The sequence below is a fragment of the Canis lupus genome, chromosome 18 (assembly GCF_011100685.1).
Source record: "Canis lupus familiaris isolate Mischka breed German Shepherd chromosome 18, alternate assembly UU_Cfam_GSD_1.0, whole genome shotgun sequence".
Taxonomy (NCBI): domain Eukaryota; kingdom Metazoa; phylum Chordata; class Mammalia; order Carnivora; family Canidae; genus Canis; species Canis lupus.
The window spans coordinates 26,295,599-26,561,500 of NC_049239.1; the positions used below are offsets into that span (position 1 = coordinate 26,295,599).

Consider the following 265,902-nt stretch of genomic DNA (forward strand, 5'->3'; position numbering starts at 1 on the left):
CATCACGAGGTGAGCAGCAAAGTACAAAGCCGTGAAGCCTTCAGCATTTCTAACTGAATTCGTTTCTAACATGTTCGACAGAGAGCTTTGAGAATTTCCTTTGACACTGTAACTGCAGAGCAAGTAGCAGAATCCGGGGCCACCCAACCCTCAGGTAATTGCTGGTGTCAACAGACTTAAAAAAAATCAGAGCACTACCTGAGTTTGTTCATCCTGCGAGGAGTCACCGCACGCCGCCGCTCGCCGCTCACAGGGCAGTTCTGCTGTTTGAACACAACAAACGATCCCACGACGGGAGCTCATCTCTTTAGGGCAGGGCCGCCGTTGAGGAGGCCGAGAAGGACAACACCTGCACTCCCTCCCAGCGTGTGCTGGACGTGCACAGACCAGCAGAGCGGCGACGTCATGACGCGGGCCACACGATCCTGTCGCGCTCCCCACGCCACCGCTCGGATGGGCGAGAAAACGAGAAGCGCAAGGCTGCAGATTCTACAAATCATTCTTTTACTTTACTGGTTCGGGTTCAAACCTTACCTGGCACACATCAGACTAGGACATCACGCGGAAACGCATATAAATCTAAAAAGCATGCTCCACTATTTTGAAAGTTCAGAGTGTGCTGAGCTCTCTTTTAATGACTTCACCTACCTAGAGACAGATTTTCATGCCACTATCTTCAGTCTTGAGTGTCAGATACAAGAAGATACTTGCCAAGTTGAAGTAGGAAAAGCTACAGCTCTGGAGTTTGGAGACGGCGACAGGATTTCCTGGTCAGAACACAACTGTTTTCCAACTTGGATAGAAGAGAACATATTTTGGGGATCCCTGGGGGGCACAGCGGTTTAGCACCTGCCTTTGGCCCAGGGCGCGATCCTGAAGACCTGGGATCGAATCCCACGTCAGGCTCCCGGTGTATGGAGCCTGCTTCTCCCTCTGCCTATGTCTCTGCCTCTCTTTCTCTGTGACTATCATAAATAAATTAAAAAAAAAAAAAGAGAGAACATATTTTGCATGTTTGTACATCGATCCCTCCCCAGCGCTACAGCCTCCACCGAAAACTACTTACTACCCACAACAGTCAACCAAACAATGTGTGAGAGTAAATGAAATATCGCCCAGGTGGTTTCACCATTTCAACAACAAAATGAGAGAGAAAAAGGCAATGTGTTTTTCATAAAACTAAGTTTATTCAATTTGAATGATTCTGAGATTATGGTCTTGCTTTTTGGGTGCTAAAATGTCTTTTCTTCTATATTATGATGCTAATAGCGATAGTACTTTGAATCTTCCTGTTTTTGCTTTACATCCTTAGCTGGCAAAATTAAGAGCTAGAGACACCTAAACAATGTGATTACTTTTTCTTATTTATTTTTTTAAAAATCTCCTGGCGCTTAAAACTCAGAGCCTAAGAACCAACAAGCCTTGGTAAAGACCTACCTTCTGTGTTACTTGTTTCATAATATTGAAGTATTTCTTGGTGATTTCCCTAAAACAAGCTTTGGAGCAGGATACAAGGAAAGTTTAATTTATAGTAAAAGCAAGTGTAAAAACAGCCTTAATTTCAAGCACCAAAGAAATACATCTTCAATCAACACTGTGGTTATATCACCTTTTATTAAAACTAGTCATCTTGCTATGTATAGGGTATCAATTTAAAAGCAGAAGGCCACTTCTGTGTTATCATTATGGTTTTAGGAATAGCCTGCAGTCACATACACGAACAGGACTGGTGCGATGTAGAAGCGAAGGCGGCGGAGGCCCAAGCAGGCCACTCTCCTGGGTCAGGGTGTTAGTGGCACCATCGGTGGCTGCTCATATCAATGTATTTTTGGTCCTTTTACTTATAAATCATACTATCTAGTTTTCAGTATTTACATGCATTTAAACTTGAGAAGAAATATGTATTAGGGGAAAGCACGTATTAGTGGGCTTCAGGTGTCAAAAGGAGCTCCATATTTCTGTGTATTATTTTTACGTCATTAGCTACCTTTGAGAACAAAAAGTTCCACATAAGTGTACAAATTGGGACATGTTTTTAGGAAACTTCATAGCAACGCATATTGCAGTGTGTCCTCCCATAAGTGAATCATTTAATCTCCACTCCCTCAAAGTGTTAAAAACAAAAGAAAGTAGCTAGCCATTACTTTGTAAAGTATATTTCAGAGAAAATACAAGAACCATCATCAATGGTATCTGGGGCCAGATGAAACCACTGAAGCATTATGTCTGATTCTGTCCTGTGATTTGCCAAGATGGTGTTGCTTCCCATTACACTGTTCTTGCTAGTATTCGTTCTATGTCCAATTGATATGAGCATTTATCCTAAACTTCAAAATAATTCCTGGTAGAATTCAAAATATACGTCCAGAACTCCTGAAAGCAACTTCTGCTTTTCTCCCAATTATGCCAATTTCTAGCCTAATAATAACTGATAAAATGACCACCGCAGATTTTGGAGAGGGGTGGGTGCCTTGCCATCAGCATGCGTAGGCTGGCGCACCTGGCCAAGCTACTCAGTGCAGTTATCAATGCTTAGTTCTTCTTGGCTTTCTTCATGTAGCGAGCCCGCGTGGACTTGCCCAAATTCATGGTTATTTTAAAATAAAGCCAGGTAGGCATGGCTGAAATTATTGAGTCCTATGGAAAGAAACAGAGAGATATGTAATTACAGCCTACAATTTGGGCTAATTTAGAGCATCTGATCTTATGTTTCACTATATTGTTGTTTTGTCAGTAAATTTTAAAGTTCTTGGGCGTTTGAAATAAGACGTAAATGCCTCATTAGTAAGTCTAGACGGTGTATGGATGCTAATACATCACATGCTATTCTGTGTGGATGCTAATACATCACACGCTATTCCGTGACTCCGTGGGGAAGAAAACCCCAAACCAAAGTACTGACTGGAGACTCGGAAATCCACATACCATGAGAGAATGGATCAGATACCCGGTGGTTCGGGACTGCAGGCCCACTGTTTGAATCGCAGACTTCACATATGTCTCTGCAGATGGCTTATCCAGGGTTGGCTTTCGGATTTTGGATAGCTTGGTAGCTACGTAGTAGGGCAGGACACTCTGGAAAGGCAACACACATCCGCACCGCAAAGAACAGAAACAAAAAAACATGCTGTTGATTAGGTAGACCACAAACTCGGAACTCAGTGACGCTTGATTTCTCCTGGTGCAATGGGGAAGACATTCGGGTGAAATCTTCAGAGAGAGAAGAAGGGAGAAGCACACCGAGGGCCAGCTTGAGAGAATACATGACAGTGTAAAATAAACTGCAACAAGGCAATCTATCAACGAAACAATCTGAGACTGAGAAAGCATTAAAAATATGCACAAATAGACCTTTTTGAACCTTTAAAAAGGCGGCACTAGACAAACCTAGAGAGCAGAGCTTCTGGAGAGGATACTCTTTCTACCCTCACTACACTGAACATGGTTACAAAACCACCATGAAGACTTTTGACATTTTATTCTCCTAAAGACATAATGCTCATTTTCATAACTTGTGGCTCATTAACATGGTTCTATCAGCTTCAGTGCCTCGAAAATAAGCATTTCGGGCAGCCCAGTGGCTCAGTGGTTTAGCACCGCCTTCAGCCCAGGGCATGATCCTGGAGACCCGAGATCAAGTCCCACGTCGGGCTCCCTGCATGGAGCCTGCTTCTCCCTCTGCTTGTGTCTCTGCCCCTCTCTCTCTCTCTCTCTCTGTCTCTCATGAATAAATAAAATCTTAAAAGAAATTAAATAAAATAAGCATTTCCCTTTCTCAGACCTTAGCTACTACTACCCTTCCTCCTCAGTTTACTACTCTGTGTCTGAGTTTTATAAACTTTGCTACTGTAAGACAGGATCATCCCTCCCCCCGCTTTTTTTTTTCTTTTTTCTTTGCAGGGGAGACACTATTACCATAATGGAAACAGACTGGGTAACCAAGAGAAAGACACTTGACGGGAGTGGTGTGAGATGACAGATCTGAACACTACTTGTTAGAAAACCTTAACTAGTGTCAGGTTCCTTACTGCCTAAGTTTGGTTCATTTGGGGATGATTCAACATAGGACACAAGGAAACCCTATTACAATGGGTCCTGAGTCATGGCACAAGAGGTTCCTTCTACAGCTTGGAATAACTTGGGTTTGGTTGTTCAGTAAAGACTCAATGAATGGTTTTTGCGAATTTATCACTATTCATGTATTCCCCCACTTACTGAGCAAAAATATTTTGTCAAAAAGGTCTTTAATTTTAAAGCCATGCTGCAGCAAGGATATAGCATGTGAGAGCACAAACCAAAGAGAGATCTCAGACTCACACAGTATGAAATAGAGTTCACCGAGGCCCTAACAATGGGTAAGGAAAGAAAACTTTGTTTACTGGGGTGATTAGCAAGCAAAGCAAAAGAAAGCACATGCATATGGACCATCTCAAATGATGAAGGAATATAAGCAAGTCACGTCACATCTCTGTCCTGGTTACAAAAAACCGTGAAGATTTAAAAAACCATTTCCATCTACAGATCACAAGCCTGCTAAGGGTACTGTAAAGTTCTGAGTGTCTCAGGATGAAGACAGTCTGATAATTATACCTTCCAATTACACCATGATATTATCACACACACACAGCCTGTAGATACACAGCATAAATTGGACTATTTTGATCTTGTAGAAGAATTAAGTGGCACTGCCTGGCTGAGCCACTTGATGGTGCCACAAGTTAACTCACCATTCAGCTAAACCATCCAGATAGCTGAGGGAACCTCCTAGCTCTGGAGGTGGAGGCAAGAGACACCTGCCTAGGAATTTCAAGCTGAGCTGTGTTTTTCCAATGAAGAAATGTAAATTCTGTTCTGGAAAGGGTATTTATTTCCAACAATGGCTCAAAATCAAGGCAGTTACCTTGGCCTAGCAGAAGATGCAAAGGATTCAGAGATGAAATGACTTTAGAGCTAACATCTTAAATAAAGTGGAGGACGTTGCCAGGTAAAGAAACAACGGAAGAACGTTTTGGGTAATGAGAACAGCAGGAGCAAAGAAAGGGAGAGACAGAGAAGATGATGTTCTCAGGCAACTGCAAGCTATTCAGTATGGTTCAAATGCCAGAAATGTGTGGAGCAGGGGCAGGAGGAAAGCTAAGTGGAACAGAGAACTAAACCCAATCACTGGAGAGTAGTGATTTCTAAAGCATCAGCTCCATGAAAACACGGTCTTATTCCCCACCACGTTGCCAATGCTCAGAGCAAGTAGTACCTAGCAGACAGGAGGGATGCACATAAGATCTGCTGAGTGACTTAGCAACAGAGTACCTACATGTGCATGGAACTGTAGAACTGTACTGGGGTCCCCTTGCACTGCTAGGGGTTAATTACACCAGCAAGTCGACGATGTAATATGAGATTTTAAACCAAAATTTTAGATATATTTTTTAAAAGATTTTATTTATTTATTCATGAGAGACAGAGAGAGAGAGAGAGAGAGGCAGAGACACAGGCAGAGGGAGAAGCAGGCTCTGTGCAGGGAGCCCGATGCGTGACTCGATCTTGGGACCCCGGGGTCACGCTCTAAGCTGAAGACAGATGCTCAACCACTGAGCCACCTAGGTGTCCCTATATTAGATATTTTCAAGCTTAAGCAAGATCTTCTCTCTAAACCATGACAAACTTACTGGTCTAGCTACTTGCCAAGAATTTAAAAAGGAGTATTTCAAGTTCTATGTAAAAGCAAAGAAATCCACCTCAAAATGTCATCTAGGCATATCCTCAAAGAGTTTACCAAAACCACAGTAAATGATAATTAATCCATTTTCCTGCCTACTCAAGGAAACATATCAGTGAACAGGTTGAGAATACACTCACCCTTCCACGGGAAGTATTTTGGGCAGAACAAATTTCACCAGTCGCTTAAGCTCAAAACTTTGCCATTATAAAGATTACCACTTGGAAACAACCTGGGTCTTCACAGCCACAGGCAGGCAAGTGCCTTGGGATTCCAACTTAGAAGCCCAAAGTGAAAATAACTAGTTAGGCCATAAAGCAAAGCTATTGATGTCTGTCCTTATTCAGCTTGTTTTTTAAAAAATAAAAATCCCTGGAGACAATATGGTATCTTTTTTCTCACCCACTAGAGTAGCTTGCTTAGTTAATTTGGTCCTTAGAAAACAGGGAATCCCTGGGTGGCGCAGCGGTTTGGCGCCTGCCTTTGGCCCAGGGCATGATCCTGGAGACCCGGGATCGAATCCCACGTTGGGCTCCCGGTGCATGGAGCCTGCTTCTCCCTCTGCCTGTGTCTCTGCCTCTCTCTCTCTCTCTCTCTCTCTGTGTGACTATCATAAATAAATTAAAAAAAAAAATTTAAAGAAAACAAATCAGGCGGCCTGACTCAGAACAGGAAGGCCACTGTAACTAAATGTCATGGAAAACTGGAAAGGTGGATACCCAACACCATGTGGCAGGTATTGGGGTTCTTGTGGTACAGCACCATTGGAAAGGGCCAAGCAAAATAGATGTTATCAATGACAAACCCGGAGATTCACCTGGCTGGAAAGGATTGGAGTCCAGTGATCCCCAACAGGACTAACGTTACTATTTTTTTAAAAAAGATTTTATGTATTTATTCACGAGAGACACACCGAGAGAGAGGTAGAGACACAGGCAGAGGGAGAAGCAGGCTCCCTGCGGGGAGCCTGATGCAGGACTCGATCCTGGGGCCCTGGACCCTACGGCAGACGTTCAACCACTGAGCCACCCAGGTGCCCCCTAATGTTACTATTCTTAAGCCATTTTTTAATGTTGGTACAGCTGACCAGATAGGATTATTTCCTGGGAGAATTATATTGCTTTATAGTTCTACTTAGATTCCATCTGTACTAACAAAGACACACTCCATTACCTCCTTTTATTGGCATTGGCAATTAACAAGAAAAATGGATGAAGAATTCTGTTTTCAATCCTAATAGCCACTTCTCAGTGTTTAGCTTTCTAGCTCTCTGAAGCCCAATAGATGTCTATGATTATTCTAAGCTATAAAATATTTAACAAAATATAAAAGAGGAATATCTTTTTTTATTTTTAAAAAAACCTTGAATTTTATTTTCTCCTTCATCTCAGTGTGTCCTATTTATTTTTTAAATTTGTTCTGATTAGGGCAGGCTGGATGGCTCAGCAGTTTAGTGCTGGCCTTCAGCCCAGGGTGTAATCCTGGAGACCCCGGATCGAGTCCCACGTCGGGCTCCCTGCATGGAGCCTGCTTCTCCCTCTGCCTGTGTCTCTGCCTCTCTCTCTCTCTCTGTGTCTCTCATGAATAAATAAATACAATCTTAAAAAATAAATTTGTTCTGATTAAAAACTATATTTAGCTGAATTAACAAAACCACCAACTATCACCACCCAAGAGGTTCAAAGTACTGGAAAGTGATAAATTAAGAGAAGGGGGCCCAGTGAATGTCCCCATTACAGTGAGTTCACATCTAAGCAAGTATTCTTCTGTAATCTCACACTAAACATGAGAAAACCCGTTTCATTTTCAGGCCAGTTGAAACCTACAACTGCCTTCTCTGGGTTTCTTGGTCTCAACCTATGTCCTCATCCTCATCTATCCTCTAATAAAGAGTCAGATAAACTAAACCCTAAGGGATGGTTTCAGTTTGCAAATGATCTCCTTGTTGACAGCATTTCCAGAGACTTGGTTTCCCAGCTCCAAGGCAGAAAATTCTATGAAGCAGAGCAACGCCTCCGAAGATCACACACTTCGGAGGTATTCAAGCCCAGGATACAAAATCATGTGTGCTGTTTTGGCCAGGAAAGCATAACATGAATCTAATCATGAGGAAGCATCAGATAAACCCCAAATACGGAATGTTTAATTCAGAAAGAGCAAGAGGAGTACTGTGCTCTTTAAAAATGCCAATGTCTGCTGTTTGAAGCTGGTAAAATAAAAAATAAATAAATAAAAATAAAATAAAATAAAATAAAATAAAATAGAAAACGTCCATGTTATATAAACTATGAAAGGCTGTGGATATATTTCAGATTAACAGAAACTGAAGGGATGGGACAAATATAGGATACATGGTCCTAGACTAAATTCTTTGCTGGAGGATAAAAAATGCCATAAGGAATATTATGGAGTCTAAAACTGGAATACAGACAGTAAATAAGGTAAAAATATTATATCAATGTTAACTCTGAAGTCGATAACTATGTTGATAACTATTACATAAGAAAATATCCTCATTATTCGGCAACAGACACTGAAGTATTTACAGGTAAAGAACCATGACGTCTGCAACTGACCTTTCAATAATAAAGCAAATGTAATAAGTTGCATAACATTAAGTGAATCTGGGTAAAGGGGACTAGGGTGTTCTTTGTACTATTCTTATTCTTACAGCTTTTCTGTAGATTTGAAATTATTTCCAAATAAAAAATTTTTTAAAAACAAGGCAGTTAGTGAAGGTTTTACAGAATAAAAATTCAAGAAGTATAATTTCGGGAAGTTGGTGCAGTCTTAGCTACTTCTTATACTTTTTCAGCACCCTAGCTAGCTGGTACATGGCGTACAGATGGAGCCAGTGCCCAGTCCTACCAACTCGCCAGTCGGGTCACTTAGGATTTTGCCCTCTGAAAGAGTTAAGCGTAATTCTGACTGGGCTTTAATTATAGGGCAGTAATGAAAGCAGTCCTCACCAACATACCAAGAGCACACTTTTGATAAGGCCTACTTAAGAACGAACTTCTTACCCTCAATTCAAATGTAAGAGACAGAATTTATCAGGTCCTAAATTCACCTTTCCATTTGCTGTCTCCACTGTTCATTTGCATTTCCACAAAATCCTTATTTCACAGCAAATCTGAATTTATGAAGTAAATTTTAAATGCTCTCAATTATTATTTTGCTCTCAAAAATTATAGGAGAGAAGTTGAGGGAAAGATGGGAAGAGAAAAGCAAAGGAAAAATATGGATAAGGAATTAATATAAAACAACCTAAATTCAAAAAACATATTATCTTCCTCTCCCCAAAGAGCCATCTGATACACATTCACACGGAGGCAGACCTAAAAAGATAGTTTTCCTTCCAAGGATTACGAGAAACTGAAATTTGGTAACACAGCATTAGCCTGAAAGCCCTCTAGATAGAGAGGTCGAAAATTCAAGACCAGAGGCCTATGTGAGCAAGAGAAGAAGCTCAAAAGGTCTCTAAAATGAATGTGTCCCGCAAAGTATGGCCATGTGTAACCAGAGTCTTCCGTGACCCCAAGCAAAAGGCAGGTCCCTGGTGTGCCCCAAATTACATGTGCCATTAGCAACACAGAGACAAACAAGGTTAAAAAAAAAATCCAGATCTCAAGAATATATTGAAGTGTGGGGAGGCAGGGGGGCCAGACTCTCTGGCCGAGGTAAATAATAAGAAACAGGAGAGCAGAAGGAGAGGCGCATCACGCGGCTGAGATCGGGTTTCCCAGGCAGGTGAAGTGTGGCCTGAGCCCTGAGAGATGGATGGAGATTAGAGGCTCAGGTGTGAATGGGGTGCGGAGACGGGGAGGGGAGAGGAGAGGAGAGGGGAAGGTGTGCCAGCACAGGCGCTAGTCCTGGGCACTGCCGGGGGCAGAGCACGTGCTGGACGCCACATTGCCCAGGCTGGCCGGACATACGGAGAGACGATGGGGTGGCAGGAGAGGCGATGGCCTGCTAGAGTGTGAATTCAATCCTGAGCATCGCAGGCAGCCACTGGGGGGCTATGAAGGAAAGCAACATTACCTAACTAGGGTTTTAGCAAAATCACCCAGGAAACAGTATGTGGGATGGAGTGGAGAAGAAAATTGCCAATAAATACTCCTGGTCCAAAAAATGTGCAGACATAAACCACCACCAAAGAAAAAAACAATAATTTTTAACTCTGAGCTTTATTTAGACCAGATGTTTTTGTTCCTTTGGTCAGAACTAGTATGATATCCTATTCTACTTCAGCATTCTGATGTGTTCACACAGAAATGACAACTGTATTCTCCTTCCCAAATATGTGCGTTTTAATTTTTTCGCCAAATTCACACTACATTTAAACCTTGAATGAATTCATTTGAAGGAAGACAATGAGCAATGAAATTACATAATTCAGAATTCATTATTGGGGAAAAACAAGTTTATCAAAGTTAAATGTCTCAAAAAACAAATGCTAATATGTTTTTGTAGTAGCTTCCAGTCATGCCAGACTAATAGGCAGAGAATATGGAAAAAAGATCTTTGAGGAAAACAAGCTGTGGGAATGAGAGAGGAGACAGTCCTGTCTATTCAGAGAATTTCAGAAATCGCTCGTCTGTGTTCACAGAGTGTAATATCCCCCTTTGTCAAACACTTGCAGCTTCTGACCATGCTGCCTGAAGATCACTCACTGATGGGTCTGTAGGATTCCTGCTTTAGTCTCAGGAGGTGTTTAAAAATTCTGAAATTAATAACTTGATTACAATAGATTCCTCAGAATGAGGAAATGGCACGACTCCGTGTGGCACGGGATGCCTGACCTCCCATGAATGCGTTGCTGCTTTCTTGTTACTGAAAGCCAGCACATTCTGTACGGCAGATTTCAGCTACTGGCATTAAAACAAGAGTCGAGGACAGAAGGGGGAGCATGATAGGTCAGTGTAAAATTCAGGATTCTTGAAAACCCAGTCTTCTTTCCCAATGTGCCCTGTGTATTTACGGGAAGCTGCAAATCACAATAAGACCAAAGGGCTAGGGTGTCCCTGGGTGGCTCAGCGGTTTAGTGCCTGCCTTCGGCCCAGGGCGTGATCCTGGAGCCCCAGGACGGAGTCCCATGTCGGGCTCCCTGCGTGGAGCCTGCTTCTCCCTCTGCCTGTGTCTCTGCCTCTTTCTCTCTCTTTCTGTGTGTCTCTCATGAACAAATAAATAAAATCTTAAAAAAAAAAAAAAAAAAAAAAAGACCAAAGGGCTATGACGTCTGAGGTCCACTTGGGCGAGACCTCAGGTGGAGGCTTAGAGGAAGCCGACTCTGGATGGTCCTGGAAGATGAGGAAATTCTGACCTGACCTTTCCCTAACAACTACTCCCTCTCACTGTGGGGGCAGTCTTCACAGATAGAATAAAAGGTGTTAGAAACTAGATCTACACAACAGGTAGGGCCGTCTTGACTGTCCAAAGAGACAAGGGATGAAATGCAACCACTCAGCTAAGTACCTTCTGATTCCAGAAATGCCTGAGCTCAGATGGCACCAACGTGTTCAGTACTGTCCTGAAGGCCTCAAATAAGGAGCCCAGTCATTAAAAATAAAGGTTTTGGCGCCAAACAGCCTTGGATTTAAGTCCTGGTTCAACATGGACAAGGGGCTTAATAACCTCTTTAACCTCAATTTCCATAAATTTACAAAAGATGATAATCACACCACCTTATGAGGTCATTACGAGATAAAATGAAATAAATGGATACATATAAAGTGCTTAGCTTAGTGCTGTGCCTGGAAAGTAACCCTTCAAATATTAGCTATTGCGATGACTGGTCATCTGGGGCTTCAGGGTGCAAAAATTGAAATACTGGGCTCCCAGTAATGAGAGCCATGATAACAATGGGGTGCGTCAAGAAGTGGGGGCAGGTCGCAGGTGGGAGTAGGAAAGGGGTTTAAGCATTGCAACTTCTCCTAAGACATTGTCACAAATGTGCCTAAGCATGGAAATGCTGTGAGACATTATTACTTTGTGTTGAGCAAGAGCTGCTTTGAGACAGATACTCATAAAAATTCCTACATTTGCTTTCTCTCACATTTGGTATTGTATTTCCACAGCATTGTATCTGTTAGCTACATAATAAAAGCAAAGATCTCTACAAAAATTAAGTCAAAATGGGTCAAAGGCCTAAATGTAAAAGCTAAATCTATGAACTCTTGAAAGAAAACAGGGGAGACCTTCATGATATTACATTTGGAAATGATTTTTTGCAAAGGACACCAAAAGCACAAGCAATGAAAGGAAAAATAGATAAACGGACTACATCCAGAGTAACAACTTTTGTGCCTCAAAGGACACAATCCACAGAATGAAAAGGCAACCCACAGAGTAGAAGAGAATATTTGCAAATCATGTATCTGATAAAGGGTTAATATCCACAGTATATAAAGAACTCCTACAATTCAACGATAAACAGGTAAATGATCCGATTCAAAAAGGGTGAAGGATCTGAACAGACGTTTCTCCAAAGAAGATATATTATGGCCAATAACGAGGCTGAAAAAGTGCTCAACGTCAACTAATCATTGGGAAAATGCAAATCAGAACCACAGAGACCACATGCTACCCATTAGGACAGCTAAGACTCAAAAACAAAAACAAAACAAAATAACAAGTATCGGCAAGGATATGAAAAAATTGGAACTCTGCTATGTCGTTGTGGGAATCTAAAACAGGTAAGCTCCTATGGAAGAAAGTAAGGGAGCTCAAAGAAAACAATACATACACACACACACACACACATACATATATATAACTGCCACCTGATCCAGCAATTCCACTTCTGGGTACATTTCCAAATGACCTGAAAGCAGGGCGTCAAAGGGATAGGTGGACACCTCATGTTCACAGCAGCCAAGAGGTGAAAGCAACCCGAGCGTCCAACAGCAGCTGGATGGATAAACACAACGCAGTGTACGTTCACGGTGGAATTCTACTTGGCCTGACAAAGGAAGGCAGCTCGCACACGTGGCTGGACGCGGAAGATGTTCGATGGAGCGCACTAAGCCAGGCACAGAAAGACCAAAACTGTATGAAGGCCCCCGAACGAGATCCCTAGAGCAGTCAAATTCAGGGGGACAAAAGCAGGGCGGAGGCTGTTGCCCAGGACGGGGCGGGAAGGGAGGCGTTGCTGTTGAATAGACACTGTCTTGGTTCCGGAAGATGCAAAAGTTCTGGAGATGGATGGTGCTGAGGGCGCACAACAAGGTCCACGCACCTAATGCCCCTGAACTGAATACCCACAAGTGATTTAAATGGTGCTTTCTGGTACGTGTTTTTACCACAATTAAAACAAACCGAACCTCACTCCCACACGGCAGTCATCCTGAGTGTGCCGTCCACTCTGTTCTAGGAGGAGCTGGCTGTCTTCCGCTCCCCACCGGCCCTGCTGGTTCTTACACAGCGGGCTTGGGAACAGTCACAGCACACCTTACACTCCTGGCAGCTAAGAGATGCCGACGGTCCCAATTTTCTCAAAATAATACTGCAAGAAATAAAACCATGCACTTGGTTCTTCTACTTTAAGAATCCCGAGTTAAGAATTCTAGGGGATAATTTTTAAAAATCTAGGCATAAGTGCATAAAAGAAAAAGAAATCATGTCTTTAATGGTGTGCTAACGTCACACTCACTTCCTTAGGAATGGGATTTTCTTTCGTTGCCAAGACAGCAACAGTTGCTGTGGAAACCACACAAAAACAGGGACACGCAACTGAAACAAACCCCACTCACCTGCACAAAGATGCCCTTGCTCCTATATTCCTCATGGAGGCACCGAGAGAAGAAATCCACAAAAGCCTGGGATGGGGTGGGAGTGAGAAGGAAACACACGTTACATCAATCAGCCTGATTTGTAGCCATGGCAACACAAATAACAAACTACCCATTTAACATTGGAGTTTCTAATCATTCTTATTTCAAATGCAGAAGAGACCCTAAAAAAAAAAAACCCTCAAAATCTCAAGTTGTTTTCTTTTCTGCCACTAAATCAAGTATTTTTAGCAAACATAATCTCCAGATCAAATTTTGACTTAACCAGAAAGGGTCTTTTCTTTTTTCAGAAAATTAGTTTTCAAGAAGAAATGTTTTATTATATAACAAAGACTATGTTCCTCCTCCCCACTTGCCATTCAAACAGAAACACAATATGAATTCTGTTCCACTCTCCTCTATAGGGATTTTGTTGTCAGTAAAGAAAAGAAAAGAGCAAGAATCCTTTTGGTCCTTTGGGATGGCAAGATCCAAGAAGTGCAGGTTTGAATGTGACAGCCCATCCTCTGATAGTACAGTTTTAAATCTATTTGTAAAATATAATGTATCATTCTTCAAATATGGACTCAACTCAGGCTTAAAATGCAAAGTATCAATAATGACTCCACTAGGACCCAATTAATCATGTGCCCATGGAGAGCAGGGTGAGAGGGTCCAACAACCACCACAAGAAACATGGTGTCCGTTTTGACTACCCCCCCCCCCCCGGTTTTTCCAGCGGACAAAGAGCCAAGTGAAAAAGAAGGCAAGCATTTTGCTCTGGAAGTTCTTATCATATTATATTTTGCTCATTTCCCCCTCAAAGCTGGTTTAATCTCAGCATCCCAATGGTCCTTTTCATTTCAGGGATGTATCCTTTGCCTCAACAATGTATAAGGCGCCATGGACCTGTAGGCAGCAGGAAATGTATCCTAAATAACATTTCCTACTAGTAATGTGAAGACGTGAGTCGTGACATAGTATACAATTATGACATCTTACAGAGAGTTCTAGAAAACTCTGGTCTCACTCCTGTAGTTACAATAAATACCCAGGATTCCGAGTAAGTGGCAAAATACACTCTCACCCGGGCTACCTTGCACCTACTGAGTGAAGTTACGTCCTGACTGGCTGCAAATTCTTCCTCTGGGCTCGGCAGAGTTGGAACTTCTGCTGGAGGAAGCTGACTCATTCACAAACCAAATCCCCAGTCATAAGCCTCACGCTCTGGTCAACAGAGCTGGCCTGGGCCAGTGAGCTCTCTGCGGAAAGCACAGTCAGGCATACCCTGTTCCCTTGCACTTTGCTTTGCCTACTTTACACAGACTGTGCTTACAGAACTGAAGGTTTGTGGCAACCTTGCAGCAGGCGAATCTGTCGGCAGCATTTTTCCAACAGCACATGCTCACTTCTTGGCTCTGCGTCATATTTGCCAATTCTCACAATATTTCAAGTTTTTCATTATTATTATATGTGTTATGGTGATCTGTGTTCAGGGATTACCACATGTCGCAAGCTCAGATGACAGCATTTTTTAGCAATAAAGTACTCTTTAATTACAATATATAGACTGCTTTTGTAGACACAATGCTGTTGCGCACGTAATAGACTACAGCAGAGTGCAAACATAACTTTTATATACACTGGAAAACCAAACCACTCATTTGACTCGCTTTATTGTGACACTCGTGCTTCTGTGGGGGTCTGGAACCACACCTGTAATAACTCCGAGGTATGCCTGAATCGGTTTTAAAACCAGTCAACTATTAGAAGAATAAAGCATCTGTGGATCTGGGATGTTGGCGTCCCACCCCTTTCCTTCCCAGTCTGTTTGAAAACAGCCAAGAAGAGAACTTCAAGAAGCTTCTATGCTTATTTCTCAGACTGAATAGTACTCATCATTCTTATTCTGACATGATTCACTAAAAATTGTTCACCTTGGTTGCAGAGTAGATGGCCAACAGTGGGACTGGGGCCATGCCACTGGCAGAGGAGATGTTCAGAATTGCCCCTTTAGACCTAAAAAGGAAAATGCACCAAGTAAACCGAATGAAATCATATATACGATGGTTTGTAAATTACAGATGGAGATACAGAATGATTTTAAACAGAAGAGGAGAGCTGTCTTTCTAACACACATCTCTCCGCGCCTTTCATCAGCACCTGATATCCGTGGTCAGTGAATGAGGCATAACTCAATCAACTAAAAATAGCTCTTGTTTGCCATGAGCTCATTCCTGTGTTAGTAATCCAGGGCATGACCAGATCAGAGCCACAGTCTCCTCAGTCGATCGCTCCTGTAGGAGGTCTCCTCTGGCCGCTTCACCAAGAATCCTCGCTTTTAGAAACACTCTCATAGTCCTTGCGCACCTTTATTTTGGCCTGCCGTCACATACTGCCTTGCTGTCCTGTTTAATCATCACATGTGTTTTTCACATGTTTCGCACGTTTTTCTCCCTCAACAAAACTATAAGTTTCTGTACATCATAGTCTTTGTCTTCAGCTTTTCCTCAAAACTACCCTGCACAGTCCTGAGCACGTAACAGGTGCTTAATAAAGCCACTGGCGCGAGTGAATGGCTAGGTTCTGCCCTCCTGCTTCCTTCAGGTTAGATATTCAGGCGCTAAACAAAGAGCTGACGATAAAATTATGTAACTCTATAGGTGATCAAACCATATTCTTTGCTAAAAGGCGAAGCTCAATTTCTACTATAACTTCTAGTGACTTCTGAAAGCTGAAAGTCAGAGAGTTATAGGAAATACTAATTTTACTAATAAATGAAAATTAACTGGAGGAAAGCAATGCTGTAAAATACCCGTTATTAGCAAGCACATAAGGGCAAAAGGGTTGCCTGAAGTGTGGAGTTAGGGTTTTAGGAATTTTAAACAGAATTAACGGCCAACTCTCCCCTTTCTTCTCAGGCTGGAGGATGGGATGTCCCCTTCAGCTACTGCGAACAACCCTACCTACCTCCCAGCCTCCAGGTGAGGTTCCTTTCCTTTCAACTCAGCTTCCCTTTGTTCTTTTTCTGAATTTACCTCCTCCAAGACCTATTTTTTTCATATTTTTTTAACAAGATCTATATAGGCCTGTTTTATGCAAAATAATAAAAGAAACATGATTAAATGGAATCTAAGTTATTTTAGACATAAATCTGAAAAGAAATAATCCCAAAAGGTCACCCAGTCCATCTGCCAGCCTCTAGGCGAGATGCCACAAACGAAGTCTGGACCCTCAGCTTCCTGTGTTACCGGAAACAAACTGTTGTCTTTGTTTTTATTTTTGAACCCAAGTCCTTATTAGTAACATAAACGTTCCTAGGCAGTGAAATCCACTCACATTTTGGTCATTGAAATCAAATTTAAAATTAAAAAATGTAATATTACGGTTTTAAGGGAAGTTGGAAATATTTAGGGAATGTGTTGATTATATCATTCTGGTATGTTTTGCTTGTATCTCAAGAGACAGAAAAGCCTTTTGTTTTTAAATAGGGGTAAGAGAGTAAGAGTGTCTCTCAGGAGTTAGAACCCAGTCACTCTAAGGTAAAAGCTAGTAATTAGGAATGAATATCTAAGATTTTGATTTTATCTATATTTGTGATAAACTCCTCCGATCAAAATGGACTAAAAGCCATTTCTGTTACTGGAGACTTTTAACAGAGTATTAATTTATGATGTTTAAAATATCTTTATCTTTTTAGGGTGTTGAAAATGTTCTCAAATTAGATTGTGGTGATTGCTACACAGCTTTGTGAACACACTAGAAACCACCAAATTGTACACTTTAAATGGGTGGTTTTTATGGTATGTGACATAGATCTCAATAAACGTGAAAAAGATAAAAATGTATTTATGATATATTATAAGGTGCCACCTGTAAGCTCAGAGTAAATTCCAACCAAGTGAAAGCTAAGAGAGCTATGGGATCTTCTGCAACACAGAATACTTTCTGAGAAGTAACCCCAAATCCTGATAAGTTGCACCCCCTCCTGAGCTCTAACCTCTTCTCATGTAACCGGGAATTGCTATGGCCTCACTCATTTGGAACAGATGAAGAAAAAGCTAGTTTAGAGTAGTTGTAGATGATAATGTTCTTCACTGAAGCTGTATTATATCAGTGCTGGTTTTATTAGCTGGATTATGTGCTCTATTATACTCAGATTGGCAGAGGTGGTTGCATGTGCCCTTGAACAAAAATCTTAATATTTTAAATTTCATTCCTCACAAGTGAAATGCATTTTAAAAGTCTTCCAAAATTAAAGTTTAACATTACCAAATACATTTTAAAAATTAAATCTTGATCTTACTAACACACGCTTTTAAAACTTCACTTACCAAAGCAATGATTTCAATGAAGGAAAATTTATTTAAAGGCAATAAAAACTACCTGTTTTAAAAAATAATAGACTAATGATCAAATATGCCACAATTATGCAGGTATGCCCTTTGAACTGTTTAGTTCCTTTGAGGGAACTAAGATCTTTGTTTCTCAAATACTCTATTCCAAATAAAATTTCTAGGAGGTAGAGTTTGAATTAGCGAATAGTCAGAATTTGAGGGAACGTTATTCAAACACTCTAGAATACATTACACAAACCCGAGACCAATGAAGTCTAAAGCAAGAGCCCACTAGACCTGAGGAAATAAAAGGAGAGCATTTATAATTGTATCATAATGACAGCGGAGAAACACCCCTTCTACGAAAACTCTGTGCTAACAAGAAGCACACGTATTTGTCTAGCAAAAACCTTCCTCCCACACCCACACTAGCACAGAATTCTCTTTCTCTCCAAGGATAATAATATTCAACTTAGTTTTGTCTGAATCATAAACAACACGCTGGTGCAGCTGTCTCCATCCCTGTACCGTGTGCGGTCTCTATTCCTCACGTAGGGATGGGAATGAACACTTGGGACCGCGAGGCACAACGACTCGTCTTTAAAATCAACTACTTTGTCTGGCTCTAATCCTCCATCTAAGCAGAATTAGTGACGTCAAACCAGTTTCCATGGCAGAGGCAGACTCATGACAGCTCTGTTATATCAAGCAGAAGGACAAAATGGGCTTGTGCTTAATTGCACACGAAAACAAACATAAAACCGAACCTTAGTTAATCTCTCATTTTCTGGGGACTTGGGGAGCAATTCTAAGATTGGAAGGTACATTAACAATATTTGCTGAAGTTCCATAATGAAGACTCATGTTGCTCATACTTCAGCACACTTCCCAGCCCGTTATGACAAATACCCAAATAAACAACTCAAGTAATATTTTCTGTGATAGAACATTCTTAATTCATCACACTGCCTACTTGCTAACAGCCACACGATGGTGTCTCAGTGGTACACATTACTGAGGATCTACCAGAACTAAAATACCACAAAAGCAAAGCAGAAAACACCACTGCTGATAAGGAAGCACCTCTCCACAGAAACACACTCTCTGCAATTACTGCCCTTTCACCAGCCAAACGTGAAACTCATCCAACCCTACAAAATTCAGTATCTGGTATTTGTGGCTTCCTATCGCTATGGTCTGCAGTAGAACTCCCTCAGACCTGTGAAAACCCCATCCTAATACTCTCCTTAATTGTCACCTGGATAAAAAAAACTGGCCAGGCCTTTATTTTCCCATAAGTGCCCCCACTATTCCATCAAGCTGTTGCAGGGTCCTCGTCCACAGCTCTATAAAAATACTATTGTCATAGAGGAAATGCTAGGTCTCCTTTGAATAAGTCACTGATTTCCGCCTTCCTCGGTAACCTCGGCACTGCCCTGCGATGGGGGCTGGGCGGGGGTGGGGGCGCTGCCGTGAAGGACTGGAACACAGGGTCAGCTCCAACACGGGAAGCTAACTGTATACGGAGTTTGATGGCAGACAGGGGAGACTGCAGAAAAGACTCCATGATGATCCTTCCTGTGTCCATTTCTTCCTGGAGGGTCATTATTTATTTATTTTTCTTTAAGCTTAAACATAACACTGAAATTGGTACAGACAATTCTCTAACAGACTCTCAAGACTGAGAAACATATCAAAACAGAGTTCTATGTCAGAGAAGAATCCTGGAACACAGGGGTCAGACATATAATTAGAACCAGCAATCCAAATACATTATACAAATCCTGCTTTGCTGAAGAAGTTTGCAAACATTTCCCACATGAAAGAGAACTGCCTGCCCTAAAACACCATAACATGTCATAATTCCACCTTAAGCAATACAGTATGAAAGGGGCTATTTTTAGCTTTTCCATGGTTGTTATGGCAACCACCTCCTGGCTCCAGCTGTACACAATGTTTATAATTCCAGAGAAGTGGAAAGAGCAAGTTTCCTCTATAATGTAATTATGCACTTTCTACTTCTGTGGTAATAATACCTTAGTTTAATTATAGATACTTGTTTAGTGATAGTCAGTTGGCTTTAGGCTATCGTTCTAGAGGGTTTGGAAAATCTTATACATCAGAGGTAGAAATCAGTGAAAGGGGAAAAACAACAACAACAACAAAGGATCTTTATAAAGGACTCCGTTTTACTCAATGGAAATATGACTCCTATGGAAACCAACCATAGGAAATACACCATTTAAGGATGGTGTAAAGGGCAGGCTATACTAAAATCACTTGCAGATGATCCTCTCCTCCTGGGCACACGGCTAACAACATTCCTGGACTCCTAGGCAGTTAGTCGTAGCCTGCAACTGAGTTCTGGACAATGGACTGTTGGCAGCAGTGATGTACACCATTTCCAGGCCTGGCCCAAGAAACCTCCCATAAAACCATCCTCATTCTCTCTTCCCTCATCTGCTAGCTGGATGCAGAAAATACAGCAGAAAACTACAAAGCCCAGGGGAAGAAAAGCCCCTACGTGGAAGGAGTCTGAGATCCCTGATTGACGGGGTAGAGCAAAGCCCAACCACTGATCCACACCGGCTGTGTACCAGCAATCAGGGGGAAAAAAAACCCCTAACCTCTAGAGTGTTAAGCCACTGAGATCTTGGGATGGTCTCTTCTAGCACTCAGCCTACCTTAATGAACACAACTAGTAACTCCTTTGAGTGGGCACCGCTGTCCCCTCCTCTCCCAAACCAAAATACTGATTCACAAAGTCCACTTCCCCTTCTTACTAGTTCTTAGCAAGTGCCACAGTCACCCTCATGGTGTCAGGTTCAGGCTACAGCCTGTGATGGCTTCCCACCAGATCATTTCTCAACCTTAGTCTAAATCAACCTGATTTCCTACAGGCAAAGATCCAGTTCATCTTCCATGATAAACTCTGCTCGGTTAGTGCCTGCTGAATGAATGGATCCCCTTCTTTGCATTCTTATCTAATGCTCCAGCTATGACTGCGATCATGGCTGCTAGGTCTCTAGAGATAGGAGTGAGGTTCCTGGCACCCTAGGTCTGTATCATTTACTAATTATGAAGCTTCACAGCACTCCAGTTCTTTGGGACTCCAACTTTCTGTCTATCAAATAAGGGAGGGGCTGGTTTCAATTACTTAAAGTACTAAAATTCTATGACTATTGAAATCCATTATGATCTGCAAGATTACTTCACAACCATCATCTCTTTTGATATGGTTTTCACCAACTTACTTAAAAATTCCTTTTCCAATACTTCTGTGGCTTATAAGTATTTTGTTTTTAATAGATGGATTCACTGTCCTGAATTAACACCAAGTCACTGGCAGATATCAAACTGGGTTAAGATGATGGCCAAAATTTCATCCCTTCTGAGTTCTAATCTGTCAGCCCCAATTCTCTGTAATTTACCATTTTGTCTCCTTTGATCAGTTTGTCATTTCCACATTGGACCATCGGGGGCACATTCCCACTGTTGACCAACTCGAAGCAGTGTCAGGGTTTGAAGGGAAATCTTACTAAAGGAATTGAAATATACCAAACTTCATATAAAATGGAATTACAAACAAAGACTGCAAAGAAGCAGTTTCTCAACCAGTCTCTGCAGATGCCAAGCAAAATGGATTCCTAACCTCGCTTCCTCAACTCTGTACAGTGGTGGGAGGCTATCAAAGGTAAATGAGTTCACACACATCACGTCCTTGTATACTTGGCACATAATCGGTATTCAATAAATAGCTGTAAGCCCTGCCTGAAGCTGGTCATAGAGGCTTCTTCACAGAGGTAGGGTCTTTGGGCTTTGCCCTTTCCAAAGCTGTGATTCCTCTGGATCTCTTCCAAACTCAAAACTGTTTTGCAGAGAAGGATGACTGTGAAGCCCTAAATTTAGCAAATGATCAAGCCAGCTCAAGATGTAAGCCCAGATCTTTTCAACAGGTTTCCTTTGAAAGCCTAGACATCATTCAGGCTTTTCCAAGGGAGAGACAGAGCTTAATTACAATTTTACACTTCATGCTATTTCAAGAAGAAACTCTACGACACATTTCTCAATGAAAATGAAGATATCTAGCATATCTTAGTGGAACCCAACTCAAACTAGAACACACATGGGGCTCCATGGTGCAGGTTTGTGCTCCAAGGGTGGGTTTGACATCTTATAACCATTGTAGAACATGCCTAAGTTCTTCATATGCCCATTTATCCGTTAAGAACTACCCTCCCCCCCAAGAAGATGGGGTCTTGCTTTGTGAAACTCCACTGATTGTAGTTCTGAGAGCATATAGCTTTAAGAAGGCATTCCCAGGAATACCCCAGGAACTCTGTCCGCCCCCTCAGAATAGCAGGCAATTGAGTTGGTGATGGTGACTCAGGCAGACTTTTTAATCCTGATCTAAAGGAACCACCACAACCCTGGAGAGAGAAATAAAAAGGGAATCCGGTGGAAAAGGCCTCCACCACCAGATGACTCATGCTCCATCGTGTGACTTGCCAGGCACATTACTCTGTTGCTAAGACATGGAGGATAGGTTCATTAGTCACTTTAATGAATTTTGCAAAGAAAGGATTCTCCCTATAAATAATCATGAGCTGTCTCTCTAGTGTTTGTGTGAGAGCTCGTGACTCACCTTTCCACCATGCCGGGCAGCACCAGTCGTGTCATCTGCAAAAGAGAAAACAAAACATTCGTGATGGCTGAGAATGCAAGCAACAGATAAAGAGTGGAGAGAAGCCACCCACTCAAAACAGAAGGGAATCACGAAACCACTCACCACTCTACAGACAGCAGTTTATTTTATATACTCTATATAATTTGGCTGTGTCAAGAGTGCATAAAAAGGAATCAGATGAAATCGCTGGAGATAACACTGGGGATACATTCAGTACACTTGGCTAAAATTGGCCTTGCCTTAAACGTAATACTGGCACAGAGATCTTCAAATAATTAAGGACTTACAGTGAGATCTCCCAAAATGTCCTCCTGGAAAAGGACATACTTTATCAAAACAAATATCTGCAAACCAAGATTACTTAAGATTTCTAATCTTAAACACTCCAATGATCTTTTCCTATCAAAAGAGACTTTAGAAGAATGTCATAAAGTGACAGCTTGGCAAATGTTAAGTGTATCTTCCTCTTGTTGGCCTAGCTAGCTGTGAGTAAAACACACCCTTGAAGAAAGTTAAGGTTATCATGATCTCTCGTAACCAATGACAAAAAAGTGACACCTGCATTCTCAAAGGGCCTCATAATAATTGCTGAGGACATACACTGAATATGAGAGAGAGGCTACTTCTAAACTCTGTGTAAGATATTATTAAGTGAGAAAAGGTAAGACATCCACCAGCTTAGTCAAGGCCACATCATAGTTAAGTACTGAGGTCAGAACATGAATTCCTGATTTGCAGGTACCGTTAATCTTCTAAGAAGCAATGCTGCTTTGTCATAGAAAAGTTGGCATGTATGCCAAACACCGGAATTTTAAGCATTTTTGTCTTGAATAGTAGTAGTATGTCTTAATGAAAACAGTACTCTGATGAGAAAATAATTTTTTTTTTCCTAGAAATATTTTGAAGAAAGAAAATGTATTCAGCTTTACCAAGGTAAAATCTGCTATGCAAGTGCTCCCAACCCAGATGTTAAGCTGGGAGCTGCTGCATACACTTTTCCGGGAAAAACAAGTTCAAACTGATACTGCATCATGGAAGACAAACTGACACACTGCCAACTTCGAAACAAAGAAGTGTCTTCAAAGCCTAGGGGAATCATGTCAACAGAAATTTCTGGATTTGACTGAATCTAAGGGCCCAGATTAAAAAAAAAAAAAAAAAAAAAGAAGAAGCCATGAGAAAGCATTTGGCCTAAAGCATCCCATGTCTCCCTCCTTCTTATGTACAAGTCTACGTTTTTCATGTTAATAAGCTCATCTTCACAGAATGAGGGGCATGTGCTCTATGACTATATTCTACAGCGTGAGATGTGATCAGAAGTAACACCTGCAACTTCTTGATCATGGCCTTAAAGGAGAGAAAAACACACATCCTCTTCTTTACACATTCCTCCTCCTGATGGCTGGAATGTAGCCGTGGTACAAGGAGCTAAAACAACCCACTTAACCCCCAAGATAAGAGCCGTGTGATAATGGTGGCTGAGCAACGAGATGCAGAGGCAGGATCCCTAATGACTGGGGAACTACCCTGCCAAACCCTGATTACCTACCCAGCTTTTTATCTGAGAGAAAGATACATTTCAATTTTGTTTAAGCCACCGGTAGGTCTCTGTTAGAGCAGCCAAACCACTGCTCTAATAAAAATTGACCGTTTGTGTTGACGAAAACCAAGTAATGTTAGGTTTTTAAGACTTAAAGATGAAATAATCCTCAGAGCAAACCCAACCAGAGATTATGCTGACAACCCAAATGGCCTCACTATTTTATAATTTTTACAACATGATTCTGTTTCTTCTCTTCTTCAGGTTTGCTGACCTGATTCAAGATATGCCCTCAGAGCCTCGAACCAAACTGGATGGAGCCAAGGCAGAGAAAAAGCTGATTTCAGAGTTGATCCTTTCAAATTAAATAACTCTTCGAACTTCTTACATGCTTCCCAAGATGTGCCTTCTTATGGGAGCACACAGTAATTGCTCAACATATAGCTACTGAATGTTCCGACAAGTGTGGTACACAGCAGGCCCCGTTCAAATCCCAGCCCTTCCACTTACTAGCGGTGTGACCTGGGGTTACTTCCTTTTCTGCAGAGTGCATATGGATTCAACAAAGGACACTTACACAACATAGGTTTTTATATTTTGAATCTCAAATGAGGTAATGTATATAATGGACCCAGCACAGAGCTTGTCACAGAGCAAGCCTCTGAAGAGAAATCAACATCCCTTACTGCCACCACATACTCTTCTTTCAGGATGCAGCACCACCAAGTATGCAGGCCTCTTGTACATATGTTGTATCCAACACAGTCCAGAGCCAAAAACAATGATAAAGTTTGAGATCATCAAGTTCAACCCACAACACAAGTTTCTGGACAGTTCCATCATTCCATCAGTACTTAAGAATACCTCAGTTGGGATCTTCTTGGGGTAATGGAATTTTTCTAAAATTGGATTCAGTGATAAATGCACAACTTTGTGAATTTATTTACCCTTTAATTATATACTGAAAGTGGATGAATTTTATTGGTTTATAAATTATTCTTCAGTGAAGTTTTTATTTTTTTATTATTATTTTTTATTTATTTTTTTAAAAGATTTTATTTATTCATTCATGACAGAGAGAGAGAGAGAGAGACAGACAGACAGACAGACAGGCAGAGGGAGAAGCAGGCTCCGTGCAGGGAGCCTGACGCAGGACTCGATCCCAGGTCTCCAGGATCACACCCCGGGCTGAAGGCGGCGCTAAACCATTGGGCCACTGGGGCTGCCTCTCAGTGAAGTTTTTAAAAAGATTTTATTCATTTATTTGAGAGAGAAAGAGACCACGAGCAGAGGGGAAGGGAGGGGAAGAGGCAGGTTCCTGCGGAGCAGGGAGCTATGGGGCTCAATCCCAGTTCCCCGGGGTCATGACCTGAGATGAAAGCAGATGTTTCACCAACTGAGCCACACAGTTGTCCCTCAATGAAGTTTTAAAAAATATCTTAATAATCATATGATTGAGTTAAAGAACTACAATCACAAAATACAGTGGATATTACTTTATCAAACCCAGGAGAAAAAAGAGCTCTCAGGGCTCTCAAAATGTTCTATGTTTATCAACTTATGGCCTGAGCAACCTGAGGTAATAAAGAGACATTCTCTTGTTTAGTCGAGGCCACGTGATATACTTGAACCTGGGCTGGGTGACAGGAGCTCACTACCTAGCTGGAGAACAGACGTACGTAGAAACAAATCATTGCAAGACATAGTATTAGTGGGACAATAGAGGTAAGAACAGAGAGCACTAAACCTTAGGAGAAAAACTAGTTATGTCTCAGGAATCAGGTCTAGAGCTTCACAGATTGCATTTCAGTTAAGTTCTGAAAGAATAAATAGGAATTCATCAGGCAGAAAAAATATTACAGTTGAAGGAATAGAATACAAAGTCAAGCAGCTGCAAGAAACTACAATGTCCGCCATAGAACTGATGGATTTTAAAGAAACTTCTGTTGAATGGAGTTTATAAAGAAATTCACGTGCATCCTGTGATAGATGTCATGCAACCTGCATATCATACTACATCATGGACAGTTTCCCACGCTCACACAAACTGACGTACTTCAGGTATATCAACAGTTGTGAAGCATTGTATCGTAAGCCTCGGTTAGGTGCATTCCTAGCAACACCTGAAAACATTTTTTATTTAGCACATTTCATCAGGGGACCATAATGCTTAGCTAACGTATGAGGTCCCCAAGCACTCCATGGAGAGAAGCGATCATTTGGTCCTCCAAGTCCTGGGATCACCAGAAACAGAATAAGGAGACTGACAATAGACTGTTCTCGCCCCATGGCAGGGATGTGCGCATGCGTGCCTGCTTGTGTGTATGTGTGCATGCACGTGTACACATGTGCACGCATCTATAAGAGGAAATGAGACTTGTTAACTGAAGACTAGCTAAGTGGAGTTCACTGGGGTAGCGATGACTGGCCCCCCGACACAAAAGGAAAGGATGGGATTTGTAGCCAGTGATCACCCTGAAAAGCTACCAGGGAAGTCTACAAAACCTGTCGATAGATTCTTTTATTCTGACCAGGGAACCCAGAACTATATGGCTATGAACAAGTGGTTGTGCAGAATTGTAAAGTTCAATTTAGATTTTTTCCAAGATATAAATTTACATCCCTAAATATATCCAATAAGAAATATTACTTTAGCTGGGATATTGAAGAAATACAAATGCATGCATGGGGAGCTATTTTTTCCTTACACTGTGTGCATGTCATACATTAAATGTTTCCTTTCTGAATGGCAAAAACAATTATCCACAGAGACAAAATAAAACCCTGTAAGATAGAATCTTACTTACAAAACTACATTAATAGGTAAATATTAAATATTTGTGGGATGGTCTTTGATGTACAGACATGTTCAAAACATATCCTTCCCCTCTCAGTTTTAGTAAGATATAACTGATGTAAACTGTATTAGTTTAAGCTCTACAGAATAATGATTTGATATACGTATATACTGCGAAAGGATTACCACAATAAGTTAACATCAAAATTATGGAATGCTGCATGAATTTCTAGGTCATCCTTGTATATGGGCCATGCTATCTCCATATCATTTCAATTTTAGTAAGTATACTGCTGCTGAAGCAAGCACCAAAATGTATTCTTTATACACGTGAATTAAAACTCAAGAAGTTCAGGGGCTCCTGGGTGGCTCAGTCCAGTTGAGTGTCTAACTCTTGGTTTTGGATCCAGTCATATCTCAGGTTCGTGGGATAGAGCCCCACACCCGACTTCACACTCAGCTCAGAGTCTGCTTGTCCCTCTCCCTCTGCTCCTCCCCCTTCTCGCACGTGCATGTGTGCTCTCTCTTAAATAAGTAAATAAATCTTAAAAAACAAAAATAAAACCCCTCAAGTTTAAGTAACTTAACATAAAGATGAAGGAAGAAGCAGTGTTTTTGACACCTAGGTATTAAAGGACCAGAAATACTTGTTGGATGCCCAATGACCAAATAATCCATCAAGTCCTCTCATGAAAAAGTTAATTCTTTTGCATTGTTCATTAGCTTCTCCTTTTGAATTCTGGCTCTAAACTATTTCTCCTTGCCACAAAATGGGATCTTTTTAGATCTGTCAAATAATAATACCGCAAAGCCTAAGAAAAGTTAACTTGAAATCTGCCATGCTTTTATAAATCTGATTAATAACGCTTTCATCTATACTTAAATTCGCTTTTCTTCTTTTAAAGATTTTATTTATTCATTCATGAGATACACACAGAGAGAGGCAGAGACACAGGCAGAAGGAGAAGCAGGCTCCCTGCAGGGAGCCCGATGTGGGACTCGATCCCAGGACCCCGGGGTCATGCCCTGAACTGAAGGGAGACGCTCAACCACTGAGCCACCCAGGGGTCCCTAAATTCTCTTTTCTTCTAATCAGATTATAAGCCATAATAAATTCGACTTCAAGCCTTCTTTGTTTTCATGTGCATATACAAATAATTCTTAAAATTCTATGCATAAGCAGAGAGGCTTCACCATGTTCAACATCAAAATAAATCTCCTTGACATCAAGTTTTACATAGGATATTTTAACTAAGCTATTAGTAGTCTCATTTTACTTTGCATGCATCGATTGGTATCTTGATATCTGGTTATTTATACCATATACCAAGCGTTTCTGTGAAATCTCACTATCTATCTGAACTCCCATTTCACAGCTCACAAGCTGTTTCTGGAGTTAACTCAATATGCTAATTTTAGGCCATCTGCAGGTGATAATTGCTGTACCAGGAAATTTTTTGTTCCTTTTAAGATACTGCTAAAATAAAGTTACCATAACTTGTAAGTTCAGTGGTTAAGAATATTAGAAAAGTAGCAGTAAACATGATCTCTAGACTTGTTTTCTTCTGTGTTGAAGTCGTTTCCAAAAGTGTAGAGCTGACAATTTAAATTTAATTCTTTCCTAAAAAGTTATAAAAGTTGCTGCAGTAGTACCTCTCCAACAATGAGAGCTTCAAATCTTTGCAGAAAAAAAAAGGATTTAAAGATTTCATATATATATATATATATTTTAGTGACAGTTTCATCAATCTTTTCCACAAAAAAAGTCCCAGAAGCCTAAAATCAAAGGGAGAAAGGTCAATATATATCATATTGCATCTAGATATTGTGTTACTTTGTATGCAAGTTGGCCATAGAGTATACAAATATACAAAGATAAATGAAAGTCTTTAGCAATGACAGCTCAATTTAGAAGTCTTTCTGGGGAATACCACATATTCAATCTCAAGAGTGAAATATTTACTGGTATTTATTACCACAGCTATATATATTCTGGCTAGGAAATAAATAAGAGGCTGATTTAACTCATAAAAAAAATCAAATCAGGATTATTAGATCATTTAGCTGAGATACCAGACTTAAAAATGCATCGGCTGGCTTAAAAAAAAAATCTCTGAAAATGTTATATTAACATGTAACCATCTTAGTATTCTTAAACTTTTCTCACATTTTCGGCAATCACTTGTATGGTTTTTGTAATTAGAAAAGCCCCTACAAATAATGTTATTTCTGAAAGAAATTAACATGAATAATTTTTTTTTTTCTCTTTCACTTCTCTGGTATCAGTAATCAAGAGCTCATGGAAAGGAACTTTATTTTACACTCAAAAGCCCTAAACTTGTAATACAAACAAATTATACAAATTACGCAAATTGTTTTACAAGCAAGTGATTTATTTTAGAAGCAAATTATTTTTGTATCGTGTAACCTCTGGGATTTGGTCAGTTTCTGTAGAGAACAGGACAAAGAAAACACTAGTGTATTATGCTCAAAAAGACAACCAAAAACCCAAACGGGAAGATTAAAATTCAAGACAACTTAGTAAAATAAGAAAACAAATATTGTCACCCACATTGTTATTATATAGAAATAGAATTTAAAGCATAACAACTTAACCTTAGAATCTCGGCAAAGCCCCAAGATCCAGGCTGTTCATGTAAATAATTGGGTCATCACAAATCACCACGTTGTCCACATCTGCCCTGCCTTTTATCCCAGAGAAACCTGCGTGGGGTAAACAGGATCTGAATTCAAGCGACTGAAATACGAACTCATACAAACTAGAAGGAAGTAGATACAAATGCCTTAAACAAGTTTTCAATTGGAATCATTAACAGTAATTTAGAGAATCATAGTCTGATAGTGAAAAGCATTACATAAAGTGACAATGATGTTACACCATGCCTGTTTGGGAGGAATTAAAGGGTGACTCATTGGAAGTCATGCTGGAATGGCACAGCACACATTTCCTTTAGCAACTGTGTAATTTGAGCTCCCTGGCACTGAGAATACAACTTTATTAGAAATTCTTAGAATGTCACCTGTATGGCTAATGGAATATTTAATGCAGAGGGGATTTGGGGGGTAGGCGGTAGTCAAAAGCTTAATTAGGTAAAAAAAAAAGCTTGAGTGTTTTGAGGTCTCCAGGTATTCTTTCATTTTCCTCTTTAATCATGTTTTAAGTCTATGGAAGTTAACAGCCCTCCTTACCATGGCCTGCCCCTTACCACATATTAATTAACCTGAAATTCAACCCCACACCATAAAAAAAAACAAAGTTTTTCCTATCATAATAAATTCTATTTTGATAAATGTTAAAATAATTGAACTAAAGAAAAATAAAAAAACCTTCCAGAACCAAGACGGCTGCACGCCAACGGATAATAATGAATTTAAAGGCATAACCTATAAACTCTAAACAAAAATTAAAAAAACACATAAACCCCCATACACTGCTTTTCCAAGTTTAGCGCATTATGATATGCTACGTTTCCATTACTTAAATTTTCCCCAAATAAGCTGACTTCTCAAAAAGTGACAGATTTTAGGAGGAGAAAATAATTTCTAAAGTTCTCAAAGAGATTTTCACATTTTCCCCCACATAGAAGGCACCTCTCCTATAAACTAGCTTTGCTTTGAGCTGGGAAGAACCTTAGAACCAATCTACAACTACTCACTCGTTTTTCACAGATGAAAGCTATGCAAAGAGTGGTTGTCATGCGGTTTGGCAAACCCATCATTTTGTAGTTATGCCTGAAGCAGCCCTGTTACTGAGGCTCTAAGGGCTAAATGTACCCAATTATTTGGGAATTTTTAGGAGCATAATGGTAGTGACTTTCAAAATGGATTAAAAGACTCTGGAGACTAACTTGGAACGTCTTCATCTAAAAAGCCCCAGGTGGGGGTCAGGGCTGAAGGTCATTCTCTCCCTTCCTACAATTGATTAATTTCCCAATGTTGTTAACATAAATTCTTGGGGCAGGGTGGAGGAAGGCGTTCTTAGCACAATCCCTAAATTAAATCCAATTAGACAGATTAACAGAGATCCTTCTCGTGGATTTCCAAATTAATAGAGGGCTCCCTCTACTGGTACTGCGTCACATGCCAAAGGCAAATCCAGGTTAAGAAGGAAGCCAGGGCTTCTGTGCTTTTCCCCCATCCGCAGGTTTCTAACCTACGCTGTGGGCCGAGCGGAGCCTTATGCACTTCTGGCTGAGCACGATGGAGGACTACCTAGCAGTAATAACAGGGAAAAAATAGCTTCTCAAAAGCACGCAAAGCACTCCGAGTGCTTTGATTTTAGATAATCATAGGGATGGAAGAGCCTGATTTGGTTAAAACCGTGCTAATCCTTCAACTCCATCAGGCAGGTATTCCGTGGGAGGAGGACCGGGCACCTGGCGGTACCTGCCCGGGGGGAGCCGACTGCAAGGCCTGACGGCCGGGCGGGTGTCACGAGGGAGCCCGGCAGCCGGCGCAGGCCCAGGCCCAGCGGGGCCAGGGGCCTGGAGGGGCAGGCCTCGCCCCCGACGACCTGCCCCCACCTGCCCCGCGCTCACGTCGGGCGGCAGGTCAGGTCCGCGCGTCCCCTCAGACTTCCCCGGGGAAGCCGGACGCGAGGTGGGAGTGTCCAGATCCCGAGACCACGACCCGAGCCGCCGGGGTCCGCGCGGGGCACACGCACCCGGGCCGGGCTCGCGACCCCCGCCTGGAACCGGGAGGGCACCCGCCTGCGGGTCCCACGCTCCCGCCGCTCACGTCAGTGTAGATGCCGACCGTGGGTGGAAGCTCGGCCTTACACAGTACGTGGGCCCCTTATCCCAAAGACAGAGGGTTTTCCGTTTTCTGACTCATTCATTTACTCGGAAGCATTCGTGCTGGACCTGCCTGGCGGGAGGCCCGGGCTGGGGGCGGCAGAGAACACAGAGAAAGTGGGTCCGGCCCTCGGGCTCCCCGCGCCGCCGAAGCTGGGCGAAGGGGACACCCGCGAGCGTGGAGGCTCCCGCGGCCCCGTGGCCAGAGCTCCGGGCCCCCACTTTGCCTGAATATCTGATGAAGGAAAAACTAAATCGGGATCCCCTGTGGGAGACTCCTCCCCGACCAGTGAACCCAACAGAGCTCGGGGGCCCTCGCCGCAAGGGGAGGCTGCGCTTACCCGCCCCCGCCTGCGCCCGGCTCCGGGTGGTACTGCAGGGGCCCAGGTGGCCTCTCTGCTGTCAGGTCGGCGGCCTGGGACTCTCCTGAGGGGGTCAGGCCCACGCAGGCCCACTACCCGCGGCCACCTTCTTCGGCAGGGCCTCCGCAGCCCCAGGTCAGGGCCACCAGAGGGACCGGCTGTCCCACCCTCAGGCAGGAACTGCAGGGAGTTCAGCTAATACTGTTCCGGTAGGGTCGCCTCAAGATACCCTAAAACTGTCACTAAAGTCCCTCTGAGGCCTGGGACCACGACTCCCCCCCAGCAATCAACGCAGTACCAGTTTCCCTTGCCAACTCTGGGGCTTCTGAGATGGAAAGCCCCCCAGGCTAAAACCACAGCATTTTGGAAGAGTCGGGGTCGCTACCTGGAGGCTTAGTGACCTCCAAACGCCCCCAATTCTGCTCCGAGTGACGCTGCTCTTGAGAAGGAAGACTTACCTCGGATTTTAGTCACAAAGCATCTGAAATCACATTAAAAAAACCCCCCAACACCCTGGCCAGTAGGGCCTCTCTCCCAGAGGAAGGGTGCCCCCCCTGCTATGCGGGTCAGCCTCGGAGCTTCCACACCCCCGCTCTTCCCGCCTGCACTTCCCCACGCGGCAGAGGCCGAGAGCAAGACCGCAAGGCTCTCAGCAAGGCCTCCAGAGAAACTCCCCAGCTGACTTCCACTCGCAGCTGTACCTCCCGTTAAGCAGGTCTCCCACAGCGGCCGGGAGGGCCAAGCTGGGTGCCAGGGTCACGTGGCAGGGCTCCAAGGTCAGAACTATTCTGGTTAACAGTACCCGACTTCCCGGGACCACTCACCAGCCTGCACCGGGGATGACCCACAATTTCTCTGGCCAGGATATCTCGTTTTTATTAGTCCTCTGTTGGCACGTAGAACAGAAGCGACCTTTTAGAGTCCTCTGCACCCGGACCAAGCCCTAATCCTGGCCCAAGGGACCAGGTCATTCAGTATTCGCGAAGCGGCCCAGGACCTACAACAAGCTGCGGGGGCTTCCCCAGCAAACAGCTCCAAACTAAGGGCACAAACCCGTGACGGCCAGGGCACGGTGACTTCTCAGCCGGCCGTTCCCTACTACGTGGTTTGGCGAGGACATAAAACTTGGAGCAGCCCGAAGATGAGAAGACGCTGTTCTCTTTCTTGTACAAACCTTTTTCAGTATACGTGTTACGACATTAGGCGGCAGACACCCCTGCCCCAGATCCCCTGATGTCCAGCCACCATAAAATCTTCTAAGATTCTAGAGCCAGACCAATTTTCATCTTCTTTTAAGTTACCCTGGGGCTCCCAACAAAAGTTACATTTCTATGGAAAATGCAGCCCTGGCCCTGGGAACGTAACACAGTCAACTAAAGCACAACAGGGACAATACACCCTAGGGCAAATCACAGCAGCACCAAAGGACATAAACCTGGGAGCCTCACACAGAAAACCTCATCAAGGTGAAGGCCCTTTGTTCAGGACAAAGAAAATAAACACCCACACCACGGAACACACAGGCCATGTCACTCTGCCACCAGACCCGCCTCTTTAAAGGTCCATGGGATCATACCTTCCTTCTGCTCTTAGGCTTCCCAGGGCTCTCCATCCTCCTGCGCCCGGCACCCAAGCTCCCGCACAGTCGCATCCTCAGTCCCCCCCACCCCCCGGCCGCTGGTTGGTCATCCAACGCACGACCCTCGCCTCCCGCTGCTCGAGTCAAACATTCTCCCCCTGAACGAGTACTCGCTAGTCAACTGTGCCACCGAGATGCCAACCCCTCAGATCCTGTTTACGGCACAAAGACCACTTGGCTGTCCTCCAGATGCATCAGGTTCCATGACGAATAAAGCAAGAGTTTTGGACTGTTTTTCCACTAAAAGTGCCCATCACAAAGGCACAGGAAAATTCATGTTTACATGAAGGAGAAATTAAAGGATGATTAGTTAGCGTAATGTACAAGTGGTTTAAATAGCAAACTCCCTTACTGCTTTGTAAATGGGACTTAATTTGCAAAAATCAGGCTTATACACACACGTGTTCAGACTATCTATCCAGTTCATCTGGCGGTGACACTTCCCAGTAATAGGATTCACGGTGGGGTATGACAGGACGTGTTTAATAAGTCAGCATGCCCCGCCCCCCCAACTCATTTCGTGGGAACAAATACATATGCCAACGTGAAAAGAGAAAGTGGAAGAGGAAGATTGAAGAAGTGGGAGAAGCATTTTGTAATCTGTCCAGATCTTAGGACTGGTGCCTCGTTATTACCTCATTGTTGTTTTAAAGAACCTGAGCGGTATGATACCGTGGCGCTGGACTTGAACGGCTCCATCCACAATGCCTCCCAGAACTACTCATCTTCAAGCAGGGACATGAGGAGCTACCACCATCACACCCTGCTCTTGCTCAGATGCGGCGTGGCCATGGAGCACAGCAGGCAGATGGGTTCGCACAGGTCAAGGTCAAGACCCCAGCCTTTTATCATTAGTGTTCTATAGACTGCCAGCCAAAAACACATCTTTTGGGAGTCGGAGGTGGCCAGGGTTTTATATTACAAAGGTACACAAACATTTAAGTACACTGATAAAAGCAGGACGTTGTAGGAGAAAATACTAACGTATCTAGAGTAAAGACTTTGCACGCATCTGACAGGAGTTACAATGATCAGAATTAACACCGCTGTAAAATCGAGTTTAAACACTTAAACATATTTTTCATCATTAACTCATTAAAATATATTAAGAAATACATGTACATAGTTTTAACACTCATTATTTTTAGGCATTTGGCCAGATGTTCCAGAAAAGATAATCAAAACAATAGAACACATCAGTCATTTCAAAAGGCAAAACCACAAATCATAGACCTGAATGTTAATTTTGAACAAAACACTTTGCTTGCTAAAAAATAAACTCACGGTTGCATATATTTACTACAAATCTGAAGTAACATTTAGTGACATTCTTTAGGGGCCTTACGATGATTTGCGTACTCTTCTAAGAGATTTGCACATATGACCTTGTTCAATTCCCAAAATGACTCTATGAGGTAAAGAGATTAACACCCTTAATTTACAGATGAAAAACTGAAGCACAGAGGGCAGGTAATTTGTTCAAGGTCATACAACTAGTAAATTGTAGAGTTATTTAATTATCTCTCGAAACCTCACACAGTTTATTGAAGAATGTTAACATTTATACAGGTGTGCCAAGGGAAATACCTTCCAAACTTACAGACGGCACCCGGGTGGCTCAGCTGGTCAAGAGACTGTCTTAGGCTCAGGTCATGATCGAGTCCTGGGCTCTGTGCTCAGGGGGAGTCTGCTTCTCCCTCTCCTCGGCCCCTCCCCGCTGCTCACGCTCTCTCTCTCTTGCACGCACGCACACAAGCACTCTTTCTCAAATAAATAAAAAAAAAAACCTTAAAGAAAAAAAAGCCTATACAGATCTATTCATATCGACCATGTTTTAAAAGCATCCATTTTGTGTGTGTTGGATCTTGCTCCAAATCTACTCAAAGATCCACTTGTTAGTAGTTTATCTTACTTAAACCGAATCTTATGTAAGAAAAAACGCTGGTTAAAAACAACAGTGGAAAAGACATAGTAATTATTTCTTTTATAAAACTGTCATATTACAATATAAATCGGATGAAGTGCCTTTAAGTAGCGAGCTACCAAATGTTACATGGTATGCATACAGCAACGGTGAAGCTTTCGTTTTGGTAGCTGGTTTATGTGAACCCACATATTGCTAAAATTGTATAAGATCACATAAAAACTGAATTACCGGGCAGCTTGGGTGGCTCAGTGGTTTAGCGCCTGCCTTCGGCCTGGGGAGTGATCCTGGAGACCGGGATCAAGTCCCACGTCAGGCTCCCTGCATGGAGCCTGCTTCTCCCTCTGCCTCTCTCTCTCTAATAAATAAATAAAATCTTAAAAAAAAACAAAACAAACCGGAATTACCTAAGCACTTGAAAAGCAACATATATATTATATTACCCAAGGAAATGGGCATAGCCATACATGAAAAGTTGGACAAGGCATGAGATTTTAGGGTCCTTGCACTTGAAATCAAAGCAGGTAACAGATACGATTTCTCAGGACATGAAGACATAAAGAGAATTTTTCTTTGAACATTCCCAATAGTGAAAAAGATCAAGTCTGTGCCATAAAGTGAAAATTAGTAATTAAGTTCTCATTTGTATTTATATTTATCTGGTTAATTCTGATAGTTTTGAAGTATTTTTTTATTTCCTTAAATCGAGTATGTAAGAAAATGGATTTGGCTTTTGTCAGTACAATGGCTCCCCCTCTTTCTTTTTTTTTTTTTTGTTTTAAGATTTTATTTATTTATTCATGAGAGATACAAAGACAGGGGCAGAGACACAGGCAGAGGGAGAAGCAGGTTCCTTACCAGGAGGCCGATGTGGGACTCAATCCTGAGACCCTGGGGTCACGCCCTGAGCTGAAGGTAGCCACTCAACCACTGGGCCACCCAGGGGCCCCATAATAGCTCCTCCTTATCTTCCCAAGGTTTCAAGTTACCCACAGTCAACCCAGGTCAACTGCGGTCTGGAAGCAGATGATCCTCCTCTGACCTACACCGTCAGAAGGTCAGTAGCAGCCTAACACCAGGTCACAGCGCCTACGTCCTTCCTCTCACTTCATCTCATCGCATAGGCATTTTACCATCTCACATCATCACAAGAACGGTGCGTACAGTACCATCAGATATTTTGAGAGAGAGACCACATTCATATAAATTTTATTACAGTATATTGTTATAGTCATTCCATTTTACTATTATTGTTAATCTCTTACTGAGTCTTATTTATAAATTAAAGTGTATCATGGGTATGTCCATACTGGAAAGTATGTATGTATAGGGTCTGGGAGTAGCTGCGGTCTCAGGCATCCATTGGAAGTCTCAGAACATATGCCCTGGGGACAAGGGGGACTGCTGTATGTTCAAATGTGAAGCATTGCCTATGGAGCTTCTGCCTCAGGCACTACTCTCTGCTAGGCGAGGATGTATAATCAAGGTACAGTACCTTACTTTTAGTGACTGCTAACACACAAAGTGTGCTCAGAGGCTCATATTTGCTACCTATTCTTCCTGTTAGCACATGATTAGCTGTGGTGTCTTTGGGTAGCACATACAAATAGCATGCCCACCAACTAGAAACCATGTGTGCCTAATAACAGTCACTCTTGCATTACAGCCCCACACTACCCCAACATTTAACTCATCCATTTACATGGTCACAGGGGATACAAAATGGAAATAATTTATCAGTGAAGAACTGTGTGTAGATGAAAACTCTATAACAATCAATCCTTGGTCTAAGCTAGTTTGTGAGGTCCCAGGGCCTACTACACTGTTTGCATATGTTTGGTGTATAAAATACATTTTATGTATTTATTCATGAGACACAGAGAGAGAGGCAGAGACACAGGGAGAGGGAGAAACAGGCTCCCCGTAGGGAGCCCGATGTGGGGACTTGATCCCAGGATCCCAGAGTCACGCCGAGCCGAAGGCAGACGCTCAACCACTAAGCCTCCCAGGTATCTCTGTCCGGTTGTTAAAAAGCAAAATTATACATTTTTTGGATCTTCAGCTCTTTCTACTTCCTGAAGACATAAGGAAACAGACGGCCTTCATCTGGAATACATACTTACGTGGAAAACAGGAGTTTGAAGAGAACAAAGTGATCATGTGATTTTTAAATAGAACGAACCAAAAAAGGATGACATATTTATAAAGAAGCTGCTTACCTTACAAACAGAAAGAACATTAATATTAATCAGTTTCTTGATGGTCTGCAAAAGAAAATATTGATAATTTTATATACATGTGATCATGGAAGGAACCATATTAGATATTTATGTAAGTGATCTAGCAAACCACAGAGTATTTCCCCACATAGAGACAAATACTGGAAAATGATAGGAGTCAGGGTAGAGAGGCAGATTTTATTTTACTCTCAGTGTTATAGTACTTTTCTACCAAAAGCAGCAATTCATGCTAATATGCAAAGTTTAAGGTAGATGTATTAAGGAAATTCTGGAAGCAAAAGACACTAAATCTAAAATAAATATGCTATTTTCTTTCTGCTAATATCAAAAGGAGAAATTATTGAATCTGAGATCCTCAACAATTTTTTAAAATTCACATATTTCTTCAATGACATGCTTTTCTAATTTTCATTAAAGAATGATGCATGCTGCAAGAATACACCTTTCATTTTGGTAGGTTTACCTGAATCAACCATATTGCTTTAATATTAACATATTTATGATTTCTAAATTGATGTTTAGAATCCTGATACTTAAAACAGAGCTATTTTGATATAATAAAAATAGAAATAAAAATAATACAATGAGTTCTTATTGAACCTGGCACTATACTAATGAGGTTACATTTTCTCATTCAATCCTTCTAACATCCCTATGAAGTTGCCTATTTTATGGAGGTGGGAATGGACACTAAGTGTGGTTGGGATCATCTCCAGTAACTCAGGGATGAGTCAGATGAGCCCAAGAGCCAGAGTGTGAACCTCGGGCAGGCGGACTCCAGTGTTCACACTGTGAACCAGTATACCATACTGCCTCGCCAATATTCACATGCATTCTTTTTGTTACCATACTATGCAAAGAAAGACTTACATTGTCCAAGTCAGGAACATCCAAAAAGTATTCGGGATACTCATATGACATTCCCACGTTGTTCACTGAAATAAGACAAGATCGTTAGCTGGCTGACGTATACTCTATTACACAGATTTCTTGAAATAATGACATTAATAATATCAAGACTAAAATGACACATACAATAACTAAATACTGTTGACGGCTGGTGTGATTTTTCCCACACTCTTGCATCCAAAAATCTATCAGTGTAAGTATATAGTTCAACCATCTTCTCCGTCATTAAACCCTTCCTGTACCTACCATCCAACCCTTGACGAAGGGACTTTTTATTCGCTTCCATTTCCCTGGTCCCCTGGAGTGGGTGTACTCTGCCTCTGCAATAGCTACTTGTACATATCGTCTATCTCCTCTCTAGACTTACATTTTCATAATGTGGGAGAAAGCAAAGAGCACTGACTGCAGTGTGGGGGACTGGAAACCAGAGCTCTACTAGAAGGGGAAAGCATGTGACTTGGGATAAGTCACATATGAGATGCATCTTGGTTTCTTCATCTCTAATGTGAGGGTTTGTTTAATCATTCAACAAATATGTGCCATACACCTGTGTTTGTTTGCCATTCACATGCACTAGGAACTAGAAACACCATGAAGGAAAAGGCGGTTTCTGGCATCACGGAACGTATTGTATTGCAGCAAGAGAAAGGCACTGAACAAAAAGAAACAATTATTTCATTATAAAGGACAGTGCCATGGGAGCCTATTCCTGTGGTCTGACCTTGTCCAGGAAGTGAGAGAAGGCTTCCTTGTGGAGGCCAAGAGAGTGGGCCAGGCTACATGTCTCCAGTGAACCATCCATCCTGACCACATCATGAGCCCTCAAGGATCACGTTCTGGTCCTCCTGTACCTTCTCTCCTCAGTCACCTCACCTAAGGTCGGAACTACAACACAATTGAGAAGCCAAGAAAAAAATTTATATACAACTAGATATAGGATTAACACTCAGATATGATTTTCCCTAGCTTTGGAAAGACAAACCCCAAATAAGGAACATTTGCAGGAATCAAAAAAATACATAAAATATCTTGGAATTTATTTTAACTAGTGTTGAACTGGATAATCTTCTCTATCTACATTTACTCACTATAACAATCCTATTAGGTAGTTCCTATTATAATCTCCCTTCTACATAGTAGGAAACCAAAGTTCACAGCAGTTAAATAACTTGCCAGAGGTCACAGAGCAAAGTAAGGCTGGGACTCTGACTCTGGACATGTGACTTCGGAGGCTTGGCTCTTTGCCACCACCATTAAAGCCACCATATGCCTTCATCCAGTATTCAGTTTGGGGGGTAAAATCAGTAATAACTGAATAATAAACAGAAATCCGGTAGCAATTTTTAGTAAAACTAAAGAATTAGAAAAGAAAGGTTTCAGTAGCAAAAAAAGATGATGAAATGATCAGACTGCTAAAACTTAGAAGGAATTGTGCCAAATAAACTTGACAGTAGTAACAGTTACTTTTTCAATAGACTATCAAAATTAGTAGTTTGAAATAAATCAATAAGGGTTATATTTAGCAGTAAGCCAGTCACTTGAGGCCGTGAGTCTCAAGATGTTACTCGCACAATTTGGTCATGACGGATTGAACAACATCACTGAAACTTATCTGAAAATTTGAAAACAAAGGACAGTGGCAAAGCAAACTGTACTTAATTATGATTCATGCCCCTTTGAACAGGGACTATATCTAAACCTAATTGATAACTGCAGGCCCAAACCCATTTTTAATTTATTCAACAGGTTCTCTGCCCAAGAGAGGCTCAAGGAATGGAGTCTATAAAAGACCTTTCAACAATTGAGACTAAACTAGTTAAACGTGAGGCAGTATGTTCCCTTGCCTTTGCCTCACCCACCAACAGAATTATGAAGGACTAACTCACAGCCTGACCAAGAGAAAGAACAACAACTAACGCATCTGCTAAAATGCTACAAATAAACAAAATCTTTGTTACAAAGCCACTTTAAAATAACAGAATCCTCAAAGAAAGGTTTTGCCAAATTGTAATGTTCTTCCGGATCGAAGAAAATTTCCAACACATATAGCCAACCCCATCTGCATTCCCTCTCCTGGGTCTAGAAAATTTTCTGCCTTCAGATTTCTTTCTAGCCAATGGAAATATTAGTGCTCTATTTCAAAATGCCAAAGAAAACTGAAGAGTATAATTATAAATCTTTTAAAATCTGGATTTGGGCTGGGGGTTTTTTGTTTGTTTTTTAAATCTGGGAACTCTAGAGACAACACACTTGACTTTGTAATCTTAACATGTACTCCAAGTACAAAGTTGGGCTAAGGAAGCCCACAAAAAACTAAGCAAAGCAGGGAAATGCCACTCTGATGAAGATGGCACTAACAGTAGACAATCTTCAGATCTGTTTCTTTCTTTTTTAAAAAATTTTATTTATTTATTCATGACAGACACGGAGAGAAACAGAGACACAGGCAGAGGGAGAAGCAGGCTCCCCGAGGGGAGCTCGATTCGGGACTCGATCTGGGGACCCCGGGGTCACACCCCAGGCCAAAGGCAGAAGCTTAACCACTGAGCCACCAGGAGCCCCTTCAGATCCGTTTCTAACCAAGCAAAGGAGAGCTGTCAAAACTACCTACTTGCGGGGGCAGCCCCGGTGGCTCGGCGGCTTAGCACCACCTTCAGCCCAGGGCCTGATCCTGGAGACCCGGGATCGAGTCCCACATTGGGCTCTCTGCATGGGGCCTGCTTCTTCCTCTGCCTGTGTCTCTGCGTGTCTCTCGCCTCTCTCTCTGTCTTTCATGAATAAATAAATAAAACCCTTTAAAAAATTAAAAAAAAAAACTACCTACTTGCGCAGTGAAATGAGGACATCTATTTAACATAGTTCTAAAGGAAAACAGGTTCAACACTGAGAACTTCAGCTCAAAGAAATGAAGAGAATCACATAGAAGGGCCATGTTGTTATAACAAAACAACACACAGAATTTTAAAAAAATGTTAAAGCTAGAATAGATCTTTCAAAGCATGAAGCCCAGTTTGAAGAGGGAGAGGTACATGCCAAGGTCACACTGGCAGTTTGTCAATGCTCGGGCTTAGGACTCTTAAATCCCTTCCTGTTTTGTCAGCTGCACATTTTGTTTGCGAGACAGACACCACCCAGAATCTCTCCACGCTTGGTCATCACTTCAGAGTGCAGAGAAAAACAACTGTTGCTCCTAAACAGCTATTTCCATAGATTGTACACTAGTGCAGATCTTGGAAAAAGGCAATCCCATTGCAATTTTATTTTGAGACATGAGGTGGCAGCAATAACCAAACGGCAGACAGAAAGCTTTCAGGGAATTGGAAAAGGAAGAAAACAGGCGTTGGGTAGGAGTGAAGGAAGGAAATATTTCCATTATAATGTAATCTCATTAAGAATGGGTGCGTGCAATGCCATCTTTATATATTACAGAATTCATTATGGAATTTACCAAACCAAATAATGTCGCAAGTTGTTCCAACATTATTTAGATCATTGGAAATCCCTTCTAAACGGTAGCCATTTAAATTGGCATTAAGTATCTGTCGTCTAGTAGTTGAGAGCTATTTCTTTTTCTTTTTTTAATTCTTCAAGTAAGACACCAGAGACAGATTTAAAATTTTTTATTCAGTGACCCACAAAAACCTTTCATTCATGTGAAAGACACCGAGTCTTTCTGAAAACAAAGGATGTCCGTGTAATCTCAGAATTCCAACCAGGACTCCAACAATCATCAGAGGATCACGAACAGATATAAAATCTTCCCATCAGTTTCTCATTGGAGTTCTAAGATAAGAGGAGTTCAACAGAAGAGATGAAGCAAACAGAGAGCAGAGGTCACGAGAGACCAAGAACAAGGACAAGTTAAGTGGAAAGAGAAGGGGAGATGGAGGCCAAAGGAGCAATCCTACTAGAGGGGACCCTCGCTGGGAAGAACTGTCAGAGTACTATGCTCAGCTGTGCCCTCCACGCCCGCCGGGCCGGACTTTCTCGAAAACACCAATACCGATGATGTACGGTATTCTAAAGCCTCAAAATCCAGAGTAATTCTGAAAATGTTACATAAATATCCTCTATCATACTACTGCTAAAAATCATTTCCACACCTCCTTCTTAAAAAAGAACATACACAAGATTTCGGTTTCTTCTAAATTCATTTGCTGCTGTTTTTTTGACATTACTAGACTTCGAATCCTTTACCAAAACCAGCTGTTGTTGAGATAATGCTGTCATTAGAAAATCAGGTTTTTGGTGTCTGGGTTGGGCATGAGGGAGAAGCAAACAATAAATTACTAGAAAATAAAAATCCACTTGAACAGATGCAAAGATGACAGATACAGGTAACCACACACAGAACACCTTCAACCTGCTTTTTCTAGATTAATTAGGCTTAAGAAATTAAGGTGGTATAAAAGTCCATCATTAATGGTTGGGCTTCCCAAAATATGTCAGGTAATGTAAAGTATTCCCGATTTCTCACTCATCATATCAAAGTACAAATGCTTAGGTAATTTCAGTCCCATACACACCACATTTGTAGTGATACATACAAACCCAGTTCAAGCACTCAAATTCAAGTCTAGAGAAGTGGAAAACCTATTACAGTTCATTAATAAAATGGATTAGGAAAAAATGCTGCCACTTCATTATATTTCAAAACAAACTGAATTTTTAAAATGTAGACGTCAGTAATAGTGTATATGCCAAAAGTAGGGGGAAACCTGTTGTGTCTTAAGCTTTTGAATTAACAAGGTTTGGATCTCAGGGTCCAACAGGCCCGAGTTTCAGCGCAGGGTCTCCTACCGCCAGCTCCTACAAGAGGCAAGTGATTTCACCACCATGAGCCTTGGTTTTCTCAATGTCCTTCTATATAAAATAGGGCTAATAACTTAAGAAAATGAGATGGTAAGTATCAAACTTCATGTCAAGGCCCAGAACACATCAGTGTGAGAGTAAGTGGAGGAAGAAGTGTTGTTATTTTTGTGTGGTCATTTATTTAACAGGTAGTCATGGAACTGCTCTGTACCCGACACTATTCCAGGTGTCAGGATGCAGCAGGACGGGCAAGGTCCCTGCTTTCATAAGGTGTGAGCAGCGGTACAGAGGAGAGACGGAAAGATTGCTCTGGACATAACTGCTCGTGCTGATTAACGGCATCCCAGTTCCTCTCTCCTCTCTTTCAAGTGGATCTAGTCTGACAGTCTACAGAGAGTTTGCAGAGTGAGGCAAAGAAAATTCCTTCTTTGCCTTACTTAACATATTGCTGTAGCTAGCACATGTTCATACTCTGACAGATGATATTTGGAACACCATGTAAAACATTTTGCAAACTTTACAGTTTTCATACACTTGTGAGTAGCAATTTCTAAATAAAAGAGAGTTTACAAGGCTTTAAATTTGCAGCGCCTTTAATCAGAAATTGAAAAGTTAAGACTGAGTCAGAAGCAACACAACAGAACATTTCGTTTCCACTGTTTAATTATAAATTGCTATGTGATCCTCACTACAAAACTAGGTAAGATCTTCCATCCGTAAACTCAGGAGAGAGGAGGAAAGACGGATGACATGAAGTTGGTTGTTAAATCTTGCGAACGGGAGGAACATTCATCAATTTCTTGAATTATGGTTCTATTTACATTTCTGAGATCACAGCTAATTACCCAGTTTTAAGTTAAAGGTTCTGCTTTAATTAATACTATTAGTGGTTTTCGAGTGAAAGGAGATACATTTGAATTCTAAGTCTTATTCTCACTTTAGAAATCCAATTTCATCCAACACATCTAATGGAACTATAAGGCGCTACACTTAGTTTGATAATGTTCCTGGTGAGTCTCCCAGTCTTTTAAAAAAAAAAAAAAAATCCACGTATCTATTCCACTTGGCATGATTGGCGACACTAGGCTCCGGTCTCATTCAAGATGAAGGAGGGCACAGATGCCAGAGATCCAAAGGTCTACTTGGATTTCTCATAGCTCTCTCAAGTTTAACATTATCCCAAAGTGAAACTATCTTTTTCTTTACAGAATTTGCTCCTGATCCAGGGTTTCTTGTCTTTGGCAAAGAGCACACAGTTGTTCAAGTCAGAACCTGTAAGTTGCTAATTACTACTTGTATAATTCTGGAAAATGTATTTAACCTCCTTAGGTCTTATCCATAAAATGGGCACAAACCCAGTAATGCCTACCTTATATTTACAGTATTGTTGAGGACTGCAGGAGATCCGTTAGCATGGTGTCTGACATATAAAAGCACTTGAGGATGTTGGCAATAATGATCAGAAAAACCAAACAACCGCTACTGTTATCGATCATTCCTTCTATCAGACAAAATCTTTGATGAGGACCCTCCATCAACAGATGTTAGTCCTGTTTCTATTTCCTGCACATCTCTGTAGTCAATCTACTTCTAACCATTCCCATTGCCCGCATCCTAATGTAGCCACCATCATCTTGTGTCATTGCTTAAAAGAAGCTTACTGGTCTCCTTTGATTAATTCTCGCCCTCTTCCACTCAAAGTCAGACTAATCTCTCTAAAATTCTAATAGGATGTCAATTTACTGCTTAAACTCCACAATGTCTGCGTTGTCCTTCCATTAAGCCCAAACCTATTAAACAAGGTTTTCTAAGCCTTTCGTGATCTGGCCCTGCTTAGTCTCTTGACTCTGGCCACGGTCCCCTTTGTGGTCCGTGCTCTAGATTTACAGGTCTTCCATCAGTTCCTCCAACCTGCCAAGTGCATTCGCTTCCGGGTTTTTCTTCTATCTGGAAACCCTTCCCATATCTCTTCTCCCAGGGTTGATCAGCCTTTACATCTCAAATGTTACTTCTCAGAGACCATCTCTGACACTCTCCACTTTCTCCATAACACAATCTTTTCATCACATGTAACACATTCCCAAATCTTCTTTAGTCGATGTCATACAAGATGGCAGAAATAGTATCAGCTTTATTTATTGCTGTATCTCTGGAATTTTACTTGTTGAATGAACTGGTACATGAATCAACCAACAAATAGGAAAGGAAAGGTGTCCTGTAATGAAGTACTGGTCTGGTCTTTGTTCTGGATTCCCGGGGTACAGGTTCTCAACTCTTGCCATTTCCAGGGTGACAGGAGTTTCTTTGTTATTCATGGTGGGCCTCTGGATCACACCCGAGTTTATGCTAACGAGATGAATCAGGATGGGGCTTGGTCACCAAAAAGACCAAGGGTGTGACTAGAAGGTTAAGGCTTTGAGCCAGCCCAACCTGTGAAAAGGGAGGGGAACTGGAAACTAAGTTCAATCTAAGAGCCAATGATTACCTACATAATGCCTACATAATGAAACCCCAATTAAAAACTCTGGGCACTGAGCTTCCTGGCTGGTGACCATCAATGTGCAGGGAAGGTATTGCACCCTGACTCTACACTGAGGCACAGAGTTCAGAACACTCTCAGAGCTCACCCTATGTGTCTCTTTATTTGGCTAATGTTAATTCCTATCCTTCATAATAAAACTGTAATTGCGAGTATAGTGCTTTCCTAAGTCCTAGGTGTTCTGGCAAATTATCAAACCTGAAGGGATCATGGGAACCCCCAAATTTGTAGCCAGCTGGTCAGAAGTGCAGGTGGCCTGGGGACTGCCGAACTTGCAGTAGGTGTCAGAAGTAGGGTCAGTCTTGTTTGGCACTGTGCCCTTGACCTTGCGGACCCCACACTAACTCTGGGTGGTTAGGGACAAAATTTGATTGTGTTACAAAAGGGAAATTTTAGAAGTGTCTTAAACTCCTAGAAGGCACAAAAAAATCCTATCCTGGTATAATAGGGAAGCTCCACTGCCTCTGCAAACTGTCATCCCATCACACTCCTGCAAGCCTTTCCTGTAGACCTCAGCTAACAGCCTCTGCCCTTTCTTGAGTCTGAGCCCTATACCAGAGCTACAGGGGTGGGAGGGGGAGAGAGGGAAAGGTGGGTGGTATTTCTAAACACATAAAATTGATCTCTGGTTCTCTCTCAACTAACTTTATTTTGCCCTTCTATTCTTTCTCCCTTTCTCTGCACCCCACTGATGACCAACCTACCACTAACAGTTTCCTCTTCAAGTTTCTTCTTTTCCATTTCAAAATGATTTTTCTACATCTTTCACTAATTATAATAGCCATTTCCTATACGTGACTGACCCAGCAAGAAGTAGACTGGTAATAAACTGAATGTACTAATCTCAGTAAGATGTAATGAAGATGTCACTGACCCTTACAGAGACTTTTTCTCTTTTTTTTTTAAAGATTTTTTTTTTTTTTTATGAGAGAGAGAGAGAGAGAGAGAGAGAGAATAATGAGCAGGGGGGGCGGGGGGGTCTGAGGGAAGGGGACAAGCAGATTCCCTGCCGAGCAGAGAGCCTGACACGGGGCTCGATCCCAGGACCCCAGGATCATGACCTGAGCTGACTGAGCCAGCCTGGCACCCCTTTCAGAGACATTTTAAAAATGTCTTAAAGGTAATTTTTTTTTTTGAGAGAGAGAAAAAGAGAGAAAGCATGTGTTCAAGAGCGGGGGGAGGGGGGGTCAGAGAGAAGAGAGAGTGAATCTTAAGCAAGCTCTGGGCCTCGATCTCAAAACCCTGAGGTCAAGACTTAAGCTGAAATCAAGAGTCGGATGCTTAACCAAGCCACCCAGGTGCCCTTTCAAGCTAATTTCTAATTAGTAAACTTCCTGAGGAGAGCAAGAAGGTAGTAAGTAGCTTTATAAATTTCTAAGCTCTCTGAAAGCAAGACTCTTTGACTTGTAACTTCCTGAGTCAGTTGGGACTGGGAAGCTGCACAACTCCTAACAAGTTCCTTCCTTCCTAGCGATTCCAGAGGAGTTTTCCTCAACCCAGTTCCTGCAGGCCCTTGGCTCTCTCTCTCTTCAGTCTACACCTACTCTTCTTCCTTTGATATGTTGGGAATGAACTGTAAGGAAGCCATCTCTGGATTCCAACCCAAATAACCTGGGAGTTTGCCATTGGCAGCTAAATGGCCCTTTCCCTGATTAGCCAATAATACTCTTGGGTCTTCTGTTAAGCTTTAAGGACTTAAGTAAAAACAGAGATAGAGTAGACTTATCTTACTATCCATCTCTGCTCAAACCATATTTTAGGATAAATATTCTCAACATTCAACTATTCTCTACCCTAGAACATTCTGGAAAATGTAGGTTTTATGGGAGAAAAATGGAACACATATGCCTTCCAAGTATTTCCTGTAATCCATAAGGTTGCATTGGGCAAGGGTAACAAAAAGATATTTTGGGATTTAGCTGAGGAGAAAGTAAGGAATATAATAAAAAAAAAAAACAAAACCCACAACTATCAAATATATAAGTGGAGCAAGTATTCACTTACAAAGGGCATGAGAAGAAAGAATAGTAAGTTCTATTCCAGCTTTTGCAGTCAATAATTTTTTGTAACTAATTGACATTTATTATCTATAGTATTGTTGGATCTATACTATTTTATTATCTATGCTATTATCTATACTATGTCTATAGTATTGTTAATATGATACCATTAAAATGATGTCTCTTGGGGCGCCTCAGTGGCTCAGTTAGTTAAATATCTGCCTTTGGCTCAGGTCACGATCCCAGAGACATGGGATGGAGCCCCATGTTGGACTCCTTGCTCAGCAAGGAGTCTGCTTATCCCTCTCCCTCTACACCCTGCCCCCCGACTGTGCTTTTTTTCTCTCTCAAATAAATAAGTAAATAAAATCTTTTAAAAAAATGATGCCTCTTAATGAAATTGTGGCATTGCGTACAGATAGAAAAAAGTCAACAGGTAACCAAGAGTCCTGAATACACTAAGTGAGCACAGCATCACATCAGCCTGTACCAAATGATTCTCCTGATTTTGCAACTTACACAAAGCACGATAGTATGGGTGAGAAAGACCTTGACAGCATTTGGCATGGGGAAATTCTTGGTCTAGGATGCATTAAGAGCTTGAATAAAGCAATGATTGGCTTTTTTAATGAATCACAAATAAAATAACTATTTTCTTCCAAGAGGACCTTTTTATTTTTCTTCTAGAATAAAGAACGTCACTTTTTAAAGGTTAAAAAAGTCATAGTAGGGGAATTTGAAAGAAAGTATTATTTGTGGCATACATATTATTTGTGGCAAATCCAAGGTTACTCTTTTGGCCTTGGTAAACTACGCCTCCTGCAATGTATTGTGCAAAGTCCTCCAAACCAATTTAGAGCATACATGAGAATCTCTCCTGAGGAATCAAGTAAGTAAAAGCATTATAGCAATCGCATTTTGTTAACCTATTGTTTGCTTATTCAAAGCAGTATTGATGTCATTTTCTCTAAATAGTTGAAGTTTTTTAAGTTTTCTCAAATCTGTGTTTCTTGGCATTTGCCAGAAAGAAGACAGCAGATGCTTACTTACTTTACATAACAGAGTTAAGAATCCAACTTCTCCACCTTAAGCATTTATAGTCTTATCAAGTTACTGTGACCTTTCTGTATAAATCCAGACAATTCATGGCCCTTTTCTCCCCACTTATCTTACTGAAAATCTGATGTTTCTTTCATGACAAAGGGCTTTAGCATTTTCCTTTGTAATTGAGCTGATACTAATTTTCTTTATTAAGCACTGACTACATACTTTGGTGGTTAATGCCATTCAAACACAGAGTACAGCTTGGTGATTTATTTTTCATTTTATCATTACTGGTTTCATTAATACTCAGTAGAAAAAAAATCCTCACCTAGATTGCGAGGTCTTACTAAAAATTGATCTACATGTTTATTATTTTAGGAAATGTTAGAAAGGTGAGACTGACATTAAGCACAGGAGGGAGCACAAATAAGACTACTTCCTCCTGATGAAGCAGAGATGGAGGTATGTGGGATCTGGGTGGGGAGGAGAGGGAAGAAAAAGGAGCTACATACTCCGGGAACCATAAGAAAAAGATATCAGACCTTCATCCCCACCCCAAACAGGTTCTACAGTGTTACATCCACACTAGAGAAGGAACTCTAAGATTAGAGTTGAAATATGACCTGGTGAAAACATGTAGCTCATAAAAAAGTGTTTTATGCTTATATTGAAGGAGTTTTAATAGTTCCCTCAAAAACCTTGACAAATTGGGACACCTGGGTGGCTCAGGTCATGACCCCTAGGTCCTGGGATTGAGTCCCACGTCGGGGCTCCCTGCAGGGAGCCTGTTTCTCCCTCTGCCTGTGCCTCTGCCTCTCTCTGTGTCTCTCATGAATAAGTAAATAAAATCTTAAAAAAAAAGACCTTGACAAATTAAAATTACAAAGCAACGTAAGTATATCTGCTAGTAACTGTCGAGAATTATGAACACCTCATGGTTCACGGTTAAGGAGCCAGATGTGGTAGGACAGGAAGAAAACTAAGCACAGAGCCAGCTAATAAGAGGATGCATGTGGAAATGGCGCCACAGGCTTGAAAGGATTATGTAAACATCAGCTACAACTATTCTTATTATTAATTTGTCACCAAATGGAAATCTACAACACAGGAGTGTGTGAGATCAGTACTCGGTCAGCACAGCGGAGCGACAGTGTAACTCTAAAGCAGGGTGTCCAGCCTCAGGGCTGCGGAGACCTCAGGCCCTTGGCTGTGAGAGCCCGGCCCGGGCACTGGAGGATGTTTCACAGCATCCCTGACCTCTACCCCTCGGGGCCAGCAGAACTTCTCCCACCTACTCCCTCCATTAGTGAAAAGTAGAAATGTCTCTGGACACCGCCAGACAATGCAGAACTGCTCCTGGCTGGAAACCATGTTAAAGCATAAGAAAAACATAGAAATTATGGCTCTCCCACACAAATTGAGGATGAGAGACAGCCAATATGAACTAGAGTAAAGATGTCCCTCACTGGGCACAGATGGCTGCCGAACACTTAAAATGTGGCTACTCTGAATTGAGACACGCTGTACGAGTAACACACACACTAGACTGGAAGACTTAGTATGAGAAAGAGAATGCAAAATATTTCAGTAATTTTTTACATGCTTCTTCTGGGATGTCTATCATGCAAATTAAGATCATTTTTTTACATGGATTACATGCTAAAGTGATATTTTAGATACAGTGGGTGAAAATAAAATACATTATTAAAATTAACTTTATCTGTTGTTATTTACCTTCTGTGTCTCACATTGTATTTCTACATTTCTACCAGACAGTGCTGAACTTGTGCAAAAAACTATCCCTCCATATATTCCATGCAGCCTTTGATGACAAAGAAGGGAACTAAAAGTGCTCTGTCCTCAGCTTTCTTCTTATACGCTCTATATTCTCCTTGCACGATCTCCAGCCTTGATGCTTCAATGAGATTACTACTAATCTCCAAGTTCTATCTCCTGTTCAGAGCTCAGCTAAAACCTAGATCTGGGGGGCCTGGCTGGCTCAGTTGGTAGAGTATGTGACACTTGATCTCAGGGTTGTGAGTTCGAGCACCCACAATGGCTATAGAAATTACTAAACTTTAAAATAAAATAAAAAAAAAACAGCGAGAGATCCCTATATTTTTTTTAAAAAATAACACATAAATAAAACCTAGATCCATATACCTAACAACTTACCAATTCCACTTGGACATCCTAAAGGAACCCCAAACTTAAATGATCCTCATTTCAAAATAGATTCCTCCAGGAAGTCCCCATTTTAGTAAACGGCCCCATTGACCAGGTTCTCAATCCAGAAACCTGAAAGTCATCCATGACTTCCCCCTTCTCTTTCATCCCACTTGCAATCTCCTACAAAGTTCTGCTTCATTTACTTCCTAAATATTTCTGGAATCCTCCTTGCTCCAATGCCATTGATTGGGCCAAGTCACCATTACTTCCCTTTATGTCAACTCCCTCTTCCCTTTATACTCTTATTATACCCTGCCCTGCCCTGTCTTTCCTATTAGAACATTACCCTACATGAGGTCAGGAACTTTCTTGTTTTTTGCTGTGTCTCCCGCTCTCTGATGAATGAATGAATGAGAAAAGAGGGTACAAACTGCTAACTCACAGGCTGCAATTTACTAAAGAGCTAGACTACAAAAACAATGGTTCCATTAGCATAGGAGACCGGGAAAATATCGTCTTCATGTCTAAAAGCAGTGCTGATATGTTGACACAAGTCTTAGGATTCTAGAAGTGGAGAAAAAGTGCTTGGCCACTATGTGCCTTGCACACTCATCCTTAACAGATCTTTCTATTGTGCCTAAATTCACACTGTAAACTTTCTAGATGCTGGATCAGGAAAGAACAGCTGAAGAATGTCTTTTATAATCCTCCAGCCTTGTGGGAAAAGGATGCTTGACATTTTCCATCTTCAATGTCATAGTCCCGGAGTACCCATAGTTTCCAAGATACCCAGGGAAAAACAGCTAAAAGTTATGCAAAGCTTCAAACAATCATGAACTATTTCTGAAAGAAAATTATTCTCCCAGAATATAAATTCAGGACCAATCTCTCCTCATTAGGGATCCTCAATCTACTTTTGTGCCTAAGCCAGCCTCATCCCCCTGTGCACGCACGACTAGTTTGAAAGGGGTGAGGACAGACTATGGCAGTGTCTAGCCTAACTAGAAAGTTACAGCTGCTACTGATGAGGACGTGTTAAAGAGTCAAGAACTTTATAGATGTTGGTGGTGTTTTGGGTATTCCAGAACTAGGCTAAGGAAGAGGGATTTGTAAAAAAGAGTCCAGGCAATACATGTATTTAGAGAAGAGCATGTAGACACAGAGGCAAAAATCAGATCCATGTCTCCATTCACCTTTTGCCACGGGCTCTCCCAGAAGTGGGAGTAGGGGTGTGGGCAGGAAAGACACAGGTTATATGTGTTTAACTCTTTTATTGCCTTACCCAGAAATCATATAAAAGACCAATCTTTTATAGTATGGGGAAGGGAGGTGGGGTCTTGATAAAAGAATGTTAGGAAACATTTTTTTAAATGTATTTTCTCTTCATTTTTCCTCCTTTGATAACCCCCAAAAGAAAATGATGGCAATTATCAGGTTCATACCAATTCAGCCAGTGGGATAAAAAGATTTAGCGAACAAGCAACTTTTTTTTCTCAATTAGATGCTCTGTTTCTTTCTGGGAAGGACTCAAAAATGGTCTGTAACTTTCCAAAGCCCACTTTTCCCCTTAAAATCTGGTAAATCTTTACCATCATAATGTCCAACACTTGCCCTATCTCCTCAAAAGCACTGGGTTTTGGTAAGAGCGAGGTAGCTGAGGAATTAACAACAGGGAGTAGTAGACTTGGGAGAAACACACAGAATCCCAGTCGTACCACCCGGTCTTCACATGGCCTTCGGCAAGTCTCTTGGCCACATGTGCTCAGCGGGGGTGATCTCACTCCCAACAGGACAAAAGCTGGTTCAGGGCTGGGCAGTATATGAGCTTGCGCTTTGTGTGATGAAGAAGAGAGCTGCAGATAGCACATGAATAAGACATACCGTGGACCTGTGGTGTTAAAATTTCATGAGAGGGAAGATTAGGGGAAAATGATGTCTAAAAAGGCTCCTTGGACGAGAGGAAGGTTAGGTAAAGAACAGAAGGCTGAGAGATACTGCCCTTAGCCTTTATTCCTCAACTGTCAAAATGGATCACCATCACCCACCGTAAGGAATTATTATGGTAAAACCGTATCTAAATGCACACAAGAGAGGGGCAGCTGGGTGGCTCAATTGGTTCAACAGCTGGTTCTGATTTCGGCTCAGGTCATGCTCTCAGGGCCCTGGGATCGAGCCCTGCTTCAGCTTGCTCTGAGCTCTGTGGAGAGCCTGCTTGAGATTCTCTCCCTCTCCCTCTGCCTCCCCCCGCCCCCGCTCATGCGTGCACATGCACACGCTCTCTCTCTCTAAAATAACTAAATCTTTAAGAATAAATACATACATACGTATGTACATCTAACAAAATAGAATGAATGACAGAAAATAAAGCAGAGAAAACAACAAAAATTGTAAAAACTCATTAAAATATAATTAAAACCACAAAGATCCAAATATATATAATGTTACTAACAATCAACTGTATGAACAAGATAATTTCCTTCTCCCTACTCATTTTACCGACTGAATACCTAAGATCCAAAAAGAAAACGTACAGTTAAAGTTAAATAAAAAGTGCAAGATGCAATTTATAAATGTGGCAAAGATACGAACCTAAAACACCAATTTTAAGACCTGCCAAGCTTGTTTTAATTTTATCATAAATATCTTCTGATGCAAAGTCAACAGCAACGGTCCTTGTTTCCACCTTGAATTTTTCTCCTATGGAAAAAACACAAATGGAGAGAGAAGGAAAATTATAACATGGCAATTAAGATTAAAGCATTTGATGACATTTCCTTTTCAGGCTCTCACCCTCCCCCGCCCCAATTTGATATGAAATTTAGACTAGGATCATGTTAAGCAATCATGAGACCACCTAAGAGATGATACAGAGTCAACACAATAATTCTGCAATAAAAACTCCAATGTTGTTACAGAGCTGCCTGCCTGTTCCTTAATCAGTTCTCCTTCTATAAATCAGTGACTCCTTTTTAGACCCTTAGGTACAAATAATAAAACATGATTCATATAATAATGTTATATACTCTTTAAATATCATTGGTTTTGTGTTTTAATTGCAAATTGATATTTCATAATTTCAGGTAGAAGTCTTTATGTTGTAAAATGTTTTAAAGTGTGGTTAGAAAAGTCCATCTTATTAAAATGTAAATAAGATGCATATGACCGTTGTGGAATTTAGGGGCTTGGGTAATAGTTAATCGTCACTACATTAAAAAAAAAAACACAAAATACACAGAAGCAGAGCTACAAAGTGACAGAAGAGAGACCCCAGTGTTCTGCTTCGCTCAGGACGACTGAGCACACGCGGCACTACTGGACATTGCACGTGGAGAGATGGGACTCTGGAGAAGCGGGACTCATTGAGGTAGAAATGCAGAACGTTTACTTGTGCCCTCCCTCGTGAGCCACTGGAGAAGAAGGCGAGGACTGTGGGGTCCCCCGGTGTGGGTATCAATTTTATTTTCATACCTATTTGCTAAATGACTTTGAGCGGGTCACATACCTCCACCAGCCTCAGCATCCTCTCCTGAAGATGCAAGTAGTGCTGGCCAACCCACGAACTGAGGCCCAAGTGCTACCTGGTGGTATACAGGGGCACCTCATAAATGCTAAGTCTCCTCTCTCCCCCACCGACCCTGCTCTCACCTCACTTAGTGCAATGCAGGTGGCTAAGAAGGTTTACTCTTTGGAACTTTACTGAGAGTTCAAAAGAATTACTTGAAACATCCTGCTTCCAAAAAATAATTTTTTCTTCAATCGAAGTCGATGCTGGCTCATCACAGGGCATACGTGAGTCCACATAGGACATTACTGTTCTTGATCTAACAGGACTTCTGCCTACAACTGAAGAGCTGGTTCACAAGAGATCTGTCTTTTAGTCTGCCTGAAAAGCCTTTTTTCTTTAAAGATTTTATTTACTTATTTGAGAGAGCGAGCGCACATGAGCAGTGGGGAGAGGCAGAGGGCAAAGCAGGCCCCCAGGGAGCAGGGGGCCCGAGGTGGGGCTCCAGGCCAGCCCCCCCCCCCCCCCCGGGGCCCTGGGATCGCGGCCTGAGCCACCTGAGCCCAAGGCAGGTGCCCACCCAGCCGAGCCACGCAGGCGCCCCTCAGGGAGAAGCACTGCCCGAGGTGGGAACCATGAAGGGACGCGGAGGAGACTGCGGCCCAGGCCAGACCGCACGCGGCGTCAGTGGCACTCTTGCTCTTGCAGTGCACGGGTTCTTGTACGTGCTCGTGTAACAGGGCCACAGACAGAGCTGTCCCCTCGCAGCAGCTCACCAGCAGGTCTTCTCAGAAATGCTTCCCAGGATTTCACCCCAAGTACAGAACACTGCCCCCCTAGAGCCACAGACCCGCCAGGGAAGGAGGCGCACAGCAAAAGGCTGAAGGATACCTTTTAGTAAATGTAAAACTTCATTCAGGAATGAAATAAGATAAATTTATCTATTTGTTTTGGGAAAAACAAACTGTGTTTCCATACTAGTGCTATATCCTGACATTTAAGAAAATTCTCTCTAGTAATAAAAGCGCCTCACAATTCCAGAATCAAATTTACTCTTTTAGATCTCACCGGATTTGGGGAATGTACTTATAATGTAGACTCTTACAGCCAGGCTTCTAAAAATATTCAGAGACCCTTACGGAAAGAATGTCATCTTATTTAATAAGAACGCTCAAGTAAGCTTCTCTTCGTGCTCACATTGGGTAAGCCAAATGGCTTCCAATGCAGGCTTTCTGGAGAAATCCAGTTTTGACCTCGCCTGTGGGTGGCCCCGTGTCCCAGGCTGGTGGCCCTGTGGCCGCAGGTGCCACTGTGGCTGCTTCTCCAGGGCCCGGGCCTGGCTGTGCCAGCCCGTAGAGCACAGGCCGTAAGCACAGGCCGCTGAGCACAGGCCACTGAGCACAGGCTGCAGAGCAGAGGCCACCGAGCACAGGCCGCAGAGCACAGGCCGCAGAGCAGAGGCCACCGAGCAGAGGCCGCCGAGCACAGGCCGCAGAGCAGAGGCCGCAGAGCAGAGGCCACTGAGCAGAGGCCATTGAGCACAGGCCGCCGAGCACAGGCCGCTGAGCACAGGCCGCAGAGCAGAGGCCACTAAGCAGAGGCCGCCAAGCACAGGCCGCAGAGCAGAGGCCACCAAGCAGAGGCTGCCGAGCACAGGCCGCCGAGCACAGGCCGCAGAGCAGAGGCCACCAAGCAGAGGCTGCTGAGCACAGGCCGCAGAGCAGAGGCCACCAAGCAGAGGCTGCTGAGCACAGGCCGCAGAGCAGAGGCCACCAAGCAGAGGCTGCCGAGCGCAGGCTGCCGAGCACAGGCCGCAGAGCAGAGGCCACCAAGCAGAGGCTGCTGAGCACAGGCCGCAGAGCAGAGGCCACCAAGCAGAGGCCGCCGAGCACAGGCTGCAGCGGTGGCCTGATGCTGCTCGGGCCCATCAACCCTCCCTGCCCCGGGTGGCCCCGGTGCCAGCCATACAGGCCCTGAGCAATTCTCTCTCTCTCTCTCAAGATTTTACTTATTTATGACAGAGAGTGAGAGAGAGCAAGCATGCGTGCACGTGATGCGGCAGGGAGGAGTGGACGGAGGGGGACAGTCTGTGCCACACTGAGTGCAGAGCCAGTCGCAGGGCTCGAGCCCAACCCTGAGGTCACGACCTGAGCCAAAGATCAAGAGTCCGGCGCTTCCGGACTGAGCCACCTGGGTGTCCCTGAGCAATTCCTTAAACTCAGAATGTCCCCCAAACACAGTCAGGGCTTTTGCACTTACTGTTCTCTCTGCCTGGAACGCTTGTCTGCATCCCCTGCGCCTGTTGGGTCTTTAAGCAAATGTTACCTCTTCAGGGAAGCCTTCCTTGACTACCTTTAAAGACCCACAACCACTCCTCCGCTAGCACCCCCTGCGCCCACCCCCCGCTTTATCTCATTCCATGGCACCTAACCATCCTCTAATATTCTATATGCCTTAATGATGCATGTGTGTTTGTCGTCTGCCTCCACCAGCATTAAACTTTGTGAAGATAAGAGCTTGGGTCTGTTCTGTTCATTTGTTCAACAATATCACAAAGGACCCAGGGTCTTTCCTCCCTCCTCTCTTACTCCCTTAGGTTGGCTCCCCTCCCTCCTGGTTTCACGAGGGCCACTGCCCTTGCAAGCATCCCATACAGATGGCAATGTGCAATGGCAGAAATGGGACATCCCGTTATATGTCCCTTTTATATGGCCAGGGGAAATTTCCCCAGAGTCCAGCCAACTCCTCTCCCATTTGTTTTCCCAGAATTATGAGATATGCATGCTCTTGACCTAGCCCATGGATGGGCTTTAGGGATTCCATTAACTGCCCCTACTACCACCATGCAGTTATGTGAGATAAAAGCGCCGGATGAACATAAGAATAAGACAGGACATTCTTCTCTCTCTGGGCCCAGGTAATCAGGAGAGAATTTTGATGAGTGTCTCAAAATGCTGAGGTGGGAGGAGCTGACTTCCTTAGGGAATTGGGGAAATAAATCTAGGTACCTTTCTCCTTCCCGTAACCCACCAGCCCCCCATCTGACCCTGCCAACAGAAGCCAATGCAGATGAACAGACATCCTCTAAATTTAGGATGTATTAAAGCACCTGGAACGAAAGTGAGTACTACATGTACATAATACAACCTTCATTTCCACTTTCTCCACCTCCCTAAACCCAGGCTCTTCATAAGACCACCAGCCTACACCTTTCAGCCATGGCCCTCTGCTGGAGAAGAATAAGAACTTGATCAAAGCCTTTGCAGAGGTTACTTTTGAGGACACTGATCCTTGCCCACCACAAAGGTGTGAGGGATGACAGTTGTAATAAGTTAAAATCAATACACTGTACATGTAGGATAAAGACACAGAAACAAGAGAATTTGGACGTTGCAATGGAAAGTCATAGACACTCAAATGCCCCTTCGAGGAAATTCTGGTTGCCCTAGCTGCCAGAATATCATCAGCCAACAGCTTTCAGGTGTCAGCCCCTTTAGAGATGGCCTCGGCGTCAGAGAGCTGCCTGGACCAAGATCATGCCTCTCCCACGACACCCACATCCAGGGACTGTGATCAAGGTGGGAGTATGAAGCCACTGGACAGCTTGTACCTGCCAGCTTCTGAGTCCAAAATTATGGTCTGTTGGCTACCCTATTTTCTGTTCTTTCATCATGCCCTAGTTATAATTATTCTAGCTTTAAGACAAGTTTTAATATTTCTAGTGGTGCGACGCTCCATTATTATTCTTTCTAAAGTTTATTGATTTATTTTTTAAGATTTTAATTATTTATCTGAGACAACGAGAGAGTGAGAGAGCAGGGGCAGAGGGAGCAGGAGACTCCATGCTGAGCAGAGAGCCCAACGCGGGGCTCCATCCCAGGACACTGGGATCATGCTCTGAGCCGAAGGCAGACGCTTCACTGACTGAGCCACCCAGGTGCCCTCTTTCAAAAGCTTATTGGTTATCCTTACTGTTTTCACTGGGATTCCATTAAACATTTCAATTAAATTTATGAAGGATGACAATGTGGCATTCCCTCCAGGCTTGCCATTTACTCAATGTCTCACACTAAAATCTTGAGGTTATAAATTCTTAGAGATATTAAAGAACTAAAAAATTCTATTATTAGAATATTACACCCCGTCATGCAAAGATACTCAATACTATTGATTATTCCTACTGTCAAATCACTTGGTATTTGAAATTGATAGGCTGGCATCCTGCTACCTACAACCGTGGCCCAATACAATCATGCCTTCCCTTCCTTTTTTCAGACTGAAGTGATTCTGAGATGGTCTTGGCCCACTGTTTCTCAGCCTAGTGGTGAAGACCAAAAACAAAGAAGCTTCTTCCTATGTGTGATATGAGCTGTTCAAGGCAGTCAACTCGCCAGAAATGGAGACAGAAAATCAACTCTGGCTTATAGGGAATGAAGCTAGGAAATAGCTGGGATGATAACGTTATTCCCTTTTTACCTACTAATCCACTGAATGCTGCCCAACCACAATTGTGGAATAAGACAAAGAAATATTATTTATAGGGATCCCTGGGTGGCGCAGCGGTTTGGCGCCTGCCTTTGGCCCAGGGCGCGATCCTGGAGACCCGGGATCGAATCGCACATCAGGCTCCCGGTGCATGGAGCCTGCTTCTCCCTCTGCCTATGTCTCTGCCTCTCTCTCTCTCTCTCTGGGACTATCATAAATAAATAAAAATAAAAAAAATCATTCAAAAAAAAAAGAAATATTATTTATAAATATAGAGCTACATAATGCCGAGTATCCTCACTGCCTCAAGCCATTGCACCACTTCCAAGCATGGGTGCCCTGCTCCTCCAGTCATATGGCTGATTTTCACTCCGAGGATTGTAAAATAGTACAAGGTCACGTCTGGAACGGACGCAGAAGGAACTGCACTTATAAGTTCAGTCTCAAGATGTTGCTAACACCTCTCAATATTAAAACTAGCACATCTTTAGGTTGATGCCTAGAGAGGCCATGAAACATATTCAGAATAGCTTTATGTTTAACATACTTCTGGGTCTGACCATCATTATTTTTATTTTGCTCAACAAACTAAATCTCTTAAATTTCAAGTCTTTCCTTAAGTATAATCATATAGTCTTAGAAAGACTTTCCTCATTTTTCCTCTGGGTGCCTGGGGACAGTGAGTCTGAGAATGCTAGAACAGAGATCTAATCTACATAAACTCACGTATTATTTACAATTTTTCTATCAATAAAACCAAAATTAATATATTAGTTCTCTTGTCCCTGCATCTGCTCTAAATAAATAATGTTTTCCCCCTAAGTTTCAGGTACTATCCATTATGAAATTCTTGTTACCTTCACCCTTCCCCATCTTTTCCATATTATAAATTTCATCATTTAAGATTCAAGTTGGGTCACCAGCCCTGTGGACTGTCTTTTCAGGATTCCCATTTCCTTCAAGGTAAAACTACTTACTCTCTCGGCTGTGTTCCTAGAGACCTTCTCTGTAACCTTAATAAACACTTCTTATAATATATTATGCAAACAGTCTATTTCCTAACAAACACAGATCACTCTCTGTCATCTTTGTGTATCCTGCACCCAGCTCAATGCCTGGCATAGAGCAGAGGTCGCTCAAATGTCTGCTGAGTAGGTAAAAAAAAATCGAGGCTGATGCAGCTGATTTATTAAAATCATCTTCTCAGTATTTCTTCAACTCTTCCCTATAGAAATAAAACTATATGCTAGTAAGAGATGTCCATTATGAGACATAACAACATAAAGTGCTTACTATCAGGCATTTTAAAGCATTTAGAGAAACTGAGAAACAACTCAGTCCCTCCACTTGTCCTGCATGCGTTGAACTACCGTTCCTATAGAGGCAGAAACATTTTAGAGTTGCAGGAAACCAGCCAGTCTCATGAATAAAGTACTCGAGGAGCTTCACTCAGGGCCTGGAGATGAAGGCTGAAGGTATTTTACTTACGGGCCCCTCTCCTATCCCCAGTCCTGAAAAAGATAATTAGGGGAGAGGAGTGACTCTTGGGGAAATAGTACTATATTCCATACCTCCCAATTTTAGCTTCTTAAATCTAAATTCATCAAATGCAATTTAGAACCATAAAAATGTATCACAGTGTTTTAAAAAACCCTCCATTTTCACATATAATGTTTTAGAGTATTTACAGTGTAAAAAGCACAATGAGCCTTTTGCACTTTCTCTAATTTTAAGGGGAAAACAAAGAAAAAATGTCCCCTAACTACATTCTCTCTACTTCCCTCCTTTGGCTATTTTCCTTTTTCACCCCCAGGCCTTACCATCTCCTTCCTCCCCTACATAGGGTGTCACATCTCCCCACAGAGACAGCCTCCCTTATGTAGCCATGGAGCAACAGTGATTGTGCCCTAGAAGGGAATAATTCTATCTGACTCCGTTTTTAAAGACTCATTTAATTATAATTATCAGAGATGCTACACAAATAATGGTCCATTTCTTTTTTTTTTCATTGCCCTTGAAAGCACTCTCATGATCATTTTAACCTCATACGAAGAGACCCATTTTCGGTCAAATGAAAAAATTCATCATAGCATCACCAGGATTCCATCCCAAACCAAGTGTTTCTTTATATTAACCCAAGATTATTATATTTTATTCATTACAGGCGATCTTACTCGAGCTACCACCTGAAATAAACACAAACTATATATGATGCAAATCTGTTCTACTGATAGCACATGAACAGGTCCCATTCTTTTGAAAGCCCCGATTTCCACACTGGGTTCAGGTATTGCAGACCCTCGGGCAAGGCACCTTTGGAGACATTTTCAAATAAAGATGTTTCTTTTCTACACTTAGGAACAAAACCAAACCAAACTAAACAAATGGCCCGCTAATGGAAACATCTGAATTTTATGTTCTGAAGTGAGAAAAATGCTAAAAATATTCCGAACATTGCTAAAGGGTCCAAGATGAGATCACTAATGTGATGTAAGGAGAGCGTCTACGTGCCCCAGAACTCAGGTGCTGAAGCCCTACCTCCAGGCCCCGGGTCTGGAGGGGCCTTGGGAGGCCACAGGGGAGGCTCTCTGGGGGGCTGGGTGTCCCCAGGAGCGGGGCGGAGCTCTGCCCACGTGCAGCACCAAGGCGAGGGCAGCTCCTCAGCAGCGGGCGCCCTCCCCGGCCCTTGACCTTGGGCCTCCGCCTGGAGGACTCGGGGGGCCCAGGCGTCCTTTAGGAGCGCACCCGGAGGCCGTGCTCTGGCGGCCGCACCGGCCAGAGCGGGCGTCGTCTGAAGTCGCGGGGCACCCCGGGGCCTGGGCCTGGCCGCCCGCAGGAACCCGGCACTGCAGGACGCCACAGCACCCTGCAGAGTTCTGGGGGCGGCCAGTGGCACCGGGAGCAGCCCGCCCGGCCTCGACCACCACGACCACCGGCGCCCTGCCTATTCTCTGTATCATCCATTCTTTCCTCTTTGCAGCAGCTGCATGTCTTTTCTCAAACTGCATATGTACATCCAAGTCTACTTTAAAAAGTCATTTATTTGTTCCGGTATTATTCGTGGAATCAATGGTCATGTGCTATTTTTAGCAACGCCTTTAGTGTCCAAGTCCTTCCTTGCCCAATCTGCCTGTAATTAACCTTTGAATTACTCTGTGTTATCTGTTCCAAAAGGCACATTTTTACTCACATTTTTTGTCTCTGAAATCACGATGCCATACAATTGATGGCATGCCAGTTTAACTGGTGATTTTTCTTTCTTAATGCTTACAAGCTGCCTCATTGTTTCATGATCACTGGTGTCTCAGATTTGATGAAAGAACCCTAGAACCCTGCTGACAATCCAGCCTTCTTTTTAATGTCACAAAATAGACCCAGGACAGCTTCCAAACACAAGATCTCAGTATTCCAGTGCTTATTCCACCAGCATCACTAGTTCCGACGGCAGATTTCCCATCCTAAACTAAGACCCAAAAACCTTAGCATACGTTCATTCATTTGCAACCAGACAAAGCATCTCACTCTCTAAATTGTCAGCTATGAGAGCAGTGTCCATGTCTGGGTTTTTCTTTGCCACTACACACTCCCAGCCCAACAGTACCTGACTCACTACGGGAGCTCACTATACATGTTTTGACTAAGTAAATTCAAGGACACCCTGAACAGCCCCACTTGTCAGACTTTACCCTGAGTATAACAGCAGATACTCTCAAATAGGTCATATTTTGGTGAAGGAGAGATGCGTGAACCCAACTGTTGCTCATTTACATGAACAAAGAGTGCAAAGAGAAAGCACCTCATTCTTGCACAGTGGAATTTTAAATAGGAGGTGACATCTACGTTGAGTCCTTGCATAGCAGTTGGCCATGCAGAGAAGGGGGAGAAGTGGGCAGAGGCAGAAAGCAAGGGAAAGAAAAAGCCTGTTCTGAGAATTCCTATGCAGTGCAGAGGGGAGGAAAGAACACACTCTGTAGCAGGAAGTGGACAGACGTTTCACATGCCAGGATAACAAACAGGACTGGTGACGTAATTTGCGGGGCCCGATTTAAACAAAATAAAAATACGGGGCCCCTTGTTCAAAAATTATTAAGAATTTCAAGATGGTAACAGCAGAGCATTAATTAAACCAAGTTTGGGCCCTTCTAAGTGGGAATGCAGAGGCCACACGCCTATGAAGGCAGCAAGCCCTATAAGGCTCTTAAACTGGGAAGTGACAAGATCACACTTGTATTTTAGGAAGGAAATGCTAGTGGCAGAGGAGAGGACACTGAGCCTGTTCTTTTTTTTTTTTTTTTTTTTTTTTCATTGAGCCTGTTCTAAAGAGTGACGGGCAGCAAGGAGAGAACACAGCAGCTGCTGCTTTCGTCCCTTGCTGAGAAAGTCCCCTCGTCCCTAAGGGGAGAGGCAGACCGCCTGGGAGAGACTTCTGATTTAGCTTTTTGGTTATTTCTTAGTAGAGCAAGTTTTTTCTTGAGGTAGCTTACGTCTCTCTCTTCATTGGCTTAAAAAAAATGAAATTACTACCAATGAGATTTGGGCCAGAGTTGACCAACTTTCCACACAGGATCACCGTGAACTAAAAACCAAGCTGGCAAGCAAAAGATACTTTTTTTGTAACCCTCCATATATTCCTCCCTTTGTCTTTCAAAAAGAAAGATAACTAAAATTAGTCAGAAGTCAAATATCACACAGTACCTTCTAAAAATTCTGATTGAGCTACCTTTCTTTTTTTTTTTTAAGTAACCCTTTTTATTTTAACCTGTCACTTTGTTCTCACAAGACTGTTGTGCTTTTGTGAAATCTTCCCACAGGAAGAAAGTATTCTTTTCGAGATCTGGGTCTCTCATTTTGGTATTTAGAAAAAAGAAGCTTAACGGTTGCTTTTATTTCTTTAAAAAAAAAAAGGAATTTTTGAAGAAATTACCATAAAATTTAAAATATCAGCTATTGAAATGAATATTTACTTTATGGCAATTAACACTTTGAAGATAAATATAGTTCAACAACATTTTGCCAAGAGTAGAACCATCCTTCCGTGCAACACATACACACAAAAAAGCCTCTTCATTTAAATTGTTAAAAGAGCATAGTTTTTACATATCAAACCAAAATAAAAGCAAAAAAAAAAAAAAGCCTGATTTAGAGTTTCTTTCTCCTGCACTTTTAGAAATCAGGATAAGAACTTGACACAAATCATCCTGACTCTACGATACTCTGAAGAACCCAGAGGCACCATGTAAAAAAATACACAGGGTTGCAGTTAACATTCTACCAACTAAACAGGAGTAGTAACTACTATAGTTATCAGTTACTGAACATCAGCTGGATGTCAAGAATTCTACTAAGTGACATTACATCATTTAATCTGCATAAGAATTTACAGGTATATTGCTGAAACTTACAAATGATTATTCTCATAATTTTCAGTTTTCAATATTTAAAAGGCCATTATTTGGTTGCTGTTTTGTTTTGTTTTTTAATTTTGAAATAATCTCAAGCAAAGAAAAGTTGCAAATACTGTACAGGTAACTTTTCCTGAACCATGTCAGATTCAGTTGCTAACAAGATGTCATCCATCACCCATAAATACTTCAATGTAGTGGTTCTCAAAGCGTGGGCCATGGCTTTGAGGGTCCCTGAGAGTCAAAAATACTCAGACGTTAATTATCTGCATTCTTCAGTGTGTTGACACTTGCTCTGATGGCACAAAAGCAATGGTGTGTAAAAATGCTAAACCTGTACCATGAATTAGAGCAATGGCACCTAACTATATCCTCCACAGATTTGCAGGGAAAAGGAAAAAGTCAGTTGTGTTTGAGAATGTCCCTTGAAGAAGCAGTAATATCATTAATTGTATTAAATCTCTACCCTTGAGGACACATTTTTAATGTGCTGTGTGACAAAATGGGAAGTACACAGAAAGCACTTTTTCTGTGTGCCTAATTCAATGGGTGTCTTGAGGAAAGCATCTGTGCAACAGAGTTCTGTAAGCTGAATTAGGCTCTGTTTTCATACTGAACCATTTTACTTGAAAGAACAACGGACAGAAAAACCATGCTTCTTCAGGTTTAGCACATTTTTTAAAATGAAATGAGTCTGTCATTTTAGAAAAACAACCAACAGTATTTGTCGTCCATGATAAAATTTGAGGTTTTAAGTGAAAAATCAGAATTTTGGAAAACCTGTAGCTACCTTCATGTGCTTGAGAGAAAAGGTTTTTCTGATAAGATTGGGAATGATACTAATGATTGGGATTTTTTTGGTGCTGTGTCAACATTTGTGAAATCTGCAAAACTCTGGAATCAATACTGATGACCAACACACACAGTTATAAAATAGTAATGCATAAAAGACTTATGCAAAGTGCAAGGCAGACAAGTGGATTTTAATGTAACTGATTATGAAAATCCATTGATACGTTTTCAGATTCCCTGCTGCAACTAACTTTTAAGAAACTTCCATTTATGGAGTTTTGATGTAGTATCAAAGAAGAATATCCACAACTACCTGAAGAGGCTATTCTAATCACTTCCTATTTTCCAACTACATTACCATGTAAAGCCAGATTTTCTTCTACTTCAACCAAAATAACATCGCAGCAGACTAAATGCAGAAGCAGATATGCAAATGAGACTGTCTTCTACTGTGCCAGATATTAAATAGATTTGCAAAAATGTAAAACGCCACTCTTGTCACTGAATTTTGTTTTGCTTCAGAACATATAGTTGTCTTTCCTGCTAAAAAATGTTAGATGAACATACAATGGGTTTACTGTTATTCTTATAGGAATTAAATAATTTTTTAATTAGTTTTAATTTCTAAGGTAATTAACATTGACAGCTGTATCCTAGGTAAACCGAAGCTCTTTGGGGCCCCTCGACATTTTAGGAGTTGTAAAAGGGTCCTGAGACTAAAAAGTTTATGAATGCTGCTGTTGTATGTATTTCCTACAAACACAGTCTCCAAAATCAGCCATCAAAAGCAGGAAATTTATACTGATGCATTACTGCCTCTAGGCCTCAGAGTCTGATCCAGTTTCACCGACTGCCCCAACAATGTCCTTTGCAGAGAAAGGATCCAAATCAGAGTCACCTGACACATTCAGCTGCCATGTCTTGTTTAGCCTCTTCCAATCTGGATCAGCTTTTCCGTCTTCTCTTGGCCTTTACGACTTTGATACTTTGTAGATTACAGGCCAAATGGTTTGTAGAATATCCCTCAACTTAGGTGCGTGTGTGTTTCCACACGATTAGCCTTAGGTCATGCACCCTTGGCAGGACCACCGCCGAAGCGAGGCTGTGTTTCTCACCACATCCTATCGGGTGGCACACAGTTTCAATGTCCCACTACTGACTGAAGGAAGTCTGACCTCTTACTAAGATGCTGTCTGCCCGACTCCTCCCCGGTGAGGTTACTATTTTTCCCTTTGTAGTCAACAGGTATTTTGGTATTCTGTAGGGAGGTATTTTGATACTATATAAAATCCCATTTAAAAAAAATTGAAGTATAATTAGCATATGGTATTTTATTAGTTTCAGGTGTACAATATAGTGACTCAACTATTCCATACGTTCCCCAGTGCTCATCAGGATAAGTATATTCTTAAGAGCTATTTCACACTCATCTTCTATTCTCCCAGCCCCAGCCCTGAACCAGCCATTTCTCCAAGGATCCCTGGATCCTTTATTAGAAAACCTATCTAGAACCAAGATGTAGGTGCAGAGTTTGCTCATTGCAGTGGGGGTGTTGCTGCCCCCAGGAAGGACCATAGGCCTGGGCAACCAACACTAGCAGGGTAACAGGCTCAAGACAACCACATACTGGGGACTGTCCCACAGAGCAGCTAGTTGCCCACTGAGAGACACCACTAGAGATGCTTTTATAGAGAAGCCAAAGATCCAGGCTTTGAGGGTTCTCCTCCAGAGCTCAGATTTACATTTACGTTGTAAATCATCTTGGATACTAAACACACAAATGTCTTTGATGCATGCTGTGCAATAGAGGCTGATAAAATAGTGTTAAGTTAGGCTTTGGTTTGAGAAGGGATAGGTTTGTGGCCTTCACTTGGTGAATAAAAATGTAAATAAATACTTGAGCTCTGTAGGGGCAAAACAAGCTCTTGGTTACTTATTGAGTTTCATGCTAAATGTATATAAGCGACTAACTGTATACTTTGCTCAGAGCATTTCCGGAAAGTGTGCCAAACAGATATTGAAAAGTAAATCCCATCTGCCCACAGAAACAACTTTATAATTGGAATTTCTGTTACTAAAATCAATCGTAGCTAAGCCCAGTAATATACCATAAATACACAAACATACAATGCCATTAGCCTCTGTAATTTAAAATAGTAAAACTGTGTGCCCAAATACTGATTGTCTCGAAGACCCAATTTACTGTGAAGTGTGTGTATGTATGAGTGTCCGTGTCTGTCTGTGTATGTGTGTGTGTGGCCTGCAATACATGGTATATAAAAATGTATGTATTTGGCCTTAAAACATATTAGTTAGTCACATTTATCTTAATATACAACAAAACTGCCTCCTTAGAATTTAGAAGAATGATTTAAATGGTATGGGCTTTTAAAAAAGAAGTTCAAGGAAGTATAAGCTAAACCTTCTATATCAGTACATTTCTCTAGGGCTGACAGAGGCAGTGTCACTTCCATTGTCCATATACTTTCAAAGTATTGCAGTAGAAGCTCAACAGATATTAGAATAAAAAGGGATGAACCAAGATTGGTATTAGACCATAATGCCATGGTATTAGACCATGGATCAAGGCAGTTATCAGAGGAGTCCCTGAATTCCTTAAAATTGCAGGCAAAATATTCTGTATATTCCAGTGACCTTGAACAACACGGGTTAGACAGCATGGGTCACTTATACATGGATTTTTTACAGTACAGTACTGTAAATGTATTTTCTCCTTAGGATTTTTCCAATAGCATTTTCTTTTCTCTAGCTTACTTTAGTATAAGAACAGAGTATATAATAGATATAACACACAAAATGTGTTAATTGACTGTTTATGTTATAGGGAAGGCTTCTAGTCAACAGGTTATCAGTACTTCAGTTTTTGAGGAGTCAAAAGTTACACATGAATCTTTGACTGCGTGGAAGGTCAATACCCCTAAGCCCCAGATTATTTATAGGCCAACTATATACATACATATTTTTATAGGGATGTTTTTTATCATTTTGATTCACAAAAAGGTCATGACCCTCAAAAGAGTAAAAAATTTGGTTGTTAAATTAATACTCAGAAATAACCACCATGAATGGTCTGAGCTACATAACCTTGCAGACCTTTTTTTATGATATATATCTATATGTGTTATATACATACAAAATGTTTTCCTGAGTTTAGTATTTGTGGGGTTTTTGTTATTGTTGTTTTACAAAAGTAAGACCAGACTCTCTTGAAATATGCTACTCCACAACTTGCTTTTTTTCAGTAAAGATGGCCTTCCATGTCAATACATATAGATAGACTTTTTAAATTACGTGGAAAGGCTGGGCCATAATTTATTCAACCAGTCATTCAATACACAGTATGAGCAGGGACAGATCAAAGGAAGAATTCATTATACTAGAGAAGGGGAATGCATCAAGGAAAGCTAAAAAAAACCCAGAACGCCAATGAAGTCAGGAGTACTTTTTTAGGTCATTAAGACCTTATTAAAAACACAACAATAGCAAAAAAAAAAAAAAAAAAAAAAAAAACCGAGAAAGACAAAATAAGGATGGAGAAACTGCAGTGTTTACATGTTACCACCAATACCAAAAGCAGTTTGGCCAAAAAGAATTATGGGCGCATCTAAGGCAAGGCTCCTCACATGTGCCCCCTATTCCAGGACCTCTCCCCAGGCCAAAGACATGATAATAAGAGAATAAATATTGCATATTTTATATACAAATAAAGTATGCAAAATAAGCCCTGCCTTAAGGCAGAGTCTAGTCAAGCCCACCTTGGGGAAAGGTCTGGGGAAGAATCTGAGAAAGGCTCTACCACAGGCATCAAAGGCAGAAAGTCATAAAGGAGAGACCCCTGGAGTAATAAAGAGCCATACTGAGCCAGAGCTTTCCAGAGTATCTGGGGACGCTGGTCACTATGTTACCCACATAACTACAGTCAGACAGGTGACAGCACACGGCTGCAGTTTTAATTATCCATACCAAGGTTTGGAAGGAATCACTGACCAAGAAGAGGTAGCAGCTCACATTCTCACCACCCTGTGTATGAGCTGATCTAGTAACACAGAGTAATCTAGCTTTTTCTATCTCTAGTGAGGCCTGCGGCCTATCTTTGCTCAAAGAGGACACTGGAATAGGGGGCCATTGACAGACATTCAGATAATTTCTCATTTTTCACATGGTATAAGCAATACCATGAATATCCTGCACATAAATCTTTGTGCAGTTTACCTGAGTTTTTCTGTAGGATAAACTTCTAGAAGTAGGATGGTCAGATCAAAGAGTGTGTGTGTGTTTATAGAGATGGAGTACAGGAGGAAAAGGGAATCAACTTTCACTTTTTATAATTCTATACAGGTTGAATTAATTGGTTAATTTCAGAAAAATATCACTTTTCTCATTTTATTTATTTATTTTTAAAGATGTTACTTATATATTCATGAGAGACACAGAGAGGGGGCGGAGACATAGGCAGAGGGAGAAGCAGGCTCCCTGCAGGGGAGCCCGACAGGGACTCAATCCCAGGACCCCAGGATCACACCCAGAGCCAAGGGCAGATGCTTAAGCACTCAAGCCGCCCAAGCGCCCCTTACTTTTTTCATTTTAAAAGAAAAAAAGTATTTCCTTAGGTCAAGATTGGCTCCCAGGTCTATAGGAACTATAAAGAGAGCCAGGCTGCAAAGAGTCAAATATATAAAGAGACAAAGTGTTCACTAGAAGCTAGAGGAGTCGCTGGAGAGACCTGGATACAAGAAATAGGAGTCACTGAGGCAGGTCATGCCAAGGTTCATTCAGGCACAGGCTGCAGAGCTGGCCAGGGGCATCAAATGGTTAGGCCTCCCCATAAGGCTGCTCCTATCATGTAAGTAAACATGCCGGACTCTCTCCACTCGACACTCGTGACCACACACACTCCCTGGCAATAGGTGGAATGCTCACGAAGGAAGCCTCTGGCTCTGTTTTGGCTTCCTTTATACATGCCAACAGGGAGCAGTTACACTGGTAAGCGCTACAGCCTGCACGGCCATTATACTTAAAAACAAACCAATGCAAAAACAAACAAAACCGGGCATTCAATTTTATCATCCTACTAAACTTGATTTCAGGCAAGTTTTCCCTTAAAAGGTATATGTATTCTTTTTTTTTTTTTTTTTATGATAGTCATACAGAGAGAGAGAGAGAGAGAGAGAGAGAGAGGCAGAGACATAGGCAGAGGGAGAAGCAGGCTCCATGCACCGGGAGCCTGATGTGGGACTCGATCCCAGGTCTCCAGGATCGCGCCCTGGGCCAAAGGCAGGCGCCAAACCGCTGCACCACCCAGGGATTCCCCAGTATATGTATTCTTGAGTCTCCCAACAGAAGCAGGTTTCAGGGTCTGCAAATTTATATGCCAGTTCCTAAATCTTGGTTAGTTCTCCAGGAGCTCCCTTTAGAACTGAACAGTGTGAAATTTAAGTGCTCGGTCCTGGACACGTCAGGCACATGGGCTCTCCCTCCCACATCCCCCACCCCCCAGGACAGTGTCCTGCAGCAGCAATCCCCAACGTATCATTGCTGGCCACGCTGAGCACCTGGCCCCTCACCCGTGCACCCGGCTCACAGGCCAGACTCCATACTGCGTACTGCAGCTGAATACACGCCTCTCAAAATTTGGAACTCTGTTACTCTATTTCTCCCATCTCACAGGGCTCTTAAAAAAAAGAAAAATCACAACAGCAACTTTTGAGTGCTTACTCCATGCCAGGCACCCTGTCAAGTGTTTTGTGTGGATTATCTCATTTAATTCTCCAACTATCTTATATGACACAGTCAAGGACTGTCTCTGTTTCAAGATGAGGAACTGAAGTGAAATAGTTTGCCCGATGTCAGAAAGCTCTGTTAGAGACCAGCTGGGAACCTAGACACCCAGCGATGGAGAAGGTGGCTTATTCCCACCTACACTACTCTCTTGATGATGTCAGGTGCTGCTTCCCTAGAAGTTGAGGCTGGAAGCCCTACTACATTCAGATCAAAATTCTGTGAGGAACAAAACAAATATTTCAGTTTTAGAATTACTCTTGCCTTGCTGATAACTGTCACTACATTTAACTCATAAACTCACTTCTGAAACTCTCACTATATGAGAATATCTGGAAACATGGCCCTGAACACTCTGACTTTGGCTTATCGGTTTTTAGGTAATTTGATTCTGGATAGTGTCATAATGGTACCAAAGCATATCCTCCACAGTTTCTTTTTAGAAGGCAGTTGATGCTACAGACATTTATTCACCCACTGAACAAATTTTTAGAGAATACCTGCTATGGATCAGGTGCTGTTAGCCATGACCAAAACCAGGTTGCTTACCTTGGAGCTTAGAGACTATTTGAGGGAGAAAGGAAAGAAATAAGTAAAAATACAATACATCAGATTTGGTAATAAATGCCATCAAGAAAATATGAAGCAAAGCAAGGGGTAGGGAATGAAAGAACAATTATTTAAAAATGAGAGTATTTTTTGAAGCTAAGAAAATGTCCATTCCAAATTTGTCAAACTGATACCTCATTGCGTTTAAATTCCTGTGTCAAACCCTAATGTGCAACAAATTTGTAATACAACAGGTAATTAATGGATCAAATTACACAAATAATTAAATGGTGAATCCTAAAGAAGTAAATTTTATTTGTTTTTGCTATACTTTTCAATTATTTCTTTTCTTTAAGATTTTATTTATTTACTTACTTGAGAGAGAGATGGGGGCGGGGGCAGAGGGAGAGGCAAAGAGAGAATCTCAACCAGACCCCATGCTAAGCACAGAGCCTGATACGGGTCTCGATCCCAAGAGTCAGACACTTAACTGAATGAGCCACCCAGGCACCCCACTTCTCAATTATTTCTAAGCAAAAAATTGAATGCTTGAAAATTTTTCAAAGGATAAATATCACACAATGTAATGTAAAATATAAAACACACTGTCCATCTTAATAAACACCATGTCCCTATATATGTACTTTCAGTCCAATTTTTAGGAAGTCTAATTGTAGATTTGAGGAAGCCTATTGTCAAATCCCAAAGATTTGTTAGCCTACTTCTGGTGTTCACACCTAATGTGGGGCTTGAACTCACAATGCTGAGATCAAGAGTTTACCAAATAAGCCAGCCAGACATCCAATATCCTTTTACCTTTATAAGCTTCAACAATGACCACAGCATCACTGTCATGAAAAGTTACCTGGAAAAGTAAGGGCCAATGTCTTTTTTCTCCCTTTTATCCGCTCCCATTCCTCATTATCAAATGCCATAAGCAAACAAGAATTAAGAGCTATGAAAGCGGGATCCCTGGGTGGCGCAGCGGTTTAGCGCCTGCCTTTGGCCCAGGGCGCGATCCTGGAGACCCGGGATCGAGTCCCACATCGGGCTCCCGGTGCATGGAGCCTGCTTCTCCCTCTGCCTGTGTCTCTGTCTCTGTCTCTCTCTCTCACTGTGTGTCTATCATAAATGAAAAAAAAAAAAAAAGAGCTATGAAAGCACATCACATTTCATTGGGAAGTCATGAAAAGTATTTCACTGTAGGAAGTTTAGTAAAAAAAAAAAAAAAAAAGCAATAGGTGTTGTATGTAAGTGAGGAATCACTAACTGTATACCTGTGACTAATATTACATTGTATATTAACTAAATTGAATTTAAATAAAAACTTGGAAGAGCGGGGCCTGGTGGCTCAGCCCTTCAGCCATCAGACTCTTGATTTCAGCTCAGGTCAGGGTCTTGAGATTGAGTCCCCTGTCTGGCTCTGTGCTAGGCATAGAATCTGCTTAAGATTCTCTCTCTGATCTCCCTCTGCTGCTTCCTGCTCACTCTCCTTCTCTCTCTCTCTCTTTCTCTCTCTCAAAACAAAACAAAACAAAACAAAAACTTGGAAGAGAAAAAGGCAGTAAAGAGGCTTGTACATCTTCCTCAGGAAGAATAAAACGATACAAGAGATAATATCCTTATGTGTGATTATGTCACGTATATGATACGTAGAAATGCAACATACATATGTATAAGAATATATATATGTAAACATATATTTGGCAAGATACATATAAGAATAGCACACGTAGGGGCACCTGGCTGGCTCAGTGGAACACGGAATTCTTGGTCTCAGGACTGTGAGTTCCAGGCCCACCCTGGGTGTAGAGATTAGTTAAAAATGAAATCTTAAAAAGAAAAAAAAAAAAAAAGCATGCGTATGAGATGCTACCTTGCACAGCACACAGTATGTGAGGCAATATAAAACAGAGAAAGGAGAGTAAGGAGGAGTCTGGGGAATGTGAGGGAGCAGATCACCTAGATCCTGCTACCGGTTATCTCCCGTGAAATTACGGAGATGCTAACTTTTATTATTCTCTCAAACACCTGAGTCGGCAAAATTATTTTGCAAATGTCAATGAATTCCAACAACTTTTCAAGTGGCGGCCTGTTAGAACCAGAAATGGGAAAAGCAGCGGCAAATTTTCTTTAGCAGTAGGTATTAGAGGCCTGGATGACGAAAAGCAGAAAGATGAGCAAAATTCAGTAACCTGCAGCAAGCATCCTGCCCACAGGGAAAGCAGTGTGGATCGTGTTGGGAGACATTTTGTGGACTGCCCTGGGTGAAAACCAGTTAAATTTCTCATTCTGCCCCAAGAAAGCAATGAACATATTATACCTGGAAGGGCAAAGATTGAAAGTTAGACCTTCCCCTACGTTCAAAAATGTCTTAAGGACATTACCTTGTTTGATCTTCACAACAATCTGCTAAGTTACACAGAGCAGGTATTATCAGTGTCACAGACAGGAACGAACCCATCCTGCACAAAGTACAACAGACTGTTTGAGGTTACAAAGATGCCCAGTGGAAGACCCAAGATGGATCCAGGTCACCTAAAAACTAATCCATGGTCACAGCATCATGCTCTCGTAACAATTCCTGGTATTTAATAGAACAATCTGGATAAAAACAATGTTGTCAGTTTCACAGTCCAGAACACTTTTTTAAAAGGTCTGGATTCCAGCTCATTTAAGAAGGTGGATAATCCTTAATCATTCAGATCCACTAATTATTAATGTCTACAACAAGACCTGATAAATGCCTATTAGATTTTCCTTAGAGTCTTTCCTGCCCACACAGGAGATTATATATACTCCTGCTATGTCCTCCCCACTGCTTTGAGCAGGTCTCATTTGCCACCCACATATTTAAAGTAGATGAATGGTAAAGTGAAAAATGATAAATTCCACCTCATGATTTTGAAATGTAAGTAAGGTAAACTGCAAATTCTGAAGGTCAAGAAGTTCAAGATGAATGTCATTAATTAAACAACCAAGTTCTAAAATTATCCATCATCATTTTCAAATTGAATCAAGGAAAATAAACTTTCCACAATACCTCACAGAGTTTTCAGCACTTTATTTACATACTCTAAAATGATCAGTCTTTACAATTTTATACCAAAGAAATTAGAAAGGAAACATTAATATTAGTTCACCATACAGAAAAAAGTTTGGCTTTTTAATAAAACAAATTTTAATATATAATCTGTAAGTTATTGTTAGCCATGTATATAACTGTGAGGGTGTAACTATGTATCTACCAGCTTTTTAATTTAGGGGAAAAGATTAAAATGAGAACTTGAAGAAATTAATTTGAGTTGCTTATAAAAGTGGGTTTATGAAGCAGAACATCATAGTAGAATGTACATGTTGTGGTCATGCACGACAGAAAAGCAGCTTTAAAAAAACATTTTCACAATGACTTGCTCAAAGAGCTTTCTGGAATGGCGTGCTCGCACGAGGCAGTACACTCTGTAAGTGGGCTGCCTGGGCCCAACCCTGGCTCTGCCACTCCTCAGCAACGTGATCCTATTAGCTTCCTGTGGCTGCATCACAAATTCCTCACGGAACTGAGTGGTTTAAAACAACACCCGTTCCTTATCTCAGTTTCTGTAGGTCAAGAATGTAGCCACGGCATACCTGGGTCCTTTGCTCAAGTCTCAGAAAGTTGCAATCTCATCAGAGGCTCAGGTTCCACCCTCAAGCTCACCCTGTGTGTGTTCACAGGATTCTATTCCCTGCGGTTATACAACTGGAGACCCCTCTCCTTGAGGCCACCTGCCATTCCCTGACACGTGGCCCTCCCAACACACAGCAGTGTGCTTCTACAAGCCAAAGGAAGGGCATTTCTGGTGCTTTCAATCTGCCACCTGAGGGAAGACTTGAGGCTTTTAAAGAGATCACCTGATTGGGTCAGTCCCACCAAAGATAATCTTTTGACTAACTTGAAGTCAACTGATGGGACCAAATATCTGCAAACTCACTTCACCTTTGCCATATAATGTAACCTAACCACAAGAATGTCATCCATTATATCCACCAGGCCTGCCTACACTCAAATCTGGGATTACGTGGGGTGTGTACACCATGGGACAGGAATCTTCAGAATTATCTTAGAATTCTGCTTACCACAAGTATCTTACTTGTGTCCTCTCTCAAATGGGGACAACAGAAGTACCAATCTCAGAGAGCTGTTCAATGATTCAAGGAGCTGATTTCTACAAAGCTCTCAGGGCAGTCTCCAGCACATGTAATCGTCACAAGAATAATGGCTCAATAGAAATAAAGAAGGAAAATAGTGGTCCACGAGTTGTTGGGTGCTCAACTTTGCTTGGCTCTAAGACTAAGGTGATACAAAATTGCAAAATCTTATACAAGTCATCTTCATTTCCTTTTTAAATTCTTCTAATATAACTGGAAAATATGGCACCCTGGGCTTGCATTGCCACATGGTAACAATAAGGTGGAGCTGCCATCTCTACATGGGGAGGGTTCTTCAGTTCTCCAGGCCTCTCCACTCTTTCTTATCTCACCTTAGCCTACCTGATTCATTTCTATCTGGTCTCTAAAAGCATATGCATCTATCTATCTATCTATCTATCTATCTATCTATCTATCTATCATCTATCTATCTATCATCATCATCTATCAGGGACAGTGAGTGAGAGAGAGAGAGAACACAAGCAGCAGGGGATCAGCAGGCAGCCCAATGTGGGGCTCAATCCCAGGACTCCAGGATCATGACCTGAGCCAAAGGCAGCCACTTAACTGACTGAGCTATCCTGGCACCCCTGCATATGCATTTCTGACTGGAAATCTAGACTGATCCCTTTCAGCTTATGCCCAGTGTACAATATAAAGACAGAAAAGATAGGCATGTAGCAAAATATATTTTTTGAAAATATAAGATGTTAAACATAAAAAATGAAAGGAAAAGAAGCAAAAAATGTACTTCTCATGCCATTTTTTAAAAGTCAAAGAGGAATAAGGTAAGGAATCCAAATGCAGCCATCAAAAAGAAATATTTTGTAGGCAGCACATAACAACAAAAGTTTGAGATTTAAATTTATTGCTTCCAAGAGTATGAAAAACTTATACTGAACTATGGGTTTGGGGGTTATAGTGGTATGTCAGCACAGGTTCGTCGACTGGAACAAAGGCACTACCCAGGACTTTGACCGGAATGGACGCTTTGTGTATATGGTCAGGATCTGTACCTTCCACTCAAGTTTGCTATGAACATAAAACTGCTCTAAAAAATAAAGTGTACTTTTAAAAATAAATAAACTGAAATATTTTAAAAATCTATTAAGACAAAAAATTTCTCCTCAAAACATTCTTTAAAATTTTTCAAAACATCTTTAAAATGGCTTGAAAAGTATTTTCTTTCTCCCAAAACCATTCCTAAGCATCTGACAACTTAAAATTTAGTCACAAAAAAAGATCAGGAACAATTCATATTCCCACAATGCTCATACTATTCAAGAAAAAGTAACCATTCCTATGGATTGATTCTCCATTCATCCTGGATCACAGGCTAATACACAGGGTATTTTATTTGCTTTTAAAAACACATTACCTTTTGGCCGGAACCGCCATCTTCCAGTAATTCGCCAAAATGACCAACACAAAGGGAAAGAGGAGAGGTACCCACTATATGTTCTCTAGGCCTTTTAGAAAACATGGAGTTGTTCCTTTGGCCACATACATGCGAATCTATAAGAAAGGTGATATTGTGGACATCAAGGGAATGGGCACTGTTCAAAAAGGAATGCCCCACAAATGTTACCATGGGGGAAGGGTCTACAATGTTACTCAGCATGCTGTTGGCATTGTTGTAAACAAACAAGTTAAGGGCAAGATTCTTGCCAAGAGAATTAATGTCCGCATTGAGCATATTAAACACTCAAAGAGCCGAGATAGCTTCCTGAAGTGTGTGAAGGAAAACTCAACTCAACTCAAGCGCCAGCCTGCCCCACCCAGAGAAGCACACTTTGTAAGAACCAATGGAAAGGAGCCTGAACTGTTGGAACCCATTCCCTATGAATTCATGGCATGGTAACTGTAAAGAAAATAATAAAAGACCCCAGGATTGTAAAAAAAAAAAAAATAATAATAAATAAAATAAAATAAAAACACATTAATATCCCCCTAAAAGTCTGTACCACAATACTTGATTTCTTTCATCTACCATAAGCAGCTGCATTGTCAAAGAGTCCCAGAGGCAGTCTGCTGTGTAAAATGATGATTGGAATAATATTAAGCCCTTCTTATAGAGATCATCATGCAGTTGTGCCAGGAGAAAATTAATAATGCTTTAGCACTGTGTGTGAAAGGGTGACGGAAAGAAGACAAAGCCAAAGAAATAACAAAAATATTTTAATTCATGATTTGATTATGATGGTACAAGGTAACTTTATAAAGACACATATCTGTTCTTATGTTTTCAAGAATGAACTTGAAAGAGAAGACAAGGGTAGAGGGGGATCTTACAACTGTTTATTTTCCATTTAATGCAGTAATTTGCAGCATATTTAGTTCCTTCACCCTTAACATGATCTTTGAAATGTACTTTATATCTCCTGACTAGTAACCATTCACCACTTGGGAGGGCAAACTACTAGGTCAACTGACTTACAAAATCTTTATACATTAAAAGTTAAATAAAAAAGTCAGACATTCAGCTTTCAAACTATAGATATGTTTAGGTTTAACATTCATAAAGCACACCAAAAGCTAGGGTGTAAAAATCAAAACTTTCATATGAATGATGAAACTGCAGCCGTGTGCTGTCACCTGTCTAACCATAATTACAGAGGTAAAATAGTGACCAGCGCCCACAAATATTCTGGAAAGCTCTGGCTCAGTACGGCTCTTTATTACTCCAGGGGTCTCTCCTTTATGACTTTCTGCCTTTGTTGCCTGTGGTAGAGCCTTTCTCAATTCTTCCCCACACCTTTCCCTAAGGTGGGCTTAACTAGACTACATTTGACTCTGACTTGAATTAGGACATATTTTGCATACTTTACTTGTATACGTGGGGTCTTTTATCTTTATTATCATGTAGTCTCCTTAGGTGTTTTTTTGTTCTGTTTCTGAGGCGGCAATCTGCAGAAAGACTTTGTCTCGGTGCTAATTTCAAGTCACCTATTATATTTGCAACATTATCTTAAGAAATTATTTGATAGTGCCAGCAATGTTTTTTGTATGACAAGGAGACTCTCAGTATGTCTAAAGAGTTTAAGTCCTCTTATAGGTACAGATCCAAAATAAATATTCAAAAATGGGCAACTCAAATGTCCATCAACAATACAACAGATAACTAAATTGTGGTAAATAAATGAACTATAGTTTTTTGCTATTAGTAATGTTACTGGGAACAATCCTGGGCATGTCTTCAGAGCATATGAGCATGCATTTCTGTTGCATCTATAAATTATATGCTGATTGAAGAATCCAAAACTCAAAAGAATACATAGTGTATCATGCAATGTATATAAACCCAAATAAGTCAAAATTAATGATAATATTAGAAATTAATATTAGATGTTTGAAATTTAGTTATAATTAAAATAAAGAAATTCGGGGTGGGGGGGAAGGCGTAGTAATTGGGAGGGAACATGAGATTCCCGGAATTTTGCGATCTCTTGCTAACCTGTGTGTGTATGGTTTTCCTACATCCTGAGTTTATATTGTTTTTATTAATTAGAAAAAGTATTTATTTATTTATGTTTGTTTGTTTATTTATTTGAGAGGGAGAGGGAGAGAAAATCTGAAGCAGACTCCTCACTGAGCACAGAGCCTGATGTGAGGTTTGATCTCATAACCACAAGATCATGACCTGAGCTGAAACCAAGAGTCGGATGCTTAACAGACTAAACCATCCAGGATTTTAGATATCCTTTATCAGATATGTCATTTGCAAATATTTTCTCCCATTCCCTAGGCTGCTTTTAGTTTTGTTGACTGTTTCCTTTGCTGTGCAGAAGCTTTTTTATCTTGATGAAGTCTTAATAGTTTATCTTTGCTTTTGCTTACCTTGCCTCCTGACAATATGTTTAGTAAGAAGCTGCTATGGCTGAGATTGAAGAGGCTGATGTCTGTGTTCGCCTCTAGGATTGTCATGGTTTCCTATTTCACATTAAGGTCTTTTATCCATTTTGAATTTATTCTTGTGTATGGTGTAAGAAAGTGGTCCAGTTTCATTCTCCTGCATGTTACCGTCCACTTTTCCCAACACAATTTGCTGAAGAAACTCTTTTGTCCATGGATATTCTTTCCTGCTTTGTCAAAGATTAGTTGACCTTATATTTGAGGGTCCATTTCTGGGTTCTCTATTCTGTTCCATTGAACTATGTGTCTGTTTTTGTTCCAGTACCATACAGTCTTGATGACTATAGCTTTGTAATATACTTTGAAATCCAAAATCATGATGCCCCCAGTTTTTTCAGAATCACTTTGGCTATCTGGGGTCTTTTGCAGTTCCACACAACTTTCAGGATTGTTTATTCTTGCTCTGTGAAAAATGCTGGTAGTATTTTGATGGGGACTACATTAAATATGTAGATTGCTTTGGGTAGTATAGACATTTTAACAATGTTTGTTTTTCTCATCAATGAGCATGGAATGCTTTTCCATTTCTCTGTATTGTCTTCAATTTCTATCATAAGTGTTCTATAATTTTCAGAGTATAGATCTTTTACTTCTTTAGTTAGATTTGTTCCCAGGTATCTTATTGTTTTTGGTGCAATTGCAAATGGGATCAATTCCTTGATTTCTTTTTTTGCTGCTTCGTTATTGGTGTCTAGAATGCAACAGTTGTTGATGAGAATGCAGAGAAAGGGGAACCCTTTTACACTTGGTAGGAATGTGAACTGGTGCAGACACCCTAGAGAACACTATGAAGGTTCTTCAAAATGTTAAAAATAAACTACCCAATGATCTGGCAATTACACTACTAGGCATTTATCCAAAGGATACAAAAATACAAATTTGAAGGGATACATGCACCCTGTTTACAGAAGCACTATCAACAATAGCCAAACTACTATGGAGAGAACCAAAATGTCCATCTAACTGATGAATGGATAAAGAAGATGTGGTGTATACACATACACACACACACACACACACACACACACACGGAATATTACTCATCTATCAAAAAGAATGAAATCTTGCTATTTGCAATGACATGGATGGAGCTAAGTAAAATAAGTCATAGAAGGGCAAATACCATATTATCTCACTTACAGGTGGAATTTAAGAAACAAACATAAATTTATGGCAAGAGGGGAAAAAAGAGAAGGAAACAAGCTATAAGAGACTCTTAATGATAGAGAACAAACTGAGGGTTGATGGAGGAAGGCGGGGAGGGATGGGTTAGATGTGTGACAAGTATTAAGAAGGGCATTTGTTATGATGAACACTGGGTGTTGTACGTAAGTGATGAATTATTGAATTCTATTCCAGAAACCAAGAGTGCACTGTACATTAAATACCTAAAATTTAAACTAAAAAATGGGCAGAGGACCGGAATAGACATTTTTCTAGAAAAGACATACAGACAGCCAACAGACACATGAAAAGATGCTAAGCATCACTAATCATCAGGGAAATACAAATCAAAACCACAATGAGATCTCACCTTACACCTGTCAGAATAGCTAGACAAGAAATATCAAGTGTTGGTGGAGGATGGATCAAGGATGTGGAGAAAAAAGAGCCCTTGTGCACTGTTAGTGGAAATGTAAACAGGTGCAGCCACTGTAGAAAACAATATGGAGGTTCCTCAAAAAATTAAAAATAGAACAACCCTGTGATCCAGTAATTGTATCTCTGGGTATTTACGCAAAGAATATGAAAACACTAATCTGAGGGAATACATATACCCCTAGGTTTATTACAGCATTATTTGCAATATCCAGGATATGGAAACAACTTCAGAGTTCATCAGTCGATGAATGGATAAGGAAGATGTGGTGTGTACACACACACACACACACACACACACACACACACACTGAGTATTACACAGCCATAAAAGAGTATGAAATCTTGCCATATGCAACAACATGGATGAACCTAAGGATATTATACTAAATAAGTCAGACTGAGAAAGACAAGTACCATATGATTTCACTCATATGTGAAACATAAAGTAAAGGAAACAAGTAAAGGAATAGAGAAACAGAAAGTAGGATCAATCTTATAGAGAGCAGACGGTTGCCAGAGGGACATGTTGTGGGATGATAGGAAAATGAGTGAAGGGGAGTGGGAGATACAGGCTTCCAGTTATAGAATGAGTAAAGGCACAGCGCAGGGAATATAGTCCATAATACGGTAATAATGTTATACGGTGACAGGTGGTAACTACACTTGTGGTGAGCATATCCTAATGTATAATAGAAATGTGAACCACTGTTTTACCCCTGAAACTAATGTTAACATTGCATGTTGACTATACTCAAAAGTTTTTCAAAAATTTAAATAAAAAAGGAATAAATACATTCATTTTAATAAAAATGTTCACATATCCTAAAATTGATCCAATGATAATAACTGTAATAGGTAACTGCATTCAAACACAGACACGATGCAAGTTCAGTTTAGTTTGTTTTCTAATCTCTAGATGCTACATAACTGTGATATTATGTTTTGGTGATGTTTACCTCCCCCAAATTACCACTTAGTTCCCCAGCTACAATATTTAAAGCACAAATTAAGAGCAGAGGGGTAATGGAGAACATAGCACAAGAAGCCAGACTCTCCCCACTTGAGTCATTAACTTGATATGACTTGGTTTCTCAGACTTAGTTTCCATATTTAAAAAGTGAGGAGTTTAGTCTATCAGTAGTTCCTTTTTTTTTTTTTTTTAAGATTTTATATATTTATTCATGAGAGGCAGAGACACAAGCAGAGGGAGAAGCAGGCTCCCTGCAGGGAGCCTGATGCAGGACTCGATCCCAGGACCCCGGGATCACGCTCTGAGCCAAAGGCAGATGCTCAACCACTGAGCCACCCAAGTGCCTCCTATCAGTAGTTCCTAAACAGAAATGACCCTGAAAATCACATAGGGTATGTTTGCTAAACTACACATACCTAAACATGATTCTACTGTGTTCCCCCAAAATGAATATACTTACATTTTGTGGCTTAGTATTTTTATTGAAGAGTGATTACATTTTAGATTTTACAATGATATCACTACAATGTTAGAATGGAAACATAATAAAAGCTGATTCAACATCAACATTTTTTATTACTATTAGCTTGTTGTCATTAGATATTAATTGTATTCAAAGTTTATGAAATTTCTTGTCAGTTTTAATGACTCATCTTCCGTTTGATTTTGGCATTGTATATAGCAATAAGTCATTTAAATTAGTACTTTGTAGCTAAAGATTTATAGTTATAGAGTAGCATGTAACATAAACTCTGCATTTAAGATGTAATGGTACAATAAGATTATTAAAACAGTGGATAACTGACAAGAAAATATATAACTTTATTTGACGGAAAAATCAAGTTAAAGTGAATCTTTTCCAGAACACTTTCAAAGTACTTTCTCTCCATGATGAAAAGGGAAGCAATCTGTACATAAAAGCACTGAAGACTACATAAATACATCCAAAGAATACGCCTTTCCACGAATTCCTTTACAGTTTAAGTCCATACCCCAAATTACAATTATCCACTTAGAGTAACAACTAATAATTTTAAAGTGGGAGGAGAAATACCAATCATCTGCTTAAATGGGACTCATTTCAGAACACCTAGGTCCCACGTTTCCTCAACTAAAAAAAGTTTTTTTACATAAAAGTTACTGAGCCATCAATAATCCAATTGGAACGACCACTTACTGTTTTAAAGAAACCATGCAAACATAAGCAAATGTTTTAATTAAGAGGTATTGCTAGTGTCTGGCCATGGTGCAATCCACTCCCACATGCCTAATGCCAGCTGTAGAATAGCAACATTCAAGCAGCTGCCTTAATTGGAGATGCAGATCAACACATGCTAATTTGGCTAGGCCAACTAATTGGTAGGTATGCTACATTTCTAACAAAATATCCACCCATATTACAGATGTTGTTCTGTAGCAGAGGAAACGATTGGTAACAAACAGTAATGAAGTGGCAGTAAGGTACACTTGGTGAAACTATTTAGTTGGACAGCTTTACAGGATCCCACATTAGCTTAGAAAACCACTTATGCCAAAATTGGAACATAAACTGAATTTCAAAAGTAGCTTTCTGTGCAAGATTAAGAATACTAAGACATTTTACAAGAGCTCTTCAGTCACCAAAATAACACTTGTAAAGTGGACCCATCCCCCTTGACCATACCAGGCTCACTGAAAACATGCAAAAAAAAATTTAGTCCTATTCTTTTTTTAAATCCTAATGCAGACCAAACATTTATAGACATGTGCAAGATAATAATTATATTTACCAGGAAATCTGTAAGGGTAAAAACGAAGGGGTATGGGCCTCTTCTGTTTCCAACCATGATGGTATAACAGAGACTAGATTTACTCCATTGCCTTAAACTGAAAAAACTGGACAAAATATATGAAATGATGGTTTTCAGTGAGTGCAAGGTAGACAGTTCAGAATAGTAATACCCATGAGAAGGAGGAAAAATGAGGTGAGCCCTACCGCTGCCTTAACTTATTGCCTAGAGACTTTTTTAGATGGGAATGAAGAGAGGAACCTAAAGAGAGATCAATAGTTCCCCCGAGTTGAGGAAACGGGCTTGAGCATGTGGGGAAGCAGAGCCCCTCGGGTTACCAGGCAGTGTAGACAGAGCATGAGCCAGATGAACAGCAAGGAAGACAGGGACCAAACAAGACCAAGAGCACACTAAGAGCAGTAATCCTTATTTACATACTGCTTTCCATGGTTTCAGTTAGCCACAATCAACCACCGTCTGGAGGCAGATGATTCTCCTTTCGATGAACTGTCAGCAGGTCAACGTAGCCCAATGCTAGGTCACAGCACTTAAGTCATTCATCTCATTTCATCTCGTCACATAGACATTTTATCATCTCGCATCATCACAAAAACGGTGAGGACAGTACAATAAAACATTCTGAGAGACTGACACTCATATAACTTCTATTACAGTATATTGTTGTAATTATTCTATTATTTTTGTTGTTAATTTCTTGTATCTAATCTATAAGTTAAACTTCATGTTAAATATGTATATACAGAAAAAAAACAGTATGTACAGGGTTCAGTACTATCCACAATTTTAGGCATCCAGTAGAGGGTCGTGGAACACATCCCCCATAGATAAGGGCCACTGTATGTTCAAAGAAGTAGAGGGCAAACATTTTTTTTAAAGACTTTATTTATTTTATTCATGAGAGACACAGAGAAAGAGGCAGAGACACAGGCAGAAGGAGAAGCCCAATGCAGGACTCCTGGGACTCCAGGATCACGACCTGACCTGAAGGCAGACACTCAACCACTGAGCCACTCAAGAATTCCAGAGAGTGAACATTTTTAAGAGATAAGGGAGATACAAAAATGGCCTAAAATTTTATTGAGAGAAAAATATAATGTCTGGATTATTAAAAAAAAAAAACACTAACAGGATTAATGGCAGATTAGACACTAGAGAAAAAAAGATTAGTAAATATGAAGGCTTAGATCCCACATTAGCTTAGAAAACCACTCCCTAAAATGAAACACAAAGAGAAAAGAGACTCCTCCCCAAAAAAGAAAAGGAAAAACAACATCAGTGAGTTGAGAGATGACTTTAATCCATTTATTTTCTTTTAAAGATTTTATTTATTCATGAGAGAGGCAAAGACACAGGCAGAGGGATAAGGAAGATGGCTCCCTGTGGGAGCCCAGTGTGGGACCTGATCCCAGGACCCCAGGATCATGCCCTGAGCTGAAGGCAGATGCTCAAATACTGAGCCACCCACATACCCTAATCCATTTAATATATGTGTAACTGGAATTCTACAAATAGAGTGAAGGATAGAAAAAATATTTGATGGCCTCAATTTTTCCAAATATAATGAGAACTATAAACATGCAAATTTGAGCTCAATAAACTCCAAATAGGAAAAATATTAAGAAAAGTACACCAAGGGACCTCAAATTACTTAAAACCAGTGATAAAGAGAAAAATCTTAAAAGTAACCAGAAAAGAAAAAAATAAAAGTGTTTTATACAAGGTGGTAAAAATGAGATAGGAATGACAACAGACTTCTTGTCAAAAACACTACAGGCCAGAATGCAATGAAGGAAAGTAAAGTACTGAGAGGGGGCAAATAGAATCTGTCAGCCTAAAATTTTATACCCAACGAAAATACATTCAAAAGTAAAAATTTTTGTTCACACTTAGAAAAAAGAATTCATCACTAGCAGATCAGCACTGTAAGAGATATAAAATCTTTTAGGCAAGAAAGAAAAAAAAAAAACAAGATTGACTGAATTATAAATCTACACAAAATAATGAAGAGCATCAGAAATAATAATATATGTGTACATAAATAAGACTTTTAAAAATAAATTTAATTCTCTTTAAAATATAGTTGACAAATTATGGCAAAAATGTTATACAATCCATAACATACATAGAATTACAACGTATGGGGAATAGGAGTATACTGCTATCAAGTTCTTATGCTCTACATGAAGTAGTGGGAGCCTGTGAAAAGCTAAACACTGCAAAATCTAAAGCAATCACCAAAAACAAAGAAAAAAGATGTACAGCCAATAGCCAAGGAAGGAAATAATATGGAATGATTAAAAACATGTTATTAATCCAAACAGAGGCAGAAAAACAACAAGGGAATAAAGTACAGATGAGACGAACAGAAAACAAAGAGGAAATGGGTAGATCTTAACCCAATCATATCAATAACAATAACATTAAGTATAAATGTCCTGAGAATCCCAATTAAATGGCAGAAATCATCAAATTGTATATTTAAAAAAAAAAAAGATCAAATCTATGCTGCCCATAAGAAACCCACTTTAAATATAAAGGACATATAGGTTAGAAGTAAAGGCAGAAAGAAAATATATACCATGCTAACACTAACCAAGAGAAAGATGAACAACGTTGATTTCAGTGCAAAGAATATTACCAAGATAAAGAAGGTCATTTCATAATGCTAAAGGAATTAAGTCATCAAGAGAACACAAGGCCCTTAAATGTTAATGTATCTAATAACAAAGAAATAGACAAATTCATAATGATACTTAGGAGATTTTAGTCCTAATTGAGGTAGAACCTTGGCCAAATTAGAACTGGTTTGACCATCTGAATTTTAAAAGTGACTGTATGTCTCCTTTCTGATCATATCAGTCTGAAATATAATGTCACTGTAGCATTCTTTGAACTTTTAAATTTTCTACATAGATTTTATCAGTTAAGTTTATTATCACTGCTTCCACAAACGATTTCAACTTATGACAGTTGGTGTCTTTATGAAAGGATGGGCTCTTCTAAACTTTAGACAATACTGCAAATCACTGATGTGAATTACTCTTCCTGTCCTCCGTGTAAAATTTGCAAATGTCATCTTTCTGACAAACTTGGTATCAATAATGATTGTATTGCTCTGCACTGTCAAATATAACTTCTATGATTCTTAGTTGACCCTAAGATACTATACTAATATCACAGTGAGTTAAAGAAGGAGGCCTCTTAAAGAAAACTCCCAATTGGGATGGCAGAGTCACTGTGATAGGTGAATCTTACCATGTAACAACAGAACGTAAAGTTAACACATTCTAAGCTTCAGGTGAAAGTGTTAACTTATCTAAATATATGTATAAGTAAGTGTATAAAATACATTAAAATCAACAAAGAAAGCTTATGAATTAAGTAGTTTGAAACCAGTTGTTGAGAAGAACTTGATCTTTGATAATATAGTCTTCTCTTAATGAGAAAGCTGTAAAAAAATTATTCTGAACCTTCAGTATCCAGTCTGGCCAACAAAGGTTCCTTATCTCCCCCAAACACTCTCACTTTCTAATAGCCTGTTAACTTTTTAAGCTTTTGTGTTGACTTTCGTCATGCCCTTGAAACGTTTTTTTAACAAAAGTTTCTCATTTCTAAAAAAGCTGTATTTCCTAGTAACTATTGTTTCTTAAGGCTATGTTTTATTTTAATCACTGTCACTTAAACCAAAGCTCTAATCATTTCTTGTCTCAGGCACCTGTGAGTATGCTTGTATTTTGCTATAATCACTAGTCTCCTGGCAACCCTTTATGCTACTGCCTTCACAAATTTGGGCCACAAAATTAAAAATAATAAAATTGATTTAGACATATTTTATACCCAAACTATCATTGGTATTTCTCAGACAGCCACTAGGTAGCACTACTGAGCAGAGAGGATATTAGGAAAAACAATATAGGTAGTATGTCCTCAGTATCTTTAATTAGCTCAACTCTTATGAGAGCTGATCTGTTTATCAAGCCCACAACATGGGGAGAGCCAAAGTGTAACTAATAATGAATATCGTTCAACAAGTATGTATTTTTCAAGACGGACAGAAACATATTCATGATCCTGTGCACAGACTGGCACACAACTATGAACAAAATGATATCTAAGATTACGGTTAATTGGCGACAATTGTAAAACACACGTCACAGAGGTCCCTGGAGCTTTATCAATGCCTTTAGTACCTACCATAAGGCTCATGCCCTCAGGAAAATCACTGACTAAATCATATACCAGAATACGGTATTCTATTCTGACACTTATTTACTATAGTAAGTGAACCAGAGATCATCAGTTTTATTAGCAGGTGGTTCCTATTTTTCCTTCAAGTTTGCCCAAAGCTGGAAGCCCATAAGCCAGGTCAGAAAATTGAGTCTTTAGGAAGAAACATCCAAAGAATAATAGCCTCAGTAGAAAGAGGCCTATTGTAATACTCTTGACCGTCACTCATAGCTGTAAAAAATCAACTCCTGTGTCAGACTTCCTATCCAGTGTAACCTGATGCTGCCACCAAGCTTGGACTATGGTACAGATTATACCAGGAAACTGAGCCAGTGTCTAGAGGATTCTTATTTGAAAATCAGACACTAGCATGCTTTTGACCCAAGATCCAATAGAACAAGAATTCACTTTGCAACTGAATGAAATCAGTTTAAGGAAATTTAATAGTGCTTTTGAGAAAACATTTTTCTTTCTTAATTTTTCACTACCCACCTTTGTGGCTGTTGTACTTGGGCAAACTGGAATGAAGAACTCTTTTTTTTTCTCTTTAAAGATTTTGTTTATTTATTCATGAGAGACACACACAGAGAGAGAGACAGAGAGACAGAGAGAGACAGAGGCAGAGACAGGCAGAGGGAGGCAGAGGGAGATGCAGGCTCCATGCAGGGAGCCCAACGTGGGACTCGATCCTGGGACTCTAGGATCAGGCCTGGGCTGAAGGCGGCGCTAAACCGCTGAGCCACCTGGGCTGCCCATGAAGTACTCTTTGAATGGTATGTTGCTCCAGCCGATCCCCCAGGAATCAAGAAAAATATTTCCTGAAAAAAACTTAATATAGCTCATAAACTGTGGCAGATGTATTTTCCAGATCCAGATTTTATTTTCCAAAAATCTCTCCCTTCCCACACGTTCTTCCAATGTTACCATGTCACTCCTTCATCAAGAGGTCAGGTCTATCCCTTTCCTCTTGAATCTGGGCAGGCTCATGTCTGCTTTGACCAAAGGAATCTGGCAAAAGTAATACTCTGAATTCTGAGAGCAGGTCACAAAACGATATGAGCTTGTGCTTTGTCTTGCAACATTCACCATGAGGGACGACAGTTACCCTGTGAGGAGTCCAACTACCCTGCTCTGGCCACGCTAGAGAGACTACACACGGGCACTCCGCTCAATAGTCCTAGCTGAGTCCAGCTTTCTCGTCATTCCCGACCACAGCACCAGCCCTGTGAGAGAATCCACCTTAAATCTTTTGCACCAGTCTCTCCACAAACTAGTATCACAGTTAGGGAACTCAGTAATGCCATAAGAAGCAAAGGAATTGTCCTCCAAGTCCTGGTGAAACTCCTGATGAGCATTTCTGACCACCTAAAGTGGTTATTATCTCACATTGGTAAGTTTGGGGTAGTTGTTATGAAGCAATAGCAACTGGAACAAAAACTATTAAATTGTTGAGGTAAATTTAAAGATGGAAACTGTATAGAAAATACAACACATATTGATCGGCCTTGTCTGTAATAATCAGAACAATGGTCAGATGGTATACATGTCCTTACTGAGTTCTTTCACCTTACATGGCAATGTAATTATTTGCATAGGCTCAATAAGAATCCATCCTTCTTTCTACTAGGATATAATTAGATAAAACAAATTTGTAACCATGACCATGCCAGAAATGTTTCATTTAACAGTAAATCTCATTTCATTAGGCATGACAAACCCACTAGTAAGGAACAATAATTACACTCCAATATGTAGAAACAACAGTTCAAAGAAACTATCCTGGCACCTGCTCGATAGCTTACAGAATCTCAGTCTCATGGGTGGGACAGAAGGTCACTTTCTGGGAACAGAAAGTTCCCAGACAAATCTGGGGATCTTGGAGTCAGAGGATACCTCTACAATCACAGGTACCATGAGCAAAATCCGGAGAGGCAAACCGGCTGGGTTTTGGTTTCTGGTGGTTCCTTACCTTAGAACATGTGAACTGCAAGGGCAATGAAAATACTCCTGGTAATTACAGAAATGACAGAAATACATACATGACTCTAGGGGCTGCATGATCTCTGATCCTAACATCATGTGGTTCTAGTTTCACTAACCACAAAAGTAAAAAGATGCACTAATATCTTCTGGAACTTATGTAAACAAAACAGGCTAAATATAACAAGGCATCACATTAATGATACTGGCAGTGCACCAGAAAATTGCAAAACACGCTTATTAGGTCAAATCTACAGATTTGATCAGAGCTAAGTTTTGAAAAAGTGAAACTAATTTTTTCTTTTTCTTTTTTTCCCTCTTCCTCTGTTGACTACAAACCAAGATTTCCATTATTAAAAGCTTTACATTTCAAGAGCTTATGGAGTTACACAGCTATCCCAAAGATTTACACTCTGAGATAATTAACAAAAAAAGAGAAACTCCTTTTCTAGTTTTTTTTTTTTTTCAATTTATTTAGGCTACCTCTACACCCAACATGGGGCTCAAACTCATAACCCCGAGATCAAGAGTTGGATGCTCTTCTGAGTGAGCCTGGCACCCTTTGTTTTTTAATCAGACAGAAATGTGTGGTTTTTTAAAATCAAAGCTGATTAAAGTGGATATAATCAGAATTACCAACTGCTATGTAAGAATATGAACATAAATATCACCATCTCTATATTCTGTGAGCCAATAGGTTGTTCTAAAAGCTAGTCTTCTTTAAACTGTGTTTTTTGAATGTAAAAATTTAGCTCAGAGTTCAAAAATGATCTAGGAGTTTTTTTCTTTGACAAATTAAAATCAATCATAATGCCGAATATATTAATAATCCTGGCTAACAAAAAAGAAAAATCCTGGCTAACAAAGATAATAAAATAAGCTTATTATATATGGGTTGACTCTCAGCTTGTATTAATTCAACGGGTGACAGGTATCCTTACAAAGAAGTGAAATTCATCAAAGCAGTCGATCCTGAGAAGGCACTATCCATTGTTGGCAAAACATTTAGTTCCCTACTAAATTATATATAATCCTTTAAAAATTTTCCTGAAGAACTTTGATAAAATATGTTGTCCTCCACACTCACAAGAAATTGCTCCTAAAGAAACAGAGTCCCCAAGTTTATATAACAACAGTGGAGAGGGCAGCCCAGGTGGCTCAGTGGTTTAGCGCCGCCTTCAGCCCAGGGCCTGATCCTGGAGACCCGGGATAGAGTCCCACATCAGGCTCCCTGCATGGAGCCTGCTTCTCCCTCTGCCTGTATCTCTCTCTCTCTCTCTCTCTCTCTCTCTCTCTCTCCGGGATAGAGTCCCACATCAGGCTCCCTGCATGGAGCCTGCTTCTCCCTCTGCCTGTATCTCTCCCTCTCCCTCTCTCTCTCTCTGTCTCTCATGAATAAATAAATAAAATCTTTAAAAAAACAAAACAAAACAGTGGAGAGTCAGAAGGTGACAGGAGCTCAGAAGAGTCCCTATTTTTTCTCAATTGGCACGCGGTTTGTTTTTCAATCCCCCTTCCCTCTTCTTTCAGTCACATAGAAAAGAAGGCGGGATGAGTTTAACCTTCTGGAGTGAATGTAAGACCTGGACTAGAAAAGACAAGTTAGCCTAGTTATAAACTAACTTGCTTAACCTATATTTCTTGACTAAAGTCTGAGTGATACAGAAATTGGTATCAGGAGTGGGATTCCCAAAAACAGACCTCAAAGAATTTTGGTATTGGTTTGATTTGATCCATAATGCAGTCCTATCACTATTAGTTAAATTAAAGCTGGCTACTGATTATAATAAAGTATCTAGTGAAGAAGTGCTTCAAGGGACCAAGTGGTTGTCACATTTGAGTTGAGCAGAAATGATGAGTACAAAGATTAGGGTATGGCATGGCTTTTTCTGAATGCACTGTAGCACTTACAGAAAGAAAATGACAAGCTTGGGTCCTTAAACACTCAGCTCTCATTTATGAACAGAGAACCAGAGAACTTCTACGGCAGCCCCAATAAAAACCTTAATGTCTTACAGCCACAGGGCTCACCTTGCTAATATCAGATTTAACTGTGCCAGGTACAGAATTACAATTTAAGCTGAACTCCGCAGACTCACCATGTCTCATGTATAAAAGTGAAAACTCTGAATGAGACCTGGGATGGGGATATCTGGGTGGACTCAGCTGAAGCCAAGGATCTTGAAGTCCCCAGCTATTCTGAGCCTCCCTTGCCAGTGGAAAGAGAAGAAGCCCGCTCTCCTATGTCTGAAGAGATTAGCTTTCCCAGGATTGAAGAACCTGCATAACCTCATGATAACTCTAAGTGCAGTTTCCATGCAAGAGAATTCCTCTTCTCTTCAAGACCCAACTAGACCATCTCTTACTGCTACTCATAACAGGGTAAGATCACAGCATTCTTTGGGGGAACAAGTATAAAGTCTGATCCATAACGTAATAACTTATAAACAAAAATAATTGCAAAAGTTTGCTAATTTGTATTCGTGGATACCTAGGAAATCTGAATCTGTGTGAGAATGAGTTTAAGAATGTTAGACCAAGGAAAACATAATGTAATACTGGATTGGGGTATTTTTTAAAATATGAATCACTTACTCAAGATTTAGGACTTAATGGTTAGCTTATATAACTGGATGAGGCTCTAAGAGTTAACTTGGCTGGCTGACTGAAACTTGGGACTCCATGATGGCCCTACATTTAAGAAGTTTGAGAAGCCACAACTTCCCTGGCATAATGTAGAAGCAGCGATTCAAAGGCTTAAGAGAATAGGAATGCTAGAGTGGATTTATCATGTGCAACTTGCACAGACAACCCCTCCACCACTACACCCCCGAAGAGAGCCTAGTGGATCCTCTCTTCACCTAAGGTTCCAGCATCATAATTGGAGTGCCACTATGTGGGCAAGAGGCTATTAGTCTAGCCCTTTAACATCCTGTCAATCATAAAATTTACCACACTGCTACAAAATGAAAACCTCCCCATGTCCTCCCTTTGTTTCTTACCTGGCACTATTACAAGCTGCAATTATTTCTTTGTCTGATTGCTTTGTTTTGTTTTTTGCTTTTTTCAACTATTTTTTTCTGTCTCCTCCACTCGACTATAAGTTCCATGAAAGCAAGGACTGCCTCTATCATGTTCACCACTGTCTGCTGACTGCCTAGCAGAGGACCTTGTACACGGGCATGCAATAAAGATGTGTTAGACAAACTAACTCTGTCAACATTCAATTCGGGTCCCTCCTTCTCCTGAAATAGATATGTCCATGGAAACATTATCCTACCAAAGAGATGATTTACATCTGAGTTGAAAACCTGTGCAGGCATATATAATCTCCTCTTTCTATTTCTTCAACTTAGAACTGAGGACCTGGTCTGCTGATACCATTTTTGTCATTAAATTTACATGATGCCCAGGAAAACATAATAAAGGTCAATTCAGTGCGTGACCATCTGTCCCTTCATGAAAATGTTTGAACAGGATCCTGTCTTTATCCAGAACCACATCTCTGCCCAGAGTTACATGTCACCTCATATCACACATTAATAAATTCTCAAATATCATTAAAGTATACTTCTGACTTGTTGAACAATTTTTGTACAGGCTGGAGCATTTTCTAAAAGACTGCTAGGAGCTTCCACTTCTTTCGGGAACAACTAGATGCTGGATTTGTTCAGATCATAGCATTTCAAAATTCAACATTCCATTTAATCAAAGGTTCTATATTTCAACTATGAACTGTTACTTCCAGTAACTAGTAAATGCTTCCATTAACAGCCAATTTTACCCACTCACATGCACAAATAAAATATTTTTATGATTTTAGGAGTTAATTATACATTGAGCACAAGTAACTAAGAAAAAACAGAATTAAGGTCCAGGTAATAAGTTCAACTAACATCTAAGTTAACTGCCTCAGGCTCATTAATCTCATGGCTTAATTCAAATTTATACCTTAGCACAACTTCAAAATACTGTATGTCTTGGAGCTTCAAGTGTTGTGTTCACATAGTTCATACCTTGAAAGTAAAACCCCTTAAATGCCAAAGATGTAAAGATCTGTGCCCACTAACAGGATTTAAAAAAAAAAAACAACTTTTTTTTTTTTATAAAGATTTAGCATACTTAGTATTATAAAGATCTGTTTTTTACATAAAGATGAAGTGCATTTGAGTTGTATGTAATCTGTCCAGAAGGACCAGCTATGGTCTGGAAAGAAACAATAATAAAAATATATACATCACAATGATGTTTGAAAGATAAAAGAAGATAATATATATGAGAGAATAAATAAGTAATAAAACACCATATAAATGTTAATAGTAGGTAGTAATGTTAGTAATATAATACAGTATGTGGTACATCTTAAACTTACACAATGTTATACATCAATTATATCTTTAAAAAAGCTGGAAAAAAAACAGCAGAAATCCTCTCTCATCTGAAAGAATTGGAAGAGTTTGTTAGTTGCCCACTCATAGAAGTTAAAGTCGGAATCCTCGAAAACAATATATATACACTGTAACCATTTTATTTAATTTAACTCTTGCACAAATGTAATTCATTCACCAATCCTGTGTAGGACCCCAGGTCTTACACTTGACTTTAGATCTGTTGACTGGTATTCCAGACTTTCCTGCCTAACCCACGCCCATAACACATCATTTATGATTGCAGTTTCAGTTCTTTTAAAGGGCAGCAAAAATTTCAACACATATGGAACAATTAGAGAACAAATTTCTTTTTTTATCATTTTTTCTAATTATTTTACATTTGACTTATCACTATTTGACAGCCGATTTCTGAAAAGAACTCGCTTTACTCACTTTTTTTCAGAGCATTCAAATGAGTTTTTGTAGAAATAACTCCCCTTTCTCCACAAATACTGCATCAGTGTGCAGAAATATTAAATAATAAATGCACTCAGCATAAGTTTGGGAACAAACATAGCTGACTCTTATAGCAAATAATTTGATTTGTGGGGGTAAAAGCATAAAAGTATCAACTGAGAAGCCTACCAGCCGTAAACAGCACACTGGAAACAGCAGCCAGTATGTTCTACCAAGGAAATGGACAGCACTGCTTTATCCAACTGGTCGGTTAGTTAGACGTCAGTTAAGAATCTCTGTTATATGGTAACTCAGGTCTCGAGCATAGGTGACTAAGAAGAAAGCTCAAAAGATTCCCTCTTGTGTGTGTATAGATAGTCTTTTGTATTTTTCTTCAATTACATATACCTTTAGAGGCAATGATGTCACTGAAACTAGTAATGTACTATCTGTTGGATAATTGAATTTAAATTAAAAAAATAGTAATAAAATTGTTTTTTAAAAAATGATGTCAAAGAGTTAAAAATGCAAGATTACTGAAATAAAGCAACAGAAAAGGAATTCAGGTGTTTAAGTAGAATATGATAAAATAATCAGATAATCTGATTCCTAACAACAACTAAATAAGTCAGTAAAAAACATTTTAAGGAAATTTTAACAGTCCTATTATTAATTTGAAAAAAACCGATGATCCATTTTAAGACATCCCTTTAACAACATTAGAAAGTTTTCTGAACTCTAAATAAATGTCAGTGCTAAATACCTACTTGAAAACATTCAACTTAGATTAGCTGTTTTCCTTTTGTAAACATAAAAGGATAAGAGGGTGTGTGAAAAACTTACTTATTTCACTGGAAACTTGATTCAGTTTATCCTGTGATCTGCTGATAAGGACAACCTTCATTCCATGTTTCGCTAACTGAAACAATAAAAAACCACCAAAAAGTTGAATTACACCTGTATAATTCATTAAAAAACAAAAATCAGATATTTTCTTGTTTTAAGAAAACCGGGTAATATGATAAGCCCAACGAAAAAAGCCATAAGCCTAAGCGGTAATGAATGGGCAATCCAAAACGAAGACCTTACTAAAGGATCCCCCCAAAGGGTTATATTTCTAAATCAAGCTAGTATATAAATGTCAAAGGGCCTCAGAAGGAGTAAAACTTTTACTTTTCATTTGGTACCCATCTACACTTTAGTTTTTAAAATCATAAATACTAGGTGGCATAGTTGGTTAAGTATCTGACTCTTGGTTTCGGCTCAGGATGTGATCTCAGGGTCATGAGATGGAGCCCCAGGTGCAGAATCTGTTTGAAAGTCTCCTTCTCCCTCTGCCCTTCCTGCTCGTGTTCATACTCTCTCTCTCTAAAACAAATCATCTTTAAAAATACATAAATAAATAAAATCATAAGTATCTATTACTTCTATAATTTAAGTCAGCTTTAAAAAAAATTCTGTTTTGGACTGGATACATAAAGACTGAAAGACTGGCATCAAAGAAAGATTTTAAACAGATCCCCCATTGAGAATGAGAAATTCAGTGGATCTGCCAGGATTGTCATCACAACTGGGCAGTATCATAAGCTGTGGTGCCTTAGCAGAACTAGAAGGCAGGGAAGCTTGCCTTAAGAGTACTACCATCAGGACACCCAGGTGGCTCAGCGGTTGAGCGTCTGCCTTTGGCTCAGGGCCTGATCCTGGATTCTAGGGATCGAGTCTTGCATCGGGCTCCTTGCATGGAGCCAGCTTCTCCCTCTGCCTGTGTCGCTGCCTCTGTTTCTGTGTCTCTGATGAATAAACAAATACAATCTTAAAAAAAAAAAAAAAAAGAGTACTACCATTGCTCCTGCTTTGTACAGTGGTCCTCAAGCTATCATGGTCCCTCTCATTTCATGACATTACAGAGAACTTGAACCCTTTGCCTATGTCTGTTAATATCTTTTGGTCAATTATAGTCCTCCTTCTCAAAAAACGAAGCCATGGACTAGCCTGGAAATATAACTATCCCATAATAATACAGCCATCTTTCAAAAAATAGTTCCAAACAACTGACATTAAAACTAATGACTATCGGGCAGCCCCTGTGGCGCAGCGGTTTAGCGCCGCCTGCAGCCTGGGGTGTGATCTTGGAGGCCCAGGATCGAGTCCCACGTCAGGCTCCCTGAATGGAGCCTGCTTCTCCGTCTGCCTATGTCTCTGCTTCTCTCTCTCTCTGTGTCTCTATGAATAAATAAATAAAAATCTTTAAAAAAACAAAACAAAACAAAAAAACTAATGACTATCCATAATTACACAATATAAAATAAAACTACACTATATTTTCCTCAATTTCAACTTACTGGGATATAAAGTTTTATATTCCTTTTTGCACAAAAACTTATTTTAAAATTGTCTTTGTGTAAGCAAACATGGTGTTTCTGACTAGACATAAAACATATCTATTGTACTATATAACATTATATTTGTTTTTAACTTCAAAAATCAAAGCTACTATAAGAGATCATCCCACATTTGTTCTTTTATTGTTACACCAAAAAGAAAGGTCTTGAAAATTACCTACCTCTTCTGCATATGATTTGCCAATTCCATCAGTACTACCTGTGACAACTGAGAAAAGAAAAAAAAAATAGTTTAGATTAAGAACTATAATGAAGAACAAATTATAGTTAGGACCCACCAGTTACACATCAGAGGACCTGTATAATACTTTGATGTAAAAGATGAAGCAATACTACTGGTTCCAATTTAAGATGGAAGACCCACCACAGTGGCTAAAGTTTAAAAGACTGCAATACCAAGTGTTGACAAAGTTGTAGAGCAACTGAAATTTCATAATTTCATACATTGCTGGTGGGTGGCTCTTAAATTGATAGAATCATTTTGAAAAAAAAAACTGTCTGGCTTTATTTTTTTTTTTAATTTTTATTTATTTATGATAGTCACAGAGAGAGAGAGAGGCAGAGACATAGGCAGAGGGAGAAGCAGGCTCCATGCATCGGGAGCCCGACGTGGGATTTGATCCCGGGTCTCCAGGATCGCACCCTGGGCCAAAGGCAGGCGCCAAACCGCTGCGCCACCCAGAGATCCCTGGCTTTATATCCAGAACTAAATATATGCCTAGCTCATGACCTAGCAATTCCAAAGAGGTATGAATGCATCATGTCTACCAAAAGAATATCCATGGTAGCTTTATTTATGCATGATAAACATGCCCAAATATTGATCTATAAAAGAAGTAAACAGAGGTATATTCATATAATGCAATACTAAATAGCAATAAAAAAGAACTACGGATATATTCAAAACATGGACAAATCTCCCAGACTTTAGCTGAGCAAAAAAAAATAGAAACAGTGTGACAAAACTCCATGTATCCATGACCCAGCTTCCAAGACTAGCAACATGATTTTAACTACTCTTGCTTCAACTATATACCCCCCACTGCTTCTTCCCACCTCAAATCATTTAAGTAAATCACTAACATCATGACTTCATAAGAATTTCAGTATATGCTATTTAAAATAACCACAATACCATCATCACATTCTTAAACTGTAAATAATAAATCCTAATGAAATTTTCTATCAAATCAAACATCAATTATCTAATCAGTATGTAAATTTCCCCAAGTATTTCAGAAAACTCCTAATAATTTGATCAAATCAGGATTAAATAACCTCCATACCTAAAATTGGTTAATGTCTATTAAATCTCTTTTAATCTATAGGTTCTATCTATCCACCTACCTTTCTCAATCTCCAACTCTTTCTCCTCCCCTCCCTCTCCAGCCCCACCCCTAATTTCCCTACTATTTGTTGAAGATACTGGGTCCTGTTACTTTTCCAGCCTGGCATTTGCTGATTACATTTCCCTAATATCTTCTAACATGTTCTTCTGTCCCTTACTGGTTACCTATCAATTCTTGATCAAATTCAAGTTTGGTTTTTTTGGTAAGAATATTCATAAGTGATACTGCAGATTTATACAGCTGGAGACACGTGTCTGCTTATCTTTCTTTGTTGTTTTATCAGCAGCCATTGATTACCACTGGGATACAGAATTTCATTAGAGGTTTCAAAACAGTGATCTTTGGGTTCTTTAGGGGTTTGGGGTGGGGGGAGTGCACTTGCACTGGGGAGGAGGGGCAGAGGGAGAGAGAATCTTAAGCAGGCTCCATGCTCAGCTCAGAGCCCAACAAAGAGCTTGATCTCTTGATCCTGCGATCATGACCTGAGCAAAACCAAGAGCCAGACGCTCAGTGGACAGAGCCATGCAGGCACCACCCTCTTCTGTTTGAATCCTTGATCTAAATCCTGTGCTCACACTGTTATCTCCTGATTGATCAATTTTTATATTACTTATTATAGTTGGTTGAGAACACCCACTCCCCTTTATCTTCCATCTCCTTCCAATGAAATTATAGCACAAGGGCTCTGTCAATAATCAGTGTGTACATCAGTATAATAATGCAACTTAATTCTGATACTAACCGCAGGACATGGGCCCCAGCAAAACTGTCCACACTTCGAGCATCAGCTGCAAGTTCAGAGGTCCCCACAGGCATCCACCCTAACTGACTGCAAAATTCAGGGTTCTCACAACTCCTCAGCTTCAGCAAAACTCACTAAATAATTCACAGGACTCAGGACAATGTAACAATTTGTGGTTACAGTTTTTTTAATAAAGGATACAAATCAGGATCAACCAAATGAATACCACAATGGGGCAAGGTCTAGGAGGGTTCTGAATGCAGAGCTTCTGTGCCCTCTCTGAATCAGAGCACTTCACCCTCACAACACATCAGAACTAAGAAGCTACATCAAGCTTTAAAGTCCAGAGTTTTGGGATCCCTGGGTGGCGCAGCGGTTTGGCGCCTGCCTTTGGCCCAGGGCGCAATCCTGGAGACCCGGGATTGAGTCCCACGTTGGGCTCCCGGTGCATGGAGCCTGCTTCTCCCTCTGCCTGTGTCTCTGCCTCTCTCTCTCTCTCTGTATGACTATCATAAATTAAAAAATAATAATAATAATAAAAAAATAAAGTCCAGAGTTTTTATTGGGCATCATTACAAAGGCATAGTTGACTACATACTGACATCTCACAGAACTCATCCTCCAAACCCTCTTCACTCCCAGAGGCTGGAAGTTTGAACTGGTATCATATGGCTCAGACTTCCAATCTTCTAGTCATATGGCTGGTCTTTCTGGCATGACTAGCCCCCATCTTGAAGCTATCTAGGTTTCAACCATGAGTCCTCTCATTGGCATAAAGGATCAGGGCCCACCCTGAGTAATAAAGACAATCCTATCACTCAGGAAATTCCAAGGATTTAGATGCTCCCCACCAGAAACGAGGATTAAGGCCAGTCAGATTCTTTATTACACAACAATTACTGTGGCTAGATAAATATATTATTCACTACTGAACCAAATAATATTGTACAACTACATTTCCTCTCTTGGCCAACATTTTTCTTTTCCTATAGTTTAAACTGCCTTTTTTCTTCCATTTGCATAGTTTTCTTTTTAAATCTTCCTCGTTCCCTAACAGCCTCTCAATACAATTTTCCACATAATCAATCCCATGAATGTGTTCCATTCCTTTTTTTCCCCCAGATTACTTTCCCAGAGCCTTCCAGCTGTTCCTCCCTGGAATGGCTACTCTACTGCACTGTTGTTGCTCTAGAATTCCCCTGGCTTCCCTCTCCTGTGCTGAAGCTCTTATTTCTAGATCTTGTTCTAGTCCCTTATTAGGGAGCATATCCACCGGTAACTTCCCATGGAAAGATGCATGAAGACATATTTTTGTGAATAGTTTTTTAAATAAACTTTTATATAAGTAATCTTTTTCTTTTTTAAACTTTTTAAATAAACTCTTATTCTAAAACTATTTTAGAGTAGTTTTTTAGACTTCCCAAAAAATGTAAAGATAATACAAGGTGATCTCTATATTCCAAGTCAGTTTCTCCTATTCCTCACATTTTACATTCGTCATAATTCATGAAAGAATATTGATACATTATAGTAGTCCCCTCTTTTCCATAGGGATGCATTCCAAGACCCTCAGTGATGCCTGAAACTATGCACAGTACCACACCCTGCATATACTACGGGTTTTCATAGGCATACATACCGATGATAAAGTTCTATTTATAAGTTAGGCATAGCAAGAAATTAATAACATTAATAACAAAATAGAACAATTCTAATGTACTATAATAAAAGTTATATGAATGTGGTCACTCTCTCACAAAACTTTGTTGTCCTACACTTGGCCTTCTTGTGATGATGTGAGACAAAATGTCCATGTGATGAGATGAATGGAGGTGAAAGATGTAAGGCATTATGATGTAGTCTTAGACTACTATTCCTTCTGACAAGATGCCAGAATGAAGATCATCTGCTTCTGGACCACAGTTGATTGCAGGTAACTGAAACTGTGAAGAGCAAAATCTCAGATAAGAGGGGGACTACTGTGTTATCAACAAAAGCCCGTATCTTTTTCAGATTTTCTGTTACTGAATGCCCCTCTGGTCTATGATGGCATCCAGAATGTCCCATTAAATTTATGTGACAGATTAAGAGAAACTTTTTTGACAATTTAAGAGAAAACTTTTTTTGTGTGTATATCTTTTTTTTAAGTCTATATTCTAATCTCATACATGATAGTTAAACTGGGTATAAAATTCTAAGCAGGAAATCATTTTTAACAACAACAACAACAACAAAATTGAAGAAAACTCTCCATTGTCTTTCAGCCCCAATACTGTTCCTGAGTTCAGACCACTGATAAGTGACCTGCTTTTTTGTCCCTGGAGACTTTCAGGATTATCATTTCTTCCTTACTACTCTATCATGATAATATACCCTTCAGTGGGTGTTTTTCCATTGATTGGTTCTAGGCACTGATGAGCCTTAAAATCCATGATCTTCAATTCTAGCAGTTTTTTTGTTTTTTTTTTTTTTAATTTATGATAGTCACACAGAGAGAGAGAGAGGCAGAGACACAGGCAGAGGGAGAAGCAGGCTCCATGCACCGGGAGCCCGATATGGGATTCGATCCCGGGTCTCCAGGATTGCGCCCTGGGCCAAAGGCAGGCGCCAAACCGCTGCGCCACCCAGGGATCCCTCTAGCAGTTTTCTTATATTGATTCTTTGGTAATTTCTTTCCCACACTTTTCTCTTTCTGGAATTCTTATTAATCAGAATTTAGATATAACCATTTCTCTAATAATCATACTTTTCATTTTCTACTTTCCTGGAAATTTCTTCAACTTTATCTTCCAAACTTTCTATTGACTTTTAAATTTTAGATTGTCAAGTTTTTAATTTTGAAGAGCTCTCCTTTCTTATGATTGCTCTTGCCATCTTTTTTTTATAAGAGAATCTTTTTTTTTTTTAAGATTTTATTTATTAGAAACAGAGAGAGAAAGAGAGAGAGGCAGAGACACAGGCAGAGGGAGGACCAGACTCCACACAGGGAGCCCGATGTGGGACTCGATCCCAGGTCTCCAGGATCATGCCCTGGGTGGAAGGTGGTGCTAAACCGCTGAGCCACCTGGGCTGCCCCAACCATCTTCTTTTTTTTAAAAGGAGCGTCTTGTTCTTTAATTGAGACCTATTATCTTCTCTTATCTCTGAGGATATTAATTAGATTTTATTTATATACAGTTGACACTTGAACAACAAAAGACTTGAAGTACACTAGGTCCACTTATCCACAGATTTTATAAGTACAATACAGTACTATAAATGTATTTTCTTTTCCTTATGATTTTTTTAAGATTTTATTTATTTATTCATGAGAGACAGAGAGAGAGAGAGAGAGAGAGAGAGAGACTGAGAGAGAGAGAGAGGCAGAGACACAGGCAGAGGGAGGAGCAGGCTACATGCAGGGAGCCTGACGTGGGACTCCATCCCAGGTCTCCAAGATCACACCCTGGACTGAAGGCAACACTAAACCGCTGAGCCACTGGGGCTGCCCTCCTTATGATTTTCTTAATAAACTTTTTATTCTCTCAAGCTGAGTGTAAGAATACAGTCAGCTAACATGAAATATAAAATATGTTAATCAACTGTTATCAGTAGGACTTCCAGTCAACAGTAGGCTATTCGTAGTTAAGCTTTTGGGGATCAGAAGTTACATGCAGGTTTTCAACTGCACAGGACCCCGAATGCCCACATTGTTCATGGGTCAATAGTATTTATATTTTCTTTTTATAGTCTGTTTCCTCCACATTCCTTTTGACTGATTTGCTCTGTCTCATCTTGGACCATTAATATGCAACTAATATGCATACAGGGGGTGATTACACTGTGAGCCTTGCGCTAGGGTAATCAGTGAGCAAACGAGCTTTTTTATTAGGGATTCCACAAAAGTCTGTATCTTTTCTGAGACTCTTTGGTATCTAAGACGCATTTCCCAGTTTCAATCTTCTGGCTGCGGGGTAGTTGAGTAGCTATTAGTTCGCAGACTTTTTACTCAACTCCTGTTCTCAGTCAGGTATCTGACTTCTGCCTTCTCCTGTGCCCAGTTTCTCCGAGTCTCAAGCACATCTGGTTCAGTGGCCTTTCCTACCCGTCTTTTGAAGTACCTGATATTCCCAGTTGGGCTTTTCTGTGACCCAAAAGCAAATCTGTGTGCTTCCTAATGGTGGACTATCTGTGAGCACTCTGGCATCCACTCTGTGAAGTCAGTTACCACTCTTCTACCTAACATTTGCTGTTACTGGGGAATGAGGGATTTCAGAAGTTCCCTAGTCTTATCAAAATGGAGCTTTCTGTTTCCCATTCTCCCGATTTTTAGAAAGGATTTTCAAGAAATAAAAAGCTAGGAATATAGTTATTGGGTCAGTTCTTAGAAACTATTATGAGCACAACTTTGAAGACTACAATGATGTATAAGGTCCATTCTGGATATCAGCTGTTCTATAAATCACCCATTCCATGGTTAGGACTTTAAATATTAAGCAGAAACAATATGACTTTAAACAGTATAAATATTAAAAATTTGCCTGATCTTTTTAGAGAGATAAAAATATCATTTTTCTATGGGCGCCTGGGTGGCTCAGTGAGTTGAGTGTCCAGCTCTTGATTCTGGCTCAGGTCACAATCCCAGGGTCGTAGATCAAGCGCCATGCAGGGTTCTACACGCAGAGGGGAGTCGGCTTCTCTCTCTCCCCCTCTGCACCTCCCCCTGCTTGCACATGGTCTCAGGAATTCTCTAAAATGAGTAAGTTTTTCAAAAAATATGTCATTTTTCTATATCCTAATAATTCTCAAAATCAAATCCAGCACTACATAGTTATATATGAGCCAAATATTACATCACAAGTACATTTTTTTGTAAGGAAATAGGAAAGTATAAAAATTTTTATGGGCACAAAGAAATAAAAAATAAAATTGGAAACTCAAAGGCTCCCTTAGTCATCTCTGCAAGCACCTCTGTAGTCCTACAATAATCAGTCACCTACACAATGGCCAGGCAATGGGGGATCAACTATCTCTCCTCCATCAAAGGAAATGACAAAATTCTTTAGTTCTCTATGCAATACAGTAGGTAAGTGTTCACAATAACACTTGGTCATGTACAAACATGACCAAGTCATCTGTCAAACTTCAGTTGACCATAAGTTTCACTTGATGCAAAAAAAAAAAATAATAACTTTATTTAAGACACAATGAAGACAAGCATTGTCCTGCTCCTTTTGCTTTTAAAGATCCATTCTCTGCTTTAAAGCTACATATCTTGCAAGTGGTAGCATAGATAGCAGCTGGTAGCTGGATAGAAAAATCTCCTAATCAAGTTCATTAATTTTTTATTTTTATAAAATAATAGTGTGGTTCTATGAAGATGATACCATTTTGTCTGGGGAATCAACTCATCATTATTAATTTTAGGAAGCTAATCAAAGCATACCATATCTTAAATCAAAAGTCTTTTATGTTGCTTCTGGGGCACTGGGAAAAGACATGAAATAGATTACTATTTTTTATCCTTCTTGCTGTTGGTATTTTTTACCCATGTGCCTGTCCTGTCTTTCTAACAAAGAAGTCCTTTCCTACCACAAATAGAAAGATGGTATAAACTGAGCCATCTAGTCCAGTTTCCCAAAAATCAACATAGCACTGCTTAAACCCTGGCTTCCCAAGGTACTTAACATTTTCTTAAAATAGAGTTCTTAAAAATAAAATTTAATGGAAAATTTACTTGAGCACTATTTACTGAATTATTATTGTAAAAGACCACCAGTTTTAATTAATGTAAATAGAATATTAGTGTAAAATATGTATGTATGTATGTGCCTATTAAAATTTTTAACAATTCATCAGTGCAATACCTAAGATCATCTTTTGTTCTGTCTTTTGGGAAACATTTGATCTAACCCTGAAATACCTACCTTGCAATGAAAACCGATGAAGCAAAGACCAGCTCCCATATCATTCATATTAGAAGTATTGCTTGTTTTTTTGTTGGGTTTCTTAAAATGAAAAATCAAGCACTCAACCACAATGAAGTAAGGTGCAAAGTACAGAAACACCCCCAGGAACTCCTCCTTCACATGTTACATCACATCTGGGACAGAGCCCAGTTGGCAGCCGTCTTCCCTTCCTTTTTTCCAGCAACTGTGGCCTGGAATATAGACTGTTTCCCAAACTCCTTAGCAACCAGGTATGGCTGTATGATTAGATTCTGGAAATAAGAGGCGAGCAGTAATATGAGGGGCCTTGAATGGCTGCTCACAGGAAGCTGACTCAGCAGGGAGAAACCCCTTTGTGACCCCTCATCTAGCCAATTCCAAAGTGATGGCAGTAAGTCTGGCAGTCTTAAACTACGAGTAACCTTGAGGGTAGATGCCATGAGCTAAGATGAAGGAAGTTTCCTAAGGACTTCATGAAATTACCATGCCATGTTTTTTTAACAATCATTTCCTTTTTCATTACTTACCACAGAGTATCAAACATACAGAAATTCTAGTCTTCTTTAAACTGGGTGAAAAATAAACTTCTACCTTGTTAAAGTCATGATTATAGGCTCAGAAAAGCAAGAGTAAGCTGTCAATAAAGTCAATTATTAAAACAAAACATTTACTACTCACATGATTACAAGGATATTTGCTCAAGGTACCTCATTCATATCAAACAGTGAATTATCATAATAGCTATCATCCCGACCTAAGTAATCATCCGAACACATACAGACTTGTCCAATGAACTTTTCAGCCTTTCCTCCCTTATTTCATGCTCACAAAGTTAAGAACTATCTTTCTCAAATACCATTTTTATGATCTCATTCTTCTGTCAAGAAGTGACTGTGTTTCCCTATTACCAATTATATAAAACCTGAAACACAAATCCATTCACTTCTGGTTGCCACCACCCGGGGCTACCATCATTCATCTCCCACAGTAACTATTCCAACAGCCTACTAAATCATCACTTCCATTCCTTCAACTCCCCAACTCACTGTAGCCAAAGTGATCCCTCCAAAGGGCAACTCTGATATCACTGCCCTGTCTAAAACCAGTCAATGGCTTCCTACTGCCCCTGTTTTCCACGAGGTCTTCCATGAGCTTATCTTATACCCATCATTTTCCTCCTACCACTCACTTCCCTGGTCATGCTGAAGTTTCTCCAGTTCCTCCCGGGTAACAAGCTCTCTCTTTACAAATGTTTTGCTCTAGTCCCAATTCCACTCCAACCAGTGTATCCATCTCATCCTTGAAGTCTTCACCTGAACACCCCCTCTCCCATTAAGCCTTCCTTGAGCTCCAGACTAACAGAATCTCCTAGCTCTTTGCCCCCACAGTATTCCATACCTCCCCTCCCCTAGTGACATTCACCACAAAGGTTTATCTAAGGGTCTGTCTGGATCATGAAAGCTAACTGCTAACAGAGTGCCTGGCAAAAAAGTAGATGATTAATGAGGTTTTGCTGGATGAATGAATGAAAAAAGATTATGAATGGAAAACTAGCCTCATAGGATACTATCCACTGTTTTATCAACTCCTTTTTTTTTTTTTTAAGTAGTAATGTCCAAACACCTGCTATACACAATCCCATATATCCCTTGGCCCCTCTCAACATCAAGAACCAGCAACCTAAAATGAAATTTAAGAAATTTAACAAAGAGAAGTTTAACTTTACTTATGATGAATTTGTAGAGACACATTTTCTATAGATGAACCTGAGGCTGTCTTTGAAAAGAAATTATTTTCAATGTTAGAGAGAACTACTTCATTCATAATGTGCTATGGTGGATATGAAGTGAACAAATCCAAAGCAGGATTAAGGGGAGGGGGGCATGAACCATTTTGGTTTAGTAAAGCATGTCAGATTACCAAAGTAGTGACAGTTCATTGTTCTTGTCATTGGGATTTGCTTCTTCCATTAACACTGAGTGTTCTCAGATTCCATTTTGCTATGGATTAAGTGAGTAAATAAAGGTAATCTTCAACAATACATAGGAAAAAAGCTACAGGTACCACCCCTAACCCTATTGGTTGTGAGAGCAGGTATGATAGCCAGGGGCAGAACTGAGGTAGAGGAAGTAAAGGGAGGGGAAAAAAGGGAGGTTTAAAAAAAAAAAAAAAAAGGCCTCTATCTTCCTATATAAATATAACAGCAGAACCCAAATTTGCAAGCCTTTGTGAGGATGGAAACTGACAACTAGAAAGAATATCCCAACTTGGCATCCAGAAGTGTCTAGCTTGTTATGGATTATATAAAATACTGGCAACTGACCAGGGCTCAGCTTCCAGATTTTATACAGTCAACAAAAATACTTTAGTTTGTGTAGGTTAAAAATATTCTACTCTTTTTGTCCTCAACTTGCTAAGAACAGATATTTTTAGTAAGTACCCAATCAACCTTATCAAAATCAAACATCAGAAATAGACTAGAGGAACACTGGAAGCAAATATGCTATTTTTAGCTCTTCTGACTATTCCCTGCCACTACCCACCAAATTCTGACTGCAGAGCCCATGCATAAGAGCTTAGTTATTCTAGGCAGGTTCCTTCTCCTGACCCTTTTTTTCTCCCTCCCTGAACACCTGAATGCAGAAAACACTCGATTGATTAAAGATTAATACTGCCGCAAACCATGACAGCTGCCTTTCCTCTGAATGCTTTTGGGGGATGGGGACAATAGAAAATGACAGAACTTGCATCAGTATTCCTCCTGGGGATCTATTACATGAAAAAAAATTGCTATTTCAATTCCCTTTTGTTGCTAAAAATAGCAGTCTCAATTGATTCAAGCAAACAGGGAAGAGGCTTAGCGGTGCTGAATTTAGAAACCACTGAAGTCCCAAAGAGCAAATGCTAACGTAGTCTAACACATGCCAGCTCATATTTAACAAAGAACAAAGAGAAGCATGCAGGCTGCAAGTTAATAAAACAGCAGCAACTTCCTGCATTTTTATTCAAGAGAGGCAGCGGAAGGGATGCAAAGTAAGACAACTGTGACTTATTCTCCTAATCATGTTTTGATAAAAAATAATTTTACAGGAAAAATAATCAGAGTATGCATAAACACAGGTAGTGTGGGCATTTCCCACAACCCCATGGTTTGGGAAAGTACACATCTTTTTTCAAGCATGGTACATTTACTAGAGAAAGAAAATGCCCAGCTTACACATGTGCCATTGCAGGAGAGGCCCCCTTACCCACGCCCTGTGCCCACCAGGCTCCCTCCTGAGCGGCCCTCTCTTCCTCTTCTCCTGACCCAACCAGATACTGCAGACAGTTATGGCTTATCACTTAAAAAACTAACAATCGGACAAAATAAACAAAGCACCTAGGTTTAGGATGGCAAAAAAGCAGAAACTGAAAAGCACTTAAGACCGCTAATCCCGTGGGCCGACTTCCTGGCAAGGCCTTGGATCTCCTGCTAGCACCACAACCCAGGAATCTCTTCTGCCTGATTTCTTCACTTTGCTCGGTTAACTGAAAACCTTTCCAGCTAATGATTCATTTCAGTTAATGCCACATCCTCTGGAGAAATGCAAAGCCTTGTACAAGAATTAAAAGGCTATCAATCCTTGTGTCCCTGTGACTTAGTGGATTCAGACTGCTTTGTGGGGATATCCAAAATGGGGGGACAACGGGGAAAAGGCATCACGAGTGTTGGAATTCTGACCAGGAGCTAAGGAATTACTACTCTGGATCACAAGCCTAAGAAGACACCACAGCGTGTAGGGGCCAAGGGCAGGCTGCCCCCAAAATGTGCCACTTTGGCATATTGATTATTTTAAATAAAAGTTATGGAAGAAACAGCTGCTGCAAGGACATTCAGACCCTCCTGTGTCCCTTTGAAAGCGGGAAATAAATCTGCCATATGAAAGGTACCCTGTGCTAAGAAATAAAAAGACATCCTTATCACCAGAGACAGGAACTTTACAGCCAAGAAAGCTGTAGAAACAAACCTGTTATTTTTTACTATCTTAGCCCAAAATCTGCTTACAATTCCTTACTAGTTAAAGCTCTCAAACATCTGTTTTCTTTATCCCATCAATTCTTCAAAATGTATTGTCTCTTTGCCCAAAAAGTATGAAAACTGCCGGCCTTGGTCATTTCTTTGGGTCTCAATTTCAATATTGGGCTTCCATGCACACGTGATAAAATGTCTGGGTTTTTTTCTGCTGTTAACCTGTCTCATGCAAAGTTAATTACTAGCTCAGCCAGAAGGCCTTGAAGGGTAGAACAATTTTTCCCTCCCTACAGTGGAAGGGCTTTAGGCTTTTGCTATTTTGGTACAAAAATCAGTGTGTGAAGTGGTTAAGAACATGGGTGGAAAAATCAGACCAGAAAGGTTCAAGTCCAGGTTCCAATCTCAACTCTGCCACCTGTCGGAGGCTGGTTAGCCTCTAGCGTCTCAATTTCTTTATTTGCAAAGTGAAGTCAATACTAATAATGTCAATAATAGTATTCATCATTCAGGATTGTTTGAGAATTAAATAGGACAACATATAAAATACCATGTACTAAAGTACATGACTTGACAGTAAATTCCCAATAAATGTTAGCAATAGACAAAGAACACTAGAAAGTAAAAGGGGTATAGAAAGAAAAAAGAGCTACTAAGGTTAGATATGACACCAAAAGTACAAACAACAAAAGAAAAACAGCCAAGTTGGACTTTATTAAAACTAAAACTTCTTGGGAGCGCCTGGCTGGCTCAGTCAGTGGAGCGTATGACTCTTGATCTCAGTGTCATGAGTTCAAGCCCCATGTTGGGGGTAGAGATTACCTGAAAATAAAATCTTTAAAAACAAAAAAGCAGAAAACCTAAAACTTCTTGAACATCAAAGGCCCATATCAAGAGGGTGAAAAGACAAACCAAACAATGGGAGAAAATATTTGTAAACCATAGTTTTAATAAGGGTCCAGATTCAGAATATATAAAGAACTCCTGACAACTCAACAATAAAAAGACAACTCACTATTAAAATGAACAAATTCCAGAGATATTCATCCAGAGAAGGTATACAAATGGCCAACAAGCATCAGTAGGGAAATGCACAGCCACAATGACAATCTAGTTTGGCCACAATTTTTTAAAAAAGAAAATGGAAAAAAAAAAGAAAATGGAAAATAACAGGTGTTGGTGAAGATGTGGAGAAATTGGAGCCCTAGTACACTGCTGGTAGGAATGTAAAATGGTGCAGTTGCCCAGGGAAACAGTTCAGTGTTCTTTAAAAGGATAAACATAGAATTACGATGTGACCCATTAATTCCACTCCTAGGTATTACTCAAAAGAACTGAAAATAAATATTCAAAGAGAAATTTGTCTATGAATGTTTGCAGTCACACTATTCAAAACAACCAAAGGTGGAAATGACCAAATGTCCATCAACTGAAGAATGGATAAACAAAATGCAGTCTAACCATATAGTGGAGTATTATTAAGCCATGAAAAGGAATGAAGTACAGACATATGTTAAAATATGGATGAACCATATGGATGAACGTTATGCTAACTGACGGATGCTGGATACAAGGATCAGAAGCTGTATAATTCCATTTATTCGAAACATCCAGAATAGGTAAATCATAGAGAAAGAAAGATTAGTGGTTGCCAGGAGCTGGGGAAAGAGGGATGGGGAGTGACTGCTTAATAGGATATGTTGTTTCCTTTTTGGTGTCACAAGAATGTCCCGAACTAGACTGAAGTGATGGCTGCATAACACTGTGAAGCTACTACGCTTCACTGTATTGTACTTTAAAATGGTTTATGGTTCGTTTATGTAATGAGAATTTTACCTCAATTAAAAAAAAAAAATCTCCTTCAAAAAAGTTAATAAAGATTAGCTTTTTACCAAGGGCTAGACCAGAAAAGGAATAGAAATTCCTATTTCTCTTGCTGCATCATCCACTGAATTTTGCTGCATTGTCCCCTGAATTTAGGAAGCAAAAATCCAATCAATACATCATTCAATTTATACAACAGAATACACAGGAACCTAAGTTTGGACAGAGAACAGCCCCTTTCCATGTATCTAATACTGAGTGCCTAATATGTGTCAAACACAGTAGCAAGCACTTTAGAGACATTACCTGTTTTAATTGTCCCCACACGCTATTAGGCACAATCAGTACCTGCCCCAGGACTAAATGATGGTTACAGAAAATAAAAGATTACAGCATCTAGTTGACAGATAAAGAAAGCATCTCAAGCCAATCATCACATCACCTGAGTCTACCTGCCAGAACATGAATCCACTACACAACAGAACATGACTTACGAACTTGGAACAACCTGCAGTACTCACGTTAGCAATCATGCATGCTGCATACACTCCAAGGGGTCCCTTCCTCATTAATCTGATAATGTAAAATCCAACTTTATTTTTCACTATTCCTTAACCAGCCTCTCAGCCCAAGCCAGTCTGTCTGATGGTTCTCAAATATAACACACTAGGGACTCGGCTCCATGTTGTGCCCAAGTCAACCCTCATATTCAGGGTGACATTTCTCTTCACTCCCCACTGCCATCAGCCACCTTTCAATCACCTGAACTTCTAAACTTTACAAATCACAACTATCACTAGGTCTACCTATGTGGCCTTCAGGATACCAAAGCCCTGACTACTCTCCTATTAGTGGAATGTATACAAATTCAAAATAATTGGAACCAAAGGAATAGAACCAAAATTCCCTGACTTTTGGTCCGGTTCTTAATCCTAATGATTAATTAGATCATGAAACACGGCAAGGAAAAAGTTGATGGTATAGTTACAAGAGTCTTATCTCTGATATGTTATGTAATCTTAGCTTTTACTTTTTTAAAGATTTTGTTTATTTATTTATTTATTTATTTATTTATTTATTTGAGAGAGTGTGTGTGAGAGAGAAAGAAAGCATGAGCCGGGGAGGAGCACAGAGAGAGGGACAAGCAGACTTCACACTGAGCATGGAGCCCTAGGCAGGACTCCCAGGAGTCCTGCCCATGAGTCCCATGACCCATGAGACCATTACCTGATCTGAAACCAAGAGCTGGACCCTTAAACCACTGAGCTACCCAGGTGCCCCTCTGGCTTTTTTTTTTTTTTTTTTATGATTTTATTTATTTATTCACGACAAACACAGAAAGAGAGAGAGAGAAAGGCAGAGACACAGGCAGCGGGAGAAACAGGCTCCATGCAGGAAGCCTGACGTGGGTGAGACTTGATCGTGGGTCTCCAGGATCAAGCCCTGGGCTGAAGGCAGTGCTAAACTGCTGAGCCACCCAGGCTGCCCTAGCTTTTTCTTTTTAATGTGGACGGAGCAGCTAACATTCAAATGATAACTGCCTCTTCTATGCAACTGCTTTATGTTTAACATAAACCATAACATTCCCTTTACTCCTGTGTAAGATTTACTCATAAAGGCCTATAGGCTTGAAGTTCCTTAAACAAGTCCAAATTGGAACAGTCCTGTAGCTCAAAATAAGAAATATTAGTTTTGGGGGCGTCTGGGTGGCTCAGTCGGTTGAGCCTCTAACGCTTGATTTTGGCTCAAGTCATCATCTTAGGGATCCAGCCCCAGGTCACGCTCAGTGGTCGGCTCAGAGTCTGCTTGAGATTCTTTCTCTCCCTCTCCCTCCATCCCTCCTGCTCATGCTCTCTCTCTCTCTCATTAAAATAAATACATAAAATCTTCTAAAAAAAACAAGAAAGAAATATCAGCTTTTGACACATCTTATGGTTGTACACATTTAACTGGTAGTGTCAACTAAATCAAACATTTCCTTAGCTTGTAAACCATAAGCAAACACACTAGCAGGTCAATAGTGCTCGCGACATGAGTGTCCTTGAAACATACAACTTAAGCCTGATAAAAGTGAGAGTTGTAAGGAGATCTACATGGTAATTCCAGTAATTAACTTCTTCTGAATGGTCCAAATTCATATACAGCAAGGTAGATAAATATCCAGACAGAGTCTAGTGTAAATTATCTGGCTTATTCCAACCTAACTCAACCAGTTTAAGCTTTTAACGATATTCTTCAGCTAGAAGTGGGTAAAATCCTCCAGAACAAAGAGACCTTGGATTTCAGTCACTCTGATAGGTAAGTCCCTCCCCACTAAGAAGCCAATCTGCTTTTAAGCCACTAGGGTTATCACAGTAATACTATAATAAAGCCATAGCTTGAGCAAGAGTCTCCTAGTGAATAATTTCTTCCTCAAGGAATAAATACTTCCTGAAAGACCTGTATGTTAATGCTTTAATCAAGGAGGCCTCACCACATCCCCTAGGTACTTCATACCTAGGAGAAATTAAATTCATCTACATATAGTGCCTGACTCAAGTCCAGTCAAGAACTTCAAACCAGCCTCCCCGAGACACAGTCTGATGAGCAATTTATGATATGTACCTCGAAGACTGAAATAAATAACATGATATCAACAACAAAATTTTTAAAGGAGGTTCAAATTTATCTATTTACTTATTTATTAGTTTTATTCTAGTGAGCTCTACCCCCAATGTGAGGCTTAAACTCACAATTCCAAGATGAAGAGTCATATTCTACGAACTGGACCAGCCAGGCACCCCTCAACAACAAATATGAGGTAGGAAATGAAGAAATCTATTCTCTCAAGTGTTTTTCTTTCTTTTTTTTTTTTTTCCCCTCATCCCTCAAGAGCCAAAACCATGGAAGCACAATTCCTGCCTGTCAGACAACATCTGGCTGGATCCTCATTCTACTTTTGAGGAAAAACCAACACTGCCAATGCAATTATGCTAAGCATCTCAACGACTATCACACTTTTCAAAATGAACACTCAACGAGATACATTTCCAACAGAATCTTTTAAAGGAGCTTCATGTAATCCAATACTACTTTTCTCAGTTATTGAGATTGTATTCTACATAAAATAGTTGTGAGTTGACCAGCCGTAGGGAAGCCTATGATCTAGTCCTGGCTCTGCTAGCTAAGTGTCCCTGGCCCAGCAATTAACATTTCCGAGCCTCACTTTCAGCATCTCTTAAAGTGCAGTCACAGATTAAATGAGTGGCCAAGACTGATTCCATGACTATGATGAATATAGTTATAGCAATAATTTCTCTCTCAACTTTAATTTCCAAAACAAACATCCAGAAGCTTTAGAAACAGTGTTAAGTCAAGTGAGAGCTGTGATTTACTTAAAATAATAAAGTGGACCCTACAGCTAGCTCATCTTCAGAAATCCAAGGGAGAAAGAACATGAAAAATTAAATTTTAAGAAAATCTTTTAATTATTTTCAGCTTTTCTTCCACAGATCTCTAACACGAAAGGTAAAAAAATGTGATGCCTATTCCTGCAAGTTTTATTTTACCTGTGAACCCTTGGGTGGGACCAGTGAAATAATTTTCTCCTTACCATTTGAAGTCTACCTCATTCAACTTCACAGATAAGCGACTATCGCAAATGTAGTGGTTAGGTACAAATGCAGTGGTTAGGTAGCAAATACAGTTGATTGGGAGCATTATGGAATCAGAAGAAGCATCATCTCCTTCCTTCAAGATCCCACCTCTTAAAGGCAATCTTATGTTATCTTTCAATGGTCTTATTCATTTACTCTATCTCTTTTTATTCTACAAAGGAATTATAGAAACTCACTACTCTAGCCAAAGTTCCCATAACTTTTTCAAATGTAAATGATTTAACAGTTCCATTCTCAAACTAGACTGAAAGAGTGAGGTCTCTGATTCCTTAAGTTAAAGTCATCTTGTTTATTGACCTACTCCCCTACCTCACAGGTATGCTGGAAAGATAACACTACCTGCTATTTAATGTTCTGAAAATACCTTCAATACCTCACAAGATGAGGACAGTGCTAAATTTATAAATTTTAGTGTTCTATTGGATTCTGTGAGACACAGAGTAGCCCTGGTTTTTCTTAATTGGTCGTTGATCCTTAAGATACAAGGGCATCTGAAGCAATTCTTTATTTTTTTTTTTTTTTTGAAGCAATTCTTTAAATGTCACGCGCCTTTCCCTGCCATCTGCTGGCCCTCACTAACTTAATGCTCCACTGCCTTCCCTTTTCAGTTTTTCAGAATGAGCATGACCTTTAAGATGCTGGTAAGTGGCAGCAATGTTTGCAATAGTAAAATTGAAACCATTGCACACTAAAGGACCACTAAATAAATTATAATATATAACCAAAGAATATATCTAGTATATATACACAGTGTATGTATAGTTTATATATAGCACATATGGAATATAATGATGGCATATATAGCAATATAGAGTATACCCATATCTATTATTATATATAGGATATCTATATTATATATCATAGTACATCAATACAACAGAAACACAAAGCAGCTATCAAAAATTATAGCACCAAAGAATAGCTATTGGTAGTAAAAAGTATCTGTAATATATTGTTATATTAGGCAAATCAAAGCAAAATTGTGTATTGTGTGTATTTCTTTTAACAACATTTCTCCTGAAGACCTTTTTTTTTTTAAATTTTTTTTTTTAATTTTTATTTATTTGTGATAGTCACAGAGAGAGAGAGAGAGAATGAGGCAGAGACACAGGCAGAGGGAGAAGCAGGCTCCATGCACCAGGAGCCCGACGTGGGATTCGATCCCGGGTCTCCAGGACCGCGCCCTGGGCCAAAGGCAGGTGCCAAACCGCTGCGCCACCCAGGGATCCCCTCCTGAAGACCTTTAATTGGAATTTCTTTCTTTTTTTTTTTCCATCAAAAGATCTTGTTTAAACTCTGGTTAGTTAACATACTGTAGTATTGGTTTCAGGGATAGAATTTAGTGATTCATTCATATAACACTCAGTGTATATTACAAGTGTCTTCCTCAATGCCCATCACCCATTTACCCCATCCTCCCACCCCCTTAGCTGGAATTTCTTTCTTTTCTTTTTTTTTTTTTTTAGTTTTTATTTATTTATGATAGTCAGAAAGAGAGAGAGAGAGGCAGAGACATAGGCAGAGGGAGAAGCAGGCTCCATGCACCAGGAGCCCGACGTGGGATTCCATCCCGGGTCTCCAGGATAGCGCCCTGGGCCAAAGGCAGGCGCTAAACCACTGCGCCACCCAGGGATCCCCCTCAGCTGGAATTTCTAATGACCATTATTTAATGATAAGCCAAGTTTACCAATAATCTAGCTTATAAATAAGCCAATTCCCAGATGCCACAGGAGTAACAAGTCCAGTTGACATCTTTTATAGAAAAAAAAAAAGATTTGTATACACATATATGTGTATGTTTGTTTGTACAGTGGAGAAGGTCTACAAAGTCTAAAAGGTCATACATAGACCAAGAAGTTGATGGGAATTACCTCAGAGGACTGTTAAGTACTTTCCTTTACTTAGTGGCATTTTCTATTCTCTAAATAATAACTAAAGGCATTTCTTGGATAATATTTTTATAAAGTTTAAAATTAAAATTGTATTCCGTAAACGCTAACTTAAACAGAATCACACTATGGAAGCCCCTATATGGCTATTGCCACGGTGAGATGGTCTTTTTAATTAGTTACCATTGAAAGCCTAGGACAGAAAAAGCATTTAATAAATTCAGGCTTTCCAGAAAGGAAGCAAAAAAGGGCACTGGACCTATTTTACCACTTCTGGAAAAGTGGGCACCTTTTTCAAGTCCACCTCCCCTGGTCTGAGACCAAGAGGTACAACAGGCAAAACACAGAGAAACAAGACTGATTGCAGAGGGGGATTATTCTGGATTTTTCCTGCTTTACCCTAATACCTGTACTTGAAGAAAGAGCTGTAAAACAGCAGTAGGAGATGGGGGTATGTTCTATGAGGGTAACTTACATGAACAAAGTGCCTTGTAATCATGAGTCACCCCTCTAGCATGCTAAAATTCAAAGAGTCTCAAAGTTCACATAAAGTTCCTTCTAAATGGGGTCTTCGCTAGACCCTTCTTATTCAGGTTTGATTTAAATATGACAGGGCCACTTTAGGTGAGTTAGCAGATATCATATAAGAATACTCAGGGAGGGGTGCTTAGGTGGTTCAGTTGGTTACACATCCAACTCTTAATCTCAACTTAGGACTTGATCGCAGGGTTGTGGGTTTGGGATCCACATTCAACTCCAAGCTGGGTATGGAGCCTACTTGAAAAAAAAAAAAAAAAAATTCAGGGAAATAGCTACTGAAAATGAGAGCTGCTGTAATATTTTACAGTGAATTTGTTGTCTGATAGAATCTACATATTCCTTCTAACAAGGGCTACTCAATCAAAGGGAACCAGGAAGGCCGCCCTCAGCTTCAGTGGGCCTCTCTGTCATCTACTATCTGCCTCTCTGTCACCTACTATCTGTCCCCGTCACTGAGAATGAACCTGATCTTATACCCTAACCAAGTCCTCAATATAAAGTATATTTAAATAAGTTTACCCTTAAAGGAATAGCTGTGGCTTCACATTTATATACTATATAAATAAAATCTATTCTTAGAATCATTACATAAAGCACATTCCCCCCAACTAGCTTAATAGAAATCTGAAGAATCTTTTTAGAATGCAAACAATCCCTCCAAACCCAACTTTCGCTATTTTTATAAATTTATATTTTCTTACACCAGGTTTTCTTAAGAGTGGATCACACCTGTATTCTGACAGGTTAGCAGCTTCTAATTTGGGACAGAATATGTACAAGAAATCAGATGGAAATTTAATAGACAGACCATGTCATAACATTTGTTCTTGTAAGAGTGTTTCAGATACTCCCTAAATGTGTTTAATCTTGGAAACTCACCCATTAGGAGGCCAGTAATGAAGTTCGGAAATTCCTCTTTCTTTCATTCAATTCATGAGGTAACCAAGTGGAGAATCAAATAAACAAAAAGACACTCTCTCCATGACCAAAGGATTCTAAGAGTACCTGTTGAGTAAGGTATGTCCCTGGGGCTTGGCACTAGGAAGCTCTGACGTAGGACAAAGCTCTGGACCAAATCACAACCAAAGGTAAGCCTCAGGCAGAGCTGCAGAAATCAAGAAACAGTGCTTACATGGGCCATCTCAGGCCTGACGCACACCCTCAAGGTCTCCTTTCTTCCTCTGCTCAGGCTTTTGGGATTCAACCTGCTAGCGCCTCCATCGGCATTACTCTCACCTATCCTACCCCCTCTTCTTGTCGTCACAGACAACACTGGTCTGAGTTACTTAACTAGCTCAATTCACTCATCCATAAAATAGCAACATTGGTAGTATTTAACTCAGAGATTACGGTAGGAATATGGATATCAAATCCTTGCAACAGTTCCTGGCACACAATTAGACTGATGGGAAGTGTCAGCCATTATATGTTATTATTACTGCTGTTTAGAACAATGTTTGATATAACAGCACTATATATTAATATTATTATTTGCTTTAAAGTATCTGGTTCTAGTCATTATAGACAGTGAGAATAGTAATAAGAACAAAGGAAATGTTTTTAAATTTAGAAATCTTACCCAAATCTTATCTTATATTCATGGTTCCTGACTACTTGTGGACCAAGAGTACTCTCATCAAAAGTTCACTTTGAGGATGACACCTCCATCCTTTCTCACATCTGTACCTCCATTGTGCCTTTCTCTTACTGAGCCTTCGTTTACTAAAACTTAATCATTCTCTTGTAGCCTAATTTAAATGGTCCCTTCTCTATGAAGCTTTCTAAGGCCCACCATCCAATATGCTAACAATTTGCATTTTCCTTTTATTTTGCCTTTCTCCTCAATTAGAATATAAGCCTCATGAGGATAGAGATTGTTATGCTTTTATTTATGGACGAATCCCTGTTATGCTTTATTTATAGAATAGTACCTGGTTTATATATATTCAATAAATATTGTTGAATGCTGACTATTCAATCTGGCCTACCCCAGACTCATCAAATAAATCTTTGCTTGAACCACCATACTCAGGTGTTCTGTTGCTTACAGCCGAATACATTCCTGACTGTCAAAGTACCATAGAACACGGTAAAATATTTGTCATTATCCCTGCTAATGTATTACTGTTACTATGAATTAACTAGTATTTATATGTGCTAGATACGATATTCCATATTTTTGGCATATTGCTAGATAACAGTAACTTTTGAGGTACATACCAATGTTTCAGATCAAGAAACTGAGGCTCGAGGCTCAGGAAAGCTAAAACAGCTTGCCCAAAGAAACACAAATAGGAAATGACAAACACAAGTTGTAAGCCCAAGTTTCTGGCTCCAGTGCCTATACTTTTACCTAGTTTAACATACTAGGTCTGTGAAATAGCCATATATAAGTCTTCTTTCCTTAAAATAATTAAGTTTAACAAGTAAGGAATCCTATTATCCAAGCCATGGTATCCACCAAAGCAACTACTGTTTTAACCCCTTAAATATCTACTCTGTAAAAAACATTCGTTAGAAAGATGGACAAGTAAATACTAAGCCTGCTTGGGAAATTTAAGCCCCTGTAAAAATAAGACCAGATTAAAAAAAAAATAAGACTGTTTAAAAATTAATTTGCTGTATTTATGACTTTGCCTTGCTTTCTCTTGAGTGTGGGGATTCTCCTTCTGTTTGGATTATTATTTGCTACTCAAGGGTCTAGAAGAAGAAAAAAAAAGAAAAAGAAAAAACACCATTAAATGATTGGTGTTGTACGTATTTAGAGATAATGATGTATTTGATGGATGTATTTTCAATGCAAACCAGCAGGTTGTCTGCCACATATGGCAACCCCTAGGCCCTTGTGCAAGCATTGCTCATACAAAATAATGTCGTCCCTAGGTGGGTGAGACAAGGAAACACACACACACACACACACACACACACACACACACACACACACACAGAAGGAGATATCTGGAGGAGGCAGAGCCAAAAGCTAAATGGACCCATGAAGAGAGCCTGCAACACACGCATTTCTCTTTTCCTCTCCTTCAACTCAGTAATCTGTGACAGTTCCCCCTAACAGACAATAAGTAGAGATGTGTAAGCAGCTGCAGATAGATGAATGAATTCTGTGACACTGAAAATCTGTGAACTGAAGTACCTAATACATGAACTGAAATAAAAAAAACATTCGCCTCCTCCAAAGAGTTGTATGAACAAATCAAAGGGAAAAGAAAAAAGTTGGAAAGACATTGAGACAAAGAACAAAATCTGGTCTGTGTGACACATTTATAAAACTGATGGCCTGTCAGCGAGACACTGATGAATATTTTTTCAGGATAAAAATGGCAACCTAGTGTCTAAAAATAAACCACTGTGCTGCAGACCTGTCTGGTTCAGCTACACCACTGGAATACAAACATTCTCACTCACTAGTATATCTTGACTCAAGGTTTCACAAAGAGAGAAAAACTGAACGTTTTGCTAGCAAGAGAAGATATTTTACACAGTTTTAAATCAGTGATGTTCTCTATACAGTATACATTTGAATTTAAGTTCAAATGATTTTCATTTACTAAGAAAGGTAAAATAAATGGTAACAGCAATAAACCATTAACTCATCTTAAGTAAAAGATTTCCCCCAAGTCAATTACAGTAAAACAGAGTAGTATTATGACCATCTTGTGATAATATCCTAAACTTGCAATCTAAAAATAAAATTATAAATTATTTCTAAGCTATGCTGATTGGAATGGCAGATCTAGTCAAAATGCTACATCCAAATGACTCGAGATGGAGTGAAAACCTATTATCTCATTTTGCAGCTAAACTACAATAAAAAGCTGCTAGCTAAAATGCAAAAGTAAATTTCTGTCCTTTACAAACAGCACTTTTATTCATCAAATCCATTCGCCTTACTAAATCCTGCCTTATGTGTTATGATTCTGGTCTCAACTGAATGGTAATTTCAATTCTAAGAGTCACAAATCTCTGAGAAGCTCTTCCAGAACATTTTGATTACTATCATGCCACTATTTTTAATAGTAAAGATGAATTAATTCTCCCGAACAATATAACACGAATATTTACACTTGATCCTTTAAGACCACACACACCCAGTTAGAATAAAAAGCGAAAAAAAAATCAGATCAACATTTCAGGGACCAATGACATTTTCACAACACAGTACCCACACTGCCTGATTCTAAATGGTATTCAGTTGTGCTACTCACTGCACAGTAAATAGTTACACATTAAGTAAATACATCCTCCAGTAGTCATCCATATACTCCCTCCATTGCAGCTCACATCTCAATGTAAAAAATAGCCAAGTTTCTTAATGAAAAATGTATGAATAAAGAATCATAAGATAAAAACAATGTCAACTTTAGGGGTTTTAATTATCATTGATCTTACTTTCATTAGTAGACCTCACAAACTTAATAATGGTCTCACTTCAAGCTTGTTCCTCTGTCAGAATTCGCGTTGGGACCATCCATTCATTCACTGACACCAAAAGCCTGGTAGTCAGCTTTGAGTCCTTTATGCCCACATTCTGTATCTAATCCACCTACAAGACCTGGCTACTCTCTCTCCAATACATACCATATACAAGCACTTCTCATTTCCTAAAGCACTGCTCCCTAGGTTCAAAGCACCATCATTCATATCTAACCTAGATGACCATAAGGCTTCTTAATGTCCATCCTACTTCCATCACTGGCCACTATAGTCTATTCACCACGCAAAGCCAGAGTCATTTTTATAAAAAGCAAATGACATCACATCACTACCCCTCCTGAATTCCTCCAGTGACTTTCCGCTACTCAGAACAAAATCCAAAGTTCTTCCTATATCCTACAGGATCTTTCATGACCTCATCCATGCTCGCCTCTTGTACTACCGTCTTCCCCTTGTACACTCTACTTATTTATGTAGCTCAGCCGGAGGCCTTGCCTTTTCTCAAACACATCAAGCCCAGTCCTACTCTGCCTCTTTTTACTTGCTTTTCCCAGTCTAAAATCCTCTTACCCTTCAGAAAACTGTCTCTTTCTCATCACTAAGGTTTCCACCCAACATATCTTCAAAGAGTCTCCCTACCTCCCCTAACACACACCAGTTGCTCTCTATCCTCTTTATCCTTGCTTTATTCCATTAGAGCACATATCACCATCAATGATTGTATTATTTATGGGTCTAGTTGATTATTGTCAATCTTTCCCTACTTGAAGTTCTTTATCTGTCTTACATATATCACTGTATCCCCTAAAAATTCTAATATATAAATCAATCAGCTATAGCAACAGAGAATACAAGCTCAAATACCTATAGAAGCCTGACAGGTAATGTGAGTAAAGCAGGCAATTTCCAGCTAATGTGGAAATGCAAGCCCAATACTATTACTTACCATTTTTCAAGAGAGGTCCGATACACAACCTTCTGGATAAATCCTAATGTTGGCAACTTACGCTTTTTTAAAAACTAAAACTCTGTACCAAACGTTGCCAAATAAACCATGTCTGTAAATCAGATACATACACAGGCCATCACCTGTTATTTTTTCTCCTATAGTAAATCTCCTAAATTTAGACTTAGTAGGTGTGATAGATTATTCGAAAGGTGATATTACAAGAGCCCCTTCCATCCTAAATGACCTTTTATAATGTACAACTGTCATTCCTCCTATCAAGAGAGGAAATCTATTTTCCCCTCCCTATGGATATAGGACTTGCTTTGATTAACCTGCTGACCTAGGCCTTTGGGAGACCTTGCAGTCATGTAAGGAAGTCCAGCTATAACTATAACCACTGGAGAGAGAACTTGTGGAGATCCAAGACCCTAAAGATGAGGGAGGCCATCTGAGATTCTCTGGGCTCCATCAATACTCCAAAAGCAGCACTAGGGCCCCAGACATGTGAGGATATAATCTCTAATCCTCCTGCACCAGCAAAGCCATCTTCACGGACTCCACATGGTATCAAGGTGAGCCATCCCAGCCAGCCCTGCCCAAATTCCCAACCCACAAAATTGTAAGAAATGAAATGATTGTCGTTATAAGCAATCATAGTTTATGGTAGCATGTTTCTCAGTAATAGAGAACCAAGAGAGAAACTGATACCCAAAAATGAGGTGCCAAAAACAAAAACCTAAAACGTGTGGCGTTGCTTGCGACCAACGGACAGGTAGAGGCTGGAGAAGTGGCAAGTAAAACGGTAGCAAAGGCCAGAGGTGCCATTAGAATGCTATAAGAGGCAGGAGAAAAAGCAAACCAGGTCACAATAGCAGTAGGATGTTTGGCAAGGATGTTGACCACAATGATGTGAAAGCTGGACTATCTAATGAACTGTGAAAGCTGGACTATCTAATGAACTGGTGGATCTGGCTAAAGATACTTCCGGGTAGAATGTTAAAAGTGCCAACTGGCTTCTTTTAACTGCATGTGAAGAAAGAAATAAAGACCTGTTTAATTTTCAAGCTGAACTTAAAGATACAAAGGGCACAGGACAGTCTTGCCAACTAGCATAAGATTCTCCAATTAAGAAATGGCCTCAGGGTAAATATCACATTAAGAGTTTGTCCATAAAATCTTTTGTTGAGACCTTGGAAAGATTTAAGTATTGCCTAACAAACCCTTCTCACCTATACAAAGGGACTTGTAAGAATTTTTTTTTTTTTTTTTTATAATAGTCACACACAGAGAGAGAGAGAGAGAGAGAGAGAGAGAGGCAGAGACACAGGCAGAGGAAGAAGCAGGCTCCATGCACCGGCAGCCCGACGTGGGATTCCATCCCGGGTCTCCAGGATCACGCCCTGGGCCAAAGGCAGGCGCTAAACCGCTGCGCCACCCAGGGATCCCGACTTGTAAGAATCTTAAGGGCTTTATCTTATAAGCAGCCTGGTTGCTCCAAAGCACAGAGAGTTTGCCTTGGAAAGGACTTACAGATGTGGCCTTGGGGACATGGAATCAACCCCCAATAAAATGCATAGAAAACTCTTGATGTTTTTAAGAAAATTACAGTACTAAAACTATCACCAGTTTGGATTAAAAGAGAAACAGTTCAAAATGAAAAAAAAAAAAAAAAAAGACTCTGAGGGGCTGCAACTTCACATCGAGGAAAAATAAGTTGAAAAAGCTACTCAGCTGTGAATAAGACTCATTTCTTATGAAAAAACAAAACAAAACAAAACAAAAACAAAAACAGCAGAGAAGGAAGCCAAGAGCAGAGTACAATAGCCTCAAAAACAAATGTCTTAGGAAATAAATCAAAGGAGCAAAACTCACTTACTCTCATGATTCCCAATGTGTGTAGTAAGAGAGCTGACAACAGGTGCCCAGATGGATTTCAAAATTGCTACGGACCAATGCTGGCTATATTCTTCCCTTTCTTCTCCTCGTTGAATGGACTGTCTACGGCAGTTTTCCCATCCCTGTCTCACCACTCTGCACTCAGTGCAGGCAGGTGAGGTGGAAGGGTAGGCAACTCCTTCTTTTTAGTTAACAGATTCCAGATGAGAAGAAGGTGCACCAAAGCAGCTGTGCCCAAGAAACTTCATGTGCATTGGGTCCTTACTTAAATAAGGTCCTGGACTTCAAGTTGATGCCATAATGAGAGAAGACCTCTGGGAGAGGGAAGTGCATGCTGCACGTGGAAGAGATGTGACCTGTTATGTTCAGAGGGCTGGCAGCAGCAGAGGTTCTCAAAAATAGCTGCAACAACACCTCCCATCTCACCCCACTTGGCAATGGGAATATGCCATTCTTCCATTACAGGGTGGAATCTTTTCTCCTCTGTGTTGCTTCTGGGCTGGTCCCATGACTTGCTGTGGCCAACAGACTGTAGCAGAGGTGACATGATGGGACTCCCAGGTCAAGGCTTTAAGATATCTTGCAGTTTCTGTTTTTACCTTCTTGGAACAATCTCAGTGCAAGTATAGCTCAGTGTAGTCTAGTGAATGATGACAGACCCTACGGAGAGGCCACATGGAGAACTAAGGTTCCCCAGTAAACACCTAGCACCAAGGCCCCATATTGGATAATATTGGATCCCCCAGCCCCGGTGGAGCTGCCTCAGCCAACACCACGTAGGGTCCCACTGAGCCCTGCCCAAATTCCTGACCTACAAATTATTAGCAATTAATATATCTGGTTGTTTTTCTAAGCCACTGAGTTTAGGACAGCTTATTATATAGCAATAGGGAACTGAAACATTGAGGGAAAAGCCAGTCTGAATAATGGAAACATCTAAATGTTTCCATTTTGAAAAAAACATTTTAAATGCTTTTAAACATTCACAATGACTTTTTTTTTTTTTTTTTAAGATTTTATTTACGTATGAGAGAGACACAGAGAGAGAGGCAGAGACACAGGCAGAGGGAGAAGCAGCTCCATGCAGGGAGCCCAATGTGGGACTCAACCCCAGGACCCCGGGTTCACGCCCTGAGCTGAGGGCAGATGCACAACCGCTAAGCCACCCAGGCATCCTTCACAGTGACTTTTATAATGTAGGATTCATTTCTGAATTCACCAAATATTTACTGAGCATCTAATATGTGCTTGGCACTGTTCAAGGCCCTGGAAAAAGAGCCATGAATTAAAGCCCTGTAAAGCCTAGTGAGAACAAGGAGAGGCCTTTAGGGAGCTGCTTTAATAAATAAAGTGATTTTTAATTAGCCCATCAATATTGTAAGTAAGTGTTTGCCAAATAACTAAATCTAGTTTTAACTTTCTCCTTGAAATTGTTACTTGGATATTTTATCACTGTACTAGGAGCTATTTTTAGCCCAGCCCTTCTTCAGACTGAACTAGAAGAAAAACAAGGTCAAGATGATATAAGAACACGAGTAAATTTTGTGCACCTGAATTTTCAGATATCTTCAACATACTAAATTTATTCCCTGATTTAGAACATTAGCACTTTCACACCTTTGCCCCTGCTGTCTCCTCTTCCTGGAGTGCCCTTCCCTTGCCTTCTTCACCTGGAGGACTCCTGCTGCCCTCATCAATCACCCCCACTCCAGGTGCTTCTGCCCTCCACTGCATCCCATGCACACACATAGTAGTCCCCCAACACACACACCAGCGCCTCAGCAGATGCCTGAAACCACACATAGTACTGAACCTTATACGTACTATGTATTTTTACTATACACACATACCTATGACAGAGTTTAATTTGTAAATTGTGCACATTAAGAGATTAACAATAGTAATTAATAGTAAGATAGAAAAATTATAACAATATACCGTAAGAAGCTATGTGAATGTGGTCTCCCAAAATATTTTACTGTACTATACCCATCCTTCCTGTGATGATGTAAGATGATAAAGTGCCTATACAATGAGATAAGTGACTGACAATTACATCAAAAGGAGAATCATCTGCTTCCAGAACCATAGCAAATCGCAGGTAGCTGAATGCACAGCACAGTATTGGGCATACCATATTATAATTTCATAGTTTTTTGTTTAATTGACCCTACTATACATTCCCTGCTCCTCCAGGGAAGTAACTGTTTTCCATTCTCAACCTAGAAATTTATATGTAACAGTAAGCGACAAACGTCTATTGAATGAAATGAGTGTTGAAACTTTGATGAAAAACCATGGTTCTCTCATCTGTAAAAAGAGACAAGTAATCCAAGCACAAGATGAAATTGCAACTGCCTGGGAAACCATAAAGCATTATTCAAACTTTTTATCATTATTTACCAGACATGAGCACAAATTTCCTCTTTCCAATACTCAAATTTACTCTCAAAATAGGAAGACTTGTTACACTTGAGGACCTTCAGAAAAGCGTATCAACTCCCAAATAAAGTTCCTACACATGTACAAATGAATTCTGGTTCCGGGACGAACTGGGTGGCTCAGCGGTGGAGCATCTGCCTTCAGCTCAGAGCGTGACCCTGGGGTCCTGGGATCGAGTCCCGTGTCGGGCTCCCTGCAGGGAGCTTGCTTCTCCCTCTGCCTGTGTCTCTGCCACTCTCTCTCTCTCTCTCTCTCTCATGAGTAAGTAAGTAAATCTTGGGAAAAAAAAAAAAAGGATTCTGGTTCTTTTTTTTTTTTTTTTTTTTTGGTCATTCCATTTGCAGTCACCTATTCTATCCTATTTACATGTATTTTAATCCAAAAGAACCAAAGAAAACCTTCAGGGTTTTAGACACACCAAACAGGCAAACACAATTTAATTGGTGAGTTTTTAGAGTCACAGAATTTTAGACCTATTTAGGTCTATTTAGACTTACTAACTTAGTTTTCAGGACACAATTCCTCTCCTTTTCACATAAATGTAGTTATTTGAAAATAAAGTGCTTACATATTACAGTATCTCAAACAAGATTATAAAAATGCATAGAAAATTCTATTGGATAATACCCTCTTAAATGAAAGAAACACACTCTCAAACCAAATTGCTGAGAGACTTCTTCCAATATAGCTTTCAGCCCGCAGTAATGAAAACATTGTGATATTTCAGAAGAAATGTTAAACAGGGGGGCATAGTCTGGGGAAAAGGAAATAATCATTTTTTCATAGGTTGATAGGATGCAAAAAGCTTACATTAAAATTCATCCTTTGACATGACTAATATTCCAATTAAAGACAATTCATTTTGTTTAGCATAATACTCTCCTTGTAACATAGACCTTTTTCTTAACCTACATCTTCAACATCACCACCTCTAGAATTTGAAATAAGGGAGTGATTTTCTAATCAGCCTTCCCACCCTAAAAGTCCGATCATTTTCTTTAGATTAATATACACGCTATAGTTTTAAAGTATCCTACCTGTTAAGATATACGAGGCATGTGTTATGTGGAACCCTAAGAGCTAAAGATACTTTTCAATCGATGATGCCTCCAGAGAATATTGAAGGAACTAAGGCTGTTGGTCTCTGTACTAACGTCCTCAAAGTGGTGTGTATTACTGGTTTAGTATACTCCATGAAGGTGGGTAGAGATTTAAGTCTCTTTTGTTCAATAAGGTAGTTCAAGCACCGAGACCAATATGTGGCATGTAGTAGCTGCTCAGTAAACATTTGTTTAGTGACTGAATAAATGGATGAGTATTTTGCTTTCTAATAAAGAAATAAATGTTAATTTTCTAAAGCCTAAGTTTAGCATAGCATATACTTTTGAACGGCTCTTTCTAAAGACAAACATCTCTGTAAACTTATCTGAATTTCTATTTTTTAAAAGATTTTATTTAATTTGAGAGACAGCACAAGCAGGGGGAGGGGCAGAGGGAGAGAGACAGAATCCCGGCTGGGTGGGGAGCCCAACTCAGGACTTGATCCCAGAACCCTGAGATCATGATCTGAGCCAAAGTCAGACGCCAAACTGACTGAGCCACCCAGGTACCACCACACTTATCTGAAATTTAAAAGATGACAAATTGGGGCACCTCGTTAAGCATCTGATTCTTGATTTTAGCTCAGGTCATGATCGCAGGGTCGTGAGATCGAGCCCCACATGAGGCTCCACACTGGCCATGCAGCCTGCTCAAGATTCTTTCTCTGCCTTCTCCCCTGCCTCTCCCTTCCTTAAAAAAAAAAAAAAAAAAAGAGACAAATTTATCCAGTACTAAGACTTACATTTTATAGTCATGAATTAGGTCTTTTCTTTTGAAACATTAAGCTTTCAAAAGTGGGATCCAAAGATGGTTTAAAGAAAGTGCACAAATTCAATGGCATTTTCAAAGAATTTCAAAGTACAAGAGTAAATTATTTACCCAACTAAAAACAACCACAGAGTATCTTTGTTTTGGAGTCTCCTGGGAGGCAAGCTGTGTGTTTTCAAGCACTATATTAAAACCCAGAGGAAACTTTACTAATATGAATCATCTTCAATAAACTTGCAGAAAGTGTTCGGTGCTCATCAGCACCCTCTAGAGTTCAGTTATTACAGTTAGGATAGATCTTAACACGTAGTAATTCATTATTTAAAATAAAAGTGATAAAACGAAGGTAAAGAATTTTTAAGAAATATAAATCACATTCTTTTTTTAAAAAAAGTTTGTTTATTTGAGAGTGAGCGAGCATATGAGCAGGGGCAGAGGGAGAGAGAGAGAAGCAGACTCCCTCCCCTGCCAGGCATGGAGCCAACGCAGGACTTCATCCTCAGATCCTGGGATCATGACCTGACCAAAGACACTCAACTGACTGAGCCAGCCAGGCACCCCCATAAATCACATTCAAGTTATGATTTTCCTTCAAAAATTTCAAAATTCCCCTCTAAAATTCCACATATCATGTTTTAAAATGAGCTGTTTGGTAGTATCTCTTTAAGAAATTTATGTTGTTCTGCAAGATGGTTCAAATGAAAGACACTATGCCTTTAAACTTTACTATGCAGGGGCCCCTGGGTGGCTCAGTAGTTGAGCACCTGCCTTCGGCTCAGGGGGTGACCCCAGGGTCCTGGGATCGAGTCCCACATCAGGCTCCCCGCAGAGAGCCTGCTTCTCCCTCTGCCTATGTGTCTGCCTCTCTGTGCCTCTCATGAATAAATAAAATCTTTAAAAAATAATAAAATAAACTTTACTATGGAAAGATTCTTGCTTAAAAGCTTATAAATTAATTAGGTATTTTTATTTCTAATTGTCTCCCATACACCTAAATTTTAAGACTCACTCTAAATGTAAAAAGGTTTATATAACACATAGTCACTTAAGATAAAGAAAACTGCTTTTATTTCTTGGATATATAAAAAAAATTCAAATGATAATTCACTATAAGGACACCTGGCCCAAGTTTTATAAGAATCAAGAAAAAGAAAGCCTGTGTTTACTATTTTTCAGATACCACTCACTAAATTATTTCAGCAAATTTTACCTTCAATTCGCACCAAACACCAAATTACTATCAAATCTTTTGTTTCTGCTTCAACTAAGTCATCTGGTTCTCCCACCCTTCCCCTGGCAGAGACAGAGGAAGCCTGCAGGTACAATGTGCACATCATCATGCAGCAAAATTCAGCACCCCCTAACCCTGGTTCCAGTGCCCAGGCTAGACCTGCACGTGTACCAGCCCGTGCTCTGAGCATGAGCCACGGCAGTGCTCTCAGGGGCTCAGGCATGTGCAGTCATCATTCCCACAGACACCAAGAGACCAAAATCAGGCCAGGCGTCACAGCACAAGAGCAGTCCTTTCTATTTAGAAAAGAGGAAACTAGTGTTAAATTTCCCGAGTGCTATGGTCATACATAGGTGCTGCAGCAAAATGTTTCCTGTTTATACCCACTAAATTAATTTGGGGTATTTTTTGTCTTCAAAAATTAAAAAAATAAAAATAAAAAGTTATCATCTGAGTTCATTCTAGGCGGAAAAAATCCAATTACTTCCTACTTTCAACTCTTACTAGACTTACCGAATGTTTCATAAACTGAATACGTCATTATGGAGGGTACAAAACACAGCAACGCACTGAATCAGCTACTTTGTGAAAGGCAATTATGTCAAAGCAGTGCTAATAAACCCCTTTTTGGATCTTCAACAAACTCACACAGTACTCATGCATAATATTTTTGTTTCTGAGGAGTGAAAACCACCTCTTTTGTGCAGAAAATAGTTATGCAGCTCAGATCTTACCTGGATGCGTTACATCCTCTCCTCCCTGCTGCTTTTATTACTTAGGCTACTTCACTGCCCTGTGTTTTCTCCACTGGAGGGCACAGTTAGCTAAAAGAAAATTTGGTAAAACCTAATTTGGTCTGTTCTATAGGTCCAGAAAAAGTATAGGTGAGAAGAGGTTAAAGCTGCTATCAGAACGCATCTTTCAGTAATATATCTGAATTTCATTTCTCTGTTCTCCTTGAAAACCAATTTAAAAGATAATCACTAATTGACTAACAGCTAAGACAAAAAAAACTGTTCCAAACACCACTACCTATAAAGTATCCTTAAAAAGAAGATGGAAAGCAAAGAATGATTTTTTTTAAAGTGGAAATGACCGACTCTAGGTACAGAATAACCTGAAGAATAAACACAAATTAGAAATTCTCCTCTTCAACAAGAGTATACACAGCTACTAGAGACTCAACAAGGCATCTCCAACGTGTTGTTGAATCACTCAGTTTGTTTGCTATGACATAAATCATACGCTTTGCAAAAATACTTGTTTTTATTTTCTTTTCTCTTAAGATTTTATTCATTTGACAGAGAGAGAGAGAGAGAGAGAGAGCACACGCACAAGTGGCAGGGAGGGGGAGAGAGAGAAAGAGGCAGACTCCCCACTGAGCAGGGAGCCTGATGCGGGACTTGATCCCAGAACCCTGGGATCATGACCTAAGCCAAAGGCAGACACTTAACTGACTGAGCCACCCAGACATCGCTTGTTTTTATTTTCACTGATCTTCACCCGGAAGGGCCGAGAAGTGATTGTTATTTTTATTTTCTATTTTGGCCTTATCATTTTAGAGACAAGCCAATAGGATGCTATTTGGCAATTCATTCACAGCTCCCTTTTCTTTATAAACCTAAGCAATCCTAAGAGTATAGTCTAAAATATTTTCAAGACATTCAGAAAAAAGATCAGTAAAGAGACATGTAAATATTGCACTTCTAGATAAAGTCAATAAATATACAATTTTCAGAAGAGCTTATAAAACTTTGTTTGTTGTTTTAAAATTGCTTTTGAGGAGAGCCTGGCTGTCAGTTGACTCTTGGTTTTGGCTCTGGTCATGATTTCAGGGTCAAGGGATGAAGTCCCACATTGAGCTCTGCGCTCAGCATGGAGTCTGCTTGTCCCTCTCCTTCTGTTCCTTCCCCTACTCCTCCTTCTCTCTCTCTCAAATAAACAAAATCTTTTATAAAAAATAAAATTGCTTTTGAATGAAACTTTTAAGCTTCAACTTACCAGTAAGCTTTCTAATAAGCTTTTGCTACGTTGAAAAGTAATGTGATGGAGAATAAGTCTATGGATATTACCCAAGGGGATCATGTTTTATTAGTTCAACTGAAAAAAAATTATAACTTCATTTGTTATGATAGTCCATGTTAATTTTTTTAAAGCAACAAATGGAGTAAAATAACTTGGGTGGGATTAAGTCTCCAAAAAGATGACCTAGGGGTACCTGGGTGGCTCAATCAGTTAAGCATCCAATTCTTGATTTACACTTGGGTCATGATCTCAGGCGCCATCAGGCTCCTCACTCAGCAGGGGTCTACTAAAGATCCTCTCCTTCTCTCTACCTACTATCCCCACATATGCACTCTCTTTCTCTCAAATAAATAAATAAATCTTAAAAGAAAAACATCATCTAGGGTGCCTGGGTGGTTCAGTCACTTAACCGTCTGCCTTGGCTCAGGTCATGATCTCAGGGTCCTGGGGATAGAGTCCCGCACAGGAACCCTGCTGAGCAAGGAGCCTGCTTCTCTTTCTACCCCTCCCCGCTGCTTGTGCGCTCTCTCTCTCTCATGCTCCCTCTCAATAAATAAAATCTTTAAAAACAACAAAAAGGAGATCATCTAAATATCATGTATTTTAAATAAATTATTTGTTATTTTAAAAGTGATTTGCGGGATCCCTGGGTGGCGCAGCGGTTTAGCGCCTGCCTTTGGCCCAGGGCGCGATCCTGGAGACTCGGGATCGAATCCCACATCGGGCTCCTGGTGCATGGAGCCTGCTTCTCTCTCTGCCTCTCCCTCTCTCTCTCTCTCTCTCTCTCTCTCTCTGTGTGTGTGATGACTATCATAAATAAATAAAAATTAAAAAAAAAAAAAAAAGTGATTTGCTAAAAAAAAAAAAAAAAAAATCCCAGCTAGGGTCTTCAACATAATTCAGTGGTAGCCAGACTCACCTCTGCCATTCTCTCTTTTTTTTTTTTTTTTTTTAAATTCATGAGAGAGAGAGAGAGGCAGAAGGAGAAGCAGGCTCCACGCAGGGAGCCCCAGTCTCCAGATCACACCCTGGGCTGAAGGTGGTGCTAAACCACTGAGCCACCCGGGCTGCCCACACCTCTGCCATTCTAAGAGAAGGAATTCCATTTGCTGGATAACACAGTTGATTGCTCCCAACCTTCCCCCTAATTATTTAAATCACTGCTCCTCGTAAGAGTATTCTAGGCAGTGGAGTAAGCTAGTACAAAGTTTGTGCTGTAGATGCACAAGGAACAGTAAGGAGGCCAGTAGGGTTACAGTGAAGAGAGAAAATTCCATTCAAGTCTGAGTTCAAATGTCACCTTAATGGGAAAATCTTGCCTGATTACCTTACGTAAATTAGCAGAATACAAACTTCCCTCTGTCCTCCTTAGTTATGTTCTATCATCTACCTTGCTTCATTTTTCTTCTTAGTGCTTCTCACCACCAGACTTACCAAATATTTATTTGTTTGCTTATTGTCCATCTTTCCCTATTCAAATGCAAGCTCCATGAGAGCCAAGACTTGGCCCATTCTGTTCACTGCTATACCCCCGGCACATCACAAAGTGTTTGGCACAGCAAAGGTGATCAAATATTCATACATGAAAGGATAATTATGGAAGTAGTGAAAGGGCTCCAGAATAGAAGGTACAATCTCTCTGATGATAGCTTATTCTTGATGATATTTCCACAATACGGGTCATATGCCCAATACGAGGTACCAATCCCGAAAAGGAACAGAAATGGTAGTCACATTAAAAAATGTAACTAAAGAGCTGCCCTAGTCTTCTTGTACTTGCCTTTGATCTATTACCAAAGAATGAAATTCTTTATTAATCAATAATACCCTACCTTAAATAATACTTGTTCCTTAAATACAAGAATAGTCATCTCTCCAAGGCCAATGAGTCTTTCATATATAAAAGAGGAAGGCTGCAAAAGAACGCAGAGTCCATGTCCCCAAGTTCCATATATTGTTGCTCTAGCTCTCCAGTGACCCAGATGGCATATTTCCCCCACACTTGGGACTTTAAAAATAAAGGAATATAAATAACACTGAATCTCTAATTTTACACTCAATTATCTTCCAAAACAGGAATATCTGAAGCAGATTTCATAATTTTTTAATTTAATAGTATATTAATATGGGGAAATGGCAAAGCTAAAAATATGACAGCAGGATAATGAACACTACTGACTTCTTATTAGCTTTGGAATGGATTAGAGAGAAATATGCACTCAGGACAGTACAGACACAGACCCACATGTAAACATGCTCACATCACCTTTGCTTCTTTATACAAAGTCCTCATCTTTTTCTAATTCAGTTAACTGATACTGACTGGGTCAAGTTTCCCAGATTATCAGGTACTCCCTAAAAATAAACAGTTACTTAGACTAACTTAAAGTAGACTATACTAAGAAATTTATGTCAAATTAATTAAAAACCCAATATTCTCATCTGGTAACAGTTCTCAAAGAGTACTGGCAATAAGACAATCCTTACACACCTATTGTCTTGGGATTTATAAACTGTAAACCTGGGCACTAAAATAATTTAAAAGCCCAATACTCAGGGGAACCTGAGTGGCTTAGTCAGTTAAACGTCAGACTCTTGGTTTCAATTCAGATAATGATTTTAGGGTGTAGGATAGGGTCCTGCGTCAGGCTCATGCTCAGCAGGCAGCCTGCTTGAGGATTCCCTCTCCCTCCACGGCTGCCCCTCCTCCAGCGCATGTGCACACTCTCTCTCTCAAATAAATTTTTGCAATAAAAAAATAAATATAAATAAAAGCCCACTATTCAACGACCAGCATAATCAGGAGGGAGATTTTATTTAATGAGACTGCAATCACGGCTCATACCAAGCTGGCCTCCTTTCATCCATTTCAGTATCTGAATAGACAGCAACAGGGTCGACCATACTCAAAAGGAAATGAACAGCAATACTTTACATTCACCCAAATCTATAGGATTTTAATGATAAAATATTCAAAACAAGAAATTTCCCTCCTTTTCTTTTGAATCTACAGGTTGAGATTTTTGCTTGCTTTTAGCTGCAAGTAACAGAAAATAGCTTTAAGAAAGATGGGATTATATCTCAAAGTAATGGGCAGGATAGGCACCTCCACAGGAGTCATCAGAAGTTCAGTGAGGGCGCCAAGTCCCGGGTGCTTTCCGTTCTTCCGTTCCGCAGTCGTGGGTGCGGGCTCCATCTGATTTGCACCTCGGGGCCCCAGGGAGGCTGCTGGCCCCCATGTCAAGTAAGCTCTTTCTCTGGGCGGCCTCCTCGGAGGCCTCCGTCGGGCGGGTCACCCCTCGGGCCCGGGAGGTGGGCTACTGCCCAGTCCTAGGCCAGCCCCACCAGGGGACAGGGCCACCAAGATGAGCTGCAAGCGCCCAGGCCGCTGCGGGCCCAGGAGGGCTACGGTCGGGCGCCCGGGGAACAGAAGTGGGGCCCCGTCGGCAGGCAGCCGCATCCGGGCACCCAGGGCCCGTGGGCACCCCCTGCCCTCGGCAGGCCCGGACGGGACCAGGGAGGGGAAGATGTCGCCTCACCCCAACCTGTACCCTCATCAGGCCCATTTGGTATTGATTCAGTCTCACCGGTATTTTTTGATGCTAAAATAATGAAAATAGGCCAGAATTTCACCCTGAGAACTCCACCCCGCCAGCAGATGGACTTTATTTATTTTATTATCTCCAGGAATGAGTTCCCTCTCTCTTCCTCGGGCTTACTCCATTTGCTTTAGAGGAGAGGAGAGGGAGCACGGCCACTGTGGTGGGAAACCCAGCTCCCGAGCGCCACCCCCTCCCTGGGCAACACCACCAGAGGCAGGTGCCGAAGCCAGGACACCCAAATGCGCGGTGAACAGAAGTGCGTTCAAATCCAAGTTCCCCCCCCCCACCAAGAGCCCTCAACCAACGACAGTGCCATTGGTGCATAAACACCTGGGTTTCCTGGACCTGCAGGTGAGATAACCCTGAAACGTGCCCTCTGCACCAGCCCTGGAGTTCCACGCGGGCCCAGGTTCGAGTCTACCGCGGTGCTTGAAAATGTCCCTTGCACTGGCTGTGCTCCCTTTCCTGTCTCACTCCCTACTGGTGGGAATCACCTTCCAAATAAACTGCACCCGATTCTTGCCTCTCAACATCTGCTTCTGGAACAACCCAAAGACACGAATAGAAAAGGAGAAAAAAGCAAATGTTTCCAGTTGCAGTAATATTAACAAATAAATTGTCAAAACATATATTAGCTTATGAATTGCAAAGAATTAATATATCTTGAAGCAAATATTATTAAAACCTTTGGGTATTTATATATAGTCCTAAACTTTTCTAAGTTTTTAAAAAAATAGATTCCAAGTACATTCTGGAAAATATTCCCTCATTTCCAAGATAATACCTTTGCTATAGAGATCTAAAAGGTACTGCTTTGTCATCAACCTTGTAATTCATAAGAATCTAGCTGAAATAAAGATGAGAACAATAGAAAATCTCTCACTAAAGAAAAAAGAACTCTCTAAATATCTTTAAGCCTGAGACAGGAACAGTGAGGTATTGAGTAAGAAATGACAGGAACTTATAATCATCTTTTATAATGATGCTTATAATACAATAATGGGACTTTAAACAGTTATGTCAAGTTTGAAAGTCTTCCAATTATGTCACAGTTGAAATAACATTTTGCTACCAATATCTCAACGATATCGTCAATCCACTATACGTAACCATAGCTTTGGCATATATTAAAAATAAGGTTGTAGTTTAAGATACTTCTTTAAAACTAACACAATTTGTGCTTAAATTAGTTTCACTTTTAATACACATAGTCGTAAAAAATTATTTTAGGTGCATTCTAAAATTGACATATATTGGATAATCACATCGAAGGAGACTCAGGTGTTGATCACGACAAAGTTACAACAGATCTGAAAATAAATCTGAAGCAATTTGAGCCTCACACAAACAATTTAATCAACTCCTGGGGCAATTCTATTTCTAGATTTCTAATTGAAAATGGAAAGGAAAAAGGCCAATGTCAGACACGTGTAAAATGCCTTGAGCTGTCTGCAAAGGGGGCTCAGGGGCTCAGCCTCTGGGAAGGCGGGGTGGGTGCTGTGGCAGCTGTACCCCCCTCCTCACTTTCTGCGCTGCTGCAAGGAAAGGGGACGGGCACAGGGACCAGGACCGGACGGGTCCCTGGCGCTCGGCGGGGCTCTGCCCCCCGGCCTCCCCGCCCTGGGGGTCACGGGCCCAGGCTGTGCTCAGCACGTGCTGCGCCACCACCGAGGCCAAGAGCGGGAGCGTTAGGCTGGGCCCGCGCTCGTCTCTCCAGGGGCGGCCTGCGGGGCACCTGGTGGGACCCGGCCCCGGACTGCTCCAGGTCAGCCCCCAGCTCGGCCCCCAGGTCAGCCCCTAGGTTGGCCCCCAGGTCTGCCCCCAGGCCAGCCCCCAGGTCTGCCCCCAGGTTGGCACCCAGGTCTGGCCCCAGGTCGGCGCCCACCCTGCCCGGGGCACAGACCATCACGCAGACAATCAGCGGGTCCAGGCTCCGCCACCTCCTTCACCCCACCACCTGCTGATGACAGAGGCCCCAGCCCGCGCCTCCCCCCACTGCTCCCTCATTCCTGCACAGGCTCCTGCCCAGCTCCTATCTCCTCAGTTACTCCCCCTGCATCCACCCCCTAGGTCTCAGTTGTCCCAAATACAAATGTGATCATGACGCCCAACTGCTTACCATTCTTCAAAGGCTTGCTCAGAGTGCCAGGTCCCCCAGGAGCACCCAGCCTCCCTGCTCACCCCTCTTCTCCTCCAGGACTCTCCACCCAGCGACCTCAAGGTTCCCCTCTGCTCCTACTGGCTCCCCTAGTTCAGCAGGGCAATGGGCAGAGCGGCCAACAGGAGTTCAGGACAGGACTCCAGGCCCAGAGCCACCTCCACTCACCAGCTATGTGACTGAGCAAATCGCCTGCCCTCTCTTTCAACTTAGCTTCCTCTCAGTAAAATGAGGACATTAATAGAACCTACTTTATTGGATTATGCGAGGATTAAATAAATTCATTGAGGTACATAGAAAAGTATCTGGTTCATGGTTAGCTTTTTTATAAATATTACATCTCATTATCATTAACACCATCTTCTTCCCTCTACTCTTTTTCTTCTATACTTTGGATTAAACATTATTTCTTCTAGTAAACCTTCCCTAAGTCCCTGAACTAGGTCAATGCCCCCAAAGCTGGTTCTCTTACACTTTCTGGATCTGCTTAAGTAATGATCTCTGTCCTCTGCTACACCAATGGAGGCAGAGACTATGGCTTTCTTGCTCACCACTATTATTCCCATACTCCGTACTCAGTTTGACACATAGCTGAGTAAAATGGAAATGTCTTCTGATTACATTTAGGCCCGTTTTCTTTCTTCATCATTTGGTGGACTTAACATTTTTTTTTAATTTTTTTAAAAGATTTTATTTATTTGAGAGAGAAAGAGAGCGAAAACACAAGCAGGGCAGAGGGAGAAAGGGAGAGAAGGAGAGAGGGAGACGAGAGAGAGGGAGAAGTCAACTCTCTCCACTGAGCAGGGACCCTGAGGGAGGGCTTGATTTCAGGACCCTGGGTTCATGACCTGAGCAGAAGGCAGATGCTTAACCAACTGAGCCATCCAGGCACCCTATTGCCTTAACATTTTTAAAGAAAAAAATGGGGCACCTCGGTGGCTCAGTGGCTGAGCGTCTCCCTTTGGCTCAGGTCATAATCCCGGGGACCAGGAATCGAGTCCCACATCAGGGTTCCCGCATGGAGCCTGCTTCTCCCTCTGCCTGTGTCTCTGCCTCTCTCTCTGAGTCTCTCATGAATAAGTAAATAAAATCTTTAAAAAGAAAAATAAAAGAAGAAGAAAAAAATAATTAGAATATCTTCTCTAGTTTTTTGGCCCTTTAAGAATCATCAGTATGTATCACTTACGTTAATTTCACAATAAAGATAACTTTTAAAAAATCCACCTACAATGAAAGAAAGAAGACTTAAAGGTTTCTTTCCTCTAAATGTAATAAAAATAAACTTAAAAAAAAAAAACGAGGCCACAAAAAAAAATAGTATCACAAACAGAAAATAAGAAAACATTATTCTCTCAATTCTTTCTAGTTAAGTTTTCAAAGTCTTCAGCCATCCTTCTATGGTCCTACTTAAATTAAACTTTTATTATTTGCACCTCCCCAAAATCACTCTTATTGACACCCCTATTCCCACCCCCAAATCTCCAATTAGTAAAGACTGGGAATTACTGGGTATGCTGCTGTGTGTATAGCAATATACAAGTTCCAAGTGGTTGGATTTTCTTTTCCCCTAACCTATTTCAAATGCAGAAATGCAGAACTAGCCTTAAATAGAATCTCTATTTCACTGTCAAAATTATAAGTAAATATTTAGTACAGAAATCACTGGGAGTTTTAACACTATTATAAATCAAGCCATGGTACCAAGAATAGACATCCGGCTAAAAAGTATGCACATTTAAGTCCAATGTCTTCTTCTAGGAGTAGCTTGACCATAGTCCGGTGTTCCCCGATAAGCATGATTTTAAGGATCATCTTATTTGTTAAAAATACACTTGCCCATGTTCTTTTCTTAGAGATTTTGATTTAGTAGGCCTATAGGGAAGCCCTAGACTCCATATTTTTAAAAGCACATCCAGTTATTTTTTATGGTCCATGTGAGTTTGGGTAGCAGCACGGCAAAAATAGACCTTTCATTTTCAGACAAATTTGAGGAAGTCTCCAACTTAGAAGCTCTTGTGTGGGTATTCCAAATTGCCTTAAAAATCATTTTTATCAGGAACTTTGGCAGCAAAATAGAAAGAACATGGAGCCTGGAGCCCCAAAACCCAGATTCACTTTCTTCTGCCACTGATTGTAACCCTTACGCCAGTCATAGTATCTCCCTCTGATCCTGGCATATTAAGTAGAAATAATAAAACCAATCCTAACCGGTTTCACTGGTTGTTGTGGAAATCATTTGAGAATGCTTGCAAAATCACTTTGCAAATTAAGATATGTCATCATTACAGTAAAATTTCATTAATTCAGCCTCCTCTAATTCAGAATGTGTGAACACTATTGTCTAACTCACTGTGGGGTTTTTTTTTTTTCACATTATCTATAAAGAGATCATCACCTCCTTTCACATGACAGGCAATGGGAGGTATTGGAAAACACAGATAAGCAGCAGCTCCCTGTTCCCTAGCAAAATTATTAGACTGAATGTGCAAGATTAGAAAAGCTTGTTTACTGTATTAGCTCCATTTATGTGACAAGTCTGGAGGTTGAACCATCATTAAAACAAGCTTGGCAATATTTCTACTGGAGTTAGCTTGGTCGTGAGCAGTTAATGCCAGTCATTACAGTAAAACCAATCTGGAGAATGAGTTTTCTACATACTAGGAATGTTAAGGGAGCACTAAAACTGGCATTTAAACTTCTAAAAGATACTGTAGCCTTTCCTGGCCACCTTGAGGAACACATACTAAAACAATACAATATTTCCTTGGCAATTCAGTGTCATCAACATAATCTGTAGTTGAGAGGATAAGCAGAAGTGAGACAGTAGGTAAGAGATACTGGATCAACTCACTTAGCTTATATCACTGTACACATGAAAAAGACACTCCAGGGACGCCTGGGTGGCTCAGCGGTTAAGCGCCTGTCTTCCGCCCAGGGTGTGATGCCGAAGTCCTGGGATCGAGTCCCATGTCAGGCTCTCTGCATAGAGCCTGCTTCTCCCTCTGCCTGTGTCTCTGCCTCTCTCTGTCTGTCTCTCATGAATAAATAAAGTCTTAAAAAAAAAAAAAGAAGACGACTCCCCAGTCTAACATGGTGAAGCAGTGTTCTGAGAGCATAACACATGTGTCATTTCTTCCAGGCTCTTGCACAATGAAGGCTGTTTTGCCCCATACCAGTTGCAGAAATACAGAATGAAGTCCAGTTCTGCTGGCATCCTCATGGCTACCACTGATCACAAATCTCTTCTACTCTATGTCAGAGCCTGCTGCTCATCACTCCCACCACTGCTTTTACTCAGTTTACCAGAGAAGCATCCACCATTCTCTGCCCTTTGCCACTGACCCGCCTTGCATGGCCATTCTCTAACTGGATGTATGAGCTTGCAGCATATTTCTGTAACAGTCTGACTGAAGAGGTCACCAACAGCCCTTCTGGTTTCATTACTCCATCATTGTTCTCTTCTGCCTCCTAATGATATTTCAATTTTCTTAAGTCTCTCAAAAAATGACTAATGTTTTGTAAAGATTATCAGCCGAGGGATCCCTGGGTGGCTCAGTGGTTTAGCACCTGCCTTCAGCCAAGGTTCTGATCCTGGAGTCCTGGGATCGAGTCCCACGTCGGGCTCCCTGCATGGAGCCCGCTTCTCCCTCTGCCTATCTCTCTGTGTCTCTCATGAATAAATAAATTAAATTAAAAAAAAAAGTATCAACCGACTGTTGTATTCATTCCTTTGCATGAAGCAAATAAACTATATATATCCAACACTCTGGGGTTAACTTTCTAGAAGTTATTGGCTATATACATGTACAGTCAAGGCTTTCCCAGGGAAAGGGAATTTAGCTCACTATCTCCAACAATTCAAAAAGTCTGAAGGTTTAGAAGGCATGGGAGTATTTTATCAGGACTTCAAAGTAACAAGACTACATTTTGGTCAACAGATCCTAGAATTCATTTTTTTTTTCACTAATTCACTCAACTTTACCAATTAGCAGGGTTTTGCTGAAACTTTAATTGGAAAAGTCATTCTTAATAAAATAAAGTCTATTCCCAAGAGTTTCGTAAAAATGTGGAGATAAATAATCTATATATTACCCAAATTCTATTAATACTTAAATGTTTATTAAATGTGCAGAGTGATTGCCTTCCTGTAACAATCACCTAAAACCACAGAAGAAGAAAGGTTAGCTTATTACCAATGCTACTCAAGCACATCTTTCTGATCTCACTGCATTTCATACTCTCAAAACTGTTATCCTCCCTGCTATATTATAATAATTCTGTAACCAATCTTTATGTAACCAGCCTTGGTTTAATTTAATTCTTAAATTCTTTAATTCTCTGTGTATCACTTGAAATTTTAAAACAAAAAAGAGAAAAGATACACACATTTGCAAAACAAAACAATACAAAACCAAAGCAAAACACCCCTCCCCCAACTGAAATACACCAGAACCTTAAGGAAAAAAATATTTATTCAACCAATATTACTTACTGTGCACTCCCAAGGGGCTTATAGCTTGGAACAAATGCGGTAGTGCATGCGTGTGCATGCACACACACGCAATGACTAACAAGGTAAAGCGTGAAAAAGCCCACAAGACAGAACAAAACAAGCACTATCAGAGTTCCAAAAGTGCATGATCACTTCCACCTGGGCAGCCAGAAGAATTCATAATCTGGCCTCTGAAAAGTAGATAAAACTTCACAAACAGGAAGAGTGAGGAAGGATGTGCAATCGGAGGAGAAAGAACCCTCTGGACAGAGTGAAATCAACATCCACCAACCAATGAAACAGCTACAGGTCTCGGCGCAAACTCAAAGAAGCCAAAAGAACCTGAAAGTATAAGCATGTCGGGACACACACTCAAGGGCACATACAAGGAAAGATACAGAAAGGGCCATGAAATGAGACCAGAAATAAGCATAAGAACATGAGGAGAGAGGGCCAAGGAGCTTGAGATCTGCATAGACATTAGGTAACTTGAAATTTTGGTGGAACATGTAATGGGTAACTTGTATGGAGACTTTTTTGGAAGATGAAACTTGCAACAGAGTGTAAGATTCAATCGGGAGGTGACACACCGGGGAGCTTGGAAAAGCACAGATGGGAGAAAGCCTGCCCAGGTACATTCCGTGTGATCCCGCCAACTCCTCTAGAGGCGGAAAGGAAAGTGTGATTGGAAGACGTAGAGATGGAGGAGCAAAGTGGCCACTTGCTGCGCTTGGCCCACTGGTGTAATTTATTTGGCCCACAGAGTAAACTTGAGAAATGCGCATCAATCTTAAAAAATTAAGAAACTTTCCATGTGAAAATGGCTATTTGCGGCTTCTGATGAAAAATCCATGAAGACAAAGACAAGGCCAATGTTACAGAAGGGTCACAACTGGAGGAGAGTCCACGCCGCAACACCACGCAGTATCCACACACGTACTTACAACCTGGGCCATTCACTCACTTCCTTTACCTGCTGGAGACATCTGAATTCGCCATCCTGATTTAGAGGCTGGGTGACTCTAAAATTAGCAAAAATAAGGCAGTCCAGAACAAGCTAAGGAGAGCAGAAAAGCTGTTTATAGGCACACTAGGATTGAGATCTTTGATAACCACCCAGAAAGGAATATGCAGTAAATTATTAGAATTTTGAGACAAAGCTGGGAACAAGAAGATGGACAGAGATGGGAATAAGAATTATGCCCACAGGGGGTACCCTAAGTGGCTCAATCAGTTGGGCATCCACCTTCAGCTCGGGTCATCCTGGAACCCCAGATCGAGCCCTGTGTCCGGCTCTCCGGGCTCCCTTTGCCCATCATCCCTCCCATGTTCGTTCTCTCTCTCTCAAATAAATAAACAAACAAATATTTTTTAAAAAAAGGAATTATCTCCACAAATAAGTGAGAGCAGACAAACATCAGCTAACATTTATATAGCATTTAGTACATAAACACTAAAGACTGCTCTAAGTATTTTATACCCTTTAATGCATTTAATCATTACTTCAAACCTATTATTATCCCAGTTTGACAGAAGAGGAAACTGAAGCCCAGAGGTTAAGGTGACATAATTTGTAACTGGCAGAGCTGGGGTTCAAAAGCAGGTCATCTAGTTCCAGAGTCCATACTGTGAGAACTTCTTTTTGATATTAAAATCTGCATTTTGTTTTTATACTAAATAATTTTGTTTTAGAGTCTGGGAAACTGCTAATATTTCTTAGATTTATAACTAAGCACTTAAGAGAATACAGAAAGAGACTAGAACCCCCCCTCCCAGTACATTAACCCTTAATCTCAAAAATTCTGGAAAACCCTAAGAGGTATTTTCATTCATTCAACAAATGCCTATCAGCATTTACTGTGTGCGGGCACTGTTCTAGGTGCTTGTGATACGTAAGTGAACAAAGGCAGATGTCTGCCTTCGTGGTGCTTCCACCGTAACGGGGTAGACAAACAAGAAACATCGTAAATGAGCAAAGTATACAGGATGGGAGACAGTGGCAAGTGCTGTGACAGAAAGGACCAGGAGAGCAGGGTACTGGGGATCAGAAGTGGAGTCAGGGTGAGAGGACTGTGAGTTCAAAGGCAGGAAGGAAGTTTTCACGGACAGTGTGATATTTGAGGAAAGACCGGGAGGAAGTAAAAATTAGCCACGTGGCTATCTAGGGGAGGAGCATTCCACGAGGGGGAATAAGCAAAGGCTCCAAGGCAGCAGTGTCAAGCATATCCAAGGAACTGAGTTCAAGGAGACCTGTTCAAGGAAGAAGTGAAAGTGATAAGGAAGGAGGGAGGGAGGGGGAGGAAGACCGAGAGAGAGGAAAAGTGGACAGAGATGAGGTCACAGGTAAAAGAAGGCAGGAGGCAGGTGGCTCACAGAAAGAATTCTCGTTTTTATTTTTCATTTTTTTATTTTTTAAACAAAGCCCCTTCTATCAGAGGAGTTTTTTTTTAATATTTTATTTATTTATTCATGAGAGAGAGAGAGAGAGAGAGAGAGAGAGGGAGAAGCAGGCTCCATGCAGGGAGCCCGATGTGGGACTCAGTCCTGGGACTCCAGGTTTATGCCCTGAGCCGAAGGCAGCGCTAAACCAATGAGCCACCCAGGGATCCCCAGAATTCTGGTTTTTAATATGAACAGGATGAGAAGCCACTGGAGAGATCTGGGCAGAGGATCACATGATCCAACTTGAGCTTTTCAAGGATCACTGGCTGTTGTTTAAGAATCGGCTGGGGGGTAAAAAAAAAAAAAAAAAAAAAAAAAGATTCGGCTGGGGGGTGAGGGGAGTGGAGCAGTGTGGAATCAGACAGGAGGCTGCCATCACGGCAAGGCAGGAGATTTCGGCGGCTTACACCAGAGTGCAGAGGGGACTGGATTCTGAATATTGTGAAGTTAGAGTCAATGGGATTTCCTAAGGACTGTGCACGGGGTGAGAGAAGAGGAGTTAAAGATCATTTACAAATCTAGTTGGAAAGGTGCACAGAACTGAATTTTCCTAAACCTCCAAGCTTAGGCTCACTAAGGGGAGCCACAGTTCAGGGAAGCACTTGATGAATCTTTTCACAAAAGCAAGAAAGCCTGCTCAAGTAACGCTAATTACCTCTCAACTGATGTGTTCAGAACTTCAAATGTCTAAGTTTACCGGCTGAGTGAACTATAATCTTGGTTTCGGGGATCCCTGGGTGGCGCAGCGATTTAGCGCCTGCCTTTGGCCCAGGGCGCGATCCTGGAGACCCGGGATCGAATCCCACGTCGGGCTCCCGGTGCATGGAGCCTGCTTCTCCCTCTGCCTGGGTCTCTGCCTCTCTCTCTCTCTCTCTCTGTGTGACTATCATAAATAAATTTTTAAAAAAATTATGTTCTTGGTTTCAAGGATCCCTCTTCATCAAGTAAGAGTAACGTATACAAATAAAAAAGGTCCTTAAGTATGTTACTTGGTATCCACAAAAACCACAGAGGACTAAGCTGGCGCCTCAGTCACCTGTCCCTTCAGGTCTAACACTCCTAAAGAGTATCAGCCCCACTGGGTAGATGAAGGAAGTTCCTCTCGGAGGTTAACCATCTGTGCCCGACGTCAAACATTTTAGCCCCCCGCAGAGCGCACGGTGCTGCCCTGAGCCCAAGCCGACCCCCCGGGCGTCCCCAGCGCTAACCCCCCGAGTGCTCCGGGCCGTGGGCTCCATCCAAGTCTGGCAGCCTGCCTTCCCGTCCCCCGCCGGCTGCCTCATGTAAATAGAAAATAACCTCATTTGCCGGCGGTACAGAGACCTCTGGAAGCTGCACAGTCTGCCGGGAACCGCCAGTCAGAGACCTGGCAAAGTGCCACTGGGCAGGATGAGTAAGCTCAGCGGAGCATCCTCGCGGAGCATCCTCGCGGAGCATCCTCGCGGAGCATTCCTCGCGGAGCATCCTCGCGGAGCATTCCTCGTGGAGCATCCTCGCGGAGCATTCCTCGTGGAGCATCCTTGTGGAGCATTCCTCCCACCGGGCTGTGGCCGCCTCCCGCTCCCGCTCCCGCTCGCCCGGGTCTGAGGCCTGGCGTCACGGCGGGACCCCTCGGGCTCAGCAACGGCCCGGCCCGCAGGCCCTGAGGAGAGCACCTCCCAGCCGCAGAGATCAGCTCTCCCCTGGGGAGAAATGGTCTCTGAAAGCAGATAACCAGGAGGGCACAGCGGCAGCCTCCATGGTCTAAAACATGAATTTGCACTTGGGATTCTTTGGGTTTCTTGATGGCAATTTTGACTAATTATCGAATAACTTGCATTGGTCCATCTCTGCGGCAACGCAGCAACGTCAGGAAGGTCACAGAAACCGGGAATTCTGTCTAAAGCGAAACTCAACATCCTCCTTCTGCTTCAAATCCCTTCCCCTGCTCTCCCAGTCCTGGGGGAGGTGAAACAGCCCTGCTGCCTGGCTCCTTCCCCAGCCCCTCTCTCTCCCATCACACCCACCCCTCCACTCTGGCTGGCTCTAGTCACTCAGGCCATTGCACGAGTCCTCCAACCTCGACTCAGCCTCAGAGGCCAATGCCTGCCTGTGGCTGGCCATTCCCTCTGCTCCTGCTGCTGCCCCTCCCTTCTCATCAGCCCACCTCCTCCCCGGCCCCCTCCTAGGCCGCCTCACTCCCAAGCTCTCACACAACCAGGCGTGTCTTCTTTCCACCACTTAATGCAGCACAACTGCTCATGTGACTACGGTCCATCTAAGGTCCACGGGCAGCACTCACCAGTATGTCTGGCTGCGGATGGACAGATGAACAGTGTTGTACCACACTCTCCTCCAAGCACAGGAAGCCTCTGCTTACCCAGCCTCCCAGCCTTAATCTCGGTCTATCTCAGAAGACATGGGAAAATGGCTCTATTTTTATTTTCACTAAAGATGATAAAAGAAATGGAATAAAGGATCCACTGTGCTAGAGACTGAATTCAGATGGTATAAACAAAACTTCGGTTGAAATCCTAACCCCCAATGTGATGGCATTAGGAGCAGGGCCTTTGGGAGGTGAGCAGGTCAAGAGGGTGCAGTGTAGTGAATGGTATTAGTGCCCTTGTAAACGAGCCTCTGGAGGGATTCCCTGGTCCTTCTGCCATGTGATGACACAGCAAGAAGACAGCTTTCACCAGACACCAAATCTGCCAGCACCTTGATCAGGGGCTTGCCAGCCTCCAAAACCAGGAGAAAAATTGTTGTCTAAACCACCTAGTCCAGGGTGTTTTTGTTATAGCAGCCCAAATGAAAAAGATACACTATTTTTTAAAAGTTTTTTTTAACATACCTTCTCTACAAAGACATTTAATGGTACTGGAACTGATCTATTCAAATCCACTTACCCATGTATTCTAAACTTATAAATCTCATTATTTAAATCTTTCAACACATTTTTTTTCTGGAACGGAAAGAAATTATCCTCAATTCAACCATGCAAAACAACCAAAAAAAATTAGTCTAGAAGCTCAACAACTTCAGTTGAAGCAGCAATGGTCATCTTCTTTCTGAAGATGTGGTCATCCATATGGACTTGCTCTTACTAAGCCTTACCTTGTCAACTAGCTCAAGTAATTAGTGCAGAATGCTACTACAGCTAATACTACTAACAATGTTATTAAGCATTTGTGTGCCAGGCACTGTACTATCTGTTTCTTGTTTGCCCTTCACAATGATCCTATGAAACAAACACAGGTATTATCCCATTCTGCAGATGGAGAAAAATAAGGCTTATGAATGCTTCATACATTCCTCCGTGTGACAGTGCTAGTAAGCAGAGGAGCTGGATTTCAAGTCCAGGTGTGAGTCTCCAAGGGGGTTCAGGTTTGACTTTTAATTGGGAAACTTTAACAGTGCACAGAAAGGAAGGGAAGAAAAGAAAGAAAAAAGAAAAAAAAAAAAAAAACAGAGTGGCAGGAAATAATGAGGGCTAATGAGAAGGTGTGGGGAAAAGATATTCCAGCTCAGAGTACACAGGCTGAATTTCTAATACCACGAAACCATCTTTAGTTTCCCCTCCACGTAAGATGAAGGGAGGCTCTTAGCTCTGGTTCTCCAGATACACCTGCTTTGTCTCACACAGCTCTAGCCCTACATCTTTAAGGTTGCCCTGCTAACTCCAACCTGGACAGCCTGCTCCATTTAGGCCCATCGACTCCCTTTTTGGAGCTAATGTGCAGAATGAAAAGGTATCTTATCTTCCAGAACTTTTATGACTAAATTCATTTGTTTCTCTGCCCTCATCCACCTGCTCTGCTTTAAAACAAAAAACAAACAACCAAAAACACAGCTTAAAAAAACAAAACAAACAAACAAAAAACATGGCAGGACTGTCATCAACAACTCACCAGCAAGACAAGTTATACTTGAGTTTCCTGAATGTCAACAGGGAGCATATTATTATTATGTTTACCAAGCTGGACCTCCAGAGCATTACTAAATCCACAAAGAATGCCAGAGTGATAAACAGGAAAAAAAACAAAAACAAAAAAAAACAGCATTTGAGGTCCGATCCACTCACAGTGATGACGGCCAAACTTTGCTTCATTAGGCATCTGAACGCCTTTCCAATGTTTTTGCATGCAAGAAGATTCATTGATTACAAATCTGAAGAAAATCCCATGCTACTTGATTCTAAAACGTGCTACCTAGACCACAATGCTTCCAGAAACACCAAGCATGTGCAAATTTAAAAGTGAGCCTTCAATTAAAAAGCAGTATATTCCAGGGCACCTGAATGGCTTGGTTGGTAGAGCACATGACTCTTGATCTCAGGGTCGTGAGTTCAAACACATGGTGGGGGAAGAGATTACTTAAAAATAAAAGCATCAATATCTGACTTTGGCTCAGGTCATGATCTTAGGGTTCTGGGATGGGCCTGGTCAGGCTCCCTGCTCAGTGGGGAGTCTGCTGCTCCCTCTCCCTGCTAGTGCTGTTGCATGCGTGAATGTTCTCTCTAGCTCTTTCACTCTCTCAAGTAAAATCTTTAAAAAATAATAAAAATAATAAAAGCTGCAAAAATAAAAAAATAAAATAAAACCTAGTACATTCCTAGGATATAAAGGAATCCACCCCCAAGTACCCATGCAGTCTATAAACCAATCACCAACACACAAGCATATGCATATTGCAGAATGGACAAACTGGCTTCAAATCCTCATCTTCCAACTCACTGGCTATGAAGCCACAGACAAAGGAAGTCATTTACCTAAGCCTCCGTTTCTTCCTCTGTACACTGGGGATAATAGGGCATAGCTCAAAGGGTGATTTAAGCTAATCTATGTCAAGTGCCTGGAACACTTCAAGCATTCAATAAATGGCAGTTATTAATATTTCTTCTGGGCTTGCCAATTTAAATAATTAACATTTCATACATAATTCCTCAAATCATGTGATACTTCAAAGCCTAAAGAAAGGGACCTACTGTCAATGAGCCCTGGTTACTCAAGCAGCCTTCAACCCCTGATGTAACTAGACCAATCCTGTGTAGTTATTCAATGTAAAAACAACAATCATGCACCACACCCAATTTTGAGAACCCTTTGATTCTTGGAGCTTGGCTAAGCAAAGCCAGTTTGATTAATGGTTTTTGCTACAAAAGAACCCCACACCCCATGACCTTTCTGTCTTCATTGTCCACTGAATTAGGAAAACCTTGGAATACACCAGGCCCAAATGAGTTCCATCAGCATCCACAGCTGCAAAATCTCAGGGATCTGCTAATATAGATGTGCAGACAGCAAAATGCAGCGGTAAAGACCCTTTGCAACATCTAAACCCACTCCACAGAATGGAATATTATTCAGCAATAAAAGAGAAACAAAGCACTGTAACATACCACATGGGGGAACCTTGAAAACACTGTGAAAATGAAAGCCAGTCAAAAGTATCTCATATTGTAGGATCTCACTTCTAGGACATTTCCAGAATAGGCATATATATAAATGCATATAGAGAAAAAGATTAGTGTCGGACTAGGGCTCGAGGGGGTAGAGCATGAGGAGTGACAGCTAATCGGTACAGGGTTTCTTTCAAAGAGGATGAAAATGTTCCAAAATTAGATTATAATGGTTGTGCAACTCTGTGTCTAATAAAAATCTTGAACTGGACACTTTAAATGGGTGAATTCCATGGTATATAAATTATATCTCAATAAAGCTATTTTTTAAATCTAACTGCTTAGTGGATCCTTTATTCTTTGCTGCCTGGAGCAAAGAATTTATTTATTTATTCTCTCCATTAAAAACTAAAAATACGAGCTCAGAGTGCTGTCTTGGGCCTAAGGTTATAAAGTATCTGGGCTTTAGAAGTATACTTACCTTGCCTTTCCATCTATCACCTCCACCTTATTTCTGTATCAATCATTTTAGATTAATTGCAATGATGGAAACTGCTCAAATAAATGCAAAATTTATCTATGCTCAAACCAAAGCCTACAGATTACATTCTTTATTGCCCCATAGTAATGACTGTTCTCTCCTTTATTTAGTACAAACTGACCACTTTTGTCAGCAATCTTCTTCCCATCACTTGCCATAGTGACCTTCAAACAACTAAAGCTCCAGTTCCACAGGAGCTCTTTGTTCTCCTAAGAAATACAGGCAGTATCCCCTAACAACGACAGGCAAAACTGGCAAAACCCATCTGCTAGGGACCTGGTGAAATCAGCGTAACTCACTGGAGTGGGAATTGTACTGGACAGAACTAGAGAAAAGAGAGGACTTCACTCTGGATTACATGAAGGAGATAAACCTGAGTATGGGCCAAGTAATGCATGGTCTTAAAACCCTAACTAGATTAAAGAATATGTGGTCTGAAATATTTTTACTGATTGCAAAGCATCTCCGTTTTCAAGTTTTTACAAGTTTTGGGGGTTTTGATTTTTTGTTGATATGAGGACATACAACATTATACTAGTTTCAGGTGTACAACATAATGATTTGATAGTTGTATATTTATCAAAGGATCACCACAGTAAGTCTTGGTAACATCCATCACCATACTTATTTACTGAATTTTTTTCTGGCCAATGTGGGGCTTGAACTCACAACCCCAAGAGCAAGGGTCACATGCTCTACCAACTGAGCCTGCCAGACACCTCTTGTGATGAGAACTTTTAAGATTTAATCTCTTGGCAACTTTCAAATTTGCAGTAAAGTATTATTAACTAAAGTTGCCATGCGGGGATCCCTGGGTGGCTCAGCGGTTTAGTGCCTGCCTTTGGCCCAGGACACGATCCTGGAGTCCCGGGATCCCTGCAGGATTCCCGCGTCCGGCTCCCGGCATGAAGCCTGCTTCTCCCTCTGCCTGTGTCTCTGCCTCTCTCTCTCTCTCTCTGTCTCTATGTCTATCATAAATAAATAAATAAATCTTTAAAAAAATAAAAAATAAAAAAATAAAGTTGTCATGCTGTCCATTACATCCCCATGACTTATTTTTCCAAGCCTTCATTTTTAAGTTTACAAGCACTTACATCAACGCACCAGTTACTGTGGGAAAAGACCAAAAAAGAAAAAAAAAAAAAATTGGGGACCCACACTCCCCTCCCCTTCAGATTCTAAAATCTGAGAAGAAATTAACTAATTAAATTAATATGCACATGAAGAAACTTAACAATAACAATAAATATATATTATCAACTTACTGAATGTTACTATATCAAACTTAAAATATTTAATTGGTTATGGAGAGGAAGATGTTAAACACTACTACTACAAAGTAGAAAATGCCTCCCTAGTACTGCCTGCTACCACCATTTATTCAAAGAAGGCTGCACAGGATTAAGATACCAATTTCATAGGGGAGAAAACTTGTGAGTGCTAATTAATTAATTAATTAAAATTTATTAATTTAATTTAAAAATAATTCTTAAGTCCTAACTTCGGTTAAACAATTATCTACCTAATTTTAATCACAATTTAACTCTATTCAAGCGTCATCTCTGCTGCTTTGCTTGTCAAATTATTTCAGTGCATCCCTCCAACAGATACAAAGCTGTGGAAGACTTTGTTTTTCAAAGACTCCTTGAATTTGGAGAGGTAAAGTAAATATTTTTAAGTTCAGGCCACCACATATATGTAATGTTACAAATAACAAGTTATCATTTCTTCTGCTTAAGTACCTAAAGAACAGATTTTTCTAACAATCCAGGATAGACTGAACTCAACAATCACAAAGTCACTTTACAACACTATGATCCTCTCTATTCTATCTCAGCATTCTGGTCCAAATTTCTTTTCTAAATTTTTTAGACATTTCCTTCAATTTAGCAAGTATCCTTCCTCTGGGATCAAACCTTTTCAATGATGACTTAGACCATCTGAGTTATTAGTCACCGGGGCCTATTATATTTTAAATAGTTTTTTTTTTTTTTTAAGTTATTAAGGGGGATCCCTAGGTGGCGCAGCGGTTTAGCGCCTTTGGCCCAGGGCGCGATCCTGGAGACCCGGGATCGAATCCCACATCGGGCTCCCGGTGCATGGAGCCTGCTCCTCCCTCTGCCTGTGTCTCTGCCTCTCTCTCTCTCTCTCTGTGTGACTATCATAAATAAATAAAAAAAATTTTTAAATTATTTTAAAAAAAGTTATTAAGGGACACCTGGGTGGCTCAGTGGTTGAGGTCTGCCTTCAGCCCAGGGAGTGACCCCAGAGGTCCCGGGATAGAGTCCCACGGGATAGAGTCCCACGTGGAGCCTGCTTCTCCCTCTGCCTGTGTCTCTGCCTCTCTCTCTCATGAATAAATAAATAAAATCTTAAAAAAAAAAGTTATTATCATTACTCTTTGCTGACAAATCACAAAACTTCATCTTGATATGCGATTTCCTAATGCACTGGAATCTTGTGTAACTATCTCAAAAGTTCACAAGCAAGTTTTCCAAATCAAGAACTTAGGCAAGTCAATTGTGAAATCATAAACTCTATTATAATCAAGTTGAGCACTTCACTTCTTTTTCAAGGAATATCAGAAAACACTAAGAGACTTTTAAAAATAAGTATTATAATATGGGATCCCTGGGTGGCTCAGCAGTTTAGTGCCTGCCTTCAGCCCAGGGCCTGATCCTGGAGTCCTAGGATCGAGTCCTGCATCGGGCTCCCTGCATGGGGCCTGCTTCTCCCTCTGCTTCTCTCTCTCTGTGTCTCTATGTCTATCATGAATGAATGAATGAGTGAATGAATGAATGAATAAATAAAATACGTATTATAACGTGAATAGTTGCTTCACATCCTGGACAAAGCTCTTACACATCCATCCATTCCTGCTTGAAATCTCTTTACGTCGCTGTCCAAAAGGTTAAATTTCTTATGTTTTTTTCCTACTAACTTCTTTAAATGTTTTTGAATGAATAAAGTGAGGACTGTGGAGTTGCCTTATTTGTGTACTTACTTGAGCCTAGTCTGACAGCAATCCCTAATCACTCCTAGATTCAATCAAAATGCTAAGTGAGTGTACGTTCAGTCATGAAATAGCAGGATAATCGCAGACACAGAGACCGACCACAGCACACTACTTGGTTTAGAAGAAGAGGAGGAGGAGGAGGGGGAGGAGGAGGGGGAGGGGGAGGGGGAGGAGGAGAAAGAAGAGGAGGAGGAGGAAGAAGAGGGGGAGGAGGAAGAAACGAAAAAGACAGAAAAGCAACAAAGAAGAAGAAGAAGAAATGAAAGACAGAAAAGCAACAAAAAAGAAGAAACGAAAAAGTCAGAAAAGCAACAACAAAAAAAAGAAAGCAAGCACAAAACTTCGATGCAAGTGATTTCCCCACTTCTCCCCCGCGACCTTTCCCTTCCACCTCTAGGGCCCGCCAGCGGAATGGAACGAGGCCTTTTCCTATAAACCTCCTTCTGAAAAAAAAAAAAAAAAAATTGCTCCTGACTTCTACCTGGAGAGCAGCCGTGTTGCAGAAGCGGTGGCTCTGTGACACCGCAGGACTCCAGGGAAGTTTAGGACAATCGAGAACAAAACAAAACCCCGTAGATCCTACGAAACAGACCGAATCCAAATAACTGGGAGAGAGGCAAGTTTCAAAAAAAAAAAAAAAAAAGGCAGGAAGACTTGTGAAATTCCACGTCTTCTTCGTCCCTCCTCATGCCCCGCAAAGTCCACAGAATGCCTTTCGTCCTGCGCACGGGGCCACTATTCAAATCAAGCGAAAAACTTTATTAAAACACACACACACAGACACACACACACGCGCCGTCCCGGGGGCGAGCCGCCGAGCGCCGGGCACTGCCCGGGGGGCCGCGAGGTGAGGGGTCCAGGCCCCGCCCCCGCCAGGCCCCGCCCCCCGCCGCGGCCCCTCCACAGTCGGCCGGGCCGGGCCAGCCTGGGTCGGCCGGGGTCCAGCGGGCCCGCGGGGAGCGGGGGGGGCCCGGAGCGGGGCGCCGGGCTGCACTCACCTGCCCACTCTCCGAGCTGCGGCCCGACCCCTGCCTCGTGACTCAAACCCCAGAGCCGAAGGGCCGTGAAGAGCGAGCACGAGAGGCGCAGGGCCACGTAGGCCACGGTGCCCGCGCCGACCCAGTACAGGAGGCCGGCGGCAGGAAGAGCGCTCTCCATGGCTCCAGCCGGGCCTTACTACCTCCGTGAATGGAGCCCCGAATGAATGAATCCAGGAAGAGGCGCGGGCCGTGACCGCGAAGACTACACCGACGCGCGCGGCTCCGGCGCCGCTTCGAGCCTAAGCCCCGCCCACGGCGCCATAGCCGCGCCGCCATTGGCTATCCGGCGCGCCCTCTGCGCGGAGCGCGTCAGCCATTGGCTGGCTCCAGCCTCGCTCCCCGCCCACGTCGCTCCCCCCGCCCCCCGGCGCGGGTCCCCTCGGCGCCGGCTGATCGCCCGCCTGCCAATCCCGCGGCAGCCCCGCCCCGCGCGTCGCCACGCCCCCGGGATGCCGCCCGGCTCACCCCACCGCGTCGCGCCGGCCGCTGATTGGCTGCGGCCGTGCTCACGCCTGCGGGAGGCTGCGCTCCGATTGGCCCGCGAGACCCGGCTGGGCGGGCGCCCGGGACTCCAGGGGGCGGGGTCCGCGATGTTGCGAATGAATGGAGGGCGGTAGTAACAGGTGGGCGGGGAGGCGCGGGCTGGTTCCCACCAGGGGCTCTATCCTGCCGTCAGGTGCACGTGCCGCCGTCGCCCTCGTGAAGTTTCCCGGGTCGAGGCTCGCGTCGCGCGCGTCTGTGCCTGCCGCGGCGGGCACCTTCCCCCGGTGACCCGCACGGGGGCCTTCTAAGCGCCGCGTCTCCGAGGCCCTGGAGTTCAGGGCAAATAACTCCATGGACCCAGGTAAGGACCATGGACCAGGTAAGGACCACGCACGGGGACATAGGAGCTGGAAGATGAACGAGAAATTGAGGAACACAGGCTGATGAATAAGGAGTTTGGGGAAGAGACTCCATGACGATAGAGAGGTTTCTTTACTCTCTTTTTAAAAATCTAAAAAAAAAAAAATTTTGGAGGGGGTGGGGAGATAGAAAAGTGTATGGACCTAGTAGAGATAAGAAAATCACCTTGGCAGAGCTCCACAAGGTAAGCGCGAGCACCTGTGTAACGTAATAGACTGCTTTGCCCTCCCTCTCTCGTCCACCCAAGAGTTTTTGTTTCCTTTTTCGGGCATGGATCTGGGTTCATATAAAATCCCTAACATTTTCTTAGCCGGTAGGGACTGCTGATTTCGAGGCTTTTTTAAAAGGCACGAATTGAAGGGTAGTAATTGTAAGAATCAACAGCCCGACATATCCTGAAGCTAAGGTAATAATGTCCTAATATATGTGCTTTCAGAGCCTTAGCCCTCTGCCCAGCCCCCCTACTCTTTTTCCACCCTCTCATCAGATTAATTAACTATAACCCTGAGGCTGTTACTGTTCTTTATAAACTGTCAAGTGTCTAGCAGAAATCAGCCGTGTGAGTCGAGCAGGCACATTGTGTTTTGATTGAATTTGACACCTCGGCCGAGGCTGCCTGTCCAAGTCCATGAAATTCCACCATTGCTCTGTCTCAACCTCGCCCTCCAGCCAGTCTTCACCGCAGTATAGCCCCTGATGCATGTATCCTGATTCATCATTGCTCACCAACTAAGGGCCCTCAAGATATCTGAGCTCCTTACAAAAGGGCAGCGGGAGGGGAAGAAAGCTATTACGAACCAATAATGCAGGGTGCCTGCTGGCTCTGTTAGGGTTGAGTTGGAGCCCCACGTTGGGTGTAGAGATTACTGACCACTAAAACCTTAGGGGCACCTGGATGGCACAGTCAGTTAAGTGGGGTCCTGATCTGGGGTGGTGGGATGCACCCTGCATGGGACTCGGTGCTGGGCGGGAAGTCTGCTTGAGGTCCTCTCTCTCCTTCTGGCACTTTCTCTCTTTCTTTCTCTCAAATAAATAAATCTTTAAAAGGTAAAATCCTAAACAAATAAATAAGCTAAGAATATGTGTTTTTGTGGCATTTGTATGTATGTCTATGGCCCCCACTAGAACTTATGATTATTGGAACACTATGCTGTGAGTCCATAGGACCTAGAACAGTGCCTGGAACCCTGAAATAATAAAAATCTGGCCAAAAAATGGAAGTCAAGATTCACTCATTCAACAAATATTACTGTGCTGTAAGTGTGTACCAGAAAGTGAGCTGGGTACTGGATATCCAGGGGTGAGCAAGTGGTCAATTCTTAGTCTCATCCTATTGTACCGTTCCGTAGTGAGTGGCCTCTGTTGCCCTCACCAGCTACTCCTTCCCAGAGTCCTTCAATGGCCCCTCCCCATGCTGGCTTCTATACGATCCAGTGCCCTTGGACTCAGACCCCTGCTCTTTTTACTTCTCTACACAGTCTCTCTACATCATTGTATCCAGTCCCTTGATTTTAAGTGTCAACTGTAGGTTGATGAATTCCAAACGTCTCTGGCCAGGCCCAGCTTCTGCACAGAGGTGTGCATGAATGCGTCACCTCTACCTGCCTACTCAGCATCTCCATTAAGATGTAAAATAAATACCAACATCTCAAGTGAAACATGTTCAAAACAGGCTCTACTCCGTCAAACACACACACACACACACACACACACACACAGACACACTTCTCTTCTTCCAACTGTTAAAGGTACCACCATTTACCGACCTTCTAAGGTTTAAAACCTTAGGGGTCAGTTGTTCTTTCCATTACATTCCCATATTCAGTACCACCTCCCAAATATATCGTCCACACTGCCTCCAAAATGTATCCCGACTGACCACTTCTCTCCACCTCTGCTACTACCAACCTGATCCAAATCACAAACATTTCTTCCCTGAAATATGGCAGTAGCCTCCTCACTGGTCACCCTGAAAGCAACTTGAGTAGGTTTTGGGTTTTTTGTTTTTTTTTGTTGTTGTTGTTTTATAACTCAATGAGATATTATTTCTTCTCCTCAAATCCCTTCAAGGACTTTATAAATCAGATTAAGAACAAAATCCTCCAAGACCAGTTTATCTGCCCTGACCTCTACAGCAGCATCAACCATGCCCTCCTGTGCTCACTTGATTCCAGCCACACGTCTTGAATTTCCTGAAATAAGTCAAGTTCATTCCAGTCTCAAAGCAGTTCTGTTTCCTGTTCCCTTTCTAGAACCTCTTAACCTCTATCTCCCAAGGCTCACTCCTTTATATTATTTGGGCTTCTGTTCACACATTCTCCCACTTAGAGTGGTTTTTCTCTGATGGACCTACCTAAATAGACCAAGTCGCCTCCTCTCCTTTGCCCTGTCACTACTTATTCTTTTACCCTAATTTATTTTCCTTATAACACTTAATGCCTTCAAATGGTTTAATTATTTGGTTTTTGTCCACCTTCCCAATAGAATGTAAGTTCATGAGGACAGTGACCTTTACTTGTTCACCATTGTATCTTCACCTAAGATGTGCACCTAAGAATAACTCACCCTTAGGAGTGTGCAATAAACACCAATAAATGAATGATGAATAAATGAAAATAGTCTAGCCAGAGAGGCATACATTAAGCACATCCAATGAGTTATATGATAAAAATTGTAATGAGTAGAAAGAAGAAAAGAATAGGGCTGAAGAAAAGAGGACCTAGTTTAGATGGGAAGCGGGGATTGCCCTGAAAGGCCTTTCTAAGGGAGTAACATTTGAGCTGAGATCTGAGGCTAAGTAGAAATTAATCTGCCAGAGTCAGGCTAGGCAGAGGAAGGAGAGAACAGCAAATGCCCACTGAGGGTTTTGCTGTGATTTTGAAGAACACATGTGCTTCTAGCACCTACCACAGCATCTGCCATAAAAATAAACAGGCAACAAAAAATAATTCTTGATTTTGGATTTTTTTTAATGAACAAGGATAGGTACCGTAGAGATGGTACTTTCTACTGTTGTTAGTTTTCATATTGAGTATGGTATTTTCACTCAAGGAATATCGAAGATTGAAACCATCTCATTTTGGTACCCATTTTCTTTCTGTAAGGTCTGAGGAGAATGCTTACAATTAATAGGAATAATCTTTATTAAGAATGCACACATTAATTCTGATCACCTCAGCCTTTTAGGAACATTATTCTATTGACTAAAAGCAGCATCACAGAGTGAAATGATCTGTGCCAGAGAAAGCCCTTTGGGGTCCAGATGGCTCTACACTTTGGGAATTGAATAGCAATCCTCTATGGAAAAAAATTATGAACCACTGAGAGCCTCTAATGCAGGGGCATGTGGGTGGCTCATTGGTTAAGTGTCTGATTTTGGTTCGGGTCATGACCTCAGTGTCCTGGGATGGAGCCCCACATGAGGCTCCCCGCTCAGTGGGGAGTCTGCTTGTCCTTCCCCCTCTACCTCTCCCTTTCCTCCTGCTCATGTGCTCTCTCTCTCAAATAAATAAAATTTAAAAAGTCAAAAATTAAAAAAAAAAAAACCTTCTAATCCATACAGAAACCTACAATGATTCAGCAGTATTCCGTGCTAACATTTAACGTACAGACCAGGATCCCATTAGGATTGGCGGAACCATCCTAACCAAACATATAAAACCATTAATGGCTCTCTAAAGAGGAAGCGATACTATAAAACTCTGGGCTTTGGTGTCAGGTAAATCTAGGACCAGATCCAACTCTTAACTCTTATTAGCTGTATGATCTTGTATGGATTTGGCTACTAAGCATCCAAATTTTACATCAGTAAAATTGGACAATGGAATATTGAGCATTTAGCAGTGATTGGCAGAGAGGCATTAAGTGTCCAGCGAGAAAAATGAGGCTTAAAATATAGTGACTTTCCCTATGGACGCAGAGCGAGTAAGTGGCAGAACTGAGATTTCAGCTAAAAAGGTGTGTTTATGAAATTGTGTCTCAGTAACTAGCTCAGAGAAGGCAGCATAAAAAATGATTAACAGAGAGATGAGGAGTCTCTGGAAATGGTTGGTTGTTAGACAAGTAACATGCTCAGACACAACCACATTAAATTTCAGTCTCATTTATTTAGAAGATTTAGAGTTCAGAACGGTCTTTAATATGGAAAAAATGTGAATCAACAATATTGCATCATATTAGTATACAGATGGTCTCATTTAATTTTAGATTCATTTTTAGTATTTCCGTAAATTGAGTTTCAGATCAGATTTTCATGATGAAATCAGGAGTAGTTCAATATAATGAAAGAAAATTCCATAATTAGGGAATTTCACAGAAGCTAGGAATTTTTAAGAATATCATTACAACAGAGCTGAATCCTTCATTTGGCTAAATAATAAGACTTACATGTTTTTAACAGTTCTGTCTTCTAGCTCATCTTCATTTAAACACAGCTCAAAACATTGCACTTAATCTCTCATTTAAGTTCAGTTTAGATGGTGTTCAATCCTGGATTAAAAAGGAAAAAAAAGGAACCATGATTAATAAACAGGTTTTAAAAAATCTGAAATTTTTGGCATTAGAAATCAGGTTTCCAAAAAGTTAATATTTCTTTAACAATATTGCACATTAACATTTATTATGCTTCGTTATTACATTAGCATCTTCAAAGTTGACTTCACATACATTATCCCATTCAAAGGTCGCAGTAGCACTCCCATCTTTCCAACAAGAAAACAAACCCTTGGAAATGAACTCTTGCCTAAGAAAACTAAAACCAGTCATCTTGAAATACGTGATTAAAAAACATGTTTTAGGGGCAGACCGGGTGGCCCAGTGGTTTAGCTCTGCCTTCCGCCCATGGCCTGATCCTGGAGGCCCGGGATCGAGTCCCACGATGGGCTGGCTCCCTGCATGGAGCCTGCTTCTCCCTGTGCCTGTGTCTCTGCCTCTATTTCTCTCTCCCTGTGTGTGTGTGTGTGTGTGTGTGTGTGCGTGTCTCATGAATAAATAAATAAAATCTTTAAATAAACATGTTTTGGTATTTTATTTTTTAGTTTCAAAAGCTCACAGAAGTATATAAAGTGAACAACTATCCCGCCCCATCTCTGATTGCCACAAATGGCAGCTAGCAGTTTGGAGTCCATTCTTTCATTTCTTTTTCTATGTAAATATAAAGCTATATGATATATACAAACATACACACTCTTTTAGTTTTATTTTTTTAAGATTTTATTTATTCATGAGAGACACACACGGAGAGAGGGAGAGAGAGAGGCAGAGACAAAGGCAGAGGGAGAAAGGCTCCCTGGGGGGAGCCCGATGTTGGCCTCGATCCCGGGACCCCAGGGTTACACCCTGAGCTGAAGGCCAGTGCCCAACCACTGAGCCACCCAGGCGTCCCATAGACATATTTTTTTAAAGTTAAAACTGTGATCGTACGAACATTATCCAACAACTTTCTTTCTCCACTCAACAGACCATTACAAATATCCTGGTGAGCAGGGCCTGGCCTGCTTGGTTGGATGAGCACGCGACTCCTGATCTCAGGGTTGCAAGTTTGATTCCCACATTGGATGTAGAGATCACTTGAATAATAAATGAATACACTTAAAAAATATACCATGGTGAAAACTTGAGATATCAATATTGTGCATTAACTGGATTTATTTATTGCACCAACAGATCTATTAATCATTCTAATAATCTTACCCCAAATACTCTTTCACTTTAAAAAAAAAATGAGTGCTAGGGTGAATAAGTCAATTAAAAACTAGGTAAAAGGAAAAGTAAGCAATGTATTTCATCAACATCATACTTCCAGCCAAAAATAACCAAATTTCAGGATGGTTATGCAAGCAAACTGAAGTAACATTAGGGAATTCAGGGGAAGTTTGTCTTCATCTGAGTGCTTACTTTAGCAATGGACTCAGGATTTGCTATGTTTACTCATATTTTTCTAAAATTTCTAGCTACTTTAATTGCTATTTTGCCTAGTTTTCTTTGTTCCTTTTATTATATTTGTAAGTATATTTAATACAGGGGTATCTGACTAGCTCAGTTGGTAGAGTGTGCAATTTTTGATTTTGGGGGTCATGAGTTTGAGTCCCATGTTGAGTGTAGAGATTATTTATTTGATACATACAAAAGATTACATGAAATATATAAGCTAGTTATAAATCATAATATAATGAAAAACTATAAACTCATCACCCAATGCAAGAGTCAGAAAACCAAGAACCTACCCTATTCCATAGTTCTAAATGTTCTGTATCATTCTACTGCTTTTAGGTATAAATATTTGAAGTATATATATGTATATACATATACATGCATGTACATACTTTATCCACATTTATATGAAATAATAATATTGTACACTTTTGCTTATTTTTGAGATCTATTGAAAAACATAATAGAGTGGATGCTGGAGTATGCAACCCCGATAGCCTCTCCAGGACCAAGACAGTCATTCGCAGAGAGTGCTAGTTGCTGAGGGCTCCCAGTTGTGTCCTCCATGGGAATTGTTCTTGGCGGAAGGGAGCTGCTTTGCTCCCTCCCATGGATAGCCTGCATCCAATGCCTAGTTAATGCAGGACTACAGATGCCTGGCCCACTAATCTCAATTATGGACATCTGTGAGGCCGTCCTACCTTCAGAGCTCCCTGTGGGATCAGCCCAGGCTTCTGTTACTCCTGAATCACAGCTCAACTACTCCCTCAGCATAATCCTCCTTCTCTCACTCCCTTACTGATGCTGCTCCCTAGAGCACTCCATAAATAAGTCCCCTGCAAGCAAATCTCAATTTCAGAGTCTGTTTCCTGGGAAACCTGACCATATTGGTTGAATTATGTCCCCCAAAAGATATGTTGAGATCCTCACTTTCCCTCACCAACGTATGAATGTGGTCCTATTTGGAAATAGAGTCTTTGCAGATGCAATCAAATTAAGATGAGATTAGCCTAGACTACGTTGGGCCTTAAATTCAATCACAGAAATGTTAAGGATTGCCAACAACCACCAGAAACTAGAGGCACGGAATAATCCTTCCCTAGGGCCCTCAGAAGGCCCTGCCAACACCTTGATTTTGGACTTCGAGCCAACAGAATTGTGAGAGAATAAATTTTTGTTCTTTAAATCTACCTAGTTTTTACCAATCTGTTATAGTAGCCCTAAGGAAACTCATATATAAACCTAAGACCTATACTTGGGTAGTCTTCTGGGACTTGCTTTTTTACTCAACATCACGTTTCTAAGATTTATTCATGTTGTTTTACTGAAGCTGTAGCTAGTTCTTTTTTCTTTGATATCAATGGCAATATCTCATCAGAGACATATTAATAATATACATATGAAAAACTTTGTCTAAAATGATTGTGCCTGTTTCAGGGGGCCATCTTTTTGTTTACATTCCTTTTATTTCCATTTTTCTGATAAAAATTTCCATATAAATTTAATATTCATTACATAACTACCTTTGTATGTGTAAGTGTGCATTTGGCAAAATAATGATCCTCCCCACACTTAAAGAGATACACATCCTAACCTCCAGAACCTGCAAACGTGACCTTATAGAACAACACATTGTGATGATGTGACTAAGTTAAGGACCTCAAGATGGGAAGATTATCCAGCTGACCCTAATCTATGTCACATGGGTCCTTAAAATTGAAGAACCTGCCCCGATTTGATTAGAAAAAGAGATGAAACTATGGAAGAGTGGTCACAGAGATGCAGGGATGCTAGCTGGAAGATGGAGGAAGGGGTCAGTGAGCCAAGGAATGCAGGCAGCCTCTAGAGGCTGAAAAGAGGCAAGGAGACAAATTTTTCACGAGAAACTCTGAAAGGAATACTTTAACTTTAGTCCAATGAGTCCCATCTTGTAATTCTAACCTCAAGCCGTAAAGGTCTGTCTGCCCTATAGTCTTCAAAACCACCAAAGTTCATCCACCAGCAACCATAAAGGTCTATGTGTTTCACTCATCAACAGAGCCCTGGTAAACAGTAGACTCTCAGAATGCACTCATTAAATGAACGCATGGGTTATTATGGTTGGAAGAAAGGGTAAAAATTAGTGACAGGGAACAATAACCTCCACTTGAGAAAAAATCAGTCACAACTTAAAAACCATGTAGTTTGTCTGTTGGCTCTACTTCTCTCTTCAGTTACATATAACTCATGATTTTTTTTTCCTATATAGAACCAAGAACTCACATTGTATAATAATGGAAAGAGTCACATTTTATTGTCTCACCTACTCCAATCCAGTTTGTTTGCTGTCTGAGGTGGAAAGAGCAAGCTTTAAAAAGAGTGAACAATTAGTGGGTTACTCTTTGACATCCCAGTTGGGCCATCTGGTGTGTCTGCAACTTCGTTGTCCCCTCTTACTCAAGAATGATGGGCTCTTAGGAAAACCATCTCATGTTACCCAGTTTATAGGACATTAAAAAAAATGCTGGTTATGCTTCTGTGAAATAGATATTGTTAGTGATAATTATTGTTATCTGTAAAGGGGAATCTAAATAGATTTTCCTTTTTCTAGCTCCCTTCTATTTTACTTTATTTTGCATTATGAGAATTTTAATAAGCCTCCTCAAATCTTGGAAACAAGGTCAGAATAATGAAGAAATAAATAGCCCACCTTTCCTAGCATCCCAGTATTGAGGGAACTAAGAGAAAAGCATGCCTAATGGCTGTAAGGTGAGAGCACTAGGAGGGAAGCAACAGTAGCAGGACTACAGTGTAAGGGCAGTCGGGAAGGCAGGGAGGTGAGACCTCAGGCAACATACAACTGCAAAACCTCCTTGGTGTACAATGAACTACATTTACTTCTCACCCCCACGTCTATGGGTAGGCCAGGGTTTGGCTGACACAGGCTGGCATCAGCTGGGCTTTGCTCCTGGCCATGGGCTGGGCTTATGTCTGCTCTGTTTCTCAATCATCTGGGAACCACGTAGGTCAGAAAATAACTCTAGAGAACTCATTATCATATATATTGCAAAATATTTCATCAACAGAATCTTCTTTTCCAGTAGTAGAAGGAAAAAAACAAGCCCTCGATTGTGTGACCTTGGATAAATCTGGTATTTCGTTAGCTCTCTTGAAAAATGGGAACAGCAAATAATGCCCACCCTTTGGAGAAGATGGAGATGACAACCAAGAAACCCTAAGGACCAACTAGATTTACTCTCCTACCAGAGAGTGGCAAATGGACTATTTGCTTTACCTCATCCTCTTCAATAATTCTCATTAAACTTCTTTCTCTGTCAATTCTACAGGTGAAAAAAAATATCTCCTTTCCAAATGTGTTTTCCAACACCACCAAGAAATTAAATTAACTCAGTTTGGATACTACCTGGTGATAGCATTTGACCCCATAGGCTTAGTCCCACAAGACTGTCCCCACTTCAGATATGCTACACGTCCAAGTTGTTGCCTGTGCTCCTGACCAATGGGCTGTATCTGGAGGTCCCCACGACTTCCTCCCTGGGTTCTATTAATGTGTAGAATGGCTCACAGAACTCAGGACGACAGTTTACCTGACTGGGTTACCCATTTATAAGGAAGTATACACTTCAGGATACAGCCAGATGGAGAAGATGCAGAGGGGAAGATAAGGTACATGGGAAGGGATGCGGCAGTTCATTGCACTCTACAGACATGCCCCCTCCCAGCACGCCCACGTGTCCAGCAACCTGGAAAATCCCTGAACCCCATGCTATTGGGTTTTTATGCAGGGTTCATTACATAGGCATGATTGATTAAATCATTGGCTATTGACAATTGATTTAACCTCCAGACCCTCATCTCTCCAGAGGTAGGGTGAGGGACGGTACTGAGAACTCCAACCCTCCAGTGCTGGTTGGCTCTCCTGAGAACCAGCCCCCATCCTCATGAGTTTTCCAAAACTTATTAACATAAACTTAGACGTGATTGAAAGGGTCCTGTTATGAATAACAATACGCTCCTTCCTCCATTTTTATGGCTGTGAAGCTATTTCAGGAACTGATGACATAAGGCTGAATATTATAACCAAAGATGCTCCCATTACTCTTTTTCCTTAGGAAATTCCAAAGGTTTGGGGAGTTGTGAGCCAGTTAGAGTGGACGAGGACCAAATATATGTTTCTTATTATAAATCACAATATCACACATTGTCCTAGTTTGCATGGTTTTGGAACTGAAATTTTCTTCATATGCTTATTTGCCATTTATATATGTCTTTTGTACACTGCCTGTTCATATCTTTCCCTCCCTTGGTATATTTCTCTTTTCCCTAATGATTTGTAAAAGGTTATTATTACAAGGTTATTTGCATGAGATTATTAACACTTTTACTTACTTTTTTAAGATTCTTTTTTTAGTTATTTTGAGAGAGGGAGAGAGAATGTGTGCATGCATGAGGAGAGTGAGAGGGAGAGAGAGAACCGCAAGCAGACTCCATGCTGCCTGCAGAGCCTGACGTGGAACTTGATCCCACAACCCTGAGATCAGAAACTGAGCCAAAATCAAGAGTGGGACACACCAACGGAGCCACCCAGGTGTCCCTACTAACCCTTTTAGAAATATATTTACTGGGACCCCTGGGGGGCTCAGCAGTTGAGCATCTGCCTTAGGCTCAGGGCGTGACCCTGGGGTCCCAGGATCGAGTCCCACATCGGGCTCCCTGCATGGAGCCTGCTTCTCCCTCTGCCTGTGTCTCTCCTCTCTCTGTATCTCTCATGAATAAATAAATAAAATCTTTTAAAAAATGTTTTTACCCTTTTGTTATGGATAATTTCAAACATATAAGAAGGTAGCCAGGATAATATAATAAGCTCCCATGTATAATTAACTTTCATAACTATCAAGTTATTCCCGATCTTATTTATACAACTGCTTCTCATTTCCTATATTACTTTTTAAAGTAATCTCTATGCCCTTTGTGGGGTTCAAACTTATGGCCCCAAGATCAAGAGTTACATGCTCCACTGAGGCAGCCAGGTGCCCCCTTTCCTGAATTATTTTGAAGCAAATCACAGAAAACAATAATTTTATCTGATTACTTCTGCATATATCTCTAAAACTATAAGGGGCTCTTTTTCAAAAACAAAACATAATACCATTATCCCACCTAAAAAATTAACAGGATTCTTACCATCAAATTAGTGTCTTTTGTTTAAAATGGTCTCTTTGCAATTGTTGATATGACTAATGTGCTTTTGTCTGAAGCACATCTAGATCAAATGCCCCTGAAATCACAGGCTGCATTTTTTTTTCTCTTTCAAAGTTTTCAGCATACTTTCCATCTGTGAAAAGTCGTAAAGGAAACCTCACTGAAAATGGAGTTGGAAAGCCCTAATTGGGGAGCACTGACATGTAAACCACTGGTTGCAGCCTGCTTGGCCAGTAAGAAGGAAGGTTTTCTTTCTGCCCGGGCAACAGCCACAACCTCAAACTTGTGTTCTTCTCCAGTGAGCTTTTGTTCAAAACAGCCCCACCTAATTTCTTCCTAGAACCTAATAAAGGCTTACCTTCCCTTTGTCTCTTTAGACGTACCAATGGTTTTTATAGTTTACTTGTCCTGAATTGCAATTCATCTGCTATTCCCGAATAAACTCATTTTGCTAATAAAATAACTGGCCATCTTAAAGTTGACACACATGGAAGATTCATCAAGTTGAGAACATGATGATGAGCATGGAAAACTAGCAAGGAAGTAGGGTTATTGAAAAAATGTGTTTAAGTAAGCTGCAAAAATAGGTAGAGGGTGCCCTGGATGGCTCGATGGTTTAGCGTCTGCCTTCGGCTCAGGTCGTGATCTCCACGTCATGGGATGGAGCCCATGTGGGGCTCCCAGCTCATGGGGAGTCTGCTTTTCCCTCTCCCTCAGCCTCACCCCCTGCTTGTGCTCCTTCTGTCTCTCTCAAATGAATAAATAAAAAAATATTTAAAAAAAAATGGGTAGTTAGGTTGGCAAAACAAAGAACTACTGAGAGTGAGCTGCTAAAAACATGTGAAATCAATAACTAGACTCACCCAACGAATAATCACCAGAAACATGTACAAATGGTCTATTTAGGAAATAGCATTTCACTTTCTGAATACCGAAGGAGAAAAAAAGAGAAAAAGAATATGTGAATACAGTAAAGGTGAACTAGCTTCCTTCTTAGAGCACAAACCTTGGGGGCCTGATTCATCGTTGTATGCCCTGTGAACAACTGCTCGCTGGGCTCTCACACACCTGTCCGAGGTGAGATTCAGAGTGAAAGAACATGTCTGGGTATAAATTACAATAATTCCTTGATACCAGTCATCTGGGAATAAAAGGCTGACACTCCAGTTTTAATTAGGGAGAAATGACCTTATGCAAGACACGAGTAGTTCCAGCGTTCTCTTTTCCATTCCTAATCCACACATTGTCTTAGACATTTCTTCGTAAGAAATGTCTTATTTATGACTATATTTCACATTTTATTATATGTGTTTATATGTGTGTTTGGTGAAGATATATGAATGAACACTCTTTCTGGAAGTTCCTTAATATGGATTTGTAGATACCAAAGTTCCAACTTTTAATATTTTCAAAAGTTCCCCATAAATAAGTTACTCATTCATCATTTGATGAATGAGATATTTTAACTATTTAAATGGGAATGTTAAAAAACAAAACTTGCTTTCTAAAACTAAGAATATTTATTTACACAAAATTTTGTGTTTTAAAGATTTTATTTATTCATGAGAGACACACACACACAGAGAGAGAGAGAGAGGCAGAGACACAGGCAGAGGGAGTAGCAGGCTCCATGCAGGGAGCCCGACGTGGGACTCGATCCCAGGTCTCCAGGATCACACCCTGGGCTGAAGGCAGATACTCAACCACTGAGCCACCCGGGTGCCCTACACAAAATTTTTAATCAACTGGGCTTAACATAAAATAAGACCTTGTGGGGATCCCTGGGTGGCGCAGCGGTTTGGCGCCTGCCTTTGGCCCAGGGCGCGATCCTGGAGACCCGGGATCGAATCCCACGTCGGGCTCCCGGTGCATGGAGCCTGCTTCTCCCTCTGCCTATGTCTCTGCCTCTCTCTCTCTCTCTGTGACTATCATAAATAAATTTAAAAAAAAATTAAAAAAAATAAGACCTTGTGTACAGAAATCCAATTAATTGCAAACTTACAGATAAAACAACAACAAACAATTTGTGGACAAGCTTATAATTTTTGATTACAGGTGTCTAAGTGTAGAGAAAACATGATTTAAAATGTTTAGGGGACGGGGTGCCTGGGTGGCTCAGCCAGTTAAGCATCCAGTTCTTGATTTGTCTCAGGGTTGTGAGATCAAGCCCTACCTCAGGCTTCACACTGGGCATGAAGCCTGCTTATGATTCTCTCTCTCCCTCTCCCCCTCCCCGCTACTCTCTCTCCCTCTTAAAAAAAAAAAGTTTGAATACTACCACAAACCTTTTTCTACTTTACTTTCAAAAAATTAATGGACACTGGAAAATATATCCAATTTTATTTTATTTTTCAAAGATTTTTCTTTTTAAGTAATCTCTACACCCAGCGTGGGGCTTGAACATACAATGCTGAGATCAAGAGCTGCATGCTCTACCAACAGAGCCAGCTGGGCATCCCAAAATATACCCAATTTTAGATAATTCCGTACTGTTCTAGGGTCTGTCAAAGTTGGAGATACAAAACTAGAGATTTCTGAGTTAATCCATTCTTTCTTTCAATCATGAAATGAAAATTTCAGGATACCAAGAGAGAGACTAATCAAAGCCTTTCACAGGCCCTTTATTCCCTAGTTGACTGTCTATTCAAACACCATTTACTTTACCTTCCCTGGCTCAAGGTGGGAAAATTTTTTAAAATTTTATTTATTTATTCATGAGAGACACATAGAGAAAGACAGACACACAGGCAGAGGGAGAAGCAGGCTCCCTGTGGGGAGCCCAATGCAGGAATCAATCCCAGGACCCCAGGGATCACGCCCTGAGCAGAAGGCAGATGCTCCACCCTTGCCACCCAGGCATCCCTGAAGGTGGGAAAATTTAATTGTCTGAATGTCCTGAACTCCTGTTCTGGGCTGTTCAACCAGTATATGGGATATTTTACCAGCAGGCTTTAGATGGGATGAGCTATTCTGATCCTTAATATATCCCAGGCAATGTACTAAGGGTCCACGTCTAATTAATCTCATTTTAAAGCTCTTCTGGGGGATCCATGGGTGGCTCAGCGGTTTAGTACCTGCCTTTGGCCCAGGGCACGATCGTGGAGTCCTGGGATCGAGTCCTGCGTCGGGCTCCCAGTGGAGCCTGCTTCTCCCTCCTCCTGTGTCTCTGCCTCTCTCTCTCTCTCACACACAAATAAATAAATAAATAAATAAATAAATAAATAAATAAATAAATCTTAAAAAAATAATGCTCTTCTGATTTTTATTATTTTTTTCTCTTCTGATTTTAGATACAGATGGATAAATGTCTTCTTAAGGTAATTCAGGGAGATTTTTTTTATAAAGTCAAAGCTAAGGGTATCACCTTGAAGATTCGTAAATATTAGTATCTTCAGGGTACATATAATCTCTGTTTTATAGTAAGAAATAACGAAAATGGCCTATCTTATTGCTAAAGAACATTGGTCTAAACATTTAATCTCTTCCATTTCCTATTAAAAGAAAAAAATATATATGGGGGCAGCAGATTTTCAGATTGTATTTGCATAATATCACAAAAATCCCACTTGCCCCTCATTTATCAATGACAGTGAAAAATGTTTTGCTCTATTAACTGCCAGTTTTAAAATAAAAACAAAAGTAAAAAACTAGAGCATGTACTGCATTGTAATCTGTTTTTTTACTTAAAGTAGCACATATTTCTCCAACTCCCATTTTCTACGTAATTTTTAATGGCTTGACAAATTCCCTGTAGGAGCATCATAGACAGACCTAAACAGCATTGTATTGCTGGGTATTTAGGTTGTTTCAAGTATTTAGCTATTATAAACAATGTTGAAATGAACACCCTAGTAAATTTTAAACATATCTGATTATTTCTTTATATTAAATTCTTAGAAATGCAGTGACTGGGGTACTAGATGGCTCAGTTGATGCAGCACGTCACACTTGATCTCAGGGTCATAAATTCAAGCCCCATATGGGTGGGGGGTAGAGATTAATTAATTTTTTAAAAAACTTTAAAAAAAGTAATGCAATTACTTAATTAAAAAGCGTAAGTACTTTTTTTTCTCAGCCCATCTTATTGAGAGATAATTTAAATACAATTCACAAATTTGAAGTGTTTGATGACTTTTGATAAATGCGTAGAGTTGCATAACTGCAACGGTCAAAGCAAGACATTTCCTCATGTTTTATAGTCAATCCTCTCCCAGATCCTTCATCTGTTGTAACCAATGGTTTTGTTTACTGTCACTCGGGTTTTGCCTTTTCTAGAAATGCATATAAATGGAATCATACAGTATATAATCTCTTGTGTCTGGCTTCTCCATGAGCATAATGTCCTGGAGGTTAATCCACGGTGCAAGTATTGGTAGTCTATCCCTTCTCATTCCTGAGCAGTATTCCATTTGGCTGTCCATTCTTCAGTTGATGAACATTTGACTTTCCAATTTTTGACACTATGAATAAAACAACTATGAATGTTCACATACAAGTCTTTATGTGGACATATGCTTTTATTTTCCTTGAGTAGATAATACTGAGGAGTGGAATTACAGATTACATAGTAAATTTTTACTTTTGTAAGAAACTGGCAAGCTGTTTTCCAAACTGGCGGTGTACTTTTGCACCATGTCTTCACCACCACTTGGTATTGTCAGTCTTTTTCATTTAGTGGGTATATAGTGGCAACTCAATGTGCCTTTAATTAGTGTTTCCCTGAAGAATAAAGATAATGAGCATCTTTTTCCATGTTTATTATTGGACACTTCTTTTTTTGTAAAGTGTTCAAGTCTTATAGGGGATTTGAGGGATTTGGGGATTGATCAAGATAACACGAGAAGCAATAGCACATGGGCTTACTAGGCAGCACTTAGAGTTGCGGAGGCTGACAGTGAGGGGGTTGCCACCCAACAAGGGAGGAGGGCAAGGGAACTCCTGGAGGAGGGGGCAATCAGACAGGAGGCTCACATGTCCAGGTGATGTGCTCCCGCAGCACAGGCAGGGTCTTTGTGTCAGAGCTTTGAAAGGCAGCAGCAAAGCCTCAGGCCTTTATGGCTCACAGGTTATCTTATTGACAGCAGGTGTGGAGTTAGGTTTCCTGGAGTATGCAAAGCAGAGGCAGGTTCTAAATGGCTAACATCCATTTGTTTGGGCTATCTTGTAAATAATGGAATGTGTAAAAATGCGAGTTAGGCATTGGTGGGCTCTTAGCTAAAAAGTTTGAGACTGTAATAAAGAAATAGACTTGAAACCAATACACAAAGGCCCAACTTTGGTTCATTTATTTAAGAAAGTTTTGCTCATTCTTTTTTTTTTCTTAATTTTTATTTATTTATTAGTCACACACAGAGAGAGAGAGAGAGAGGCAGAGACACAGGCAGAGGGAGAAGCAGGCTCCATGCACCGGGAGCCCGACGTGGGATTCGATCCCAGGTCTCCAGGATCGTGCCCTAGGCCAAAGGCAGACGCCAAGCCGCTGCGCCACCCAGGGATCCCTGCTCATTCTTTTTTAAGAAAATGTTTTATTTATTTATTCATGAGAGACCCAGAGAGAGAGGCAGAGGGAGAAGCAGATTCCCTGTGGGAAGCCTGAGGCAGGACTTGATCCCAGACCCCAGGATCACGCCCTGAGCCAAAGGCAGACATTCAGCTACTGAGCCACCCAGGTGCCCCAGCTCATTCTTTTTTTTTTTTTTTTTTATTTATTTACTTATGATAGTCACACAGAGAGAGAGAGGCAGAGACACAGGCAGAGGGAGAAGCAGGCTCCATGCACCGGGAGCCTGATATGGGATTCGATCCCGGGTCTCCAGGATCGCACCCTGGGCCAAAGGCAGGCGCCAAACGGCTGCGCCACCCAGGGATCCCCCCAGCTCATTCTTTTAATTAGGTTGTCTTACTACTGAGCTCTAAGAGTTTATATATCCTGAAGAGGAATCCTTCATCAGATGTGTTGCAAATATTTTTTCCCAGTCTATGTCTTATCTTTTTATTTCTTAACAGTATATTTTGATGAGGAAATTATTTCAATGAAAGCCAATTTATTAACTTTTTTTTAAAAAAAGATTTTAAGTAATCTCTTCAGCCCATTTGGGGCTGAAACTCATAACCCTGTGATTAAGACAGTCGCATGCTCCACCTACTGAGCCAGCCAGGCACCCCTATTTATCAATTTTTTTTAAAATGCTTCCTGATTTCTACGTTTAATCTAAGAAATCTTTGCATTATACAAGATAACAAAGATTTTCATCCTGTTTTTCTTAGAAGTTTAATCTCATATTTAGATTTGTGACCCCTTTTCAAGTTAATCTTTGTGTATAGTCTCTTTGAGACTAGGAACAAAGCTCATCACTTTGCCAATGATATCCAACAGTTCATATACATCATTTGTTGAAAAATTTGCCCCTGTGACCTACCTCAGCACTTTTGTTGATAATCAGTTGATGATACAGACACCTCCACTTTGTTCCATTGATTTATATGTCATTATGTTAAAATTACATTCTAGATTACTATAAAGTCTCAAAATCAGATAGAGTATGTTCTCTTTCTTATCTTAGCTACTCTAGAGTCTTTGCATTTCCATATAAACTTAGCCTGTTAAATTCTATAAAAACAATTCAAAAGCCTGCTGGTATTTTGATGGGAATTTTTTTGGATCTATTCGATCAATCTGAAGATTGGTGAAGTCTTAATAATATTGAGTCTTCCAATCCATGAATATAGTATCTTTCTCATTATTTGATATTCTTTAGTTTCTCTCAGTAATGTCTTAGAGTTTCCATATATGGGTCTTACACACTTTGTTAAATATATTTCTAAATATTTTGTTTGCTATTTAAGTGGTTTGTTTCCTAAATTTCATTTTATAATTGTTTGTTGCTAGACCATGAGCATTTTTAAGGCTCTTCACAAATACTGTCATTTATAAAGGTCATACCAATTTATATATCCAACAAAATATGAGACTGCCTGTTTGATCACATTTTTTATTTTATTATTTTTTAAAGATTTTATTTATTCATGAGAGAGAGAGAGGCAGAGACATAGGCAGAGGGAGAAGCAGGCTCCATGCAGGGAGCCCGACGTGGGACTCGATCCTAGGACTCCAGGATCACACCTTGAGCAGTAGGCAGGCGCCAAACCGCTGAGCCATCCAGGGATCCCCTGATCACATTTAAAAAAAAAAAAGATTGATTTATTTATTTGAGACAGAGAGCACACATGAGCAGCAGGGGCAGAGGGAAGAATCTCAAGCAGACTGCGCTGGGTGCAGAGCCTGACAAGGGGCTCCATCTAACCACCTCAAGATTACAACCTGAGCTGAAACAAGAGTCAGAGGCTTAACCAACTGTGCCACCCAGGTGCCCCTTGACCACTTTTGTTAATACTGTTTTTATTTAAACTTCCCTCCCCTCTCCAAGGGTGGCAGATTTAACAAAGAGTTCCTTTTTTTTTTTTTCAAATTTTTTGAATCCTGGAGAATTATAATCTTTTCTTGAGCAGAGTTAGGTGTTGTTAGACCTCAGGCACAGAACATTGGTCCACAGCATGCCATCACCTCTGGCCTTTAATTTCTTTTCACTTCATTCCCCATTCTTTCTCCCTCTATGTGCAACTTTTTTCTTGCCCTTGAGAAACCATTCCAATGTGTCTGACATAGGTTTTTGAAAATATTCAAAAATGTCTTAGAAGACATTTTTGTGTCCATGCGTTTTAAATGTACCCAAGTGATATTATTACAGGCTCCATTATTATTTTCACCAAACTGTATTTTTAAGACATATACAGAAGTGGCAGATATGTGTGGTCCTTTGCTTCTATCTAATACATAACTGTGTGTGCTTCCACCATATTTTACCTAGCCTACTCAATGATTAAAGAAACCTAGATTGAGGCATCCCAGGTGGCTCAGCGGTTTAGCACTGCCTTCAGTCCAGGGTGTGATCCCAGAGACCCAGGATCGAGTCCCACGTCAGGCTCCCTGCATGGAGCCTGCTTCTCCCTCTGCCTGTGTCTCTGCCTCTCTGTGTCTCTCATGAATAAATAAATAATTAATCTTAAAAAAAAAAAAGAAAGAAAGAAACCTAGATTGGTGGGGTGTCTGGGGTCAGCTGGTTAAGTGTCCAATTCTTGATTTTGGCTTGCCCTGTGCAAGCCTCTATGCTCAGCATGGAGTCTCCTTGTCCTCTCCCTCCCCCTCAGGTCCTTCCTCACCTCACTTGCCCTCCCGCTCTCTCTCAAATAAAAATCTTAAAACAAACAAATCTAGATTAACTTGAAGTTTCTGCCACCAAAATCCCAATGTAATTAATATTCTCATATTTGTTCCTTTAAAGACCTATGTAAGACTTCTTGAGGACATATACCCAGAAACAATTACTATCTTTATTAAATTATGACAGACGGCTCTCCAGAGCCGCTCCACTTTACACTACACAACAGTGTATGAAGGTTCCTATTCATCCTCATCTCCATCAACACTTGACTTTACTTATCTTTCTAATTTTTGTTAGTCCATTGGGTAGTAGCAGATATTTTATTGTGGCTTTAATCCGAACCTCCCTCATTACTGCTGAGTCTGAACATGGCTTTCTGTCATTAGCCTGTTCATATCCTTGGTCCATTTCTCTATTGAAGCTCTGTTTTTTTGGTTGATGATCTTGGCATTCCTTATTATACTGTAGATACTAGTTCCTTGTCAGGTTTAGACATGTAAATATATTCTCCTATACTGCCATCTATTATAAGTATTAAATCTTTTTTCCCAGTATTTCTTACAGATAACTATCAATGCATACAAAGCACCCAAAAATCTCAGAAGCTTAAAACAAACCATTTTATTTTGTTCACAATTCTGTGGGTCCAAAATTAGGAAGGGCTCTACTGGGTGGTTCATCTGATTTACACAGCAACAGCCATGGCAGGTGGGGCTGGAGGATCCATTTTCAAAATGGCTTCTTCACTTACATGTCTGGTCCCTTAATGTCCCTTGGCCTGTCCAATAGATGTTTTATCCTTGACGACCTCGTTAGATGACTTTGGCCTTCTTACAACAGTGATTGCAGGGTAGCTGCATCTCTTATATAGTATCTGGCTTCTAAAAAGGCAGAAAGAAATTGCCAGGCTCGCTAAGAGCAACACCTGGAACAGGCATATCATCCACTCTATCATGTTCTCTTGATCTAAGCAGTCAAAGGGCCTACCTAAAATTAATGAAGTGGAGACAGGTTACCATGATGTCAACATCATATTGCAGGTGAGCATATCAGCTGAGAGATATTGCTGTGGTCATCTCTGGAAAATGTAGCAGACAATCTGCTACATTATGCAATGACATTTTTATTTTTTCTTTTGTGAACTGTGAAACCATGGCTTAGCTTTTCTATCTTCTTTTACTGATTTGTAAAATTCCATATTACATACCTTAAACCTTTGCATTTCTAAAAATTATGTTCTTTCGAAGTTTTTCTTCTTAGGTAGAAGACTACAAGTCAGTTTCATTTACTTTACCATTACTTTTCTTTTAAAATCTTATGTTAGAATGAAAAAATTTAGGGCATCTGGGTGGCTCATCCAGTTAGGCATCAAACAACTCTTGATTTCAGCTCAGGTCATGATCTCAGGGTTGTGAGACTGAGTCCCATGTCAGGCTCCATGCTTGGTGTGGGGTCTGCTTAACCTTAGATTCTATCCCTCTCCCTCTGTCCTTCCCCCACCCTGCTCACATGCTCTAGCATTCTCTCAAAAAAAGTAAAAAATTACTTAAATCTATATATCTGAAAAACATATATATTATAGAATCTTATCAAGGAATAAGCCATTTCACAAATATCTTAAAATCAACTCCACTGTATTATAAATTAAAATTCTATAATTATAATAGCACAAAAAGTTTAAAATCACTGATATCTTCATTTTACTAATACAACGGGCCTTTTCTCTCCCTCTGATAAGGTGCACATACTCTATACGTTTGATTAATAAAATATAAAGGAAAAAGCTAGCCATTCTTTCAATACAACTTCACTGAAAATATGGTTCCTACCCCCTCAAAAAAAGACCCCCAAATCCCACATCTTTAAAAATGTTAAATCCAGAAACAGAGATTTAAGTTAAAATACATGAAAGGAGTTTTAAAATAATTTAGATTAGTAAACATACACAACTGCTCTCTTCTATTCTTTCACATGAATTAAAACATTTCTTCTTATATGGTCTTAATACAAATTTCAAAAATACGTATGTCATGAGTGTCAGGCAAAAAGTAATACTGTCTTCAATTAAAACTTGTCTGAGGGGATCCCTGGGTGGCGCAGCGGTTTAGCGCCTGCCTTTGGCCCAGGGCACGATCCTGGAGACCCGGGATCAAATCCCACATCGGGCTCCCGGTGCACGGAGCCTGCTTCTCCCTCTGCCTGTGTCTCTGCCTCTCTCTCTCTCTCTCTCTCTCTGTGTGACTATCATAAATAAATAAAACTTAAAAAAAAAAACTTGTCTGAAAATGACAAATCCTGCATCTCTTCATTAAATAAAGACTGTTGATAACAGAGAGACTAAAGACATACACCTTAGATTTTTTTGCAGGCCACATTCCAGCACTTAGTAAGTCATTAACTCATTTTTCCCCAGAATATAGAAATACAGCACGTATAGCATTTAGTTGTAGAAATGTAATATGACAAGGGGCACCTGAGTGGCTCAGGTTAGCGCCCAACTCTTGATTTCAGCTCAAGGTGTGATCTCAGGATCGTGGGATCCAACCCCAAGTCAGGCTCTGCATTGGGCTCTGTGCTGGGGCGTGGGGGGGGGGGGGTCAGGTCTGCTTGAGACTCTGTCTTCCTCTGCTCCTCCCCCTGCTTGTGCATGTTCTCTCTCTCAAATCTTGTAAAAATGTTAATATGGCAAGAATGCTTCATTAAAATATTTTTCAGCAGTTTGATTTTGGTTTGTCTGGTATGGATTTCTTTGAATATATGCTGAGATTCATTGACCTTCTTGAAATTGTTAAGTGTCTATCTTTCACCAAAACTGGGATGTTTTCTGCTGCTGTTTCTTCAGATGTTTTCTGCATTCTTCTCCTTTCGAGATTCTGGTAAAATGAATAGAGATCTTGTGATATTGTCCCAGTGGCTCTGTTCATTTATTTTTTTCTATCGTTTTCCTCTCTATTCATCAGATTGGATAATTTCTGTTGCTCTAGCTTCAAGTTGGTTGACTCTTTTCTTCATTATCTCCATTCTGCAATTGAGCACTTCCAAGGAATTTAGGGTTTTATTGTGGTTATTGCATTTTGAGTCCCAAACTTTTATTTTGTTTCACACACACATATATACTATAATCTTCTCTCTCTGCTGAGACTCCTCTTTTTTTTTTTCAAGGATATTCTTCTTGACTTCTTGAAGCATGGATATTTTGAGTGAATATTATGGATATTTTAGTGGGGGAAATGGTTTTTAAAAGTTGAAGCAAATAATTTGGGAAAAAATCCAAAATAAATAAAAATGTCATTTAAGTTCTGGAGCCACAAAAACACAGTGAAGGAGAAAGCTGAACAAAATGAAAAATAAGGAAGGCAGAGGACAAAGCAAAATCACCTCTTAAGGTCTCTTGAGGTTTTAAGATATAGACAAAATCCTTTAAGAGTTGGAATATACTCATATGATAATGTTTTATTTCCAACAGGAAATGAAGCAATATTTTTAAATCTAGATATAACCTTCTGACGTAACCATTGGTATGTTGTGCCTTGCCTGTAAAAATCCTATGACTAATAAATTGTCTTCAAGATACAAGGCCCAGCAAAGCGGAGATAATGTAAGAAGAAGCAGAAAATAACATTCATTGAAAGGCATGAAAAAATTAAAAAACTCTTCCTCTTTCAGGCAACTTGTCCTCCAGAAAGGTGGAGTGAGTGGGTGGAGATGCACTCCATGTCTGAGGGTACTGCTATCTGTAAATACATAAACCAGTGCACAAAACATGATCAGCAAGTCTTCCACTTCAAATAACATAAATGAAAAATAAGGGCCAAATTCTGAGTGGGTGGTTTGCTGTCTTCTAAGTGGTTTTATCACTCACAAATGTTCACAGATGCAGAAACACATTAATTAAGAAATGTGTTTTCAGCAATGTGAAGAGTATGGTACAGGGAACCAAAATTAGAAAGGACTTGTGTAAAACCCTCAAACAGATATTCCTGCTCAACCCTTCCTCCCAAGTGTTTCCAAATTTTGGTTAAAATTTGAATAAAAAACTTAATTTTTTGTTATCTTCCACACTGTATTATTTGGAAGTAAGTTTGTATTTATTTTTGAATGAACACCAGAACTAAAGGCTTTCAGGACGCCTGTGTGGCTTAGTTTTAGTCAGCTAAGCATCTGCCTTCAGCTCAGGTCATGATCCCAGGGTCCTGGGACTGAGTCCCACATCGGGTTCCCTGGTCTGCTGGGAGCCTGCTTCTCCCTCTACCTCTCTCTCTGTCTCTCATGAATAAATAAATTAAATCTTAACAACAACAACAAAACAAACAACCAACCCACCCAAAACTAAAAAAACCCAAAGGCTTTCATTTATAACACGTGTGTCAAGAATATTTCCAGTAGGGTGCCTGGCTGTCTCAGTCAGTAGAATGTATGATTCTTGATCTTCAGGTCATGACTTTAAGCCCCACATTGGGTGTGGAGCCTACTTTAAAAAAAAAAAAAAAAAAAAAGCAAATGTTACCAGTTACACTTTGGTTCTACAATTCATGGAAAGGAGTTTCATCAAAACCACACACAGGCTAAGTTTCAAAATGATCACTTTTGACACACTTAACAAATACATAGCCACAACCTTAGTAATTATCTTCTCCAGAAGGTAGTGGATCTTACCAATTTTTTTTTCTGAATGTATAGTTGACTTTGGTGTATTTCAAGACACCTCACACCAGCAGAAGAATTCAAGTGATGAAGGTAGAAAGCAGAGTACAAAACGGCCTCAGGCACTAAATGTGAAAATGCTTGGGTGTAAAATCTCACCATTTTAGAGATGTGGCTACTCACAAACATCCAGAAGGGCTCTCTGAAAATACAGAGATACGTTTACTTCTAAACGTATCTAACTTACCAAAGCAAGTTCCTATGTACTCACCAATCACCTTCAAATGAATCATCTGCTGAGTACCTGAGTCACAGAAATAATCTGGCCATTAAAAATGTATGCATCTTCTTTTTTTTTTTTTAAGATTTTATTTATTTATTCATGAAAGACACAGAGAGAGAGAGAGAGAGAGAGAGAAAGAAAGAGGCAGAGGGAGAAGCAGGCTCCGTGCAGGGAGCCCGATGTGGGACTCCATCCCGGGTCTCCAGGGTCACGCCCTGGGCCAAAGGCAGATGCTCAACCGTTGAGTCACCCAGGCGTCCCTGTATGCATCTTCTTTAAAGCAAATTGTGGCTGTCGTTGGTTTTGAGAGCTTTTCAACAAGATTCATGATTCCATAAATCTACAAGTTCCAGCCATTCACTCTTCCTAAGATACAAAACCAACTCACCCGCATTTTACATCAGCAAACAGCCACAAATATGAACAATAAAGACCATCTTAAAGTACCTTTTTCAATCTTCTTCAACTGGCAAGTTAGTTAATATTCTGCGATACACTGAGGGCAGGTCAGGGTGAAGGAAATACTTTCCTGAGATCTGACTAGCGAGCCAACAGCATCAGTCTATCAATCTGTTTTCCAAAATCACATTCAACAGAAAGAAACCCATCCAGCTTTGTCACCCTCTCTACCATTACTAAATTTCCAAATACTCAAGTACTAAGCAAACTCAAGACAAAAGGTGGGTTAGGAAAACTCAGCCGGTCACAAAACATCATCTATGAAAGCAGTCCAACAAACTGACAGAGAAACAGGTTTTGCGGGCTTGGAAATACCAAGAAAAAGAACAACTTTTTTTTTTCCCACTCTAGGAATCTTTTGTCACACGGCCAGCCCGCAAAACTAACCGTTGATGGATGATTTCCAAGACCACTTTACACCACTGTCCCTTATTTTAAATCCCCGGTTTCACCAAACTTGAATGAAAAAACTTTCCAGATGCCAATTCGACTTGGAGGGTGGGGATTGGGGGGGGGGGGGGGGGAGACTGGTGTGTAAGCAGCAGCTTCTCCGGGTGGCTGGGCCCCAGGTCACACACCACGACCAGGCGGTCAGAGCACACGGCTCGGATGCTGCGCTTGCGCAGGGTGTTAGGACAGGCACTGACCTGCGGGGCCAGCCGGCCGCATCCTGAGGTCCCGATTCCTGCCGTGACCCGTCAGTACGCCGCGTTCCCTGGACTCAAGCGTGGAGATCATGCAAAAAAGAGAAAAAAAAACAAGTCACATCAAATGTCCCAACATGCCAAGCAGACGCAACCAACCTCAGAGCACCTCTGGGGTGAAGGGCCTGCCCCAGGGCTAAAGCTCATTATGCTTGTGGGGCTGGCTTTCAATGCATTTTTTTTTCCTTTTTGCACACAATACTGTTCTACAAACGCGTGCAAAAAAAAAAAGAAGTCTTCCGGAGGCTCCCAAAAGTTCAGGGACACGTGCAAGCGGACGGCGTCCTGCAGGAGGCCGTGCCCGAGGTCCCCCCCGCGAGGGAGGTGCGGGGCAGGTGCAGGGCAGGTGCGGGGCAGGTGCGGCGCCCCCCGCCCCTCCCCCCCGGGCAGCACGCGGACTAGGCTCAGCCACCGGCCGCCACGCTCCCCCAACCCCAGAGGGAACAGCGACCGCCCGGGCCCCAACAGGACGGGGGAGCGGGGCCTCGGAGCGCAGAGCCCCGGCGCCCCGGGGAGGCGGCGGGGCGGGGTCCACACCGCGGCCGAGCACGCACGCCCCGGCGCTTGGGCGCTGCGCCCCCCGGGGTCTCCAGGGCGAAGGCCGCGCTCCCGCAGGCCCCGCCGTCAACGCAGCCGCTAACGCACCCCGCACGGCGGGCCCTCGGCAGCTTGGGGGTTGTGGGCGGCCTCCCGACCGCACCGAGAGCCCCCCGAGCCCGCCGCGGCCGCAGCACCCCGACTCCCGCCTCAGCGGCCGCCATCGCGCCCGAAGAGCGAGCTTTTACGACAGCTCCCAGAATGCCCGCGGCCTACAATTCCCACAATGCCCGCGGCCTACAACTCCCAGAGTGCACCGGGCGGCGCGCGGCGAACCCTGTGGGGGCGCCGGGCCGTGAGCCCCGCTGCCCTCCGCGGGGTCCCAGCTGCTGCACCGCCTTGCCCCGGCGCCCGGCCGGCGTGCCCTCTGTGCCACGCGGCGCGCTCGTGCCCTCTCGCTGCCCTCCTGCCCCCCTCGAGCCGCCGCAGCTGCCCCCCGGGGTCCCGGCGGCCGGCTGCTTCCCTGCGCGGTCCCCGGAGCCCTCCCCGCGGGGCCAGACACTGGGAGGGGGGGCGCGGTTAACATGCCCCTTCACCTTTTTAATTTTCTGGCATTTTCCTAGGTTGTGGTAACACGGATATTCCGGTTCTCAACACTTACCAACTCAAAAACCTGTGCTTCTAAACTCTGGGCACCAACCACAGAGGAGGGCAGTCCTACAGCTGGCTGCAGTGGTCTCTAACTCCACGTTCCCTAAGATGAACTTCCCCCCACCCCCCAAAAAATGTATGCAACTCCAAACAAGTCCCAGTAAGAAACGTAAGGCATGGGCAATCTATCTTTTCGATTTCAAGTTCTTTTTTTTCTTTCTTTTTTTTTTAAAGGAAAAACTCTGTTGTGCCAATATATACTGTTTTCCCTTTTCCTTTCGATTGATAGAAAAATAATCAGAAATAGCCTGCACTCCTACTTTATCCCTTTCTGACCTTAAAAACTAGCAAGCAATCAGCCAAAAGACAGTTTCATATAGTTTGAAAAGAAAACCCAGAGTGCATTCTTTGAGAAAACTGCACAATCACACATTTTGCTGATGAGAGAACCCCTTTTAAAGTTCCTCGTTTCAATTAAAAATAAGTTTTTAAAATGCACTTCTTTTAAATACACTGCCCATAATTTCAGTAAAGATGACAATCGTATTTAGGGGTCACTGTATCATCAATATAAGTTAAATGTGTAAGATACTCTTTACACAAACTGTAACTTGCTCAGACGTGTAACCGACTGACACACAGAATAATTGTTTGGTATTTGATGCATGCACGAAAAACAAAACTAGAATTCTCCTACAGTACCTGCTTTTTTTCTCCTACCAAAATATAAAATGAAATGTACATAAGGTCTGATTTTAACACGGAAACATTTTGCCGTTTGAAAGGGCACTCAAAATGTATCATGGATTTCAAATCACAAAACTTAGAAATCCTAGCACACACACACAAAAAACCCCCAAAGTCTTTTAGGAAAGATACGTCTTCAGCAAAACTCAACAAAATCTAATTTTAAATTTAAACATGACCCTTAACATTACATTTAGCTTATTAGTAATTTTTTTTGATTTAGTAAACTACAATAAGAAAATACTTCTGCATCATTCTTCTTTTTTCATTCATGTTACTGTATATGGTTTCATTAACAATTAAGATGTTATATGTCAAGACATAAAATATATATGTATTTATATATTTTACATCTTAGTTTATTATACTATCTTAGCTTCTGTATTTTTCTAATTTTAACAACATCTTATCTTGGTTAGAATTTAGCTAGGCAAAGTTGCATTTTTTTCTATTTTTAAATATCTGCTAGACCATAAAAATATAAACCATATTTTATATATTATTCTTCTGATGTTAAAATATACGATTCATAAGAAAGTCTCAAAAACAAGTCAGAAATGAAACTGATCTCTTCATATATTTATAAAATGCTTACAACTCTTTTCTCAGTACTATAAAATTATATTTTCTATTACAAGGTTTGTTTTTTTCCATTTTTTATCTTTTAAAATATAAGATTTAAAAACTGACATATTAAAGGACTTTATTTAAAGAGTACATTAGAAATAATGTTAGAATCTTTTTCAGATTACCAAAATTATTTTTTTAAAAATAACTTAGAAGTTTAATATATCCTAATTAAGTAATTTAAGTAAGTCTTAACCTATATGCTTGATATTAATATGAATGTTTTTATAAGGAGAAAAATTTATTCTTGAAATGAATTTTTCAAATCCATATAAAAAATTTAGTACTTTTCTCTCAAAGTTTTTAGATTCTGTTTAACCACATGAATTTTTACGTGTATTTCTTAAAAACCGAAACCTCTATACTGTGTCTCTTAGAAATGTTTATATGTAGCTGTTTCATGTATTTAAAATCAGGAGAAGTCTTGTTTACTCTCCAGAATATAAATTAACAGAAGACAAACATTGCAATTTATTTCTTTTTCCAAATGTGGTACTGGTGAGAAGGCTAGAATGTACAGATTTGCATATTTTACAACAGATTCTATATATAATTTCTCTAACTGCTTCTTTCGTTCTTTTAACTTCATAAAATACTTCAAAGCATCTCTAAATTTTGTTTAGACGTTTTAATTGTATTTTTAGTTTATCTGCTTTAAAACATCTAATTTTCATAAATGTGATTTATACTGTTCATGCAAGTAAACTGCACTAATAGAATTACTGCCAAAAATTGAGTGAGTTGCTAATATTTTAATATGCTTAAAAAGTTAGCTGTCTTCCCTTTTCATATGTTACCAGTATGACACAAATAGAAAGTGAAAAGAAGTTACACACAAAGGAAAGGCTCTTGCCTGATTAAACAAATTGTTTATATTTACATTTTGACCCTACAAAGCAATATTTTCCTAGCATGTGAGTATATCCCAGAGTTTAAGCTTCTTTGTTACCGCCCAAACCTTAAATAACTTTATTTCACTGGCCTGCTTTTAAAGCAGTGACCAGTCTTTCACATTTATCAAAATAGTCTATTTTTTTATTATCACATACGTTCATATTTATGTTTAGGGATATTCTAGGTGTCCCTAGATTTTGCAAAATATAATTTTCATTTTGTTATATCTTAAATACTTGGAAAAGATCCTGATGGGAATCCTATTATAATGTCCGTCTATTAGAAAATGCAAAAAAAGGGACTTTTTCCCCCCCAGCAAATGAATTTTTTTAGTGAAAAATTTTCAACTAGTTTGTTTTATTTAACTTAAAAACCCAGCTCTCTATCATCTTTATAATATCTTATATCAGTTAGCATAGGCAAAGCTTAAGTTCATGATACTTCTTTCCTCTAAATGAAATGTTCTCTTTTCAATAGATGGATAAACAACAGAAAACGTTTCCTTACCTAAAGATGAAAAGTTTCACCTTTAAAAAAGTCTCTGAGGTTCTTTAGAGGATAAAACTTGACATTTCCTATAGAAATAAAAAAGATACAAGTTAATGATTATGATCACTCTAAAAAATCATAATAGGATGATGTATATTTGAATTTTTTGAGTCCTAATTTTAAACAGCAAGGTTTAAATATAATTAAATTAAATCAGTGCTGCCAATTAAAATATCATCCTCATTTTATTTTTTTTTCATCCTCATTTTAATCTAAAATTTTGCCACAGAACCATCACAAGGTAATAGTTTCCTATACTTAGTTGTCCCACACTTTATTCTGCTATTGACATATCATGTGGATCTTATTAAAGACTCCATAATTTTAATACTCCTTGATATATATCATTAACTATCCTAATCCGTTTTAATATGTTTTCTAATACATAATAATGTCTGTTTTACACGTAGTTTCTATAGGCTAAATTTCTAAATATGTGAGAGAAGAAAGTCCAAATCTTAAACTTTGTAATTTTCAAAGGCTTTTCTGGCTTCAAATCAATTTCCCAAAAAAGAGTTATTTAACACATGACATACTCTAAGAAACAGTAAATACTTTAAGACAGAGTAAGACTTAGACCGAATATTTAAAAACAATTGTCATGCTCCGCCCTCTCCCTCTTTCTGCTCATAATTTTTCCCCATTTTAATACAAGTTTACATTCATTAACTCACACTCCTTCTTTCCAAAGAAAAATTATCTTCTGCCTAGAAAAATTTCAGAATCTTTACATTTTCCCTTAACTGCATGTAAGGATCTACTATTTCCAATTCCAGAAGGGGAAAATGAGTATTAATTATACTATTTCTCCCCTAAATTTCTTTTCATAGAGCTATTTTGTAATGCTTCCCTCTACATGACTCTGCTATGCCCCACTTTGCTCTTTTTTTTTTTTTAACAGACCAAGAAGATTTGTCTGACTTTCCTTTCCCCAACATTCGAGGGCACATTCTAATTTTGTTTTTGTGTTTTGATACATATACCAGTCCGGCTAATGCCACCTCTCCATACTCCAAACACGACCAGTGTTCACTCATCTCGAGGGACTGGTGGGCTTTCGTTCACCAGATCCCCCCGTTTCCTGTTCTTCACCAGGACATCCCATTTGGAGTCCTCATAGGGATGAATAAGGTTGGAGAGCATGGAGGGTTAGAGCCACGGGCAAGAAAGCTAAGCACAGATGCCACCAGTCACGTCACCGAAAGTGTCCAGCTCCTAGCCTTAATGCTTTCCAGCGAGAGGGAACCTATAAAACTCATATGCCCAAGCACTAAAATGGTCCTTTTTGTTACATCACCTCTTGACTACCTTTGACTTCCTAAGCCATCGTTTGTTTGTTTTTAATATGTCCTTTGTGGTCCGAATGATCGTGCAGGTGCAAAGCAGAGGTTTCTTTTGAGGGTCGGAGAACTGCGCAGGGTCCAACCAATTTCTAGGTCAGAAGCAGCTCGACCTACTGGGCCTCCACCCAGACTGAACGCTTGACTTGGGCCTCTCATTTCGCCTTCTCATCTGCTCCTGATAAGCCTGTAATCATGCAGTTTCTTGGTCTCCAATTTGATTCCATCACACAATGTGACAAGACCAGCAGGTCATCATGTGGGAGCCCAATCAAAAGGCAAAAAAGACTTAGACTATCGGGCATTCGTGCTTCAGCTCTACCCATTTCCCTGAAGCCTTTTTCCCAGCAATGGAGGTGGGCTGTGGTGTTGGGCAAGGTGCAGGGGCACAGTATGGAGAACCTCCAGTAGCCCCAAACCCCTCCACAGTGCAAACAGTAATATGGCCGGGAACAATGGCAATATTTTTCCTTTTTAATTAAAAAAAAAAAGCCCAAACTAAAAGCCTCTTTCTAAAATACTGATATGGTAGGTGAATGCTTTTTGTAAAAAATAATACACAAATGGGTTCATAGTCATAAAAATCCTCTCCTTGCTTCAGCCTCGGTGCTGTTGGCTTCTTTTCCTCCACGTAATCAGAGGAACTGGTCCTCATTCAGTAATCCCCTGCTATTGTAACTGGGGAGCAAGCACAGTGGGGAGCCTCTAAACCCCTCAGAGAAACTCCCTCCAGCCCCACCTGGCTCTGTGAACTGTAAAGGGAGCCCACCAGAGCATTGCAAGTCTTCAGAAAGAGGATTCCTGCCCCACTCCCCTGCTCAGAACTCCATGCCAAATTAATCTGACTCATTAGTTTCTATTGAGACGCTCCGTTATTTAAAAGAAAGCACTAAGCATATACTTAGTGAAAAGTGATTTTTTTTTTTTTTTTAGAAAGCCAAGATTTATTCATCCTAAACAGTAAGAGATTAACGTTAACCACTTCCCAGTTTCAACACCAGCTGCAAATGGATTAATTCATTTGCTGGAACAATCAACACTGCCAAACTCTCTCCCAAACTTCCTTTCCATTTTAGGAAACCAAGTTCTTAGGAATAATAAAATAAGAGTTTTCCTTATCACTGGGTTTGAAACGTTAACTACAAATCCAATCTAAGACTGTCTGGCATAAAATTAAGAGTATCCTCTCTCTCCCCCTTCTTCTCCTTCTTCCTCCCTTCTATTCCTCCCTCTTTTAATTAGGGGGGGAAATCCTAGTCTTTTGTACCCTGCCTTCCTAGCTGGGTATGACTCCAAATGGAAGGAACTCCCTCCCTCTGTCTCTTCCTCCTTACTTGAAATCCCTCTTTAAACACACCAAAATTTTTCCTGGTTTCACTGTACTGTGATGCTGGCTAAATTTCACCAAACTCTATCTTCACAGAAACTGCAAAATGTAAAATGAGGGGGTTGTGCAGGACAATCTCCAAGGTCCCATTTAGCACCAGCATTCTATATGTGTCTCCGATGATCCAGAGAAATTGGAATAACTCCACAGAAGCACCCAAACTGGGGCCTCACTTCTGTACGTGCTGCTGCTGTCACTGCACGCCTGTAAACTTTTTGCTGAATTACAACACAACACACGTTTTTCTGCCTTTCGGGGCTAACGGTCCCCTCTTCACTTTGCTTCTTCAACCCTAATACTTTTCTTCCTCTAAGAAACCGTTCTGTATCACTGATAATGCTAACTCCATTCTTTCATTAAAACCATCACTACCACCAGCAGACTTTTCCGGACCTAACTGGGGAATCTCTTAATAACACTGTAACACATTTTTGTAAGAAAACTCCAATGTTCACTTACCCAGGCCTACGGTCCTCACCCTCATCTATAGCATTCCGGGAGCTTTCTAGGCGACAGGCACTGTTCTAAGCACGGCACGTTTAATCCGAACACCCGGATAATGCGGATTATATTATCATCCCCATTTCACAGATGAGCATATTGAGGCAAACACAGCTTAAGTCATTTGCTTGAGGTTTATTTCTAATGAGTGAAGGATCCAAGTCTGAAAACCACACATTTTGGATACAGGGCTTGCACCCTCAACCCCCTGATGTACTGCCTCTGCTTGATGATTTCCATGGACCCTCCCACCTCTAAAATTCTCTGATCACCCAGCACTTGATTCTCTCAGTCTTCTAACAGATAAGTTAGGCCTAACCAGAATATCCACTTTATAGTGTTTTTGGGGGAAAAAATATGAAAGAAATGTAATGTAAGGCACTCAAAACAGTGCCTGGCACAGAGTAAAGAGTTTGAGGAAATGTCATCAGTTATTTCATGGGAGAGCTCTCAGTTTGCAGATGAAGACACATCTTCATCTCTAGTTAGGTCACTAGTTAGTGGAAAGACTGGGACCTAGGAGTAATGCACCTGCTTCCTTAAAAAAAAAATACCATTTATGAATGCAGTGTTAACTTCAGATACACTTAAATTTTAAGATTTCAAAAAACGATGTACTTGTGTTTCGATGTTCTTGTGTTTCTCAGGCTGGGGCTTTACCTACTGAACTGGACTCTTCTTGCTGAAAGGCAAATTCCAAGCAATCAAGGATTCTGGACTTGCCTGCGTCCGCCTCCTAACCCATGGCTAAGCTTTGCTACCAGTAAACCAACAACCTCTAACAGCTTTGGGAAGAGCGAGCTTTCCAGAGGCTTCCCGTCTGTTAAAAGTCACCCCCACATTGGGGCACCCGGTGGGGGAGCTCTGTGGGCTGAGCGCATTCTCTGGATTTCGGCCCAGGTCGGATCCCAGGGTCGTGGTGTTGACCCCGCGGTGGGTCTGCCCTGAGCACACAGTCTGCTTTGGAGTCTCTCTCTTGCCCTCTGCCGCTCCCCCTGCGCGCTCTCGCTTTCTCAAATAAATACCTAACATCTTAAAAAAAATTGCCTCCATATTGAGTATAGGTTGAAAGTCTTTGCAGATGGTGACAATGACCTGGTGGGATGCATTTCTCACCAGAGGCCCCATGCTTGAGCAGGAGCCCACTTTATATTTATTTATTGAGAAAAACAGTGGCACCTGTCCGGCTCAGTCAGTAAAGCACGCAAGTCTTCATCTCAGAATCATGAGTTTGAGTCCCACATTGGGAGGTAGTGTTTACTTAAAAAGAAATACGGGTTCAGGAGGAAAGATCTCCTTCCCTGTATAAAGAAAACTGGGGCTTGCAAGGGTTGTGCAGGTAATATTAATATTTTCAAATCAGTGTGATATATTAAGTGTGATAACAGTAGATCTGAGTATGCATTTGTGTACAGTAAAGAATCAAAGCGCATAACGTCGACACAGCTGAGGCTGGGCTCCGCACTAGAGTTCTACACAGAACTACTTCTTCACTGTTGGGGGTATATTTTTTTCCTACGTCTTCATGGCAGTACATCAATAAACCACACACATTTTGTTATCAACAAGTGCTATGCTAACACATCAAAAAAGTGTTACGTTACTCGGGTACAACTCAGCCACTGTCGTGATAACATAGTTAAATAACATATGTAAAAGACAAAAGAAGAATCTGTAAGAAGTGCGTTAACCTGGTAACTCCAAACAAGAATAGAATGAAATAATCTTGGCACAGCTTATCTTGTCATGATTTGTATCATTATCTTCGGACTTTCAGTTAGCTTCTAGCATCATATCGGCTCCTCTCACTGCTTCTCAGGTTCTTATCGCAGAAGCCAGGGCTCTCAAACCCCTTCCCTTCTATGATCTTCTTCAAGGAACATTGTCCTGAGGTCAGTGCCCCAAACTTCTTAGCATTTAGCTCAAGCCAATAAAAAGGAGTACACCTTCGTTTGTAATGTCTGCCACATGCCTTTCTTCTAGCTTTAATCCTAGACTTCTGAATGCATTCAAAAAATAAAATAAGTGATGTTTTTGCCCCGGACTTTCATTTTGTACTGGTTTGTGCATTAATGGCCACACCCTTAAGAACTAAAGCGCCACCTGAGAATGTTCAGTCTATCAGTCTGGAAACATTTCAAATCTGTGGTCCACTCTGGTGCACACACAAATAATTATCTCAACAAGGTTTTATTTTATTAATATGTGTGGTATTTTTTAACACTAGGAGATTGGATGTCAAGTTGTTTTTTTTTTTTTTTAGAATTTGTTTTGGAAACTTTCAAGCAAAGAAAAGTAAAGAGTGTAACACACATCCATGCACGTTATCTATTTAACAGTTAACAGTCATATTTGCTTTGTCTTTCTTTCTTTGCTGAGGTGCTTGAAAGGAAATGACAGACACCATGGCATTTTACTCCTAAATGCCCCGTTGTGGGCATCTCAGGGGTAAGGACATTTTCCTACGTAACCAGAACGCCACGGTCAGTCCTACAAAACTGACAAGAAGGCCCCGCTTCCGAGGCCATGCCCCACTTGGGGAGGCCGGGGAGAGGCAGAGAGAGAACCTGAGGCAGTCTCCATGCCCAGCTTGGAGCCCACCTGGGGCTGGATCTCATGACGCTGAGCTCGTGACCTGAGCCAAAATCAAGAGTCAGGTGCCTAACTGACTGAGCCACCCAGACGCCCCGGCCAGATTCTAATTTGCCTGTTGGAGATGTTACGATAAATCAAACACTGATACACACTGGGTAAAAGAGATGGTGGGATTTCGAATATATATTTTCCCTCCATAATCAGCGTGCATTGGGGAGCAAAGGGAGTGGGACAAGGGGCCACAAAACCCTAAATACAGTCACATAGTTTTAAATGGGCTTCTTTTGTCTAATTATTCAGTACAGGTCTACACAGTCCAATCTGCACAAGATGCAAAGGTGGTAATTTTCTGTAGAGTCAAATTCATTGAAACTCAGAGGGAAAAAGAAATCACTTCTCCTTCCATTTAGTTAAGATTACAATCCATCGGAGGAGGGGATAACTGGATTAGCTGGGTTTTTGAGGAGTAAGAAATAAAGAGGATTTTTTTAGAGGGTGAGGAGAGGAGAGACTAGGAATTGACCTGACATAAATTTTAAGTCCTGCTCAGTCATAAAGACCAGGGTAAAAGGTCTCTCTTGTCCTTTTGTAGGAAATAATCAGAAGGAGAAATAGATAAGCCAAGATTATCTTTTTGCTTCAATTCTGTCTGCAAACTACTTGCTTTTCTAGTAATGATCATGTATATAGGAGTCTCTCAAAAATCGATGTAAACAAAAGGAGACAGTCAAGGGTTTTGCAAGCTCTGACACTTGAAACTATCTCGGGGGCTATTCCTTCACAGTACTGAGGGGGAGAACACTGGTTGGAACATCCTGTCTTAACCTTTATGTTTCGCGTCTTCCCCGTGTCCCTGAATCCACAAAATCACCTTAATAATGTGTGCGACGTTATTGTTTTAAGATTATCATTTTAGGGGCGCCCTGCGTGGCTCAGTTGGCTAAGTGGTTGCCTTTGGCTCAGGTCATGATCCTGGGGTCCTGGGATCGAGCCCTCATTGGGCTCCCTGCTCAGCTCCCTGCTTCTTCCTCTGCCCCTCACCCTACTCGTGCTCTCTCTCTCAAATAAATAAATAACAATCTTTTTTAAAAATATCATTTTAATTGATTTATATATGACTGCAATAATTAAGGACACGCACACATTTTTTCCCCCACTGAGGTGAAACTGTATGGGGAACAAGATAAAGGTGTCTCTTCCTTCCATTGTAACCAAAGCACACCATGTTATCCTTTTCTCCATTTCCCCCCTCTTTTTAAAAAGGAACTATAAGAAATGTATAAGGAGACAATATTTAAATCTGATAGTGTCAGAATTGAGGAAGGCATGGCCATCAACACTCAGCCATATGCCACCCCCTTAAGAACCTCATTCTGAAAGACACGCCAACATGCCCATGTGCCCATTTGCAAAAATACATGCATAAAAATGTTTACACTTGATATGGTAATTTATGTAGAGGAAGTCAAAGTGAGCTGCTTCCAAAACGGGACCAAAGGAAGTGTCGGAAACCAGAACCAGAAGAGAGTCCTCAATCTTTTCCTTTAGTCACCAAAAACTTTCCAGAAAGATCAATAAATAACTTAGCTGCTGACCACCTCCCCTTACCATTCTCCTGAATAAAGGCCTCAATGCAAGAAAAAAATGGCAAATACGCAAGAAGTAAAAAGAGCTGTAAAAGATCTATAGGATCCTAAAACTCAGAAGTCTATCCCTGACCAATGACATTGGCTGCAGAGCCCCCCAGGGCTGACCAGGATGGACAGCCAGCTGTGCCCACATCATCCCTGCTTGCCCGCGCTCAGGGATGTTACAAGAAACCACCTCTAAATAACACATACTCATACATACACCAACACTACAAAAAACTTTAAATGCCTCCCAGGAAAGGGATTTTTTTCCTCTAAAGAGTTACTTTGCCAGTGAAGTTTACAGTACAAGCAGGCATCCCACTGCCCAAAGAACAGAATGTCCGCCTCACCTACTCGTCTAATAAACACACCGATTACCTCTACCCGCCTGGTACTAGAAACATTGGTCTTTAAAGTCAGAAGGAGCCTTGGAGATCATCTAATTCAACTTCTTCAGTCTGCGGAGGGAGACAAGAGAGGTAAAATGACTTACCAAGGCCATATGGCTTTCTGAACTGATTCTCTTCTCCGATAGATGACAAAGAGCTCAAAAGAAGGAAGTGACAACTAAAAAGCCAGGGATAGGGTAGAGAATACCTACCAAAACCAAAAGACTGAGGGTTGACCTTTTGGACAACTTTTCAGAAGAAGAAAAAGAGGCTGCCTATTTGCCCCATCCTTCTTTTCTCAGGTCACTTGCTGACCACACACACTGCAGAAGTGGGGGGGTCACCCACCTGCCCCCTGAATGGTCTCCACCTGCCTGGGGTGGTGAGAAGGTGGGAGGAGGGACAGAGCAGGACATGCTGCGGGACGTGGAGCCTTGCCAGAACCCAGGATCATGACTGGATCCCTACAGAGGCTCAAGTACTGATAAGGGGGCTCCTTTCTCCTGGGGCCCAGAGCTCATCGCAGTGGGTAGCTGCAGGGTACCTCTAGGCCAGAGCTGCTAAGAGTGACAGAGAGAACAATTCCTACAGTGAAAAGAAATGGAGGGAAAGAGAAAAAAATGTATATAATTTTTCATTGTTCATTCAGTCTCCTGACATGGGGCCTTCCTGTCTTCTGGTATTAACTTTAATGGTCTCGTTTAACAGAATGGCTCAAAAGGAGCTCAGCTGGTGCCTATTAGGATTGACCACACTCTGGACAAATTAGAAGCTGCCTTTAGAAATTCTGAGGGAAAATGTTTGAAAGGTCCCCCCACCCCCTTTTTAAAAAGGTCATGTTATAGTTGTTAGCATGTATTTTAAAATTTTTTTATAGTATTAAAATCCTTATTCTAATCTTTTAAAGTAGTTGCCAAAAACAAAGAAATCTTAACGTGTAAATTGTGTATTTCTAAAATATATTTTAGAAAGTTCTCTTGCTGCAAGAGGACTTGGAGCTCTCTTATTAAATCCTCATAGACACCTGAGATCCCTTACTTTCTCCTCAATCTGTATCTGTTCAAAAAACCTTATAGATTTTTTTTATCCCTGCCACACCGTCAACCATCTGTTTTCTGTCTGCACAAAACTTAAATTTCCTTTGAAGTCTAAATCGTGTGTCCAAGCATCCAACAGCCCTAACTTTTGAGAGACAGAGGTACTCTGTTTTTTTGTTGTTGTTGTTGTTACTTTATTTTATTATTTATTTATTTATTTAGAAGAAAAGAAACCCACTAGACTATTAGGATTTCATTTGGGGGCGTTAGGGCCAATGCGAAGCTTCAACAGAGGTGACATTAATTAAGGCAATAGAAAACTTGAACATCTTTTCACCTATCAAGTTAGGTTCTTAAAAGGAGATGAACTTTTAGAAACACAGAAGTTGAGATAGATGAATATCCAACCTTGGCCCAGGCCCACATCTACACGTTGGCAAGATACCTCATTGCAGGGCATGAAGACAAAAATCCTTCTGGCTGTCAGAGATACCTGGACATACATCCAGGTGTAGCTTGGAACCTTGCTATCTTGTCAGTAAATACTTCTCTAATGTTCATCATCATCCCAAAAGACAGGTTGTCAACATCCCAAAAGACAGGTTGTCAATGCTTCAAGATGACTTATAGGTTACATAGGCCATTTTTCATATATTGTAGATATGGGGACAGATCCAGAAAAGAGGAGTGCCCAAAGTCACACAATCAACAGGCTTGAAAAACCCAGAACGTCTGCCTCCCATCCAATTCTCTTTTTATGCCCTGGAATTTCACCTTTCCAAAATGTTTAACCACATACCACACACACCACCTCATTTAATCCTGTAAGAAATCTCTGCAGTAGATCGAGTGCCATCCTCATTTTCCAGACAAAGAAATTGCTATAGAAGTTTACACCAAGTCACTGCCAGATTCAGAATCAAAATGTGGTCTCTTGACACCGAATTGGTATCTGAAAACAACAGTTTCTGTTTAACTAACATCTACATTTGTACTTTATATATTATGATTTCTCTTCGGTTATCCCAATTTTTTTAAGAAGCAAACACAAAAAAACATATAGTATTTGATTTGGAGACAGACTAAATACAGTTACCTTGAAAAAAAGTTCTCTCACTGCATCCTCCCTACTAAGTGTTTCTGGAGAATGTATTGATAGGCAAAGTCCCTTCGGGACCTACCATCAGCTGTAGTCACGGCTGGGAAGTCCAACCCTGTGGGCTTTCCTATTTCATAGCGATCATTCAATACAGAAAAAAAGCTATATTCTGAGTCATTAGGAATTTACCAAATAAAATTGGTGCTAAGGCCCACTGAGCCTGCGGCCAAGGTCGTATGTCCTCCATGGAGATAGAGAAGTGACACCTGAGGAGGGAGACATCGCTGCGCAGGCTTAATAAGCTCCACGAATGGGGCCACTGAGGGGTTCCAATCATTGACCATTGAGCTCTTCTAGACTAAATACCCCATAATCTATGTTGGTTTGCCTGACATTGAAAACTCAGAAGCAGAGAAAATTGAGCAAATACCAAGGACAAACAAAAATATAATAACAGTAGCTTTCTTGAGGTACATTTAGAGATAATGAGCCAGATTGAACTCCTGTTGGAAACAAAAACACCGCACACGACCACAACTCGAATACCGAGACATTGTAGGACTCCATTAGAATCACTTGACACTGCCCATTTGGAAAATTGTGATCATATAAAAATTACTATATTTTGTCAAGTAGTCTGGATAATTTGTTCAATGCAAAGAATTGCAAATAGGCTTTATCAGAATTGGCAATTACCTAGATCTTTTCAAGTTTGTGGACAGACCGAAATAAAGATGTTTCTTCACCCCTTCCATTTCTCCCACCCACACCCCCCGTATATGTTTCCCTCAAAAAATATGCCTGGGTAAATCAACTCCCAAATCCAGTAACATGGGAAAAGATTGGTAGGGATGGGATCATGTTTGGCCAAATAATTGCTTCATATCAATTACAAACATAGACTCAGACATTGGGTGGAATGTGGTTATGATATGAATGGTATGGGTTATCGTATCAGTAAAGATGAGTGACATCCTTAAATGCTCATATTGTATAAACCCTTAATACTTTTGATTAAGCCAGTCAAATGGCATTGCAAAAGTCAACAGTATTTGTTTGAAAATTCTTTAGATGAATCTCGGAACTTTTTAAGACAGGTTTGAGGTATCTCTGTCAATGGTGCTATACAGTATCACAGTGTAGTTAGAGCCATGAGTACAATAAATAAATAAAACCAAAAGAATGTAAATGTATGTTTCTATATATTCATTCATCTCTCATTTCTTCAACCATGGCTATCATACAGGTTAAAAAAAAAAAGGTTTAGAAAGTTAACACAGCTCTGGAGACTAGCTCTAACCCAGACAAATCTGTATTAGGACATAATGTTTTTAAGTAAAAGTAGCCTGAAGAATTGCAACAGGGAAGTGATCTTCTTGTACGTTTTTCTTGACATTTGTATTTGCACAGCATCTTTTTGGCGGGGAGAGGGTAGCTGATTTTTTTCTACCTGTTAAGTTGTGAGTCAGTGCTCATCTGAATGCCTAACAAATCTTGAGAAATAAAAATGATTTTAAAATTCTAATCAGTAGTGACAGTGAAAAGTGATCAAGTCCAGAGGCATTGTTTGTTGTTGTTGATGTTTTGGTAAATATATAGCCAGTGAAAGAGATATAGTTCATAGTTGCCGGGCATAAAGCAATAATGATGTTACTGAAAATGCTTAAATCTCTCTTATTTGGGGTAAATTTCATATACAAAGTTATTTAGCAAAATGGGATATCACTATAAAAACAAGAGAAGCTGACAAAAAAAGAAAAAAATTTTATTTACCAGATGAAAGAAAGTTTCATTGAGATGGGATCCAATTTCTTTAGCAATTAAAAAAAAATCATTACTTTGGGATATTTATTTTATGTGGCATGTTGCAAACGTTTTAAAAGATAATTTTATATTTCTTCTTATTTGGCATTTTGTGAAAAAAAAGTCATAAGACAAAAACTTCTGGAATAATATTGGGAGTTTAGTATTACTTAAATTAAAACTAGTAAAGGGAAAATTTTGCCAGTGCTTTCAATTTTCTAATAATAATTTTAAAATACAGATAAAAATTTATTAGGCAAAATAAAAACTTCTTGAAAATTTATTTATCATGAGCAAGATTTTAAAGTTTAGCATTATATCAGAATTATGTAATAAAATTCTAAAGAGAGGAATATCATTTAGAATATCTGAAAATACATTTTAGAAATGAACTGAATTTATGTGTTAAGCTTTCATTGACAAAATGGCAAATTCTATAAGGGACCAGAATATCAGTTTTTTAATACTATGAAATTTTAAAAAGTTAATTAAAAATTACATGCTAACAGATATCACTATTAAAAATGTTTTTTAATATCTAGTGAATGGATAATGGTAAATAGTAATAAAACAGTAAAATGCTATTTTACTTTCCCTCTATGGCTCTTATTTCATAAGATGTCGCTACGGATTTTTTGTGAAGTCATGTCATTTTATTTTAATTCGTAAATATATATGTATATATTGTTTTTAAAATGCAACTCATTGTGATCAAGTTCTTTTTTTTTTTTTTTTTTTAAAGCAAAGTCTGATACTTAAACATTTAGATAGCAATTTCAGGAGATACCAAGGCTTATCCCAAACATTTCTTTTAATGTTGGTATAATTCCATATAATCGCTATAAAATCAATTACTGTGTTTTTATAATGTCAGTACATCTGTCTGAAAAACCAAAAAACTTCACAGGGCTATGTTGCCTGGGTGATGCCTGACAACTGGATGGATGTTTGCAAACATCAGGTAGCTAGAACATGTAACCTTTTAGCACCTTCTAAAACCAAGCTGTTCCTCTTTAACTTTCAAAACTCTGTGAGATTAATTCATTAAGAAAGTAAAGAAAAGTAAATGCAACTTGTTAACCATGGAACTGAAGGTTCTAAAGCTGTATTAGACTCTCCCTCTTTATTGATTCTTTCTATGATAATTTTCATGTTCTGCAAAATACCCTTTATTATTATTATTATTATTACCCTGTAGGATGTGTGGCATTTATTTCTGTATCAATGCAAATACTTAGTTTAGTAAGATGTGATTATGATCCATGTTTTGAGTTACATTTTGCATCAACACTGTAATCTGCTGCAGCTGCTTCATGTAAGTCTATGAGTTGGCAAATAGAAAGTTTAAAAACAGTGCTATTATTTTCCTAACGTTCTTGAAAACGTTACCTAGTATACTACAGGTCTTAGATAAAATAAAAATAATCCTTTTCCTTAAATCATTGTTTTAGCAATCTTCAAAAAATAAAATGTGAGAAAAGTTCAAATTCCCATAGTTTCTGCTTCTTGCTACTAGTTTATTTGTATGTAAAAACAAAAATGCACTATTTTAATATGCATTTTAAGAGCCAGTAAAGAAATATGTGACTAGTTCTCAAATGTATATTCTATCTTTAGAATTTACAAATAAATTGAAGTAAATTAAAGGTTTATATTCCTAGGAAAGGGGACAGAAATCTGAGCAGCAGGATACCAACTTTTTTAAATGTTTGGCATTCAAATTAAAAAAATGTTATTCTGCTTTACAATTCTAAAAAGAGATTAAAATAATTGAAAAAGTTTTATATATAGTTAAGATTGCTTTTGGTTTTTAGCAAATGCTTTTAAATAGAATTTCTATCCAGAATATATACTTTTTTATTGTTTTACAAATAGATATAATGCAGAGTTTTTTCAGTTCAATTTTTCAAAAATTCAAATAAAAAGTCCTAAGCAATTAATGCTTGCTTAGCAGCTCTTTGCTTTTCATGGAAATAAAACTTTTAACTAATGAACTTAACTCAGCTTTCTTTTAATATTGCAAATATTGGTATTTCAAAAATCAAGAATTTAAGCTGTTTTTAAAAACAAAAGAAGAATGTTAAATATTTACAATAATTTTATTCCTAAGTAAACATAGTTATGAATTAGAAATAATTCATATTAAAAATCAGATATTGCCTGTGATTCCTTATGGGAGAAAAATAAAAAATTGTATTGGTTTTTAACAGTATCATATGTTAACTATTAGTCCAAAATTGCTTATTTTGGTTTTTTAAACCTTTTTTGAATTATTAAAGACAGATTTCAGGACTAGATTGACAATGAACTTCTGTAGTTATCAATTTGCCTTCATCAAAATGTTCTTACTTGGCAAAAATTTAAACAACGCAGTTTGTAAGGGTAACATCTTCTCTCTGTAACTAAGCTGTTTCTTTTAAAATAATGTCCCCATAAACATGTGATAAACTATCTTGCAGTCTTACAACATATTTATAAGATATGATTCCTATCTCCTTTATCTCTGAACTATAAATTAATTGCCAAAGAAATGGGTTATTTGGGTTATTTGTTAAGAATCAAAATTTAGTTTTTCAGATTCTTTTAGAATGATCTATTTTTACTTTTATTTTGAAAATACATGAAGTTAAAAATATATAATTATATCATTTTTAAAGTAACCATTAGTTTTGGCATTTAGTGATTAAGGCCAATATTTTGCTACAGGTTTTATTAAAGCTTTTGTTAAGAGTTCAAAATATTTAGCCATCTTTAAAAAAATCTTCAAATATAAAATTATACTGAAAGATCTTAAAAGTTAAATTTGGAGAAATTTTAGTTTTTGGTTTTGTTTTCTTTCTACATTTTGTCCATCTAATATCACAAAGTTTAGGCTTTTTGTAAATAGATAACAGCCATTTCATGTCTCCTACTTGGAAACATTGTTTTGATAATATTTTTATTTGTAGAAGAACTGTCTTTTCAATTTTGCATGTGCCTGGAACTTTCTTAAAACAATACTGGAATTAATGTGATTTTGTTGAACGTATTCCACAAGTCTATATTTGCAGAACAAGTGAGATAAATAATAAGCATTTTAAAAAATATTCATTTAACTATTTCTGTTTTAAATATTATGCTTCTAATTTTCTAATAGGGCATATGACAGGTCTTGCCAGTACTCATTTCTGGCTTGAATGAGTTTCAAATTTTGTTTTAATTTAAATATCTGATATATTTCAGGGACTATTAATCTATCTGACTTTTACCTTGAAATTTGCAGTCCAGTTCAGTTTTCTGTGAATATTTATTTTTAAAAAATTTTAAAGATATTCATACTGGGTTTAAAAAATATTTTCAAAAGATTATCTATCTTTAGCTGACTAGATCAATGTAATTACTTTTGAATTTCTGAACCTTTATAATTTCAAAGCTTTGCTGTTACTTTAGCATTTATCAATAACCATCCCCGTGTGCACTAGACACACAGGTAATAATTCCTTTCTTGATTTATATTGTGTAATTCACAAGAATATACAAATACCACGTGAACAAAACCATAGGGTATCACCTCCAGCTGACAAATAGCTTAATGAGTTTCTTTTAACTTGTATTAAATCTTGTCATCTCATCTGGAAAAGAAAGGGACTTGGAGGGTTAGTGTTGAGAAAACTTTTTAGGGGTGAGAAGGAGTATTACTTGATGCAAAATTTGTCTATCCTTCATAAAAATAACTTTAGATTTTCTTGAAAGAAGATTCTCTAAGAGTCTTACTTTCTTTTCCTTTAAATTACACACATTTCATTGAGGTTGAATGCACAGAAAAAAAAAAAAAAAAAGAAAAGAAATGTTCATGAAATTTCTCCCTGACTTAAATCCTATGGTTTTCTTCAAACTCTCAGGGTAAAAAGCAATTATCTGGTGAGTTGATCAGTGAGGACAAACAATCCACATAGTTCAGTCTCCTCGAATCTTCTGTTTTCAGTGAGGGGATTTTTTTTCCCCTTTGAATTATCTGAATAATTGGTCCAACTCTTCAGTTCAATTTGCATGTCTAGACAGGAAACTAGACTGAATAAGGCTTGGAAGGACTGTGATTTTGGAAACTGCTTTTTTTTTTTTTTTTTAAACTGCATTTTGAATTGTAATTCTTACTATCTTCCACATGTCATCTCACCGGCTGCTTGCATCTGAAGCCTTCCAGAAATCTTGTGACATTTTTAAGCAGTCGTTATCTAGAAATATGTATATATACATGTTTTAAAACTTGCCAGGGTCTGTTTTACTTTTCCTCTTCTAAAAGCCTACCACAGGCTTTTACACAGAAAAATATAAATTTTCTCACAGCCCCACCCAGTTTTCATGAACAAATAAAAATACCTCTTTAAAAAAAAAAAACCTCTTTATATGAAAAGAAAAAGTCTTTATTTGTGTTTCTTTGAAACACATTGCTGAATGACTACTTAAAGGTAACTCTTTTTAGAAAAGAACAGAATGGTTTCATTTGTTAAATATGACACTTATTCAATTACATTTTGGTGAAATCCCTTTTTAAAAAAGTTATTGATCATTTCATAAGACAAAAATAGGCTGCTCCCAAAAATCATGTTTTTGTAGGCACACGCAAAAAAAAAAAAAAAAAAAATCTAAAGCTTTATTCATCATTCTTCCAAATGGCTAATGGCAAACTGGAAAGAGTTAAAAATGTGATTGAATAAAGATGATCAAAAGGTGCAAACTTCCAGCTGTAAGATAATCACAGGGGGTGTAATGCACAACGGGATGACTAGAGGTAACACTACTGCATGCTATGTTTGAAAGTTACTAAGAGAATAAGTCCTAAAAGTTTTCATCATTAGAAAAAAATATTTTGGGGGTAACTATGAGTTGCCTCATATGAGTTCAATCCCCTATGAAATGATGGATGTTGACTAAACTTATGTGGTAACCATTTTACAAATATATATGCCACGTGTTTATGCCATACACTTAAATTTATGTAGTACTGTATGTCAATTTTATCATAATAAAACTGAAAAAAAATTCCAAAGTAAAAAAGAAAATATGATTGAATTAAAAGCTCTAATAAATGTCAGCTTATTGCTCCAATAATTGCTATTGCTTTATTGATAAAGCAAGACCATGCATGGAATACTTCATTTTCAGACATTTTAAATAAATTATGCTCCCTCCAGATTAAAATCTGGAAAGAAAAGCTTTAGCCACAAATCCAAAAACCATACACCTCTTTGAATTTTATTAATTAACTGAGCTTAAAACTCAAGGAACATTATTTTTCTTTGCTGTTATTGTTGAGATCCACGAAATGGCTGCTGGGAAACACACTTTTTGGCATCACAAAAGGGACCTGTTCACAATTAATCAAATTGAGCTAATCAAAAGACCAAAAAAATTTTTGAAAACAAAGAGGTTTTGATCATAAATGTCATAGAACTGTTAGACCTCATCCCGATGTTAAAATTCATGAGACTCCCTTCTGAAATGGTCCTATCTTAAAAGCCATTTTGGTTTGGATGCATCTAGATAAATTCTCATCAGCTCTTCCCCCACAAAACATTTCCCCAAAGGGATGAACGTCTTCATTTCTCATATGAGGATTCCTTATTCATGCCCTCTTTATTTCTCAAAGTGCAAAACTAGTACAATTAAGGAGAAAGGAGGGTACGCTAGGAAGTCTGCAACATCACATTTCAGAAACATGGCAAATTCCACCAATTAGTTGCAGTTCATTTCTTTATAAAATCCGGTCACTTCCTTTATCATATATCTTCTTCTGTTTATTTTAAAAGTAATCCTCGGGATGCCTGGGTCGCTCAGCGGTTTGGTGCCTGCCTTCGGCCCAAGGCGTGACCCCAGGGCCCCAGGATCGAGTCCCGCATTGGGCTCCCCACAGGGAGCCTGCTTCTCCCTCTGCCTGTGTCTCTGCCTCTCTCTCTGTATCTCTCTTGAATAAATAAATAAATAAATAAATAAATAAAATCTTTAAAATAAAATAAAAGTAATTCTCAACGATCTGCCTAATACAATGAAAGTGATCCTCCAACTTCAGATAATTAAAGCTATTACTGAGTAGTTGAGATCCACAGGGCTCTGAGAAGTCCATAGGGTTTACGAGGGATTAAAACAGTAAAAGAATAAAACTCCTATCCCCCAAATGTTGTGCCATGCACTGAGCTACCTCATCCGGCATCTCCCTTCCTAGGATAACCCATCTCAGGTTCACCCTTTCCAAGGACAGAGCCCATACAACTTCATAAAACCACTTCAAACTGTTTAGAGTGCAAACTCTTTCCTATTTTTGGACAAAAGGGGAAAGACTAGAGCACGAGCTACATAACTGGTTCTATGACTCAACTAAACCTTCAGCCAGAGGCAGCTTTGGTTTTCAGAAGGGAAGCCTTTACAATTCAGCAGATGGAGATCTGCTAAGATAACCCATAAGTAGGGAGATCATTCACTGTGGATTTTCTAGTGCAGCCCCAATTTCAAAAACTGTTATTCTTTTCAATAAAAAAGTATTAAACATGTACTATATGTGGTGCAAATTTATAAGTCCAAAAGACTTTTTTTTCCCTCAACAGTCTCAATATTCAGGAAAAAAAGACATTCATCAGATAAAATAACCCCATTTCTAGTTGGGGAATTATGTCACTATCAAGAATTTGGAGAATATTGCGACACCTGGGTGGCTCAGTGGTTGAGCATTTGCCTTCGGCTCAGGGCGTGATCCTGAAGTCCCGGGACCAAATTCTGCATCAGGATCCACACAGGGGCCTGCTTCTCCCTCTGCCTGTGTCTCTGCCTCTCTCTATGTATCTCTCATGAATAAATAAATAAAATATTTTTTAAAATTTGGAAAATTTTTCTTTACAATGGATAGAAGCATGAATTCTAAGTCTTCACTCCTCAGGCTCCCCAAAGGGTACAAAATCGAGTAATCAGGGTATGAACTTAGGCGTTCGTTTTGAGGCACACTCTTGACTACGGTCTCTTGACTCTTGATCTGTTATTATATATTCATATCTATTGCATAACCCTAAAATAACCAATCAGTTCAACCAATTCCATCAGTACTATGGGACCTAGAACAAGGCAAGCCTGTTGTTTGACCCTAGAAGCTGTACGTACAAGAGACCCCATCTAGCTGGCCCATTTAGCCATGGCCTTCCTGCTGAGGACTGAAGGAAGGGTTCTTGTTGATAGGCCAACAGAAAGAAGGGAAGGACCTCAGCCTTCTCGTCTATCTCACACACCTACCTGTCAATAGAGTTCTGACTATGGACATGGGTCCATATAGCAAAAGCAGAGAGCTCACAGAAGGTTTTCTCCTTCCGAGGAACCTACAGATCCAGTAGAGAGGGAATGTATGTTTGGACTTTGTGGCCCAGTTGGGTTTTATACATTTCTTAGAAGAACCATATGAAACTTGAAAAAATCTTTTGAAAATCCCTGTTTTTTGCTTTTGTTTTCGTTGTTTGGGTTGTTTTTAGCTGAAAATCTACAAAGCATTTTGATCACCGTGTTTCTAAATTTACTGTTTGTAAGGTCCCTTTAAATTTCTGTTTGAGGGACATGGGTGGCTCAGCGGTGGAGCATCTGCCTTCAGCCCAGGTCACGATCCCGGGGGTCCTGGGATCAAGTTCCACATCGGGCTCCCCACAGGGAGCCTGCTTCTCCCTCTGCCTGTGTCTCTGCCCCTCTCTTTGGGTCTCTCATGAATAAATAAATAAAATCTTTAAAAAAAATTTCTGTTTGAAAATAAAAATAACTCTGTATCGTGTATATTTTATTGTGGTGGTGATTTAAGGAACATTATGTCTCCATGTCATATAGACTCTGATCCTCTTATGTCCTACAAGCAAACAAACAACACTTTCTCGATTATTGTTAACCTACATTATTGTTCCTGGGGCGTTTGAGCTGAATTTCTGTGCAAATGTCTTCATAACTTAAATAAATAAGCAGACCAGTGCTGCCTGGCTCAGAGGTAACAAATAGACCAGGGCCGCTTCTTGTCTTATAGCTTGCCCCGCCTTCCAAAAACTGAAGCAGGATAGTCAGACCTGATTTATGTAATATACCATGCTTAATATTTTGATGGGATGTTGTTGAGTAAAATTATGTATTCAGGAAATTCTAAGTTGGTTTACAAAGAAAAAATATGCTCCGGTTTATAGGCATTTGAAAGTCCTTTTTCATGACCTTGTCAAGTAACTATTTCTTCGTTTTCTCTTTTCTTAAATGATCTCCTTCTAACAATTATACCAAGTGTAGGTGACTTCGGTGCTTTTACAAATATGATTTCTTGATCCTAGGGGTGCTAGTCCTGGTGTTGTTACCAACCTTTGCAGGGTGATTAAAAGTTCAGACCCTGAATTGAGACTGATGAGAATGTGTATCTCGGTCCTCTTAATTCTCTAGCTGTGTAACCTTGAGCAAGCTTCATGGCCTTTCTGAGCCTCAGTTTACTTATCTGTAAAACGGGGATGATAATAATACTTACTCCACAGGATTGTTGTGAGGTTTCAAGGAATAAAAGTTCTCAGTATAGTGGTTGGCACATATTAAGTGCTCAGTAAATGTTGGTGTTTAAAGAGAAGGTGAACAAAGTTTAGAGACATTGATGGGTGTGCCCTCGATACGGCCAAGGCCAGGACCCAGGTTTGTTGCCTTCAAAGCCAATGATGAAGCCCTCTTGCTTTGTTTGCAGTGCAGCTGTTTTAAAGTGTGACTCAGCAATGTTCCTTACTACCTTCTGCCTACATTCTGATCAAACGCAAAAGCACTCTTTCCTCTTAACCAGTGGACTTCAAAACCTTCCATAGATGCCTTTGTGAAAGTTAATGGACAACTGGGTGTTGTCCTGGTACGGGAAAATGCAGCAAAGTTAAGTCATAAAGGCGAATCACTGAGAAAACATATTCTACAAAGATGAGCTTCAGTGGTAGCCCATTGCCTGAGCAGGAGGCTGTGCTGAGAAGCAAGCCGGTGAGACTGAGGCAGGTCTCAAGGTCTTTACACCAACATATTTTGGTCTATCTTTTATAACAGACATTCTTAGGACACACGATCCAGCTATTCTGTTCATTTAAAAGGAAAGGTACCTTGGCTTGAACGTATGGCAAGTGCCCAGAACTTGCAAACACAGATACCAGCCCCTTACATCAACAGATATATATTCTTTTCTCTGTCTGTTGAGAAAGCTTATAAATGAAGCTCATGTTGGTACCGAGGTTCTTTGAGTTTTCTAATGAGCCTCTTTCCCGTGAGTTCTGAGTGGGGCTGTTCTCAAGAACAAAATCCCTCATTACTGCTGTGCACCTCTGCTCCCAATGTGCCTTCTGAGTCACTTCAGTTTAATTTATTTACCCTTCGGCTGCCTTCAATGCACGTTTGAGCTTTACTGATGTTGGTGGGGACTATGTCATAATCATACGCAATAAAGCTGTGGTCCTCTATTTTTAACCTTGGAGGCAATACCATTCCATTTTAGAAGTTAATGTTCTAGGCTACTGAGCCCTAAATCCTAAAGATTCTGGTTGAGTTCTGATCCTGGAATCATCAGAAACTGATGGGGATGTTTCATGATTTCAAGTTCAGCATTTTCTTACATGGAGCTTTGCAAGTGATTTGCCAGAGGAGGGATGCTCTGTTTTGTTTCTGGAAGAACTAAAAGAGAGAGAGAGATGGAGTATAAGTGTATAAACAGAGCCAAAATTTACCTGACCCTCCAGTAGGAAATTTTTTTTAGTTGGATATTATTATTATGGGTGACTTTCAAAACAATAGTTCCCAAATATTTAACCAAAAATGGATGATGCAAGGTGACTGGATTTTTTTGTTTCGTGAAATGTCAGTTGGAAGATATCTTAATATACACAATGTAAAAAATATTTTTTGGTTTTATAGGAGGCATAAGTTGTCAAGCACTATCTTAAATTCTTCATGAAATAAACAAAAAACAGCATCAAGTTTTGAGGTTTTTCTTCAATCAGCACAGGGGAAAATTTTTTAAAAATTCTAATCCAGGATCTCTGAAGATGACACAGATTTTAATGGGGAAAAATAATAAACATAAATAAAATCAAAGCTATTTTGATGTTATTTGTCTTACGGGAAAATTCCCTGGAACTTAGGCATCTCTTTAGATTCTTCCTTCAGTGGGAGACTCCTTCCAAAAAGAAAAGAAAAATAACAATTATGTAGAATAATCGCAGAACTGTGGTTGACAAGAGAAAAAGGATATACTAGTTTTCTGGTTTTAAAATGGACCCAGGTGGGGAGCCTGGGTGGCTCAACGGTTTAGCGCTGCCTTCGGCCCAGGACGTAATCCTGGAGACCCGGGATCGAGTCCCACGTCAGTCTCCCTGCATGGAGCCGCTTCTCCCTCTGCCTGTGTCTCTGCCTCTCTCTCTTTCTCTCTCTGTTTCTCATGAATAAATAAATAAAATCTTAAAAAAAATAAAATAAAATAAAATGGACCCAGGTAGATCTCTCCAAACTCAGGTCTTTTAGTAATTATGATATTATATTTCCAGATACAAACTCCACCTATTTTGTTTTATAAACTGTAATGTCTAATGCCGTTTCCATAGACATTACAAATAAAATATGATCTTCCTCGTACATGGCTTGATCCATGTAAAAAGATACTTAGGGAGATGATTCACTAATCAGAAACCTTGCAGACAGCAGAGAGAATAGACAATGGTCCCTCCTATCTGCGAGGACATGAGATTTTATGACCTGGAAAGATGTCAGTGGAATGGACACTTGAAGGTCCATACTAGCTGCCTGGCATGGATCCTGGCACTACTTTCAGCCCTATTCATTGCTGTCTTCCTGCTGGGCGCTGGGTGACTCAGGGGCTTGGTTTTGGCACACACAGACTTTCTCCTCTGAATTTCAAAGGCAGTTTAGTTCGACAGCCACTGAACAGAGTGGTTCATGACTCAGGGAACAACTGTTTGGTGGCCAAAGAGAAATGATCTTGCCATAATAATAGCCTGCAATGTGCTATCTTCTTCCTTCCTAAAAATCTCAAAGACCACAGGAAGAACTCAGCCCAGAGAGATAGCAACTCTCGGGTAGAGAAGTGGAAACAAAATCCTAGAGAGACCCAGTGCCTCTAGTCTGGATCAGGATCCTCACCTACCCTTCTAGTCTGACCACTCCCTCCTCAGAAACAGAACTAGTCCCAAAGTCTCCTGATACAAATTACTAATGATCTAGGAAAGTGACTTTTTTTTTTTTTGCAACAACTTCCTATAGCTCAGGGAAGATGGGTCATCATGATCGTCACCTGGTTTCTCAAGCAGTCCAGATTAAGAAGATAGGCACTGAAAATCTCCATGAGTCACTCATCAACTTTTGCCCATATTTGAAGGTCAAGTGAATATCAAAAGCGATACTGACGGCCAGAACTGATGAAATGGACGATGCTAAGAGTCCAGGGTGGAAAAATGCCTGTCTCTTCTACTGTCAAGCATCTCTCACCAGCACCAAATCCCAGTGAGTTGTTTATTGCTCAGCAAGACTTAACATGGAATTGTTTTTCAGTCTGAGGACAAGGGAGGGAGGGAGGGAGTAGGGGAGAGACAGAATTCTTCTCTAATATGAAAGCAACATAGAGGTTAAAAATGTAGTTTTGGGGACACCTTGGTGGCTCAGCGATTGAGCATCTGCCTCTGGCTCAGGTCATGATCCCAGGGTCCTGGGACCGAGCCCCGCATCGGGCTCCCCGCACGGAGCCTGCTTCTCCCTCTGCCTATGTCTCTTCCTCTCTCTCTGTGTCTCTCATGGATAAATAAATAAATAATCTTTAAAAAATGTAGTTTTGGATGCAGACCACCTGGAATCAAATTCCAACTTCTATCTATTAGCCTTATAACCTTAGGCAAGTTGTAGAATCTTTCTACATTTCAGTTTTTAATCTGTAAAATAAGGACAGTCCAGGTACCCATGACAAAGGGTTGTTGTGAAGACTAAATATATCGAAGTTATATATGAAGCACTTAAAACAATGCCTTGACACACGATAAACATAAAAAATGTAGCTAATAGTGCAAGAAGAGTTAAAACTTTTTAAGTTTTAAATTCCTTTAATGCTGAGTACAATTTTTTAAAGAATAAAGGTTTTGACCCTTCCAGCATGTCTTCCCGTCTAGTCTATTAACTTGATCTCTTTTTCTCCTTTAAATATTTTCTCTCACTCTTACTCCTTTACACACAAATACACAAAAGCACACAGTCACACTTACAGGAAAAGTGTTAAACCAGTTTGTAAACACCACCTTGAATTCCACATGTCACCTTGGTCATGCTATCAGTCTATTAAAAATATATATATATGATATAGCTTCACATGCCTTTTCAGAGTTATCTCATTTCTCAAAGATAAAACTATAACTATCTAAGATGGAGGGGAATGAACAATTGGATATGAATCATTTGGTTGTGCTACAGACTTCCACCTTTAGCCATGATGGAGTAATTAGAGACAGACTAGTCCTCAGGCTGTAAACAAATATAATACCAGTCTTCACACTTCGGACAACAATCCGAGAAGGAATGTGATTCCTGAGCAAAGGAAAACACTGATGTCAGCTTCATAATCACCTGCAGCTTTCTATCTACAAATACCTTCTGCACTCTGGTGCACAAAGGGATAGTTTAGGCAAAGCAAATGCTCTCACTGAGCTGATGGGGTAAAGACTGGAGTTCAGGGTTGCTTAAGTGGCTGAAATTTGTGCATCAGGTACCAGAGAGAAAGAGGCTGTAGATAAAGAAAGAGCTCCAGAAATATGCATAAAAATGTCCTTGAACACTAAATTACCGCATTCATGGAAAAAAGCCTGTGAGCCCTGGCAGAGAATTACCAAGAAACTGAGCTGACCAAAGATTCCACAGATTGCATAAGGCTTGGGGACATTCGAGATCTGACAAGACAGAACAGAGAGACCTCATTGCACATACTGGGCATTCTGCTGAGACCTCAGAAAGGCAAAGTCTTAGGAGGAAGGCTATTCTAGCTCTAGAATACAAGTTACTCTATACTCTCCCCAAAAACTTTAAGAACAAACCTCAAATGATCAAGCTCATCTGTGAGTAAATTAACCACCTGACAGAACACAGAACAAAAGACAACATTCTTTTTTTTTTTTGACAACATTCTTTAAAGGAAGACAAATCTACTTGCAACAATGCAAAAGCCACAATGTCCAGTATACAATAAAAACAAATCACTAGCTATTCAAAGAAACAGAAAAATACAACCAAGAGCAAAAAATAGTCAAAACGAAGAGATGCAGAGATAACAACTGATGCTGGAATTGGTAGAAAAGGTCCTCAAAACATATTAAGAACTTTAAGGAGAAAATAGACATAATTGGTGAACAGATGAAGAATCTCAGTACAGAAACAGAAACTATAAAAAATACCAGATGAAAATTCTAAAATTATGGTATCTGAAATAAAAATTTACTGAATTGACTTAATAGCAGATTGCACACTGCAGAAGATCAGAAAACTTGAAGTGCAGAAAGTTAAAAAAAAAAAAAGAAAGAAAAAGAAAAAATGAAGAGATCTCAGGAACCTGAGGGACAACATAAAATAGAGTAATATAGGTATGACTGGAGTCATAGGAGAGAAAAAAGAGATTGAGTCAGGAAAAGTATTTGAAGACCCAATGACCAACTTTCTCCCTGTCATTTGATGAAAAATAACAACTCACAGATCCCAGAAACTCAAATCTCAAGAAGGAAAAATACAAGCAAAATCATACTTAGATACATTGTAATCATGTTGCTGAAGCCAAAAAGATAAGCAGAAAAAAAATTTTTTTAAGTTATTTATTTATTTTAGTAATCTCCATGCCCTACGTAGAGTTCAAACTCACCACTCTGAGATCAAGAGTCACATGTTCTTCCAACTGAGTCAGCCAGGCACTCTGAAAAATCTTTAAAATACCCAGGGAATCCAATATGGAGGAACAAAAATTTTAAAAATTGCTGACTTCTCATCAGAAACAATGAAAGCCAGAAGACAATGGAATGACCTCTTTAAAATACTCCGAAGAAAAAAAAACTTGCCAAATGAAAATTCTATCTCTTTCAAAAAAGTAATGGCCAAATAACGTCTTTGTTTAGAAAAACAAAAGCTAAGATAACTCATCACTAGCAGATTGGCAAGATTTGCACTATAAAAATGTTAAAGGAAGTCCTTTGAGCTGAAGGTAAATTGCATACACAAAGGAGCAAAGAGCATCATATGTATGTAACATATATACATATATATGTATGTATGTATGTGTGTATATATTTCTTATTTCCTAATTTTATAATTTCCTTAAAAGCAATTCTATAAAAATGTGGTTTATAATATATGTAGAAGTAAAATATATGAAAATATCACTTTATAAGATTCTTACAATATACATGAAATAGCATATTAATTCATAGAAAAATATGATAAGAATGCAAATAATAATTCCTAAACCAAACAGAAAAAAATAAAAATCAAGTAGTTTTATTAAAAGCTAATAGAAGAATTAGGACAGCACTACAGAATACTAAATTATTATAAAAGAAGAGGAGAAAAGGAACAAATACTGATAGGACAAATCAAAACCAAATAACAAGATGGTAGACTTAAACCCAACTATATTAGAAATTCCATTAAGTGGAAATTGATTAAAAATGCCAATTAAAGGCTGTTATTTTCAGACTGAATAAGAAATTAAGATCTAACTATGTGCTAAGGATTCATGCTTTAAACATTAACAAACAGATGAGTTAAAAGAATAATGAGAAAAGACATAATATATATATGACACTAATTATAAGCAGGCTGGAGAGTGATATTAACATCAGGTCTTATTAACATAGATAAAAAAGAATATTTCATAATGATAAGAATCACTTTATTAAGCAGAAATAACAATATTCAATGAGTATGTGCCTATTACAATGCTTCAAAATACATGAAGCCAAAACAAACAGAATTAAAGAAAAAAATAGACAAACCCATAATTATTGCTAGATGTTAACTCTCCTGTCTCAGAAATTGTAGAATAAGTAGACAAAAAATTAGTGAGAACATAAGATTTGAACAGTTGTATCAATCAACTTAACCTAATTAACACCAATTGAACACTATACTTAACAAATGCAGAATATACTTTTTTTCAAGTGTACAGGGAATGCTCACCAAAAGAGAGCATATGTGGGGCCATGAAACAAGTTCAAAGGTTTATAATCATATATGGTATGTTATCTGACCACAAGAGAATTAAATTATGAATTATCAACAAAAGTTCTAAAATAGCTCCCAATTGAACTTTAAATGAATAATAATTTTTAAAAATCATATCTGAAAAGTCGTGGAATGCAGCTAATGTATGCAGCTAAAGGAAAGATTTAAAGTAAAAAAATGTAGGGCACCTAGGTGACTCAGTCAGTTAAGCATGTGATTCTTGATTTCAGCTCATGTCATGGTCTTGAGGTCATGAGAGCAAGCCCTGCCTCAGGCTCTATGTTCAGCAGAGAGTCAGCTGGAGATTCACTGGCTCCCTCTCTCTCTTCCCCAACTGACCCCTTTACCCCCTACTCTCCCTCCTTCTCTCTCTCTCTCTCTCTCTCTCTAGAATACACAAATCTTTAAAATAAATAAGTAAATAAATAAACAAAGCAAGAAGCTAGAAAAAGAAGAGAAAATAAAGCCAATATGTAGGGATAAGTAATACTACTACTACTAATAATAATAATAATACTGATAAAAAACAGGGGCACCTGGGGCTCAGTTGATTAAGCATCCGCCTCTGGCTGAGGTCATGGTCTCCGGGTCCTGGGACCCAGTCTTGAGTCAGGCGCCCTGTTCAGGGGGGAGTCTGCTTCTCCCTCTTCCTCTGCCCCTCCTTCCTCTCATGCTCACTCTCTCTCTCAAATAAATAAAATCTTTAAAAAGATAAGAACAGAAATCAATAAAACAGAAAAACATCAATAAGAAAAAAAAATTAAAAAGAACAGAGATTAATAAAATAGGAAAAAAACAAAATAAAATATTAGTTCTTTGAGAAGATCAATAAACTTAATGGATTCCTAGTTTGATGAAGAAAAAAGAGAGAAAATACAAATTATCAACATAAACAGTAAAAGAGGGGGCATCACTATATATCTTTCAAACATTAAAAAGATAATACAAGATTATTATCAATAACCTTATGACAATAAATTTGACAATTTACTTGAAATAGAATTTGTGTCCTAGACACTGATAGAAGACAAAACAGAAAATCCAAATAATCCTATGTCCTTTACCTATGGAAGAGAATTGAAAACTTTCTCCAAAGGAAACTCCAGAGAGGGTCTCACTGGTGAATTCTACCCCAAGGAAATAAGAACAACTTTTGTAATTCTTTCAGAAGATAGAGAGAAAGGGAATACTTCCCTATTTACTTTATGAGGCTAGCATAACCCTGATAATAGCCAAGGACATTACAGGAAAAGAAAATCATAATTAATATCTCTCATGAATGTAGACATAAATATTTAACAAAATATTAGCAAATCACATCCAACAGTATATAAAAATGATGCTATATTGTGACCAAGTAGAGTGTATTCCAGGAGTTCGATATAGGTTAAGTATCTGAAAAATCAATGTAATTCACCACATTTACAAAATAAAGCAGAACAGTAACACGATCATTTTAATATACGTCAAAGAGAACTTAAAATTCAACAACCATTCATGGAAAAAAAACAACAACCAACTGTTTTAGTAAACTAGGAATTAAGGAAAGTTTCTCAGCTAATAAAGAGCATTAATGAATAACCTACAACTAAGGTCCCTCACCTCACTAAATTCAGAAACAAGACAAGAATGTCTGTTTTCACCATTTCACAACATTGTCCGGAATATCTTAGCCAGGGCAACAAAGGGGGTAGGGGAAGGAAATGAAAGCCATAAAGTTTAGGGGGGAAAAGAAGCAAAACTGTTGTTATTTATGGATGACATTTGTACCAGAACCAAGGATCAGTCCCCGACATATTACTGACCACGCCACCAATCACCAAACCACACAACCATGTAGACAACTGTCAGGAAATCTCCCTAATATTCTGGGCCTGATCTTTCAGGATTTGGGCCAAAACGAGGGCAAGCAACATTGCTAGGGAGGGACTGTTTCCTGCAATGGAAAGAGCCCTGGGCTAGAAGTGCCTTATTGCCTTATTGCCAGTAAGAAATTGTGGGACTTTGATCCGTTGCTTTCCTTCATCTTTGCCTCTATCTTCACCTGTAAGATGGGAAAGTTAATCATTTCTAACTCTGAGATTCCGATTTTGGTCCTAAAGAGGCAAATTTTGTTCATTAAGCTTCCAGCCCTAGACAAAATAAGGGAAGCGGGAGCAATGCTCCATCATTCCAGGTTCCTGAGAGAACAGACAGCCCAGTCTCCAGGAGCTGTGTCACGAAAATATACCAAAGATACATCTGCTTCTCACCATCTTCCCTGTCATCTCTCACCTGCAAGAGGCTTTTAATTGGTTTCCCTTCTGAAATCTTGCCTTTCTTTAATCCACCCTCCACTAGCAGCCAAAGAGATATTTTTAAGAATAAGTCAGCATATATCATTCTTCTGCTTAAAACCCTCCAGTGGCTTTCTCATTGATCTTGGAATTAAACCCAAATTCCTGATGGGCTAATGAGGCCTAAATGGTATGGCTCCTGACTACTCTGACCTCGCCTCTTACCCTTGTCTCATCTTGCTTACTACACTCCAGCTACACTGGCCGAACTGTGCCCCCTGTGTGCCAGTCTTGTTTCTGCTCCATGGCCTCGGTGTTTATGGGGAGACTCTCCCCCTTATTTGGGGCCTGGCTGACTCCGCTTCCCTCAGGCCATGGAGGCCTCTCTCACCCACCCTGTACCAGGTGCTTGCCTCTCTGCCCTACTTCTTAACTCTCTCTCTCACTTCAGCTGTTTCCATTGTCTTCATTGCTCAGTGCAGTTGGTAATTTTCCTACTTAGGCTTTATCTGCTTCCTTCACTAGGACTTCATCGCTCTTGTTCACAGCTGTTTCCCTTTATCTGGAGAAGTGTCTATATTAGAAGTTCAATACACCCTTTTTTAAAAAAAGATTTTTATTTACTTATTCATGATAGAGAGAGAGAGGCAGAGACCCAGGCAGAGGGAGAAGCAGGCTCCATGCAGGGAGCCCGACACGGGACTCGATCCCAGGTCTCCAGGATCACGCCCTGGGCTGAAGGCAGCGCTAAACCGCTGAGCCACTCAGGGATCCTCTCAATATACCTTTTTGAATGAGTGAATGAACTCTATGTCTTGCTTGAGTTGCCACTGAACCAGCCAGCTTCTGGGTCAGCCCAGACCAACCCAGACCGTTTCAGTCTACCTTTCAAAGAAAACCAATGCAAATTTGTATTATGCACAATATACTTATTAAGCATCACTTAAGTCCTTGTTCTCTGGATGTCAAGAACAAAACAGGATTCCTATCCTGCAAGGAACACAATCTAATGATGAAGACAGGCCAATCATAATAATCAGTATTAGAATATTATGATGTCCTAATCATTATATGACTAATAATTATAATGCCTCAAATTTTATGTATACTTTACAGTGTTCAAAGTATTTTCCTGTGAATTATATCATTTGATACCAAGAGACTAGCCATCTTTTTCTGTCATTGTTTTCAGCCAGAAAGGAGTCAAACAAAGGAAAGATGATAGACATATCCTGACATAGCATAAAGAACATGGGGCTTGGAATTCCCTAGAAGACCAATGTTCATCACTTTAAAATATAATGACAATAATAACAAACACTGCTTAAAAAGAACCTACTATGATCCCAAATAGCACTATATTATGTCATACAATTAATTCAGGATCAGTATATAACAGGTGGCCTCAGGATAATAACCTAGCCACTTTAAATCTCAATCTCTTGTCCCTAAAACAGTGAAAATTTATATGGTTACTGCCAGAATCTAAAATACAATGGGTAGTTGGTATATGTAAGAAATTGAAAATATTTGTGTTATTTTCAATAATTATCCCATACACATAGATCAAAGAAATAGTACAGAAAACCCAGAAATAAACCCACAATTATATGGTTAATTTATCTTCTACAAAGGAAGAAAGAATATCCAATGGGAAAAAGACAGTCTTCAACAAATGGTGTTAGGTTTTTGTGTGGACAGCAACACACAGATTTATTCCTCAGTTACAAGGGTGGTTCAATATTTGCAAATCAATCAATGTGATACACCACATTAATAAGAGAAAAGATAAAAACCATATGATCATTTCAATAGACACAGAAAAAGCATTTGACAAAGTACACATCTATTCGTGATAAAAATCCTGAACAAAGCAGGTTTAGAGGGAACATACCTCAACCCAATAAAGGCCATATATGAAAAACCCACAGCTAACATCATCCTCAATGGGGAAAAACTAAGAGCTTTTCCCCTAAGGCCAGGAACATGACAGGGATGTCCATTCTCACCATAGTGCTGGAAGTCCTCGCCTCAGCAATCACACAAAACAAAGAAATGAAAGGCATTAAATCAGTTAGGAAGAAGTAACTTTCATTATTTGCAAATGACGTGATACCATATATAGAAAAGCCTAAAAATTCCCACAAAAAACTGCTAGAATTGATGAACGAATTCAGTAAAGTTGCAGGATACAGAATCAATCTACAGAATTCCGTTACATTTCTATACACCTATAATGACGCAGCAGAAAGAGAAATTGAAAAAACAATCCCATTACAATCACAACAAAAATAATAAGATACCTACAAATAAACCTAACCAAAGAGGTGAAAGATTTGTCCTCTGAAAACTACAAAACACAGATGAAAGAAACTGAAGATGACACAATGAAATGGAATGACATTCCATGCTCATGGATTAGATCAACAAATATTGTTAAAATGCTATATTACCCAAAGCAATCTACACACTGAATGCAATTCCTCCCAAAATACCAACAGCATTTTTCACTGAGCTAGAACAAGGACCCTAAGATTTGTATGGAACCACAAAAGACCCCCCATATAGCCAAAGCAATCTTGAAAAAGAAAAGCAAAGCTAGAGGCATCAGATTTCTGGACTTCGAATTATATCACAAAGCTATAGGTTTAAAACAGTACGGTACTGGCACAAAAATAGACACATAGATCAAAGAAATAGTATAGAAAACCCAGAAATAAACCCACAATTATATGGTTAATTTATCTTCTACAAAGGAGGAAAGAATATCCAATGGGAAAAAGACAGTCTTTAACAAATGGTGTTAGGTATTTGTGTGGACAGCAACGCACAAAGGAATGAAACTGGACCACTTTCTTACACTGTACACGAAAATAAATTCAAAGTGGATTAAAAACCTAAATATGAGACTGAAACCATAAAAATCCTAGAAGAGAGCATAGGCAGCCAGAGCAACTTTTTTCTGGATATGTCCCCAGAGGCAGGGGAAACAAAAGCGAAAATAAGCTATTGGGACTACATTAAAATAAAAAGCTTCTGCAGTGATGGAAGCAACAAAACTAAAAGGCAACCTACGGAACTGGAGAAGGTTTTTGCAAATGACATATCTGATAAAGGGTTAGTATCCAAAATATATAAAGAACTTACACAACTCAATGCCTGAAACATAAGAAATTCAATTAAAAACTGGGAGAAGACATGAACAGACATTTCTCCAAAGAAGGCATCCAGATGGCCAACAGACACATGAAGAGATGCTCATCATCACTTATCATCAGGGAAACGCAAATCAAAACCACAGTGAGATATCACCCCCCCACCTCCCCCACCCCCATCAGAATGGCTAAAATCAACAGCACAATAGGTTTTAGGGAGGATGGGAAGGAAAAAGACCACTTGTGCACTATTGGGGGGAGTAGTGCATAAACTGGTGCAGCCACAGTATGGAGGTTCCTCAAAAAGTTAAAAATAGAGCTACCCTGTGATCCACCGATCTCCCTACTGGGTATTTACCCAAAGAACACAAAAATAGTAGTTCAAAAGGATACACGCCCCCCATGTTTACAGCAGCATTATTTACAATAGCTGAGATGTGGAAGCCGCTCGTGCCCACAGGTAGATGCACAGATAAAGAAGAAGTGGTGTATATACATATATGTGGGAATATTATTCAGCTGTAAAATGGAAAGAAATCTTGCCATTTGCAATGATGTGGCTGGAGCTAGAGGATATTATGCTCAGCGAAATAAGTCAGTCAGAGAAAGACAAATACCGTATGATTTCACTCATATGTGGAATTTAAGAAACAAAACAAATGAGCAAATGAGCAAAGGGGAAAAAGAGAGAGAGAGAGAGAAAGAGAGAGAGACAAACCAGGTAACAGACTTTTAACCATAGAGAACAAACTGAGAGTTACCAGAGGGGCTGGGGGTGGGCGGGGGGTGTTGGGTGAAATAGGTGATGGGGATTAAGGAGTACACTTGTCATGATAAGCATCAGTGATTAAAATAAAAACTTGAAAAAACTAATTATCCCCAAATCAGATATTTTCGAGAAATCTGTTGGCAGCAAAGGCAAGTTGTGGCCACAGCCCCACTGTCACCTGCTCCTGAGTGGAGCTGCTGGGTGGCCGGGAGATCTGTATCTGTGCTAGCTCAGGATCAGTGAGGCCCCACACCGTCCCTGGGAGTCTGCAGTTCTGATGGATTAAAAAATAATAACCATAAAACCACTAGCAACTCTTAAACATACATTTCATACAGTACATTCTTAATTGCGATATTTTATCCACTTATTAAACAAATTAATGTCACTGAGCTGCCACAAAATTGGCCCTGAGCAAGAACTCATCGACCAATCTGAAATCGGGGAAAGGAGGGCTTCATAAAAAAAAGTGTCATCTGAGCTGGACCTGGAAGGATGGGTAAATTTTGCCTATTAGTTAATGAGATTACTCCTATGGGATGAATAATTTGAAAGCAGAGGATAATACGAAATATTTGGGATCCCATCTACATATTTCTAAAGTAGGTTTATCTCCCTGGCACTGTTTTCTTTGCTGCTGTTGCTCTTTTTAAAAAATGATATTAAAGAAACTTGCGTTCCCTGAGCAATTCAATTAGAGATTTCAAAGGGGTTTGGGGGAGTTATTTTTGGTGTCAGGAAGGAGACCCACTGGACCCACGAGCACACACGCCGCCAATCAAATAGGCAGGCGCTGTGCGGATAACAGAAAATCAAATACACCAGGTTTTAGGAAGGACCAAATTTCAAAGCCTTGGAACACTGGACTTCCCTAATGAATTCCCAAGAAAATGTGCTCATTGTCTGCCAAGTGGCAATCTCGGAAGTGCTAAAAGTGTGCCCACAGGAGGAACAACACCGTGTTCCTCCAGAAGGCCTGTATTCCCGGGTGGGCCCTGCGCGGGGACGAGGGCCGCACCGCTCTCTTGCAGGCCCAGCACGCATCTTGCCGCCCGGCAAACAGGAGAAAAGACCGCTCTGTTGGCGGCACTGATTTAAAGATGCCCAAGAACAAAAGTTTCTAGATTTCCCCTGCCGCTCCTGGTCCCCAGGAAGCATCCTGCGTATCTGCTTCGACAGGAGCCCCGGTGCCGAGCCCCTGCCACAGGCCAGCGCCCTCTGTAACCAGGGCAGCGAAGTCGGCATCACCATTTCCATTTTCTAGTGAGAGACTGAGGGGCAGGCCCCTCAGCTAGTCAGGGCCCGAGCCACAGCTTCAACGTTTTCTGCCTCCACCAGGCTTCCTCCTAAGTTCCTGTGTCTTCTAAGTGCTTCTTAAGGCTCCTGCTGAAACCAAGACTTGCCTAGACATCAGACCCCTCACACTGCATCTGCATCCCTGTGTGCTCCCCACTTCATCTTTAACAACAATAGTCATTAATCATCAATTATTTGCCAAACATTATGTCAGATGCTGGGGGTAGGGAAACGCATAAGACGAGACGTCCCTGATCTCAAAGATTTCCTCATGTAGCAAGGACTTCAGTTTCATGCTGGGTACCTGTGACACCATATGTATTTTTTAAAAATTCCTTTATATCTGAATCAACCTAGCCAACAATAATCGAGCAATCAATTGGCTAAAAGAGAAAAATACTTCAAAAAAGGAATCTTCTATGGGAAAGAGGTAGAAAAAACATAATCCAAATGGTTCTTTCTAGTAACAATTAGGAATCACGAACTCTTGCTACCAGCGTTGCAAAAAGGAGCAGATGAAAACATGAACTATGCAACCATAGGTAGTGGATTTAACTTTGCTGGATCTTGTTTTCTTTATGGGACTAATGGTGTTATTGTGGGCCCATCTCGGAGTTGCCATTAAGGATCGTATCAAAATCTTGCTGATGGCAGCCATGTGGCTCCACCCTCCATTTTACAAATAGTTCCAGAAAGAGAGAAGGACGCGCTTAAACCCTCAGGGCTAGGTACCAGCAGTTCAGGATTGGAACACTTGCCTCCTGGCCAGGCCGGGGGTCTTCTTCCTTGACCAGGGGTGCAGGGTGTGCAGGAGATTGTGTACACCGAATGATATTCGTCGTACCTTACACATGAAAAGGTTTTCATTGTTCTAAAAAAGGAACGCACATATGTTACCTCTATTCTGAGATTCTAACACGCCAAGAGCCCCTACGAGGCAGATTCTTTTATTTCCACATTACTGATGAGGAAGGTGTGACTCAGAAGAGCCATAATATTCCCAATATCACACAGCATGCAGCAGAGAGACAGAGTGTCAATCTGGGCTTTTAACTCCAATCCACTACTCGTATAATTCCTACACATTGTGTGTGGGGCAGGCAGAGAAAGGGAACTACACACAAAACCTGCTCTTTGAGGCCTCAGAAAACAGCAAGACTGTCCTCTGGAAGTTCTGGCTTCATGTGGAAATGGGATTCTCCCCTACAGAAGGGCTCTCCCCATTAGCCGAAGTCGACTCCATTTCTGCAGCTCCCCTTCCTCTCCTTATTCCCCTTGCTGGGCTCTCATGTCAAGTGCTTTTAACAGAAGGCCTTCCAAAGTGCTTTCCTACTTGGAACAACTTTTCTGAAAAGTAATTTGGTCATTAAGTTAGCCAAAGAAATAATTAGGGATATTCATAAAATTTAGCTACAGATATTTTCATTGCTGAATTGCCTGTAATGGCCAAAAATAAATTTTTAAGTTTAGAAACTTTCCAACAACAATAGATTGGTTAATGAGCCTGTTTTTATAAAACAAATAAAACTCTACACAGAGGCACACGCTAAGATGCTATCTCTGAGCAGTAGGATGATGGGTGTCTTGTCTTCTTTTTGATTAAGTGTACTTCCTATGACTTTTTTCTTTAAGTTAAGAAAATTTTACTTTAATTTTTTTCAAAATGCAAATGCCATACAATTCAATAGCAAAATAACAAACAACCCAATTAAAAAATGGGCAGAGGATCTGTATAGACATTTCTCCAAAGAAGACATACAGATGGCCCACAGGTACATGAAAAACTGCTCAACATCACTAATCATCAGGGAAATGGAAATCAAAACCACAATGAGATGTCACATCACAGCTGTTAGAATGGTGATTATCAAAAAGGGAAGAAATAACAAGTGTCGGCAAGGATATGGAGAAAAGGGAACACGTGCATTGTTGGTGGGAATGTGAATTGGTGTAGTCACTGTGGAAAACAATACGGACATTCCTCAGAAAATTAAAAATAGAACTACCATTTAATCCAGCAATTCCACTTCTCTGTTTTTTTTTTAAGGAAACAAAAACACTAATTCAAAAAGATATCTGCATCCCCATGTTCATTGCAACATTATTTACAATGGTTAAGGCCTGGAAACCACCTAAATGTCCACTGATGGATGAACGCATTAAAAAAATGTGACATATTCATATATGCACACTTAGGTATCTACACAATGGGCCATTACTCAGCCATAAAAAGGAAGGAAATCTTGCCATTGAGATGACGTGGATGGACCCAGAGAGCACTATGCTAAGGGAAGTAAGTCAGACAGAGAAAGACAAATATCACATGGTCTCACATGTGGAAGCTAAAACAAAAACAAAACCCAGAAACAAAGGAAAGCAACCTACAGAAACAGACGTAGGGGTGCGGGGTGGGGGGGCAAACAGGAGGGCGGTGATGAGGTACAAACCCCTATTCATAGAATGTGTCCTGGGGGACTCTGTGCAGCAGGGCGACCGCAGCTACTGGTACTAATCATGCGTCTAGAAGTTGCTAAGAGGGTCGATCTTAAAAGTTCTCATCGTAAGAAAAAAACAATGTAGAAGTGTGTGTGGTGACGCGTGTCAACCGGATTTCTGTGGCCATCTTGTGCACCTGAAACTGATGTGATGGTCTGTGTCAATTGTATCTAAAGTAAAAAAAAAAAAAAAAGACCTGTTGACAAGTTGAAAAGAGAGCATGTGCTCCTGGGCATCCTCAGAGGAACGTTGCCTCACGTCCTGACGGTGCAGTCGTCAGCCCGACCCGGGCCACCTGGCCCGGCCCAGCAGAGAACTGTGGGCACGTCCTGGGCTGAGTGTGCCCCTGAGTTCTCAGGCCTGCACTGTACGGTGCTTCTACTATCTCACAACCAGCTCCTCCGGCTTGTCGTCCGTGTCTCAAGCCTCACCCCGACCTGTGGCCCATGGCTTCTAATCTGACGCAGGCTGGGGACTGGACTGTGAAGGTTTAGAGTCACTTACAAAAGAAACGCTCCTGAAAGTCACTGAGGAGGTCTACAGGACTGCGCAAATGTGCAGGCTCTGACAGCTTCCCACTTTTCAGAGTATTTTACACACCCATTGATTTTTGTACTATTGCTCCCCAGTTTCCACATCTGTGAAGTGGGTGTCTTCTCACACCTGCCTCCTACAAGCAAGGAAGTTACTATTTGTAAGGCACTTGGACCCATGTCTGGCACGTACCAAGGAATGAGTAAAATGCTTGTTCAAGAAAAAAAGTGATTAGAGTTCAAATTAAAGCACAAGGGCTCTGAATCAGAGCTTGAAGGGCCTTGACATGAATACACTGCTTGAGCCTTGGGGAATAACCTGCGACATCTATTCCTGTCTTGTCGGAAACTTGTCTGGTTTCCTTCATAGTTCTCAGGACTGTCGCACCAGGTGGGGCCACAGACACACACGCACACACATGCACACACACATGCACACGCGCACCCCGGCGCGTATGCCCGCACACCCGTCACCCTTCCTCGTCTCTGTCTTCTGATCCCCTGGGTTCTCACAGTCAGAACATTCACAGAAGGAAGCAACGCACCTTGGGATTTGAGATCACTTTTCTATAATGAAGCAAAGTCTCTGGATATCATAACAGCACGTGAATAACTACTAGGCGTTGGACGTGCTCCTTTCTGAGCCAAGCGCTTTACACAGCAATTCACTGAACCTGCGAGCAATGGTCCGCCGTAGGGCCCGTCGCGTAGGGCCTGTCGCAGTCCTGCCGGTACAGATCCTGAAAGCGCGGCCTGGAGACGCCTGGTAAGGTTCCCAGGGTCGCGGAGCGCAGCCACTCCGGACGGTGCAGCGCGAGGAAGGCCCGTATCTGCAGGTCCTTCTATGGGGCCCCGGCGGGGAGATGTTGACTAGACTCAGTCCGGGAAGGATGTGCCCACTGCGGGGCCTCGCATGGGCGTCTCGCAGCCCGCGTCCTGGTGTCCCCGGCAGGGCGCTGCGCTCCTCGGGCTGAGCGGCGCTGCCCCCGGAGCCCCAAGTCCTGTGCCCAGGCGCGACGGCGGGGGTACAGGCTGGGGAGGGGCCGGCCGCCCTCACGAGCCGCAGGGACCCAACCGTCCCCGCGGCCCTCCAGCCGGAGTCACAGGCTGCACCGGCCTCGGCCGCCCCGGGCCGCGACGACGGGCCTCCTGCCTGCGGGCCCCCGGGCTGCAGACCCGCGCTCGGACTGTCGCGGCCGGTGGGCGCCATTGGGCCGGGCGGGCGAGGGCAGCGCCTGCCCTCAGCAGGGCGGCCGCGCCGTGTGAGCCCCCGAGCCTGCGCCCCCACCTCGGCCCTGCCCCTCAAGGCCGGCTCTCTCCCAAACAAACAAAATCTTAAAGCAGAAAAGTAGGACTCGGAGAGCGGCCTTCCTGGGATGCTGACAAGCAGTAGGCCCTGCTCCCTCGAGGGGTTCGGAGGTGCCCGGGGCAGGCCCAGGCCTCGATGTCGCGGCCCCTCCCGACCTGGGTCCTGCCCAGTGTTGCCGGCAGCCTCCGAGGCACACTGGGGCACACGGGTCCCTGGCCATCTCCCAACAGCAAAGACAACCTGAAGGCCACCTGCCCCCTGGGCCGCTGCGGGGCGACACAGTCTGCAAAGAACATGTGCCTGCACACACCTCGGGGTGCAAGGCCCGTGGCACCCAGTTTCTCCAGAGGGGCCTGTAATTATGACAGGAGAATGAGCACCTCATATTTACATAGTGCTTCATACCCTCCAACATGCTCTGCTTTGTTAGATTTCAAAGCCACTACTATGGTATCCAGAGGCAATTATTACGGTCCGTATTTTATAAAAGACAAAATGAAGACAAAGAGGTTTAACAAGCTGCTCTAGAGGACACAGCCAGTTAGCCCCTGAAATGACCCCCAGAGGGGCACCTGGGGGGGCTCAGTGCATAAGCACCTGCCTTGGGCTCAGGGGTCCCAGGATGGAGCCTGCTTCTCCCACTGCCTGTGTGTGTCTCTCTCTCTGTGTCTCTCATGAATAAATAAATAAAATCTTTTTAAAAAGAAAAGAAAAAGAAATGACCCTCAGATCCAGAGCATTTTCTACTACTCACCAAAAAATAAATTAATCATTCAATCCACTTCGGTCCCATGGGCCACCCAAGACAGAAACAGGGTAAGAAGCGGCAAGGGATTCCAGGCCCATGTTCACGCGGCTATGTAATCTTCCAGTCCCCAGAAATCCCAGGGACTCCCAGTTCCTTCCTGTAACAAGACAACCTGACCATTCTGACCACAGAAAACCCAGCCAAGTATTAGGGTTGCCCTCCCTGGGAATCTTCCATATATGGCAGCTCCCAATAGCAAATCATGAAACTTCTTGCAAAGCCCACCCCCAGACAGAGCACCTGACCTGAGGAAGACCAAGCTTCCATTCTGTCTCAACACGCAGAATTAAGGGCCTGCTAGGGCTGCGGCAGGGTGGGGGATGTAGCTGTAATTTGACTTGTAATAGAAAATCGCATCGCAACTTCTAAAATGTTCCTGAAAAGTTCCCAACTTTAAGAAATTTTCAAATCACATATAAGAGATAGAAGGAAGTTCACACAACCCAATTCAACACAAAGTCCAGATTCCTCTTGCAGTGTGAGCTGGTGCACATCCTGGATCCAGGGAGCTTGTGGAATCATGACAAGAAGGGTCCTGTATTTGGTGCGGGTAATGGATGGTGATGGAAACCTTAGCTTTAACTATTTTTTCCATTTTGGGTTTCAATTTTTTGACTCCATCATTTTATTAACAACAGTAGCCACTTTCAAATGGCTTTTGTGCCCCTTAAAAAAATAAAAGCACGTTAAAAATCACAAAAACAAGCTAAAGTACACAATTTTCAGGCAGGTCTATATTGACAAAATAGCAAAATTCCAACAAAAGTAACACAAAATAAAGTGGACCTTTACCCATATAAACCCATTAATGCTATTTTAACATTACTCTCTTTTGCAGAATAAAGGATATCTAGTTTAATTGAAGATTATTTGTCCAGAAAATTTTGAGCATCACAAAATTCAACCAGTCTAGGCCAAAATAAATATCTAACTATATATAATAAATTCTCAGTAGTTTCAAAGAAGAGAAATAAGAAATAATTCAACATTCAGAATTATGGTTTATTTTTAAATAATACATATTAATTGTTTTCATGTACAGTGCATATTATAAGGTAAGATATAGCTGGGAATTAATAAGGAGGATGAAACATGTAGTTGCAATATTACAATTCAAAATAAACCTATGTTACATAATAATGAGTTTTAAACACAAAAGCTTCATGTTATTTCATTTATTTCAAGTATTTCTCCAACAGCATCACAATTTTTAATTGTTGGTCACGAAATTATCAGGTTAGGACATCAGTTACATGTCTCACTCTGTATTAACAGATTATGTCTACATTTTCAGAGGCAAATTTGGATTAAATTCTTATATAACTTTAACACTGAGCTAAAAATAAACATGGAAAAATATTGGTCTGATTCTTTGAAGGATTTTTTAAATTAGAAATAACATATTAAAATAAAGTTTTATGTAAAACTTAGTATGGTATAATTGGGGCATAGATTTTATGTGATCCAAAAACCAAAAACTCAATCACCAAAAACCAGAAACAAAATAAAATAAAATAAAAACAAAATAAGCTTTTAGTTTTTAAGATTAAGCCATGAAATTTTGGAATATCAATAATAATTCTCCAAGTTACTTTCTATAACCCATCACTTACACTATCTTTCTTCAAGCTGGCCAACAAATGTGTGCTTTAGGAATACCAACAAATTTTTTGTTTCTCCTTCTGAATGCATTCTCCTACTTGGAATGAAATTTTTCCCAAATTAACATAAGTCCTTTATGTTTTTAAAAAGACAACAAAATACACAGCACCCTAACAGGACAAGATGCTTGGAAGCCACATACCAAATAACAAAATTACAACCTAAGTTTTTGGTGTTTTGTTTTGTTTTTTACTGCTAAGGGTAGTTTTAAAAATCACATTTAATAGCATTTTTCACTCAAGATTTGAAAGTTCACCAAAGTACGATTTTCTTCATTCATTATTGATGTGTATTTATCTCTGCAGAGGAAACATGGAATCTGATTAATAGCGAGGTATACCTCAAATATTACTATCCTTTGGACCAAGAAATTTAAAAAAAAAGTCCTCAGGAGAAACTATTAAGTGGTGTCGAGTAGCTGCACCTCCTCACATTGCTCAAACTAGGATTCTGCTAGTCTTGATGCCGAGAACTTTTCTACACCAGTTTCCATCAGTGGAGCTGAGTGGGCACTAAGCCTTCCACAGCCTCACATCCAGCCTCAAAGTAGCTGCAGAACAGCTTCCTGAAGGCTTTGATGACGGAAGTCTTATCTTTGAGGGATGCCTGAGCAGCTCAGTCGGTTGAGCGTCTGCCTGGCTCACCCAGGGTCCTGGGGTGGGGCCCTGCATCATCGGGCTCCCTGCTCAGTGGGGAGTCTGCTTCTCCCTCGCCCTCAGCCCCTCCCTCCTCCTCATGCTCTCTCTCTCTCATAAATAAATAAAAATATTTAAAAAAATTTTTTTAAAGAGAAAGTCTTTTTTTTTTTTTTTTTTTGAGAAAGTCTTATCTTTGAAATGAAACAACCTCTCTAGGGGTACACCTGTAATCTTGACCTTTCACAAGAATATTAGAACACAATGAACCTAAAGACTAGGCCAGAGGGGAAAACCCCAGATCAGACTCAAATCTCTTTCCAGATCCTGGGCTTCTACCCATCTACCTCTTGGTGCACAAGCCCACCATGACCACAGTCACGATGATAGAGCTAGAGGGATACATGAACTCAAATAGCCTAGAGCGATTCCTATATCCCAGTCTTTACCTACTGCTCTCAAATGGTAATGTGTTGAATATTTGTGTTGTCCCCAAATCCAATATGTTCACATGTTGGAGCCCTAAACCCTAGTGATTAAGGAGGTGAGGCTTTTGGGAGGTGATCAGGTTTAGATGAGGTCATGAGGTAGGGCTTCACAGTGGGATTAGTGTCCTTATAAGAAGAGACCCGCACTCACTCCCTCAATGCACATGCACTGAGGAGAGGTCATGTGAGCACACAGTGAGAAGGTGGCATTCTTCTACAAGCCAGGGAGCTGGCTCCTACCAGGAACAGAATTAGCCAAGACCTTGATCTTGGACATCTAGCCTCTGGAACGATGAGGAATAAATGGCTACTTAAGTCACTCAGTCTATGGTATTTTGTTATAGCAGCTCGAGCTGACTAAGACAAATGGTATGAATGCCTTTCAAAATAAAAATACCTGAGTCCTGTTATTCATTCATTTGCTGATTTATGGAACAAAAATGGACTGATGCTGCTATGTGCTGGGGGCTGCCGTAGGTGCCGAGGACACAGCAGTGTGTGTTGGGGGCAGGGGAGAAGGTGTCCAAGTCCTGTTCTCAAGGAGCTTACATGCTTCCACAAGTTATCGCCTCCTGAGACCACAGGGAACATCACACCAAATTAACCAGTTGTACAAAAAAACCCAAATGTGTGTGTGTACATTAATGGTATAATAGATTCACACTGTACCTTGATTCTAAAGGGTGCTTGTGTTTTTAAAGGCATAACCTCCCACACTCAAGCTGTTATCTCACAGAAATGGAAATGGGGCACTTGCTGGAAGGAAAATATGAACTTTGTAATGATGCATCCTTGTATTTTTTAACTGGTTGAAATGAGCATGTCTTCATTTTGTAGCTAAATATAATTCCATATTTTTTAAATTTTACTATCAACCCCTCAATATTCCTAAGAGATTTAAACAAGACAGATGGAAGTGCGTGAGGTCCAGAGAAAGATCATGAGTTAAAAGAGAGAATCACCTCGCAGAAATTCCTTCCCCAATATCTAATGAAATAACAACAAATTTCTCTAGTAAAAACTAACAAGGAGAGGGGCACAGCCAATACTATAAGGCTCAAAAAGTAGCAGCTGAGAAAGAAATCAATTCCGAGGCAGAGTCAAGCAGCAAAATGGCAAGGCTCCTAACCAGCCTGACTTCTTAAAAGCTCTGGTGATGAGTCGAGCCAATCATGAGAATTCTCACTTAGAATTCCAAACCAAGTGAGAAGTAAATTGAGGATATGCTAGTATTTTTCTTTCTTCTTCACAGGGAAGTAGTAGAAACAGATGCAAGCAGCTGCTTGAGAGAAACAGAGGCCAAGGAGGCTACTTCTGGCAGAAACAGCCACCACAGTACTCTGTCCTGAATGGGGCATCGATCTGAAGCCAGAGACCATTGATCCATCAGAAGGAGATCCACACCCCCCACCCCACAAATCAGATGCTGTGAATTCCGGGATAGAACAACTCATAAAATCTCCAAAGAGGGAGCAGACCCCACACCGTCTAACAAAGCTTGCCTTAGCCGAGTCCTCTCCGCTCCCTTGATCTCGGGCTGTAGGGAAAACTAGATAGCTCTGAAAGTATAGCCCCTAAGGAAAAAAATAAACGCTACTGTGAGATGGTAGGCAAGACATCACTCACACTACAAGACTAGAGAGAAGATACGATATGCATGGAAGGGTCAAAGCATGATCAAGATAACAAGAAATAGAATGACATCAATGGAAGTATATGCAAGGTCCACACACACATACGCATGCACGCACGCACTAACACAGCACGCAAGACACACAAATAACCAGCCTGGAAAATGTAACTCAAGAAAGAAAAAAATTCTTCGCATGTGTGTTTAACAAAGAATAACCTAATAAGAACATGAGTTCACAACATAATAAAACAATGAGGGATGCCTGGGGGGCTCAGCAGCTGAGCGTCTGCCTTTGGCTCAGGTCATGACCCCGGAGTCCTGGGATTGAGTCCCACATCGGGCTCCCCACAGGAAGCCTGCTTATCCCTCTGCCTGTGTCTCTGGGTCTCTCAGGAATAAATAAAATCTTAAAAAAAACTAAAACAGGATGAGATGAAAAAATCAGATCTAAGGAAACAAATGGATGCCAAAACATACCATTAGAAATTAATAAATAAAAATACCAAAGAACATCAAAGACAGAGCTGGAAATAAATGACAGTTATAGAATAAAGAACTGAGATCATTATAATATATGCATATGGAAAAGTATGGAGAAGATAAAGCAAGTCAGGGAGAGAGGCCAATAGGCATAGAGGAGAAAAATGATTAATAATAATAATAATAATAATAATAATAAAATTGGTACCTTTAAATCAGCAAACTCAATAAATACAGTGGGAAAAAGTATTAAAAGACCTAACACAAGAAAATTTCTTTAAAAAAGTCATATCCTTGAAAATAATGCCTATTATGTGCCAGGCACTATTCTAGGCACTTGATACACATTAACTCAAATCATTCCGAAGGCTCAATGAGGTAGGTATTGCAATTATTTCCATTTTACAGATCAAGAAATGGAGGCATAAAGAGATTAGGCAACTTACGAAGGTTTTACAGCTAATAATATAAAGCCAGGAAGAATTTAATCTAATAAAAAGTATTTGCTGGGTTCTAGAAATACTGAATGTAAAACTCACAACACCAAAATATAACATCAAGTATAAAGAAAACACTTCTCAGACATTCAGTCAGAAAATGTAAATTACTTGCAAGGAAAAATAATCACGCTGACAGCCATCTCCTCAATAAATTCAATGCCAAAAAGATAATGGAGAAATAACTACATAGTTCTTTAGAAATAAGGTGTAACCCAAGAATAGAATGCGCCTTCAAATATAGAGGCAACATATATAAAAGAACTCAATGAAACAGTACCAATGAGTTATTTGGAAAGAAATAAACATGCTTTCAGTGAAACTTGGCCTGTTAAACAATAAATTCAAATAAAGAACTCAAGGATGGAGAAGCTATGGTAACAAAAGGAGCAAACACTAGACAACAGCTATGAATCATGGCCATAGAGTGATACAAAACTTGATGATGTACAAACAATAATAACACAGCTAAATAACAATCACATATAATGTAAATGATAAAACTATAAAAATCAAAAAGAGGGAAAAGGAGGTGGGAAGAAGAAAAAGTGCTTGCACGGCAGGGCATAAATCAATACTGCTTAAAATGAAATCACGTAGGGTAAAAAGTAATGGTGGCAACATGTTGAAGTACTTCATAATTTCTTCTTGGCCTTAGAAGGGATATTTTAAGAAATGATATTTCCCGTGAAAAATGAATGCTTCATTTGAAGTTTAGTAATTTATTTTATTTCTTTTCTTCTTTTAATCTAGGTAAAATTAAATGTAATAACTGTTTAAAACAGTCATATGATCTCATTTTGTACGAGAGGAATAGTATCTTTGGTGTCTATCTCCATCCATCCATTCATCCATCTATTATTCTATTTATATATGCCTAGGAAATATTTAAAACCACAAACTATTTTTATTTTTTATTTATTTTTTATTTTTGGGGGTGGGGGAGACAGCAGAGGAAAAGAGAGAGAGAGAATATTAAAGGCAGGCTCCACTCCCAGCACAGAGCCCAATGTGGGGCTCAGTCTCACAACCCTGAGATCATGACCTGAGCCAACATCAAGAGTCAGACACTTAACCTGCTGAGCCACCCAGGTGTCCCCAAACCACCAACTATTTTTAAAAAGCATATTCCATCTTTAAAAGCAAGAACCATAAAGTGATTTTTATATAAAGAAAGAGAGTTATGATAATAGATTTGGGGAGCTGGATGGGGCTTTTAAAATCTTGGTTTTTATATGGTGAAAAAAATAAACAGAAAGAGATTAGGTAGTAAGGGACACATAAGGGTTATTGTGATCTGAGCCAACGTTCCTTCCATTCTGTTATTCTGATTTCCTATTAGGAATTTAAACAATGCATGAAAGCATCAAAAAAGGAAGTTTATTTTTTTTAAGATTTTATTTATCTATTCATGAGAGACACAGAGAGAGGCAGAGACACAGGCAGAGGGAGAAGCAGGCTCCATGCAGGGAGCCTGATGTGGGTCTGGATCCCGGGACTCCAGGGTCACATCCTGAGCTGAAGGGAGGCACTCAACCGCTGAGCCACCAGGCCGCACCCCCGCCCCAAAAAGGAAGTTAAACAAAATCACACCAAGTCCTACCATCTAGAAATAACCATCATTACCAGTAGGTGAATATCATCCCAGAGAATTTTATCCAGATATCCAGGTATAAGAATCAGTGAATAGATGGATAGTTGAGCAGATAGGGATCATATCATAAAAATGAAATGAGACTGTATGTGCTATTCACTAACAAAAGGATTCTGTTTAATTCCTAAACCACGATCAAATTCCTAAAGTGATGTGAGACGGCAGACGCAGTCTTTCAACAGCCGGCTTAGGGCCCTTGCCCCGAAGTACCTTGCTACCCAAGAGGCCTACACCGTCAGGCCCACGTGTCGACATGACCCCGGGGTCCCCTCCACACACGGACACATGGCCGGTGCCCTGATGCCCTACGTCATCCTGGGGTCTGGCTGCGTCTTGTCTACACCTGCAGAAGGGGCTTCCCTCGGCTGACTGGGCAGCCCCCACTGTGACACCGAGGCAGCCGCAGGCAGCAGAAGCAGGGGGCTCCTCAGGCCCAGTGACGTGAGGACAGAGGAGCAGAAGCAGAAAGCGGCGGGCCCACGGAGCCCCAAGGGAGGGGAGCCGCGGGGTGGGCAGGGGTCAGGTTGGGGAGACGTGTCACCTCCTGTAAGCTCAAGGTTGGAGGGGAGAAAGGCCGCAGCTCAGGAAAGGGATGGCTCAGTAAACAGGTGGTGGAAACCGAGACTCAGGAGCTCCCGTCGGAGGGGCTTCCAGGTGGGGCGTCGGAGGGCTTATAGGTGAGGGTTCAGAGGGGCTTCCAGGTGGGGCACGTGGGGCTTCCAGGCGGGGCACATGGGGCGCAGCTGCGTGGCCGCCGGGCCCGGGAGCAGGTGCTGCGCTGTGCGCCCGCAGCCCAGGAGGAGCGGACGGGCCCAGCCGCACCCCTGGCCCCGCGGCCCACGGGCCCTGCGGTGGCTCGGACCCCGGCACGCCTGTCTTTCTAGGGAGCACGGTGGCAGCGCCTCCCTGCCCTCAAGCAATGAAGAACGGCCTCGCCTAAGGACCCGCGCACCTGGCCCCGCTCCCTCAGGGGCTCTCCCAGGCCCCCTCCAGTCTCAGCACCAGAGCTCGGCGCCCCCGTGCAGAGCCCTCGCGGCTTCGCGACGCCCTGGAAACAGCAAAGTCCTTTGCTCAGCACCCACCTCCCTGCAGCGGGGCTCTTGCCACCTCCGGGAGGCCCTTTCCCTCCCCGTCGCTGCAGCCCCGGCTGCCGCCGCAAAGCATCTCCCGCCAGCTCTGCGCACCCTGCACCTGCCGCCGCACACCTGTCCTGTGCGCGTCCCACGGCCCACGCGCCTGCGCTCACTGCCCACCAAGACCCTCGTCAACCTGCGAAGCGCAGCTCACACGTGTGAACCCCGTCAGGCTAAGCGTCTCTTTCTTCCAGTGCCACGGCCATTCGTTTGGAGCTTTCGTTAAATTTAATATATTTTTCTTTACATTAATTGCTATTTAAGACTTTCTTGATTTAAATCTGTCCTTACAGATAGTCAGTGAATTTACTGAACAGCTACTGTGGATGCCAAGTGTTTCCGTAGACATTGTCCCATTTATCCTCCTGTTGCTGATACGTGGCCGCGTGCTCCACATGGCCCCACAGGTGCAAGGTTCCTAAATGTTTGTTGTATTATTCTATGAAGGTGGGGGGGGAATGGTTTGATTTCTGAGCTTGGGAAGGGAGGTCCTAAATTACTCTCCTTTTGGAGAGTTAATGAAAAAAAAAATGGGAGAGAAAGCTATCCTGATCGACTCTGTTGGATGACACAGAGACAGGATGAAAAATACTTAGTCTTTGATAATTCTGTCTCCAAAAAAAAAAAAATGCCCTAACTGGAAAACACCACCTTCTCTTTTTCTCCTTGTTTTCCTTTCCCAGGAAAGCTCAGCATCACGTCTCTATGCTACCTAGAGCCAGACTTCACTAGACTCGCTGGTTCTAGCCCTAGACCAGCAACTAATGCTCTGCGGACTCCAGGCAAGACAGTGTCTCTCCCTCTGCCTCAGTCCTTCCTTGTGTAGGATGCACAGTTTGGGCTGGATGATCTTGAGCGTCCCTACTAGTTCCATAAAATCCTAAGGTTCCATGTTAATGAGCATATACAAGATGACTTGGGAATTGGCTCATTCTTCAGGCCAACCTACAAACACCAAAATGTGGAAGATTATGTAAACGGGGCAATAGATTTCTCCCTGTGTGTGCATGCTTTGTGGATGTTTTCTGTGTGTGTGCACTGCGGGTGAGAGGTAGGAAGCTGTCAGTCCATGCACGTATATTTTCAAGGAATTTTAATATTTATTCAATGAATATATAAATAGCAAAAACATTGCTTGGTTACTCCCCACTAAGGTTTATCATCTTTGTTGCTGTTCTTAGTAGGAAACTAATGAGGATTAATTGTATTTAAAATCCTAGGTACATTACTCTGACCCTTGAGGATCACTTTAAAAATCCACAGACCTATAGAACTCAACGATCAACATTAACAAATAAGTTCTCCTCATTTACATCTAACATCTGACTCATCATCCAGAAGGATCTTCTATTGAATACATGATTGAAGATATCAAGTGTTGATTCAACTTCTGCATAGGGAGAGGGAGGATGTAACAATCGATTTTAGCCAGATAATCAATGAAAACATATCACTCACTGATTAATAGCCAGTTGATCTGGATTCAACTATTTTTTTTTGTAAAACCATAAACTAGACTAGACCAAACGTCCTCTCAGATGGTTTTGGGGGAAAAGACACAGCTCATAAACATATACACAGAGCAACATAAACCCAAGAACCTTCACTTTGATTTTGGAGAAGGCCACCGCAGATCCCTGCCTCCCCCAGGAAACACACGTAGCCCTCCGCCCCTCTGTTATCAGAGACCACCGAGAATCAACAGGGGCGTCAGCACTGCTGGGATCCGGGTGGGACTCCCACCTTTGTTATCACGTGTTTACTTGGGATAGTTTACAAGACTGTTCGACCCAAAGCTGCATCATAATGGGCCTCAAATGTACCACAGTGGTCTCAATAAAAAGGCTCCGACTATATGAGGATTATTAATTTGCTCTAAGTAAAAGGTATTTACTCTGCAAAGGAAAAAAAAATCTTAAAAAAGGAGAAAAAGGAAAAAAAAAGGAGACAACACATTTTTTTGTTTGGATAATTTTGGATGGGGCTAGGTCAGCATAATACAAGATTCTGAAGAAAGAGGAACTATCTAGAAAGCAAAGAGAAAAGAAAAATAAGTGACTCAGGTACCCTATTGGTAAAACATATTAACGCAAACCTAAGAGAGGCAGAGGTTCTTCTAATACAGAACGCTTCCAGCTATGAATTCATTCATTAGTTCGTTAGCCCTGAGAAGCCCAAACCAAGCCAGGCCACAAGAAGGGGAACAGTTTTGAGGTCAATGTAGTTACATCGATAATGATTTAAGTTTTTCAAAAATAAAAGGAGTATAAAATAAAAAAAAAACTATCAAAAAGAAAAACCAAATTGGTCAATAAAATTTTGAGCAAAAAAATCCAATACAATATTTTTAAGACTCAAATTCCTCATACATGTTACTATCTTTTTAGTCTATTCAATGCCTTCCTAAAATCAAATATGTGTTGAATTTACTGAAAACTTCCCCCAAAAGAAAATTTGCTCTAAATATGGTTTTAATATATTAATAAAATAGGTTTGACCTTTTTGTTTGTTTTTGTAGAAATTGCTAACATTTATTTTTCCTGAAAGATTTCTTCCCCAGAGTTGTATTTTCTTAAACTTCAGATATTTAAAAATGATTACTACTTTTTAAAGGATTATGTCATTACGAGGGAGTAATTAGGATTTTAAAAAGTTAACCGTCGTTATGACTCAGAAGGCCCTTAATCCAATTATCAGGGTGAAGGATGAATTGACCTTTTCCCCTTACGATTCATGTTTCCAGTTTGGAAAAAAGAAATCTCTTTCAGAGAATATTGATTCCTAAATTTACCGAAATATGATGGGCAAATTTGACAGCAGTAAAATTTTAAGTAAGCTTGAATATCAATTTAAAAATACTTGTATAAATTTTGTTTTTATGTACATGTGCTCCTGTAAGAAGGCAGGGAGAGAGAAGAATTTCATATATTTATTATGTGTTTAAACATAGCTCCAATGGTTCTCTAAGTTTAATTTCCTATCATCAAATTTTTTTCTTTCCTTTTTAAAATATTTTACTTTTTCTTTCTTTATACTGCTATATATATTATTTTCTTTTTTTGTCATTGCAATATTTTTAATAACAAAATCAGTAAATAATGGTGATTACAATACTGAAGGTCATAATTATATTCCCTATCACTTTCCTTCTAAGGATCTCAAGGTGGTTTACTAGGAGAAAATAAAATCAGTGTTCTTTCTCTTTTTATAGGATTTAGAAATTTTACAGCTGTATTTTTTTTTTTTTTACTGATACTGATGCCAAACCATTTTAGTTAGTGCCTTTCCCACATTATTGATGGGATTTCCCCATATTCAAGGTTGGAGATTAAATTTTTATTTATTTAAAGATGTTTTGATTCAGCACTGTCAGATGCTGACAACTGCACAATTCCATGATCAGTTTTTTTAAGGAGGCAAAAAGGGTTCTAAGGTTTAATTCAGAGTTGAGGGTAACTTTTGAAAAAAAGACTTCCCTGTGTCAAAAATAATGTCAATACTTAGCTTATTTATAGGGTAGACCCCACTTTAATTTTAAATGAAACTTAAGGGAATTTATATCTTCTGAGATACTAGTCAGACTAAGCCAGCATGAGACTATGTTTTAATGTTAGATACAAATGGTTAAGTTCTACCTTCTAAGTGAAAAAGATGAGCTAGTGTCTGCTTGTGATAGTGCACAGGCGCGTGAGCATGTGCATATCCACACATACAAACAAAAATACCGTAATGAACTTAACATGTGGACGGATGTTGAGTCTATGATTTCAGGGTTTTGATGACATCACTGAGCTAAGATGTGGCAATAAGCTCCCCGTATCTTTCCTTACCCCATATTCTCCATGTCACTTATTAGCTGGGGACATTTCTCCCTTATCCTTTGAGGATCTTTAAGATCATGGCGTCCCTTCCTTACCTTCAGTAAATGTATATTAGCCTCAAGAGTGATGGCATCAAAAATACAATTCTGACCCCCTCAAAGAGAAAGAATTAACAGGCATCGACTTCTCTTCCTGACTTCCAAAACCTCCATTCAAAAAAAAAAAAAATAAAAAAAGAGAGAAGAAAAGAAAGAAAGCTCTCCTAGCCATATTTTTTCCCATACAGGTGCATATTAACAGGCAACAGGAAGAGTAGGAAAAAAAAAACAAAAACCCTCATATATATGGAAAGATTGCCCTCGAGCTGTGCCTGTCAGACCAGAAAATGGCAGTGAGAACGAGGCCAATAATTGCTCAAGAAATTTATTTTAATCACTTCAGTTCTCCTCTCTTTTCTGCAGCAGACACAGCATCTTTAAATGCAACAGGTTGGTGGTCGCAATGCAAGGTATGAGAAACAATGAAAGACTTGTGAAATCTTTGAAAAAAATTAATTTGGAGCAGTTCTGTGACCTGGGTTTTTATACTTTTTTTTGATATATGATTTTTTTGAGTTATAATCATTTCTGGATATTTCTATAAATTTGATTTAATTCTATAATATGACTCCTCAAGCAACTATCAGAATCTACTACTTTGACTTCTTATAAGGCTCTCCATGCAGCCTTAAATAAAAAATAAAAACCACAGCAAAAAATATTTTTGCCAAAAAGCAAAGCAGTAAATAACAGTCTCTATCCAGTGTCATGTATAATCCTTTTGTAAGTATAAATATCACAAGTAAAAGAACCTATTTTGATGTGTTATATTAAGATCTATAAATTTTGCAATCTATGAGCATATACAGAAAGGAAAAAGAGAGATGAAATCATCCTAGTGCTAAAATAAAAACCTACAATTTATGTTAGTTAAAAAAAAAATGCTCTCAGTTTAAAGTTGTAGCTGGAAAAATATCTTGATAACAATTATGTTTCTAACTAAAAAGTTAACTCCAAAAGAGGTCTTATTTTCAAATTAAGGAATTGATTTATGAATAGTAGAAGACTGTGGCACACCTCCCAAAAATAAGCATATTAATGAATTATCACGTATCTCTCTGGAAAGTTATATTTCCTTTGTGCCACATGAAAAATTGATGTTTTATATTCATAAATAAAATATATTAGATATTTGAGCTTTGGTTAAATGATGATCTTCACTGGGATAAATTGTCTTTAGTTGTACAAGTTGACTATACAGAAATCAAACAAAAAACACAAAATTTCACATTAAATCTTAGATTAGCTGAGAGGTAGCTCACTGAGAAACAAGATTTTCAATCATAAAATGAAAAAAAAGGTATAGTTTATTTTTAAAAGTCCCTCTTCTTTTAAAAAGATTTTCCTTTCTCTCAGAATTCTAAAGCATCATTTAAAAATTTTAAGAAGCTAGTAGCTAATCCTCAGAAAAGCAATAAACTTTGTATTTTTAAAATACCACTTGTTATTTGAAGGGATAGCAACAGTTTTCATGACCACTTCATATTTAAATGTAAATATTTCTTATATAAAGCTACTCAAAACAGCTTTTTTTCTAGACAAATTCTCTAAAAGGTAATGTCAAGGGGGAAATATCTATGAATTGGAGGATTCTGTAAGCCTGCAAATACATAAAAAGAAAAAAAAAAAACCCAGATGAATCCTACAGCTTCAAATGTTTTCTTAACATCCTAATTTTTTTAGCATTTTAATGAATAAATTTTAATCCAGGAAGCTGCCTATCAATAAATACTTTTTTCTTTTCCTTAAAAATTTTTATAATAAATGACTACCTCTGTGTTCCGTTACTTACATATGTTTTAAAATTAAAAAAAAGAAAGTTAGGCATAAGGAAATTCACCAGAGGGAAATTATTTTCCCCTTTTATTTAAACAGTATTTCATTAAATGTGGTGTTAAGGTTCAGAGGTGGTGGGAGTCTAAAGGATAAAGTTTGCAGGGCTATATCTAATTCACCCTTCCTTTTAAAAATTAACTTACTTTCTGCCCCATAATCAGCTAAGAATTATAGAATTTTCCAGGCAATTTCATTTTGGTTCATCAAACCTCTACGTCTAGCAAGTAGGTATTCTTATCTCTTTTTCTTTTTCCTAACCCAGTGTTCTTGCCACAAATTCAGAGTATTGAAGAAGACTCCTTAATTAATTAATTAAAAAAAATCACTCACTCCACTTTGAAACAAATAGTGAAACTATTTCTCTACTTGATTTTTTTTTTTTCCTCCTATTAACCTAAGATCTGGGCCTGACAGATGAGTCGACCCGGGGATGGTACCTCCTTTACAGAGTTGATCTAAGTTACTTGCCTGTTGCGCTATTAAGGGTCCTCGCAGTTTGAATGACCAGCTCTCCTTAGAGGCTGGGAAGCCCTCAGCAAGGTCCCCTCATGCCATCACAACTGGTTGAGCTCCGGATGGGTTCACAACTTCTGGAAAACCCCGGTATGATCAGAAGGTCTTTGACTTGAGACTCATCTCCTACTTCACTACACTTAGTGACTGAAACGTCACCGTTTCCAGCTTGTGCAGAGTGACATCTGGTCCTGGGTCTGCATGAGTGCCGGCGGGGTCTATACTACGTGCTGGGAGTACAAGGCCGTGTGGTCACTGACATTTCACCTCCGCAACAACGTCATTAGGAAGTAGGTACTTTAATATCCCCATTTCACAGATAAGGAGACTGACTTGGAGGTACAGGTGCTCAGGGGCACGCACCCAGAAAGAGCAGAGCTGGGTAATAAAGCCAGCTCTCAGCAGCCTCGAGGCCCATGACTCAACCGTTAGGTTTTACTGCTCCCTCAAACTAGGCTGCCTTTATCCTCTCCTTAAAAGGCTTCAAAGAAGAGGTGTGTAGACTGCATGTGACATATCCCTGAGCTTTTAATTATGATTTTTTTTTAGGGCAGCCCGGGTGGCTCAGCGGTTTAGCACCTGCCTTCGGCCCAGGGTGTGATCCTGGAGACCCGGGATCGAGTCCTGCATCAGGCTCCCGCGGGGAGCCTACTTCTCCCTCTGCCTGTGTCTCTGCCTCTCTCTCAGTGTCTCTCATGAATAAATAAATTAAATCTTTTAAAAATAATAATAATTATGATTTTTTTAAAAAACAAAAGAGAAGAAAAGTCACTGAGTAGAAGCAATAGGTAGGCTCTGAGTTGAAATGGAGAGTCTGTGCAGGAGCCTCCAGTTTCTATGAAAATTGGTAAAAAATAAAAACAAAAATATCTTCTTCTTTCTCATTGGGATGGCCTAAGATGTGCTTCGCAGGTTTGGGGGAAAGCTTTGGTCCTTCCATTCTAGTGCTACCCAGAAATATAGATACTACATCCCATTCTTCCTATAATCACCCCTCTAGTTTGCAGCCAAGACTTAAAAGAAATGCCTAATGGGACATCAAGTGGATCATAGGGAGGAAAGCAAAGATCTCTCCACCCCCCCCACCCCCACCACGGGATAAGAAGAGACAGATTCTAAGACCATGAAAAGTGAAGCTGGAAGAAGAAAAGAATGAAGATAAAATATGTGTGAGAAGTAAAGAGAAAACATGATTTACAACAGCAAGTGGTGTCATCCGGTCCTGTCCTTCTGTTTCTCCTTTACTATGTCCTTGGTGGGAATCACCTAAGCCCCGAAAATTTAGGACTGGATAGAAGCTGAAAGTAAAAGGGGAATGGCAAGCATCCTAGGTGAATCGCTCATTCTCACTGAATAGAAAGTTAAAAAAAAAAAAAAAAAAACAAAGAAGTATAAAGAGAATGACTTGCAGGACCCCTGGGGGGCTCAGTGGTTGAGTGGCTACCTTCAGCTCAGGGCATGACCCCAGGGTCCTGGGATTGAATCCTGCATCAGGTCCCCCCAGGGAGCCCGCTTCTCCCTCTGCCTGTGTGTCTGCCTCTCTCTGTATCTCTCATGATAAATACATAAAATATTTTTTTTAAAAAGAGAATGATTTGCAAAAATAATTGTGATGAATTCAATATATTAAAAAAAAAAAAACTTGAAAGCAAGGAATTAAAGGGGAATGAAACCCCAAAGAGATAATCTTTGTGTAGGGATGCATAAAGTAGAGAAAAAGATTTTCCTATCAGCCCTTCTGATTTGCTCCCAGCCGGGTAATCCTGGGCACTGGCAGGCTGTGGGGCAAATGGACAGATGCTTCCAGAAAAGATTATCTTTTATCTGTCACTCAGGGAATAGCTCTGTCTCTATGACGGCTGATTCTAGGATCTAAGCCTTATATGCCATAGCTATATGTGTCAAACAGAACAAAAAAAATCCCAATAATAACAACAGTAGCAGCAAGAACAACGACCATTTATTGAGCACTGAGCAGCTACGAAGCACTTTCCATGCATGATCTCCTTTCATCTTCACCAGAACCTCAGGGTTGCCAGCACTATCCCCTTTTACAGATGAGGAAATGGAAAAACCGAACAGGACCAGTTTGTATGTAGACGAATTTTTCTCTAGTTAGCCTCAGCCGCAGCAACCTGCTGCCATCCTGCTGGAGTAGAAACCGGGCCCTGCGGCTGCGCCGTCCCCCCGCCCCCGGCTTGCCCAGGTCAGACCCTACTGGGCCGGGCCTGAGCCTTGGGCGCGCCGAGGAGCAGCATCTACGTCTCCGTCTCCCTGCGTCACCTTCTGGTCGCTACCGCGGTCACTGAAGTCCCCTTCCCCTAAATGAAAAAGCCAAAGGTCTCCTCAGGGCGAGGAGGGATTCTGAGGGCGCCCCAAGGGAGAGGCCCTGAAGCGGTGGCAGCAGGAAGCCTCTGCCACTGACCCCTCCACATCCCTTCTGAGGGCCCGGGCCTAGAGACTCCTGAGCTCCCCTCCCCGAAAACCTCAGTAACACTGGCTGCGGGAGGGAGGGGAGCCGGGAGGACTGGTCGTGACCCTGGGGACCTGGGGTCAGCCCCTGCTCGGTGGGGGCCTGCTTCTCCCCTTCCCTCTGCGGCTCCCCCAGTCGTGCTCTGTCTCTGTGTCAAATAGGTACATAAAACCTTACAAACGAAACCGCCTGCGGTAAGTGCCCGGACCAGATCCTGTGCCCGGTGCTCAGAGCGCCACCGAGGTCCGCCGTGGGCCTTCAGCCCTTACCCTGCCCAGCTCCACGCCAACCTCCCCCCCTCTCCTCCCAGAGGACTTAGCCTAGAAGACGGGTGCCCCTTGGAAGCCCTACAGGTCCCGTCTCGGCTGGGGGTGAACTTCTCCTCTGCTCCGTCCCTCAGCTCCACGCCTACCCTGCCTTTTGGTCACTCGTCTTTCTGTTCAACATCTGTCTAGCTGTTTGCAGTATTAAGAAAGTAATAGATATTTGTCCTCCAACAAAGGGGAGCTGAAGGTCGTGACAAAACGCCACAGTGCGCTACAAGGAAAAGAAAGTAGGTGCCTACAAGTCAAGTTGTGATGATGCAACCTAAGCCTCAACCCTTCGTATCGCAAAATGTAGAGAGACTAGCTAGGCAGACACATTTTAACTTGGGGTTCCTGGCACCTAGGGAGGTCATGAACCCCCTGCAATTATGTGTAGGATAACTGTGCTGTTTTGGTTTCCCTTTTCTATTCTTGTTTTTCTGGGAAGAAGTTCCTAGCTTCATTGACTTCTCAGGGGAGAATAACTTATTTCTATCTCCAACTCCTAGAAAAAGGCCTGACGCGTAGTAGGAACTCAGTAAACCTTTGTTGAATAAACGAATGGATGAGGGGGTCTGAGCTCTACAGCATCTAATTTTATAGATGGAGAAATTAAAGCCTAAGAAGGGTACAGCTGATGTTCTGTGGGGTCCTGAAGCTGAGGAGTCAGAACCAGACAGACCGAGCCCTTTCAGTCCTCCGCACTGCTAGACAGTCCCGGGGCTTTGCTTTTGAACCTAGCTGTAACTTGCGTTTCATTTTTCTTTCTCTCAAACCCATTGCTTTTTAAGCAAAGAAAAGCATCTCGTTTCCTAGCCAGAAGCTGCCCGCCAGTGCCTGTCCCAAAGGGGAGACCCGGTGGGGGAGCCCACGGTGGGGGGAGGCCAGGAAAGGAGCAGCAGGGTGGTGTCTTGGGGAAGGCGCCCGGTGGCTGCTCTTCCTGGGTGCTGGGGCCCGCTCCCCACGCCTCAGACCCGCTGTCCCTGGTGGAAGTACGGAGAGCTGAACCAGTGGCGTCAGCTCCGGGCTGGCAGTAAGCCTTAGGCCGAGGCCGATCAGGCCCTACAAGCAGAGGAGGTGCAGCATTCTGAAGATGTCCGAGGAACAGGATCACAGGGTCCCGGCCTGGTCTGGAAGTGCCTTCTGAGGGTCCTCCTCACTTGGAAAGTGATTAGGAGACCCTGGGAGACTCGGAACTAGACCTTACTCCCCCCCCCCCCCCCCCCAGCAGCTCACAATCAGGCCCAGCAGGCAGGAAGGAAGAGAGCCCAAGGCCACCCAGAGGCGAGGACAAGGCAGAGGGGCCCGGGCCCCTGGAGCCCCTTCACTCTGGGGCAGTTTGTGAAAGGGACCAATCCCTTGAATCGTATGACACAGCACATTTCTCGTGCTGAGGACTTCTTCAGCAGACGGAGGCCAACATGGAGGCTCTGAAGAGCAGGCCCTGCCGGCAGAGACAGAGGGAGGAGCCCTGCCTGGCCTAGGGATGCCTCCAGAATGCTAATGGCCAGCAGAAGAAACTTTCGGTAAACTCTTCTTTGAACCCTGGCTTCCTAAATGCAAGTCATTTTGGAAGGGAATCCGTTACAACACCCTGGGTTGTGTTTATTGATTAACTTATTATTTGGCAATGGTAGGAAAGATTTAGTAAAAAAGAAAGAACCCAGAGTAGACCATAAACAGTCGGAGTGCGAGCCCCAGCTGTGTGACCTTGGTAAAAGCACCCAACCTCTCTGAACCTCTGTCTGGATTTATAACATGAAAGTATTGGTCTGTATACCCTCGAGGCTCTTGCTAACTTGTGCATGCTCCAGATTACATCTAAACAGGAGGTTTAACCCACTGACAGATTTTTTTTTTTCAAACATGATCAGAAGAGGTTACCCTTCAGGCAAGAAAATCCCATCCCTGTATTATTTTCTCAGCCTTCTCTGCAATGAAACTGAAATATCGGTGGGGGAGGAGGAGCTAATAACCATTTGGAGTGAACAACAACCCTACTGCCCAAAGACAGATGTTGTTAACTTCAGATCCTTACATTAAAAGGGGAACTTAAAGGGAGTTAGGGTCAATGAAGGATTTGAAGACCTTGTCCTCACTTTACAGGGTAGGACTGCAGAGGATTCCAGTCAAATTTATTTCTTCTTTGAGTTCCACTTTCAAAATGTAAACATTTCAAACAATCCACGTAGCAGCCATTCAATTCATACAGCAAACAGGCCTGTCCTATAATCAGCTGAAGGTCTTGCATGCAATTTGCTTCTGTTCTGCCCCAAGCCTCAAGTCCCCCTCAAAGATTTCCGGCAGTTTCCTACATTTTGCTCACGTAACATCCAAGGATTAGCCAGGTAGCTCGCTCTCTCCCTTACAAATCCAACAGCCTTGGACTTTCAAAGTTCTCTGCCAAGCTCTGCACTGAATTCCCCCATACGAATTCACAGTAGGACTCTGAAGCTCAGAAAGGCAGCTAAACAAGAGCTCGATAGCAGAGGATTGTGCTGGTTAATAGGAAAAGTAAATGTATCGAGAGTTTAAAGCCTTACCCCTCAAAAAAAAAAAAAAAAAAATCAATGACCTAAAACTTTTCCTGCCTGTCCTATGCTCAACTTCAGTGAAGGAGAAAGAACTCAACACTTCCATTTCTTCAGAGAAACTGGGCTCAGCAAATAACCTTGCCAGGCCGTACCTCCCCGGGGCCTCGAGAGGTCAGAAATAGCCCAGGAGGTCGGGGGTGGCGGGGGACCATGTGCCCCACTGAGAAGTCCTGCACCCCTCAGTGCTGGGGGCCTGCACACACCGGGGCCCAAGTCCTGCCAGAGGATAAAACAGGAAGGGGGCTGTCTCGGGGGGCGCTGTCTTTCCTAGTGGCCTCTGTGACGGGTGCCTTTCTTTGCCAAAAGAAGCCACTAAGGACCGTCCCCAAGCACTGGATCCCTGACTTCCCTGTGTCGCATTGCCAAGTGAGCAGTGTGTGTGGGTCTCCTCGGTTCTGCCCAGGCCAAGGGGCCCTGGGCTGGGGTGTCTTTCACTCACCTGGGACTCGGGCGCTCATTCGTTCAGACTCGCCAGTCCGTGAGGCCTCTGGGACTCCCTCCTACCGTGGCCACCCCTCGTGTAGACCTCCGGCTGGCTGTCGGGACAGGTCTGACTACCTAAAAGGGAAAAAGATGGGGAGGGTTACTCTGCTGGCTCAGGAGACGAGTGACAGAGCTGGGGGGCAGGGACATTTCATGGGAAGTCAAGGAGGGGGCTGCAAAGCAGGGATGCTGATGCCCCAGGAGAGCTCTCCAGGGATGCCCGCCAAGCACCCGGGTTGGAGAAGTCTCTGGGACAAAGGAGGTCTTGGCCTCAGGTTGCAGCAAGTGTGCCCAGGATTCTTGGATTCCACCTCAGCCCCTTCCTTTGCCTCCAACCTCAGGCAGCTGGGCGGAAGGACTCAAAGCAACCTCAGGTGTTGGGAAGAGGACAGAAAGGCCAAGGGGGAAAACCTGGTTGTGGTCACAGGTGCGGAGGAACGCGGGGGACTGCATGTGCACCCTCACCCCCCGCCTTGGCCAGGCCGGCCCAGCCACTAGAGGGCACAAGGCCGGGGTGGGGTGGGGGTGCCTCCCCGTGGTGCCTGCACCCCTTCCTTAGCTCCAGAGACAACCTCTGGCCTTGCTCTTCCAGCACAGCAGGAGACTAAGCTGGCTGAGGGCTCCCTGGGGGGCTGCGAGACCCCCTGGGCAGGGCGAGGGTATGGGGAGGAAGGGTCTCCCGCGGTCACCCCGACCTCGGGCCCTCCGTAGGGGCGCGAGGCCCACATCAGGTGCCAGGGCCTGGAAGTTTCCATCAGGCCCCTGGCTCACCGGGTGACGTGGCTGTTTTCAAGAGGGGTGTGCTTCAGCCGGTCGAGGGCCCTAAGCTAGCACCCCCCCTTCCCAGCAAGGCGGGGTGGGGAGGGGGAGACCCGGCCTCAAGCTACGCCTCCGCCTGCAGGAGGAAGCAAAGCGGCCCCAGGCCCCAGACTAGCCCTTACTGCGGGGGGCGGGGGTCCTCCCCTGGGCGCCCCACGGCCGGCCCAGCCCCCCCCGCAGGCCCCCCGGGCCGGGCGGAGGGCGAGCAGCGGGCGCGGGCTCGGGAGCTGCGGGCGCGGCCGCCTCGAGGCAGCAACAGTTGTCCGGCTGAGCCGGGGAGCCGGGCCTCGCTGTGCGCACGACGCCGGCCGGCCGCGGCTCCCGAGCCCCCGGCCCCGGCCCTGCCCCTGCCCCTGGCCCTGTCCCGGGGTGGGGGGGGCGCGGGGCCGGGCCGCAGTGACCCCGCAGCGCGGCCCGGCCTCCGGGGCAGGTGCGCTCTCCAGGGCCGCCTGGCCCAGCTCTGCGGGAGGTCGCGCTCCGGGGGGGGGGGGGGAGGCGCGGGCTTCGGGCCGGGCAGGGGGCGAGGAGGGAGCCGGAGCCGAGGAGGAGCCCGGGGGACCGGGGGCGAAGCTGTCCTTAGGCTAAGGCCGCCCCTGCGCGCATCGCTCGGCCCGCAGCCATCGCTCCACAGACGGCCCCGGCCGAGAGGCAGGGGGGAAGCCCCCCGGGCTTTTGCTCTCGCTCCATCTCCTTTGCACATCTTAGGGCCCCTTTTACTCTCTCAGGAAACGCAAGCAGGGAGGGAAAATCTCCTTTATCTGGGGAGAGGGGCTCTGCGGCAGCCCTGGAGGCCGCCGTCCTCGCCCGCGGAGCCTTCCCGCGGCGCAGCCGGGAGAGGGTGGCCGTGCCCAGCACGCCCAGACTCCCAGTCCTCAGGCCTCCCGGCACACGGCGGAGTCTGGGTGCCCGGAGCGGCGAGGGGCACGGGGCTGGGCGCTCCCACCGCCAGGCAGCGGGGGCTGGGGCGCGGGGGCGGCTCGGGCCCTCCCCGAGAACGCGAAGCTTCGCGGCCATCGGGTCTCGGGCTCCCCCATCCCTAGACTCATCCTCTACCCGTGTTCCTCCCTGTGGGCGCCGGCCAGTGTCTGTGTGTCCTTCTGGCCCAGTCCCTAAGGGCGTCTAGCACTGTCTCTAGCTGGCGAAGGACACGGGGCGCAGAGCACGGGGAAGGCCTGATTTGTGCCACTTGTACCCCAAGTGCCAACGACTGCAAGGGGAGGAGGGGGACCCCCAGGCAATCCTCAGCCCTGCAGCTCCGCTCCCCTCCCCAGGACGGGGCGCCTGGAGAGGCCAAGGCAGGGCTGCTGCTGCTGCTGCTGCTAGGCTGCGGAGTCGGGTGCAAGCACATCTCTCCAAGGCGCCTTCTCTGCGGGGCTTTCCCCAGCTTTCGCCTGTTTTACCCCCTTCCGTGCTACTTAGTTTGGAAAAGGATGAGATGGGAGAGACCTGAGGCTGCCAAACGCCCCAAATTAGGTTGGAAGCAGGTGCGGGGGGTAAAAAGAGTGCGGGGAGCGGGCGGCGCCTGGGTGTTCTCCGTCTTTCGGAGCTGCCCAGTCCCCCGCGGCCGCCGCACCTGCGGGTCCCCCACGCCGGGGCAGAGGGCGCCGAGGGCCTCCCGCCCCTCCCCAAGGGCTTCCCCACCCCTACATTGCAGACCCGGATCATCAGGGCGAAAACGCCCAGGACGTGTCCCAAACTGGTTCGCATCCCAGCTACTGACTTGGCCTTCAGACCGGGTCCCTTTTCTTGCAGGGGGTGGACGGGGTTATGCGGGGCGTGGGCAGGGGCGGGGGTGGGGGGAAGACACAACTTCTGTAAACTTTTATTGTATTTTAGCTTCTTTCCACTTCTCGGGAAACACACGCGCACCGCCTGCTTCCCATTCCCCCTGTGATACAAAGTCGATGTAGAAGTTGGGGGCGGGGGACCCGCGCGGAGGACGGGCGGGTGACCAGTGCCCCCCGGGAGCGCGGGGAGGACGCGAGGGAAGGAAAGGACCGTGTGTGTCTTCCGTGGAACGCGGGGAAAGGGCCGGGAAGGCTCGGGTCGAGCCGCTGCGGGAAGGTGCGGGCTCCGGCCCTCGCTGCTGGCCGCCGTCCTCTCGACGAGCGCGCCCTCCGCGAATGCTTTTTGGGGTAAGGGCTTCCGGCTATCGAGTTATGTACAGCAAGCCCAGACCGCAAAAAGATTCGCGAAGGGCAGAGTCTGCCGGCGTCTTCGGTCCGCCGCCGCCGCCGCCGCCGCCTCCAGCCCGGGGTGGCTCCGAACCCGGCGCCGAGCCCGCCGGCCTCCCCTGCGCGCTCCGCCGCTGCTCAGCCTTCCCGCCCCGCGCCCCCCGCGCCTCCTCCACGCCGCCCGCGACCCCCGGCTCGGCCCGCACAGGCGCGAGCCAGGCGCGTGGAGGGCGAGGAGGAGCGGAGCGCGGAGGGGAACCAGGCACCCCGGCGCCCGGCCTCCACCCCGTCCGCGCGCGCGGCGCCCCGAGCCTCCCCGCCGGGCCGGCCCACCAGCCCGCGGCCCCCTCCGGGGCTCCGCCAGCCCCGCTGCAAGGTCGCGCATCTCCGAACAGGTACAGTTCGGATTCCCCCTGCGCCCGTTCCCGTCCCTCCTAGTCCCCCAGCCGAGGCTCCAGCCGTGACTACAGGCGCTGCGTAAAGAGAAAAACTCCCCCAGAGCACTAAATAAATACAGACCAGGCCGCCCGCTCATTGGTGCGGACTAAAATCGTCACCCACCAATCAGGGCAGAGCTCACATTTCCCCCTTTTTTTTTTTTTTTTTCAGAAGGGGGAGGGAAGGGGAAAAAATATTTCCATTTCTAATTATTCAACAAAACCCAGACTGGAACACGTTAAAATCTTGTTGTTGCAAAAAAGCTGGCCGGGACCCCTACCTCCGCCCCCCCCAGTCCAGCCCGAGTGAGCGGAGGGGTGCAAGATACAGAGCAAGGGAGGGTGAAAGAGAGAGAGAGAGAGACCTCTCCCAACGGGATCCAAGCCAGAAGATGCAGACAGAAAACGACAGGCAAAGATGAACATAAAATAAATCCAAACTCCACGATAGTCAAGCCTATTTCTAGAAAAATGAGAATGTCTCAATCTCCCCCCCCCCAAAAAAAGTTCTGAATGCTCAAGAGCGGTGGTGAAGCTCCTCCCTCTGCACCCTTCCCCAGACCCGTCTAGATATGGGGTGTCTCGTGGCCCACTCGCCTCAGCTGCCCTTGCGCTGCTGCAGCCCCCCCCTTCCTCCCCATTCTGCAGATGGCTGAGGGGAACAACAAGGGACGAGCCCCTCGCGGGTCGCCGGCTCCCACAACCGCGGGAGATTCCGGCCTCTGCAGAAGGAAAGAGCGGGGAGGGGAGGGGAGGAGGGCGATCTCTGGCGTGCGTCCTCCCTGCTCCCGCTCCCCCTCTCCCCCGCGGCCCCCGCGGCCCCGCCATCCATCCAAACTTTGAGGGGCTGCCCTCCTTCCTCCCACCGCAGCGCCGCCCTTCCCGCGTCGGCTCCGGCGCGCCCTCCCGCCCCCCGTATCCAAGAAGGGCGTGGGCAAGGGAACGTTCCGAGCACCTCCCTCCCCAACGGGAGTCTCCCCGCCGCCCCCGCGGGGGAAAACTCAGCCAGGGTGGGATGCTGCAAACAGTGCAACAAAGTTGCCATATTTGTCCCCTGCCTGCCCGGGATCGACGTGCGGCGGGCGCGGGCGCGCACACACTCCTGCTCGGCACGCCCGGGACGGGCGCCCCTGGACGGAGTAGCCCGCGTCCTCGGGCGCCTGTAGACCCCCCTCCCCGCCCCTCCATCCCGCTCCAGCCTCCTCCATCCCGCTCCATCCCGCTCCATCCCCGGCCCAGCACCCGGGGCACGGCCGCCGGAGACGCGCGCGCACACGCCCCCCGAGCGTTCGGGGGGCTCCCGGGTCTGCGCCCGCCCCTGCGCCGCGGGCCCACGCAAGGAAAAGTTGCGCGCGGCCCGCCTGCCGCGGGCGCGCCCCCCCCCCCCCGCCCCCCGCCCCGGCTCCTTACCTGGGCCCGGGGCCCCGGAGCGCGCCGGTCCCGTCCGCACTGCAGCCGGCTCCGGGAGTCCCTTCCGCGCGGCCCGCTCCCCCCGGCCTCCCCGCCCCCACGGGGCCCGCCCGGCGGCGGACAGGCTCTCCAGGTAAGTATATAAGTTACTGTACTGTGTGGGAGGGTCACGATCTCGGTAATTGCCGCTCCCCGAGCTTAACCCCTGCGTTCCTGCCTTCCTCCAACTTGTTGAGGACTCGTCGGGCCGCGGGCGAGCGAGCGAGCGAGCGCGCCGGCCGGGAGGGGGGCTGGGGCAGAGGGGGAGAGGGGGAGAGGGGGAGAGGGGCCCGGGCCGGGCGGGGAGAGCGAGACGGCGGGCGGCGCCTCCAGATGCCCCCCCCCCGGCAGCGGTTCTCATTGGACAGGTCTTCCCCCCACCCCCGGCTCCCCCGGCTCGGCCCCCCCCCCCCCCCCCGCCGTCTCCCATGTAGGGGACGTCTCCAGGCAAAGTCACGATTCCTTCTCAGTTCGGAATGAACTGTGACTAGAGCCATGACGCAGCCAGCGCGCATTACTCACTTTTTGCAGTCACGACTTGGGAATCCGTGCTGGCTCCAACCAAAATTACACCGCTGCCATTGAATTATTTAATAGGATCCAGTCCGGGGGTAAACTTGTGCGTTGTGCCGAGGGATGGGGGAAACGAGGACAGGAGGCATCCCCCCTCCTGCTCCAGGACTCCTGGACCCCCTCCCCTCCCCACCATCATCCCTGCTCCATGTGCTGCAAGTGTTTTCTTGCGCTACTACCCCTCCCGGGCCGGCCGCTCCACCCACCCCCCATCCCCACCCCCAGCTAGTTTCTTTGCAAATGTGCCAGAATTTGTAAACACGACCACGCAACTTTGGGGACCGAGAGGGGCGAGGCTGGGGGGGGGGGGAAAGGAGTGGGTCCGGGTGAATGACGAGGAGGCCGAGGGGTGGGCCGAGAGCTGCGAGCAGCTGTGGTTGGAGCTGAATTGCCCAGGCACCGTGTGGGCTGCAGCGTTATTTGTGTTATTCTCTGCAACATCAGTAACAGCCCTTGTTACTATTGTGAGTCGACGAATACTCAGTCTCTCTCGGCCGGGGAGCCTTGCAGAGAGGGACTGCTCCTGGACTAAAAATAACTGGACCCACCCTCTGTATTCCCCCCTCCCAGGGCTGCGCCTTGGGTGCCCTGCCTGGGGGTCAGGTCACGGAAGCCAGAGACTTGCTGGTTCAGAGCAGGGCAAGGGGAGCGCAGAGCATCTGGGCTCTCCTCCTCTCTCGGCTGAGGGCTATCCCCTCCCCAGATACTTACCTCACCATCCCGAGTTTATTTTTTTTTAATTATGTAGAAAATATCCCTGTATACAAACAAGCTTATTGCAGATCTGCAAGATTCATCCCCCCTAACGTGTACGGCCCACCTTTGTGGGCCAGTTAGAGGATGCATTTTTTATTATTCCTGGAGGAGGACTTAATCAGTATGAATGTCTTTGTGTGCGCGTGATATTCATCCCCCCTCTGGCCTCTGATAACCTTCCTCCCTCCTCACCTGTCTGGCTACAGGTTTGGTCAAAGTGTCTGGAGCTGACTGCAATGAATCTCACTCTGGGTCGAGCCCAACCCCAGGGACTTGACCGACTCCGCAATAACATTTGGCGACTTGGGGAAGAACCCCCCCATTCCCCAGGTTCCCTCGGAGCCGGTTTCCAGAAGCCCTTTGGCTTTTGACTTTAAGGCGCCGCGCGTCGTTCCCAAGCCTGGATTCTCTGCGCATCGCACCAGCAACTCCTGTGCTTTGGTTTCTAATTCATTCATTCCACAACTCATTTGGGGCTCCTGTGACTAGGACGCGAAGGAAGGGGAGATAGTAAGAAAAATGCCATAATGCACAGACACATCTTTACACACCTTACGGGGGAACTGCAGGATGTGGGGGGCATGAAGGGGGAGGCGACAAGGGTCCGAATAAAGCAACCTATAGCCTCTTATTTTGAGAGTCACCATCACCGGAGAGAAATCTTTCAAACCCACTGGCGGGAAGGTGCAGGAGCTTGGGAATGGAGACCCAGAGAGGGACTGGCCTTTGCGAAGAAAGCTGGTGAGCAACCGGCTTTCGGTTCCTGGAGCGCTGGGCCCTGGCTCATCCTCGAATCTAACACTTGGCTCCCCCCTCCTTTAATTTTTTTTTCCCTTTCCTTCCCACTCACCCCTCCTTTTCCCCAAAGCTCTCGCCGAAGTCACGACTCTCCCCTTTGAACATCCTTAACCCGCTCCTTTCCGCATCCCTCTCCCGCAGCCGGGGCGGGGCTCCCCGCAGCTGGCGCCAACCCCGCCCCCTGGCGCTCGCAGCCGGGCTCGCCGCGGACCGAGGGATTTTCAGCACCTGCCTCGGTGGACAGCTGCCGCGCCCTGAGCCGCGGGGCCGGGCTCCCCAGCCTCGGCTCCCACCCCAGGGAAGCCTGTCCAGGGAGCAGAGGTTGTCCCTCTCTTTACCTCCCGGCCCCATCCATGCAATTTTAATCTATATCACATCGCCTCCATTAATCTCGAAGCGAGATGGTCCATTAAGTGGGATCTGGGCACCCTTCAAGGCAGAGAAAACCGGGAGGGGCGGGGGGCAGGCGAGAAAACCGGGCTCAACAGCGCCGACCCATAAAGAGAGAGGGAGTTGCAGCAGCTATTGATTCAGAGATTCGTCAGGGTGATTCCCGGCTCTGCAAGAATTCCCCTTTTCAGTTCCTTTGCATGCAGCCCCAAATCCATTATGCACACACACACACACACACACACACACACAGAGCTATGCCCCTCACCCTCCACTCAGTCCCACCCTCTTCTTCAGAAAGGGGTAGAAAGGCAGCCAAAAAAAGAACCCCAGAGCATGCACAAAGTAAGCCTCAGCTCATACTCACAGTCTGCGGCATGCACATGACATAATATTACTTACCCAAACGGGAACTCCTTAAGAGAGAGAAAGAGAAACATAGGGGGAGGGAAGAGAAAGTGGAGACAGAGAGGGAGACAGGAGAGAGGAGAGGAAAAATCCAACAATTAATTTCCAGACATAGTTGGGGGGGGCAATGCGGTGATGTCCAGGTTTTCTTCCACCCGCGCTGGCTTTTTATCCAGTACAGCCCTCGGTCTATTTCTGGAACACGATCAAACCCTGATGCTATTTTTAGCAAGAACTGAAAAAACCTCCACACACAAAGGCATTTCGCTGGAACGTTACATCCAAAACATTAAATGTGCATTAAGCGCCCCCTCCCCACTTGTTTCTGCACCACCAGACTCGCTTGCATTACTGCAGGTGATGTTTTTCAAAGCGGAAAAAAATACCCAAATATTATGTTTTCCCACCCTCCCGTTAACTCCCGTCTGCCTCTGCCTGTTGCAAGCTCCTCGCAGTCTCCCCAGCAGAAGGCTTTGGAGTGGTTGTATTCTTTTAGAGCTGCCTGTCTTCATTGACCAGATTCCCTGATTGCTGGGGGGCAGAGGGGGAGCGGGGAAAGGGGGTGCTTAGGCCCCTTCCCCAGAGGAGCTTCCCAAGCAAGCTCTGGAGTCTAACGCTATCCACGATGGAGATTCCCAAATGAGGGAGAGGAGAAGAAGCAGAAGAAGAAGAAAAAAAAAAAAAGAGCTTCCATACCCTTCCCACGTTTCCCACCCATGCTTTGCAAAATCGCGCTGTGTTTGCAACACACCGCCTTTGGAAATGTATATTTTGAAAGCTGCATGTGCGTGCGTGTGTGTGTGTGTGTGTGCGTGTGTGTGTGTTTTGCGTTCTAGTAAATTCACTACGAGAGGGCTGGAGAAAATAGACTCCTGAAGGCAGCGCGGAGCAGCCGCCTTGAGTCTCCTCTGCCAGCCTGCGTCAGTCAGGAGCTGCTGACGTCACGCGCAGATTCTCCTCTTCGGTGGGTCGGCTTCGGCGGGGAGGAGGCTCCCGCTCGCACTCGGCGCTTTGTGCTCGGCGCGGGCGGCCGCCACCCGGGCGTGCTGGCTGCTGCGGCCCGAGGGCGGGCCCCCAGCTCGGCGCCCCAGCTCAGCCCCAGCTCGCCCTAGCTCATCCCCAGTTCATCCCCAGCTCGCCCTAGCTCGCCCCAGTTCGCCCTAGCTCGCCCCAATTCATCCCCAGCTCGCCCCAGTTCATCCCCAGCTCGCCCTAGCTCATCCCCAGCTCATCCCCAGCTCATCCCCCAGCTCGCCCCAGTTCAGCCCCGGCTCGCCCCAGTTCAGCCCCAGTTCATCCCCAGCTCGCCCTAGCTCGCCCCAGCTCGCCCCAGCTCATCCTCAGCTCATCCCCAGCTCGCCCCAGTTCATCCCCAGTTCATCCCCAGCTCGCCCCCAGCTCATCCCCAGCTCATCCCCCAGCTCGTCCTCCCACCCGCCCCGGACCCCCCGCAGCCCCGCGCGACCCGGCGGCGGCGTCCTTTCCCCGCCCTTCGGCGGCGGCCGCGCCCGCGCAGGCAGGCAGCGAGGGCCGTGACTCGGGTGGATCTGGGCGCCGGTGGGGCAGAGCGCCCTGGCTCCGCGAGTGACGCAGGCGCCAGCTCCTAGGGCCGCGCGGTGCCCCCGCTCTCGCCTCCCCCCCGCCCCTCCCCCTCTCCAGCTCCTCTGCCCACGCATCCTGCTTGGTCTCCCACGGAATCGGCCAGCTGCAGCCTCCCAGAGCTACAGACAGATAGACTCCCGGGCAGGGACAAGCGAGCCTGCAGCTGCACGCGCACACGCACACGCGCGCACACACTCCCCTTTGTAAATGGCCAGCAGCGTTTAGGGGCTCCCCGGGATGGGGGGCTGCTTCCCAGGCCCTGGGCCCCAGGAGTCACGGGGGGGGGGAGGGGAGGGCCGGCTCGCTGCTGCAGCCTCACCCCCTCCTCACCACGCAAAAAGGGAACCCACCTCCGCAGATATCCTGATGGCAGGGGAGTCGCCAATAAACAACTTTTGTTGAATGGTGAGGGAGGAGAAAATTCAACAAAGATGCAGATGCTCAGTCCCCAGCGACATGACCAGAACTTTTAAAGACTAGGTGATGGCTTACCCTTTCTCTCTCTCAAAGACCCACAAAGAGACCTTTTATTTTTTTCTTCTTCTTAAAATAATATCCCTGAAAAAGGAGCCCAGTGGATCAGTGCTATTTTTAAACCTATCCGAATGGAGCTTGTTTCCTGAGGGTGACAAAGTGTGTGTGTGTGTGTGTGTGTGTGCACGCGCGCGTGCACACTCACATGCCTCGGTGTGTTGGTTCTGAATCTGAAGGTTTCAGCAGAAGACCTGCCACACCTCAGTATGACAAAGGGTTTAGGGATTGGCGGAGTGATGGAAGTGGGAAGAATTCCTGCAAATTGAAGGATCTGAACAAAATCACACCCTACAGGGATTACCCTGCCCAAATCTACACAGCATCCTAGACCCAATTCACATAACCCTTGCCCGGACAGGCAGGGGGGACACTGGAAAGCAGAGACCTGGCTTGATACCTGGTTTATCACCTTTATTCACCCTCATCCTTAACATTTCCTGACAGTGGTTTCCCTTGATGCCCATAAACAGTCTTCCAGAGGTTGGTTACCACTACAATCTGGGACACCAGGCCTGGGAGTGATCATGGGCGGACCTTCCATCAGTGTGACCTTTAATACCCTATCTTCTCCCTCTTCACACCTTCCTAGGCTTCACCGTAGCTTGCCTCAGAGATTTTGATTTAAGCTTAAGCCCATGGTGTACCCTCAATTCCTGTCTGTGGATTAAGTTCTGCCTACCGAACAGAGACAGAGGGCAGCAGCCCATCAGCAGCTGCTTATTTTTAGCTCCACGAATGCATGTATGAATGTAAGCTAGAATGGGGCTACAGGGGGAGGTGTGCAGTCAGAAGAAGTATCAATGGGAGGTAGGCGGCCCTGGGTGTTGCACTGAAGGTGGCTTATCACATGGTATCATGACATGTGGCCTGATGGACAGGAAAGCTTCCCTATCATGTGGCAGCAGCATTTCAGGGCAGCCCTCTTGGAGTCATGAAAACGCCAGGCTAAGGATGATTCTAAAGGCACAAGAGTGGGTAATGTTTCTGGAGACAGGAGACTAGGTATGTGCAAGCATTAATTCATATAAATGGGCACCTTCACAGAGACCATCTAATTCCTATGTAGAGAGGAGACCACTTAAAATAACGTGACCTACTTACTACGGTGGTTGGATACCATCGTGTCTATGTTGAGATCAAGGCAGGTTCATTTGAGGTCATGGTGGGGTCCCTTGACATCTTTCAGCAAACCGTGACTCTAGCTCTACCAGACGAGGTAGACTTGGAAGTAGAGGAAATGTGCTCAATGTAGCAGCCAAAACTGTACTCCTTGAGCTTTAGTGGACCTGTGGACGCAGCGTCTCCCCCTGCCAGAGGGTGCCCCTCTGCCACCACCGGGTTTTGCTACTGGGATCAAGCCTCCTGGTCAGACTGCAGGTGAGGGTGTGCCTAGGAAGCTCAGCAGAAACGTTTGCAGAGAGTTAGTCCTCAGTAGCCAGCCTCCTCCATTTCTCCTCCGCATCACTTGAGCCCCTTTGGTACACGCCTGGACTAGAGCTGGTTGGTGTCCTTGGCTTTCTGAGCTCTCCTACCACCTTTTGCTAAGTGCCATGGTGGCCAATGCCTGTTCAAGCATTCGAGCTAAGCACCTAGGGCATTCATGGACTGATGTGGAACCTCTGCACACGGAAAACCACCTTCTGTACCGCCAACCCATTCCTGGGCATCCCAAGCATGAAGACGACTCATTTCCCCTTATTCTCCCAAGAGGGCCAGTGGGAAGGCTGTTGTCACCAAGCCCTTGTAAAGAACCAAGTCTCCTTTCTTTCAGGGTCAGTGAAGCCCAGAAATGTCCCGCCTGTGTCTCTTGTCTCCTCCCCAAGCACCAAGAAAAATGCCAGTAATTAAAGTACTAGGCTTACAGAAGGAAAAAACTGCAGGTCCCAGGGGATGAACCAAGGGGAATAGTTCAACACCTCTTTGCCTAAAGGTGTTTCCCCGTGAGGTAGTAGACCTATTTGAACCTAAATAAGGGATGGAGCAGGGGAAAAAGAAGCCAGTGGGTTTTGAGCACCAGCACTGTGACAGACACTGTGCTGGGCACTTTTACATAAATGATCCAATACTTGAGGCAACTGTATGGGTGTCATCATAACAATGTTACCAACCCAACTGGGTTGTTGAGTACAGAAATCACTCCAGAAATATTAGTTATTATTCTTCCCAATTTAAAGCTAAGGAAATGGAAACCAGGTAGCTGAAGTGACTTGTCCAAAAGCCTTAAAGCTTGAAGTTGGTAAAACTTGGTATCCGATAAAATTCATATCTGCGTGGCTCCAACACTCATGCCTGTACCACTCCATCATGGGGCCTCTATTCCAGGGCCTGGTCTCTTATATCCCAGTTCTAGGCACCATTGCATAGAATTGCAGATGTCTGGGACTTTCTTAGCAGTGGCCTGAATAATGAAACTGATTCATTCTCCCTTTGCCAGGAGAACCACCCCCCTAAAAGGCCAATCTGTGCGTGAGAAGAAACCCCCTCCAAGTCTACCAAGGAAAGCACCTGCTGGCTCAGCCTCATCCAAAACTCAAGAGATCTATCCAAAGCCAGCCAGTGTGGAGAGGAGATGCAGCAAACTTTACGTCCACCCAGCCATGTTTACTCCTCCACTGAGGAAGCAAGCCCTTTGTGTGGCCCTAGGGAGGAGTTAGAAACCCCCCAGTCCAGTCTTCCAAGAAAGCTGTCTTTAGGGGAGAACAGCAGTAAATATGCATTTGGGTTGGCCAGTGATCCAAGTTCTCCTGTCCTCCTTTAGAAACTGGCATCCCTGCTCATGTTCCCGATTCTGAAAACTTCAGGAGCTAAGGCATTAGCACCATGGGGGAGATGAGCCACAGCATGCGTAATGCAAGCTGTTCTACGATCCCCTTCCCCTGTTAAGTACGTGTTTTCATTACTTACCCTGATCGAGGTACATTCAGTCTTGGGAAATACTTCTTAGAAGCCAGCATATTTGGAGGTTTGAGAGTGACATTTTTAGGGACCACTTGCACGCTGGAAGAAAGGGACTAGAATCCCACCACCAACCCCCGTTTTTTGTGTTGCCACCAGCATTCAAAATTCTCAGCTTTCCACCTCCAAACAATTGCAGTGTTCAACTTCAGAACAGTTAAGACACTATCTCTTCTTCACACACCTTCATTATCAAGGGGCAAGCTCTTTCAAATGCCTTCCTCCCTCCCTACGCTACTCTGCTAGACACCCCAGAGAACCAGATGATAGGGTTTCCCATGCCTTGTCAGATGAAAGGCACATTTGGGAGAAGGGACTCAGAGGGTCACCCAGGAATATCTAGAGTGGGTTTCATGGTGAGGATCTAAGCAAAGACGAGGAAGCCAGAGCAAGCACACAATAGGTGACTAAAGCTACAGAGGTAGTGTGGGGTAGGGCTCAGGATGCCAGCATGCTCTAGTTTAGCAGAGGCTAAATAGAAGAGGACCAGAGCTTGAAAAGCACAGACTATAGGGGGGAAAAACTCTCTGAGGGGTGCTTCAAGATGCCTCTGTGAGTTTGGCTCTAATTTTGTGGTTGATAGACCGTTGCCTACCATACGTGAATTTGGTAGGTGGGAAGAGCTCAATCACGAGTTCATGAATTAGCTACACTTTTTATCTTTTCACTGTTGAAAATGCCTTGAAACTAGCTGCTTGGATCACTATATCTGATAGGCCAACAGGAAAAAAATGGGCTCCACATTTCTTTAATTGGTAGTCCAATAAATACAGGCTGTGGCGCAGAGCAAGAATGCACTAACATATTTGCTGGACTGGCCAGTTTTTTTGTACTTATTGGCAAGGCTATGAGTTAAGTAACAGATTGAGTCTGAATCATGTCATGAGATGAGAGACTTGCAGCTCACCTGTGAAAACCCGGCATCTTCCATTAGCTCTGGCTTACCAATAAAAGTGGAAATAAAATGAGGTGGATATGATTTCTGGGTATGGTGGGTTTTCCAAGAACCACACTTTTTGTAGTGATTGTCTTTGAGAAGGAGAGCACAATGACCTAAACAAATTCTGATTTGGTCAATCCTGGCGTCTGTTTTATGGATGAGATTAGCATTGTGAGGCCGGACTAACATCTATCGCTTGGCTGGGGATCCCTGAAGGGCATTTGGGTCAATAAGAAGCAACAGCAGACAAATCTTACAGCCTAACAGGGTGGATCTCATGACCACTGGGCTTCTAGACAGTGCTGGCAAATGTCACTTACCTCACCATCCAGGAACCTGTGGTTCAGAACCCATGAAGAAAAGCCTTGGGCCTCAAATGAGAATGTCTAGAGTGAAGCCATCACAATGTGGTAAAATGAAATGCAAATTTAATTGGAGGGGGGAAAAAAAGTCTAGATGATTCCATCCTATGTTCAGGGGCAGTCCAATTCTGAGAACCTTTCTCCTTCTCTTCTTCCTACCTCCACGTTCTCAGTCAGTCCACACAGTCTTTCACTATAAGCTCTTTCACTATATCTGACTGAGATGAAGGGATTTCTGGTCTTTCCTTCTAGTTTTAACTACGTCACACCCCGATACCTTGAGTACCTTCACTGAGTGTGACTGCTCTGGCAGAGAGTCTTGCACCTTCAATTAGGATGGGCTGTGGCTTTCCTGACCTAGGGACTGACGGCTGGGCTGCTGGGCATGAAGCGGGGATAGGAGAGAGGGGAAACTAACGTGAGCCATCTGAATATAACTCAGCAGGGAACTTGCCAAACAGTGAGCAAAGCCGCTGCCCATGGAATGGGAGCCCGGGAGAAAGCGGGGTGGGTCGTGAATGGAAGAAGAATGGTGATCAGGACGGGGTAATTATGGCGAAGGGTTAAGAGGAAAGTGAATGTAAGCGGCAACATTGCAGAAAGCACGAGGCAAAGGATGAGGTGGGTCCTGGGTGTCTGAGGACTGCTTTGAAAACTCATCTGGTCTCCTCTTGATCACTGGCGCTCCTACAACAAGCAAGAATGAAAGGGATATGGCGTCAGCAACCTATAGTTCATCACTCACAGTTCCCTGTGAGCACGCAGTTCCAGGCTCTCCCCTCCCCTCCTTCAGTGATATTAGTTTGCCTTCCCTGGGAGTGGCCCGGTCTGGGGTGGGGGGTGAGGGGGCAGATCCTCAGGGCTACAGTTGGATAAAGGGATGCTCAGCCTTACCAGCAGATGGCCAAATAGGAGTTCACTTTAGATTGGCAGGTCGGGACCAACTTAATCACCAAGAAGTCACATTTCTGGCAAAGCAGAGCTTGTGGTAGTAACAGGCCATCCAGAGAGACCTGCTTCCACTGGTAGCTCAGGGCCAGGAAGTTACATCACCGACGAATATTTTTAACTGCACCAGTTTCTTTAAGACAGTGACAGCACCCAGAAGGTGCTGCGGAAACCCTACTCTCGGATCTGTTGCGTTATTACCAGGTACCATTCTGATCCCATTATGACATCACTCTGCCTATGGGAGAAGGGGCAGCCGGCAGAAAATCATGAGGTAGGGGTGGAGGAGGTAGGTAAACTGGGCGTGGCTGATGTCCCATTATGGAGATTCAGAGATACAGCAGTGAAATTGCGGACCCAGCACCCCACCCAAAGGGGAACGGGAATCCTGTGACTCGCCCACATCTCAAATCCCCAGAAAGAACCAACGTGGAAATGCTTTGAGTTTCTTCTGCATTAAGTGAGAAAGTTTACATCTTTGCATGGTACAGGAGAGTTGAAATAATATTTGGGATTCTCTCAGGGACCTAGATACCTTTGAAATGGGTGTTGGCGAGAGACGGGCCTTAAGAAAGATAAGTGGCCATGGAATTTCTAATTCCCAAGTGACTCAATATCAAGGGAGCTTAATTATGAGCCAGCTTGAAACAGGGAAAGCAGTGACTCAGGCCAGGATCTATATGTAAAGATCAACGACGTGGCTCCACTGTCTTTATTTTCTGCAGTTAAAAAGCCCAGTCTGGACCTCGGTTTCAACCTGCGTCAACCAGAAAGTCAGAACTGACACTGTGAGTGAAGGTCTGGTCCTGACTCTGCCATTTGCTCCTACCCCAAATCTGGAACATGTCACTCAATATCTTAAATTCCCAACTTCTATAATGAGCGTCCTGCTACCTGCCTTACCCACCTCACAAGATTTTATTTCTAAAATGTAGGTGTGAACATGTCCCACAGATTTAAAAAGGCCTCGCCTCTGTAATGGGAATTCTTCTCAGGCACCGTGGTAGTGACCCCGAGTTCTTCAGTCTGGGCATCACAGCGAGAGCACAGACTGGGCAAGCACTATCATGTACTTAATCGTCTCATGCGCTGAATTTTTTTTAAAAAGCCAGGTCGAAATGCTCTAGAATCCAGGGATTTTAGGGAACAATCCCATAGCCAGGTATCCCCTATTATATTGAGTGGTGAGAACAAGATCCACTTCTAATTTCCCGTGGGTCCCTTGGTTCTCGCTTCTCTTTGAGTTTTCACTCAGGAGAATCCTAAGAACAAGGAGGGCCCCTCAGGACGTCTGCTGGGCTCTGGTGGTGCCAGGAACTTACTTCACCTTCTAGGTTGTGGCTGCCTTATTTGTAAAAACCCCGCCACACGTGGTTGTGGTATTAAATGAGGTCATACAAGTAAGATGCCTGAGCACTGCGATGGCACCCAGGGAACGTTAGGTGAAATTATTAAGGCAGCAGAAGAGGCCAAGCTCTGGAGTCTCATCTTCCTTGGTGCCTCAGGTTACCTTAGTTTCTCCTGGGTTCAAGGCTCCGAGAAGCTCAGATGCCTCAAATGGATCCCCACCCACAGGGCAGGGCTGGAGGACCGCTAAGGAATTTCTACCAAAGAGCCAGTAGAGGGAGCTCCCAGGTAAAACTGCTCTTCTCTAGTCTACATTTGCTTCATTTCTCCCTAAAACAAATCTCTGCCCAGAGGCCACAGACTTTTTCTCTACCAGAGACCTTTTTACTGAGGGAAAACTAGAGTGCTCAGCAGAAGACCCAAACCCAATCCTGCTCTCAGAGAGCCCAGTAGTTCTGGAACTTGGGAGGCACATTGAGTCCCATTTGGCAAGGTTCAACTCTTGGGCTCCAGGTGCAACTTGGTATAGAAAGGACAGTTCCTGTTGGGGCTGAACCAAGGAGATCTGGGGCTGAGACTTTGAGGCTAACACTTCTCTCACCGTGGAATTTGGAATGTGCTCTAGCTTTCCAGTCCCCCTCTCTCCACAGATACCTAGAGTTGTAGGCACTGAAGGACCTTTATTTTAAACTTGTTACGAGGCCGTCATGAAGCCTGGCCACTGTTAAGCAGCAGGGTGAAGGAAATAGTCCTTGCCTGCTGTTAGGAGCCTTTAGACCCAAGTAGATGAGAAGCTAAATGATGGACACGGCATGTCTTTCAAAGACCTAAGGTGCTGCCGGAAAGGGGCAACATGGATTCTGCTGAGGATCTGAGCTGAGCTTTCCCCGTCCCTTCTCTGCTCAGATTCTTCAAGTCAACCAGGTGGCCCACTCTCAGGGCACAAGACCTTTCTTCCTCACACTTAGTTTCTGGCTCACAGTTAATCAATGCAATAGTAGGAGCCCCAAGAGATAGTGGGAAATATTTCTAGTCTTTCTTACAATTAACATCTGCTCACAGCCTGATTTTGATTAGCAGTGGCCTCATTTCTTTTAGGGTACCCACGGGGCTCTGTGCCTCACCTACTTACAGGATGATACATAGCTTAGGAGGAACCCAGAATGAGGCAGAGACTTGACATATAGGAAGGTTACATATATATGAGGGCTTCCTCTCCCTCCTTCTGCTGGCGTGATATCAAGATTAACTATAGCTAATATTTATTGAGTATTTACTAATCTCAAGTACTGTGCTCATAGGTAAGTAGCACCCCATTCAATCCTTACAACAACTGAGTGAAACAGTTCTTATTGCAATTTTATATCATTTTATAGTTGAGGAGCTGGGACTTAGGCTAAATAGCCTGCCTTAAGTCAAACAGCTGTTAAGTGTAGTAGCTGGTATCCTGAAATACAGGGCAGCCCCTCTTTGAGCCCTAGCTGGATTTTCCAGAACAGACAAGAGTGGAGTTCCCTTTGGTATTAGAAGTTTCCATGAGTACGGGGAACCTGGGCACACCTTAAGTCCCAACCAGGACCGATGGAAATATCTGATGTTCCTTCTCATTCCATTGTTTCCTTTTCATAGGCCAAGTATGACCTGTCTCACGAGGAAGAATTACCACCAGGCTGAAGCAGTTCACCTCCTCTTCCCTCTCTCACATAATCCCTTCGACTCTGGACTAACAGTGGACAAGAGGGACTCGTTACATCTTTGGCAGATGCGTCGGACTTCTATAACTTGGGATGAACTGAATGACCAACATCTGGGGACCTAGTTCAAGGATAGAATTCTTTAGGGCTCATGCCTGTAAGGAAAAGGCTCTTTGGGAACTGCCATTAAGAATAACCTGGGGGGGAAAAGAAAAAGAATAACCTGGGGGAGAGAGAGGTAAACTATGGATTTTATCAGCAGCTCTCAAATCATGACTTCATCAATCCTGATCTGTAACTTCGTTGGGCTCTATTTACCCAACTCTGCTTAAGGGTTAGTGTTGGCCCCTTTGACATGGGGGCTTGGACCATGTAGAGCAAGTGCAGGCTGCAGAGCAAACCTCACAGGAGGTACTCCTCATAATCCTAGATGACAAAGACCCTGCCTTCAATCACCCCATATGCTTGGCTGCTACTACCCACCCTCCTCTTGAAGTCAAGACAAGGAAGCTGTCCAGTGAGAAGGTAGGCTTCTGATGACATGGAGGAGAAAAAAAATGAAGGAGCTACTGCCTTGAAGAGCCTGAGAACCACTGGCGACAGGAAGAAGAGAGGACTCAGGCCCAGTCTTGTCTTGTCCTTTCAGCTCCATGTCTCTAGGACTGACACCAAATGTTTTGACTCATGGAATAAGTTGCTGCTGCCAGCCACCAGTAGGAGCAAATACAGAGGTTCTAATGGGCTTCAAACAATATGTTAAGTTGCAAATCGAAACACAACTTTGGTCTGGATTGTAACTCGGGAGAATTATTAATGTTTTGATTGGGTCTCAGACTCATGCATACAAGGGGCTTATTACGATTAGGGATTTATGGTCTGGTTGACTTCCAGGCCTTGAAATGGATGCACCAAGCCCTCAGCAGGGACCAGACCAGCCTGCATCATTCTGCAACCTGGCTTCATGTGCATCCTGCTTAGTTAGAGAGTATTTATATTTTCCTTGAACTCCCCTTCAAATGCCTAACAGTCCCCCACGAGGGACTTGAACGGGTGGGATATTAGGGACAGAGATGCCTTAAGAATAGAGGAAACGCTAATAACAGCAAGAATCCAACTGACCGCTTTTCATACACCAGGCAGTGTCCTAAGCTCTTCATATGTATTCATTTACTTATTGTAACCACAGGAGGTGGGTACGATTATTATCCCCATCTCATAGATTGAGGAAACAGAGAGGTTACTGAACTTGTCTGAGGTCTCCGAACTATCTAGTAGGCAGGGTTTGCATCCAGGCTCCCTGGCTTGTGTTCTGAGTCTCTCTTCTTAACAGAAAGATCTCTGAAGTGCTGGGAGGGGCTGGGCATGTATAGGTCCCAGGGGAAAAGGAATCCTTATTCAGTCTTGCGTTGTATTTGCTGTCAATTGTCTCTGGAGTGCCAGACATCGTGGGGACAAGTGGGACCAGGGAAACCTATTGTCTGAGGTCTGAACAACCACTGACCCCCTGCATCCCACAACCATAAAGGAAGACTGGTAACAAGGACAAACTTTACATTAGACTCATACATGCTTATTCTTCCAGACGCCTTAGGAGCTCCGTAAGGACAAGAATTATTCAGCTTGCTCTGAGCAGCACTCATGATATTGCATAAATTATAGGGTTGGTCAACTCTGACCCTTGCTTCAGAGATGAGGTCATGAAAGGCCAAGTGAATCACCTAAGTTCTCTAGGTTAGGGCAGCAGAACCTCGACTAGAGCCCAGCTGACACACCTGCTTCCACCAATTAATCACAGAGTCTCTGAAGACCAGGGGACAGACAAGAGAATGTAGTGGTCGCTGATGAGTACTGAAGCCCCTACCTTCTAGAGGGGGAAAAACCCAAAGGTGTTCCTTTAATCTGTCTAAGGGAAGTAAAACCTGGAGGGAGGGTCACCTTGCCCCAGGTCACAGGCCAAAGGAATGACCTCATTGATTTCTGCTCCCAAATGTTCAGCTCACCAGATTCCTTGAACACAATATAGGTGGTAAAGCTTTTAAAATTCTGAGAGTTTATAAATAGCAGGTTAATGTAGAGTGGGAGAAATCCTCATGCCTTGGTGGAAATGACTAACAAAGGAGTTTTCAGGGAGGGCTAGTGGCTATTTTACTATTCCTTAAAAAAAAATCCTCTCCCTAAATGATTCATTTTCCA

The 265,902-nt window shown here is 41.7% G+C and overlaps 2 protein-coding genes, 3 long non-coding RNA genes and 2 other non-coding genes across 13 annotated transcripts; 2 read left to right on the top strand and 5 right to left on the bottom strand.

Annotated features, from left to right (window-relative positions):
- Window positions 1-1,165: 1,165 nt before the first annotated feature.
- On the bottom strand, window positions 1,166-155,444 carry HSD17B12 (hydroxysteroid 17-beta dehydrogenase 12). 2 transcript variants are annotated; one of them, XM_038562981.1, is made up of 11 exons: window positions 155,148-155,444; window positions 97,886-97,932; window positions 96,166-96,241; window positions 53,888-53,995; window positions 38,696-38,760; window positions 37,805-37,849; window positions 22,468-22,502; window positions 15,423-15,504; window positions 13,468-13,533; window positions 2,926-3,075; window positions 1,166-2,637 (listed from the first exon to the last, which is right to left on the bottom strand). In XM_038562981.1, the coding sequence occupies exons 1-11, from the start codon at window positions 155,305-155,307 to the stop codon at window positions 2,533-2,535; spliced, it is 939 nt and encodes a 312-aa protein (XP_038418909.1). In that variant the 5' UTR covers window positions 155,308-155,444; the 3' UTR covers window positions 1,166-2,532. The 2 variants fall into 2 exon arrangements, with proteins under 2 accessions (XP_038418909.1, XP_038418910.1); XM_038562982.1 differs by lacking the exons at window positions 96,166-96,241; window positions 97,886-97,932.
- LOC111090926 lies at window positions 14,400-24,970 on the top strand. Of its 5 annotated transcripts, none has more exons than XR_005373303.1 (4): window positions 14,400-16,092; window positions 16,407-16,469; window positions 23,403-24,109; window positions 24,314-24,970. It is a non-coding gene; the product is annotated as an uncharacterized LOC111090926 (long non-coding RNA). The 5 variants fall into 5 exon arrangements; XR_005373300.1 differs by having other exon boundaries at window positions 14,457-16,092; window positions 23,403-23,442; XR_005373301.1 differs by having other exon boundaries at window positions 14,459-16,031; window positions 23,403-23,442.
- LOC119864349 lies at window positions 27,050-27,155 on the bottom strand. The gene has a single exon (XR_005373731.1). It is a non-coding gene; the product is annotated as a U6 spliceosomal RNA (small nuclear RNA).
- Window positions 77,394-77,876, top strand: LOC119864146 (60S ribosomal protein L21-like). Its single transcript, XM_038562526.1, has one exon. It carries the CDS (start codon window positions 77,433-77,435, stop codon window positions 77,874-77,876), a length of 444 nt encoding a protein of 147 aa, XP_038418454.1. The 5' UTR covers window positions 77,394-77,432.
- Window positions 155,445-182,558: 27,114 nt separating the features above from the next.
- On the bottom strand, window positions 182,559-250,470 carry LOC119864204. Of its 2 annotated transcripts, none has more exons than XR_005373306.1 (3): window positions 250,364-250,470; window positions 245,480-245,598; window positions 182,559-185,568 (listed from the first exon to the last, which is right to left on the bottom strand). It is a non-coding gene; the product is annotated as an uncharacterized LOC119864204 (long non-coding RNA). The 2 variants fall into 2 exon arrangements; XR_005373305.1 differs by lacking the exon at window positions 182,559-185,568 and adding an exon at window positions 241,632-241,989.
- MIR129-2 (microRNA mir-129-2) lies at window positions 248,467-248,529 on the bottom strand. The gene has a single exon (NR_049260.1). It is a non-coding gene; the product is annotated as a microRNA mir-129-2 (primary transcript).
- A 9,299-nt stretch (window positions 250,471-259,769) lies between the features above and the next one.
- On the bottom strand, window positions 259,770-260,876 carry LOC111090927. Its single transcript, XR_005373307.1, has 2 exons — window positions 260,615-260,876; window positions 259,770-260,407 (listed from the first exon to the last, which is right to left on the bottom strand). It is a non-coding gene; the product is annotated as an uncharacterized LOC111090927 (long non-coding RNA).
- Window positions 260,877-265,902: the final 5,026 nt, after the last annotated feature.

Excerpts from the sequence above, each read along its gene's own strand:
- LOC119864146 (XM_038562526.1), top strand. The coding sequence starts at position 77,433 with ATGACCAACACAAAGGGAAAGAGGAGAGGTACCCACTATATGTTCTCT.
- HSD17B12 (XM_038562981.1), bottom strand. The coding sequence starts at position 155,307 with ATGGAGAGCGCTCTTCCTGCCGCCGGCCTCCTGTACTGGGTCGGCGCG. Across the intron at positions 13,534-15,422 it reads CCATCTACTCTGCAACCAAG|GCTTTTGTGGATTTCTTCTC; the intron begins GTGAACAATTTT and ends ACCCCATCCCAG. Across the intron at positions 3,076-13,467 it reads GCAAGGGCATCTTTGTGCAG|AGTGTCCTGCCCTACTACGT; the intron begins GTGAGTGGGGTT and ends TTGCCTTTCCAG.